This window comes from Anomalospiza imberbis, chromosome 3, assembly GCF_031753505.1.
Source record: "Anomalospiza imberbis isolate Cuckoo-Finch-1a 21T00152 chromosome 3, ASM3175350v1, whole genome shotgun sequence".
Taxonomy (NCBI): domain Eukaryota; kingdom Metazoa; phylum Chordata; class Aves; order Passeriformes; family Viduidae; genus Anomalospiza; species Anomalospiza imberbis.
The window spans coordinates 57,070,904-57,335,452 of record NC_089683.1 but is presented as its reverse complement, the minus strand read 5'-3'; the positions used below and the strand labels follow the sequence as shown (position 1 = coordinate 57,335,452).

At 39.7% G+C, this 264,549-nt stretch overlaps 4 protein-coding genes across 8 annotated transcripts; 2 read left to right on the top strand and 2 right to left on the bottom strand.

The window, feature by feature from the left end:
• The first annotated feature begins 24,883 nt into the window (after positions 1–24,883).
• On the top strand, positions 24,884–53,634 carry SLC22A3 (solute carrier family 22 member 3). The gene is made up of 11 exons (XM_068184552.1): positions 24,884–25,430; positions 34,926–35,029; positions 35,424–35,578; positions 38,000–38,165; positions 39,144–39,261; positions 43,871–43,968; positions 44,104–44,318; positions 46,781–46,889; positions 47,135–47,247; positions 48,391–48,490; positions 49,104–53,634. Exons 1-11 carry the CDS (start codon positions 25,017–25,019, stop codon positions 49,159–49,161), a joined length of 1,650 nt encoding a protein of 549 aa, XP_068040653.1. The 5' UTR covers positions 24,884–25,016; the 3' UTR covers positions 49,162–53,634.
• LOC137470825 (plasminogen-like) lies at positions 53,554–77,155 on the bottom strand. 2 transcript variants are annotated; one of them, XM_068184548.1, is made up of 19 exons: positions 77,002–77,155; positions 73,689–73,824; positions 71,402–71,508; positions 68,245–68,359; positions 67,263–67,402; positions 66,548–66,668; positions 66,299–66,417; positions 65,265–65,427; positions 64,553–64,683; positions 63,624–63,789; positions 62,707–62,873; positions 61,644–61,792; positions 60,096–60,189; positions 58,425–58,545; positions 57,629–57,703; positions 57,143–57,283; positions 55,954–56,060; positions 54,971–55,116; positions 53,554–54,173 (listed from the first exon to the last, which is right to left on the bottom strand). In XM_068184548.1, the coding sequence occupies exons 1-19, from the start codon at positions 77,048–77,050 to the stop codon at positions 54,012–54,014; spliced, it is 2,409 nt and encodes an 802-aa protein (XP_068040649.1). In that variant the 5' UTR covers positions 77,051–77,155; the 3' UTR covers positions 53,554–54,011. The 2 variants fall into 2 exon arrangements, with proteins under 2 accessions (XP_068040649.1, XP_068040651.1); XM_068184550.1 differs by having other exon boundaries at positions 66,548–66,665.
• Positions 77,156–91,832: 14,677 nt separating this feature from the next.
• Positions 91,833–177,597, top strand: AHI1 (Abelson helper integration site 1). 3 transcript variants are annotated; one of them, XM_068184545.1, is made up of 25 exons: positions 91,833–91,883; positions 95,885–95,956; positions 96,791–96,912; positions 102,719–103,326; positions 103,886–104,046; positions 104,346–104,559; positions 105,472–105,661; positions 107,211–107,306; positions 108,831–109,016; positions 109,984–110,124; positions 111,114–111,246; positions 112,243–112,366; positions 114,483–114,712; positions 115,742–115,845; positions 116,707–116,825; positions 119,798–119,928; positions 121,233–121,373; positions 123,286–123,488; positions 130,975–131,092; positions 152,502–152,560; positions 158,081–158,146; positions 160,481–160,643; positions 162,060–162,160; positions 172,531–172,610; positions 176,431–177,597. In XM_068184545.1, the coding sequence occupies exons 2-25, from the start codon at positions 95,947–95,949 to the stop codon at positions 176,666–176,668; spliced, it is 3,738 nt and encodes a 1,245-aa protein (XP_068040646.1). In that variant the 5' UTR covers positions 91,833–91,883; positions 95,885–95,946; the 3' UTR covers positions 176,669–177,597. The 3 variants fall into 3 exon arrangements, 2 of the variants coding, with proteins under 2 accessions (XP_068040646.1, XP_068040645.1); XM_068184544.1 differs by lacking the exon at positions 91,833–91,883 and adding an exon at positions 92,999–94,278; XR_010997262.1 differs by lacking the exon at positions 91,833–91,883 and adding an exon at positions 93,000–94,278 and having other exon boundaries at positions 162,060–162,186; positions 176,431–176,491.
• A 26,195-nt stretch (positions 177,598–203,792) lies between these two features.
• Positions 203,793–232,009, bottom strand: MYB (MYB proto-oncogene, transcription factor). Of its 2 annotated transcripts, XM_068184542.1 has the most exons (16): positions 231,843–232,009; positions 228,157–228,274; positions 226,447–226,518; positions 225,659–225,751; positions 225,044–225,264; positions 223,303–223,540; positions 222,432–222,512; positions 221,928–222,032; positions 220,348–220,605; positions 218,948–219,313; positions 217,301–217,443; positions 216,575–216,689; positions 216,363–216,488; positions 215,573–215,683; positions 214,825–214,932; positions 204,965–205,224 (listed from the first exon to the last, which is right to left on the bottom strand). In XM_068184542.1, exons 1-16 carry the CDS (start codon positions 231,863–231,865, stop codon positions 205,108–205,110), a joined length of 2,295 nt encoding a protein of 764 aa, XP_068040643.1. In that variant the 5' UTR covers positions 231,866–232,009; the 3' UTR covers positions 204,965–205,107. The 2 variants fall into 2 exon arrangements, with proteins under 2 accessions (XP_068040644.1, XP_068040643.1); XM_068184543.1 differs by lacking the exon at positions 218,948–219,313 and having other exon boundaries at positions 203,793–205,224; positions 231,843–232,005.
• Between the last annotated feature and the right edge of the window lie 32,540 nt (positions 232,010–264,549).

Below are 264,549 nucleotides of genomic sequence, written 5' to 3'. Positions count from 1 at the left end.
ATTTATTCCCATAAGCACTGCTACTGCCACAGCAGGAGCTATAGAGGTGGGAGGCTCTGGCACACCTTTGCTTTACAGTCAGCTGTAGACTGTGATAGTGGCATCTGCTTCTGGTAGCAGCTTAACAAACACAAAGGCAAATGTCCTTCATTCATTTCTTTACTGGTGACATTTGCCCATTCATGGATTGCTTCCTGGAGCTGGGAAGTCAGAGGGATGTAAAAGCTGGTCCAGCTGCACATGGCTGCTCTCCAAATGGGGAGCAGCAGCACTGTATCCTGGGGGTGGCAGGAACGTGTCACCCCCAGGCTATGGGTGAAGCTCACATCCTGCCTCAGGTAACGCAGTTTGACAGCCTCCCTTCCCCTAAAGAGCAGCTGAAGCCTGTCTGCTCCTGGGGCTGCTGGAGCATAACCAGTGCTGTCCCTGGAGCCTGGGAAGGAGCACTTCAGGACCAAGCACCATCTGACTCTGGCAAGGAGCCTGGGAGCGAGTAAATAGGGCCAGATTAATGAAAGTGGGACTGACCCCTAAAGAAGACCCTGCCCCTCACTTATTACTTAAACCTGGACCTTATATCAGCTGTGCCTGAAGAGAACATAAAAGCTTCATGTTTCGGGATAACCACCAGCCTTCACCAACTGGGTTTTGGCCAACCAACTGTACTTTTACAAATTTTCTGGTGTTCTCTGTGGCATAATCTGATGGGCAGATAATCTTGTGGCCAAGGGCTGCACCTTTCTAAGCACTGTTCTTGTCCTCTGCTGTTGCTGTCAGCACCTAAATCCAAATGCCAACGTGCAGGCATTACTGTTGTTTGGACAATTCTATGTTCCTATCCCATCCCTAGTCAACAGCACTGTGTCATCCTACATCCTTAATATTTTAAAATATTAAGAAATTGGGCCTTCTTCCACAACTAGAACTGGTCAGGAGGCAAACTCACATCCAGAGAATAAATATAGGTTGAAGAATATGATGTGAATTGCAGCTTCTCAAGAGCTGTGGAGAGGACTCTTCAAACTCCAAAGGCACTACAGCAGTGATTTTCCATCATGGTATGGAGGGAAAACTCCTTTTTTGGCTTATCTTTCCCCCCTGCCTCAGTACTTATTTCTGACAGATGTTTGGGAGTTTGGCCATGTAAACAATCAAGCTCAGGGCATTAGGAAAACATCCATGCATAAACACAGACTTTAATGTGCTTTAATATTTAATATGCAAGGCAGAGTGTCCTGTTATTGTTTGGGCTGGTCCCAGGGGGTGTCTGTGATGGGGCTTTCTGCCCCTTCCCCATCACTGATCCCGAACGTCGATGCAGTTGTAAGCAGCCCAACACTGTCCTGAAGATTCACTGCCTCCAACTCCTCATTGTTTTTGGTTTTTTTTTTTTTTTTTTTTTTTCATTTTCCAGCTTGCCTAATATCTAGTCAAATTCTGGAATGCCAAATCTTAAAAGCCAGCCTGGGCTTAGAGGTGCTTTTTTTTGGTATTTATTTCTCTGGAAGAAGAGAAGCAAAACTAGGAGGGAAAAGGGGCTTGTGGATGCCTCAGGCACCCACAGTGGGCTCTACAGTGGCAGTGCTTGCTGTTGAGTGGCACCAAGACTTTAAGGGAGGTAGAGGGAACTGTGACAGTAAATCAGATACTGCCTCTATGTTAGTTTTGTGCAGAGTTAGGTAGTTTGGAGGAAGTGAGTTGGGCTTGTGACTGCACTCCTGCTTGCTACAGAAATGAGCTGCGAGTGAGCAGCCCAAAGAGATTTTTAGTTTTATAAGACGCAAAAGAAAGTGTTCCTTCATGAATTTCCCACTTATGCCACATGAGCTGCTGCTGCCAGATGCCTTGGACCTGAAACATGTGAAAGTGTTCAGGAGGCAAATAGAAAATATTTGCAGGATGGTCCATGAGGAAGTGAAGCAAAAATGCTTCTGGCTTAGGAAGTCTGCTCTTGTTACAGACAGTGCTTTGAAAATCAGATGGTGCCAGTGGGGGTCACGCCTGCTGCTAATCAGGGGTGCCTGCTCAGAAAGTGCCATTGCAAACTGGGTAACTGAGGACAGAGCCCGTGAGCCAGCCTCCCTTGCTGACCAGTCCCTGGATCAGGCCGAACGTCACTGTCCAGCTCAGTGCAAAGGCCATCAGAACCCCTGAAACCACGTTGATGAGGACTGTGACCAGAAGGCAGAGTTTGTGCCCCCAGACCTGTGGACGGAAAAAAAGAGAAGAAAGAGGCTCAGCTCCTGGAAGGGTAGGGGGTAAACCAAAGAGTTTGAAGAGGTTGGAGAGGATGCCTGTTAATTTTGAATAGGAGCCTTTATCTGCTCTTCCCTTTGCAACATTAACCACCTCTGTGGAATTTCAGGGAACTCCCCTGCCTTGTGTTTTCAGGTCATTGCTCACTTATGGTTAAGAACTTGGCCAATTAAATCAAGATTGCTTTGAAGTGGCTTCCCAACCCATCTTTCAAAACTGCCATAGCTTTTTCATGGAGATTTGTTTGCTATCTATGATCTTTTCATATTTTCTTATCAACCCGGGCTGACTATTGAGCTCTTCTTGAGTAGGGTTTTGTACATTGCTGTCATTTGTCATTCCCTTTATCACTGTGACTCACTGGTAGTCAGAAATAGAGGGTTCCCAAAACAAGCTGACTGGAACACTGGAAAGGCATTTGATTTCTAGCTGACAGAGATACATATTCAGTTAGAAGTATGAATTATAAAAGCCATTAAATTAGTCAGGATCCACTAACAAAAATAGCATGATAATAAATACCAGCCAAAAATAAGTCTTTTGTTTTTCACAGTAACACCAGCAGATCCCCTCACTCAAACTCCATCCTCTCATGAGCCCAACATAAAGACTTGCCTTAAAGTTTAGCCCATGAGAGCCTCATCAGGCCACATTTGAGACTTCTGGTTTTGTTTTTACCCTGAGCACAATACATCCTGGTTATGGTATTTCATGTTGCTCTTGGTGCTCTCAGTGCAGGAGCAGCAGTGAGCTGGGACAGGGTGGTGTGAGCAGAGTGAAGACTCCTTAACACTCTGACATGTATGTGTTTTATCTTAGGAGGAATTATATCCCACTCTCTCATGTCTTTTCATACTCCTGCTTCACAAAAAGCCTTTGCAAAAAGACCCTTCAGTGTTTTGACAGAGAGAGAGGGAGACAGAAGAGCATTTCAGCTCTAAATGGCTATGGATTTGGAAGCTCTGTTTTCTGTTGGCTCTCACCATCATGAGGTGGTAAGAAATGCCTTTGCTAGGGAACATGATTGCTTGGAAAGGTGATCTGAAGAGTGGTGCTTCTGACAACCATGGAATGAATCTACTGTCTGCTGTTTCATGTCCTGTTATGCCTGGATGTGGGTGCATCACCACCCAAGCCTCAGTTCTGGGAAAAAAAAAGATGGACTGCTGGACTGCTTTCAAGTTTACTAGGAGATTAGTCAGAAAATAAGAACTTGGATTTAAGAGAATGAGAGGATGAGGGAGGCGACAAATGTTTCTGATTAAAACAAAAAAAACAAAACAAAGACTTTCCAAAATGCACGTGAAAAAAAGCCAAAATTGTTGTAAATCTGTCCATTTTTGTTCTTGAAATTGGACAGAGGACTCCATCCCAAGATGGAAGACTGGATGTAGGATTTTTGTGGTACTGCTGTAGCCATTTGAAGTCTTTCACCAGAGAATTTCTTTTGCCAAAGGTGTAGCCACACACAAGATGTGACCACAAAGAATTCCTTCAGTAAATCACTATCTACAGATGAAAAATCCATTTAAGCAGAAAGCTTATAAAAAAGCTGGTCTGGTTCACTGGCAGTATGGTAAAGATTTAATGAGGATGGGAAAGCAATCTGTCCATTCTGTGCATAGACGAGCTTCTTCACAAGCAGATTCATCTGCACAACCTAACTGATTGTGTGTTTGCCTGCACTGAAACCAGGGAGCAGGGACCAATGAAACAAATGCAGTCTTATCCTGATTTTGTGATGCTGCAGAAGTACTACGGAGGATGGCTATGCCTCTTCCCATAGATCTTCCCCCTTGGAAGAGTGTGACAGTGAAAAGAAGGGAACAATAGCAGTATCTGTTTAACAGAGACAATATTAGGGCAGTCTTGGGAGGAAAAGGCTATTGAGAATACAAAGTTAAAAAAATCAAGACAGACTGGATCTCCAGAAGCATTGTTTGCTCCCTGTTACCTCAATTTCTTCAAATTCCAGTCTCATCTTCCCTTGTTATTTTTGGTAAATATGCAGAGACAGATCAGCTACAAAGTACTGAATTTGTTCAGAGTCTAACCTAAAAACCCAATCCACTGGGAGATATATGGCACAATGATAACTGTGATGGAAAAGAGGAAATGAAGGACAATAATGTCTAGAACTGGCTAAATACAGACTCAGCTGAAAAAAAGGAGGATCAAATAAAATTTAGGAAGAAACAACTGCTTCTATTTCTGTATCTGAGAAACACTCTCCTAGTTTGAAACTGATTTATGGCCATCTGGATACTGTTAAAATTAATGTGAAACAAATTTATCGCAAAGATGAGCAAATAGTTCTTGGTGCAAGAATTAAAATTTCATCTTGGACTCCGAGCTTGTGTTGCAGCTTGCACCTGTGAGAGAAAACGATATGTCTCCACTTGTGTTAATTCCTCAGGGTTGTAAAAGTGGAGTTATATCTTGGTATTTTTGTGAGTTTTTGGGTCACAACAGCCTTTGAAAGTAGGATCTTAGAAACCACCACCCATCTCCCTTTTAAGTGACACACAGACCTTTCAATCAGGTTTTGGCTTCATCTACTTTCTTTCTGAATTGCGAATGTTGTTCAACAACAGAAAGCCAACAACCAGAGGAAAGAGTTCATCCCATACCTGTGTACACACTACCCACCTGCTATGTAGCCAATGCTCATGGAGCCAATAAAATCCCAGCATTCACACACCACTGGAAGAGGTCCAGCTTCCAGGAGTCCTTGCACACCAGATTAAACTGTAAGGGCAAACACAGTTAGAAGCTCAGGGGCATTCCACACAAACCAATGGCATCAACTAGAAAGCAGAGGGAAAGAAACCCTCTATCCTCTTAAGCTGATGTCTGCAATAACTTTTGTTTGGATTTTCCCCAACCTTGTGAAAGTTACACCCCGGAAAATGGTTGCATAATGACACATAAGGAGAGTGAAAAAGGGAGGAAACTCTGAAAGAACAAATAAAAAGTTCAGAAAAATCTCATCCTCTTGTCATCACCTATCTGCTTGAAATTTGGAGGACACTTGGAGCATTTGTTTTTTAAATGCCGTTTATAAGCACACTTTGGCTCTTCTTTTTGGCTTCTGTTGTTAATTTGTTTTATATACGACATACTTGAAATGCAAGATCTGGGGTCTTAGCTTATGGCCATTTCAATCTATCACTGACAATCTGCCCTTGCACAGTATGGGGCAGGTGGTAATTACTCTGTCCAGTATTTTCAGAGGCCATAAATACTATTAAAGCAATATGATCCTTTTCCTCATGTGCATATACAAATGGAGAATCTTAAAATTACAGTGGACTTAATATTAAAATTATCTATAAATAGATAATTGCTTGTATGCTCTTTTGAGGGAATAGGAGAAAACAATACAACAAAAACACAACAGGGCAAATTTCTTTTAGATACTTAGTGGTTAAAGAATAGTGTTGTGCCTCAAATGGGAAGCAGACCAGTCACTGCAGTATGAACTGGGGCCTCTGAGTCAAAGGTAACCAAACTGAACTTGCTGGGGTTCACATGCAACTGATCCGCACTCAGGGAACGGAGAGTGGCCCTGAGATTGGTCACCAGCCCTTGCATGCCCATCCTGCCCTCTGCCTCCTGCCCTGCCTTGCACCCTGGGGAGGCAGAGGGCAGAGGCTGCTGCAAGATACAGCCCCGCCTCACAGTTTGCAGCTGTTTAATGAGAATTTATTAGACAATGCTAATGTGTAAATATGTGATTAAGCAATGGAGACATCCTCAGCCTCCTTTACTTGAGCAGATGATTAATGTCATGTTCCCACGACCATGATTGCATAAGGTCCTTTTATGTTGTTCCCCATTTCTGCCAATGATGGAGGATTGGAAGAGGTTCAGTGCAGCTGAACATCAAAAGTGTGGATTTGGACAAAAATAATTTATGGGCAACAATATCTGCCTGAAAAATTTCTGCCATCTTTCTAAGCCAGACAAAGACTCTGTAGCTTGGTTAGTGCTTCTGAACAGAGCCTCTGAGCAGGCTGCTGTCCCTGGGTTAATTTTCCCCTGAGGACACTCAGTGTCCTCTCTGAGTTTTATGAAGCACAAAACTAAATAATGAGGAAAACAGAGGTGATAAGTAATATAATATTTAAAAGAGCTATTACAAACAAGCACTCTTGAGTTACAATGACCAGCATTCCTAGAAAATGTCACAGATCACAAATGGGACTGCTCCTTTGCAATAAACATCTTTTGCAGCTAAGAAAAGACCAGCCCTTTGACTGTGTACAACTGAAGAGTTTACCTATCTCTGTTCAGTCTGGTTTCATTAGAAGCAGAGAAGGGACTATTTCCCCTGTTAATGCTCAAGGAGCTCACTGCACCAGCAGCCTTTAAACCTTGCACCCTTCTACACACAGACTACTCAGCAGTGCACATATTTGATGCAGTGGTTAGCAACTAGAGCCTATCCCAGCCAAAACTGAACTAAGTGCAACAGGAAGTGCATAAACTCTAGAAATCTGCTTTACTCACTTTCCTGATTCTGCCTACTGTAGTTTCATGCTGGAGAAAGCAAGAAGAGGGCTGCCAGTGTGGTGTTCACATGGCAGAAGATTGTATCTCTGATTATGATTAATGTTATTTCTTCTGGAAAACCTTCACTGTCACCTATGTATTCTCTTTTATCGCCAGGAGGCAAAGTGTTGTCCTACAGTGGGAGTGACCATGAGTATCTTTACATATTGCAGGATGTCCAGAGGTTTTGGCTACTGTCATCCAAGCTGTCCTTGAATAATCCTGGCCAGACTCTCTCCTGTGTATGGTCTCACCAGTCTTGAGGGAACTGAGTGGTCCATCCCACCAATATCAAGGCAGGTGACTCTTGTCACCTGGATATCCCTGAGTACGATGTCTTTAAGATGTTTTTAGTGTGTTTTTTTCCACTTTGCTGGGGACAGAGCAGGCAGTGAGCATGCATGCAGTTCTGCTGGTGGATCTGAGTGCATGTGAATGGAAGCAGCCTGAGAGCTTGCCAGACTGACATCTGTACTGAAAATCTAAACATGACTGTGCATGGGCTCAAGCACTGTCTCTTAGCCACTGTGCTTCATCTTTACCACCCTCCCCAGTACTGTTTTGCCTGTTCCTGTTAGCACCTCACAACACCCAGGCAGGTCTGGAGAGGTGATGCCAGGCCAGCTGTTTCTGGTAGTCAGGAGGGAAAAGATCACCCTGACTGGGGATGGTTTGTACAGAGGTGAGCCATTGCCTCCAGCCTTCCCATTAATTAGCAGAGATGCAGCAAAGCACCAATCAGCATATAACAGGTAATTCAACCAAATGAGAAAAGGGAAGAGAACCGGAGCAGCTCTGTTCTGTGTCCCTGACAGACGACCCATATCACTCTGCAGTGGCAGGTTCATGAAACACTGTCAAGTGTGACAGGTTTGCTGGATATAATCAGTAATCCCTCCAGTCTGCAGTAGTGAAGCATTACCATGACTGCTTTAAAACAAGTCAGCCTTCAAAATCTGGGGTAAACGTTCCTGTACTCTGACCTTCATGAGCTTTAGATGTAGGCTTGAAGGGTTGGTGAAATGTGAACAAAGCCAAGCCTACCACACTCCTGTAAAAAAAATTACAGATGAAAGACATAGTGATAATGTTTGTATGAATAGATGTTGGCTGCCAAACAACAGCCCTAGTTCAAAGATGTGAAAGCATCTTCTCATGAAATCACTCATGAAGACTGAGAAACTGAGGCAGAGAGATCTAGCAGGTTAGCTTTTCAGAGAAACTGGTTTTCAGATCTTTGAGAATTTAGGCTAAAACAGTGTGCTAGACGTGTCTTAGGCAGACTTTCCCTTTCAGACTTTCCCACCATGTGCATGCTGACATGTTGGCCTACAAACCTTCTTGCATGAGTAAACACTTCTGCATTGATGTCCTCCTAGTGAGTCATTCTTTCATTTTTGCCACTTAGTGATGGTTTTGGTTCAGGACTTCCCTGTGTATTTGGATCTTATCATAGCTCTGTTTCCTGTGAATACATCAAGAACACAGGCTTTTAACAGGGAGCTCTGAGCATGCTCTCTGTCATAATCACATGCTACATAATCACATGCTACCTGAGCAGGACATTTATAATTCAGAGGAATGTGATGGAGAATCACTGGAAACATGCAAGCAAGTTTATAATGCACCTACTGAGATGCACTGCCTCTGCATTGGGGTGCAGGTACCTCAGCCAGGCTGAGCCAGTCTGATTTCTTGGTGCAAAGCCCCATCCCCTTTCCTACAGCCTGTTGTGGCATTTGTTAATCTTGTACACCATAAATTGGCTCAACTTGCTAAGAGGACAGAGGCCAATCCTATCTGCAGTAGTAGGTTGTAGGGCTCAGTGAAGGGATGAGGAAAATTCAGCACAAAGGAAGGCACAGGGTCACATGGCTCAATCTGCTGGGAGAAGGATGCTGGAAAGAAGATGGAAGAAGCAGGATGTCCCTGTGGTGATGATAAAAACATCCATCTTGTAGTTTTTGGTAGGGTTTCATCTGGGCTAACGTCAGCCATGTAAAAGCAGAACAGTAGGATCTAATTACCTCTGGATGTATAGCCACATGTGAAGCAGAAGCCTACAGTGGTGCTAAATGGCAGATCTGTGCACCTGCTAATAGCAGCTGGAGCTTGGGTCATGGGATCTCAGTTCTTCAGGTCAGCACTGAGAGCTGGATATCTAAGAACTGACTGTAGAGGGAGCCTATGCACCTTGTTTTTAGGCTGCTCAAGTTTTTTTCAAAAGGCTCGTGTTTGCACTTGGTATTTATTTGCACCATGAGAACTTATTTTATAACTGAGAGAAACAAAGTGTACTTACTTTATGGTTGGCTCGTATACTACTAACACATTTTTTTTAGATGATAATCACACTATATTTGGCAAAAATCTCTAGTTTAAGAATATTTGCATCTAGATCCAAAAGTCACAGCTTGAGCTCATTTCTTCCTTGCACATTAATTACCACTTAGTATTGTGCAACCTAGGAATATCTCCCTTGGTGACAAAGACAGCTCAGTGCTCAGTTCTTACTCCTCAGCTTTCGCCGTGGCACAGAGCACAACATGCTCATGGAGTTTGTCCTCTGAAGGTTTCATTTCAGCAGTCATGAGGTGGCATGGTTTTTGCCAAGACCAGGAGCATGCTGAGCTGCTGTACCACTGGCATTTGGCCTTGTGGGCTGCTGGAGTGCTGTATGAGCACTCTTTGGCTAGGATGAGGATGCTTGTGGTGCTCAGGGAGAGGGAATTGGCCCTGGGACAGCTTGGCTTGTTGTGAACCTGTACCATGGTCCCTAGGGTCCTGTTGCTTTGTTCTGACTTCCCAAGGAGACGGCAAGGTCACCCCACAGTGTGCTTGGGGTTTGTAGAGCCACTCTTATCAAAGGCTGCACTGATAACAGGTTACCAAAGTGATCAGAGGAGTCCAGGCAGCCCTGTAACTCCCGACACAAAGCCTGGAGGGTGTGCTAGGCACTTCAGGAAAAACACACAGGTTTTTTTAAATGCTGATCAGAGAATTTTCCTGAGCCCACCCACCCATCCACTTCACAAAGCTCCTCCAAGAGCTGTCTGGAAGGGGTAACTACATCTATCAGCAGAGTCAAGGATGGAGCTGGGCAGACCAGCCTTCCCAGCTCTGGGATGTCACAGCACAGGTACAGCACACGCCATCCATGGTTATCCCTGTGTCTCTACCCAGCCTGACACCACAGCCACCTGAACGGGGAAGCCCATGGCTCCTGTTGAGCAGCCCAGTGTGACTGCAAAGAACAAGCCCCATCCCCAAAGGGCTTGCAATCTAAGCCTTAGGTTTGTTATTTCTTTTGCACAGTTGAACTGCTGACACCTGCTGTAAAGGTAGAAGGACTTCCTGGGACAAGCAGTGCAAACAGTATGGGTATTACAAGGCTAGAGACTGCTCAGAGGACTTGAGCCTGGGGTGAACTGAGGCAGGGGTGAGCTGGGGACTGAGGCTGCATCATAACATACATTTCTGCTGGTGGTGAAGGCAGGCTTTGCTGTCATGACACACTGGGTAACTGCACCCAAAGCTACCTGTCAGGGGCTGAGGTGGTGGTGCCAATCTCACTGTTCTCTGCCTGGACACGGTCACTCCTGAGCTGGTTTCAGCACACTGGCTCCTTCTGTCCCGTGTGTAGAAGCTTCTTTTGGACCACCAGCTCTGCAGGTATGGGAACTGCTTCATGCCCATAAAAGAAGGAAGAGGCAAGTTAAGTAGGTGTCATGTGAAGCAAAGCTCAAAGAAATCTTGCAAATTCAAAAGGGAAGAAAGAAAAAAAATAGGAGAAAATAAACCTGCAAGTAGCAAGCAGGTTTGCAATTTGGAAGTGGCCCTGCTCCAAGACTTTAAAATGTAGTTAATTACAAGCATTTAATTTTGCAGTAAGGTCTTGGCAGTGTGATTGCTTAATAGGTTCCTAGATTGCACATATCAATCACGTACTTACTGCTGTGCTCAGACAGGGTATCACAGCTGCACAGCTCGAGGTGAGGCATGGGGCCACCCTGGCACCTCACCAGGCTCAGAGCAGGACCAAAAGTGGTGGCAGGGGTTGGGACTGTCCTGCAGGGATCAGAGCAGGGTCGTCCTGTTCCCACCCCTGCAGGTCTCTGCTCCCGGTGCTGCTGCTCTGAGCAGCCTAGGAGGGAAGGTGACAAAGGAGCAGGACATCTTATAACTGTTTCCATCATCAGGGGGCTCCAGATCCCTGCTTTCTGGAGCTCTGTCCTGGACCACGCCTTTCCCCACCTCCACAGTGAGAATGGCAGCTATGCAAGGTGCCCCACAGAGAGGGGGAGACAGGGGTGCTTCTCTGAGGGGTGGGTGGCTGTCTGAAGAAGATGGTGACCCTCTGTCTCATCAGACAAGACTGCTCTGGAGCAAAGTGTCCTGGCCATGCGAAGATGGATAGGAACAGGGGGGCATGAGGAGAGACTGCTTTTGTCCTTCGAGACCAATTGCTCCCTGTCAAAGTTCCCTAACACTTCTCTGCCCTGCCTCAATCTGTGACAATCCCCTTTGACTCCTCCTGCCATCCCTGTTTTTGGCCCAACCCCTTCAGAAATCCTGTTTGATCCTTGAGGCAGCAACATGCCATCAACCAGATGACTGGGTTGTCTAAACCCAGCCCTAATAGAATAAAAGGTGGTATAATATTACAAGAACCGATTTTTCTAAATTTCTGACAGCTTGTTCCTTGCATATCACCACACAGCTGTTAGGATCACTGGTGTGAATGTGGTCTAATGAGAGGCAGGCAATTACAGAACTCCCCCAACTACACCTTGGCAGAAGACTTTAACTTCAGAGTCATTATGAACAATATTCTTGGATTTTCTATATGGTCCTCAGCTAAATCATCATTCTAGCACTTTTGTGAAATAAGTGAACACACCTATATCTCTTGGCATCATAAATTGCTCTTTAAATTACAGAAAACTTGGAATCAAACACAAAACACATTAAAAAAAAAAACAAACAAACAATAAAGCAGTTAATACCGACCTAGGAAAATTATAATTGTGGATAAATCCTAATTAAGCAACAGATTTAAGGAAAGGCTTCTTGGCTCTGGGTTTGAATATTTTTTCCGACTGCAAAAGGAGTTCAAATGTATTTTGCAAGCTTGAATCTTTGGGGAGTTAAGTATCATAAGCACACAGCTGTGATGCAGTTTGTCAGTGTTTGTTTACACAATTGTTATTAGACTGGACATTTATGTTTCTAAAAGAGCTTTCTGCTCAGCAGGAAATGAAGCTATTTCTTCTGCTCAAATTGCTTTAAAAAACAGTCCTTTTGTAGCTGAGAAATGGCACATTGGTCAGTGAGATTTCGTGTTCAAGCCTGATGCCTCTGACATCCAAGGTGCTTGGAAGTGATGTGCTGCCCCAGTAGAGGAGGAGGTATCCAAAACTCCTTGTCATGTCAGGTGCTCCAAAGTCTTCCCTTCAGGACAGGCTAAGAGTTCTTGCTCTCAACTTTTATTTCCATTTCTTAGCCTGTGTTGTAAATGTTTGGGTTTTGATATATTGTAATTTGGTTTTGTGAACATTTGGGCATCTGTCTACACATCTGAGAGATAATTAAATATACTGATGACACAAATCCACTTGCAGCTACAAATGAGGTAATACAAACACAGTAAACACAGTTTCTCAGGGTCTTCAAGGGTAAAAAGAAAACCATCAAGGAGCAATGGCGAGAAGGTGTCATATTTTAAGTCCAAGGGGAGCATAAAGACCCAACATTTGTAGACAGACAGTCAACCTCTGCTAGGGAATTTGGACTGAACTCTACCAGCCTATCATGAATGCAGACAGTCCTGCTTTATTTTAGCCCCAGGAGTGGTGAAATTTCAGTGGGACTAGCTAGAAGAACACTAAAAGAGGCTGGTCAGGGAAGAGGGGGAGTCAAGCATAAAGACACTAGCTAGTAGGCAAGTTTGAAGCCAAACACATACCACATGAAATAAGAAACAGAAAGCAATGTTTTCTGGTTGAGTCTTCCCATGCTAATTGCCTGTCTGTGCTTCCCAGTGGGCTTTGGTGCTCCCTTCCTGCTGCAATAAGTGCCTTCATAATGGTCTCCGGGGTAAGAAATGAGGCTGTGGGTGGACCTTAGTGGTGAAAGAAGCAGTGAGACAGTGATAGTTACCACCAGATATCCTGTTTGGAGCAGTGGTAATTTGCCCATGTGCTTCAGTGAGATGTGACCCTTGAGCACCATAGTGTTGGTTGACTCTTCAGCAAGCATCTTTTGAAGTGAAATATCCATGGGAAAATGGAGCCACTTTACAGCTAAGGGAGTGGGTGGAATGAGATCATTGCACTTGGCACTTTGTATGGATGAAATATAAACCCAGCATGGGGATACTGCTGAGCCAGGGCAGGTCCACTTTTGACTCCGGAGGAATTGACTAAGTGAAGGCAGGGGAGCTCCCTGTGGAGGAACCATTCTCAGTGGGCTGAAACTAAGACATGAATTCAAGCAAGTTAAGTGACTGAAGTTCAGCCTGTTAATCAGATCTAGGTAAAAACAAGGACAAAGTGTAGGCAGCATTCACAGATGGAGCCACAGTGGAACAGCAGCATGTCCCTGTGTGTGTGTACACGGGGGCAGTGTGTGCGCAGGGGCGTCTTGCATTTCCCAGCAGGTGATGGCCAGACTCCCCGTGACCTGCATGGCCAGCCATGCCCACAGCACTGGTCCCACTCTGCTTTTCTGAGACTGAGGCTGCAGAGCTGGCAGCACAGGCAGTTTTACAATGCACAGGCTGCTCTCAAGGGAGGTATTTCGGAATGAATGACCTCGTAAAATGTATGTCCTGACTCTCCTTTGGAGCAAGCTGCCCATTCAGTCAAGAGATTACTGATAACTTCTGAATTATTGGGCTGCTCCCATAAATACAAGAGTAAGTGGACTATGATTGTACCAAGAAATTGTGAGCCTAAATTGTCATTTAATTATCTCTCTGAGTCCCTAAGATTGAAAGTGTGTGGGCAGGGTGGTTAGTCATACCTGTGGAGACCACCCAGGTGAATGTCTGTTCTTAGACACACATGCAACAAAATATGTAAAACACAATATGTAACACTGTTGGGCCAGGTCATAGCTGTATCACAGCAATGTTAATATTTAACTGCATCTGCCCCTTGGTTAGAGCAGAAGATACTGGGATCTCAACTTTCCCCCCTAATTTCAGGGTGTGTTTCCTCTGTGATCTGCAGCAGAACTGTCCCATACCAGTGACACCAGTGCTGGTTCCCTGTTCAGACAGCATTCAAAACTGGCCTGGAGTGCACGTGACATAGGATCTGTGTCAGCTCTGCCTTTACATCGGTTTTAAGGCCCGCCCCAGTATGACAGGTCATAGCCAGCCTGCAGATAGAGAAGGACCTCAGCCAGCACAGATACTATTAGGTGCCTTCAATAGTTTTATCCAGCACTAGAAGCCTTGCAGCCACACTGACCAGAGTGTCTCTGCCTGATATTGCTGCTGGTGGTACATGGACAATCCTGTGCATCAGGCACTTCTGGCATGTTGGATATGTGTGGCTTCACTTCTTGTTTTCTTGAATGCCACAGGCCAAAAGGAGTAGCAGATAGAAATACAATCATCAAGGACAATACCTAGCAGGAGTTTCAGTGAGTTTGGGAAGGTAGAGCTCAGCAGAGACTCCTTTCCCAGGGTGGCTGTATTTTGTGGTGGTTCACACACAGGTGCTTTGCTGGGCTGATCTCTGCTTCCAACAGACAGCAGAGGCATGCCCAATGCAAAATAAATCTGACAGCTACTGAGCAGGGAGAAATACACTGCAGACTCCCAAACTCTGACCTTATCGAGAACATCCTATAACAACTGTGTGTGCCCTGAGATAATTAAAGGTGGCAATGGTTAAGAGGAAAGCTTTCAAGTAAGTCATATGATAGCACGTAACAACTTTGTTTAAACTTCTGTTTGCACTGTGGTTTTCTTGGAGTTCCCAGGAACCGTGAAATCTATGAAAAAGTAATGTTAAGAAATAACCCCTAAATGAAACTGCTGCATAGCAAGAGAGAAGCTGAAACATATCTGAAAATTTTCAGAAGTTCCAAAATAATGAGCCAAGGTTTTTGAAGACACCAGGAGTGATCAGAGACAAAGGCTGAATGAGAGGGTGCAGGAATGTAATGTCCCTACAGATGACATATGGAGGTGGTGGCAGTATTAATTTTGCTGTAACAGTCAATAATGCTGAGTCTCAATATAATTTATCTGTACTTGAAAGTGACAGCCACTGGATGAGCAATCATGCTCACTTTTAACTTCTGTGACCTCCTTAGTCCCCTCCTGCTATTTGGCAGTCCTGTACTTATATTTTTTTTTTTTTTTTTTGCACGCACAGAATATTTTTTGACAAAAGCATAAGAAAGCAGAGGTGAAGTCAGAGAAACCCAGCTTGCCTTTCCAGTATAATGGCTTAGCACAGGTAACATAGACTGCAGTTGCTTGGAACTTTGCAAGGAAAAAGAAACACAGAATCATCACGGATTGGTTGAGATTGAAAGGCACTTGTGAAGAACACCTGCTCCAGTCCCCCGCTGCTCAAGCAGGGCCACCTAGAATAGGTTGCCCAGGATCACTCCCAGATGGCTTTTGAGTATCTTCAAGGATGGAGACTCCACAACCTCTCTGGGCCACTTGTTCTAGTGCCACTAGGTGTTCTAGTCACCCTCACGCTAGAAAGATATATCCTGGTGTTCAAAGGGAACAGTTCAGCCTGTTCCTATTGCCTCTTAAAACACACTTCTTAAGAATGTGCTTTAATCCTCTCCTGGCAAAAATTCTGCAGTCTCCGTACACAGAAGTCTGGACGTAGCCTGAGTCAATGAATCTCTAGAAAATCTCGGCACAGTATAAACTATCAGGGATCACAGCTGGGACTGTGGTTGCAAGGCCTGCAGCCTCCTTATGTTGGTCACAGGGCTAGAGTTTCCTCCTGGATTGTTGGCTTTATGGAACAGGAAAGCAATGGGAGGAGGGATTTCTTATATTATACACAGAGGTTTTCAAGTTTCTGGTTTTGTCCAGGAGCAAATAGGACTTTCCTGAAAGGTTCATTCTCAGAGGAAGGAAAATTGAAGTGGCGCAGAATAATAAAAGAACAAAACATTATGTGATGGGAAAACCAGGAGAGAAACTTCCTTGGATATAGAAAAGTCAGTGAATGACTGGCTGGGAACACCTTAGAATTCCAGAAAAGAAAGAAGGATCTTCCTTGTTGAAGGCTGACAAATTGCTTAGCAGTGCCACCTGTCTGAGCAAAAGCTGTTACCAGGAAGAATGTGAATGAGGCATTCCTGGTACTTTAGTATAAATTGCCATTTTAATCATGCTGCTGAAATGAAGGAAGAAGAATGATTTTGAAGCAGAAGGAGGTTGGTGAAGTTGCCTTTAAACCTCCCTCATGCTGGGATGAAGGCTGGGAGAGTGATAGCCTGGGCCTGCCAAGCATGAGGTGTGTGAGAGACAGCCTTCCTTAGCTGCACAAACTGCTCCAACTTGTGTATCACCTTGCATCCCTGCTCTGCCACCCTGTGCTGGATGGGCAGTGAGTCTGGGATAGGCTCTGCCCCTTCTCACCCCATGGGAAGGTGGTGAGGTCTGCAGTCCTGCTGCAGATAAAGAGAGGATGAGGTCCTTGCTGGTGCCTGCTTGCTATGCAGGAACATAAACGTTTCCTTGGCTCCGCTGGCCCAGGAGAAGTTTGCTGTTGTAACACAGGACTGGAGGAGGACAGTAATTTGAGCGGTCAGGAGGGTGCCAGCTGCTGTACTGATGCATATATGGAAATTATACAGTAACGTTGCTCTTTTCATTTATTAAACAAACCCAAAGTAAATCCTTTTGGCTTGTCTTCAGCTATCATTTTGCTAAAAATACCACATTAACTAATCCTCTAAATAATATTTTCATAAAGTTCATCTCTGAATCAGTCTTCTAAATCTAAGTTTCAAGGAGCTGGCAGTTAGTCCAGGAACTTCTTGTTTACTGAAATTGGTCCATTCCCCATCTCCTCATCTCAGTGCAGTGGAGCAGATATGTGGGACTGGAAACACTGGCTCCCCTGAAGGACGAATGGTGGGCCTGCATCCAAGGAATGCTACCCACCCTGGCAGCAAATGGCACCATCCCAGACTTTACAAGACCTCCCACTTTCCCCTTTCACAGCAGCTGGCCAGCATGGAGCTGGAGGAGCAGCGGTGCCGTCCCTTGTCTGTGGTTGATAATGTCCCTTCATCATCCAGCAGCCTCAGCTCTTGGCTACTGCGTGTCTGCAAGGGGTGAGTCAAGGGTTGCACTCCTTCTGCTAACACCAGCTGCCAGTGGGAGGGAGCAACCTTGCAGCAGGAAGAACAGTCTTTTGCAGATGATGCCTTCCAGCTCCCAGTGCCCAGGGCTTTCTGCCTGCTGCATCGTGGTGACGCTGCCAGGGACCAACTCTCCAAGTTTCCTGGTCACTGCAAGCCCCTCACTCAGGGTCCTCTGTCAAGACCTGGGTTTGGTGACTGAAAGCTCAGCCTAGAAACAGAGAATTCATCTCAGGGACTTCCTTTGCTAGCTACATTATTTTACCTGGGCCAGCTCCACATGATACAGGTGTTACACTTTCCATCCAGTCGCTGCATGGGAAAATGGAGACAACTACTGCATCCTTTTCAGATACACTCAGCTTGAGCGGCCTTTGTTTCAGCTCATCTATTTACTCAAGATTTGGGGATCCTAGACCAATGTAAACAATTTCTTAATTTTTGAATTTGTTGAATCATTCTTGCTTTGCATCTTCACTTCAGATATGTACATCTTTATGTTTTTTTCTTAAATACACTCAGATACACTCAGGAACATTTGCTAGGGAAAGGAAAATAAAATAAATCCTGTGTAATAAATACACTGATATTTAAAATCAAATAAATGTTAAAACAAGTAAGTTTTAGAAGTAACCTGTGGTAGGGCCACATACCCAAAAATGTCCATTATGAGTAGTGTGCTAAGAGCTGGATCATGAACAGAGAGCAATTTCATCCAGTCAAGCGGCCTTATGAGAGTAGTCTCATCCCTCTTCCTATTAATAAAGCATACTAATAAAGCAGGAGGTGAGAACCCAGCTGTGAAGAATTCCTTTGGGCTGATATTGTGCAGTCAGGACAAAGGACACGATGTTATAGCAGAGATAAACTACAAAAAACGAGTGAACTATAAATAGATTGCAACTGCTTAAGTGTTTCCAAAACCATGACAGGGAGAATAAAGAAAGACACTGAGAAATTACCAGTTCCCATCCATCCTTCCAGGGTGACTTGAACTTTGGCTAGTCCATTTGGAGTGTGCTGGATCTCTGCTGCTGCTCTGAACTCACCCTGATCCTGCAGCTTTTTTTAGTTTCTGCAGAGTTGTTTCTTGTTTCTTTTTCAGGGGCATTAAAAATAATTTGCTATTGTCTCGGAAAGACAGGAACGAGAAATCGGTTGAGATTAGGTAATTTTTCACATAAATATGAAACATACATTTATTCTCCCATGTGGACTTTGATCAACTAGATGTTAAGGCTCAGGGGACATTTTGAACCTGAATTCTCTTCTCCATCAGATCATACTGCTTCTATCCAAAGCTGCCCATAAGATGGGCAGCAGCAGTCTAGGGGAATTTCTCTTTTAATTTCTTCTCATGTATATAAATGCTGGCATTTTTGTTATGCTGGCCACCTTAGTGGTCTTTTACATTCCTGAGAGTTCCCAGTCAAAAAAAAAATGCAATAGAAAGGCCAAAAAAAGAGGCTTGTTGGGAATACTGAATATAAAAGTAAAACTGAGAAACAGTATGAAAGTAAATAATGGAGTCCAATGTTAAAAACCCTGCAAGGGGTTTCATGTGGGTTTTTTTTTTTCTCCTTTTTTTTTTTTTTTTTAATGGAATTCCCACTTCAGAAATAGCTAGGGAAGTATATAGGTAGAGAGGGGGGCACTCTCAGAACTCTTCATTACTCTGACACCATCATTGAGAAGATTTAAAAGTTTCATCTTTATTCTCATAAAATGGATCTATAAACTTAAAGTCCTTTTTTTAGTATTTAGAAATGTTGGCTTCCAATGGAAACTGAGTCATAGGGGAGGGATGTGCAACAATGAGGAAATCGCAAGCAGAACCGATGTGATTTTTTTATGACTTTCCAAGCAGAACTTGAGGCATGTGCAGCTGAGAGAGGAAGCAACCTTGTGATTTACATCTGTCTGATAACGTGAGAAGGAACATTTTCATTTCATTAAGCCTTTACACCCATCTCTGGAAATATACCTTGTTTGTTCCATTGTGTAAAATATCCTCTGGTGAACTTGGCTTGTCTTATCTTATGGCTGAAATGCTTGCTTATTCTGAGTCATTAGCAAGGATCCTGATAAACATGCTGTGGAATTATGGCATATTTATCTGAACAGGAAGGTAGGGCCTGGTGTAACGTCCTCATTGGCCTCTAGGGTGACTGAGTGAAAAGAAAAATGATGAGGGAAGCCACATATAGACTGGTCAGGGCACTCCCCCAGATTGGGGTGACCCTGAAAGATGGAAAAGTCTCTCCTCCAACCCGTGCCTCCAAAGAAAGACTCAGTAGTCTTCAGTCGTCCGGTCTCAAGGTAGTTTATTGTGTGTTATCTAAAAGATTTACTTCCTGAACTGCTGCGGTCCGTTCAGCAGTCAGGCAAGGGCACACACTGACTGCCAGGGTCTGGTGCCTTCTTTTATGTCATACATTACGTGTCAAATGTTTATAGTTTTTCCCCAATGCCTATCACTTATATTGAATGGTGACTTTGTACTCTAAACCAGTCTGTGAGTGCCAACATCACCAAGAACATGGAGGTTAGGAAGAAGAAGGAAAGAGGACAGGGCACACCCAAGTCCCTCCATCTTAGAACTTCTGAACCCCATGTACAAAACTCAGACCCCTCTGTACAAGGCCTAAAACCCCCCTGTACAGCACTCAAAAATTCTTCCTTTCACTTTGTGACTGCTTCTACTATAATATCTAAACTTTTGTGATTTCTTGTTCTTCCTGCAAGGTTGGTAAATTGTTCCATGGATCAAGTTCAAAGCCACAGGGGTCTCTGGATGCATGCCAGGGCCTCAAATGCTTCTGACCTGGGCCCGGAACATCCAAGAGAGTCCAAGGGACATTCTGGGTTCCGACATCGACTGTGAAAATAGGTATAGAGGAATCTTTTTTCCTCTGGCTGCCTTTTCTTCAGCTGGCCTTGAGGAAAATGGTGAGCCCTTTCAGTCCCTGAGCCTGTCTCAGATCCTGAGCTGAAATCCTGGCAAGTAGGTGCTCCCACACCTGTGTGCAGAGACATATTTCTGCTGCTTTCCCTCAGTATGCTGAGAGAGTCAGCATGTCATCTGCGAGTACCCAAATGTGTGGTACCTGATATTCTCCAACAGGCAAAGATGAGTGGTATGCAACCACCATGGGGTGGAAGCAGCACTGGGTTGGGGTAATAAAGCACAGGCCCAGCAGGATCCCAGTGGCCTTGAACAGAGACTGCTACACCCCAAGAAAGAGCCTGTGCAAGGAAAGATGTGGGGTGTCAGGGAGGGAGACCTGGTGGCTGTGGAAGGGAGGAGCCTGGGGGAGCCCCAGGAGCTGTTGGCATTTAAACCCCATGTGACCCCCACCTTCTGCACCTTGGCAGTGGGAGGAAAAGCTGAGGGTGTGAGAATGAGCACAGGCTGCAGATTTAGGATGGCTTCCTCAAAAGGACAGATACAGGCTGTCTTCAAAATGGTAACTAGTGGTCTGATTATCCCTGTCCTGTGAGGAGAGAAACAGGAACCTATTTGCTACTGTTTTGCTTCTCCATTCACTCTCCATGTTTTTTTTTTTCCCTCATTTTGATTTTCCCTTCTTTCCCCATGTCTCTATTTTCCTCTGCTGTTTCAGCTGCTGTCTTAGCAATGAGTACAGATTCCCCTGGTTGCTGTGTTCTACAGTTCCAAGTACTACATTTATTTATATTTGCTCCTGGGATCAAGATGGTAAAAATAGCTTACAGTCCATGGAAATACCGAGAGAGGGGAGTTAAATGTATTGTGTATTGCTTTAATGAATTGCCAAAAGGTGGAAACCCTGTTGATTGGAATTGACTTTTCCCATATCTCAAATTCAGCCTACAGCTCACTAAGTTGATCTGGGGGTCTGGGAAAGGACATATTTTGTTGTGTATATTTGCCACCTTTTAGAAAGAAAAAGAGGAAATCTGGAAGAGGAAGAGTGGGATGAAAGAAGAAGATGAAAGTGGATGTGGGAGGAAGAAGAAAGATTAATAAAGTGAAGGAAAAAAAAGCCAACAGCAACAAAAGCTAAAATATAGGAACTGTCAGAGACATAGCTGCATGTAATTTAGTGTCCTGACCTGGAATGTAATTGTACCATGTGTGGGAGAGGGGAGCCTCAGCAACTCTAACTGCCCCATAAAGTGGTCTTCCTCTGATCTTAAAAAATCCACTATTTATTTAATCTCCCAAACTGATCTCTCTAAAACTGAGCCTTTCTAATTCTTGCCATCTGCTGTGAACCAAGCCCTGCCATTAACATCTGTGCAATGTGCTTTGAGCTGCCACTGCCTGGGTCCCTGTTGCAGTCTCTGCTGTGGGGTCTCCAGTGAGCAGAGGCTCAAGTAGTCCCCAAATGCAGGGCTGTGGAGATCCCCACCCCTTCTCCTGGCATGGAGAGTGGAAGAAAAGGCTGGTGTAGGCAGTCTCCTGGCCCTAGGTGTGAAGCTGACTGATTTGTACCCTTGCTGCTTAGGGCTATCTAGTCTTCGCAGTTTTGTCTGGGGGACAAATATTTGGTACAATATGATGCTGCATCAAGTGAGATAACAAGCAAGGTGGGTGATTGCTGCCCAAGCTTGTTCTCAGTCACTCTTTTATTCAGCAAGAGGCATGTGTCTGTACGGATCTTAAACCTAGGTTGTGGTTTTCTGCATAGCTTGTTCATGCAACTGCATAACTTTATCAGTGCTGTTATGTAGGATGGTGCCCTCAAGTGCCTGCAAACTGGGTGATGTCACTGCCCCACTGCTGACAGTGTTCCAAGAAGGACTTTGAGGTTTATAAGTGATTCTCTGATGCACTGGCAGAGGTTATCCAGGGTGTTGCAGTAAAGTTTTAACTGTCCAGGATTCAGTCAGAGCAGGTATTCAGCAAAATGTCTCATGTTGTCATCCAGGCATGAATAAATGGTAGTCTAGTGCCACATATGTACAGGGAGTGTATGTGCTTTCCTCTCTAGACTATATGGTTTTCATTCCATGTCCAAAATTACTGTGACATTTGGGCTGCTAAACAGAGCTCCAAATGAAGATGCCTGTGATTGTAATTTAGTTGTACTTCTCTACCTCTATTTTCTATGCTCCCCTTTCATCACCACTTCTGCATCTGCTCTTTCCCTGGCTTGCTCTCTTTACACTTTTCTGTCCTCTGCATCTATTTTTGCTGTTTCTGCTCTTTTCATCAGTCAGCATCTTCCTTGGCTTTTCCCAGTAACAAAGAGCATCATTTTTTACTGTATGCATAGGATAGAATGTTTAAAATGATGACCCAGAGATCTGTTCTCAAAAATTTAAAGGCATTCTTTCATGAGGTTATAGTTACAGTTACAAACCTATCATCTTCCGCTCCTTAGACGTGCTCTGCTCTCACAGCACATGAAGCTGAAGTTCCAGGAAAAGAATGCAGAAGCCAGGACTTGCTTGCTGTGGAATAAATGCAGTAATGCACACTCTCATACATCTGTCACTGTGATATTTTACATTTCTTTGACAAACTGGAGTCTTGCAGTACACTAATATGGTGGGCTGGTTTTGGACAGAGAACTTAAAATACAGGTTGACACTGAGAAACCAAGGTTGCCATAACATCACGTATGCCAGGTGGTGGAAATTATTTTACTGAATGGATCCTTGCCCCTATGACCAGCAGTGTAGCTGCAGGGAATGTTAGAGAGAATACCAGAAGTCCTCTGCCGTGACCTTAGTGCTGGTCTCTTTCAGGCTTTCTGGCTTCTGGTCTGACACACTGCAATGCATGTGCTGTCCAAGACCAGAGCATAATGGACTGGGATGTGTGAAATTTTGACAGTGGGCTACTAGAACATGCTTTCTTTTAGGGAAGAAAGTAATTTCAGAAGCAAGGTTGCAACAGTGGACTAAATTCTCCCTCAACTGAATCTAGCTCCACTGATTAGCAAAGAAGTGGCCCAGTAATTACACCAGTGAGTTTCTGAAACAGGAGGAATGCTGGGTACAGCTATGTTGGTGTGTGGCATTCAAGGTGCTAACCCTTATGACTCTGAGTTGAGCTAATATTCTGTAGTGTAATAGTGGCAGGTGTCCCTGCTCATGGCAGTAGGGATGGAACAAGATGATCTCCAAGGTCCCTTCCAACTCAAACCTTTCTATGATTCCATGATAATATTCAATGGGACAGAACAAATATTTTTTAATTGGGGTAAGGCTTAAAGAGCAGTGGGTGTTTAATACACCCTTAGTCTGATCTGTGAGAGCAGCACACAGTCTGATTATCAGGGTCTGTCTCTATTTCTTGTCTTTATGGTATTCCTTACAAGACAATCTCCCCACCCAGTCACTGGAAGCTGTTGGAATAAACATCACCTTTGACAACTCAGCAAGACTGACTTCCCAGTTAGCCCTGCTGGGATAAAGAACTTCTCTTGTTTGAAACCAGCCATCAGAGTGTTCCTCATCTCCTCTTAGACCCAAAGGTAATACATTCATGGCCTCTCAGCTTGAGGCTAATCCAAATTCCCTCAAAAGCATATTCTGATGCAAGCACAGGAGTGCACCCACCTAGAAATCTGCATCTTTGCGGAGCTCACACCACAGCATCAGTTTTCATGTCAGCTAGACTGTAGAGTAATCAAAGCCTTCCTTGATTTGTACCTGTTTTTAAAATTGTACTTTATTTCAAAACCATAGACACCCATAGTCAAGACTGTAGGTAACCGAAGACAAGGGATTGCAGGAGACATCTTTGATAGATGCTGTCTCTCTGCTCCTTCTCCCAAGAGAATACAGTCACCATGGATCTCATGATCCTGAAGTTTAAAAACCCCACTATTGAATCTCTGATTTGATTGATGGTGTTCTGCACAAGATATGCTCACATGCACCCAAAATGCACCCTGGTCCTGGCTGCCTCTTTCCTTCTCCCCTTTCCTCAAACAGCTGAGTAGAAAAGTGACATAACTTGTTTCCCATTCATTTTTGAGAAAGAAACATTGCCATTTATCTTTTAAATATTTGAGAGATTTTGTGGAATTAAATATAACAAGGTCATATAAAAGCCTGCTTGAAGAGGTAGATCAAACTTTAAGAAAAAAAAACCCTTGGATTTTGGTCTGTTGCACTTTGTGACCCTCACTTTATTTATGCTACAGAAGGAAAAGGCCCATGAGAATTAGGTGTGTGCAAATGCTGAAGCAGTGTCTTAGAGAAGTAATTAAACTTTGCCAGAGTACTAATTTCTATTTCTGGAAGGAAAGACTATACGTCTTTTGAAACAACTTTCTTTCTGCCCCTGCCATCCTGTAGAGAGCCTGCATCACTCACTGATGCTTTTTGCAACAGCTCCCGGGCTCTTTCCCATTTAACTCTGCTTTACATATTAATTTATCGCAGCTGCTGCGGGAGCTGCCCTTTGCGGCTCTCCCGTCCCGAAGGAGTTAACCGTGTTTATTACATAATCTGTTTGACATTCGGGATGAATAGGAAACGCACGCCCCTCCTCTCCTATGGTCTGTGAGTTGGCTTCAGCCCGCACTCCTCCCCGGCTGTGTGTGAGCCCGGTGCCGCTGGCGGTGCCCGGAGCGCCGCGCTGTGTGCCCGGCTGTGCGCCTGCATGTCCGCCCGCAGCCCTGCCCTGCTCCGCTCCGCCTGCGCTCATGCCCCCGGCGGCATCGCACGCCCGCCTGTCTCTGTCCGTCCGTCCGTCTGTCTGTCTGTGTGTCTGCACGTGCACATGAGAAGAGAGGAGCGCGGGGAGGCCAGACCGTCACGCTTGTAGGGAGTGCCGGCAGCCGGTGCGAAGTGTGAACGAAAACTGCCAATCTCTCGGGCTGCTGCAAGTGGACAGACCACCTCACATAATGCCATCTTTTGATGAGGTTTTGAAGGAGGCTGGGGAATTTGGAAGATTTCAAAAGAGGGTCTTTTTCCTCCTTAGCCAGACAGGCATAACTTTTTCTTCCCTGTTCGCCAGCGTAGTTTTCCTTGGGCGAGCACCAGGCAGCTTCTGGTGCAGGATCCCTGGAGCAGCTGAATTGAGTGAACGATGTGGCTGGACGCTGGAAGAGGAACGAAACTTCACGGTACTGCCCCTGCACCTGGGGAACGAGTCCGTCACAGGGGAGTGCGAGAGGCTGGATGTCACTTGGGACACCTCTGTCAGCTGCACCAGCCTGCTCGCCCGCCATGGCAATCACAGCACAGGCAACCTGCCACTCGCCCCTTGCCACGATGACTGGGTCTATGAACAGCCCCGCTCATCCATTGTCAGCGAGGTAAGCAAAACACCCACTCTCTAATCAGCGGCGTCTATCCTGTTGTGGGATTGCAGCAGTAAAATTGGGTTGCCAATGCATGTTACTTAGCTGTCTGGTTTTCCTTTCCAGATTTATTTGAGTCACAAACAAATCCAGACAATGAGTATGATCTAGTGCCGGCACCAAGCTTTTAGGGAAAGGTGAGCTGATATGAAAGGTGGCTGTTCAAAGCCAAGTGCCCACGCAAAGACAAATACCCTGCCGAGATATTGCTCTGTCTGTAGAGGAATGTCAGATCAAAACAAAGAGTTAAGTCCTTGCAGCTGAGGCTTCGGGTGCTCAGTGTCGGGCAAACGTCTTTGGTAGTGTGAACTCCAAGTGTACTCTATGACCAGGATCAATGTAGATTATCTATTCTCTGTATTTCCAGTACTGAACATGTAAGTTTGCAGGTAATAAAAAACAACAGGTGGCAGACTGCCTATCTGAGATCTGGCAGGAGTCAGCAGAAGTGATTGTGCTTACTAAAGAAAAAAAAAACAAAAAACAAAAAAACAAACACACATTTTTGTCCAAAGCTAATATTCAGCTTTTGCTGAATATCGGTGTCAGAGAACAGCAGGCTATTATCACTAGTGGTAAGCACTGGCAAATGCAGTGATTTTTTCATGAGGCTGCAAAAGGCCAGTGAAGATGCTTTCCTAGGAGATCCTTTGTTTAATCTGTAATTGTGCCATGGGTGTGCTGTGGTCTGGCTCCAAAATACAGTCTGCACACTAGGAGTGTGTATTTTAGAGTAATTCTGATAGCAATTGTCACTCATGCAGTGATGAAAAATCCAAAGTGTGCTTAGAGGGATTGGCTCAGAAATAATCAAGGTGCACTGCAAAATGTGTCAGCACAGTTGAGGGCTCTGCTTCCTCTCTGTCTCATGAGCCTCCTGCTGTGCTTTTTAATTTGGTGCTTGCACTGGAGCTGTATGCTCCAAAAAAGGGAGCAGAGCACAGCAGGCAAAGCCCTGAGCAAACACTGACAGGAGATGCTTATCCTGTCTTTCCAATTCATCATCCTTCTCCCATCCAGCTAGGATTGCTGTATCCACTGTCAGGCCTCGGGCTGTCCCGAACAGCAGCTTTGTTCCCTGAGCGCCACGTGCAACCTGAGCAGGTTTAGCCAGGGTCTATGCCAGGAGAAGAGAAACCAGAGCACCCCAGTGGCCCTTGAGCAAAGGTTCAGATCTGGCTTTCGTGTATGATCTGTGAAATCAAGGCTGCTCAGAGGGCTGCAAATGACATGCAGGGAGGTGGTGTCAAACTTTGGTCCCAAATAATGATGTGTCTCTGCCCACGTTGGCAGTGGAAGGCAGGGCTGGGTGGGCAGGGAGGGAGGACAAATGATGCCTTGGAGCTGCAGCCTGGCTCTGGAACAATCCACAGGACATAGACGTGGTGGGAAGTTTATACTGCTGCCTCCAAGGTACCTCTGCTGGGGGACTGTGAGGAGTTAGGCCTTAAAAATAAAAATATAGAGATTCCTTTTCTGTCGTTGTCCCTTTTTTTTCCCCTTCAGGCTCACTGTAGGTGAAGGCATGTGGGCTGTGTCCATGCTCAGAGTCCCTTTATGGCAGCACTTTGTGTATCTAACAGAGCCACTGTGATTTTCCAGCAGCAATGGGCACAGCTATAGGAAAAGGAAACCAGTATTTGTCTTGCAGCAATAAATGGGAGTGAAAGGTTCAATGTTCTCATGCAAATACCTCATCCATCTTCACTTTCTTGCTCTTCTCTGCTGAGGAGGCCTTTCAGGGCCAGGGAAGGGAGGAAGGATGAAGGGATGATTGGGCAAGCACTCCCACCCGTGCTCCCAGAAGTGCATATTGGGAAAACCCTGGAGTAACAGTCTGCAAGTTTGGGACTGTCTCTCCCCTGTGCTGGGACAGCAGGTCCCACCACTGGTGTCACTGTGACTCCTAGAGACACTCTTGCTGGCCGGGTCCATCTCAGATGGAGGCTGCTGGGCTGTGACCTGTGCCACTTGGAACCTCTTCCCAGTTTTGCAACATTTTCTGGATAAATCATATCCCATGAGGCTCAATTTCTTCTAAAAAGGAGGCTTGTGGCATGCGTGTCCTGACTCAATTGCTCTGAAATCAGCTACTAAAAGGGGCTTGATATCTTATTAATGAGTTATATATCCAGCAAAGACAATTTATTTCCCAGATTTAATTTAGGCTCTTTTTGCCCAGCTGAGTTTCTAACAAAGCGCGACTTAGTTTAGGTTCTGTTTAATTAGCTCACCAAAGACTTCTTTTCTTACCCACCTACTTGTAAATGCTTCATTTTGTCCATGGGTGCAGAAATGTTTCTTTCAGCTAAAGATTTCTGCCATGTCTTGTTGAATCAGCAGTGGAAGTGAACAGGACGACAAAGTTAAAAGGATGAGTTACAAAACAGTCTCAGGATGCGTGTTCAGGGAGAAAGAGAGAGGAAGGGGGGAAAAGTCAGTGTACTGAAGGAGTTCTTCCAGGCCTATGGCAAGCACAGGCGCAGTGTGGATTTGCGGTGTGACGGGATTCAGAGGGAAAAAGCAGGCATATAAAGCCTTCTCTTTGGATAGATGTCATATCACACAGGCGGTCTGGCAGCCAAAGCACAGGCTATTGCAATAAGTTCACCTTACTTAGCACGCTTCAGAAGCTAAATCACGTGACTGATTTGCGAGGAGTTGTGAAACAAACGGCACTGTGCTACCTGGCTTCACTGCTCATGCTGCTCACTGGCCGTTCTCTCATCTTAGATAGTTGTCTTATGCAAAGGTGTTCACAGTAGCATCACCAGAAGGAAGCAAAGGAAAAAAGGGCACTGTGGATTGACACAAAGCACACACTTTGTAAGTACTACCTGGGGTGCCTGCTGCATCACCTGCTGCTGCAGGACTCCCAAGTCTCAGTGTTGGGGTACAGTGAGACTCTGGGAGAATGTACAGGACTTCCCTCCTTCAGCATTTGAGGAGAAGAGCAAATTGTGTTAAGAAATCATTACAGGAGCAACACATGGCAAAGCCAGTTACCTTGTTCTCATGATGGTCAATGCAGTACTGCTAAAGATTCCCCCTTAAGATCTTTTGGTGTCCAATGGACTCTGAGAATACTTCTGCAGTGACATGGCCAAAGGTCTCTGTGCTCCATTGCTCTAGGTCAGGCTTTTCTGTGAGGACAATCCCGATTTGAGAAAGTTGTCACTGGTACTGCACACATAAACCTGCACTGTGTTAGAGTTGAGCAAACAAGACCTGGGTTGACATAAAGGTTTCAAGATATCATTTTGAGACACATCTGTGTCGAGGTGGTGGAGCTGTGCAGAGGACCTTGGCCCAGTGCAATCAGCTCTGGTTTGAATGTGTCTTGCATATCTCCCCGTGGATCTGTGTCAGCAGCAGGATGGGAATGCAGTGGCTATTCAAATTTTTCTTGGAGAGTGAAGCTGACAGGGTAAATTATCAAGGTAAATCAATTCCTGACTCATGCCAGCTGGTGCCATATGAAATGATGCTGGTCCCAGCAGGTGGCGGGCACTGCTCAGGAGGGAGGGCTGGTGAGAGCAGCAGTTCCTCAGAGCGAGGAGGGGAGGGAAGGATTGTGTTTCTGTGCAGCAGATGGAGATGGAGAAACAACTGATGTGTTGGGAGGTTGCAGTGGACTGGGGGGTCACAGCCTCATGCTCTGGCCAAGGGGTCTGGAGGGGAGCCCAGATCATGCGCTGATCTCTGTAGCACTTGAAATAGAAAGTGTTTGGCCTGCCAAGTCCTGCTGGGTGAGCCTTGTGAAGGGCCCACGTATCCAGGACATACAGAAGTCAATAAACCTAACTGTGCTGAAGATGGGGTCACTGCTCTTTAAGACTGCTGGGCTTCGACACTCTGTAATATTATCCCTGAGAGACAAATCTAGCAATTTGTGACAGAGTGGCTGGAAATAGTGTGCAAAGGGAGAACAATTTTCTTCAGACATCTTTGTCACTGGTGACTCCTCGAGGCATGGGCATGTGACTACAGTGAAATGGCCTGAGGTGGTGGAGGAAAGGAAGAGGGAGGTCTGTGTGGTCATCAGCAGCTACAGCACAGATGGACATATTTTAGGCAGCATTGATTTCAGCCTTTGTTGGCAGAAGTTGAGCAGAAGGGGCAGATTTCAATATGTCTTGGCTGCAGCAGATCTTCACACTGTAGATGATGCCATTTTGAGACCTAACAATACTTTGTTGCCGAAGTGTGAGGTCTGACGTGGACAAATGATCATCTGAACATAGTCTGTTGCTCCTGTGCTGGGAATTAATCGTCTTACTTCTCTGATCACGAGCCATCTCAGAAAATAGCAGTCAGCATTTCCAGAAAAACCTGGAAGGAAAAAAATGATGTTTGTCTCATGGTTTTTATTCCCTCAGAGAAGGAGATAACATGTCAGTCAAATTCAGGGTGGAAAAAGCATAGCTGGTCCTTATGCTATCCTCCTCTAAGGGTATAAACAACTCAATTTACCCTCAAATAGTTGATCTAGTGTGACTGTTGTTATTGGCATGTCAGTATATCCTGTCTTATTTTCACTGTCATGGTGGGATTAATATTAATTAGGAGAGGGAGGGAATTAATATTAATTAGGAGAGGGGAAAGGGAAAAGGGCACAGAAAGAGCAGAGGAAGCAGCAACTGCTGAATTTTGTATGAAATTCTGACTAAGATTTCTCTGTATGAGAGGGGCTGGAGCAGTTGCTTGCAGGTGTTATGCCAGTGGGGTGTGTTTCTTCCACTGCCATCAAACTCACTGGTATTACATGAGGGTTCAATTTTTTTTTTTTTATTATTTTGAGGACAGGTGATGCTTTTCCCCTGTTAGGAGATAAAGAGTTTCTCTACCTCCCTCTTGCTTTGTCCCTGAAGAGACAAAGGAGAAGTACAGAACAGGTCTTTTGTGCCAGGATACTCAACAGGTGATCCCAGTGGCAGGGACACAAAGTTCATGGGCTTTTGGTCATGCACAGGAGGGGAACTTACAAAGCTTTCAAAACTAACCTGTCCCTCAGGCCCTGAACCCCAGTGCCCTGGCAGCAGGGTAGTGGCTGACTGTGGTATTCACATGTCCTCTGAACAGAGAGAGAGATTTAGCTTTCTCAGGATTTCTCCTGAGAGAAGCTGTGAGAGAAGCAGAGAAAGGAATGATCAAAACAATTCTTATTTCATTTGCTACTACTTGTTGTGCACATGTGGAATGTGTTATAAAAATTTGTTTACCAAAGAGTGATTTCTTAATTAAACACTAGATAGTGTTTAGATTAATTAACCATTCAAGTCAAAGCTATATCAAACTAACTGCAAGAGTTATAGAGATTAATATAATATAATATAATATAATAATTAATCAGCCTTTTGCAATCATAAAGTCAATATTAATTATTACCCAACTAGAAACCAACATCAACTCTTCTTGTCCTGGTAAGTGCTCAGCTTGAAACAAGACACAGAGAAGGACAGTTGCTTCATCCCTGAGCATTCTGAAAAGAAGATAATTTCTCCCTTTCCACCTCATGCGCTTGCAGAGGGGTTTGTTGCAGTAAGGATGTGGGAAAGATTGCAGTTTGAAAGGCCAGTGGACAAGAGAAGAGGAGAAGAACTTCCCAGCAACAATTAAGGAACATGTAGCAACAGTCAGCATCTCCCCAGGTTTCCTTAAACTATGAATATCTCACTGGAGCATTTGTCACTGGCAGTGAAAGGGCAAACCAAACTCTTTTTGATCACTTGTGTGATCAAAATGCCATTTAAAACGTCTGTCTGGGCTCTGGACATGCTGCTGCAATTGGGCTGGGGAATCATTGTAAAATTCTTTATTGACCATAGAGTTTAATCAGTTGCTTTGTAATTTAATTGTAACAGGCAGTAAAGCTCTTCAAAACTCATCCCTAAGGCTGCTACATTTTGAGAAGCTTTTAATGGCATATTGTGATTTAAAACAATGTATTTCTACAGGGATATGTTGCTGAAGTGAATAAAGGTCTCTCAAGTACCAGGAATGACAAGTTTATGGTTAGTCAGTAGGTCAAACTGAAATGGAAAATGTTTGCCTTGTTCCCAAGCCATGAAGAAATGAGAAGTTGCCACAGTCCCATATTTCCCAGTCATTAGTCATGTACAAGCTCATCCAGTTGCCACTCCACCTTACAGTGATTACACCACTAATGAGCTACAGGGAACCAGTGAGAAGCCTCTTCCTTCTCCCAGAGAGATCTCACTTAGGTGCTTTGCTGCTCCTTTATAGATCAGTGAAGCACCCAGCGCTGTTCCTTCCAGTCACACCACTGCTCCTGTAAATCTGAGCATCTCGTTGGTGTCTAAGCCTCAGCACGTGTGCAGACATTCATAACATGCGTGTATTTCCAACCAGCAGTGGCTGGCTGCTTGGACTGCAAGGCTGGCAGGGAGGACAGAACTGTTTTTCCCATCTGTTAAGGACACTGCAGAGGAATGTCTGGAAGGAGCTGGTTCCTGCTGCCTGTCTGTGTTAGCAGCACCTCATTTCTGCTTACAATGGCAGCTCATCGTCAAGGCTAAGAGAGAAGCAGTGAGGAAGTGGATTGATTCCCAGTTTGGGCAGTTTTTTAGTCAGCTCTCTAAATGGAAAGGGTCTGTGTTCAGGTGCACAGTGGTTTGTGTCCTAGAGTGGATAGAAATCCTGTAGGTGGGGCCAGGACTGAATGCAGAGGTGAATTGCAGGGCTGTGCTGCAGGGGTGCCTGCCCTAGTGCAGTGAGGGGCTTGGCTGAGAGCACAGCAAAGCCAGGAAGAGGACATGCCCTGAGCTGGAGCTGGCCAGTTGAGCTAGGTCACTTGCTTGGTGATTACCTTGAGCAGCCAGCTCGCTGGTTTCTAACAGGGTCTGTTGGGGTGTAGCCTGTTGGGGTGTAGTGCTGTACAGAACAACAAATAGGCTGAAGATCAGGGGAAGAAAAGCCTAAGGCTTTGCTTTACTTTACATTTTCATATCCTTCTCTCCCCACCCTCTGGCACTGCAATAAATGCGTTAGCATTTTTGGGAGTGTAAACATCAGCCCATGCATGGACAGGTGTATGAATGTTCAGAAACAGAGAGGAGGCACAACACCACTACCTTTTGTGGAGGCTGCTAGCAAGGAACTTGGGAGGTGTTTGGGAGGGATGTCATTCAGGAGAACTAAGGACAAACTGGAGGCAGTCTGAAAATGTGGGTAAACTGTTGCAGATGATTTTTGTCCAAAGGATGCATATAGGGATAACTTTCATGAACAACGAAACCAGGTCACAGCTGGAGCAGTGAAGTGGGTCTGACAGGTGGCTTGGATAAAGAAAAGGTTTCTGCAGGGTGTTCAATTCTCTTTTAAAGGTTACATTCCCCTCTAAAGGTTATGTTTGCAAATGAAAAGACATTAGCAGCATGATGACTTCATTGCTAGGTGCTATGTCAAGCAAACAGAAGTGCTTATCTATATCAGAATTTATTTAAATATTTAAAAAATGACAAAGTGCAGGGCTAACTTAGGAGAACAGTTAGTGTACTGTCACCAATCTTCAGAAAGAGCCCATAGCTCCTTAGAAATTTCCTGTATGGTACTATTTCCCTGAATATATACAATATTTGACTATATTGTTAGTGTAGAGATGGTTTCAGCTGCTGCATAAATCATAGGAAACTGGAGTACAGATGAAAGAATCCTTTCTGTTACCTTCCCCTTCCTTTCTGGCATGCAATTGTTCTCGTGCCTTCTTTCATGATAGTTTATTCCTCGCTTGTTTACAGTAAAGAGAGGTAAAATAATTTTTAAAAAATGCTAGTTTTGAAAAGGGGTCAAGGAGAGTCCCAGCCTCTGGCATCAGCCCAGGCAGTTGCATTGTGATTTTTAAAAATCTCCTTTTAAAGGTCATTCTCATAAATCCCCACTGTTTTCCAAAGATGCATCTTTTGGTACCATTGTCATAGCATCAAAAAGCAAGAGATTAAGCAGCATTTGAAATCTGAAAATGCTGCTCCATGTTCAGTCTAATTTAGGAAAACATTTCTATTGCCCTTGAGTATGACAGCTGAGAGCAGGTTTTATTCCTCTAGAGGTTTCTGCAGCTCTTGCTCAAGATTTACAGAAGTGGAAGCCAAGTGCTCATAGCTTGACTTGGCTGACAGGTGGGCAGTCAGGCTCCCTGGAGTAGTGGGGTTGACATCAAAACCATGACTTTGTTTAAAGTCAGTGGAGGTGGGATGTCTGTCAGGTTGGAGACCTGTGAGGTGCCCCTTGTATGTCCTGTGTAGGCACCTCTGAGATCTCAGGCCCAGATAATTCTCTGGGCATTACAGCATGCAAATGAGCTGGGATGGATCTTGGGCACATGACACAAAATTATAGGGTCTGGAGAACTGTGAATAGCTGAAGAGGCTGCTGTCTCTCTAGCCCACCCTGTGCCCACTTTGCTCAAGCTTGAGTGCTTGAGTGCTTGAGTACTGGTGTTGTCATGTGCTAGTGAGCACAAGTGTGGCACATTGTGTGCGCTTCAGCAACCAGCACCTAATTGACAATTAAAAAATTTCTTATAGCTCACATCTGAAAGCAAAAGGGTCTCTCTAGGTAAATGCTGGCACCTGCTGCTGTCTGTGGCTTCCTTTGGTCCTGAGGGTCTCACTGTTGCAGAGATTACCCCAGGTATGGATTGAAACCTCCCAAATCCCATATGGTCTGCAGTGGTTACATTTCTTTATTCTCCATGAACAACTAAAGTAATTTCCCATGCCATGCTACCTATAGAATTACTTCAGTTTTAGTTTAATTCTTGTTTTAGTTCCTAGTCCCTTCCTTCCTCTCAACCACTTTCCCCTTCCCTTTGCCTTCACTCATCCCCACCCCCATCCCTGCTAGTAGTGCTAAGGAGTTACAGATGCTGCAGTATAAGGAATAGAAAAGTCTGGGAAAGCTACACCAAGAAAATACATATTCAATGTGTCTGCAATTGACCTGAGATCTGTTTTCAGTTTCCTCGGAGACTACATGGTTTTGCTTTTATCTAGAAGGCACTAAGAAGAATAACTAAACAAATAGATTTCTATAAGATGCTGTTTTCACTGGCAATAGCCGTGGACCCTTATTCTGCAGCAAACAAAGTCAGGACTTTGCCTTGGCACCATATTTAACAGTGGTGTTTGCAGAAGAGTGATTTGCTTTCCAGATCTGGACAATTGATGTATGAAAGGCAGCATCCTCTTGGCAAGGAGAAGCTCTCCCTATTCATGACTGCTTTAAGAGTGCTTGCTATGGGCCCACTGGTGCTCTGGTTATTGAGCAAGCAAATAACTGGCGCTATTGGTTATTGAGCAAGGAAATTTGAGCTTCCCCTTCCCCTTCCTTTCCCCCTTCCCATGTGGACCTATGCAGTTCTGTAATGTTTTACCCTGAGGGTGACAAATGACCCACCTGGGTGTTTATGCCTCTCCCTTGTTCCCACAGTATGATCTTGTGTGTGGCAATGCCTGGATGCTGGATCTCTCACAGGCCATCCTCAATCTGGGGTTCCTGGCTGGAGCATTCATTTTGGGCTATGCTGCTGACAGGTACAGTATGAGCTCATACTTTGGTTTGCTGGGAGTTGAAACCACTCTCAGTATCACCTGCAACAGGCATGTGTCAACATTTTGCAGGTTTAATTCTCTTGGGATAAATATCCCCAAACTGAGTTAACAAAACCCAGCCTGTGTAATCTTTGCTTTGATTTAGGCTGGAAACTATATGCAATTGTACTTACTGGTCCTGTTTGGAGCTTAAAATGCCATGAAATGAGCTTTTCTTGTGGTTTCCAAAGTTTTCTGTGCACATCTGGACCCAGAAAGGGCAAAAGGACGCAGAAACAAAAAGGAAGCATTCAGAGGAGCTTTCTGACTGATGCTTTCTGAAGGGTATTTAATAGGCACCATTGATGAGTTCCACTTTCTTTTCCTTTTTCAACAGATATGGCAGAATCCTCATCTACCTGCTCTCCTGCCTTGGGGTTGGAATATGTGGTATCATAGTGGCATTTTCACCAAATTTTACTGTATTTTTGATTTTCCGGTTTCTCCAAGGCATGTTTGGCAAGGGAACCTGGATGACAGGCTACGTGATTGGTGAGAGCTGTTACCTTCTTTTTTTCTTGGTCAAGGCAAGTGAGAGATTTTGGAAAGACAAAGACTCTGGCTGCATCTGCTTGTCATAATATTTCTTCTTGGGCACAAAGCACTGGCCCTGGAGTCAGCAGACAAAGAGTAACCCAAATCCATCCTGGTTAATGCATTTGTCCTCCAATGATTAAGAGGTGAGGGAATGGATTATTCATATATAATGGTTTTGTTATTACATAAAAGTTTACCAGGATGATAAAAAATCTACAGAGCAAGCCCCAAATAAACCGGATACACAAATGGAGACATGGTTTATTTTGGCAGTCTGAATGTCTTACACAGATGCTCAGGGGAGTTAGCTGCTTCTCCTCACTGGGAGGACAGCTTGGCTGGCTGCTTTCATTCTTTAGCTGGGAGACTTTGCTTAGTGTCAGGCTGGACACCAGAGTTCACATTAGGATTATTATTTTCCTGAAATGGGAAGCTTTGTTATAAATAGCATCAAAGCAGCAGGGATACAGAATCTTTGGTAGATTATAATTTATCAGTCCATAGGAATGAAGCTCCTTGCACAGCAAGCTTCCTTTTGACGAGGAAAGGATATTGTTGTGGCGTCTTGAATGACTGCCAGGTTCAGTAAGGCAGTCATAAAGAATGAAAAAGCCAAACATTGAGCAAGGCATCCTGCAAGAGATGGGATATCAGATTTACTTAAAAATAAAACCAGTCATGTGGGTGATCTACTGTTATAAACCAAAACATAGTGATAACATCATTATATAGGGCAAAAGCTTGTATCATTGCTCTTGTCTGTGAGGCCTGTGCAAGTGTTTAAAATTCCTGGTGGAATTTAGATTAATGGGAGTGGAATTGCAACCAGACATGAACACTTACAGTGAGACCTGGGAACACTGTGGTGATGTACATGCAAACATACCAGTCTAGCCCTTTTAGTACCTAAAGCCCAAAATAACCTTGTTTTTCTGGGCTAAGTAACACTGCTGAGCAGCTCCTGTCCAAGATGCAGGGAAAGCACCAGAAGTTGCTTTTCCTCTTACTTCCATGTACATGGCTTAATTTTAAACTGAAATCTTGAAATTTGGCAAGTGCTCTAACCAGCAATATGTTTTATGACAGACCCAGGGCTTTCTTAAAATGACCAAGCTTTAACAGAAGGGAATATTTTCCAATGCTCAGATCAGGCTGCCTGACTTTAGGGAAAGATTCAGAGATCCTGAGAATCTCAGGTACACTGTATTACTGCAGACCTAAGCAAGGTGCCTAACTCCTGGATAGAGTGATTCCTTCCAAATCCCTTCAGGGATCGCCTCTTATCTCCTGGGATCACCCAGAGTATTTGCCAACCTAACATCTTTTAAGAAACATACATATACAGATCATAGGTATGTTTGCACCAGGAGGGTGGTCACTATTAATACATTCCCAAAGCTCTTGATCTGTGCTTCAGGCTGCCCCAATAACTTCCCTTTGCTTTTACTTACAATCCAGCTCTTTTGGAGGCAGTGCTAATCAGCTATCTTGAGGCAACAGAGTTGCCCCTAGCTATGCAGACATGATGGATAGTCAATAAAAATGGTCATGCTGTCATATCTCTCTGCATTGCCAGCCAAAACAAGCCATTGTTATTTGTACATTTGTGCCTCCTTTAGCAAAATAAATAAATAAATAAATTTAAAATAAAATGTTTTCTTTGTGTTGCAAACCAAAGTAAAACCCTCTGCTTTTACTCTGAAGGTGTTGTAGTGGAGATAGTTTTAGAACAAACAGGAGACACTTCTCCATGCAATTCAGTTGTGGATGTCATGGCCATGGGATATTGCCTGAAAAATGAGCATAGATTTCAGAGCTATTAGACACATTCAAAAAATTAAAAATCCACCAAATTATTAAAAAAAAACCCAAACAACAAAAGCTAAAATTTTCCTAATAAATAAACAAACCAGACTGGATCATACCTTAGCCTCAGAGCAACCAGCATGTTATGGTTAAACTCTCTTCCTCATAGATGCCTTGTCCATATTACCTGCTGTGAGCAGCCTCTGCCTGAAGGATCCCCTTGTCTGGGGCATGTGCCAGAACTGCACCAGGGAGAGTGCTAAGGATTTCCCACCAAGCATGATCATGATGCAGTCTCAAACCCCTGTTGTGGCCCTATGTGATTCAGCAGCAGACGTGCAGTCAGAAGCCCCTCTGGCTGAAGAAGGGTGGGTGAGTTGATGAGGAGATGTCACTCATGTTTGCCCTGGACAGCCTCAGTGACATGCCTACACTGCTGAAGACAAGATGCTGTACTAGACAGAACTGTGGCCTCATACAGCATAGCCTTCCTTATATTTCACCTCTAATAATTTATTTTCAATTTGAGTTTGTTTCTGTGTTATTTATTGTGGCTTTGTCTCTGCTTAGTGACGGAGATCGTTGGTTCTGATCAGCGGATGGTTGGAATTGTGGTTCAGATATTCTTTACCCTGGGAATTATAATTCTCCCTGGAATTGCATACTTGATTCCCACCTGGCAGGGGATCCAGCTGGCCATTTCACTGCCCAACTTCCTCTTCCTGCTCTACTATTGGTAATGTTGCAGTCATTGCTCTTGTCATTATTGCTATTTCTATTTGAGCACCTTGAGAGTCTTGCTGTGGCTCCGAGTCTCCCAAGTGGAAGATGTAGGTTAGGAAGAAGACATTTGCATATTGTTGACTTTGTAATTTGTAATTCCTTTGTAGTGAATCACAGACATACATTACTCTAGTTTTTCTGACCAGTTTGCGCCTCTGGTCAGCCACAACTGGCCCTTCACAGAACACTGCTCTGTTTATAATGTTAACTTCACCATCAGCCATGAGACCCCACTTCTGCCTCCCATTATCTACTTAGTTAAAGTTTGACCTTGCCCTCAGGCCCTTGAGCTGGGCAGTACAGCTGATGAGAAAGCAGAGCTCTAAGCTATGGTAAACACCTGTCTCAGTGCAGCCATCCTGTGGGATGGATCCCAAGAGACTAACCCACAGAGCCTCCTCCTGAACACTGCTTCCTTAAACACTGCCTGCTGTGAACTTTAAAATAGCGAATCATCTTAACCCTAGGCTAGCAGAAACTGAAGCACCCATCATACTGCTTTGTGTTCAGTTTATAAAAGAAGTATATCTTTGTGTGTGTGTGTATCTTATAGTGCTACAGCCAGAAGCTTCCTGATCTGCCTTTATGTGTTACTCTACGAGTCTAGTGTTGGCTTTCATTGTTGCTGTTCTACAGGAACCTTCTTTGCTTGTTGGTTATACTTTTGACAACCATTGTGCAGATACAATATTAAAATTTCTGATTTTTCAGGTTTGCAGAGTATTGATGTAGTCTTTTTTCTTCTTTCTTGCCCACTAGGATCAAATATTTTACAGAAGGCTGACTGGAAAAGCAGTCCTCAAAAGAGTTTTTGTGTCCCAAAGACTGAAAAATGTGTTTTGTGTTAACACAGGGTAAAAGATAAAAGGCTTTTGTTTACTTATGATGTTACAAGGTAAAAGCCTTATTTAAAACTTTTGTGTTCTTACAGGGTGGTTCCTGAGTCTCCACGTTGGCTCCTGACACGCAAAAAGGGAGAGAAGGCATTGAAAATCATGCGCAACATTGCAAAACACAATGGGAAATTTCTCTCACCCCATTACTCAGAGGTACAGTCATATGTTTGAGCTAGAGGTTTTTTCTAAGCTTTCTTAAGCTTTGGAACGTTCAGTGGTGTTAAAATGCATTCTCTCTAAGGGATGGACAACACTCTTGAAGAATCACACCAGAACAGTTTGTTATCAGCCACACAGCTACTTTGTTAATTGCAAGATGGGAAAAGTGAACTGGCTGGAAATATACAGGCTGAAAACAAAGGGTTTGCAAAAAAGGTCTTTCTTTTGTAACACTCCTACTTTAAAAACTTGTGGGAAATATCAGAAACTAACCTGAGGGGCAATGGTATTTCATAGCAGTTGCCATTTTATCTGACAGAGCGAGTGGAGATAGCATGATCCACTTTCCTGGCTCCTTTTCTAGAAGTTCCTTTTACAATTCTAAGAGAAATTGAAATTAGATTTTCACTATAAATTTGCTTCCATCCCAACAGGGAGAAAATACACTGCAAAGTTCATAACTGAGGAAGTTCTGTCTGAGATCACTATTCAGAAAGTAGGATGAGAAGTGTTACAGTCCTTTGTCCAGCGGTCATGAGAGAACTTGAAAGGACTGGTGCATTTAATGCAAATAATGCTGTTGTGACATTGCAACATTTGGCTTGTTCTGTGTTGGTAGCAAGTGTCTGGCTCTCAGACCATGATTAGTGCAGCACTGGACTTAGGGTTCAGTGAGAACAGGTGTGGTTAACAGGAGTGATCATTAAAGTCCCTTTCAACCCAAAACATTCTATGATTCTTGTACTGGGTGCAGCACCCCAGGTGTGGTCTCACAAGGGCAAAGCAGAGGTGCAGAATTCCCTCCCTTGCTCTGCTGGCCACGCTGCTTTGGATGCAGCCCAGGATACAATTGGCTCTTTGGGATCCAAGTGTACATCGCTGGGTCATGTCCTGCCTCTCATCCACCAGAACTCCCAAGTCCTTCTGGGCATGGCTGCTCTCGATCTGTTCATTCCCAGCCTGTGTTGATACCAGGGGTTGCCTGGACCCAGGTGCAGCACCTTGTTAAACCTCTTGTTAAACCACATGAGATTATGAAAGGACCTAGAGCTGTTGGAGTGAGTCCAGAGGAGGGCTGTGAAGTGATCAGAGGGCTGGAGCACCTCTCCACCTCTCCAGAGGGAAGGCTGAAAGAGCTGGGGTTGTTCAGCTCAGAGAAGCGAAGTTTTGAGGGAGGCCTTAGAGCTGCCTTCCAGTACCTAAGGGAGAGTTACCAGAGAGCTGGAAATGGACTTTTGTCAAGGACATGAAGGAACAGGACAATGGGGAATGGCTTCAAACTGAAAGAGAGCAGTCTTAGATTAGATATTAAGAAGAAAATCTGCACTGTGAGAATGATGAGGCACTGGAACAGATTTCCCAGAGAAGCTGTAAATGCCCCATCCTGGATAACATTCAAGGCCAGGCTGGGCAAGGCTTTGAGCATCCTGGCCTAATAGACCGTGTCCCTGCTCATAGCAAGGGAGCTGGAACTAGATGAACTTTAGTATCCCTTCCAACCCAAACCATTCTGTGATTCTATGAATCTATAGTCTTTTGCTGGGGCATATACACCAGTGTGATTCCCACATCCAGGCCAGAATTATGCAGCACCATGATGCCCCAAGTAATGTAGCAGGAAGTTTGTGCTTCTGGAGCTTCCCCTCCACATTCAGCCCTGCATTCCTACACCCACTTCCTCTCTAAACATCAGCTTTTTCAAAGCATCATGTCAGAAAGATGTGTCTTCCCTTGCTTTTTGTTTAAAGTTGTATTTATTTTTTCCCCAAAAGTATCCATGCTCATGACCTTCAGCCGCTCACAGCTGCAAGAGATTAACCTCCACACATCCAGATTTGTATTGGATCTGTTCCTAGGACCTTTTTAATATAAAATCTCTGTTATCCTTTTGCTGTGCCCAGAGGAAAGCAAGAATCTCCAGAAAGTGCATGGGTAATGGATCAAGGGTATTTCTCACATTAACTGATATCAGACTTCTCTTTCATGAAGCAGCTCCAGAATTTCCCCAGGCTAGGGGCTGCAGGCGTGGAGGCTCAGGAAGAAGTGAGAGGCATTATCCCTCAATGCACTTGGGCTCAGATTTTCCAGTATGTCTGTATCAATTTCATCAGCCAAGTCCCTTACACAGCTCTGGATGTTGCAGCTTTGGGTTTTTGTTGGCACGCAGAAACCACAGATGACCTTTATACGAAAAAGGATAAACATTTTCTGCTTTTGCTTTGTGAGTTATGACACTGGTGTAGGTCAACCCCAATCAGAACTTATTAAATTAATTCTAAATTATAAACTCTTTTTTTCCCAGTTGCTCATATTTATCCTACCATGGAGAGTTTTTTCAAGCTAATTTTCTAATTCTCAGTCTCTGTCCAAAACCAGAATGAACTGCAACCCCCTGTCCCTTTATCTACAGATTTTTTCCTACCCTATAGAACATATCTAGACATATATATTTCTTGCATACATTAACTTACATATATAAATGTTATATACATCCATGTATGTATAAACCTGCATGGCCCATGAAGAATTAAGCACGTGTAGAACTACATGCATAAAAATAATTGTGGGAGGACCGATATGTAATTTTGCTGGAATATGAAAATGTGAGGGAAGTTATAAAGGGTTCATCCAGGGTTTTCAAATAGTGTATCTTTGGAAACGTGGGCCCTGTCACTGAATTCCTGACTGCACTGGTGTGAATAGCAAAGCTCTCCTTGACTTCAAAGAACAAAAAGAGGATTTTTACCCCTGCAAAGTGTTGACTCTCCATAGTGCTTCTTTTCTTAATCTATAAAAAAGTGCTCAGTCATGCTTGGGTTATTTTGACTTTATTAAAACATAAAAATACAAGTGGCAGTTGTGCTGAATTTATCTTTAGTCCTCTAGAAATCTAAAACCATATTTGCACAAAGTCACAGCTGATGGCTGGCAGCCTATTCTTATAAACAACAGACATGGCAGCTTTATAACCATATTATGAGAGAGTCCAAGAGCAGTGCAGAAACCCAGCAACCTCAGCCTGCCTCACTAAGGACTCTGGCATGCAGCACAAGTGGCAGTGCTTTGAAGAAAACTTTTGGCTCTGGTTACAGAAGAAAAGTGAGAGGGAATAGAAAGGAAGTTCAAATAAGTGTGGGGATTCTCTGTCTTACTTACAAAGCTTTGTGTCAGTCAGTTGTGAAAAAGTCATATGTAAATACATCCAGCCAAATCTCACTCAAAAGCAGCTGTGCTACCTTATGATATGATAAAACAAAGGGTGAAAGCTTTGGGCTCAGCCCTGGCTGAGCTGATGAGACCTTTGGGCAATGCCTTTGGCTTTACCTGTGTTCTCATCATGGACCTGCATGTTACCTCAAGCTTCTCTGTCTTTTCATTCCTGTGTCCCCCCTGGTCTGGGCTCCTGCACCTCTGTGAGCAGCAAGTGCTGTGGTAATAAAGAGGGGTTTGCTTTTCTCTTTGCCCTCTTAGGCCTCCTCTCAGGAGGGGTCAATAGCGGAGAGTTAAAGCAGCAAGGCTGTCTAAAATCCTTCTAAAAATGGCACAGCAGGTTTAACCCCATGCTCCCCACAGCTGCTTTGAGAGCTGATAGCAATCCCAGCTGTGGCTGCCAGTTCTTGGGCAGTATCATGTTTGATCCCTGCCTAAAACTGCCTCTCTCTTATCTTCCTTGTGTCTTCCTCACTCGCCAAAGGACCATATGAATGAAGGGTTTTCACCTGGCTTGGTTAAAATCTGCTGGCCAGAGTTAAAAACAGTCTAGATCAATGTAACTAGTCCCTTTTGGGCCCTGCTTGTATTCTGGCTCTGTAATATCTACAGCAGTGAACTTCAACGGGTAAACACAGGACTGTGTGAAATCCTGCTCTTTTTTGTTAGTGTTTAACCTTCTAACCAGTAATTTCATTGAGTGTCTCATTGTGATTGTATTGGAGGCAGCTGAGAACAGATACTTTGTAGGTTGTATAAGAACCATTAATTCATACTTAGCAGTTTATTTTTTTTCAGGATAAAAGCCACGTTCAGCACAGTGCGTGTGTATTTTAGGACCCTTTGAATTTCACTGGTTGAATATTTCGTAGTACCCAAGCACTGTTACAGATCTGCTCTTTCTCTCACTCCCCTTTTCTTCCTGCTGCCCAGCTGTGCTGCCAGTGATGTTCCCAAGCCCATTGCCTGCTGCTCTGCCCCTCTCTCCCTGCTTCCCTCAGCCCATTGCTTCGCCCTGTCTCCTCCTCCCTGCCACCCTGTCAGAAGGCAATTCTGTGCCCAGTGGCTCTGATGTGACAATGACTGCTTGTTACCTTCCAAGAAAATCCAGGTCAACAAGGAGGAAATAATTTTTCTGTTCTCAAGTTAAGATTGGGGATTTTTAAATTGATTTTTGCACAATCATCTCATTAAGGAAAGCCCACAGCCATATCCAGTTATTAGCTATTCCAACACCTGTGCACTGCTCTGGAGTGCTATGAGCAGTAAAATGGCTTGTCAGCACCTTTGCTCGCTGGACTGGAATATTGCTGATCACCGTATTTACACAGAAACTCTGTCCCAGTGATTGCCTGACTCCTGACAGCTGACTACTGCTCCCTTGTCTCCTCAGATCACTATTAGCAACGAGGAGGTCAGCAACCCCTCCTTTCTGGACCTGGTGAGGACTCCCCAGATGAGGAGGAACACACTCATCCTGATGTATGCCTGGTGAGTGCCCATGTCATCCAGCTTGTTACCTGGGCCGTGGGTTTGAGCAAAGATTTCCTTGTGGCTTTTAGGGTCTCTCCAGCTGCTTGCAATCATTCGTTTGCCTCTCAACACTCTTTTCCCTCTGCTGTTTAGGTTCACAAGTGCCCTTATCTACCAAGGGCTTGTCATGCGCCTGGGAATTATTGGAGGAAACCTCTACCTAGACTTTTTCATCTCGGGAGCTGTGGAGCTGCCCTCTGCTTTCCTAATTATAGTGACAATTGATCGTATTGGCCGGCGCCTGCCCTTCGCCATGGGCAACATTGTGACGAGCATCGCATGTCTCATCACTGCCTTCCTGCCAGAAGGTAATTCCCTTTCCTGGGTCAGGCTCTTCAGGTCAATGGCTTCCCTCTGGCACCTCCTGAGCAAGGGCAGTGAGCCACACAGAGCTGCAGATAAAAGTAAAAGCATCTGGTGATACCGGCAGCACCCAGTCACGGAACAGCACACCTTATTTGCATGTAGCTGGCCCTGGCACATGGAGTAGCCATATCTTTGATGGGTTATGAACCACAGCTGGGAATAGTCTTAGAGAAAATGTATATAAAGGCCCTGCACTCTCTGTAAAGGCAAATGCAAGGGAAGAATATACAAACATAATGGCAAAATACATTCCCTGACATGGAACACACTTAGTGATGTAAGAAATCTGTGATTTTCGTGAGTCATCTTGGTAAGTCTTTTCCTTTACAAATAAAACAATGCAAACCACAACACAATGTAGGGCTGTGGTAGGCATCACAGAGCTTGTTGCCTTGCCCTCACTCTCCCAGGGGTTTGGACAATGCTAAGAGGCTGGGAGAAAGATACGGCTTTTGATTAAGCCATTCTTATCTGGTTTCAAGGACAGAGAAAAGGTCTGGTATTGCACAAAGGCTTCCCAGCACTTCTCCCCTTGCTTTAAATTGTTTCCCTACCACAGTTTTTGGAGGGGTTTTTTGTTGGTGGTGGTGGTTTTTTGTTTGGTTTTTGTTTGTTTGTTTGTTTGGTTTTGTTTTGTGTGTTTTTTTTTTTTTTTAATCCCTAGGGAGGCATTTGGAGGTGCTTTGAATTGTAGATAACTATAGGATTATGCTTTGTCTTACTGTAGCTGGGGACCAGCAGCTCAATGGACATCAGAAAGGCTTATTCCTCCCTAGAAATGTTCCTATCAAAGTGAGGGACAGTCCTGGACATCCTAAGAGTTTTTAGTTTCTCAAGGTATATCATGGGGCTGCCAACAGCCTTCTCTCAGTAGGACAAGACAGCCTTGGGATTAAGATATTTGTAGTTGGACACTTGAGGTCCAAGTCCTGCTTTAAAGAAGTCTGTTTACACAGATGGAAAAAACTGCAGCTCTCAGCTGTGAGCTGCATCACTCTGTGTTGCTCACACAATTTCAGTCCCCTGGCAGAGGGAGGATCCACATGGATGTCACCATCACCTTGGGAGTCTGATGGACTGAAGGGATGCCATGGAGATGATGTGGATTTGTTTTGTTTTTTCCAGCCTTTGTTTCTCTAATATGTTTTTGAAAACAGAACTCTTCAGGGCAAAAGTAGTGTCTTGCAACATGGGATGAAGTTTGATGGTGATTTGTTTGGTTGTTTTGGAAGGGAAATAAACCCAAGTGTCTCATTTTTGGTTCAGAGAAAACTGAAATGTTTTCTTGTTCTTCCACTGAAGGTTTGAAAACACAATCACTGCCACACAAACAATTGTGTTTGAAAAAACACAATCACTGCCAGAGCCCTCTCCAGTGGCAGAGCTCCCCTTTTTGCCAAGTTCAGGCTTGTTGTTTCACTTGCCTCCCTGTCTGCCTAGTCATGATTAGACCATGCAGGAGACTGTCCTCTCCCAAGAGCATGACAGAAGTGCTTGTCACATTCCTTGTCATGCACTTCCAGAGAGCACCAGATCTCCAGAGAGGGGTTGCTCAAAATGAGAGGGGCAGCTCTGCCCTGCTGTGTGTGGATGACCACTGCATCCCTGCTGATGTACAAGGGCTTCCTGCTGATGTATTCAGGGCAGTGGCTGCTCACCAGAGCTTGAGTGGAGTTAGGAGAGCTGGGCAGAGCCAGCGGGGCAGTGCCAGGTACAGCCTGTGCCAGGCGTGCCCGGTAGGATGGGAGGGAAGGGGAGGGTGACTGGACTAGCATAATTGGGAGTTTGTCTAATGTGCAGTGGCTAGAAAAATCACAAAGTGTAGGTGGACTGCTCTAGGGAATATTATTTTACTGCAGCCTCCCTGGACATTTCTAAAAGATGTGTAGATGTGGCACTTAGGGACATGGTTTAGTGGTGGAATAGCAGGGTTGGGTTAATGGTTGGACTCAATGGTCCTAAAATTATTTTCCAACCTAAATGATTCTGTGATTCTATGTAGCTTTAGAGGTACTTTCCTTGTGGCCAGAATGCTTTGGGAGGTGACTCAACAGTGTTTCTTACAGCATAACATCTCTGTGTAGAAAAATACTCCTTTCTGGAGCACAATTTGGATGAGGTCATGGAAGCTTATGATAGTTATTCTCCTACCCGTGCTGTTATGCCCCACTAGCATCTTGAATCAATAAACTCTAGTGATTTCTAACTCTCCAAAGCAGCCTCACATGACATTTGAAAGCAATAAATGCCAGTATAGATTGATACCTACAACAGTGGCCTTTCAGTCTGATTTGCAGTGTTCCTGTGGTATAATTTCTGCTGACAGGGTCTGGGGCTCTCAGAAATGCTCTGCAGGTATGGCAGAGCACACTTCATGCAGAAGTGTTTCTTTTTGTATGAACAGATATCCCATGGCTCAAAACAACAGTTGCCACTCTGGGAAGACTGAGCATCACAGTAGCTTTTGAAATTGTCTATCTAGTGAACAGTGAATTGTACCCTACGACACTGAGGTATGTCAAAAGCTCCCAGGAATCTTTCAGCTTTTCCCTGTGCTTTTCCCCATTTCCTATTTCACTGTCCTTTGGTTAAACTTGGTTTTCTCCAGAGTTTCCCACTCTGAATAGCCACTGCTTAATGTGGATGGTATAAACTGAAGAGATAATTTTGGAGCTAAGTCTACGTTCTACTCCTTAAACTGCTGGCTATTCTGTTTGGTAGCACCTCTCTAATATCTGGTACTTTTTGTCTTTTGCAGAAACTTTGGTGTTTCCCTGTGTTCAAGTCTGTGTGATCTTGGTGGGATCATAGCCCCATTCCTGCTTTTCCGATTAGCAGCCATTTGGTTGGAGCTACCTCTAGTTATTTTCAGTAAGATTTAATTTACAATATACTTTTGGTTTAAGTATCCTTCTCCTAACAGCTTATCTTTTGGGGTAAAAGTAGTATGTGGCCTTATGTCCCTGCAGAGCAGGGTTTCTCCACCCTTATGCCTAGAGCAAGAGGCTGAATAGCAAATGGATGAAACGTGATTTCTCTGCACAGTGTGGAGTAGCTCAGGTCTGCTTAGGTAACTGCTGAAAGAGCAGAAATGAAACTGTATGAAGTGCTTTAAGACTGAGAAACCTTTCAGCTTGGCTCTGTAATTACATGGGAGTCTGTGGCTAAACCAGACTTCTAGGAGGTAGATGTGAGTGGAAAAATCAGAATGAAAAGAATATAATAAGAAGGGAAATTTGCAGTAACAAACTTTAGCTGAAAACAAAATTTGAAACACAAAAGATTACCATTATTTCAAGAAAAACATAGATAGAATTGCAGTGTTCACATTATCTAATTATTAAATTCTGCTGCTTCTGAGGGATATATGAATTCTCTCTGTCTTAAGTAAACAGCTACAAATTCAGAGTGAACTGTGGAACAGTCAGGGAACATTTGATTTTTTGCTTCAGCCCTTCTATTTTTGAATTAATACATTATGTAAATTATATCTATGCAGGAAAATTATTCCAAAATATCCATTCCTAATTCAGATTTTGAATATTGTTCCCCAAGGAGGAGTTTTTATTCTGAACCACATAATTTACTTCGACCGTGGATAAAAGAAGAGAGTATTCAGGAAAATCTCAGTGGTTTCAGGAAACACAGATGCATCTACCTGACAGAGCCCTTTGAGAAAAGGCAGATTTTTTCTGCATGAGAAATACCACCCTGGTTCCCGTGCTGTTTTTATACATTTGCCCATGTGCACTTATCTCAGGTTTTTGACTTCTAAGATCTTCCTTTGGGGAGATCAGGCTGTGAATGAGCTCCTAGCCCTCAAGTGATTTTGTAATAGGCTAAATTAATGTAACATAGAGGTATTTGATTAGAATAGGTTAATCAGAAATAGCTGATGCACTTAAAACATCCACTTCAAACTCAACCTGAATAAACTTTTCTCAGTGGATAAATGCTGAAAATACAAGTAACAATGTTCTTATTGTTTTTGTGTTTCTTCAATGTCCATTGTAGGTATTCTTGCAGCTGTCTGTGGCCTCCTAGTATTGCTTTTACCAGAGACAAAGGGAATCTCATTACCAGAGACAGTGAAGGATGTGGAGCAGCTTTCAAGGTATGAGATGCTTATACTTGGGTGAAATCTGAACTTTGCAATATCACTAAGGAAGGCTATTAAAAAATGTATGGTGATGAAATCTGTATTTTTCTCATAGAGACACAAAGCTGTCCTTTGCATCTCTGTAAGCAGAAAGCAGCAACAGTGCACAAGAGAGGTGCTGGATAGCCTGCAACTCTCTGCTTGAGAAAACCAGCCATTACCTCAGTCAAAGCATCCAGTGAAGAAGGGCCCCTTATCATGGATGCAATCCCACAATTTGTGAAGTCATTTAAAAGTCACACTTGAGATGGATTTAAATCTGAATAGTTGTAGGCACAGCTTTCCCACTCCTGGACACAGCAAGCCAGACTGCCCTGCAGATAATGCAGGGAATATTTACTCCTTGGCTAAATAATTTGAGGCCCTAGTGCTATAAATTATTTTCAAGGAGAGGCTTTGAATATTACATCAACAACTTTTGCCTGATTCAATGTACAAACTAAAGAAGGAGGAAATTTTCAATGCAAAAAAGAGAGAATGTTTCAGTACTGCAGCTTGGACTACAACTTGAACGACATATTTTCCTGTTTTTTCACGCTTATACTCCTCTCCCCTTCTGTTTCAACAGTCATTTTGGAAAATGTGGCAAGAAACAGAAACACCGGGACACCAATTCTTATATTTGACTTTTGAAGGACAGCACTGAGCTAAGAACCTTGTTCCCATACTGGGAATTTGTTCTCCACCTGCCACGCCCTGAAAATTTGCTGCAGAATATGGATTAAACTTCATATTTTCCTTCTAAGCACAAGGACATTTAACACAAGTAGTGTATTTTTCTATGAATATTGAATAAATACTTTTTTTTTTCTGAGTACACTGTCTGCAAGAAGGGACTGTGATTCTTCACAGAGAACAGAACAGCTTTAAAAATATGGAATGTCCAGCTCAGTGACCTTGTATTTATTTCTGTATCTATTTGAGAATTTTGTTTATTGTTTTTTTAGGATTTACATTTGTGTGGGAATGATTTAAATGGTAGTTCTTGTTTAGATGACCTTGAGGAGGAGAGGATGACTATTTTAACTGGTACTCCTTCACCCCTGAAGAATCTGGACCAATAGAAGTTATGATTGCTGAAGAAAGAGGGCACTGATTAGGGTGACACTTTCCCTGGTTGAGAGGGATGGAAATCAGCAGTGTGCATCAGCAGAACCTCTCTCTGGTCTGACTGTCATCCACAGGGACCCTTTTCAACAAAAGCCCTTCTTCCCTCCTTGTTCAAATGTGTTTGAAATGTGGAAGCAGTCCTCCTCACCTTTCCAGGGCTTTATGTAGGTGTCATTCCCTGCACAGAGCATTAGCTCTGCAGGACAGATTGTCCTGCTGCCCATTAGTGCCTTTCCCCAGACACAGCTGGGGTTCATATGACACCCCTCATCTCTCCAAGGGAAGGGCTTCTGCCTGCTCTCTCTGTTGAGTGCTTGTTCAAACACCTCTTTCAAGAGCATGCTGATTTTTTCCTTTGCAAATCATGCTCTCTGCCCATCCCTATAAACCAAATTCCTTCACCCTACCACTGCCAAGATGACCTGCAATTTCTGCATTCTGTTCATTATCACTATTTGTCATCTTTATGTCTGGGGGATAATTTTTCTTGGGTTGTTGACAGAAATGTCAAGCTGTCTTGGGCAGGGATGAGCTAGGAGCTTTGGTTATGAAGAGAAGTAAGTGTGAATTGGTCCTTTGAAGCTGACATGTAACAGAATAACTCTGGCTCTGTAAGTAGATTCCAGGGACAGACTGCCTTTCCTTTCTCCTGTATGACCTTCATCAAGAATTGTGTCCTGGCCACTGACTGGTGAACAATACAGTCCTTGCAGGGAAGGACTTGAAAATATGTGGCATTCAAAAGGTATCCTGTTACCAACAGAGAAATGAATAAAAGAAAGTCAGTGAGATATTGTAAAGGACCTTATAAGCTCACAAAAAAACCCCCATGATTGGCACAGGCATGTAAAGGACTGAGTTTGGAAGGTTCATACCAGAGATCTGTAGCACTGTGGTACAGTCAGTGAAAATGAATGACCACTGCTCCAGCCTCACCATCCTAGGAGCACAGGAGGGTTTCCTATGGTGAGGAATATACTGTGCTTTTCAGCAGTTCCCAACTCTCCCTGCCTTTTCCCAGCAACTGCTTTTCTCACTAGCCCTTCTGGAGGAAAACAGGACCTTTAACAATAATCCCAGCCTAATGTTTGCACACTTCAGGCAGTTAGTGATAAAGGCCTATCTTTCAAGGCTGTTTCTAACTCACTCTGAGACACAGTAAAGGTCAAAGGTATGCTTAGCAAAAGTCAGTAATGACTTAGAGATATGAAACTAAATTAACATCTCACAATGTATACAGCTAATCTAGAAGACACCACACAAAACTGGAGCTACTGCTGCAAGGAGAAAACTTCTCCTAGACCAATACAATCTTCTGTAAATAGTTGAAGATGATAGCCCAAGGCTGGCTGGCAGACACCAGCCCTGAACTGGAAATTCTGGGCTTGCACTGGCCAGGTGCTGTGTCTCAGTGCAGGCCCCCAGCCACAAAACTCAGCCCAGCCAGCCCCTACTGAAGGCACCTTGGAGAACCAGGGTGAAGTGATCACATGTGATGCTGGATGAGCTGAACCACCCTCTTCCATTTAGTGTTTCTTCTTTGTGATTTTTTAAAATTGGTGTCTTAAACACGTCAGCAGCTTGAGAAAGATTGCAGAGATCTTTTAAAGCTACGACTTTCCAAATAAATGCGAATAATATTTGACAGCTTCTTCAGTTTGTGGACAACTAAAACGTGTTGAGAAATGAGAGATGCAAAGACTTGTTTCCTCTTTTCAGATTATGCTCTGTTTTGCATGTATTGCTCACAATCTAATGTAAGTGATAAATTTCAGTAGGTAAAATGGCTTGGGGCAGTGTCAGAAGTTTGAATATATTTATTTCTTAACAATTTGTTTCGTAAAGGACAGCAGAAAAAAGCCTGTGCATATGTTTGACTTCTAATCTAGTAGTACTAAGCAGCTTCAGCTGGAGTTTGTATTTAGTAATTGCTCCTGTGCTAACTCATCCCTAAGAGGGATTTTGTAAGTTGAAAAATCCTTCCATCTCTGTGACACTTTGTGTTGCCTCCTGAAGGTGTAGTGGGTATGTAATGTGGTGCATGACCAGCGGTCTGGTAATGGTGGGGTTCCACTCTTGTGGGTGAGAGATGACAGATGAGGTGGTGGTACCAGGTGAAGAGCTTCAGCGAGGGAGAACCCCAAGCAAAACCAGCTGCGTGGAGGTGGATGCACGTGGGCATGCAGACCACAGGACAGGCTGTTTGTTTAAAAAAAGAGTTATTCTAAATTCATAAGGGCCTCCAACTGCTTAATACTTACAGGAGAGTCCTACAAGCTTCTCAGGCGGCACAGCATTGTTCTGCTAAGATGCACGTGTTGACACCAAAATGGCTGTTGTGACCCAGCTCACTCAGTGAGAGGCACCTCTTCAGGGAGGGCCTGAACTCCGTCAGCTATAATTGTCCTGCACGAGTATCCTCCAGAGGCGCAGTGAGAGATGTGAGGTACACAAGAGACAAAGGGTCACCGTACCATCACCAAAGGCACACGAACAATGTGACCTCAGAAACCCAGCTGTGTTTTTCCTGTTGGCAAAGAGGCTTCTTGGAACAACAAACAGATGGAAGTGCTATTTTGAGTCAAATGTGCCACTGCCACCACATGTGCTGGGTTACTTTATCCAGTCTGTGCAAATGGTTACCACAAAAAGTGGCAATTTTTATTGCCCCTGACAGTCTTGCAGAACGAAAAGATCACAACTGGCACTGTTTGAAGTGTTATGAGGTGGGACTTTCATGGCCACTCAGGCATACCCAGGCATTTCTAGCCAGTTTGGTAAGGAGAGCAGGGCCAATGGTATTCTGTCTACAAGCCAGGTATTAACCATGCCTTCAAGAGTTCACATCTGAAGAGCTTAACAAATCAAAAGCTGCAACACAGAATTTCTGTTGTCAGGGAAGAATTGTACAAATCTCTTGGCTGGCTTAATGACCAAAGTGGATATATACAGAAAATATACAGGAGGGTATTTGTGCTCAGTGGATCCCTCTGACCAGACAGGTGGGTGGCGTGTGCTTCATCAGAGCTGCTCCTGCTCAGGAAGGCAACGCCCTGAGATTATTTCATTTCTCAGAATCAGACTCCAGATGTAGAAGCTTCAGAAATCACCCTGCCACCTAACTACGCTTAATAGTTCTCCTTTCCATTTAAGGCACTGGGAGAACAAAACCAAACCAAACCAAAACTCCTAGCATGCAACACATCCCTTCTGCATGTGCAAGCTTACAAAAAAAAAAAAAAAATAAAGACAATTTCAAAATGACATACACTTTGGCTTGTCTGGGAGTGCAGAAAATGGACAGGACAAAGCCCACCCCAGGAAGTAGCTGTTTTACTTGAAATAGACTCTGCACACCCTGGGGATGCCAGAAGGACCCTGTGCAGAGCTGGGGGTCTCCAGATGCCTGTGGGGAGCTCCCTGCTTTATCTGCCAGAGAGGCAGGAGTTCATGGTCAGCAATTGCTTCACTTTGGCAAGCATGTGTCAAGCTTTCCCTGGGAATCATTTTGAAAGGTTTAAGCTTACACTCCCTATAACCACATGTGTACATCATCTTCTTTTAGAGGAAAAAAATGTACATCTAACAATTATGTAGTCAGATAATGTTATACAAAGAACTAAATGGGTACTATGGGTACACAATTTTATAATATGTAGATACATTGTCAGTATTTGTGGTACCTATTGATAGCTATTTTCTTTTCTTTACTAGCGACTAACTTCAGGATGAGGCTGGTTTTTTATTCACTGTTTTATATCTTTGATATAACATTTATACTTTCAACACATGTATTTCCATGATGATAAAAAATATGAAAACACAAACCAAATGTGTTTTCTTCCTTTTTTCTCCCATCCCATTTATTTAATGCTATCAGATATATCTAATAAAACTTCCCAGGCATATAGGATATGTACTGTGAGATTCTTCTTTGGTTTGTAGCATCAAATTGGTAATAGGTTCAGACAACTCATAGAAAATAAAAAGTATTCTCATTTCTTCATATGTTAGAAGCAGAACATCTTGAAAATGATGACCTCAAAAGAAAATGTCATTGTAGAGCTAACAAAAAATTAAAATGCATGTGTCCAGTTACAGTAAAGGTTGGAATTTTCAACATGTATTTCAGAGGTGGGTAAGTCTATCGTCAGACATAGCAAACAAACTATAGAACATATAGAAAGAGGGTGACAGACTGTCAGCTGAGCTTCTTGGCAATGACTATTAATTTATAGCAATTTAAAGTGGATGATCATATTTATTTTGCTTTCTTATGAATGATTGTAGCTTTAATATTGCACTTGGAATCTTGAATTTCTGACGTGCATGCTGCTTTCCAGGAGAGGGCAGTCCATACCCAGGATTAGTTGCTTTCCATCACGCTTTTAATCCAAGGAATATAGTTGGAGACTCGAACATAAACACCAGGTTTCATGGGTTGGGCACAGCCAAGGCCCCAAGAGGTGACTCCATGTTGGACAAATTTATCTTGGTCCAGACAGACTAGAGGTCCTCCACTGTCCCCCTAAACAGCAAAAGAACAGGATGATTCCTTCTTTTCAGACCCATGTGGCCTTCCTACAGGAGGCACAGAAATAGAAGTACCTCCTACATGCAAAGGACACAGTATTTATAAGGAAACACTGGAATTCAAACAAGGCAAGAGTTTTCCATGCATTTTGTTGAACACTTTTATAATAAAAGCCCTCTTCATGTCACCCAGGCATTAAATTTATTTTTGAAGAAAGGGGATTTATTGAAAAAGAATCTGATTGCCCCTGTTAACTTAAACTATGTTTCCTCCCTCAGTCTCTTTTCTGAGTACTTCATGGGTTTCTGTTGTTACTAGATGATCCAGTGGCACAGATACTTGGAAGTTCATAGTTCCTTTGACCCTTGTGTTGCCTGCATAGCAGGCTCCACTGCATCCTTCCTCGACTGCTAACTGAGATATTGTTAAGAGAGGTTTTTTTTTTGGACAGTGGAGGTAATCTGGTTATTTATTGTCTGGTTGAGGCTAGCAAGGGGGCCTGGGGAAAGAAAATCAGACCTTTTGTCATTCTAAGTTGGTTTCCACACACATGACTTGTGCAGCCATGTGTTACCATGTGCTCTGGAGTTCAGGCTTATCTGAAAAATTGCCCCACTTCCCACCAGCAGACAAAGGAGCAAGGAAAGAGAATACGTGGGTATTTTTCAGCTCAGATACTGTGGTGTGGTAGCATCCCGAGGATAATTCTGGGCCTCTAAAGCCCAAAAAGCAATGCCCTATTTGACTTGAGTGTGCTTACAACTGACTTTCATGCTCACAGACTTTCTTACCTGGCAGGTATCTGTACCACCATGAATATTCCCAGCACAGAGCTCGTGCTTTTTAACTCTACCATTCAAAAATTCAGGGCGGTTGCATATTTTATTCTCTATTACAGGAAAACCAGTTTCCTTTAAGTAGCCAGCACCAGAAGTACCTTTGCAAATAAAAATGAGACAAAAAAAAAAGAATGAATGACAAAGGTAATTATCATATTCACAACACACAAATATCAGGATATGGATAAGCAGTAAAATCAGCATAATGTGCAAGGTTCATACACTTCCCAGGCCCAATATGAAGATATACCAAAATCAGTAAGCGTTATCAGTATTATAGTACTTACCACCTTCTACCACCCACCACTGACCTTCCTGTTCTCACAGTACATCCATGTGGATCCAGTACACACAGATACTTGTGGAAGTCATTCCCAAGCCATTTTATTTCTCTATATCTGAACTTTGTGTGGAAGAAATTAGGTAGGAAGCAAACAGTTGAAAATGTCATGATGGGCAAGGAGGCAGAGAAAGTACCCAATGCACTTCTTTACCAAGACAGAGTAAGGGGTTTTGAAAATGAGGGTTTTATTTGTGTGAGATGTGAACCAGCCTGGCTGGGAGGAAGAAACACTCAAGAGGATGAGAAAACTCACATTTATGTGATTAAAAAATAACCTAAATCTAGAAAAACTTTCCATCAATTGGGCAAAAGCCCACTTGGGGGAAAAGCATATGGACTGAGAGAGAAGTGACTCCTTAGCTCTGCTTCTCCTCTTATAGCATGTATTTAGAGGGTTTCAGTTTACATGGCATTGAACAATTTAGGAGAATCGGTGTCAGAGAGACAGTGGGAAGTTTGGCAGCACCTGATGAGTTTTGATGAAATAAGTTTTTCATCATAAGTTTTTCTCTTGTGTGGTGCACAAGAGAGGGCACACTTTGGATACCAGTCTGTAAACATGGAGCTTTTAAATGTGTTAATGCTGTCTCACCTTTTGTATCTCCCCAGCCTGTCACATAACAGTCCTCTCTTCCTCCTAACACAGAGTTTTCTTTTGGTAAACAAACTGGGATTACATGATTATTAATGACTGCTGGTCTGAAATGAACAGAGGAACAATCATTAGCACAATTATACTTAAAACTAGGTTCTAATTCAGGTTTCTAAAAAGATTCTATATATATTTAGCCTTTTATCATTTAAATCCTTAGTTTCAGTTGAGGGGTTTTTTTCTGACCTAAAAAATTGCTTTTTAGGCTCTAAACCCACAGAAAGTGATACACAAAAGCGAAAAGTCTGAAACATAAAAAGAACCAACATTAATCCAGGAGAATGCTTTGACTTAGGCTAATGCATAGCCAACAGAGCCTAATTACAAAACAATTACAAAAGGTATAATTTAGTGGCATTTAACACATAGGTGTTAGCTTGCTTTTTCTGCGTCCACTCTGGTTTTAAATCACTTTCTGTCAGGACACTTAGCACACAGCAGAACCTAAGTCCATCTGACTTGCCTTTGGGTGCAGCAAAAGCTCATTTAGAAGACCACATTTTTAAACTGACCCTGCATCTGTTTCAGACATGCACTGCAGCCACAGCACTGAAAGCCCAAGCACCACACATTCACATCTGCTCGCAGCTGCATGGACAAATTCCTTTGGATTGCACAGTTCCACAGAGGGCATTTCCGATGAATGAAAATGGATGCAAAATGGGTCATTCCGGGCATTACATCAAACTCTTTGCCTGCCCACTGGCCAGCCCTTCTGGAAGAGGAAATCTCCCCACCACAGCATGGAAACAGCACAGAGTAGCATCATGCTAATATTGCAGGTTTCAATCATTATTACCTTTTCAAGGTACAAGCATGCAGAAACACAGACTGAAAGCTGCTCTAGGCATTGCCTCCTCCTACTCTGCTGCCACTGCCTCACCTTCCAGCAGCTGACACCCAGTGCATTTCCAGCCTGGCTAACTGTTCCTAGCCCTCCTCCCCTCCCAAAGGCAGCCCTTCCCCTTCTGAAACCCTGGAGCCTCTGCAGAAAGGGAGGAAAGAGGGAGTCTCAAATCACCAACTGAACACAGAGTATGCAGAAACACTCATTTCTACAACACCAGCAACCACTTTTTAGTCATCTTGTCCCATCAGAGCAAAGGAGTGCTTTCAGGTAAGAAGGTACCTGCTCAGTTTGAGCAGAGCAATATCTGCTCTGCGTGGCTCCTTGAACAACTTCTCTACATCACGTATTTGTACTGATGGCTCTGTTGCTAGTTCTCTGTGTAATCCAAGGTATACTTTATATGCAGCTGGTCGTGAGGACCTGTTGGAAATGATTGCACATGGTGAGCTGATGAATACACAACCAGAACAAAGACCATTTACAATGCTATTGAGTGCCTTGCTCTATCAAAGCCAGACAGCCAGCTTTGGAGTAAACTTAATCCCTTATAATGGCACATGAATTCAAATTGGCAGGAGTTATCACTGTCACTCTGTTTTACAGTCAAAATTCAGCTTTAATGAAGGACAAATAGACTTGGCTCATTTCTCAGCTGCTTGCAAGCTGTTTGCAATCAGCTTGGGTTAGTTACTGGGTCTCTTGTTTCTCCTGTTATTTTCTATCCCGTGTAAGAAGTTGCTGGCAGAGATTATAACAGATACTTACTTTTCTAAGCAGTGGGCAGCAGTAAGAACCCATTGAGGATCTATCAGAGTTCCCCCACAGAAATGCATGCCATAACTGTAATAGAGCAAAATTTCATGAAAAGGGCAGTGGTTTAATATGGGGAAGTTAATCCTACTTGAATTTATCAGGTAATATTTCTAACATGTGTGCCTTTACAAACTAAAGACATTATTCCACAATTTCATTAAGAAATGTTTGGCTTTCCTTGAATAGTGTTTCTTACAATAACAGTAAGGTTCTGTGGACATTTTTAGGAAGCCGTGTATGAAAACACCTAGATGTTAATTCTTAGTCAGCTTTTCTATTACTGGTAAACCCTGCGTGCAGTGAGGTTCACCATTTTAGAGAAGTGGACTATTTCTAGTCCTTATCACAGTCATAAAGCTCTGCAAATGGCCTTGATTCCCAGTTTTATTAATAATTTTGCCAGTAGGATCAAATGTTTACATGGAAGGGCTGATCAAGAGGTGTACTAGACATCCTGTTGCTTTTATACATTGGAAACTGATTCTATTGTAGAATATAGCAACAGATTTAAAGTCATTTTGCCTTCTACTGAAATTTTTTTTGAAATTAACAATTAACAACTGATTTGTCACAAAATAGAGCATTCTTGGTTGTCTAAATGACCTTCTTTAAGAATAGCACACACAGTGTTTAGCCTTGAGCTATTTTTAAATTAAAATCAAGTTTAGAATGCCTGAACCACTTACTGTTGTATGAGAGGCAAGGGTTTTTTGCATGTAGAGTCTAATGTAATGGGGAATAACCATACCTGGTACGGAGACTGATCTGCCAGGGCCAGGAGTGTGGATGCGAAACACACCCTGCGACAATCCTTTGAGCACACAATTTTGGTCTGAACTTGGATTTCCCACATTCATACTGAGGAGGAGCTTCAGAATAAGAAAAAAATCCATCACTATAAGGAACTGTGATTTTGTGATTTGCTATACATTCACTATGAACTCAGTGAACCAGAAGGTGAACCTGTTACATTTGTCACTTCAGCTTCTGATTTTCTTCAAGTAATTCTATACCACACATCACATATATTTTATTAGGTTACCTTCATCTGGAACACATAAAAATGCCTAGTAATTTTTTTTTCACATACAGTTCTCAATGGCCAGCAAATTACACAGAAGTAGCTCTACTGTCAGATAGGAAAAAAACAACCAAACAAATCCAAAACAAAAACAGAAGGGAAAGGAGAAGAAAAGATAGAGAAAAAAGAAATAAATTCTTCTAAAATTTTTAAATGGACTCTTATGGATATCAGCAGTGTAGAAGTTGCATTAGCAGATGTTCTAAACTAATCTTGGTGGTATAGCACGTGAAATTCTAATGCTGTCTGAGAAACAAAATTTTGTCAACTCTTATCTTAGGACCATTTGGCACTTCAGGTGTTTCTGAGTTATTAAAAAAGTAGTTCTTATTTGGGCTCGGTGAACTGAGTCTTATCAATACAGAATTTAGACTCTTGTCAGCAAAAAGAGCTAGCTAATGAAATTGAAGGCAAAAGCCATGTTTCCCTTGTTCTTTAGATTACCTTCTCAACAAAAAAACCCAGTATTAATTTAAAGAAGAAATGGATCATCAAAATAGAATACAATAGTCATGTGAAAATGTGATTTTTTTCCTTTAGAGTCCCAGCCCAACACATTCACTGTAGTACTACTTTCACAGCTCCAGTTTGTATACAACTTTCTTTTTCTTGTTTGCTCCATTTTTGGGTTTTGACTGGAGCACATTTTCTTCTGCTCACCACTGAGAGGATAAAGCAGCAAGAAAGTTATCCTTCTTTTGAGAGCCACCTCTCTTCCTAGCATAACTTTTGTTGTTGATAGACATGAAAGGACTGGAAACCAAAATGCTATAAAACTTCGTCATTGTACACTTTGTTGCACCACCTCATTCAGAGCTTGATTACTAATAACAAAGGGCATTTGGTTAAATATTTAGGGTCACATGCATTTTACAGATATCAGATACGGTACAATATCAGAGGAGGGACAATCTGGTTGTCATCCAGAACTGAACCAGAGCCACATGAGCAGGGAGTGCAACGATTTTGCTGGTATAAGAGCAAGCCTTGTTCAGCAAGGCCACACACACAGTTATGCCAGGAGATTAGGCTGGAGCAGGGAAAATTTCTGCTGGAAGTGCCCATTTTGAATCACATGGCAAAACCCTATGAGCTTCAGTGGCCTCTGCAGCTTGCGGTGCATTTGGGGCTTTGAAGGAAGACCAATCTTAAGTCTTTAGACCGAGACCTTGAACATCACTTCCCAGGAGCCTTAATTTCTAATCTAAATCTACTGCACTTAGATCAGTCTTTCAGACTAAACACCAAGTATTCTCCAGCTGTTATAAAAAGGTACAGGAAAGGGAGACACTAGAATTTAAGGGAAAGGGAGACACAAGTCTTTAAAGGAATAATTACGGCACTTGGGAATGTCACAGTACTCCCAGGCTTTTTTTGGGTCTGTTGTGTAGCACCAAGGACCATTCACATCTCCATCAGGATTCCTGCAATACTGTAACAAAGAATAAAGGCACCAGCTATTAACCAGGGAATAAAAAGGCCAAACAATTAAAGTTTCAAAATAAAATAAAATAAAATTTGGGATATATATTTTTATTTCTATTGTTATAAGTGATTTCCAATTCCTTTTGTCAAAATTTATTTCATTTTTCCATTTGCTCTGTGAGTTTGGAAAAGGATAATAAAAATCAGACTTCTTCAACTGTCTTCAGACATTAAGCTTCACTAGGGCAGCCTTGGATCTCTGAGATCTCAAAAATTAGGAGATCTTGCTTTCGATGAAGCTTTCTAAACACAGAAAATATTTACTCCTGCTTTCCCTGCAGTTAATAGGAGCAGTAGGATCAGTCCTGAAGTCTTTCCACATCCACTCTGGCTGCATGGGGGAAAAGTGAGTGTTGTGTAAGCTGTTCTTGCTCAACCTGATGATGCCTGCCTGTGGTGATGCAGGGCAGCAGTGTTCCCCCTCATGCAGGTGCTGGTTAGCTGAATCACTCTCTAGGTTTTCCCTGGGCATACTGACTGATCTCTGCTCAGCTCAGACACCTCACACAACTGCAATGCTACCAGGTACCTTTTCTAGTTCCCTTCCCTATCCTGAAACATATCCCATGTCTTAATAAAAAGGAGAAAATATTTGCTACTAAGAACCCTTGACAAATGCAAGAACCAAGAATTTATGACAGGCAGAATTTTAGAGGGAGTTTCCCCAGTCTGGAATTCAATACAGGGTGTGTGATGCCATCAAAGAATTGACTAAAGCAAGTTAGTCATCTACCTGGTAAAAAAATTAGTTCAAGCTGTCAACATCAAACAAGCTCTTTATATCACATACAAAGCTTATCACAAATCAGGCAAATACTGTAAATGGGCTGTTACAAGTCTAAAGAACTGGCGATGAGTACATTTGTTAGGACTAGGGACATGAAGGTTAGAAAGGGAGATTGCCTTCCAGGACGGTCAGGCACACGTATAGCCCTGAATAATGGGCTTTGGCAGAAGCTGGAGGGCTGAAGGGGAATTCCTAGGGCATGGCGAGGGCTACAATTCATCAGCTACATATCTCAAGGAACCTGCACCGATCCATCACCATCTCACCTGTCCCTGGTACTACTGAGACCTATGACCCCAGGTGTTCTTTCTGTCAGAGGAGACAGAGGCACTGCCCACAGACCAACTCTGGTTAGTCCTCAGTAGTGAGGAGAAGCAAGAGCCCATCTGAAGCCCCTTGGATGTGCTGCAGAAGCATTTGGTAGAGCTACTGGGCATCTCTGTGTCCCACAATGACCACACTGGTCATGTCAACAAGAATTATCATGATCAGGTTTTTGGACTGAACTGAGGAAAAGAAACTAACAAAGACCTGTCACCAAATGCTCACTGAGGGACTCTGAAAAAGACAGGCAATACTCAATGACAACAAGTATTAAATGAACAGATGTTTACATTTTTTTCCAGGCCTGCTCTTGGATGAGTTGTGGGAGTGAAATAGTCATGGCTGTGAGGTCTCTGAGAACTCCATTCCTGACAAGTCCTGCCCCTTGCAGTTTTTGCCACTGTGCCACGGTAGTCTACACCATTTTCAATAATGCATTCTGTGAAAAATGAAGGAAAAGAAATGGTTGTTAGCTGTGAGCTGTTGGGCCACTTCCATACTTGATGGTGGTGAAGCAGAGATAAATTTGAGGAAATACTACTACAATTTACACGTCCTACATATTATGTAGATGAGGAAAGAAGGGCTACATAGTGTCAAGGATGACTAACAATGATATTTTAATTTCCTTGCATCTTAAAAGTTTTCTTCATGATCACCAAAGTCATAAATCAAAGAAGCTTACATTCAGTCAATCCTTCAAGACTCCAGAAATCTGGACTACAAAGACCATGGACTCATAAAGTATTTTCCTTGCAGACATTGATACCTGTCCAATGCCACATTTTACAGTAGGTAAACCCCAGTAACACGTATTCAGCCAAAAATTATTAACCTTTTAACCAGTGAAACGTGTCATAGCAAAAATAAAAAAAAAATGCTGCAGTAGTCCAACCATCTACTGCATAACAGAGTTGCATCTAAACTGAATCAAAAAAAGCCAGCTGTTCTCTGATGGTAAATGGAACCCTAGAAATGTGAAAACATGGCACAAGAAAAGACTTTTTGGAGCAGGTGCCAGCAAAATGCCATCATTGCTCCATTTTCTGTCATTGCTAGTTGCCCTCCCACAGTAGTACGGAGACTAGTAGCCATCTGCTTCCTCATGTTTCCAATACTGCTAGATGTAGCAGGCAAAAGATGTGATATTAGCCTAAAATCTAATGCAGAAACCCTGCTATAAAATTCTACAAAAATGCTCAGAAAATTAAGAGCGTGGATATAATACTGTATTAAATTCTGTATTTATGTAGAGTTTCCTGTATTTCATCCTCATTAAATTCTTGAAGGTGTTTCCATAAAAAACAGCTTCCTGGATATGAGCATTTCTGGGGAAGCTGAAAATATTCTCACCGGGGTTTGTTTCCTCTGTTGTCTGAGGAGGCTTAGGTACAGTCTGTACCCCTTGGCCATCACACTTCTTCAGGTCACAGTACTCCCACCTCACACTGGGGTCGGTGGTGTAGCACCATGGACGGCTGTCGGCATCCGGGTTTCTGCAGTAATTTTGGCTTAGGCCCCTACAAATGCAAACATATTATATTCCTATCCATGCCACTGCCCTAGGGAGAGCTCAAAAGAACATTTTAGAAAGCAGATCTGCTTTGGAGTTAGCACATATCATTTATCATGTACATTCTGTCATGGCCAGTTGAAATAGTTTTTACAGCAGAAAGAAATCAGGATACATGCATTAAATATTTAAATATGCCAAATACTTATTCACTGATTAACACTTAAAGTAGAATATAATTTAAAAATCCAGATAAGTAAATGCACACATGTATGGCAAAGATATAATTTATTTTTTTCAAATATGGTAATAGCTTTTAAAAAGGAATAGTTTTTTGCATTTTGGAAAAAATAAGTGATAAATATTAGGAATAAGAAAACACTCTACCCCTTTCTCAAAGTTTTAATGACTTGCAGACTAGGAAGCAAAGACTTAAACTCATCAATAAATTAATGCATAGAAACAGTTAATTTCAGCATAAGAGAAAATTTATTATAATTATTAATTGCCTAAGAAGAAATATAGAAACACACAGTTAATTAGTCTAAAGTATAATAATGACACCTGTGGTTTCTTCCAAGATGAAGTTAATAAAAAATATTTCCATGATAAAAAAGAAGAAAAGGAAGGGTTTATTTTTATCTCGTATACTGCCTTCCCAGCTTTATAATCATTGTTGTGCAATGATGATGCAAATCAAAGCAAGCTCACAAATGACCATTGTCCAATGAAACCTGGAAATGGGAAATACACATACGCATTTGGGAAGTTCTCTGCTGTTTTGTTGTGCCGGTGAGGTGACATTGAGCTCCAGGCTTGGCATTTCTTTCCCGAGAGAGTGAAAGAAGCTGTACCACGGTAAGTCACCCCATTGCCCTGATAGCACTCCTCAGTAACTTCAGCCTGCTCAGGCACATCAACAGCTGTAGTGAATAACAGAAACCAATCTCTTGCATCTTGATACTGTGACATTTATACTTGAGCAGAGAAAGACAACAGAAAACAACAAGCCAGAGTATTTCATTGACCACCACAGCATCCTCTCTGTAACTGAATCCTTCTCAGACAGTAGATCAAAAGGAAGATTTCAAAAGATGTTTGCAAAAATTTCATGATATGCTAGATTAAAAGCACTTGTACTTAATTTTACTGTCACACATGGGTATTTATTTCAGATAACAAGCCAAATAGTTAACATATGGATCAAATTTTTTTCAGGATGGGGGCTGTCTGTGTCTTTGCCATACACCTATGTGTGGAACAAGAATACCTTGTATAAGGAGAGTTCTCTTTTCATTGTTTTCTATGGAGTCTTGGTTCAATGCTCCTAAATTATCTTGCATTTTGCTACAGATTCAGTTTTTAAGGAACTGGCATGTAAAGCTAACTAACTTTTCCATGGCGCATTTAAAAATATTTCAGTGGAGGTAACCACCACTGGGCAAAGTGAAAAGACTTCTTTTACTGCAATATTTCCTGATCTGAGTCAGGAAACCCTTACTTAAAACCTTTTGCACATAGCCACCAGACTGAACACCCCAGCCTGGGCTCCACATCAGACCCAGGAGTTCAACTAGACATGGCAATGCCAACAGTGACAGTAACAATGCAACTGAGCAGAGTCACAAAAGATTTTTCAAAATAAACCACGATGACCCTTCATTTCCACTTGTCTCCTGTTCTTACCAGGGTCCTCTGGCTTGGTACTATCACAGGAGGGGATGTTGCAATATTCCCACCGGGCACTTGTGTTGGTGGTGTAACACCACGGCATCTTCTCACCATCGGGATTTCTGCAGTAGTTTTCATCTAGGCTCCTAAAACAGAAAACTTGACTGATAAAAGTCTCTCATGGAAATCTATTAAAGGTTATGAACAAATGGAGAATCTCTTGCTGCCTAGTTTACTGATGTATTTACTGATGCCATCTGTTACATGAATAATTGTAATTCGCTGGTGTTTTGGATGTACTAAACCAGATACCTGCATGACTGATGGATGAATTAAGAGACTGTAATTACTTTGAGGTCAAGAGTAGCACAGCAGAAAGAATCTAGGGTGAAGGAGCCTAGCCCCAAGCAAATATCATAACTGTACCGTTCTTAGTCCATATGGTTTCATCTGAGCAACCATACAGTAAAAGGATGAAATGAAGAGGGAAAAAGTCAGTCAAGAAGAGCTTGAAAGTTGGAAGAGAAGACAACTGTATTCAAGAACAAAGAAGTCAATAAAAAGAAATGTATGAAAAAATTGAAAATATGAGATCCAGCAGGTGATAAATGCTGGTGTAACTGAAGAACTTTGCAAAGTTCTTCAAGAACTTTGATCAAGAAAACTGAAGTAATTTTGAGACTTGGTCTTTCTCATGGACACTGAATAACAGAGGAGTTTCACTTACTGGCAGGGATAGTTTTCAGGAGTGCGAGCATGTCTGTGGGGAGACTGAGAGCTCCAGTGCTGACAGGTATTTCCTGATTCAGTAACAGATATTGTGCCTCGATAATCTTCTCCTCTTCCTGAGAGACACTGGCGTCCTGGTGCAGGAGGTGGTGGGGGTGTTGCTGTTACAGAAAAGGAACTGAAATTAATCAGTGCCTTCTATACATAGTAAAAAACTAAATCAACAAACCACTCTGATCTTTAGAATTAGGTGGGCTTTTTAGATTTCTTTGCAGTTAAGTTCTAAATATCAAAATATGTGAAAAGTCTGAAAGGCAGAGAATAGATCTAATGATACCTTTCTTAACTTTTTCTTTCTCCCATTTTGAGTTCTTCACAAGCAATCAGGCTGCCTGAAGGGTATTTGCATCTGCCCCTTTACAGCAGCCAGGATACAACACAGGATACAAAAGTCAGGATATGAAAATGCCAGCAGCCTCATCAGAACAGAGCTGGAAAGTGAGCAAGTGGTAATACTGTGAAGAAAACTGGGGTGAAAGTGTCTGGCCCATCAGTAATACAGACAGGTGCACATGCAAAATAGACATACTCTGACTGGTGAGAGACAGCAAGGATGAGGTCTACAGAGAAATTCCAAGGAAAAGTATAATGGCAAGGACAGGTCTTTAGGGGAAAAGAAAACTGGAAAGGCGGAGAATTGATCTGGAAGAGCAAAACAAAAGCCAAAGTATTTTCAGGAAGAGTGAAACTTCTTGGTATCAAAAGAGGAACATCAGAAGAAACACCAGAAATGCTTGGTCATAGGAAAACACATCAAGGAAGGGAGATGTGCTCCAGACAAAACCATTAGAAATGCCTATGACAGAAACATCTAGCCTCAATAAAGCTGTCAGTGGTTCACTATAAAGTGATTTTTTTCTTTGAGGTAAAATTCAGCGGTCTTTTATGCTTTTCTTTATATTTGGGACCTCTTCTGTTTGTTCTAGATCCTCACACCACTCTGACAGGAAGAAGCCTGGAAGCCAGACTCACTGCAACGAGGAATGTCACAATATTCCCAGCGTTTAGTTGGACTGGTAGTGAAACACCAGGGCCGAGGTTCTCCATCAGGATTACGACAATAATTATTCTTCAGATCCTTCTCTGGAAAACTGAACCAGAAGATAAGATTTTTAAGTTTTAATATATGCTACTAATAGCTGTAACAATTATCCTGTCTGGTGTAGGGTGGTCTTCAGCCCACCACTGACGATAAAGAGACCATCACAGAACCTGACTCACTTTTCTGGGAGGTATCCATGAGAGTGAGGTTGCTGGGAGTCCCAGCGCTGGCACTCAAGTCCAGATTCTGTTGTTGCAACTACTCCATGGTAGTTTTCTCCACTGCAGTGCATGCACTCTACTGTAGGAACAAGGCAGAATAAGGACAAGAGAGACAGAAGTCCCCAGTGAACTGGTCCAGAAACATTCCCACTCGTCTCACACAAAGCACAAGAGCCTGATCAGAGCACAAGGCTGAAGTACAGTCATTTTTTTGGCAAAGTAAAAGCTTATTTTCCTTGGTAAGATGACTTTAAGTAGTTGATTACATGTGTAGTATTCCATTAAAAGAAACCCCAGACCAACATTACAGACTACAGGCTTTAAAATAGATAAATTGAATCTATTAAGATATAATTTAAAATCTGTTCTTTGCTACTGTCACATTTTACTGAGTTTTGCACTAGCAAATGTAATTTGGTTCAATTTTAATTTTAGGATATGAATACACCCATGTGCCTTTTTTTATCTAGGGGAAAAAAAGACACTGTATAGCTGTTTTCAGGGTCTTTTGATATCTTCCTTGTTAATGTTGAAAATGTTTTGGAAAGTTTTGTGTTGAACTAAATTCAAGTTTGAAACAAATGCTCAATTGAAAATAAAAATGTCTGAATAACTTCACATTCTTGAACACATATTGCAAAAATTGGAAAGAAGTCAGTATGTGTATCCTGACCTTCACACTCAGGGATGTTACAGTAGTCAAATCTGGTATCAGGATCTGTTGTGTAACACCAGGGTCCCCTTTCATCCTGATCAGGATTTCTGCAGTAGTTTTCCTCCAGCCCTGCTTTGGGATATTTTTCAGGTGTGTAACTGGAACAGAATTAAATGGGATTACAGAATAAGGAAAGTGTCCCAATTATTCAGCTGAGGACTCTAAAAATAAAATCTTTATCTGAGGACAATTTTGTAGATGTTGGTCTTTAGAGGGCCCCTAATAGTTACTGTGTGCCATTGCTGAAGCATTTGAAGTGCTACAATGATAGACTTCAGGGAATACAGTGTCTCTATGTCCAGCTATGCCCTTAATATTTGCATTTTCTTTAGCTATTGTTTTCCAGCAGTTATTGCTCCGACAGGGTACCATGTAGCATGTAGTGAACTGCTTCTGCTGGGATATTGTTCCCTGGGAGATGCAATGAGAATGTATTTGCTGAAATGTGAGAGTCCTCTGTAACCTGAATGCTATAGCTTCTGAATAGAAGGTTACTAAATAAACCCAGTTAGGTATTTTTTATTAAATACAAGAAATACTACCTTGTTAATTATGGATTCACTGATAAAATTATGCACCTCTATCTCATCTGCCACATGTTATACCTTTGGGCAAGAGAAGAAGTTCTTGCTCTGTTGAGATTACTGAAAAATTCTGATTTCAGCAGAACCAGATATTTCCCTGTCTAGTGTTTTGCTCATGTAAAGCTCTTAAAATTTAAATGCAACGGCCAAGGCTGACAGTATCTCTATTGTTCACGTAGCACCACTTACAGGTCTCTGAGTAACAACTCAGATTAGAGAATTGTCTTATTCTAGATAGGTATAGAAAAATATAAGGAGATTTCTAACACAAAATATTGCTTGCAAGACAAATTTGCACATATGTATGGCTTAACAAAATTTCAGAGAAACATAGAAACAGATATGAAAAGACTTACTTTGGTTTATGTGGGGCATTATCAGCCCACTTCTGGCACCTCACACCTTTCTGAGTTTTGGCTTCTGTTCCTCTGTAATCCACTCCTTTTCCCTCCTTGCATTCTAGAAGATAAACTGAAATGATATGTGCTTAATCAGTATCATGGCATATCCATTGGATTCTAACACACACATCTATTTTTATGCCAGCACACTTAAATATGTTTGATCATATTTTGACTTTCTTACATTATCAAGACTAGACATTTTACATTGTAAAAACCTTCTAGATAGCTGATGTCTAATTTGACTTAATTTGGGACTGAAAAATGTATGTGAAAGCAAAAGAAGTTCTACACCAGAATTCTGGAGAAATAAGTGTAACATAACCCAGTTATTTTGAGAACATGCCATGGTAGATTTAAATAATAAAATACACTCTAAACATTTAAACAGATACTATAACAAAATAGAAACACATTCTTTTTTTCTTACCTCCTATGAGATTATTATAGTTATGCACAGTAATTAAAATCAAATCTTTAAAGACAGTCACCTGAATTCAGCTGAAGACAAGACAGCTGCAGTTTAGGGATAGTCACTGTCAGGCAACGTGTCCTCTGGCTCAGAAAACCAAGTAGGAAACTCATTTACCATTTCCCTGGGGAAGCAATCTGTCTTTTTAGGTTGTGACCTGGTTTGTCTCAGTGTCTTTAAGTAGTGCCCAAACCGAATACTTGCAGAGACCGAGTTTTGCAACAGTTTTTCTCAGCATCCAAGTTATAACAAAGCTGACATACAAGCAGAAGATCAATAGAAATCTGGAGAAATAATGTCATTTTACACAGACCTGTCTTGCCTACAGTGAAAAGAACTAATATTTGTCAGCATATGATGCCAAAATATGGTTCAGCTTTTCTGAAGGCTGATGTTTTAGATCTGAATTTATAGATGCACCCTTAGGAAGGCTTTTATTTCAATGTATATATAGAGGCAAGTTTACTCTAGAAACTTTAGCTGGAAGCCATTTGGATCTCTCAAACAATTTTGCAATAAAATAACATTAAGCCCCTCAATCACTGAACATTGAATCAGTCAAGTGCTGACTCTTCTTGTTTGTGTAAACTTTTGACCGTTTATATAACCTTTAGGGCTTTTCCTTTCTGATGACAAACTACTAACTTTGATCCCCAAACTCAATCCGTGTCCCTTGGGTTAACTATTTCCAAACAGATATGTAGGTAACAATTCCCAAATGCAGCTTTAATTCTTGTTACTTTTACTGTAAGTCAGAGAAGATTAACTTTCTCTTTTATAGCACATACTATAGAAAAAATAACTCCTGAAATTGTCAGTTTTATAGTAATTGTCGTCCTTTTCATTGAACACAATGATAAATAGCAACTAGGCCTCATCAAGTAATTGCTTCAACTGAAAAAATTACTGCAAATACAAAAATTAGCAACACAGCCACCATATGAGACATACACAGTACGTTGTGTTTTTGATGTTTATGATACCAAGGTCCATCTTTTGGTTTCTGCAGACACAGGTGCAATTTTCAGAAATTTTATCAAACAACAGTTTTTCACACTTTTAGTGGTGTAGTTCTGTTATTTCAAGAAATTAAAACACATGTCTATGGCCCCAAAACATGTAGTAACAAATTCCCAGTGAGTATTGTAACACCAGGTTCTAACTTCAGTAAATCCAAGGGATGTCTCAAAAATAAACCAAAATTGCAATCTAGCTCCTAATCACAGTAAGAAAAACCAATATGATTATTTACGTATAACTTAGTCATTTGGTCTTTTAACTTTGTTACTTGCTAATTGATTCACTTAGTTTTCTTTCTAAATAAGAACTGCAGAAGATTTCTTAGTGTTACTTAACTGTGATGTATGGAAATTCCTGCCTGCTTCTGTGTATAATGAAAGAACTAATGTTCTAAACATTAAACTACCTACAGAAAAAATGCAGCTGGCCAAAGGCTTCAGAAAATATTAGGCTGAAAAGGACCCTCAGTTGTCTTTGGTCCATAGCCCCAGAAATAGCACATTCAGGTTCTAAGGTGAGTGAGACTACTCAGAGCTTTGTCCAGCCAATATCTGCAAGGGTGAAGGCTCCACAGCCTCTCTGGGAAATGTGACCCAGTACTTACACAGCAAAAATTATTTCCTTATATCCACAGCCATTTGGATGTTTGGCTGCAATACAGCTAAAGCTGTTGAACTACCATGTAAAATCTCTTTGCAGCTGCTATACACACAGCATTGTCTTATCCCACAGGGAAGGATAAGCCATCAAGGTCAACACAGAAGTAAAGATGAATTTCTCTGGAGCTCATGGGTATTTATTGTCAGGTTATTGAGATTCTTGCCTTTTGCTTAGAAACTGGCCCATCAAAACCACTTCATGATTTTCAGCAACTGAGAATCTGGTTCATTTTAACTTTTGATGCACCTTTCTTTATTGAAGGAGATCAACGTTTTGAGATAATATAGTTTCCAATTTCTGAATATTTTCAAATTAATTAGTACTTTTTTCAAAGTTAAAAATCAGCAAATGGTCAAACACAATGGTCATTAAGTCATTTAACACAAAACAGAAGTAATTCTGAATCACATCATCTCATATCTGAATGATCCCTAAGGAGATCTTTTCTCCCTTATGTATTACTAAAGTCAGGGAACAGCACAATGAAATTTATGTTGCATTAAAAATAAACCACATTCATTCTTCCCTGTATACAGCAAAAGCTCCATGCTGGATAATGTAATTCAAAAATAGTCTTAAAACCCAATTGTTTCCTTGCATCTGGCATAAGGTGATAATTTTTGAAACAGAATAAAAAATTGGATAGCTGCCATTCCTCAGGGACACACTTCCTATTTTCAGAAAGAATTAGAGACCATTTCTGTCAAATAATCCTCATCTACGATAAAATATTCATAAAACATGCACAAAAGAGGACCACAGAAATTCACCATGTCAATTAATTATGCCATAAAAATAATAGGATAAAAATGTCACCATAAAAATAAGAATAGAATAAAAATGTCACAAAATTAATTAACTGAAGAGTACAAACATCATACAACAACATACAAATACTATAAAAATAGGTAATTTTAATCTGAACCACAGTCCAATGGTACAAAAAAGATATAGACATACTTCTTTTCTCGTAAAGAACTGCATTTGCTCTTCTGAATATCATCGCTGTTTTGGTGTTCTCAGTCAATGTTAAACACTGTTGGTCTTTACTGGTGAATAAGAAGGCCCTGTTAAATTTAAGAGGAGAGAGCAATGTAAGAAACAATACTGAATATATGCTTATTTTCCTGACATTTTTGAGTATTCAGTTGTCATTTTACCAAACACTACAGTTCAGTGGTATTTAAGACTGAGAAATGTTTTCAAATCACTGAGTATTGCAGCTCACATTTTCAGTGGTGATTTTCACTTCTAAGTGTTCATATCAAACCTGGGTTGAAAGGGAGATACAAGAAGAAATTATAACAAGGGATTTATAACTTGCCAGAGGTTCAAGAGACCCTGTTGAAGGGGATATATACACAAGGCACCTTGACATTATTTCAAAAATATTAGTGGTCATTCAAGGTGTTAGACACTTAACAGTATGCAGCAGTTACCAAGGAGCACATAAAACACAGTCCAGGACCTTAAATTATCTTTTGGTAACTCTTTTGAGAGTAAGCACTTTATAAGTCACAGCCTTTTGTCTTTTCAGCAAGTGCCTAGGCTGTAAACTGCAAAACTGAAGCAGATGGTGTAGCCTCTAGAATAGCATCTAAGGAAACTTCTGACAGGCTAAATAATTCCTACAGCTGGCTCTTCTGAACCAAAAAAAAAGAGCAATAGCAGCATGGCATTCAGTGGGTAGATCCATACCAAGAAAGCTGTTACCACCAAGTAAGCCAATTAAGCTGTCAGTAATGTTAAGTTTGTAAGCAGGAAAGTAACTAAAGAGCACGGCCCAATCCACCTCTAAGGTGGGATAGTAAGCTTGAAGTATTGATCTGAACAAATTGCTCTGAAGCATTAATGGGAGGATGCTGCAGTGCTGGCCTGGTCTTAAGCTCTAACTAACATTTATCTTTCTTCCCTCAAATCCTTCCTGCCAGACAGCACCTGTTCTTGCTTGATTGTAATAGATCTCACGTAACTAATTAAGGAGGCATTAACCTGAAGTCCTTCCACTGCCAAGAGATGGCAGGCTTAGACCCCAGGGCAGAAGCTAAGGAATGATACTGTGTCTGAATATGCCTCAAAAGGGAACATTAATTCCCTGCAAACTCTAAATATATAATCTGAATATACAGACTTGCCTTCTCTGCCTTCCTCCCTACTCTCCTGAACCATGTGCTACTGCAGCTCTGCCCTCTTTGTGCTTTTCAGAGTGAAGCTGGATCAAAGGGAATTGCTGGTATTTCATATAGTCAGCAGACCCCTGTCATCCTTCAGGGTTACACCTTTTTAAAATAAGTCTTATTTTCTCTTTAGAGTTAAAACACAAAGTTACAAAACACATTTAAGAAGCCAGCACCAGTGTATCCCTGCCTTGAATAAAAGCATTAAGTAGAACCAAGTGCTTGAAACAGCACTGCAGGCAATCACCCTGCTGAATTCAAAAAAGCATGCTGCAGAAGTGGTAGACTGGGAGAGGAAACCCCTCTGCCCTGTATGTGTGGACTGCCTCCCACCACAGTAATGGACATCTCTCCTCACTGCCTCAGTTTCCTGCTATACTGCTGGAGCTCAATGGGCTGCAAGGCTTTGGCACAGGAGATCCAGAAGCCTCAGGCTCAGAGCAATAGGCTTCAGTGGGGCAGAAGCCTGAGCAAAGACCAACAATACAGGTTCATCAACACCTTTCATGCTTTCCAGCCCCTTGAGCCTGGTTAATGCAAGTGCAGGGAGAGGACTTGGCTGAAAGAAGGGTTTAGAATCATTAAGGTTTAGGTGGCCATCTCTTTCTCAAAGTAAATAGAAGTTACCTAAGTCCAAGTTCTAGTAAAATTCTGAATAATGGATTTATCTGCAATATAACCAATGCAATGAAAATAAGCAATGCTATTATTGCTGTCCTAAATTTCCAGGAAATTAATTATGACTCCTTGCTGCAGAAGGAGTGCAAGAGTCTTGATAAAACCATGTCAAGTTGGTTTACAGCATATCAAGCTGTGCATCAAGATATCGTAACATTTTCCAATAAAAATTCAACATAACTTTCTTAATTTCTCTATTTTTTGTATCTTCATCTATATGTCCATCTATATGCAGAACAGGCATTTCTGTTTCTGCACATTTTTGTTTTTCCAGCAAACCTCAAACTCCCACATAGTCATAAGGAAACCCTTGAAAGTTCAGACTGCGGATAAAAAAGACATATTGTTCCATCATCTGCAATGAAAAACATGTGGGAACCAGTGGAAATTACCTGCAAGGAAACTTTTCTTCATTTTCACATTTCTCTGCACATTCTTCATCACTATTTGCTCTATAAACTTGCTTCATTGGGTTGAGCAACCAAGCTCCCTCTGTTCTCACATAGCGGTCTAGGATGCTTCCTTGCACTAAAAGGAAAAAGAGAGGAGTGAAAATGGGAATGATGATTTGATTTATTTCAAACTCCCATGTTAAATTCTTTGTCATCTAGTCATGTGACATCATCATTTAACTACTGGAATAATTGGATTAATTGTGACAAAATATGGGTAAATCTAAAATGCCTTCCTGGTATGGCAAAAGGTAGCATCACTGAAAACACAGTGTAAGGCAGGACAGAAAAATGGCATGAACAGTGATAACACACACCTATGGGATAAAGTAATGGGAGCACAGAAGATGACCCACGGAGCAAAAAAAAAAGTGAGGTGTTTCAGAAAGAAAATATTGGCCATGCATACTTTGGACAAAGCAGAGAAATGGGGCTCAAGAAAGATGTGAAACAGTGTTTCTCCATTGCTGTCCATCCATCCACATGGAATGACTTGAGATTTATCAGTCGCCTCCTTTCAAAGGTTCCTACTCTTAAAAGAAACAAACCACCCTCAGTGACTGGGGTTGTCAGATGTTCAGTTTGTAATAACCCTGTACTGAACTTAATAATCAAGGCAGCAGTTGTTGCCTTCCATTGCAATGAATTAAACTGGTAAATAAATTCACCTAACAACCTCTGGGCTACAGCTGCCTGTCAAATATATAGGATACTAAAAAGTACAGCTATTTTTAATGGTAAACTCAAAAAGTGTTCCAGAACAGTCCTCCTTGTAAAGGACTTTGGCATTTAGTATTTTCCTGTTACACCTCTGCAATCTCAGAATGAGTGCATAGCACAGTGACTTTCATGACTTCCAGCTGCAGGGTCATGGAGTTGCACGAGTCCTGTGATTTTTACAGTTTCTTTATCAGTGGTGCATATGACTCTTCTGACAAACATTTGGCCCTGGGAGTTACCCGTTCTGTAGGGTTTCAACCCCAAACAGACACCCTGGCCCCTGGTCACTGCAGGACATCTCAGTCCTGCTCTGTGCTTTTGTGCCTGGCCTTACGTAATCGCTGAATAAAAGGCAGACAGGGGATGAACCAGACCATGACTGGAATCTCAGGAATAACAGCCATGCTGCAGAGAGGAACTTCCTCACTTTCTCTGACCCCTGTCTGTCTCAGCCATGGCCCAATGCCAGCAGAAGGGACAAAAAGACTCCTTGTCCCACTCAGACCCATGCCTGTGAGCAGGGGCTCCACTGGGTTGTTTAGTGATGTCTTTCGAGCTGAGAAGGGCAAAAGCCCCTCTCTTTCCTGAGTAATACTCTTTAGTCTGGAGCAGGCTCATAAGTGTCCTGCCATTAAATTCCTTCACCTGAGAGATAGCTCAGCCTGCAATTGGGTATTTTCTTAAAGATCATTTTGCATCTACAATTGAGGCTGGTAAAATAGGGAGAAAAGCCAACTTACGCTTCCTCACATTCAATTGCAAAAGCACAGAAGTTACTGCAAGGGTTTTTCTGCATTTAGACAAGGGAAGAGTTCATCCCTAAGGGTTGGCAGTTACTTTAACAGTATGCATGGAAGAAAAGGATAGCTGCTGGAAAACAAAAGAATAAGTGAAAAAGAGTCCAATGACATTTCCACTAGTTATTTCAAAACAAAAATATTGAGAAGAAATGAGTTTTGAGACAAAACATTAAACTAGGTTAAGACAATATCATAGAGATGCTGCAATGCTCTCCACAAGGAAAAGAAAAACAAGCAAAAAATTCCTATTATGGTACAGCTTCCATGCAAAGTTAATTCAGTTCTGTTTTGACATTTTGCAACAATGTTGTCATTATTAATACAACATTTGATTTTAGAAATATTGACAGGGTCATAATTGATTTGAGTCACAAAAAATATTTTTCCCCTTTTCTTTTATATTTACATGTCAGGGCATTATTGTAGGGAAAATAAAAAGGAAAATATGCAATCAATAAAAAAGCAGTAAATTTTCATGTTACCATTTTCCCTATATCTATTATGTTTTACAGTCTCAGAAAGATGTATTACTATCTTATTCAGAAATGCAAATATTTACTGCCATTTGATAAAGGATTTGCAAACAAGAGTATAGTATTTCAGATAAAAGCCCAAATTGTATATTTTTCTCCCTCATATAAAAGTCCTGCTTAAGTGAGGAAAGTATTTGATTTTACAGAGGCTGTTCTTTTGCAAAAACAAAGCTTAGAAACTAGAATTTAAACCATGATAAAAATTCTTAGCATTAAATAACAGATGTTTTTTACACTGGGGCATGTCTCTAATATTTCCAGCTGAAATCTACCCATGTATTTTCCTAACTGTTACTTTTTCTTATGTTTTAAAACTGCACATGTAAAATTTATTGTAGTGCATTGTATTATATTGCACGTTTAATTTACTGTATCTTTATATATGCATTAGCACACTTATAACTGTATTTTTTACTACAATAACAACATATTGTGTGGTTACACAGATGCCTGCAAGAAGCTGTGTGGTCTGAATCTCACAGTTCACTGGCGTTTAAGGTTTTCAGGACAGAGAATATGTATATATGAAACCATATAAATATATCTAAAGAGCCCAATTCAGTTCTTGTGTATCCCAAAATTTTTGTACCATCTTCCACAAACATATCTTTCTGTACCAAAAATATTCCAGAAACTAACAGTGATCAGATTTGGTCTCCCTGTCACATGGAATGAAAAATTCACTGTTATGAATGTGGTTATGAAAAAGACTGAAACTGCAGCGTGTAGAACAAGCTTTCCTTTCCTGTATGATTCTGTTTTGCACAAGCATTAATAAACTTTAAAGCAATCAGAATAAGGATCACAGTAGCTGGCAATAACATAGGGAAAAAAATTCCCAAACCTAAGTTAAAAGGCTGCTGAAACGAGAGGGAGCCATGCCTTTGTACAAGCCTTTGACAGGCTGCTTCCCAAGGGTGCCCCTGTCTCTGGCCATGGGAAACATTTGCTGGGAGCCATTAGCTGCCCATGCAGACACCAAGGCTGCTCCTTTTCTGGTGTGTCTATGGAACATAACCCAGGAGCAATGACAGCTCTCACTCTATTCAGCAGCAGCTCTTCCTGCCCAGCAAGCCCCAAATCCATCATCGTCCAGGGGAGTTGTGACACAGGGATTTGGGGACCTACCTTCATCACATGGAGCTTGCAAATGTCTGGCCCCAGTCTCACCTAGGCAAGCAGAAGGCAAAGGGCTCTTACCTGAGCTGAGAAAGAACAGAAGGAGAAAGGCAGCTTTGCTAATCCCCATTTTGGGCCAGCTTGGAGGGTGCTGGAAGTTGTGTGTGGCGGTGCTCAAAGTTTTATTGACTTGCACTGGAGTGAGGCAGCATCAAACAAACAAGGCAGGAGGATTAAGTTAATCATTCTCCCATGCTGCTCCCCCCTTGCCGTGGTGTGGCTGTTCAAACAACCTTGAATTGGTTGGATTACCAAATCAGATTCAATCATTCCTACTGGATGCTATTAAATGCAAAGGCACTTTCTTGTTTTGCAGGATATGGTTTGTTCTCAAATGGTTAGGTCTTTCTCTACTAGAGAAAAGACAGGAATAATATTGCTGGAAATCATGTGTCCAGGCAGGATCTGAATTTCTCTTGACATTAGAGTCCCAATAGTAAATTCAGCCATGCATACCTGTATTGATTTATAAGGAACAACTTCTATTTAATCTCATGGTAAGCATTATTATAAGATTCAGATATTAACTCTGTAGAATAGTTTAATTTTACTTCTTTATTAAAAAATTCCTTTTCTGCTGTCTCCTTGACTTAGTTTTCTTTTTTCTTCTTCTATTTGGGAGTAGGACTTAATTTTAATTTCATTTAAACTTTAGCTTTAAGAGGATACTCTAAACCTTAAACAATAGGTTTAAGAATCATAGATAGCAATTTAGTGTTCGTCCTTACCAGACATTTAACTGCATGCACAAACTCATCCAGTGAGGGTGCCAGACTTTGTTCATCTGTGTGTTATCCTGATTTCAACATCAGCTCACTCTGCATTTCCCAAGCAGCCTTTACCTTGGAAAAGTTGCACTGCAGCACCATTTCATGGCTTCTCTTGCATTTTAACTCTCTGGTGTTGCTTCCAAACAACTTACTGAATCAAATGTGCTAGTGACTCACCAGAGGCAGGAGCAGGATGAATATTGGATGGGGAGAATAGACTTGAATCTGAATAGAATAGATAGATAGATAGAGAATAGAGAATAGACTGCTGGATCATGCAATTCAATCTTCTGCAATTGGAGGCCAAAAGTTTACAGAATCATGAATTGCTTCTAAAAACTAATGAGGCTGTCCACTTCTACATCATCCTCCCTGCTTTAAGTAGAAGTTACCCTGTATTGAGGGCTTGGGATAAAGCTAGGAGTGCAAGAGTAAATATGTGAGAGAGGCATGAACATGAGAACCAGATTAACTTATATTTTACTGATTATGTGAAAAATTTAAAGCTGATCCTTCTTGTGGTCCTAAGCAGTTTTTCTCCTGTTGGATAGTATAATACCATGCTATTTGGTTGTTTTCTGTGCTTGAATCTGTTTTAATGCAACTTGTGAACAACAGCAAAGCATGGGATATCTGTAGAGGCTTAGGATATCACTGATGTTAGTCCAGGGAAACAAAGCAGATGAGCCAAGGAGAGAAGCTGATTGGAGCTGGACTCAGCTCAGGGAAACATTTGAAGCATGACAGGGAGAATGGGTTGGATATAATGCAATCACATGTGGGATCAGGCTTATCACGTTTTAGGACCAGTTACTCATTGGGAAAGAAAGGTAAAACAAAGGAGCAGAACACCAAGTAGGCTTTACTAGCTAGCAGGCTTTTGAGAGCTATTCAAGCCTGGTTTAGCTGCACATTTTTAACAATCAACCTCATTTTCAATTCTAGCTCCAGATCCTGGTTTGCGTCTCTCCTGCTCTATACCCCCTGACTCCCTGGCTACAAACAGCATCTGCTCACCAATCTCTGTCCCTCCTTCCCATCAGATATTATCACATAGTGGGTCTTTTCCTTACTCCAGTGCAAAATTGGTTTTCTGCTCAGCCCTGCCCTCTCCAGCATCTTTGGCACCTTTCCCATTTTTCTGTATCTCCTATTTCCACTGAGGTAGTCATTGGGTTACTGTGTTATGGTGCACATCTGGTGGTAAAAGTCTAAGAAAAAAAACTGCAAAAGTGGGTGAGTGCAGCTGTTTCTGCTGCATGGAGAGGTGTGAAAGGCTGTGAGTCTTAACTGAGTTTTTAAAACTCATCAATAAACACTATGTGTTAGAGATTTAAATCAGATTAGCTCTTTCTACTGGTTTTCAAAACCAAAGAAGCTAATTGTGGTAGCCAAAGGTTTGTTAACACAAGTCCAGGATAGTTTGGGAAAATTTGCATGCATCAGGTCAGCAAACTCTTTTGCAAGCTTTCCTCATGCTAAAAGTCTATATATACTCCTTCACAATCTATACTCCTACCTTATAGTTGTTGCCAGTTTTAGGCTTGGCTTTGATTCTTCTCTCAATCTTATTGTCTCAAATCTGATTAAAAAGGACCTACATTGGTGTGAATGCTCTGAAGAAAGAAAAGAACACTCATATTGCCATTTCATTCAAAGATGGCAACGCAGATTTGAAGAAATCTTATTAATCTCTGTCTAAATGGATCTGATCCTGGAAAACTGGACTTGAGGATATTGTTAACAATTGTTTCTGGTACAAAAACAGTCATTCTGTAAGTTTTGAACAAGAAAATGACAAAACAGAGGTGTCTTTCATGTGCCACACTGGCACTCCTCACTGTTGTCTTGTGACAAGGATGTGACTTGTCAAGGCATTATGTTTGACAGGATCCTTGTAAACTGTTGATTTATCCTTTTGTGCCTTTCCTTCTTTCCTCTTTCCCCTCATAGATGCACACAGTATCTAAATCTCTCTCCAGTTCTAATCTTGTTGGTGTTTGTTCTCATTTATTTGATCACTGTGAGGATCACCCATAGGTGGAAGTTTATCAGATCTTATTTCAGAGTCAGGGTACATTGGTTAGCACAATGGTTAAAATATAAACAACAGTAGGAGGCTTTTTAAATAGAAGTTGACCCTTGAAATTGGGTTTACTGTAAGTTCAGAAAAATACCCCCACAAAAGTAATTGCAAACAATGTCAGAACACAGAGCACATTTTTTTTTTAAATAAATTCCCTTAAACATAAATTCTCTAAATTTCAAAATCAGGAAATGTCAGAAAACAGACACTGAGATATCACTTACTTGCTAAGAGAAAAGAATCAAAGGAAAGATTTCATTATCTTTAAATATCTTCAAAGGAAGGGAAAATTTCAAAAGGCATCTCTAAGGTACTGCACATCCACAAGACTGGGATGAGCATGAAGTAAAGGAGTTCATGTAATTGCTCCAAGTAGTAAAGCCATGGCATAGAGCCATGAGCAGCAGGGAAATAAGGAAGGTGCTTCTACTTTCTTTTCAAATGCCAACAGAAAAAGTAACAAAAGTAAGACTTATAGAGCCCTGATCCACAGAGCCAGAGGGAACTTTGTGCAGCAACCCCAGATGGATAATGTGGATGGCTTCTAACAGCAGGTGCTGCTGAACGTAAGGTAGGGAGGAGTTCGAGAGGAGCAAAGGTAGCCAAGTTAAAAATAAATTCTGTCCTTGTTCTGCACATGAAAGAACACAGAGGGTAGAACATCTGGTAGATAAACTCATCTCTGTGATTTCTGGCCACAGACGATAATGGATCCAAGGTAAGGAAAATTACAATAAGGAGATACAGAGAGGATGTTTTTCCAGTAGTGAAAGCTTCTGTCTCTAAAATGTTCATTTGTTCTGGCTGCTGCCAAATGTAAGATACCAGAAGGATAAAGTCAGACAAATGAGAAGCTAGAAGTGAGCCAACTGAGCGTCACCTTTATAGCAGAAAGATCTAAAAAATTAATTAGTGAGGTTTCTGTATTGCTGAAAAGTATCTGGAAATGCAGGGAACCATGCAATTAACAGAGGTGTGCAGAGCATTAAAGCCATAGAGAATCTGACAGCCAGCACTTAGCACACAGTGTGCTACAAGTCTTTGCACATGAGGGACAACTGCATCATGCTGCTGCTAGACAAGAGGGTAAAATCATTCTTCATTTCCTAGATAGAGAACATAAGAGAAACCATAGCTAAGCTAAAGAATTACAGACACCAGAGGGATTGTGCAGCTTTGAGTATCCCAGCCTGTAACATCCAGCACTAGCACTACTTTGGAAAGTGGTTCAGCGAAACTGCTGTGGTGATCTGCCGTAGCCTGCTCCATGTTTCTGTCAGGGGGAGCACATGTCCTGCACCCAAACTTGTCCTTCCTTGATTTTGTTATTCTCCTGCTGTACTGCTGTTACCACACTGCCTAAAGAGTGCTACCCACTCTTTACATGTGGGGCTGCAAAACACAAACAGAGAAGCAGCACGTAATAGGGCCTGAAATGCAACACATATGTCTGATTTTCTCTTTAGTTCTGCTCTTCTTGGAAGAGTCTGTAAGAAAGTGAGAATCTTTTTGTATTCAGGCTCCTCAAAGACTGGTGCACGCCGGGTCATTGCTGCAGCTCTTTGTGTTTAGCAGGCGAGCAGTTCCTGTCTCTACTGTTCCAAGTCACAGGACTCAGCTGTGAGCTGGGTTTGGAGCCCAAGCAGAGGAGGGGTTGTTGAACTCTTATCAGTCCTTCCTCTGACACCTAATGGTGCAACTTAACCCTTTCACCACTCTGTTCAAAATGTTTAGTCACCGGGGACTCCTTGGATGAGGGTAAGGACAATTTGGCAGCAGAATGTGGAAGAGAAAATGAAGAAAAGAAGCATAACTATTATTCCACTTCTGGTTAAAAAAGCAGACAACAGACTGTGTGGAGAAATTTTGCATTTAACCCAACAATTGTTCAAGTGTTTTTAAAGACCCCTGCAAAAACCTGCTATTTTTAAGGTGCTGTTCTGTTCTTTTTCTACACACTTAGGCAGTTTTATACAACGATCAGTGCTGCAGTGTTTTGCTAACGGATGGTTCCAGTTAGTGATGAAATCATCTGTCTAGAAACGTCATTGAAATAAGATGAATGTTTATAGTTCTTTACTTCTCTGACAGTTTCAGAAAAGAGGGACAAGCCACCTCCATTTTCCACACAAAGTGTATAATGAAATTTCCAAGTGCATTTTCTGCTTGTCACTTACATATAGGTTTATTCCCATGCTTATTCTTGGGTCCTTAACTTGCATAAAGGAGGGATGTTCTAACCAGTTTAATCTTATTGAAAGTAAGTGTTAAAAGGGTACGGCAGAAAATGTTAATGTTCCATTCAGGGCTGATTGGAATGCGATCAGTTCAAGACACTTGAGCCACAGAGATTTTCAACAGTATGTCACATTTTCAACAGTATGTCAGAATATTATCTTCAGGTTTAGTTTAATATTTTATAAATTGCGGGTGTGTGGGCATGCATATGTGTGAATGTGTTTATGTGTGTGAATATAACCTACTATAACATCTTTGTTTACAAACAGTTAATAAAAGTGTTAATGCCAGTTCTAGCTTAATAGATTTTGCATAAAACTCCTCTATTCTTTAACCATGTTTGTGTTCCTAGGCAAAAAGACCTTGTCAACACATTCCACAGCCTGCATTTGCTGAAGACAACATTAGAAAAACTGATTGGTTCTTTTTTTCCTGACTCTCATGCAAACTCCCAGGTTAAGATCAGGAAATTTTGCATTAGAAATAATGGAAAATTTGCTGATCAGGTTTATTATTTGCTCCTATTATATTTTAATTCAAAGTAAACTACTGAAAGATATGCCATTTACATGTGCTGTGCGTCCCAAAGACTGCAGCATACCATGTTCTATTTTGGCATAGAAAGTGCAGAAATGCGAGTCATCACGAACAGTGGGGTGGGAGGTGGATGAAAGTGGGGTAAAAATTTAAACAGATGATGCTGTCAGCAACTGGATTATCTTAATAACTTTTTCCAAACTTGTTTTTCAAGCTTTGCAAGACCTTTCCAAGTTACAAACTACCCATTAGTCTTCTGACATCCTGTGTAAGATACCTTCTTGGAAAAAAAAAAAAGCTTTTCTAGCACTCAGAAAGCTTTGAAGTGTTGCAGTTGTCTACAGGGTTAAGATACAGGAAACCAAAAAAAATCTAGTGGAACTACATTTGAGAATGTGACAGAATAAGGACATACAGGTCACCAAAGCAGACCTAGACAGATGATATGAGAAGGACACTACTTGTGTGCCAAGGATGCAGAGTCCCATGCGATGACAAAGTGCTGTAGGGTCCAAATTCCTACATTCTATAACAATATATTGACACACTCCTAGTATTCAACTGTAAATATGAAAAAAGATTTATTCTTTAGGCACATCAAAGACTGGAAAATGCAGGAAATCTTGCCAGAAGTATCACCTGAATAGGTGCCTGAATTAGGACATATGACTGACAGTAAATCAAGAATTCCCAGGCTGCTAGAGAACAGATAAAACTGCAACTATTTTCTCAGCTGAAGAAAATAATGCAAGATATCCAGACTGTATTCTCACAAAAGCTGAAAAAATATCCCAAGTTACAAAATGACACACAGAAAATACTCAAATAACTGTGGAATCAAGTCAAAGAAGATTCACAGAATATTGCAAAGTTAAAGCCTGACAGTCTTTAGCTCCTGAGAGCATCCTATAGCAAGAGGATGGGCTGTTAATGAGTCACACAGATTTCTGGGCAAGAAACCTGATTTCCAAATATGATGCCTAATAACCTGAAAATTGTTATTCTGACAGTCACCCCAAATCTAACCAAAGTGCACTGAGGTACAGTGACAAAAGTGTCCGAGAAGAGTAGCCTTTTTTAAACTTTAAAATCAAGAACAATAGCCTTTGGTTTACACGAAACAGCAGCAGCATTTCAGTGACACAGTGCTGTTGGGTTCCATGGGGAGTTCACTGCACATCTGTCCTGCTGTGATCTGTGCCCTACAGGCAGACTGTGCAAGGCCTCTGCAAGCAGCAGCATCACCTAGGGGGGCAGACCTGCAGAATGTCTCACAGGAACCAAAAGAAACAGGAACAATTTTTGGGCCTGGGCAGTTATTACAGAGAATTGGTGCCAATGTTTTTTTAAAGAACAGCACTTCTGGCAGAACTTTCAAAGACAGCAGTACAGAAAGCACTGGGGGATAGAAAGCAAGTGCCAGATGGCAGCAAGCCTTGTGTGTGCTCTGGGAAATGGTGTGCTCAACAGGTTCTGAAAGCATCCAAATTTACTGAGCATGAAGCTTAAGAAAAGCCCTTGGGGCTGTAGTACAACAGGAGAACTAGGCAGAGACACACTAGTACTGTACCTGGGCAAGGGGAGTTGGTTTTGAGTTCACATTTCAGGTTTTTCTCTGACCTTGTCCCACTGGTCGATTAGTGAGGGAAATGGTAACAGCAGGCTGCAGAAGCGGCTGCAGGCTGAAGCATGGTCCCCTGTACCAGCCTGTTCAGATGTTCACACAGGAATAAGTGGAGAGCCACCACCATTTCCAGCATCCCTGGGTGAGAGCACAGGGATCTGTGGTACTGTGAGAAACTCCACACTAAGGGCCACATGCTTGGAAAAGGTAGCCTGTTCTTATGGCCGTGGTGGGGATACAGAACTAAGGGCAGACCGATTGGGAGAGCAGGAGTTTGGAGAGGGGAACAATATTCAGGACTTGGAAGGAATCCAAGTAAAAGGTGCTGTCAAGAAAGTGTTATAAAAGAGCTATTCAAACAAAAGAAATTGATGAATGGGTCAGAATGGAAGCCATAAATTATTGATGAAGATTATTAAGAAGTAAGCAGAGAGTCTGCAAATATTCTTTTTTTAGCTGTAGCTTTTTTAAAAATCCCAAATTGAGTTTTTGCAGAGCCTGATCTCTGTAGGGCTCTTTATAGCAATAATAAAATACCTAAATACTAGATATAGGTTTATAATATACTTTATATCAGGTGTTCAACAGGAAGACTTAAAAATATAGCTATCCTTGTTCAGATTTAGAGGTCCATTTCTGTTGGGCAGGTGTACATTTTTTTCATATGTAAGTCAATACATATTCTGTTTGGAAGTGGTATGTTTTTAAATTATACACAAAAAACTAGAACAACAGTTAAAAAGTCTAGAATTAGCTTTGGTTACTGACTGGGAGTCTAGGGGCCAGGTGTGTTTCTGTTGATTTTTGTTGCTGGTGGAACATGCCCCACTCAATTTCCTTTGGTCACTGCAGTACTGCTTGAAGTATCCGGGACTTTCCTGACACTTCCACTGGCAATCCTTTTCCATTGCTCTGGGCGCCATCCAGGACCGATTCCATGGCTCTGGGAGGCTCCACTAACCTTTGGTTGCTTCTTTCTCCATTTCCCTGCAGGAGAGTTAGCCTAGATTTACATCGATTTAAACTCTTTCGAACTTAAGGTGTTTTCCAGACAAGTAAGATTTTGTGAAACCAGGGTTGAATTTTTCCAAAATATAGTTTTTATTTAGATGTGGGCTTCTGTCTCTGCTCCTCCTCCATGCTGATTTTGTGACCAAGCTGCTCTTTCCCACTGCTTAAATGCAGAAATGATGTGTTGATTTTCCCACCCTAATAGACTTCAGAAGAAATGAAGCCTGTAGCATTTTCTTTGGCTGTGATCACCGGAAAATAGGAAGTAGCTGCCACCTTGTGGCAAGCCGAAAAAAAAAAAAAAAAAAAAAAAAAAGGTGCAAGGTAAGAGAGAGGAAAAAGGTGAGAGAAAAGAGAGAAAAGCCAATAATTACTTAATTACTGTCTATGCTAGAGAAAAGCACTTCTTAATAATGCTGATGATTTACACTAGTATTAGAGTGATTATTCTTATATTTATTTCATAACATCAATTTTGTCGCTAAATGACATGAGAAGGGGAAGAAAGTACAGCAGCAGTAAGATTTATGGTGAAACTCAGAGACAGGAAGAGGTTTTGTTCTTTTTTTTCTCATATTCTATGGATGCACATACAGAGAAGAATCCTGGGCTTTGTTTTACAGGTGGAATATTAAAAAGGTGGGTCTGGCAAATGGGGTGGGAAGGGCATCCTGTGCATGTAGCTCAGCAAGGCCAAGTGTGCTTGTGGGAGTTGAGACTGAATGAGGACACACACCAGCATCACTGGTGGAAGCTGCAGGGATGAGGAATTGCCTCCTGCTGCAGCAAAGGCCAGTCAAATACAACTGGGTATTCTCAACCCTCAGCACAGGTGGAGTGAGAGCTGGGCACCAGGACACCACTATGTTGATTTTTAATGCTAGACTATGAACAAGATTTGTGAACACCATATTTGCAACAGAACTATTAAAGTATTTTCCAAGTTAAAAAATGGCCACTTGTATGCTGACAATAGTGATTCTCACTCAATACGTCAGTGGAAGCAGGGAAAGAAATGAAACTTTATAAAATACTGAAGAATAAAATATCCCAGAGAGATAAACAATAATGTTTAAAAATATAGGCTTGAAGACTTAGAAAAAAAGATTTATAAGAACATGTTGAAAGACTACAAACTAAAGTCTCCAAATGGACTTGATTAAAAAACCAAGCCTTTAGAAGAAAGAAAAGATATCTGAAGAACCACATCAACAATTACATTCTGAAACAAAACAAATACATTTCAAAGAATAAATACCTTTCTGAAAAAAAATATTTTGGAAATTAGTCTACAAATAAAATACTGTTAACCACAGGATATGATAGGGATACTCAGGAGATCTGTTACTCTTTATTAAAGCTTATTGTATAGCTAATAAACAACAAAAAGGAAAATAATTAAAACACATGCAAACATGCACGAACCATACAAGGGGAACAGCTGTATTTTGAAAAGTTAAAAAGCAACAATGCTGCACTTAGTTACAGACAAATTCTAGCTCCAATATCCAACACTTCCAGAACACTTCACAAAAATTAGACTTAATGACGTGCTGTTACACTGTCATCCTGTGGCAAAGTACCTGAAGTTTCCTGAGAACACAAGGGTTTTCCAAATGATAACCTGCTTTCAAAAAAACTTAGCATTCTTGTTCTGAGGACAGGAAAACATCAGTAGAGATTTAGCTATACTTCAGGAGATGTTGCTCAAGAAACACTAATACAGAAAACACAATAAAATTTGTCTTCAGAGGGTTCGTGACCTCATTGTCTGGACACACAATTTGAACCTGTGGCTTCTGAAACCTAGTTTTCTGGCAGTGAAATAAAATGTGGTTACCTTCTTTTCCTCGTGTTGCAAAGTAAATAGACATTATAGTAAGTTAAACATATTGAAATATGAGGGACTGTTCAAGTGACTCTCCTAATAACTTCAGCCAATTTAAAATGAAAAATAAAATTACTTATTAAAAATTTAGGTCTGTTACATTCCCTGTTAATACCAGATTCCTAGGATTGTGCCACTTCATAATTCCAGCCTTGCTTCAAGTCTCTGCATTAATATGAGGACTAAGACTTGATTTCCTTGAAACATATTAAAGTCTTAAACTGAAAACAAGTTCAAAAAAGAAAGAAGAAACTAGGTTTCTTTAAATGTTTTGCTGAATTTTAATGTAAGATTTTTTTTTGCTTTTGGCCTATAAATAAAAACGGTAGTAGACTGTGAAAAAACTTTTCTGTATTACAGAATTTTAGCTTTAGGCGAACTGCCACTCAAAAGAAGCTGATAATACACAACAAAAATAAAATCCCTGGTCGTAATTGGTCTTGTATCTACTCTGGAGACAACTTTGTGAAGGTAAATGTGGCTCAACAAAGTCAGTGAGGATAAAGAACATTCTTAAACTCTCTTCTGAAAAAGGACTGCTTACTTGCCCCCATGAGCTAAGGGCACCCACTTCAGGACTAGGAGACAAGTCAAGGACAGAACTAACAGGGAAATCTTTTCAGTTCAAAGACTTACAGATCTCTGAGAAGCAGGCGCGGAAATTTAGACTGCCAAAAAAACACGTACAGGCATTTCTACTGCCAGTATTGGGACACACCAACTTTCCAGCATAGTTAGTCCTTATGACTTGCATTCAAAGCACTAGAAATTTAGCATGCAAGATGCAATCATCTCAGGATGCAGAACATCTTGCACAATTGTTCTCTAATTATTAAAGAAATTGATTATTGACTTTAAAGTTTTGACCCTTCTTTTTTGTCATCAGTATAATATATGTAAATTTCTTTTTTCTGTTGCCCCAACTCAAGCTTCACCTTATGTCAGATCAGATTGTCTGCTCAGAATACCAAATAGCAGAAACCCGATTATGTTTTGTTATCAAGAGAAAATTACCCACTGATCAGTTAAACAATTAACTTCTGCCAACATATCACTGCACATTTAGCACTCTCTGAGTTATCCAACCCCAAATCTTGTTTCCATTTTATGCACTCGAGTGACACCTCGAGGCTGTCCCTGCATGTGAACAGATTTTACCTTTTGCTGAAAGTTAGGCTCTGATAAGAACCTTGATCCATTCTTCATCATCCTGGAATTCCTGCAAGATTTTCAGAATGCATCTGGTATCTACAAACTGTTCACCTGTAACCCACAATATGCCACCTTAGTTCGTGTCCCTTTCTACTTTCCACACATCCCAAATGTAAGATAATGGAAAGCTTTCTCTGTATAAGCCCCTGCAACTGAAATACCAGGTGAACACAGGGAGGACATGCTTTTGAAGCCACTGAAAAACTCCATGCATACATGTTCAATTTTTTTCAAAAGTGTTGGTTTTCTGCTTCTAGCAGAATAGGAATTGCACACTTGTCTCTGCTTACGAGCAGGATGCGTTTTGTTTGGAGTATGCTTTCTTTTCTTTGGTCTGTTCCACAGGCCATCAAAGTACAGACAAAACTAATCCTGTTATTTTAGGGGCTGTACAGGTCCCCCTGCATTCTTTAGGTTCTTCTCCTGATTTGCATTGCTTTTGCAATAATGAGCAAAGTCCAAATATTTTTTTTTTAATTTCACGGTCAGGAAATGGAAAAAAAAATATTTGTGACACTGACACAGGAATACACATTGCAACACCTTTGGCTGTAATGAAAGTGTGATTAGCAGCCTCAGGAACTGCTTAGTATCAGCAGGTCATGTTTTGTACTATGCAAAGTACATCAGAAGAACTGTAAGACATAGGACCTCGTAAGAAGTAACATGAGGTGAAAAAGTCTTCTTTACATCAGCATGTCAATCCTTGGCTTACAGTAGCTTTCTATATGGAACATTCTTAACTCCAGAATAGTGATTTTTAACTAGTCCAGGATGAAAGGAGCAAATTTAACACAGACTGTGGAAACCCAGGGCACTGGGAATATTCTCTGTCTGCTCGGGGTGTCCTGACCCCCAGGGGAGCACTGACTTTGACCCTCACTCATGGAGAAAACTTCCAAAGCCTCAAGGTAAACTGGAATCTAAAAAGGTGTGAAATCGATTGTAGAGATTGTAGAGAGTAGTGTAGTATGTCATATGGGTGAGAAATTTAGGTTTTAGGATTTTTAATATGTTATAGATGCATTCAAGATGGAGGATATAGGGTGTTGTCTTGAGTTCCTTTCTTCTTTCTTCTTCTTCCTTCTTCTTGGGTTTAGGTGGTATCTTGTAACTGGGTAGAAAAATCCGCATTGCGGGTCTTTAGGGGTCAGTTATTGGGTTAGAAAGGAAAATAATTTAGGTGTCACTTCTTAATTGGGTAGCTTTGTTTTTTATTAGACTTAAAAGGTCTTGTAACAAGAGATTGTTAGCCATTTTTGTGCTGTTTTTCCTGCACGCAGAGTCTGGTGCAGACAGTGTGCTGAAGTTTTGATAACATAACAACAAACAGAGGCTGAGGACCGAAAAAGTTCAATGCGTCTCTCGTTCCTGACACAGAACTGCTCTGGGAGGGTCTCCCCTGCCAGGGGAGCCCCCAGGGAGTTGCCCAGCGTGGGGCCTGCAAATTCACAATAGACTTGTTTTATCTATTATTTATGAGTAAGAACTGCAGCATTGTCATCTGTCTCTACCCCCCAAAAACCCAACTAAACAAGTCAGCTAAAGAGGTCAGATTTATTCTCCCCTGACATGGAAAATGGCCCTGACCACTACTTGCTCATAGATCTCAGATGGCACAAATACCTCATGTTTGTCAAAGGTGTAATGGTCACAGAAATGTTAAACACATTCTTTTGAAACAACTGTTCCTGGAAACTTGGCACAAGCTGTTGGTAGTAATAGAAAACCTGTGGATTTCTCCTGCCAGGCTTATTTAGAAAGCTTTATAGCCCATTACTGCTGGTCAAATTAGACAATATCAAATCTGCTTTCTGTGTCAATGATTAAAAATGACTCGTTTTGAGTTTGCCATAACTGAGCCTCTCAGCTGCCAGGAAGTTAGTTAGGAAGGAATATCTATCTGGATTTCTGGTCCAATCTCTTGTTCAATGCAAGGTCAACCTGAAAGTGAGACCAGTGTTGTAGATGTCAGCGAACCCAATGGGAAGAATGATGATGTCTGACTTATTTCAGAAGGCTGAATGAATTCTTTATTATAATTATGCTATGATACATTAATATACTCTATAAAAGAGGATACTAAAAACTACATGCTACTCTCTCTAACTATCATATCTAGCTCACTCACAACTCGTGACCCTGTTCTCCAGAGTCCAGACACAGGTGGATCTCATTGGCCATCAGGCCCAAACAATCCACCGTGATGCAACCAGGCATTCGCTCCAGGTAAACAATTCTCCAAACACATTCCACAAGAGAAAAACAAGGAGCAGAAATAGAAATTGTTTTCTCTTTAATTTCTCTCTGTGCACCTTTATAAAAATCCTGAGAGAGAGAGAAATGTGCTTGCCACAGACCAGGTTGTTCGAGGCCATTATTTCATGGACTTTGGGGCACTACAAAGGACAGAGAGATAAAAGAATGGAGATTCATTAAGGGTAAAGGGAAGAACACAAATGCTGAGGAGTTGGTTTTTGTTTGTGTTATGCCAAGGCAACCCAGGACACCTGCCTAACAAAACCAGAAATATCCCTACCTATCAGTTGAGTGCATGTAAGCATTTGAGAAAGCAGAGGACAGGTAAGTACAAAAAGAGATAGTAGTGACTGTCACTAACAACACAAAAGGAAGGAACCGGCAAGCCAGGTTTCCAAAGGTGCATTCTTTTGGAAGCCAGTGTAATTCATTGACCGAGTTTGAGGGATGCAATGCTTGGGAACTATGTCACAAACTCAGGATCACAAGCATTTGCTCACCTCTAGTTTCTGCAAATTGCTGTCAAACGAAGGCTAATTTTACTCAACTTTACTTCTGAAAAGAACTAACCACGTTCATTGAAAACCTTGCACTGATTTTTCAAACCTTCCAGCGCATGAGGGACCTTTGACATCTATAGTTTTAAATTATTTTTACACAGAATAAATGAATATACAAGTTTTCAATTACAAATATGCTTAAGTTTATTAGGTAATTATCCCTAAGAGAGGAAAAATAATCCCCCAAAACACTGCTTAAATCAACTATTAAATCAGGCAACAAACATAAGTTTCTCCAGTATCTGCATAGCTCGTGGACATGCATTTGTGCTGCTATTTGCAGAAAGCTTGTGTGCATTCCAAACACTTGTCACTTGCCCTCCGGAGCCCAACAGAGCCCATTACCCAGGACTTTATTCTTCCGCAAGCTGCTTTTGTTAGTCTGAACTCTGAGAGCTAATATGTACTTTCGATACTTATTTTTAATGGACCATGAAATACCCGTGCGAGGGCTCCCGTTTCTAATGCTTTTCATCGTTTTTTGTTTGTTTGCTTGTTTTTCTGTTGTTTTGGTTTGGCTTTTCCCCTTTCCCGCGCCTCCCTGCGCACGCCGTTTCCTTGGGAGCCGGACTGTTTTGGGCGGAACCACCGGCGCGGGGCTGCGTAGGGGGGAGCGGGGCCAAGGAAGAACCCACTGGCGGAGGGAAGGGGGGGAGGCGGGGCGGCCGCAGCAGCCGCCGGGCCACGACGCGGCCGCCGCGGGAGCGGACGGGGCCGGGTGAGCGATGCCCTCGGCGGGGAGCGGGGCCGCGCCCCGGGCCGGGCCCCGCCGGGCGTGTTTCGCCGCCGGTCGCGGTGCGCGGCCCCGGGGGCGGGTAGGGCTGGGTAACGCCTCCCCGCCGCTGTTCCCTCCCCCGGCTCCCCTTCCCGCCCCGGGGCGGGGGGCTCAGCCTGGGGCTGGGCACGGCCGCTGCCGCTCGGGGGCCGCGCTGGGACCGCGGCCGTTGGCGGGGGCGGGCGGGGAGCGGCATCGGGGCTGGGGAGCGGCATCGGGGCTGGGGAGCGGGAGCAGCGGCGGGAGCGGGGTCGGGCTGGGCGGCGGCCAGCGCGGGCCGGGGTGCGCGGGCCGGGGTGCGCGGGCGGGCTCGGCGCGCTCCGGGAGGGAGCGGGAGCGGGAGCGGCTGGCGAGCGAGCCCGGAGTGGCCCCGCAGTGACTGCCGGGCGGGCGGCACCGGCGGCCTAGGGCGACCTGCGCGCTGTCGCTGTCTGCTCCCGGCACGGCGGCACGGGGCAGTGCCGCGGGAAGCCCTAATCCCCAGAGCGGTGTTGTGTCGCCCCCCGCCACCCCTCCCCAGCTTTTCACGAGCTTTATAGGTCACGGGTGCCATGCGTGGGCAGTTGCAGTGAACGTACAGTGCTTCTCCATGCCTGTCACCTTGGGCTCCAAAGCGGGGATGCCTCTCCCGCATGCGGAACGCGCATCTGGATGCGCATCACGTTCTCATTGAATAATTCCGTCGGTTAGTCCAGTTGTGGTGTGGAGTCGGAATGTCCCTTTATATCTTTTAAATCTCCCCCTACTCTTTCAGGCAAAGCAGAATGTCACATTGGAAATTAAAATACTTAGGGTGGTCTCTTGCTGAGAACACTTTTTCATAATTGGCATCTAAGATAAAGCAGAAACTTAAAAGTCGTCTGTATTTCCTTACATAGAGCTGAAGTCAGTAATTTTGCCATCAGACTCTGTTTGCAACTTTCTATGCACTGAAGGTTCCAAATTTCTGGGGTAAAAACCACAACCTAAGAGTTCCTATGAAGCAAAAACTTTCTGGTATGTTACTACTAGAAAACTGAGGGTAGCGCCAGCTTTTTAAAACATCTTTTTTTATTAGTATGAGTGTAAGGTTTTTACAAGCACATCTAAACTGGTAGAAAACTACTGCACTTTTACTAAGTTTTATATAGGTGTTTATTTCGTCTGTCAATTTTCTGTACTTAAATACTGCATTTTCATTAATAAAACTAGATTGGTTTTTGATGTCAGATTTTTCAGTAGTGAAGAGGAACAGATTCTTCTCTGTGTAATTTTGCTGTATAATTCTGAGCTGAAGCTCTTTCATGTCTCAGAGTAATGATCCCTACATGTAGCTTAATTAGATGCCTACTAGTAAAACCCAAGATTTTCCTCTATGATCTAAAAGATGAGAAATAAACAAGGCCTGATGTTCTACTTGTTTTCAGACACTGAAGTTTATGCTCGCTTATTGCGACAAAAGAAAAACAGGGAATTTTGTTCAGGAAAATCCTAAGTGTGCAATTATATTTTGTCAGCTCAGTTTACTAAATGGTTATAATTGGGTAGGAAATTTTTCACTTCCCATTGCGTAGTGCAAATTCTGTATGTTCTGCTCATTGTAGTATGAGTTTGATTTATATCTTTTATTGGTCAGTAAAAGTGGGTTTTGTGTATGGTGACCCTTGTGACATGTTTAGCATGGAATCCCTGTATTACAGATGTAGAATATAGCAACTCAATGAGCATTGTAAAATACTGTGAAAAGAGCAAGAGGTTAATGTAGAATCACTTTATAAATAGAAATAGAATATTGGAGAAGAGCAAACTAGGTTATTTTCAGGAAAGTATAATAATTGTAAGTTTAGGCTTTATGAATTTGTTTTGTTATTTTTTCCTGCTGGCTGGAATGTCACTTTCCTGGTATGTGTTTTTGTTGGTCTTGGATTGTCTTATATTTACTAACATGGAAGAGATCCAATCTGATCAGGCAAAAATGCATTTTACAAAATTAATGATAGCTGAGCTTACTCACCGTGAGGCATGGTGGTTGCTGAACTTTGATATACAATTAAATCTCTCCTATTCTAAGGTGAGATTACGCTAAGTAAACAGCCTTGTTCTTATCCTTGTTGATTAATGATCTATATTTACACAAGTCTGATAGTTGCTTTAATGCAGCATGTCAATGACCATGAAGCTCTAAATTGGAAATGCCTATTAAACAATAGCGCTGTCATTAGAGGACTTTATCTCTTAGTTTTATTGCCACAACAGGATAGACACTGAATAAATAAACAGTGATGCACTCATTGGTGAATTTTGCTGATTCTTCATTTTACAGAGCATGCTTGTAGACATGAGACGACCCTAGCCTTTGGTAAGGTGTTTGTTCCATTATAATCAAAAAATATCTGTAAGACTAATATTTTAACCAACCTATAGGTTGCTTTGGTTTTTGGGTGGACTGATTTATTTAACCTTTGACCAGAAACTTATTTCTGTACTTAGAATAGGTATGCACTTAGTTCATTTTGCTTTTGTGTAATATATTGTCTCTCATATTTTTTGCTTTAATTTTAAGATCCCTTCAGTATTTAATTTCTTGTTTCTAATTAGTTTTAGAGGGCTTGTTGAAATTATTCAGCTAATTATGAGATACTTTTCCATGTTTCTGTGGTCCTCAGTCAGTGATTAAAGTGATAGAATCTGCTGTATTTTTTGAATTCATTTAGTTTTCTGCTCTTCTAAATTATGTGCTTTCTAGCCAATTGTGAATTGACTACTTGGAAAGCAGCACTTAGTAACTGTAGTACTTTTAAAATGCCCATTAGATTTAACCAAGTATAAATTGCAAAAGCAGTTTTATTTTTTTCAATGGTGTTTTCTCTTTTAATTTATTGTAAGAAGTGTTATTTTTAACAGTTACTGGTTTAGTTGAGACAGTAAAGCTTTGCTGTCAGGAGTCAGAACATGTTTTTAGATAGTGAAAATACTGCAGCCTCATCAGTGTCATTTCAGGCATGGTTTGGGTGAGTGTTAGGTGGCTTGGACCAAAATGGTGTGAGAATCATGCAACCACACATCCTGGCAGTGTTTAATGCTATGTGTAATTTATTAGGATCAGTGCAGTCTGGGTGTGCAGTGAATGTGAGTTGCTGGTGTCTAACAGGGGCTGTACCTAGGGAGAACTTGGAGCTGTTACCTGGTGGGCTGTGGGGGTCATAGGTACCAGAGTTCCCTGCATGGAAGGCTAAGGGGAACATCACACCTTCATAGGAACCTACACTTCATTAGTTCTGCTGTTTACAAAACAGCTCTTTGTATTAAAGTTTTTTGTAGAACAGTCTGAATTTTCTTGATGAAAAGATAAACCTGTGTGATATTTTTTTTGCCTTCAAGCTTTGTTTGGATTGCATTTGCAGGCTTTTTTCCACAACCAGGAGGGCCTAACAATTTTCTTTTTCTTTAGAGAAATGAGTTTCATGTAGTTGCTTGTCTGCTTTATAAAAATACAAATGCTTTATATAAACATAAATATTTAGGGATTTGTAATAAAGTTAGATTTGCTGGCAGATACTAACCTTTGTATTGAAAACTATCAGCCAGCTTCCTCAATGATGCTGTCAGGAGAGGAATCTGATCAGAATGGCTTCAACATAAGTGGCTTCATGGGTCATTATTATTCAGACAAAGTGCTGGATTTATTAGAAGGCTGGAGGACTAAAGTCCTGAATAATTTGGCTACCACCCAGAAATAGCCAAATAGTTAATTAAATTAATGTTGTTTTTTATTTACCCTCAAGTAATAAGTATCAGAGCTGGGATTTGATAGCAGAAAATTTCTAATAATTTAGACTAATAGGGAAATACTTTTTTCTAAATAAAACGTAGTCATCCCTAATACTAATTAGCGCAGATTTAATTATTAACTTGAAGTCTGCGGACCACTCATGTTAATGAGAGTTGTTAAATACTTTAAATAGAATGGTGAATTCTGAGGAAGAAGCAGCTGTTGTGTTGAGCCACTTCTAACTGAGGAGTGAAAATGCGAGCAGGTAAGGATACTTTGTGTTTGATTTCCTGTACATGTTTTATAATTAGAACTAGGTGCAAATGATAGAAATTATTCCTGTCCTATATAAATCCCTAATGCTCCATAGTCACCTTTTTGAGTTCATGATTATGGCTAATTTTCAAAGTGGTGTTATTTTTTAATTTTAAATTCAGGGACTTACAAAAAGTTGAAATGACAGTGGTAAACATGCTGTAGCTGAAGATTCAACAGCCTTTTTCAGTGGTGTTCCAGGTTGCATTTTGAGTTCTTGGTTACAAAATAAGCATTACCTAAGGGGAACTAGAATGCCTACTGCTTCAAGGGTTGAAGTGCTACTGATGGCAGTATCATGATTCACAGAAAAGCAAGAGTGCCAGCTCCTGACTCTTACAGGTCTGTCTAAGGGTGTTGCTCCTCTGGCTTCCAGGCCCAATAAGAACCCAGAGCGGCTGCTTCTCCTGGAAGACAGTGTGTCACCTCTGCTCATAAACAGGGAGGGCAGTAATCTGTCCTCTGCTTTGGCTAGCCCATGTTTTGTGCTGATCCTGAGGCATGTGCTCTTCAAAATGTGTTTTCTTCAGGAGACAGGTTAGATGGTGCTGACTTCAGCAACAAGTGAAAGACTGGTGTGTGTGTCTGTGCAAAGCTGCTAAGTTATCCTTGTAATGGTTATGTTGCCAGTGGAAATTCTTAACTGAATACAAAGTGAATTTCTTGGTAAAATTTCCCCAATAAATAATTCTCATCCTTTGCAATTTTAGAGCATGATTATTCACTTTTTTTAGCAATAGTGATTAAAGAGATGGCAAATCATACTCTCGATTTCTTTTTGCAGTTGAAAGTGAGGCAAAGGCAAAAACCAAAGTCCGCTTTGAGGAAATCTTCAGACGCCATGCTGGCCTAGCAGACACAAAGAAATCAAAGAAAAAGAAGTTTGACTCTCAAGAGAGTATTGTGGTGAGTTACAACACATGCAGGCTTTGTTTGATTGCCTTCCTTAACAGAAAAAAGATCAGGAAAATACATTGCAGGAAGGAGATGTAAGCATTAAAAAAAATGAAATGTAAAGTATGTTTCTGCATGTCCCCCTTGGTTTTGGTGTGGCTTTTATTTTCTTCTTTGTGTACCAGCAAAGTATCCTTGTAACTTGGAGGTATGCCAAAATGATGTAGACTATAATGGTGGTGAAAAGGAAGTGTCACATGCAGGCATGCACTTGTTTAATGTCCACCAGTACTTTCAAATTCAGTATTGACTATACTGGGAGTTAATGAGATGCTTGAGGGCTAGTAGAATTACATCTGTGAAAGTATTTAATTTTGAGAGTTCTACATCTGTGTAATACAGGTATATCTGTCTAATACAGCTGTGAATTGAAAACTGATGAGAAAATATAGTAATATTAGAGATAATAATTAATTATTCAATTTTCTACTTTTTTTAATCTCAGTAATCAGTGAATTACTGCATGTGCTGAGCTTTGTGTCTTGAGTGGTTCCTTGTTTACATGTCAACTTTTTTTTAAAGATTTTGACCTTAGCTTGTGACTTGCAGATTAGGAAGGATTCTATCACCCCAACTTTATAGTTAGATGACATTTTTGTTTGTGGCATATTTGTCTCTAAAGGAGCCTCAGAAATTCCTCTGAGTTACGATTCATATTGTAGTCTTTTTCCTGAAGAGGAAAATAAAAGTTTAATATGAACTTGTTCTATATATACCTGATTATTGACTTAGAAGATTTGGAAAGAAAGTAAATAGTTTAGAAGACAAATGTTCTGGATTTTATTTTCCTCCTGATAGGTTTTATATTTTTAGTCATTTTTCTTACAGTTGTGTCCATATCAGATTCTGGAAACAAATGTTCCTTCATTAATACTCATTTAAGACAAATGGGTGGTATTTCATGTAATATCATAAATGTTACATGTAGTTATATATATTAAGTGTATTCAGAATAGATACATTAAAGTTAGTATTGCTAAATATTTGGTCTTAGGTTGACAGTTTGAAGTTGGATTTTGTATGGACTTCTAAAAAATTTATATTCCTTGATGTATATGCTATTTAGTCAATAGTCTATACAAAGAATCAACTTCATGTCTAAAAATAGTGCAGAGATAGAAGGTGGTTTTTTTCCCCTTATGTACTGGTATGTATGTAAATAAAAGGCTAAGTTCTTCCTCAGTTAAGTTTACTTTTTCATGAAATGTGAATTTTTAATTCTGTAATATGTAAGTATTTTTGAACACATAATTGTATGTTCATGTGCAACTACATATTACTCATAAATATTTTAAACTTGCTTTGGTTTTAGAATTGGTTTCCATTCCAGAAGTCTCTGATGTGAAACACTAGTGTCTTGGAGTTATGTAGAAACACTTAAAATCACAGTGACCAGAATCAAAACTCAGTGGTATGCAAGCAAATTAAGAAGCATTTTTAGGATCAGTGTGGAAATTCAAATTTCTGGCTTTGTTGAAGCTATAAATGTTACAAGTGAAACCACTTAGAAATTAAGAACTTGAGGAGAGCTTATATTGAAACCTATTACTGACCATTTGGAATATTTCCTTAAAGTGTGACAAAGTTGCAGGAGCTCAGGTTGGTATTTTTCTGTGCTGGTTGCGTTCAAGTGGAAATTTCTGTAAAAGCTTCAGCAAATAAAGAGTCATTTCTCTGTGAAAAATATATGTGTGTGGGAGTCAAAGAGTAGGTAGATGGACGAGGTTGGCTGGTTTTGTTCCCATTTTCTTCAGTTCATATGATTTAACTGTACAAAGTTTCACATATCTTGAAATAATGTGAAATTTGTCAGTGATGGTTAGCTTCATGTCATGCACTTGCCATAAATGGTCTCCCAGCTTTGATCAAAAACAGGTCATGGTTCAGAGCCTATTTCCACTTGAAATGTTCCAGTCTGTTTCCTTCCTTTGTCTTTGCTCTAGCCTCTCTTAGAGATTAATAAGACCTTTCCCCTTATCGTCCACTGTTTCTTTGAAACCTGAGTTCTGGAGCTGCAGAGGGTTGCTCTGGTTTTAAATGTCAGAAGTGAGGATAAGGAGAGTGCCTGCCTGCTTGCCTGTTCTGCTTTGTGTGCCTATTGCCTGGAGAGCCTGCCTGGACAACAGGGAAGGAGTCTGCTTAGAAGAGGAAAGATTGATGTCTGTAGGGCAGGATGAGTTTGCAGCCACAGCTGATAGGACTGAAGAGCTTGTAATGGAGATGGAAATATGCATGAGCTGTGGCCAGTGAAAGTTCTGCTTTGCTGTTCAGTAAATAGCTACTAGAGCAGTGGGTCTGAAGTCTGAAGGCACTGTGGAGAAAACAAGCAATTGAGACACAGTAAGAAAATGAATTTGTTAATATCCCTTCTAGGGCAGCCACCATATTTATTTTTTACCATTTGTGTCTCCATTACAACTAGTTTGAATGAGGCAAGCCACAGATCAGACAAAGTCCAGGTACATTAATCTGTCTAAAGTCATCATGAAAATGAATGAATTTATTTTGTTCAATCTAAATTCTGTGGTTGAAAAGAGGATGTTTAAAAACTTTCTACCAGATGGAAAGGTTAGATCACTGTATGGAGGCAAAAATTTCTTTCTTAGACTGTAATCTTATGAGATTACAATATTGGGATGGACAGGTATTGGTAACTTGGGTTTTGTGTTCAAGGCAGGGCTGCAGCAGATTTATCTGGCTTGTAGGCTGAAAGGCACTGAATAATTGTTGAGATTTCCACTGGATTTTGCACCTTTGTTTCCTGTGCATAAAATAGGAGAACTGATGATAATTGACTACATAATTGATCCATACATTTTCTCAATGTTTTCTGTTACAGTTTGGTGGAAAAAAAATTCCAAGCCCATCATGAGTGTCTATATTTTATAGCCTTAAACAAGCAATGGCAGTAAAACTGATTTCCTAGTACATTAAGATTTTCTTAAACATCCCACCCAACAAGCCATCATCACAAGTACATTCAGTAACAATTCAACTGTAGGTTAATGGTCTTTTACAACCAGTACTTAGGAGTGCTTCAGTGGGCTGGCAGTGTCCATCCCCAATGTTTCAAGGTGTGCCTGTGTTATTATGGGTGGAAATTCAGGTACCTCTGTAAATCAGGTTATACAAGTTTCCAAACACCCATGACAAACTCACTCTATACATGCCAGTTTCCACTCATGCGTGTTTGAGAAGTCCTTTTGAAAAGGTGTAAGTCCTTTCAAAAGGCATCGTCCCTGCTAACAGCTCTGGGGCACAAAAGGCAGTGATGTGATCTGTAATTGACTAATTGTGGTGTGAGCCTTGAGTGTCAGCCCAGGTGTGTGCACCTTGGCTGTCACCCATCCCCTGTTCCTCTCAAGCCAGTAGTGCAAGCAAGGCTGTTTCCAGGGGGGAGTGCTTCCTCTGCCCTGGTGTAATGTGGCCACAGAGCTGCTGTGAAACAAAGCCTTGTTATTTGTTCCATATTTTAAGCTGAGAAAGCCAGGTTCAGGTAAGCAGCCCTCTGGAGTTACTCCAGAGACCGGCCTGTCTTAATGAGCTGCTTTTCTAGCCTAACTCCTTTCTCTAATTCAGTTCAGTGTTTATGTATTGATGATTGCTCTTAGTTGGTATCTCTTAGTCCTGTGTTTCAGAGAATCTATACCAGTATTCCCACCTCTGCCAGAATCCTAATCTGAAGGTTTTTATGAACCTCTTGGCTTTTACTTCTTTGTTTTGTAACTTCTTTGCATCTTTCCTCGCTGTTTAATTATGTCATGTAGTTGCAGCATGTGGGAAAGGTGGCCTGAATTGAGGTCATACAGGCTGTTTATCAGAGGAATTTAAGTTTGAACTACTGAAGCAGCTTTGTGCCTGCAGCATCCGTTAATGTTCCTGAAATTTGCTGTAGTTTGAGACTGTAGTTTTTTTTCATTATGGGGAAATGGCCTCAAGTTGTAGCAGAGGAGGTTTAGATATTACAAAAAACTTTTCACTGAAAGGATAGTCAGACATTGGCTGCCCAAGGAAATGGTGGAGGTACCATCCCTGGAGCTGTTCAAAAGGCATGCGGATGTGGCACTTGGGGATATGGTTTAGTAGTGCTGGATTAATGGTTGGACTTGATGATTTTAGAAGTCTTTTCCAACCTAAGTGGTTCTATGAATCTATGATTTTTTGTTTGTAGGCAATAATAAATAACAAGTTCTAGTAAGTATTTCAAGCCAGCTTTTGTATCAGGTAGATTCCTTTAAGGAGATTATTCTTGCGTATCAGAGTTATTTTAGAAACTCTTGACCAGGTCATAGATGAGGGCTTTTTGTTTAGTATTTCTCAAATAATTTTACTATTTGGACTTAGTGGATTGGTGTTTTATCAAAGACAAAAATCAGCAAGATTTTAGTTACTGGCCACTGTTGGGTTTTAATTGTCAGTGTGTTTTAATCTTCATTTCTCCTACTTTACAGTTAAAGTTATTCACAGAAATAAAGGAAAGGAAGTGAACAATCTATTAGGAACATTATTCTATTTTGGGTTTTTTTTCTTAGTTTATACAAAGCTTCCTCTTTAATACTTTTATTTTCCTTACTCTGTTCTGTATTTCAAGTTATTTCTATTAAATTTTCCACATCCTCTTGAATCATTGACTTACAAATAAATATGATGTTAGTAGTTTCTTTGAGCACATATAAGATGAAAATGAAAGGTCAGTTTTTTCATACTTATTACACATATTGTCCCTGTTTACAATTGTTTGAGACAAACATGATTCTATGACTGGGAGTTGTATCCTGACTAGAAGGGAATAATGTCTTTGTTTCTTGAAGAAGAAGGTCTTGGCAAATAAAACTTCGTAGGCAGATATGTATATTTTGTCCAAACTTTTAAATTTGCTTTTGTTGTGTTTTAAAGCCCTTTCTAATATTTCATGTTGAAGCTCTAAGAGAGTTTGCTGTAAGACAACAGCATAAATGAACCTCGGTGACTTTATAGAAGTTACATCAAAGAACAGAGATCTCTGTGTTGAGCTTAACAGAATTAGACCTCAGTTACTTGCTGTGTTCTTTGGCATTATCATAGAATCATAATTTGGATTGAAAGGTACTTTAAAGGTGATCTAACCCAAGCGCCTTGCCATGATCAGGGACATTTTGAACTAGATTAGGATGCTCAGAGCCCCTTCCAACCTGACCTTGAACATATCCAAGGAGGCAGGGAAGTGGCATTATAACCTTTTGTAACCAGAAATAGAAACTTGAAGGAGAGAGGAAAATTTACAGTGAGTTTTCTGTAAAACCATCAGGAAGTGCTTAAACAAACGCATTAGCTGAAATTTAGTTCTGACAAGCAGCTTTTAGTGGAAGAGACTGCAAACAACCAGCCTGAAATCTTTCTCTAACTTGGATTTTCAGTGGATGAAAGTATTTGTTTTTGTGGTGCATGTAGTCTTCTCATCCTCCACAGTGTAAAACACTGGCATCTGTTTATGGAGTCGACTTGTTGGTTTCCTTTTTTAACTGGATATGTGTAAAAGTCATGTGAAAAAGTACTGTAACATTGAGGATGAGGTGCCTGAATACCAAATGGGTTTTTTTTCAGTGTGAATTTTCTGTTGACTTTCAATCTGTTGCTTGTCAAACTGAAACACAAAATAACTAGATCTTTGATTTAATTTTACTTTGAGTAATGTTGCTGAAGGAATAACATGAAGTGTGGTGTTTATCCTTGGAAGATGATTTTTAGTACAAATGTTTTATGTTCTTTTCATTTATAGCTTGATACCTTTAGAAATAATATTGATCTATCTAAGGAAAGTGTGAATGATGAAGCAATTATAAACAACACCTATAATCCTGAAGAAGAGAGCCCAAGATTTACAAAAAATAAATTGAGAGAGAAAGTGTCAATTGCAAAGAAAATAAACAATGATGTTGTTAGTGAAGAAGAGAACAAGCAGCCAAAGTTGAACAGGAAGAAAAAGAAATCACTGTTACAAGAACAATTTAATGAGGAGGAAGATTTATATGAAGCTAAATTGGGGAGTTTTGAAGAAAAGACTAATGATTTTCCAAAGAAGAAAACAAAAAGTAAATCACAAACAGATGTACCTGATCAAGGTGATAGAAAGATCAAAAATTTCTTGACTGAAGTGAGAAATGTAAGTGAATTAGAAGAGGAAGAGCAGCTTATTCAAGCCTATCAGCTGCATGTGGCTGAGGAAGAGGCAAATGCAATTAAAACGAAAATGAGAAAGAAACTTAAAGAACAGATGTCTGAATCTACCTCCACAGTTCAAAGACATGAAGCTGCATTGAATAATGAAGTGGGCAAAAAGAAGAAAAAGAAGAAAGAGAGAACAATTTTAACCAAAGCTGAAACAAGGTAATGTGGCAAACTGTACATGGTGTGTCTGTGAATCTTACACAAAATGTTTCATTTTAAGATAGGCAGCAGCTTTCTGATAAATTGTTCATATTTTCTATGTGATTAACTGGATGATTCTGTTGCAAAGAGGCAGTACTAAATCTTTTCTCAAAAGGCTGTCATGATTAATATTTAGCTCGTGGATTCTTTTTAACTTTAAAAAAAAATATTCTTCATTGTTATTTGATGTTTGTTTACTGTGGAATTCACTCTTAAATAAATTAAGATGGTTTTGTGCATGATTTTCTTTAGTGATAAGTGATGGCCCTGATCCAGCAGAAAAGTATTTGTTTACCTCTTCACATAAATGGTTCTGCAGTTCTCTGGAAATTAGGGGAAAAGGAAGAGGGGAGACCACTGAAAAAGGCAAGACACTAAAGGGGCTGAGGGCTGTTATGTTTTCAAGATACACAGATGATGAGTTGGAGAATTTCAAGCGGATTAATAATGGCAATGAGTAATTGTATCAATATATGCAGTGGACTGCAGTTGCTGACAGTGATCCATTGCCTTGCAGTGCAATGTCCCTTTCTGAGCTGCAGCATCATCATCCAGAAACAGGTGGCAATGAAAGTCAGTCACTTGAAAGACTATTTACATCAGAAGGACAGAAACTGGAGGCAAGCATGGAAAAGCAGAAACCTAAAGCCAAGAAGGTTAAGAAGAAAAGCAGAAAAGGTCTGCCAACAAAACGTTATGATACTGTACTACTTAGCTGCACTTTTTTTTGTGCTGTTACAGAAATACTTGTCCATAGTAGTAGCACAGAAGTGATTTAGCTGGTTGAGTTACTTATATTTCTTAATTTACTCAGTTGTACCTGTGTTCTTCCAATTCTGAAGCTCATTTGTGACTATGTTTATTTGATAAATCAGTCTAAAATCTTGAAAATTCATTTACTATAAGTAGTTTTGAGTTGAGACGGAAATTATCATGTTCCACTAGTGACAGTTTGTTTACTTTGCTCCAATTTCTAGAAGAAACTACCGATGTTGCTGCAGAAAATGATGAGGAAGTGAAGAATTCAGAAATTTTAACTCAGTCTAAATTTGGTTTTGGCGATGATCTTGTTTTGGGAGTTTATATCCATCGATCGGATCGACTTAAAATTGATCACTTGGTATCTCATCCTGTGGTCAAAATCCATATTGTTGATCAGAGAAGTGGCTTATATGTGAAGAAGGATTATAGGTGACATTTAGTAAACTGTTTCTATTATCACTGATTGCAATTAATGGTTATACTCTTCCCTTTATACAAAATTAAATATGAAAATGAAAACAAGGGGTTATTTTAAGCTTGTGTAGTTGTTCATTAGTTTCTGCATCTATGATAATGTGTATATATATGCATACCATAAATGAGGGTGATATTTTTTTTTCCTTTTGGCACTTCTAAATGCTCTGCACTGTTGTATTGCTCTTGAGGCTCCCCAGGGCAGTGATCACAGCACCAAGCCTGACAGAGTTCAAGAAGCGTTTGGACAATACTCTCAGGCACATGGTGTGACTCGTGGGGATGGTGCTGTGCAGGGTGAGGAGTTGGACTTGATGATGCTTGTGGATCCCTTCCAACTCAGCATATTCTGTGAATCTCTGATATTTCCAACATAGTCCATTCTGTATTCTTCCCAGAGGCAAAATTTCTTAAGTGTCAAAAATATGTAAAAGCCAAGGACATGTAATCAAAATTCTTGTAGTATAAGTAGTGTCTGCCTTTTATATTAAGAACTTTAAAAATCCTTAAATGAAGTCTAGTTCTTTATATTTTTAATTACTTCAGTTGCTTGTTTCCACTGTCATTATCCATAATTTTCCTGAAACCAGGTTTTTCTGGGGCTTAAACAGTAGACTCCACCATGATCATCATGCATTAATTTGCTAACAGTAACTTAATTGTTAGGATTTTCAACTTCAGCCTGTAGTTTTTCTATATACATTGCAAATTGTCTTAAATTTTCAGTGGGTTTAGAAAATTTTTTCTAGAATCAGACAAATATTATCTTATATGTTTCTTAGCTTTCAGGAGTTGAAAATACTGTTTTGTTCAAGGTAGTTTTTTAAATGCTCTAACACTTGTAATTCTTTGGAAATCTTCTAACAGCATGAAGGAAGATTCTTCTTATGAACAAGGAGAAATAGAGTACATTCTTCCTATAATGACACAACCATGTGATTTTAGAAAGTCTAAATCAACAATTCCAGAGTGGGAAGAGCAAGTAATATTTAATGAACGTTTTACTTACTTTATTCAAAACACTGAGGAAAACCCTCAGGTTATCCTGTTTTTTGAGGTAAGATGAAATATTTTGCATCCAATTTATCCACGTTCTGTTTTTTTGTTTGTTTCTTCATCAGTATCTATTTGACTGAATTGCGTATTTTATTTCAGTTAAATTGGGTTAATACCATAGCTTTAAGTTACAAAGTCAAGTGGAGGTACCAAAAGTGGGGTTTTTTATAGGAAAGGATCCTGTTTTAATAGTAACAAGGAACACAAAGCTTTCTTATAAAATCAGCTCTCAAACTTCTGGGGAAGGCTGGTAAGATATGGTGGATATCACTCTTCTCACATTCTTGAAATCTGAAAAGAAGTTTAAGTACAAGAAACTCAAAGGTAGAATTTGTCTGCATGTAGCAGCACCTCATTGTACCAATGAGCAAACCATTGCATTATTTCCATTAACATTTTACACATCCACCTCTCCTGTCCCAGTTTTCATAAAGTAATTATTAATTTGTCCTCCAATACAATTATGTTTGAAGGAAAAATTATAGGTTATATATTCAACATAATTTTTAGCTTAGACATTTCAATATTTGTACAGAGAGATTCTGTACAATTAACATAAAAATGGAAACCTAATACAATAAATATTTTTTCCTCCTTGTTTTTTTCCTCTTTCAAATAGGTTTGACTATAATTTATTGCCATATTGAATTATAATTAATTGAATATAATTTATTTCCATTTGTTTCTTAATGTTTTGTGATGCTTGTAAATGAACATGTTTATAGAATTAAGAATACTTAATTGCTTACCACAAAACTAATTATGTTTGTACTTGAAGATTCTTCATGGAAATAATGCTGGAACCAAAAGTATGATTCCACTGAAAAAAGGCTGTTTAACTTCAGTGTGGTTTATGAAATACAAGTTTGAAAAAATTATTATATTATTCTAAGGGCTTTTTGTATACCACATAAACTTCCAGGAGTAGTAAAATATGGGAAAATTCAGGTCCCTGACAGAAAAATTAAGACTCATAGGCATCCCTGTAAGTGTTCAAGGCCAGGTTGGATGGAGCTTTGACCAGCCTCATTTAGTGGAAGATGTCCAAGCCTATGGCTCACAACTCTGTGATCTTTGAAGGCTTCTTCCAACCCTAATTGTTCTGTGACTGATTCAATGACAAAGCTGATAAAGCTAGGAAAGAAAAACTAACTTTTTGACTGCCTTTTTCCATCTAGATTAAAATGCATCTGTTTTTTGCGGTCAGATTTGTGATCTAAATGATTTCTGAATTATTAAGAAAATGATACATTATTATTTTTTCTCTTTTATGGAGACATAAGAGGAACAAGAATAAATTTTTTTAAGACTAGACTTCTTTTATAATGGAGGTTATAAATAGTCATCAGGTAAATGCATAAGGACCTGTTATTTCTAATTTTATACTTGTGTGGAAGAAACACTGCTTTTGTAATTTTTTAAAACGTCTGTTTAATTTAGTGAATTGATCAAGCATATTTTCAGCCGTTTTTTTTTGTTTTTTTTTTTTTTTTTTACCATGACATACACATTCATTAGACATACATTTATATTCCTGCTGATACTTCTAGGTCCTTGATTCTCCAAGTATGCATGAAGTGAGAGCCAGCTCTGATGTAAAAATTCAGGAAAGTCGTTACCGAAAAATTTGTTGGGCATTTCTAAAGGTACTGTAAATATTTAAATGAAGAAAAAAATTAATAATTCCTTTTATCTGAAAATCTCTAACAGTGCTAAGGAGGAAAGCATTTAAAAATATTTTCAGCAACAGAAATTGAAGAAAAAAAATCCTTGTTTGCTTGGATGTTCTCTACTTTTCCTCTTCTTCCACTTCATGAAATCAACACAGTAACAGGCTTGACATTAAAGTAGATGTCTTTTTCAAGAAAAGAATGTGTAGAATTTTTGTAGAATGTAGAATGTCTGTAAGTTTTTTGTTTGTGCATAAAATACAGAAGGTTGTTTTCTTTTAGAGTATTCTTTGTGTTTATGTGATTGTGAAGAAAATGGCAAATCCACTAATTTATGTACCTCAGCTGTTCTGTATTCTAGTGACATTTTCATTTGTCCAGTCTTTGAAAAGACTCCCTTAATTATAGAATGCTTTTCATTTTCAGCTGCAGAGTTTGAAATGCTGTGGCAATTAAGATACAAATGTGACAAATGTGAGATATGGATAATTTAGACAGCACATGTGTACCTTTTAAGAGAAACTTGAATGTGTCATTTAGTTCTTTGAGAGCTGATAAACTTCAGTTTCTCTGAGGAGTGTTTATTTACACTTACCCCTGTGTGTGATAGTCATTGGCAATCAGTGAGCAGTCCACAACATAGAGGAAATGTGAGAAATACAGGAGAAGAGAATGGACTGCAAGTACAGGTGAAGGGATGGGGGCCTCCATAGCAATTCCACATAGAGATTCTTCTGAGCTCTGCGCAAGATAAATCTACTGGAATCAGGGTCTGCTAGCCTGTGTCTGTCAGCAGAGCTCTGGTAGGAGCTGTGCATCCAGGCATTCAGTACAGCCTACTCCTGAACAGAGGGAAGAACAAATTTTCAGCTCATAAATATGAAAAAAATTGTTGCCTGTTCTTCATTCTTTCTGCAACGGCCTGCATTATCCTTTTGGCTGTATCAGTCAAATTAGAAATGTCTCAATTCAACACCGATCAGTGTGAATGGCAGTAGGTACTTTTGTTATTCTTCAGTTCAGTAGAGATGACTCTGTCTCCTCTGAAATTGGAGAGGTTACTACATTGCTGTATCTTCTGCTCTGAACCAAAGCCTTACCCAATGCCCTGCATTGCAGCATTCAAAGAAGACAGATTAGGAAAAAGCTGTTTGTGGCTTGGCAGTCCTTTGAGATTTGGTTGATTTTAGCAAGTAGTAGTTAAAAAAAAAAAAAAAGAAAACAGGTACTGCAGAGGTCTTCTCACTTTCAAGATATTACTGCTGTGAAGCATCTTTTGTGAAGCCTGAAACTAGGCTGCCATCTAAGATTTAGTCTTCCATGATTTGATTCTGAGGGGATTAAATACGTGCTTAGTTCATCATCACTTTTAGAGTTAATATATTCCTGCAATGGGAAGTGGATTTCAAGGGTTTGTACTGTTAGGTAAGATATTAGAAATTATCACTTACTTTTGTGTTCATCTTTCTTCCTTTTTCCTCTTTTTAATCACCCTTCCAGCTTGTAGGTGCAAATGGAGTTCTAAACGTTGGTGGAAAACTTCGTCTGCAATTGTATTACCCACCTTCAAAGACCAAGTCACATTCAAATGTAGTTGAGGTTTATGACTGGTGGGCAAAATGTCCTAGAAATCGTTACCCATCAACTTTATATGTATCTGTAAAAGGCCTGAAACTGCCAGATCATGTAAGTTAAATATATAATATATAAATATATTTACAAATATGCAGACCTTTCTGTAGGAACTAGTTCCTAGGTAGAGCATGTGAGTCTGTGTTTCTAGGCATGTATATAAAAGCTGTGCTTACATGCTGTATATAAAATACATAATAAGAATGCTACATCTCAAGACAGGTGTTTCAAACTCAGTCCTTCATAGGTATCTTTGAAAAATAGGCATACTTTTCTACCTGCAACTTTGAATATTTTGCTACTGGCAGCCTGAAAACTTTCAGAGTACTTTCTTGAAGATTAGTGCTTCTTCTTATTAGCAGAAATGCCATTTTTAAGTCACTGAACTCATGCAGGTACAAAAATTCTTTGAGAAAAGATGCAAGTTTCTTAACTTTGCTTCCCTGCACCCTCTAGCTGCAGTATGCTGGGTTTTTTTCACAAATGAAAGCTTCTTTAAAAATAGGCTTACACTGGTATGTGCTGAGATGGGCATTTAAGGTAAATAAGGTGTTTTCTTTTCTCCAATGCAAGTACAATATTGTTCTGTTATATAATTTCCCATTTGTATTTAGAGCTGTAATAATACTTTCTTCTGCTCATGTTTGTACTATGAAGGGTGGTCTGTGGAAGCCTGGTGAGATGTGCACCCTCTTAGTAGTACAATACAATACAAAAGCGGAGTAATTCCAATTTTCACTGACCTTGAGAGTTACTAAAAATGGGAGATAATTGAGTATTTGAAAAAATTGTGATGCCATTGTTTGACAAAACTTTGGAAGCTTGGATTACTTTCTGACTCCTGGTTATTTTAAATGACATTTTGCAATGCAGTTTTCATGTATTAAGCTTTTCCAATCTCTGTGTTCCAGATATAAAAGTGCAAGACATTTAAATTAAAAGTACCTTTTAACCTTTTTGGAAATTGCATTGTTCACTTTAAAATATTTTTTCCCTGATACTTAGTTTTGTTTGCCTTAAGGTTGGTCCTTCTTTTCACTCTATGGCAGCTGTTCAGCAGGAACAAAGTAATGCAACACTGTCTGAGCTGCAGAGAGAAGGATGTGAACCTTCTTTAGAGGAGAAAAAGGAGCCATTTAAATGGTCAAGATTGCCTGGACAGGTGAAGCATTTTTCTTTGAATTTTAAATGAAAATAATTTAAATATTTACTATATTTTTATAAGTATTATGAAGAAAGTAAATAATTAAAAAAATAACAAAGATATTAAACAAAACATAAAAAACTTTCATAGATAGTCGAGGAGGCTTAACCTTGGCCTCCTCAAATATGGTTGATTTAACCATTTTTTCTTTACCAGAAGAGTAAGGTATTTCTATCTGCAGAATTTGCTAAGAAATTGAAAGAGTAAGAAGACAGGAAGCCAGTTCTCAGACTTCAACTTGATTAGAAATATATTTTCTTGACTTTTCTTTTTGTTTCTTGAAGACATTTTTAAACTATGAAAAAAGAGCTTACATTCAAGAACCACATAGCTGCTGTGGATATGGCCCTTTAGCTTAAACTTTGAATTTAGTTTTGGAGAAAAAGCCATTGGGTCAAAAAGAGATAATATGTTGGGAGAAAGGAAAGGGGTCTAAAATACCAGTTAAATTTTTTGAGGTGTTTCATCTCTGGTTCTGTCTTTAAAAGTCAGATACTTAAGTACAGGTGAGGAATGTTAAAATTATTTGGTAGGAGACCAAAGGTTTGAGTGCCTGTGGTTGGGTTTCTGAGTTCACACTGCAGTCATTAGGTTGCTAAAAGTTGTGCTTAGGCTCCTTAAACAACCTTGACTTACAGTCTAACTCCACAGCTTACATCACTGATGCATTAGTAAGCATTACTTAAGATTTAGGAGTTTATTTCAATTTAAATTTTTTTAGGTTTTTTTTAAATGTGCTAGTTGTTTGCAATAATGGGGCAGAAAGAGATACACATTCATGGGGCCTCAGCCTGCAAAGCTGTCTCTGTTTATAATACATTGAATTTTACTTTGGAATGCCATTATGATGTTACTAGCCTTTTAGAGCTTCTGCATGTCAGGAGCTAAGAGTGTGTTCCATGCATTGGATAGTTAATATTCCTACCACTTGTTCCCTGAAAAACCAGGCTTGCCGCATACCCAACAAGCACCTGCTTTCCCTGCGAGGTGGAGATATGGGCTGCTTCTGTATCCGCTTCTCTCATGACGGGAGAACACTGGCAGCAGCATGTGCAGGAAGGAATGGCTATCCCATTACTTGTAAGTTTAAATGCATTTTGGCTTTTTGCTTATAATCCATGTATTTGGAAATTGAAGATTAAGGGAAATTAACTTTTAAATTGTGCATTTTTAGAGTTTCTGGTTTGTAGTTGTGATTAGACGATTGTTCTGTGCGTTAAAGAGCATTGAGGAAAATGCTCTTTCTGTGTTGATAGGGCTGGAGCTGGCTTTTCTTACACGGTTACGTATACACGGTTCAGTGGTATGAAATGACACCATTTCTGCCCAGAGGCCTAATGGAAATACTAAATCAGTTTGCAGAAGGAACATAATTTCTGATGATAATGTTTGAAGGGAAATAACATTTTAAGCCTCCACCTCACACCCTTTTCATGTAAGTTTTTCTCCTAACCTGTCTTGAAAGTTAGATACCAGAACGTTACCATCTCCAGACAGAATACCGGAAGCTGCTCTCTTCCATAGTCCAGTTCAGTCGAAGTACAAACATTCCTTGTAACTCAAATTTTTGACTGCTTCATCATGGTAGCTTCAACTGCATAGTTCTTAAATCTTGCATAAAATTTTTGAGATTTAGAGAGAGCAGTAATTTAAATGTTCACAAAGTGAGTGTTTAAATGCAAGGAACAATAATTCTAGATTCCTTTATCACACAGCCCCATATAATTATCTCAGGGTTAAAATATTTCTAAGATTGGTCAGTTAGTTTTCAAAATTTAAGGAAACCCAACATAATCCTAATCTGGTTCTAATAATTTCATGCAAATAAGGTGGTTCTTAAGGGGTAAGACATTTGTGACATCCTTGAACCACTAGATGGAGGTAAATGCTTGCTGTCGTTTCATATCTAGCAATTATTTCATCATGTTACCTCAAAATGAAAAGATAAAGAAAATGAGTTGATTTATGCTAGCAGAAAATCAGCCTCAGATTAGACTAAACTTTGGCTCTTGTAGGTACATCTGTTTGACTGCAAATACTTACAAAACTTTTATTTTTCTATTTCTACTTCCCTAGTGTATGAAATTCCTTCTGGACAGTTCCTGAGAGAATTTTATGGTCATCTTAACATAGTGTATGATCTTTGTTGGTCAAAAGACAATCAATACCTTCTTACTGCTTCCTCTGATGGCACTGTCAGGTCAGTATGATGTGATGTTCTGGCAGATACCATCAGAAGTTGAAAAGAAAGTGGTCTAATTCAGCGTTTTACTACAAACTGTGCTATATAATGTTTTAATTAAAGATTTTGTTACCGTGTGACTAAAATAATACAAAAATTGGGATTGGGTTAATCACTTACACTGTATTTACTGTTTCTAATGTATTTGTAACCAAAGCTTTTCTAAAAACCCTAATGTCTAAATCTACAATGCAGTAAAAAACTAAAGAGCTTTTATTTCAAGAAGACACTGAGACAGTTGTAATATTCTGTTCCTGGAGAAATTGCCATACTATGAATGTGGTATTAAGTTTGCAAATTTGAACGCTAGGCAGGAAATTGAAAGTTTAAGATTCAAGTTATGTGTGTAATTTTACCACACTGCATATATGTATGTTGGTGGTGTTCTTTTGGTTTTTTATACTCTAGTAAAGTAATTCAGCTTAAATTGCTGTAAATTTTGATACTGTTATTTCTTAAATTGAATCCTCTACAATTACAGTGTGCTTCCCTACAATGTTAATGTTAAAATATTGATCTGATCAGATTTAAAAGCCAAAACCCTCAAAGCTGTAGATACTCATGGAAATATCACTGGAACACTGTACAATTTTATTATGAGCAACTTAATTGGTTTTCATAGAGCTTTTTGGGTTTTTTTAGCCTTTCAGATCCCTATCTATTATTTCTGTTATGCAGCTCAGGAATGGTACGGGCAGTTGCATAACTGACATGCCAGAAGAATTGTTAAATTATATGTTGCACATGTGGAACTGTTTTAAGGTTTTTTTTGCTGCTTGTATGTGGGCATAAAAAGAGTGTGTGGAGAGTTCAGCACTTCTTTTTTTTTTTTAATTTGGGAGTGGATTAAGTAAGAATTTTTTATATTGAGGTAAATATCAATGTCAGTAATTTGTGTTGCTTGTAAGAAGGCCGAGCTGTTCCTCATAAATTCTTGAATTTGTGCAGCAAGTTGAAACTGCAGTGGTCTGCCTCCTTTTCTGTGTACTATGTACAGTCACTGTATGAGTTACTAGTTCCTGTATTTATTGTGAGTTGCCTTCAGCTCCTTAAAAAGTCTCAGCACCCCACTGCTTTAAAGTCACTATCAGTTTATTATTTGGATTATCTCATAGTGAGTTCTAAGGTAACATAAAGGTAAATTCATTAACTTCTGTGAATTCTTCTTTATATAGTGTTCAATGTTATCCTTCTCAAGGATATGTAAGCCTTCCCAAGGTTTAGTCCCAGATTATTTGTGAGCAATAAATTAATTTTTATTTTGCTAGATTAGACCATTTTAAAAGATAGGTAAATTCCTTGTGACCTTTCTGCATCAAATTGCAGATTAATTGTTGTATTCTAAAAGCTTGCAATTTTTTAATTAGATCACCTCATTTTGTAACTGAATACTGTGTGTAATGTGCTGCTCATCTGTATGTAGTGATCCAGGTACTGTTTTATTCTTTGTGGACTCATCTTTGGGGAAGGCTCACGAATAAAATGCATACCATCAAATAGAAAACACTAACAAAAATCTGATCTTACAGCTATGGTTGGCAAAGGATAGGAAATAGATGAATAGTAAGAAGTGAATTTATGTGATGTAAACATCCTCGAGATCGTGATCACTGTGTGGCTGGTAATCATTATTCTAAAATTTTCTGGGATTTTATTTATATTTATTTGTCCTAAATGTTCCTTTATGGCTTTTCTTGTTCTAATATTGTTTTAAGTGAATGATACCCCAGAAGAGCTTAACTTGTTTATAACTCCTGAAAGAAAGAAACCAATTCATTTCATGGAATTCTTTATGAGTATTTTAAAATGAGAACTATATCCATTAAGTGAGTAAGTAGTCATTAATTTGCTTTGAAGACCAAATCCTATGTAAAGTAGTTAATTTTTCTTAATTCTTGTTAGAAAGTACCACAATAAAGAATTAAATAGTGATGGAACAAATTGGCGGGATAAACAGGTATTGCTAAGTGTTTGCAAGCATTTGCCTCTAGAACCAGTAGCCCAAAATACGGGCATCAGTTATATCTGTGTGACTACTTTATACAGTAGAAGTTATAACTTTGTTTCCTTTTAGAATGTGGAAAATAGAAATGAAGGCAGCATCTGCAGTGAGAGTTTTCCCTCATCCTTCATTTGTCTACACTGCCAAGTACCACCCAGTTGCTGACTCGTTGGTTGTGACAGGATGTTACGACTCAGTGATTAGAATCTGGGATGCAAATGTGAAAGAAATCCATGGGCAACTGCTACAAGAGCTTGATGGCCATAAGAGTTTCATCAACACACTTTGTTTTGATGCAGAAGGTATGTAGCTAATACTGCTTTTACAAATAGTTGTCTTTCCAGTTGAAGACCAACTTGAGTGTTACTAGTTTTCTTTACTTCATGGAGGCAGTGTATTCTTCTTAGGAAGAAATTATTTACTGGGAGAGTGCTGAGACATGGGGACAGGAGAAATTGTGGATGCCCCGTCCCTGAAGGTGTTCAAGGCCATATTGGTCTGGGCTTTGTTCTAATGGAAGGTGTCCCTCCCCATTTCAGGGAGGTCAGAACTAGATGGTTTTTAAGGGCCCTTTCAACCAAAATCAATGTATGACTCTGATAAAGAAAATGAGGTCATAGTAATTAGATTGTGAGAATTTTAGCTCTAGACTGAAGAAGTGGGAAGGTGATGAATTTTCAATATTGACAGAGAATAAGAAACACGGAGAGAAAACGACAGAGGTTTGACCATTGTGAGTCATTATAACTGGTAGGTTGACAGCTGAAAGTGAATGTTGTACTGACATGTACTAGTGGAGAAAGAGTTGAATATGGGTTAAAATTAAACTCTGACTTTTTTTCTAGTGTTAGTGACATCATTAATAGTTAGGTGGTTCATTTTAGTCACTGGAGTAGGTACTGCAAAGAGGAAAGCTGTATTTTTATAAAGAGTAAATATTTGTGCTTAAAGAACAAGTATTGGAAAACACTATTTGTTCTAGTTCAAGATTCTCTTAGTGAATGTATAAGTAAGCATTGAGCTATCATGTGAAGCTTGTTGAGCTGTAAATGCTCACTTTTTGCTGGTTTTAGAATTTGAATAAAAATTTAAAAATTAAAAAATATGTTTTGCATCTCAGTATTTAATGTATATACTACATCCAGATTTATGGTATCAGCTTATGTCATGCAATATGAGCAAAATGCATTTGCAATGAGTATATTACAGCAAAAAAGATGGAAGAATTGGTATTTGCTTATTCACAAAAATGAGAGAACAAAAGGTTGTTTCTTGTTTTCTGTATTATTGTTTGTTGGATGGTCTTTTACTTACAAGACATTATTTCTCAGGACACCACATGTTCTCAGGAGATAGTTCAGGACTGATAATAGTTTGGGATACACCTGTCAGAGGAAGTTCTCCACACCTTTTTCAACACTGGAAGGTCAATAAGGTAAACAGGATTCTTAACTAGCGTTGTAATTTTTATGTGAACTGTTCCAAATCTAGTAATCTGATTTGAATTGAGATTTTTTTTAATACATAACCTTTGTTTAACTGCAGAGGTGTATTTTCTTTAAAAACTGATATAGGAAAACTGATACAATGTGCAGTGATTCACTGACTTAATTTTTTAAAATTGTTTTGCAACTTAATTGGGTTGGGCACTGGAACAGGCTCCCCAGGCAAGTGATCACACCACCAAGCCTGAGAAAATGCAAGAAGTCTTTTGACTCTCAAGGCACATGGTGTAATTCTTGGGGCTGTCCTGTGTAGGGTCAGGAGTTGGTCTTTGATGTTCATAGTGGGGCCCTTGCAACTGAGGATATTGTAAGATTCTGTGGTTCTGTATTTTTTTTTTCTATATAAAACTTGAAAATACTTGAGGTTTGATAATACTTGAGGTTTGAAAAAACTTGAGGATTGAAAATACTTGAGGTTTGATAGCACTGTTTCAACAGGTAAATGATTTGCTCTCTAGAGACAAAAACAAAATATACCACAGGCTTTAAAAAACACATTTGTTCATATTTTAGAGCCGTAATGTTCAGTTAGCATTTCTGTCATCAGCCTATTTTTTTTAGAAATTCAGAAATTTAAAAATTGAGTCACAACAGAATCTGCCTCATGGTTGTAAAAAGTTCATGTCTAGGATGTAATGCCTTAATATAGGAAGAAACCTTTTCCTTAACCAAATTAAATGAATTGAGGAGAAAAGTAGTAATGCAAGACAAAAATGGGCAATAATGTGTAAAAACATGAGTTTTAAAACACAAAGTTATATAATTTTCTTTATTTTTCCATCCTTCTGTAGGAAATAAAAGAAAACGATATTAAAGGAACACCAGTAAATCATTTGGAAGTGCATCCAAATGGAAGGCATTTATTAATCCATGCCAAAGACAGTACCCTGAGAATTATGGATCTCAGAATGTTGGTATTTTTGGTGACAAATGTTTATTTCCTTTATGTTTTAAAATTTACATGGAGAAATAAAATACCATAATGGTATTAGTTGTGTAGCTGGGGAGAAAAAAGATGTCCTAATAAAGGATAGAAACGTTATGGTTAGGAAATTATTTCAATACACTGCTGTGTTACAGACCTTTTGGGTGATATTGATATCTCTTAGAATAGAATATCTAAAATATTCTAGATTACTTGGGAGCCTAAAGTGCCATGAAGAATACAATGTTAGTCTTTTAAAGATTGAAATCCCTTTTGAAATGCAATCTGGGCATGAAAAGAACTTGGAAGTGGTAATATTTGTGTGTTAGTTTTGCATTTTTAAGACTGGGAAGGATATTTTGATGATGAAATGGAAATTATTATCATCATAAATACTACACAATACATACTAAAAATGTACTTATTATTGTTTATTAAGCAGGCTGTGAGGTAGTTTTGCAGTTTCTGCTTTTTTTTTTCCTTCTTAATTGGTATAAACATGGTTTTTTAAATGACAAACAAAAATAACAAGCAAGGAGATTATAGACTCACTTGACATTAATATTGGAGAATGACCATTTCAACCCAATAATCAAATCACAACAGCATGCTACTCAGAGCTTTATACAATTGGATTTTTAATATCTTGAAGGATGAAAATTTTACAACTTCTGTGAGCAACATGTTCTAGTGTTCATTCACCCTCAAAATAAAGGACTTTTTTCTTATTTTTAAGCAGAATTAGCTGTATTTCAATTTATGTCCATTCCCTCTTTGTCTTTTCATTGGGTGGGAGTGAGCAGAGTCTCTCACCAATCACTTACATAGGTTGATAAGACGCACTTGAACATTCTGTTCTGGAAAGTCACATTAAAGATATAAACAACTTTTCTAAAATGTTTCATCCTTAGTTTCATAGGTTTCTTTCCGTTCCTCACCACACAGAAAATCCCTGGAGGTATTTAAAAGATGTGTAGAGGTGGCCCTTAGGTATATGGTTTAGTAGTGGATGGGATAGTGCTGTGTTAACAGTTGGACTTAATGATCTTGAAGGTCATTTTGAAATGAAGTAATTCTGTTATTGTACTGGATTGAATGTTTGAACTAGCTGAGGACTCTACTGTATTATGGTGTACCTTTCTCTTTTTCTGTAAATGATAAAATATAATGACCATGCTAGAAGCTGAACTGTCCACTGAATTGAAGCATGAAATTGCTGGATTCAGAGAGGAAACCTGTAGTTTTTTAGGCAGTGTTCTTCTGTTGCTTCACTTTCTAAAATGTGCAGAGAGTTTTAGTTTGAGAGGGAAAGATGGGCATGCATGTTATCTTTAAGAAAGGGTTTAATATGGGGTGCAATTTCACAATTATTTTAAGCAAATTTATCCATAGGACGTACCATCTCCTGCAATCTCCCACACCTTTGGCTGTGTATTCCTAGCATTTCTTTTTTATCATTTCTAGAGATCTTTTGATGCAGGATAAGTCAGATCAGCAAGCTGATCCGACTAAAAATTAGCCTACAAATACAAATGATTAATTTTCATTTTAATCAGCTCTCTGGTCAAATTTATCTGATAGCTGCCCAAACACTAGAGAATAAATGAGGGAGAGCCTGGGAAAATAAGGGTGGAGAGGACACCACCAGGACTGCTACTTTGACCACAGCCCACAGTTACATTGACTTTTAAGTCTATCAATAAACCACAGGGTCAGATACCCAGCAGTGATAATTTTACACGTCAGCATTAACTGTTCATTCCCTGCATGAGAAAAGAGGGGGTGGAGGTCACAGATGAACACAATTCACTTTGATTGACAGCTGGTTGCTCTTAACTTTCCTCTTTCAACTTGCTTTTTTGATCTTTTTGGATAATGCTGCTGTCCTGTCACTTAGGTATGTGATCAGGGATTTGGTTTTAGCTCAGCCCTCTCCTTGAGGTTTCCCATAAAGTTTAGTTTTACATCTTGCAGGGCTCTTCTAATGACATCTCAGAGATACTATATTTCTTATTCATACAGCTAAAACTCTTATTTGGGCTAATATGGACTTGCTGTGGGATCATCTAGGGTATATTTATTTGGAATATTGTTTAAAATAATTTTCCTGTAATATTAAATGCACTTCACTTCTCCCAGCATACCTCCATTGTTTTTGCAGTAACAAATGTGAAATAATACTGTCTTCCGTCCTTGAGGGCTGTGGTGAACTATTGCTGTTCTTGCCTTAAATTCTGCATTGTACTACTGCTGCTGGGTTAGTCTCCATGTTGAACTTTGATATCTTTTTCCAGGCCATGCCTCATGTTTCAAATAGCCTCTTACAAGCTGATTGATTCTTCTTTCCATCCTTTTGTGGATTCTCTCCTACTTGATGCCAACAGGCTGTTTCATCATTCTTACTGACCAATAATGTTTCACTGAAAAAAGTTTAGGATACCTAAGTTGCAAAATAATATCAAACATATTAGTAGTAAATCAACATTTATGTCTGAAATTTTTTGATTCTACTGCTGGTTTTCTTACCAAGGAGACATTAGTCTGAAGAGCTGAAGAGAGCTGCTGCATAGGTTTAATCATTCAAGCTCAAGAAGCATAATGAAAACTTTTCTAACAGAGCTTGGTGTAATAGTGTTAATTTCCCTGTTTTGTGCAAAGCCCAGGATCAAGATAATGCAAATTACTGCATCTCTATCTGTTGTCTAGATCTGAGGGTTTCCTTTTTCCGATGAAAGACAAGGATGTACATTTTCTTCTATACTGTCAGGTGCATTATGAAGGTTAGGGAAAATAAAGGGTAAATAAATATTGCACTCTGCAAAAAGTGTGTGCTTGCATATCTCTTTGGGATGCAAGGTGTACTGATTTTTCTGAGGAATAGAAGGGGAACTGACACTTAAAAAGTTACATTGTATATTCTGAATGTATCTTCTATATTTGCAAACTTTTTTTTTAAGCTTGGCGACAAAGAAATATGTAGGTGCTACAAATTACAGAGAAAAGATTCACAGCACCTTAACACCGTGTGGTACATTCCTGTTTTCAGGAAGTGAAGATGGAAAGGCTTATGTTTGGAATCCAGAAACAGGTAACTAATTATTTTATGGGCTTAAGCCAAATTGTCAAAGCTGAAGGGTAAAGGTTTTTTTAAAGTTTATTGGAACACTTTTGATATGGAATAAAACTTCATTGAGATGTTCTTAAATGCTGAAGCTCTAGCTCCACCTTTTAAATAGCTGTTTTTAATCTCTGAGATTTAATTCTCTAGAGGAATTTAATAGAGGCAAAATTTGTAATATCCAGCATGACTGAAGCACCTGAGGCTCAGCTTTTTGTATACTGCAACTCTTTACATGTGGTGAGGATCTTAAGATGGAATGCACAAAAAATGTTTTAGGTCAGGTAAGTTTTTCTGGTGTGTTGTTTAGATTTGAGAATCAGGCTCTTGTGCAGAACCACTTCATCTCTGTGGTGGGTGGTCAGAGACTGAATCTTTTTGGTGTGTGGTATATAAGGTTTAACTTTGAATTAGTCCCCAAGCCAAGGAGTTTCAAAATAGCTACCAAAATCTTTCTGAAAAAAAGTGACAAAAATGTAGGGTAGCGTTTCTTGAACAGGAGGTAAAAGAGATGAAAATAAGAGCAGAAAGTAGCAGAATACCTTTTTGGATTTGATGACGTTATATTCTGTCTGTAATTGTAATTTATATAGTATTTTAAAATAAAAAAGGTAAATATTTTTAAACTGGCAAATAACTAACAGTTCTGTTTTGATTTTCTTTCTATGTTTCCAACTATGTTAGCTTGCATTTTTTTCTGCTACATAATTTGCCTGAAAACATTTAAAAAATAATAAAAGTAAAGGGAAGGAGGAACTTTGTTATTAGTATGTTTTTATTGGATTTTGACTTTTGTGTACACACTGTATTTGCATTTATAGTGCCATCAGCTGAAGAGCTAATTTTATTTATATTTTTAAATAATTCTCTCCTCAACTTTCACTCCTGTTATCAGTATTTTATAGCTGAAATCCACAAGTAAGATGGCTATCTTTGTACAATACAAGAACAAACAAATACTGTGGAACGCCATCTTTCTAGAATGTGCTTATCAGAACGAGAGAACTAATCTAACCTGGTGTATCCTCCTCTGGCATTTCCTGCAGCTATTGCAACAGCACTAACTTCTCTGACTTACTGAATAACTTAAAAGCACACAAAATTTCCTTTGTCTTATGCCAAAATACAACTTTTCAATCAGGAAATTGACTGAAGAACATTATTAACAGTGGAAAACACCTCAGTAATACAAGATTTAACCAACTGTTATTTTGCTGTATCAAATGTTTCAAATATTTTTCCATGGCATTAATAAACATATTTATTTTCTGCAGGAGATCAGGTGGCGACATATTGTGATCTCTCCTTCACATCTCCACTTCGTGATGTTGCCTTTCATCCACACGAACACATGGTGTCTTTTTGTGCCTTTGGGCAAAACCATCCAATACTTGTATACATTTATGATTATAAAGGTACAGTACAAATTTTCTTGATACTTACCTGTATTTGATTTTTAGAAGGGATTTGTTAGTATTTGTACTTCTTTTGAGAGAAAAAGAAAACAGTCATTTGATGGTAATGCGTATCTTTTTCCTGGGAGATAGCAAGACTGGATTGAACATGATCCTGCTCAGCCTGTTCTATGTGATGAACAGGCTTGTGATACTGCTTTAAGCAAGGGTTTTGGCCTAGCCAGAATCACCAGAGGTCCCTCAATTTTTTTGTGTTTCATACTGTTTAATTTTTGCAACTCTTTGTCATATATAGGCAGCATTATACAAAGGCCCTTTTTGCAATATCAAGGTAGATTATGGATCCAGAAAATACAATTATTTAGGAAAACTAGTGGGTAGCTTAATTGGAATCTGAGTAGTTTTGCCAGCTATGTTACAAAATAATGTTGAGGAGGCGTATAGAAATGAATGAGAGTGTACAGACTTCTGAGAAATAGCTGTTATAGCTGTGATGTCATTATGTCAGAGACATGTTTATTCCCCATGTTATATTGACGAGAAGATAGTAATAAATAAATTGGAATTTTTGGTATACAAAATAAAATTCAGATTGTCCTTCGCAGGCTTTTTTGATAGTTGTGTTCGATTAAGGACATTTGCATCTAGAGAGTTAATGTGTTAATATATTAAAAATATGCAGAAATTTTTTTGCAGTAATTATTATGCAGTATTTTTTTGGTATGAATTACGTTTGCAGGGGACATAAATCTGTAAAGCTAATCCTGTCTTTATACTCTGGCTTTTTAAGTAACATGTAGTAGTAGGATTACTCATGTAAAATCTCAGTGTAGGTTATTTGTTGAATTGGTTGACTTTTACAGGAACATTAAGTGGAGTGACTTTGCAATCAATATTCAGTGCTATACTTCATTTAAGTAGGATATTGGTAATTTAAAAAACAAGAAATTTCTTTGGGTGAAGGGTTTGTTCAGAATTTTTTGATGAGCAGACAGCGAGTCTTAAAACAACTTAACATAGTAGTTTGAAATATATATATTTGTGCGTACACATTTAGAGATCACACAGCACAGACATAGTTATTTGTGTCTTCTGACACAAATGCTGACAATAAGGCTTTGCACAGGTTGTGCTCTTTTTCTGTATCGTTGGTTATTATCTTTAGGTTTCTTTTTTGGTTAAAAGCACCCTTTTTGCTTTCAGAAAATAGTCATACTGCCACAGTGTTGGAAGAGTTAAACATACAGTAATACTAATTTTAGTCTCGTGACTAAAATACTAATTTTTAAGACTCTGACAGCATGTGTTTTAGATACACCAACAGTTTTATTAATATAATGGGCAGAACTTGATGAAGAATTCTTTTAACCTTTGTTGGCTTGAGACCGTAGTACAAAAAATTGCAAAAGTCAACTTGTCAGTCAGTGTGTCCTGTGCCTGTATAATATGTCTGTCAACTTATGAAATATTGCTCAGGCATCATAAACTCACTTGAACTAGGCTGGAAAAAATGTGAAATGTCACCAACTTGAACTCTGTGCAGGCTTTATAACTTTATTGCCTGTGAAAAATTCCTTTCTCTTCCCACTCTTTCCCCCCCACCCAATGCCAATATGTCTGCATGAGGAACACTATTGTTTATAAGCAATACAAAAATACCAGTTCTGTATGAGAGATTACTGAACACAAATAACTGGAGTGAGATATTGTGATCAGAAGAGTTAGGGGGAAAATGGGGTAATAAGGGGAAAATTTCATGTCACTTTCAGGTTTTCCCTAAAGCACTGTTGGTACAGTTTCTGATGGTATTTGACTGAAGACATGGCTGGCAAAATGACTGTGCTCCTTCAGTTTTTTTTCCCATGGCAATGTAAGGCTTCACCTGAGACATTAATGTTGGTTATTTCTGCAGTTGCTCAACAGGAAGCTGAACTTGTAAGAGATCTCAGTTCATCACTTACCACAGCTGCACCAAGAGGGCCACACTTCTTCAGCAGTTTTTCTGAAATTCCTATACAAAATAACTCAGTGATGTCTCCAGCAGATCAGTTTCTCAGTGTTGCAAGAGCATCAATGAGAATGCAGAAGGTGAAACAAAAACTTGATTCTGTTATGGTAAGTCAAATTTAATTAATTTCAGAAGTATATAGTCTTCCTATATTCTGGAACTGCTGTACTTAAAAAATACATATGTGTTGTCATGGCATCTGGTCATTAGAAATGAATACATCTCTCACTTATACTAATGCAGGTGTAAGTAGCTCTTAAGAAAAGAGCAATCATAAAAAACTTAATTTTTAATAAAAAACTGATCACAAGGGATTTTTTGTGCTAGTGTCCATTGCTGTTTGTCCATTTAAGTAAAATCAGGGATCCATAGATCATTAAGGATACCTTAAAAATTGTATGTGGCATAAATAGTAGGGGTTTCAGGGAGCTGCAGGGGAGAGCATGGGAGAGCTGGGGGGAGAGCATGCCCTGTGCTGGGTACAGGTGTTTCAGGCCAGCTCAGTGAAGGACAATATGGGCCCACTGCACAACTGAAACTGGAACCGAACAGAATATGGCACCTCTGAGAAAACAGATTTAAGAAAGGTCAGAACCTACTAGAGACAGGAAACACCACAGCAGAGGAGAAATGCAAAGGAAAACGTGTTGGGGCACAAGTGAAGATACAGGAGAAGGGATGTGAGGAGTCATGTGAAATGAGGAGATGTGAAAGACATAGAAGGAGGCAGGAAGGTGATGCAAGAGACACAAAACAATGCAGAAATGGAAATACTGGGGAAATAACAGAGTAGGCTTGAAGAGAAAGACAAGAGATACACAAGGACATGCAAAAGAAAACACAGATGATGGTACGCTTCCGAACGGGTTGCAAACAATGGAAGAATCCATGCTGTACAGGTGCAGTTCCCCAAGGGGATGTTGTCTGATGGAGGATCCATACTAAAGCAGTTGAAAAGAGCAAGAAAAAAGAAGAGTCAAAAAGAGCAAGTCACTATGCACTAGCCTCTCTCTACTGCCCCACCCTTCCATTGCCATTCCATAAGGACAGAGTGTAATGCAATATTGAAATCATGGAGACTGGGGATTAGAAAGGAGAAAAGAGGTGCCTGAAGTAGAGACAGACAAAGAGGGATGAAAAGTGTTTTCTTTGGTTGGGTGTTTTACTATTTGTCTTGTTTCTCAATACTCAAATCAGTAATTAAAGATTTGTAATTGGTCATAAATTTAATTAAGTTGAATTCCCGAACTTGAGACAATTTTGCATGCAACAAGGACGCGGAATGTTCCTGAATAGCACTGTAAAGTTATAGTTACTTTTCACAATGACATGAACTGCATTTGAGTTTGCATTTGCTGTTTTTCATTATGAATTACTTTTGAGTACATGTAGACTTTTTTTGTAGTTTTATGTTTAGTCTGCATTAATAACTAGTGAATCACAAAAGAAGCAGATGAGTAGATGAAAGTGGTTGTTGCTGAGGTTGCTGTAACTACTGTCATCATGCTGTAGGGGTTTTACTTTGGATTAGATTTAGTCTGGTTCCTTGGCTTTGGCATCCCCATTAGCCTGAACTTTGAAACTGTCTGGAAGATGGCTATCCCACAGACCTTCACACAGACCACAGATTTCTGAACTGTGAACTCCCAGTGAACCTCTTCATGAAACACAGTAGCTCTCAGTAGTCTGCTGCTTCTACCTTTCAATTATGTGTGGCCTTGTTTCTACTTTATGCTCATTCTGTTCCCCTCACCTACAAAGTGAGAGCTGGTGCTGTCAAGTTGTTTATCAGAGAAAGGCACAACATAGAGAGACTGGATATGTAGCCTTGTGTCTGGGACAAGTACTCTAGGAAGATACTCCAGGATAAATTTTTACTGTTCTGGATGTCTGGTCATATGAGGAAAATGATGGGGTAAGAGAATTTATGAGAGTCTTTATCATTGCAGCTGTTTACTGCCAGATTAACCAGCGGTTCTGGATTGTGGAAGACAATCTGGTTTAGCAGAAGCATTCAGAAGTTCCATGTTACTGTGTGACTAGATGAAATGATAAGCCTACAGCTGTGTTTGAAAGAATAGTTTTCAGCCACTGGAGTTTTGTAACCCTAGATTTCCATTGACTAGTTTGGGATGAGTGAGTCTGCTGTGAGCAGAGTAATGATCAGTGGTCTTGACTCCAAGAATCCTCCAAGCCCTCTACCCATGTGGGAGATGTCCAAAAGTTCATCTGAGTCTTCTCACTGTGTGAGTTTCCAAACAGTACAGAATGGTGGTTGAAAGAATGCACATCCAGTTTGATATCTGTCACATAGCAGTAGTGATTATAAACACTGAGAGTGCTTCCTTGCAAGAATTTATGAACCACTGAGATATGGGGGAGGAGAATTCCTTGAAAGGAGTCTTGATGCTAATCTTTTCAGTGATCCAACATGACACTCAGGGGACAGCAATAGATACTTTTCAAACAGGGATAGGATAATTTTTTGCATGTGGCTGCAGTATTGCCTGCCTGATTTATCACATTTTGGACAGCCCCAGAGTAAACTATACAACATTAAAACTTAAAACTTGTACTAATTTGTATTTGGGAATTAGTTTTTAATGTGTGTGCAATTCCCTTTCTCATATGAAAAATGATGTGTGTATGTAAGTGTAGGCTTTGCTGGAAGGCTTATTAGAATGCACACTCACATGAATGGTTTGCTAAAGTATTTGTCAAAGTAGAACTTTTAAAAGTTGCCACTCAGCCACATGTGTGAGAATGTGCTAATATTTCTGGGAACAGACAAGTGCAAATGGAGAAAGATGACATTAGGAAACCACACGTAAGGTGGCTTGCTGCCCTGTGGTCGAGTTGGAACATTAAAAATCCAGATGAGAATGCAGGTGTTACCTTGTACGTATTTCACGGAATCATAGAAAATGTTGCATCGGAAAGAACCCCCAGAGATCAAGTCCAACTCCTGGTGCTGCACAGCACCACCCGCGAGAGTCACACCATGTGCCTGAGAGCATTGTTCAAACACTCCTTGAACTCTGTCAGGCTGGAGCTGTGACCACTTCCCTGGGGAGCCTGTTCCAGTGCCCAGCCACCCTCTGGATGAAAAAACTTTTCCTGATATTCAACCTAAACTTCCCCTGACATTACTTCAGGCCATTCCCTTGGGCCCTGTCACAGGTTACCACAGAGGAGAGATCAGTGTCTGCACCTTCTTTTCCCTTCATGAGGAAGCTGTAATTGCAGTGAGGTCTCCCCTCGGTCTCCCCTTCTCAGGCTGAACAGACCAAGTGACCTCAGCCACTCCTCGTACAGCTTCTCCTCACAGCCGTTCACCATCTTTGTTTCTGTCCTTTGGACACTCTCTAATAGTTTGTCTGTCTTAGGTTATGGCACCCGAAACTGCACACAGCCCTCGAGGTGAGGCCGCCCCAGTGAAGAGTAATCCTGGTCTTTGGGTCATGTTTGCATGCCCTTGTCACAGATATGTAGGAAATACCACGTTGGGACAAGCATGGTGGCAGCATGCCTTGTAGACCTGGCCTAAGGTCACACCTGTGGTCATGTTTTACAATACAAAGGTGCTGGAACACACAAACAGCAAATCTGCCAACATGGGGGACTGGTTTTAACATGTGTCAACTTAACAGCATAGCTACTGGATTTAAAACTAACTTTAAAGGGTAGAGTTTAGAGTTCTGTGACTTAGATACAGGATTGGAAAATGTGATGTCAATACATTAAAGTTTGTTTTAAGCTAGATAGAGAATACTCTGATCCTGTATAAGCTTGGGTTCTTTGTCTTATGACCTGTGCCCCCTTTCCAGGTCCTGTTAGAACCAATAGTTTTTTTATTTTTCTGTTTTTCTTCTTTTTACCTAAACATGAACCTTAGGAAATGATAGTTTCTTCTCTTCTGCAGCATTGCCATTCTTAGCCCAGAAATTAGAGCCAGAATTGACTATTGTGTTAAAGCTTTAGCAATTCACAAAAGCTAAGGCCTTTTTATACAAAAGGTAAAAATTAATTTCTGTATGAAACCAGAATGCATAATTAGCTTCTGTACCACATCAAGAAATTACAGAGTAGTGAATCTTGGCAGCAGTTATTATTTATCTCTACCTCAAGGAACTAATACTAATGCATGATTCTATTAATGGAGGTTTTTGATAGGAAAACATTTAACTCATCTCTGGCTCTTGGAAGTGCTAAGTGTTTTTCATTCAACGTTACTATTCATGTTTTTTAAATTTCACTTCCAGCTAGCAGTTAAAAAAACAGTTTATAACTATTCGTAACAAGGGGATGATATATGTTGTGTAGGTGTAGAGAGAAGGGCTTTCTTTGAAAATGTAGTATTCTAGCTCTGAAACTCGGCTTTTAGATGTCTGGCCCCTTTGTAGCACTTATGAGTAGTATCTCTATATACTCCATAGTACTAGTCTTGGAATCAATTACATGTTGGCTGCTTTGTCTCTCAATATATGCTTTTGCCACATTGTCAAATCTTAGAGCATTTTATTTTTTGTCTCATGCAATTCACTTTTAATGTGAAAACTAGTTTCACTGAAAGTGTGTATTTGCATAATTTGCATAGAGCTGCCCTAACACAAAAAAGAAAATGCAAATAATCTTTGTTTAAGCCTGGCAAAAATTATGTAGGTATCTTTAGTGTGATGGAAACAATAAGAATGTTTTAACTCTTAGTCTTACTCAATTCACAATAGTAGTAAACTGCATCTTTGATAAAGTTGTGGTTTATGCATGAAGAAAGCAGTGCCTGTGGTGAAAAATAAGTAAATTCATGGTTGGCTATCTTAGCCAAGTTTGCTCATGTTGTAAAGGTATTTAGCAATGATTTCCTACATCATGCATTTCAAAAATAATGTCATTTTGTTCTGTGGATAGTCTTATGTCTGCCTGCTGTAGGAGAATTAATTAGTTTTCATAGAACAGTGTACTTCACCTGGAAACAGTTGTGCTTGATTCACTTTTCCTCACTTATTAGCTGAGTGCTTCCCTTTTCTGTTACAATGTTGTGCCTTCTTTTCCTCCTTGGGCCTCTTAGAGATTTAACTAATGCTTAAGAGCTAGTGGCAGAAAGGTCATTAAAACTCTGGTTTTGTCTCTAGTTTGGATGGACAGTCTTTTATAGCTCACCTGAATTCAGCTTCACTGCCATCAAGAGGAGGAATGAATCACTTCCTGTAAGATTACTTAGACTTAAAACTTCATTTTTAATATCTCTTTTATTAAAAAGGTTTTAATCTTGTTTTTAAGGCCTTGGACAGGAAGGAAGTATTCTAAGAGAACTTATGCTGCATTTTAGAGCAGGTGGTTTTCTTAAATCCTCAGGACTGCACATTCACTTGTCTCTTCTGTGTGTCTTGTTGCATTTGATTTCAAAGCATGCTATTTGGCATGTATTGTGAGAGTGTTTGCATAATACAGCAGGAAAATAAAGAGAAGTGAATTAAGTGTTGTACAGGACTAATTTACATAGAGTTCCAAATCTCTTATATAATTTGTTAAAGGACTAGAATCAAGAAAGCTTAGCTTCATAATTCTTCCTTCCAGGATCAACTGTGGAGGCATCTATTAAGTGTTAGTTTTCAATAGTTTGCTCTGTCCTGTCCTGGTATTATCTGAAATCTCATTTTTGATAGCAAATTTGGAGGAGACTTCCATTAAAGCATTTGACTGGAAAGCCTCTGTCTTGTGGTGTAGTGTGCGCTTCGCAAGAAATTCATGCAAAGGGGAGATCTTCTCATTTATCTAGTGAGAAAGGCTTTCCCTGGAGTTTACAGTGGATTAAAGAAGATGAAACACTGGGAAGCTGAGCTCAAAACATTTGCAGAACAGATTTTTTTTTGTGTGTTTGAGTAAATAGCTATGCTAATGGCTTTCCACCATTTTTTATATCAGAGAAAACTTTATATTAATGAAGCTTACTTGCTTGCATATGTAAATGTAAGGAAAGCAGATTGATTTTGTTGTTGCAGTTGTTCAGAGAAACAGGCCTCCATTCTCATAAGGTTTCCCAGCTACTGTTTACTAGCATTCATTTAAATTTGTACCCTGTAGTAAAATCTAGCAGGTTTAATGCTTTTTAAGAATCATGCTCAATGATTAATTCGATTTTCTGTCTCGCTTTTCTTTCTGTCAGCTTTGGAGTATAGCCATTACAATTGTGCACTTTTGCTACAAGATTCCTTGTTAGTCAAAGATAGTTTTTACTATGAACTTTGCACATTAGAATTTAATCCATATTCCTGCACAAAAAACCAGACACATTAAGTTGAAGGTCAGGCGTAGTGGTGCAGAGCAGTTGGTGGCAGATACCCTCTGGCCCAGTCAAGTAATTCAACACACATTTTTACCCCTTTTATTACCTGCATTCCAGTACACCTGCCAAAACCTATGCATTATTGAATTGAATAATATTTATTGAATTGCAGAAATAATAGTTATATAAAATATATCATTTTTGAGATAGTTAAACCAAAGTGAATCGGTGATTGTCTCCATTCTTTAAACAGAATTTACAAGCCAGTAGTTTGAAAATATGCAAAATATCACTGGCCCACCACTGAAGTTTAAGATTCTGATCTAGAGTTTACTGAGGCCAAAGGTAGTGCTCTACTGATTGGGAGATTTTAGTAGGATTGAGTGACCATATGCTTTTATTCTATATGCTGAAGTAGGCTTGACTTTTGAAAGGGTCAAGAATTATGTTATGTAAATAATTCTCATTAATTTTAGTATATTAATATCTTGCTTGAGGAAAATTACAAATATTTTATTCAAGGCCTGTTTTTCTTCTGCCTTGGCTTTGGTGTATTAAGGCAGTGAAAATATATTTAACAACCAGTAAAATTCTCAGTTGGATCAACCAAAAACTTGAGATCATAAAATTTTTTTTCATAGGCTATGTTGGATAATATGACAAGAGTAAGGTTTGGGAAGGGCTTTTGTTTGGTACCAGTTGTATATATGTATATAAAGAAAGTTCATAGGAAAACAGATTTTAACTACATTATCTTTGTTGCTATGGAGGTTAAGACTGGAATTATATTGTGTGTAATTTACATATAGGAAGTGCCTGGGATTTTGGTTTTTATTGCTTTACAGAAATCAGTTCTGTGCTAGGATTGGTTTAAGATTTTTTTTTCCTATAGTGGTTGGTATCTCTTCATGGATGTAGTGTAGTTTGAGTACTCAAAAATGAGAAATTATTTTACATATATAAGTTTATGAGCATATGTATGTCTTATTATTTTTATACATGAAGATGCAACAAAATGCTGGTTCAAACAATTCTGTTCCATTGTTTGCACTGCTTGAGAGTTACTGTCCATTTATAAACACACAATTCAGTTTATTGCCGTGCCAGTAATTTTTCCAAGTCTGCATCTCCAAATACTAAGAAAAAAAAAATATTGAAGTTGTTAATCTTCATCGACTTGAGTTCTAATTTTTTTTTCTGGAATTTAATAGTTATTTACAGTAAACAAATATTTCTCTTCTAACTATTGCATCAGTAAGTGACCCAGGAAATTACACTTCACTTTCTGATTTGTCTTCCTATTACAGGCAAACTCAAATCTCTTGCTTCCTGCACCATCATCTCTGTCACCACACTCCAAGCTGAGACTGCCGGGCGCACTGAGCATTCCACTGAATCCTCTGTATTCTTTCACTGCTGAAAGTGGTAAGGTTCTTTATTTCTTCACTCTTTGTAGGGAAGGGGTGATAACTTCTGTGAGGATTTTTTATTTTCTGCCTTTTAAAATTTTGCTGTGCAGCTCTTTCAGAGTCTAACACAGTTTTGTTATATGTGATACTGTTTATTAAGTGCAGTGTGATACAATCCAATGCTGATGCATGTTTCTTTGTAATACTTTTTTTTTCTTTAAGCTGTACATCTATTTATTAGTGTAATTTTGTAGAAGAGGAAGAGATTGCCAGCTTTTCTTAATTTAATATTTTGATATTATTTTAATGCTTGCTAAAGTATCATAAACATGGGCACTTTAAAAGAATGGAATTTAAAAGCATATATACTAATACAGAACCATAGTGCCTGATAGTCTATTTGCAGTTGTTTTTAATCTATTTTTAGATTTTTTTTCCCCTAAAGACATTTTGTATTGAAAGATTTTGAGAAAAAGGTAAGCAATGCAATTATTTACATTTGTGATGCTTACTTTGCTAATAATATCTCTTTCATTGATAATCACAGTATTTAATAATAAAATTTATAATTTCATGCCATTTTTTCTGGGCACCTGTAAAATAAGACAGAACAATGGCACCTTAATTTCAAAGTGTTTTTGTTTTGTATCCTTGAGAAGAGTAAAAAGAATTCCAGAGGGAGGGTGGAATATATAATGAAATAAAAACACGTGATAGAGATTTAAAATGTAGATAGTAAAGATAGGAATAATCTCTATAATTATATAGAATTATCTCCTAAAGGCAGACAATTTTTTTTGCAAATGAAGTTATGATTACTTTTTCTGAGCAGCTGGGCACATGGTCCTTAGCATGGTCTAAAAGATAGACCACTGGTCTCAGGATCACTCTTACTCACTAACTCACAATGCAAATGGCTGTACACCAATTAACTTCAGTATTTTTATTTTCTACCAAAATAAAAGAGCTTGGAGCCATAATAATATTCATCTGTTGCTCAGAGGATGCATGTTATTTCCACAGTGTGTAAATCTTACAGAGGCAGTAGAAGGCATATGTTTACATATTGTGAATACTTAAAGTGGACTAACCCTTTAAAGAACATTAACGTATGCTTTTAAGTTGTTCTACGTGGCTATTCCTAGTATTGCTCAAACCAAGGAATTTTACTTTTCTGAATTTTGCTTTATGCAGAAGCACAGATAAAATTATTAATGGAGACTTCCTAAATAGCATGAGTGAACATAGGTGTATATTACAGCTGTTCATGTACACTCTCAGTGTTTTTGTTTCCAAAGCTGGCTGATACTTCCAAGATGATCCACAGGTACAGGAAAGTATTTATACAAGGGAAGCATAGTAAAAAAGGAAATACAGTAAAGAAGAAGCCGTGAGAACAGGAAGATTTTTAAGGGAAGGCAACAATAAAAATACTAATGAGTCACAATTGAAACAGATTTTCTGTAAGAAAATGTTTTAAAATTGTGAATTACTTCTCTGTTGTTTTGTGGTCCTCCAAGTTGTTCTTCTGTGGTAGACTTACTTTCGGTGAAACATGAAAAAGATTTACTTACCTATTTCATCATTCCCCATTGGTTATAAACTGTGAAGATAAGTGCTGGTGTTCATAGTGCCTAACTGCCAGTTAAATTTTGCTTTTGAATAATAGAAAATCTGTACTTAAATGCATCTATTGATTTATTGATTGTACTGTGGAAGGACAGAACCTTTTTTTCTGCGTTGGTTTTATATACAAAATATATTTTCATTTTGTACTTATGTTAATTGGGATGTTGTATTGTTAGCAATTGCCTGTACTAGAGATCCAGCAGATGGTTACATATTCCTGGAAGTTATGTTGAGAGTTCAGTTCTGTCACCTTTTACTGTGCATTTAGTGTTTCTTAAAGCAAAATGCAGAATTCCCATTTACATGTGTAAACTGCTGTTAGCAATATATTTAACCACGTAACTGGTGTATGTGCATGCTCTAATAGTTTGGTAAGGTGATAGCTGTTATCTTGTAGTACAGGCAGTGTAGTAGCCTGAATATATGCAGCCCTTTCTTTCTAAAAGACAGTTTATTTGTCTCGGTCTTGCCTGAGGTAGGAAACAGTGGAAAAATAGTGTTTCCATCTATGTGCTATAAGGGTAGTAGCAGTAAGGCAGTAGATCTTTCCTGATGTTTAAATCTTTTCATATCCAGATACATTTGCAGAATTAGCTGTTTGTGACTTTATAATATAATATTTCAAATAAAAGTAATATTCACTGATATGGCTTTTAAATATGTGTGTTCATTTTGACAAATGGGTTCTGTATACCCTGACATATCGTGTGTTTTGGCTTTTCTTCAAGTGCATAATTTCACAGATTTATATGCTTTAATGCAGCCCCAGTTTGATTCTGCTATTTCCCCACTTCCCTCAAGAACAGTTAGCTCATAGATGCCAAGGGAGGACTGCCTTTGTTTCCAACCAGTTTGCTCTAAATTAAATAATTAATTGTTTAATCATCTGATAGAGAGCTTCAGTATCTTTCTCAATGACAGAATATTCTTTATGTGAGATGAGTAAAGACAAGATCATGATATTATTGACCATGGAGTCCAACCCTCCTCTTTAAAGTGGATTTGCCTAGAGCTCAGGACTGTATCCATCTGGGTTCTGAATATCTCTAAGGATGGAGGCTCCAAAAATCTCCGGACAACCTGTTACAATATTGGACTGTTCTCACGGGAAAGGATTTTTAATTATCTTCAAATTATATTTAGTGTATTTCAGTCTGCTTTTGTGCATGGGATTATTTCTCCTGTAGTTCAGGACTTGGCATTTCCCCTTGTTGAACTTCAGGAGGTTCTTGTTGGCCCATTTGTGTGCCTTGTCAAGGCACCTCTGAATGGCAGCGTGTTCCTCTGCTGTATCAGCTCCTCCTCCCACATTTTTATTATCTGCAAATTCACTGAGGGTGCACTCAGTCCTATCATCCAGGTCATTAATGGAGAAGTTCTAGTGTGGAGACCAGTATCAACCTGTGGAGTGCAACACTGGTCTAAAGTCTCCAGTTAGATTTCATGTGAGTGGTTACAAACCTCTAAACTCCCCAGCTCAGCCAACTTCCAGTCTGCTGCACTGTGTCTTTGACACAATGCACACTTGAGCTGTTCGTGTGTGGGAATGGGATGGGGGACAGTGTTGTAAGTCTTGCGAAATTCAAGGTTTCCCAATCTACTGCTTTCCCATTGATTCTGTGCAGTGCTGTGCAAGAGACAGTTTTGTCAAGAGCATGGTTAGAATTACTAGAAAAAATAATGAATTTTGTCAAATAGTAATTAGCAAATAAGTGCCACAAAGCAGGTACAATACATGGATCCACTTATTTTTATGTGTTATGTATAAAGCATTTCATTAGAGACATTTAATCAGATTTAACAGAATTAATTAAAGAAAATGTGTGTTGTATGCCTTCCTCTCACAAAGAATGTTTTAAAGTTGAGGGAAAGGCATGGAACTTAGGTTTTCTTAGCATCTGTCATGATAACCTGTTTACTGAAATTTTTCATCAAGAGTGTGACTCATTTTACCACATCAGGATAATTTTTGTGTCTGCCTCAGTATAGTTGTAGCTGTGCTCATAGCTATGTCAGTAATTTGGAAAGCTTGCTAGATGTTTGTCTTTGGAGAAAGTCATCCCCTTTGAGTTTTTCATTTGTAATTTAGATTCACAAAGTCTTATGAGTGTTTAGTACTGTAAGGAATCTGTCCCTAAAGGTATGTAATATTTAAGGTAGCTGAACTTATTTTCTTCTTCCTTTGCTTTCCTTTTTTTTTTTTTTTTTTTTTTTTTTCCTTGTTTTCCTTCAGTGGTGATAGCATTTGATTAAGATCTGTCTTTGATAGTCAGAATTGAGGTTTTACCTTGCCTGTGCTGTACAGCTCTGGCTACGTTCATGCTTAGTGCTAGTTTTATCATACCTGGCCTGTAATGCTATTCTGTAGCACTACACTATAGTGTTATTCAGGACTTTGTCTTAAACATTCCTGTCTCTTTCTTCTCATATGCTCCTCTTTCATAACTTCTTCCAGGATGACCCATTTCCTAGTTGTTATTTTTTTTAACAAATAGGGAAGTAGCAGAAACTCCAGCTTCTCAATTGCTCATTCTGGCTGACAAACCTTAAAATCCCCTCTGGTTTTGTTTGCTTTTCCTCCTTAAGACTGTGAGCATCTTTGGACAGTGAAATCACCTTCCTATGAGACACTGTTTTGGAGGTCTGTGGCATGCCATGAAAGAAATATCCGGCATCTTTGGGCTTTATTCAACAGTGACTCTTCAGTAACTACCATTATGTTCAGGACATGCTTTCTAAAATAAGTCTTAGGTTTCAAGTCATTGTAATTAACAGTGACCCTAATTGTTAATTATGTAGGAGATTGAAGCTTGACTATAAATACTGCACGGATCTGTTCACTGAAATTTGGACTTCAATAGAACCAGTTAATTAAACTTGCTCTTAAAAATTAATTACGTATGTGCTAGAAACGTGATCGTTCTTGTATCTTTAAAGAAAATCTCAAAAACAAAAAAACATAACATTTTGGCAGGGTTGAGAACAATTAGAAATTTTCTCTCCATTAACACAACTGACAGTCAAAGGTGTTTTCCACCGATATAAAGGGAAAGATTCAAAGTACTCTTTATTGCTTTCTAAAAAATAAACAAAACTGACTTCACATTTAAGTCCTCTGCTACATTTGATAGACTATTTAAAACTGCTTCTTTCAGTCTTAAGCAAATGGTGAAATAGATTTCTGCATCAAAGATATCAGAAATATTCATGCATCAGTTAAATGTTCTTAAAATACCATTTTTATTCTTGGTGTTTTCTTAAGAATCAGAAAAAGGAGGTAGGATTTTCCTACACCAAGTAGCAAAATTCACATTGTGCAGAGATGCTGCAGAAATACATGTCAAAAGTTGCAATCTCATATGTATGTTAAATCATTGATTGATTTCCCCCCCACTCCCCTGCCCCAGTATTTCATACTTTCTCCACAACTCTGTAACATCTATCATTCAGTAGTGCAGTAGCCCTGGAGGAATTGGATGGGTTTGTTTGGGTTTTTTGGCACGTATATGCCTTTCACATAGTTTTGTGCCACTCAAGGAAGAATGTCTGCAGAAAGCTTGTTCGGTGTGGCCTTATTCTTTTTAGTCTCTCACTAAGAAACTCTTAGGGGAAAGAAGACTTACACACACTGTAATTGAACATGTATCAAATGAACAATTTAATTCAATTTTGTTATTCTAATAACTTATTTTTTTCTAATTTGAGAATAATAATCAACAAAATATTCCAAAGAGAAACTAAAAAAACAACAGTCTATATTAATTGAAGAGTGCATGTATGTGTACTATATAGTCCAAGTATAACATGAAATACAATATTTGTAATATCTCTTGAAAGAAGTGATTGAAAGACATAAGATGACTAAAAGAAGCCATGTGGTACAGGTGGCAGCATTGCCATCTTCCCTGCACTTCTGTGCTGAAAATATGTAATTTTGACCTTGGGTGGGGTAATATTTTTGTTTAGAGGGAGTGGCAGTTGCAGTGCCCATTGAAGAAATCTCTTGGGTAGATCCAATGGATCTGAATCCATTGGGATCCAATCCATGAAGGCAAATTGAATGGCACACAGATCACGGGGTACATACTCTTTTTTTTTTTAAATCCTAGCATATTAGTGTTAATACTGTATTTTAACTAATCATATTTTAACATAGAAGTGAAATATCTTCCTATCCACTTCCTAAGAGAAATATCTTGAGTATCAGTAAAAGACTTCTTGCCATAAACATAAGAAAATAATTGAGTTTTGTTTTGAAAGGATATTGGGTGTATCTGTTCCCTGTTGAATTGTAATGTCTGCTGCCTCATTAGCTCACCCAGCAGCTTCATTTAGATTTGCTATGATGGTGAAAGCAATTAAGCCTGCAGGGCTGCACAGATCAGAGCTATGGAAATGGTGCAGCAATTTGCCATAATGTCTAAGTTCCATTGACATTTTTCTTTTTATCCCCACATCTTCTTAAAATTGGGGCAGAAGCATGTTACGGTGAAGAGAACCAAATACATACCTAAAAGTGGTTCAGAACCCACACTATTAGTTGAAAGTGGTTTGATTGTAGTACAGTCTGCTATAGGTAATGATAAGAAACTAATTTAACTTTATTTATGAAAAAACTTACAAAAGGGAAGTAGGCAATGTATAATAATTTCAGAGTTTCTCAAATTCGTTAGTATTGGTGAGTCTGCTGGCCTTTTTTTTTTTTGTGGTATTGATTGAGAAAATAATGAAGTGATGTTATGAGGCCTGTAAAAATAGTTTAGTAGTCTTTTCATGGTTTGCCTGATCTGTTTATCTTTTCTGTTTATTCTTACTACTACTACTCCCTCCTCCTTCTACAGAGGGAGAAATGCAAGTTCCCCCCCTTCACTAAGGGATATTCCTAATAGCCTTGATGTGGTCAGGCAGTCCAGTGGGCGAAATATGTTTTCATGAGCAATCTGCTACCCATGAAGTCTGGAGCTGGACAGAAATGCAGAACTCTTTCAGTATGTGCTGTGGAGGTGTTGCCAGCATAGGAAGTGATACATGAGAATAAATGCTTGCGGAGTGGTTAGCTTCCTGCAAGCTGCAATCTGCTGCTAGTAGATTATGTCATGTATTTGAAAAAGGGGTATGTGCATCAAGATGGAAGAAATAAGTGCCTAGTACTTGTCTCTCATTTAGCAGTTATTTTTCTATGTTCTTAAGTAGTTTGCTGTCTTCCTGCTCTGTCACGTATCTGAAGAACTAATTCTGCCTAACACACTTTTCAGAAACTGATACTTCGAAAAATTCTCAAGAGAACTGTTGTTATATTTTTATGGGGATGAATTTTTTTTAAATGTGACCCTTTTCATTTAATTATTCTAGTGGGACACTGATGCCAAAAAATTAAGAATTTTGCCTCGTATTTTCTTTTAGATTCCTAAATGTAGAAATGTGAGTTGTTTTCTGTTACTGCAAGAAATATCTTATTGCTACTTTGAAGAATTCTCACGTTTTCTGTAATTTGTAGGGTGTAACTGATTTAACTCTGTGGCTGGATCAAGTATGTATGTTTTCTTTCTTTTGGAAACTGAATTACTTAAACATCCCCACCATCACTTGGTCTGCAATAATAGATAGCAATAATGCAGAATACTAGCACTTCCTAAGTGAGTAAACTTGACTTATTTTAGTCCCTTGGTTTTTGAGTATATTATTCTGTTGGGGAATTTTTTCCTCCTATTAAACAAAGATAAACATACCTTTACAGTCATGACAAGCCTTTGTTTTTAACTAAAGATTACTGCTTAGTCACTGAGAATTTATTATAATAAATTGTTTTAGATACAGTTAGCAGATTTTCTCTTTATTTTTTAAAAGATGGTAGGAGAACTCAGTAGAGAGAAATCACCAGCTCAACACCACAGATCAGCTCTCAGCAAGGGTCAACTGACATAATTACAATGATGTTTGCTTAAAGTATTTTTACCATAAGCAGAAGAGCATTAAGTCTAAAGTACTTTTTTATATATGTCTTAATTTGAATGGGAACTCCCCTGGGGAAAATGATCATTCATTTTAAGATATTCATATCTCTCACTTTGACTTAAGGGAAATGTGTAAGAGAAGGGAGAAAATAACAAAAAAAGTATTATTTTTTTTTCTGTTTGCTTATAACGCTATGGAAGAACTTAAAAAAAATTCAGCTTAGATATCTTTCTCAAATTTAGTTTTCTTTTAAAACAATAGGCAATCTACCACAAGATGTTTTTGTTATTTTTTATATCTCCTTCTTTTATAACCTATTTGGCTATACCATTTACATTTTAAAGTAGCTGTGACTCTGTTTCTTCAGTGCAAATAGATTACAAAGGCTCATCATGTTCCAGCTTACAGGTGACTTTGGCAGTAAATAAAAATCAAGAGTATCAGGACACACCTGTGCCTTCATCATGGCTTACAGGCAGCTTAGGCCATTCTGCAGGGGAAGGAACTTCCTCAGAGCTCTGTGATCCTGCTGTGCTGCCCACATCATTGGCCAACATGTCAGAGATCTGGCTCAAGGCACAAATACAGGACCTTGTTTTAAGGTAGAGGAGCTGGGTGTTTGCATTTATAAAATTAATAGTAAAAATTATTTTTAATTTGAAAACATAAGTTGTATAAATAGATTCATCTAACCACAAAAATGTTTGAATAGAATAGTAAAGACACTGAGACATAACCATTAACATTAATGACAGTCTAGTTCTTCTATTGTAAAAGGTTGCTTATCCAGTTTCTTCTATCTGATTGATAAGAAGTTATAAATGTCAGAAGAGTTTGTATTTTCTAGTTAAACTTGCTAGAATTGTTTATACTGAGATCAAAGATACATATGTTCCTTTTTTATATGTTCTTTCTCATGTTTCTTCTAGGTAAGTTAATTAAAATATTTCTGTAAAAATTACACTAAATACAGAGCACAATAACAGCAATCTTTGAAGATTCCAAAAACTTTATCTAAAGAACACCATTTATATTTACTTGAAATTGGTGTATGTTAGGGTAATTACTGCTGAGCCTTCAGGCTAAAGGAAGTGCTCTCAGCCAAATTATACAAGGGTGTGGAATAAATGAAGCATTACTCTCTCTTTGGCAGCAATGGATATAGATTGCAAAATCAGGGTGTGATGTTGTACTGTGGTAAGTCTCTGCCAAAAGCGATTTGGCCTAAGTGTGGCCTTACATTCTCAGTTATGTGGATCCTAAAACTGAATCTAATTCCTCAGTGGAGAGGGCCTGTTAACTATTTTCACTCTGAGCTTGTCTGTAATTTTGGGCTATTGATCCGTGAGATAATAACATGCTTGAATGAAATTTCAGCTGGTCACAGAGAGGGAAACAGTCCTTCTGCCAAGGATTGTGAAGTATCAGAATCTTGTCCAGCAGAAAGCTCACATCGGCAAGGATGCTGTCTGTACAGCAGTAAACATAAGTGATTAAAATGGGGAAATTGATCCCTGCTTGTATTGTTCCAGTCTTTCTGTTCCTGTCATTTCCAGAGAAGCTGGGAGGACTGTGCAAAAACCCTCGTAGCAGCCATGGTGCACAGGAGGGAGACATCTCCATCTCCCAAGAGGAAACCAAAGTACTTAGACTTCATTGCTGGTTTTGGCAAGTTAGCAAATCCTAAGTGCATTAAAAAAAAATAAAAAAATCTATGTTTTAAACATACGTTGTCCATCCCATTTTGGTACACATGCATACTTTTTCAACTGCTTAAAAAGCCTTTGCTAATTTTGTTGGTAGATTTTTATGTGTGAAGCAATTAAACTTCCATGGATTCACATGCACCTTGTTACTCTTGTTGTTGAACCACCAATTTCAGTGAAAGCAAACCTCCATGACATGATTAAATCCATTAATATAACAACTTTTAAGTTAACTTTGGGTATATGTGGTCTGTAGTATGCTCTGCAGTAGCTTGTGGTACTGGTGCAGTTTGGTCATTGTAGTTTGATATGAATCATGTTGGTCCTGTAGAAACTAATGATAGAGGATGGTGGCTTGGGAAGGCATTAAGAAAGCAAGTACAGAGAAGTGAGGGCTTCCATAGGTGTGTAACTCAGACATTGCTGTTGTCACACAGTAGTTTGCTGTTCCATACAGAGCTGGCCTTAATGTGCTGCCTTGATCCAGATGAAGTGAGAGCTTCACTGGAGCCTGCATGCTCATCGTTAGCTTGCTTTCTTGCTTGCTGGAGGTTGTAAGGAACTCATTGCTTGTTGGCCTCAAATGAAGCACTAGAAATCTCTTAAAACTCTGCTTCTGAAAACTTGTATTTGGGTGTTTTCTGCGACCTTGTGGCATGCTGTGAAGGATTGCAGAGGTTCCTTTCTCATGTTTTCCTCTCACAATTAGGGGTCAGTTTCTTCAGTTTTTACTTCCTCAGGCAAAGAGAAAAGATTCAACTGACAAAAAGGCAAATTCAAAAAAACTCTCCCCTGCTCACTTGACCCTGGGCTTTGGTTTGCTGGACAGTCCCTTTGCAGAAGGCTCTGGACCATTTAACAGAAATTACTTGACCCTGTGTCTCATCTAAAGATTGACTGCAGCATACTGCATCCCCATATGATTCTAGATATCACATCCCCCTTTCCTGTCCTGTTAACCTCTACTCCAGCTGTCTGTCTGTGCTAGCTTCTGGTGCCTCATTGATGGGGGTTTTTTACAGATTAGCTGAAGGGTGTTGCAGTGGCATATGTTGATACAGGTCTTTCTGGAATCCTTTCAGATCCTGACTGGTCAAAGGAAGCAGACTGCTACAACTAATATGTCAAATAATAACATACAGAGAATTGGAACTTCTTTCAAAATATGTGTTGAGCATCTTTTGGTGTGACAAATTGCTTAGTAGCAATTTGAAATGTCGTGAGAATTCATTCGCCAAACTTCTGGTTGCCACCATGCACCTGCAGAGCATAATAAAGATTCACTCTGTGAGGGGTTGTATTTTCAGGTGAAGACCTTGAATAGGTTTCCTTTTCCTACTCCTTGCATCTTTAAGTTTTCATTAACGGATAATCACATTTAAGCAGAGTTCACCTCTGTAGTAAAAAAGGATGAGCCTATCCTTACGGGGGGTGGAGGGGGGTGGTGGTTTGTGACTGTCTCAATACAGAGAAGGTATCCAAGAGGTGTGTCACCTCTTCTGCTTGTTCAGGAGAATGTTGTAACAGAGTTATGCCTGCTGCTAGTTGAAGAACTTCTATTGTGAGCCAGGCCCTAGCTAAAACCAAGCAGGTGTTTCTTTCCTAAAAGGACTCCAAGCATGTTCTTGGAATTTTTCATTTTTGAAATAATTTAAAACACAAGTTCTGAATATATATATATTGATTAAATGGTGGCAACTTTTCACCTTTTGTGTCCAGCAGTTCAATCTAATATAATGTATGTTCTGCCAAATTATATTTGCTTCTGATTTGGCCACTTCTGCATAAAAAACAGCAACAGGAGGAGAAGGAAAAACAGTTGTTCTACTGTTACTTGCATGATTTGGGGTGTAATGCCCACCTAATGCACATCTATAACATACCACATCATGTGTACCTTGATAACAGTACATCATTGGAAATTTGTTTTCCTTCTGGTACAGAACATAAAGGAAACTTCCATCTTTGTTTACTACTCACACATGTAAAGGATCTTCAGCAGTTGAAACTGTGGTTTCAATTAAGACTCTTCCTGCAAATCAGCTTTTCTTACCAAAACAATTTTCAGAGTAAGTTCCAGTAATCACTCAAAGAGAACAAGGTGTGTCCAGGGTTGTCTGTATCACCAGTTCTTGAGTTAATAATTGGCACATAAATGTGTGCAAAAACCATCTAGGAAGGTTTACTGAATAAGGCTATTAAAACATATACTTTGAGATTTCCAAACTTAAGAGTGTTACTAGACAATTTCCTGTGGTTTTCAGTTGTTTGGTCTTTTTGAAGAAGCAAATGTTTGTAGCAGTTGGCAGTGAAGTCAGTTTTAAAGAAACTCAATATCATTCATAATGCATAGAAATGGGTGGTTCCTTTTAGAAAAGGCTATGGAGAAGAATTTCCTGTCCTTGAATATTCAGACCTTAATCATCTTCCTCTTACTGATGATTATGAAAACTTAGCACTTGTTGCTTTTGTCTGGGTTTTGGCTTATTGGAGATGCTGTATGAGCATAGTCAGTAGGGATTTTAGCTGCAACTGGTTGTCAAACCAGAGGATGGGTCATATAATTAGGCTTACATGTTAAAGTACTGTAGTTTTTAACAGTTTGGTACTACCTATGTGATGATGTGAAAAAAGCTAGTATGGTATTGTATTTCATTATGCTGTAAAAAATATTTGGTCAAATGGTATTTCTTCATTCAGAATTTAATTTTTGTTATTATTTGTGTTTACATCTTTAGATTTGCTGTGCAAATAGTCTTGCTTGCAAAATTCCTATACAAACAGGATACTAATTCACTGGATAGGACTGCTACTTCTACTTTCTCGCTTGCCACTGAGATAATGAAAAGTCCTACTGTCTTCTAATCCCAGCTGTAGCATTTTGTGTTCCTGATTGAACCTTTTAGAGACTTCTGTTCCCTCCAGGATAATCCAGAGTTTTAGAAAAGTGGTCTTAGCCTAAAGCTGGGCATAGCCACTCTTTATGAGTCTGCCTGTCTTGATTTGCCTTTTTTACCTCTCCTCAGATCAGGTACTGTTGTTGTAAATTAAAGGGAGTATTGCTGCCTAATTATGTTCAATGCAAACATTTTCCATGCTTATTTTTTTTTTTTGCATATCCCCCATCTAAGACGAAACATTCTAAAAATCCACTGCTGTAAAAGCAGTAACAGGTTGCTGTTGCATTCTAAAAAGCTTTGCAGACCTTGTAAGTAAAGGAAACTGAAAAATCAGTATAATAGAAATCTGTGACCAGCTGGATCTCCAATGTGTTGCTTTAATGTTGGACTTAACATTTTGGTATATTTTTCTCTGTAACAGATGATACCAATATTAGTCTCAGCTGCTTTTTCATATGTTATTTACAAGGAAGATTGTAAATAACAATATTTGAATCAGATATATTCAGATTTTTGTTTCCAAGGTGGTTGCAGGCCATTATTTTATTTTCCTATACAAGTGGATGCTAGTTAGGAATCACTTACTTATTAATACATGTTCTATTCACTGATGTGTAGAAAAACTTTCTAAAAGTAGTCTATTCATAAATTTTCTGAAAACTTAGAAAGTGTACACGTGGGAAAACACTCATGGAGTAGTTTGGTTTCACCACACACATATTTCCATGAAATATCTGAGCAGTCTAATTTCTGAACTACAAAATGGAAAGTAAACTTAGGGGTATATTTTAAAGACATGATCTTCTTTTTCTGAATATAGAGGTACTTTTGCTATGAACTTTTTTCCTTACTCTTTTGATTTGAGGCCAGATTAAAAATCTTACATAATGTTTTCCAGATATAGTGTCTGCCAATGGTCCTGCATTTTTAAGGTTTGATAATGTATGAATTGTTTGGCTATTTTGTGGAATTTTCTGGTAATACTTTGTCAAAATTAGTACTCAGTACTGGCTGAAAGTGACAATGTCATAGAGAAAGTAGTGGCTATTCTGGTCATGATAAAGACCTGAAATATCAAACTGACTTATTTTTTCCAACATACTGCACATGATGTTGGTGATGCTATTTTACCTTGAATATACATGTTAGGAAAATGCTACATAAGCAGTTACAAGATTAGAATTTTTTTTTTCCAATCAAGATGTGATTTGACATTGCGAATCTTACTGAGTAATATAGAAATCCAGTAGTTTATGTAGTAACTGGTTGTTTTTACTTAGCTGACATGACTTTGCATTGCAAAAATATGTTAATGGCTGAGTTTGAAAGATATTTATGGTATTCTAAGCATATTTTCTTAGAGCTTTCCACTTGTAGATTGGCAAGCTAATTTGATTTAAGTTACTCTGAGTAACTAGCCATTGCTGAATTCCTGTTGTGGGAAGAACCATGAGAAAAAATTACTTTGTTTTCCTTCCTTGCATAATTTTATTCTTTGTCTTTTATGTGTAGTTAAGTTTGGTTTTTTTAAAGACACGAGTAGAGTTATGAGGTCATAAGATACTTGACTTTGAGAGCTGCAGATAGTTAATTCTATTTAACTGTATTACATAGGAATTACCTGTTTCAATAAATAAAATTTAACTGTTCTACATATTTTTAGAAAGTAGATAATAATAAATCCTGCTTAAGAGCTCCATTTCCTCAGATTCAGAGAAAGTTATAGTAGGGGCAAAAATATTATTAAAGCCAAAAGTGAAGGTTGCTACTTCAGTACTGGGTATCTACAGCTCCAAGGGACTGCAATTTTTATATTTTGTGAAGTATTTTTTGATAGGAAGCACCACAAACTACATGTAATAGAATACAAAATAAGTTTCTTTTCTGTTTTGCTTTAGTTTGTTTGCTTTTAAATTGTCCAGGTGAGGTTAGCAAAGCCAGTAATGACTTTCTCAGGATATCTGCAGCACGAGAAGAAAAGTAACTCTTATTAATACAAAGAATGCGTCATAGTCTGCATTTTCCTTACATCTTTATCTGCTATCTAAAACTTGTAAATAATGCTGCCAATCTGATTTCAGAAAGCTGATGGTATCTGTGCAGGCTTATTGATGTTTGCTGTAGAATCACCTTCTGTTCTCCAAGTTGTAGAAAGAAACAACTGGATACTATAACTTGTGCTCATTTTCAGTGATATCTACTGCCATTGTGATGTAATGTTAGAAGTTGTCGTAAATTAGCACATTCCTGATTAGCATGAATTCAGTAAATGTTCTTTACTTCAAAAGAATGCTTGGGACACGTGCTACTACTTGCATTGTTTATATATGGTACTGTAGAAACTTAACATTTGCAAGAAAAATGTAAGATGATGGTTTGATAAGATTACTCAGAAATAATTAGGTGGGTGTGTAGGCTGCTAAATGTATTTGATTTTAATCTCTAATTAAAAAGTTGGATTTTTTAATTGTTTTTGTGATGCAATAGTTTTTACTTCATTGTGCTTTTTGTAAATAGGGGCCAAATTCTGCCTCTTCATTGTGCCTAAGCAGAGAATAAGTGTTTTCAGATGAAACCCAAAGCCAGTGACAAACATTTTATCTCTATAGTCCTCCTCGTGGAGGATTATTCTCAGAGCAAATGCATGTATGTGCTCTTGTATACCTTGAACCAGGAATGAAAATGATGGCTAACCTTGAATGAATATCTCTATGCATTCTTTTGGCTGATGGGAGATATAATTATGTTGTGGGATCTGGAACTGCCAGAAGCACAGTGTTTTCATGTTAGTGCTGTCTGATTCTGAGGTCTCTTATATGAGGATTGGAATTGGTTGATGTTACAGCAAAGGTATCTCTCTGTGGATCTGCAGGTGTGAATTTAAGCCTTGCTCTGTTCCACTGCTCCAGTGTTTACTTAACCCTGCTGCAAGAACAAACTACCTGGTCACTTGAGCTGTGGAATCAGACAACCAGATGCATTCGCTAGAGATAAGTGCATCAATCCTTAGATAAGGATTGATGTGTTAAAGCACACTAGAGCAGTTGTGTCTCTCACTTCAGGAAAACTGTAACTTGTTCATGGTTTGTGAACCCAGGGTTCTCCTAGCAGCTGCAGCTGAGACATCCACTGGGAAATCACATGCTGTGTTAAAGAAGCTGCAGCACGATGTATAAAACTGCATGGTCCTGAATTATGTAACTCCCTAGAGGTTTTCCCCTAGATAACTCTTTTTCATACCAGTGTTTAGTAAACAATTGGTTGAAAAAGTAAACATTACTTACTTTTTCATGGAAAGCTTATCCTTCTGTACAGACTTCTCTATATGGTATAGTATTTTGAATGGCAAACAAAGCCTGATATATTGACATAATTTCCCGAGATTATTTTGTTCATTTACAAGTTTTCATTGTATTAATAGGGACGGGGAAGGGAAACAAAAATAAGTAATGCTTTTCCACCTATCAGCACAGCTGTTTCAGCTGAACTTGGAGAGGGTAAGGTGGGATAGCTGGGGTTTTTTATGCCTGCCATCTAGATCAACCTCCAGTAACTGGAGGAGTGATGTCTAGCAGCAGTAGAGCTGCCAGAGCTTTTTTGTCTCTCATTTTACTGAAGTGTATATAGCTTGTAAACAGCTCTCGTATCTAATGGGCAAAATAAATAAACAGATGTTTCTCTATATATCTTATAAAAAGTGAGACAGTAAACAGAGAGGGATTCTATTTGTCCTTTCGATTTTGGGTTTTGGTTTTAAGAGGATAAGATTTAGATTAATAAATTGGAACCCCACTTATAAAATGAGAATGACATTGAGGAGAGAGTTCAATGTTTTCCGGATGCTTTGATAGAAGAAAAAGGTGGAGAAGAGACAAGGAGAGTGCTAGTAATGGCATGAGCTGACACTGAGGTGACTTCTGTCAGTGCAGAATACACTGCAAGAATCTTACTGGTGTTCATTGAAGACCTTTGAATTCAGTAATGTTGCCATCACTGCACCTTTTTATATACAGCATGTTTTAAGCACATGCATTTTAAGTGGTTTGCAAGATCAGAGAATCACAGCATTGTTTAGGTTGGAAAAGGCCTACAAGATCACCGAGTTCAAGCTTTACCAAGTCACCTTGTCAACTAGACCATGGCCCTAGGTGTCACATCCAGTCGTTTCTTGAACACTTCCAGGGATGGTGGCTCCATCACCTCCCTGGACAGCCTATTCCAGTGCTTAACAATCCCTTCCATGAAGAAATTCTTTCTGATGTCTAACCTGAGCCTCTCTTAATGCAGTTTGAGACCATTTCTTCTTGTCTTGTCACTATGATACAGATTGAACTTCACTAAAACAGTTTTCAATACACTTTGGTCCTATCAATTCTGCTGTTCAGTCTGAAATATCTTCAAAATCATAGGTGCTATGCTAAGTTATGTAGAACAGAGTTGGAAGTGGGTTTTCACCTAAAGCAATGGATTTTAATGAAGCATCTGCTTTGCTGGTAAAACGGAAAGGTATGCTTGTGTAAAGTATCCACTCTTTTCATTTTGTGTGAACTGCATCTGAAAATGTTTGTGGTGGGCTTTAAATGTATTTGTGATCATGTGTTTAAATAAAGGAAAACAGGTTCTTACCCAATATATAAACAGTCTTTTTATATAATGAATTCTGTTTTATTTATTAGAGCATAATTGGTTTATGCTCTAATAAGTGTAAGAGGATAAATTCTTTGAAGGAAGATTATTATATATTTAGATCATTACAAAATTATCTTCATTCCCTTACATTATACATAGTTTGAAAAATTAAATTTCAGAAATAGCTGAGAGCTTTTACTTTAAAAACCTCAAAACTTTCCTTTGGAACCTAAAGTTGAGATTATATTGCATACTAAAACATTCTTTGGTCACACTACACTAGGTGACTGTACTGAAAACATGATTCTCATTACTGGAAACAGTTTTAAAGCCACAGAAAATTAGTAGGAAGAGGAGTAGGAAGATCTACACATACTCATCTCATATCTGACTTGACTTTTTTTTTTCCAGTGTTTGTTATTTAACTGGGTGTATTTTAATTACACTGTGTTGCAAGAGACCATGAGACCATGTTATAATTCATAAGAATGTCTGCAATAAGAAATACCATTTCCTAGAAGCATTGTTTATTTTCATGTCTTCCAGATTTTTTTGTGGGTTTTGGGACATTAGCAATTAGTATAAACCTAAACTAAAACTTAGTTAAAAACACAATAGTGTGTGACTAGAGTAGGTAAGATTTTTTTCTCTCTCTACATGCTTTAGAGGTGTTTGTCACAGAAATATCTGAATATTACAATATTTCAGCTGTCTTAGATATATATTTGTCCTTTGCTCTGTGATTTTCTGGGAATTTTCCAGGATGAACTTTTGGATGATTTCATTAGCTATAGATCTATGTGACTGGAAGCCTTAGAGGATTATTATGCTTAAATACCTTTAGTAATTACAAAATTAATTTACCAAGAACATTTCAGAAAGTGAGAAAAAGCCTTCTTTTGAAAAGTTCATTAAAACAGGAGATCTTCTGTAATGAATGTTCTCTTGGCCTTTTTTAAAACAGCATTTTTTTACCAAAACATTTCACATGGGTGGTTATAGACAAGTCCAGTAGGATAACAGTGGAATTATGTGACTGCCTAGAAAGACTTCTTTCCCTATTCTGCCTCTTATGCTATTAGTTTAAAACAAAATCACTAAAGATGCTGTTATTTAAAAGGAAATAGTCTTAATTATTACAAGTACTATTCTGAGGCACTGTTGCTGCTATGTAAGTCAAGTCTATTTGGTAGTGAACTCATCTACTTTGTGCATTTCAGTCCAACTACTTAGAATTTGATCACCTCACACTGATGTGAGGTGATCTAGAGCAGAGGGTAGCTTTTCAGTGAAAGCATGCAGTAAGACTGGGGACTTGGTATTACAGATGCATTTTGGACAGGACAACTGCCTAGCTTCTGTCTTCTTTCCTCTTAGGCTGCAGTTATACTGGCAAAGAATTAAATTGCCAGAAATGACCGAGGGGACCTGAGGGTACATTTTCAGTTCTCTGTTCAAATTGTACAGGAAACTACCACAGTTTGACTCCTCTCAAGGCAGAGAGATACACTGTTTTTCAAACCAGTTCTTTAACAGGCTCACAATATAATTGTATCAATAGAGTTACCTGGACCCTAAAAAAGAGCTGGCCCACTGTTAAATTGTGTCGATGTGAAAATTCTGATCATTTGAGGTAAAAGATTAGCATCTATTGTTTTGAAATGCCTGATTTGCAGCTAGACATTAGCAGTAAGTTCTCATAGAAGTAGTATGTTCTTCTCATGTAAAATTCCATGTAAAGGAAACCACTGAAGAATCAATGCAGAGTAATAGGAAATGCAGTAATTCAAATATTGATACTTTCATTGGAAAGATTACCTTCTCAAGATATGATTTTGAATGTGAAGACAGCAGATAAGAAAGAAGATTGTTGGAGAGTACAAATAAAACATCTGCATCAATAAAAATGCTTCTCCATTAGTGATTCTGAGGCAACCTTAAGATGGGACAGTCCAGATTACCCTGGGTGTTGGGGCTGTTTTGGGCTTGACCTTACAAGGGATTTAATGACCTTTCTATAAGCTCAGACTAAGCGAGAGTCCCAGCAGGTCACGGTGTCCTGTAAACTTAATTTTTAGATCAAGTGGAAACGTCCTTCTGGAATGTGGGACCTCAGTTTCAATGTAGTAGTTAAAAAGCGTGTACAGCCTGGATGAGAGAGAACCAAAGCAAGCACTGCTGAGGCTGTTAGTCACACCTGCTTGATGTCATTTACATGCTTCATCAAGCATGGAACCATATCAAGCCCATGGCTGTGGAACATTGCTTTAAAATTCTACTGCTTCATTTGGGGAAGAAGGGATGGTTGCTTGTTGAATGGAGCTTGTTTTGTGAATGAGGAAGATTTGAACAGGTTTTTTTGTTGGTTTGGGTTTATTTTGTTTGCTTGGAAGTTTTTAATATGACTGTTTTTAAATGTAGGGGCTACAAAAAAGGATGCTTGATAATTAAAAACAAGTAACAGATAACACTAAAGTCTACTTTGAGGTAACCAATAGGCATGATCGTAGAATATTTGTGCCCAGATGTGCTGTGGTCTGTCTATACCTCAAGCAAAGTAATAAGAATTTTCTGTTTCTTTTGTCTCTAGTCGTGGAAAACACTGAGTCTGAACCAGTACCAGCTTCTAGAATTCCATATAGCACTCCTTATATCTTTGAGTAACACATCTGCTGTCCTACGCTTGCAGCATAGCAGGTCTGCGCTGCCCTTTGTTGGGGTGTAATTGGGAATATCACTCCCAATAGAGTTTTCATAGAGTTTTCACCTGATAAGCAGCGGAATATAGAGGCTGCACAGGAGTGCTGACGTGCATAAATGTACAGTCCAGGAGCACTTGGAAGTAATGCGTGTTTTCCTTAAAAAAATATGAAGTTCAATGATGTTACAGATAAAAATGCAGATTAATGTTGGTTTTAATTAAAACTTTAATATTTTTCCAGACAAACAATTGTTTTTATCAAATATTTTATGCATCTTTTATCTTAGCATGGGTTTGTATGAGTTGGCAAAACACTCCCATGCTCAAACTGGCTGTCTAAAAAAAATTTTTTATCATGCAGACATTTTATTGCTTTTCAGTTTGTTTGTTTTTTCTTCGAAGACTTGATACAACATGTGTATGTGATAGTATATCCATATGTAGTATCATCTCTGTAGCATCTGGTTTTCTGACTTTGTGAGTGTGTAGATAACAATATTAATAGGAGTAATATCCCCGCTGACTTGTGGTTAGTGCTGAAAAAATGTTTTAGCAAATAGCTTATTTGAAAAAAGGTTGCCTTCAGGACTACTGTCTTTAAGTGTGGGTTGAATTCAGAAAATGGTTTACATGAGGTGGGAAAAAGTAATAAAAGCAAAGTAAGCCTTTAAAAATAAAGTATTCCAGAATTTATACAAGATTTTTCTAAATTATAAAGATAAAAAATGTTTTTAATTCATACATGAAGCTGAATAATCCATTATTGCATGTATTTGGGATTTCTCAGAACTAGATTAGTCACATGCAGGTTTGCAGGAGCATGGTGTAACTACAGTTATTTGAGCTTGCAGCTTTTATTCTAGTTAGAAATATCTAAATATCTTCATGATTAAACATTTATGAGTAAATCTCCTGTGAAAGTCAAAACCACTAGACTTTAGAAAATATACTGTAGGTGTAGTTGTGCAAGTTTCCTTGTGGAGCTGTGCCAGTACATGGGAATCTGAATCTGAAAAGTGCTCTTTATTCAGATACTGGACTCCTCAAAAGCAGGTTTTTGGTGTGGCAAATGAAAATGAGTTTTCAGAACTTATTTTTCTTTAAAAACAAAATTTGCTTCAAAGCTAGTGTCTCACAGAGAAAATCCAGTGAGCTTAACTCTGTGTTGCCTGGCATTTCTGTACTTGAGAAACTGTTCTCCAGTGAAGCAGTAGCATTTTTCACTGTCATGTTCAACGATTTTCTGATTTTTTTGTATCTTTTCTTTTTAAGATGTTTTCTTAAGTATACAGCTGAGGAGACCAATAACAAAAAGATAAATCCATAGATGATGAAAGGATTTTCCTGAGCTTAGTAGTTAACATAATAGTCTGAAAAGAAAAGAATTTACAAGTACTTGTTCAAGTGTACTGTGTAGAGAGTGAATAAAATAAACAGCAAGATGTGTTGTGATAGGAACTCAGATGATCAAAGGGAACCACTGAATAGGAATAGTTATTCTTTCAGATAAAATAAGGAAGTAATTCCTTTGTGAGTTTTTGTGATCATTTCTGTTGGAAAACTTTGTATGCATTACTTGGAATTTCAATGAAGAGAAAAGCAATACAGCCTAGATAATAGTGTCAGCTTTGAGCACGAGGTGGCATGTGGACATAGCTTGAGCTACTTCTCCAAATCATTTGAATGGAAATATTGGATTAGTTAACCTTGTGTCAGGTCTGTTAGTTAAATAAACCCTCCAACTGTTCCTGACTAAAGGATGCATAGTTGTGACTGAAAGATGCTGCTGCTTTTCATTAGAATTTTGTCAAACATACCCTGCTAACATAATGATTTTAAAATAAAATGGTTTATTCGATGGAAAAGGATAACAAGCAGAAAATTCACAGCCTTTTCTTTTCACAGGGTGCTTCAGCCCAGTAGGAAATCCTCTTAGTCGAACACTATTGGGTAGACTACAGAAGGTAAGGAATTCTCTCTTTGCATTTTTTTAAAATTGATGTTTAACTATAAAATGTCACTATTCACAAGTTCTCATTGTAGAGAGGTGTTTTTTTTTTATTCTGTCTTTATTCAAAAAAGAGATATCTTCAAACAAATTGTCTACATGGCCAAATTAGCTTATGCTGTGGCCAGCTGGTGAGATCAGTGAGATCAGATATCTGCAAATCAAAAGCTTTATATTTTTTCATGACTTAATTTTTGTTGTTTAGAAATAAATAAATAAGATCACACTTATGTGTTTTTTGTTTTTACTAAAAAAACAGGCATTGATGAGTAGCTGAGAGAAAAGCAAAGACATTCTAGTTGTAGCACCATGTTTTCATTGTTTAGTCATACTTCATCTTTTTGTAACTAGTTAAATCACAGCTGTCCTCTGTTTACTTAATTGCTTATCTCTTAAATAATGATTGTTAGCTTCTCCTAATTATATTCCTTATTTAATTTATTTCTGGTTTCCTGATCACCATAACACAAATCCAACAGAATCTGTAATTAATCTGCCATTAATTGCAACTATACATTTGATGAACCAGTATTGAACACAAAATGTATGGAGAAACTAGTGAAGAAAGAAGCGGTGGTGCTTCTGAATACTGAGTTCATCTGTGTCTCCGTGAAGCTTGGGCCTGTTGTACTGGAGATGTTCATCCTTCTGCTCCCATGGACAGAATGGCATGGTTTAATATTCTGTTGTAATTGCACGAATTTTAATTCTTGAGAGAAATGCTATAAATGGACATAAATTAACTTGGGTCATTTATACCTGTTTTACAATTTCAGTTTGGAGTTTTGTTTGGATTGCTTTAGGATTTTTGGACCTACATTTTTTAACAGAATCTGTTAAGACAATTGTGGCAAGCTTGTAAGATACATAGGATTCACTAAGAAATGTTGAAAGTATGGTTTTACGTTGGTGTTGTGTTCGTTGCTAAATGATTTCTGTTTTCATGTTTTCAAATTTTTAGCCATCAATATGTAATTTTTTAGGCAAAAATATATATTGTTCAACCAGTTCTGTAGTGTTCTCCACCACAGCAGGCTTGATAAACATTTGCAGGACCAACTGTTTCATGAAATGCTAGGTAGCAACTAGTTTAAAATAGTTTTTTTTGAGACGGTTAAATTATTATTATTAAGGATTTGAATATATTTTTTACTACTTCTATTGAAAATGCATTAATATATATAAATGCAGGTTAACAGAGTAATTAATATCAAAACCTAGCATTTTTAGAAATGGCGAAATAGTTGAAGAGGTTTTGAATCATTTCCAGAGTTGGAGTTGGTCTTTTACTGTGGTTGGTTTTTTTTTTTTTGGTTTTTTGTTTTTTTTTTTGGTTTGGTTTTTTTTTTGTTAATCCTTGTAGGTTTTACTGCAGCAGCTGTGTTTGCATTTCTGATTTCTGTTTGTACATTGCAGGCTTCAATAAAGTGCAGCCTGGTGCAGTTTTGGTCCTTTCTTCCTCTAGGCAAATTATAGATTCCCATGCTTATTAAATATTGAGGGGCTGTAATCAAATCAGGATTGTAGTCATCTGAAGACTAAGGAAGTAACTTTACAGTGTCTACAGACAGATTAATTATGACTGAAGAAGAGTTTATCATTTTTGCCCATTGATACTTTTTAATTTTAATTGAGCTATTAATACTAGTACTGGTATTTCTGTTTCCCATAGACTAAATTTGTAGTTAGTTGTCCTGAGCTAGGACCAGAGAATGAGAACAAAATACAAAAGTGCTAACATTATCCAGCTGTTTTCTTCTAAGTCTCATCTTACATAGCATTTAATTTAAAACTTCACTTAGTAAAGAGTAAAGAGACTGCATAGCATTCTTAGGGGAGGACACAATTAAGTAAATCTCTAATCTTTAGGATATTAAGGAAAAAAGACAAAAGAGCAACAGTAAAATCTCAGATTTATTCTTAGAATTCTTAATGTTTTGCATATTAACTTTTAAGCAAATCTCTAATCTTTAGGATATTAAGGAAAAAAGACAATAGAGCAACAGTAAAATCTCAGATTTATTCTTAGAATTCTTAATGTTTTGCATATTAACTTTTAAGCCAACCAAGGGTTTTCAATCAGGCTCTAGAAGTTAATTTCTTATCCTTTCTCCTTTAAAAAAAAAACTGATCAAGAAACCACCAAAAACCAAAAGCAGCAACATAAGAAATCTGCTAAAGGTAACAGCCTCAAAATGTTGGCTGTTACAAACTGAGGCTCAGATTTACTGGACGAACAAGAGAAGTTGTAACACACATTCCTTTTTTCTTTTCTGGGGTGTTTGCATTAGTAATATTCCCAATTTCTCTTACACTATGTCAGCCGGTATGGGGGGTTGGAGTGGAGGGAAGCAATGCTGCTGAGAAGCATCCAGGAAATAGATGTTTGTTCTTCTTCATGTCCCTGAGTCTGTCACTAATGGAAAAGGAGGAAGCATGACTTTGGTCATTTGTGCATACCCACTGGAGGTCACCCTGGTATGTGTAGGGTCTGCCTAAAATTAATCTTAGAAAAGCTTATTTTCCAAGTGTTGTTATTAACAAGAGTTAATGGCTAATTAGAAGTGGGATTTAGTCTGTATGTTTATTGTGTTACAATGAATATGTTTGCGTATAAGGAAGAAGCATATGAAACTATATGAATAATTTTTTCTTTAAATTTTGATATTGTGGTAATTGAAGTATATTGGTTCAGTAGTAGAAATGAAATCCTGACATTTTTGCAGAAAAGGCAGCAATATCACTTGCTCTTTCTCAGAGCTCCTTCTCCTAAGGGAATGAGATGCCCAAATCTGTCTAATGCCCAAATCCTGTATACATGCCACTATACATCTGCATCAAAAAAACAAAACCTCCATTTGAGCAATCACTGAAACTGACCCATTTAAAAGAAGCCATAAACATTTTAATTTGGGCTATTATCAGGAATTGATAAAACTTGATGCGACAATGTATCAGAATACATTCACATGCAGTGTTCTCTTTTGTATCAGCATCTTGAAACATTTTTGTTTGGTTTTGAGTTAGAAATGTCAAGGGTATGTATCTAAGTGGGTAAGTCATGGATAACCAGAGTGATGCTCCATGGTGTAGAACTCTTCATCAACTGATGGATCTATTTATCTTCCTCTGAGGATGTTCCTTAATGCTGAAAGCTCCTGACAGCTTTGTTCAACTACAATCAGTGTGATATAGCACACTTTTCCAGCAAGTGTTTTGTTTGTTTCTCACAGATGGTCTGCCTCCCAAAAAGACCAACTCTTCAGGACAAAGCTATAGCCCCACATCTGTTCCAGTGCAGGAAAAGGATTAGCTAGTTTCCATCCTGCATTAAAAAAGGGAGACATTAATATTGTATTAAGAATCATGTATTCATACCATTCAATATGCCTGTTGCTTTTATAAAAATCCTGAAGACATGCCTTAATCTTGTGACACAGCATTTAAAAAGTGATACTTCTAAGCTGAAAGGCCACTAGTTTTTGTTGGTTGTTGCTTGTGGTGCAACTGGTCTTGGCACTATTTGAGGAATGGCTTGGCACCACTCGAGGGATGGCAGGGCACAGCAGGGGCAGCCTTGCTGTGTGTGTGGTAGGCAGCCATGGCAATTGCCCTTGACAGCTGGAGGTAGAGGTGTGTGCAGCCAGTGACATACTCAGAGCACCACTTCAATCCTTTTTGGATTGTTGTTGCCTTAAAAGTTTAAGGCAGTGTCTGAGAACATTCAGCATAGTCTTGGGGTGACTCATAGATGTTAGCTTGTTATTTCCACACAGCTTGCTCTATTCGAGCTATTCACGAGTGTTTGAGAGCCACATAAATACTTTATTAAAAAATGAGAGACAGACAGATTGAGACACAATAATGGGGCAATATGAGTACCTGAACTAGATACCTAAGTAATGCTGCTAATAATTCTGATGAATCATTTTTGAGCAACAGGAGGCACTCCCATCCCACAGGCTAAGCACATTGCCTGCACAGCTCTCTTAACCTTGAGAATGGAAGATGAGAATTAGCTGAAACCTGTACAGCAGTGCTGACTACCAGTAGACCACTGAACAAGCAGTGTACTCTGAACTGCAGCTCCACCAGTCTTTGTTCAAAATTTGTTTATCAAATCAGGCAGTTATACTTCATTTTTTTTTCCTTCTGTGCATGTACATAATTATTCAGAACTCTTTTGGTGGTAGGCTTAGATGTTCTGGTAGATGATAAGAACTGAGTGCAACTGTTCACTTTTGTACTGAGTTCATCTGTAACTGCTGTGTGTGTCTGTAACTACTGTGGCACTACCAAAACAATCTGGAGGCTGGATGGAGTTCAGGATAGTCAGTGATTTCTTTCCCATATGGGATAGGCCCAGCTAAATTATGGAAAGCACACTGAGGCCAAGAATGGCTGTTCTCAAGAATGGCATTTATTCTAATGAGGATTTGCAAGGATTTTCTCTGTAATTTGTAATGATATTCCTTGGACCAACATAATAAAAAATTTTAAAAACCGCAAACACTGAAAATAAAAAGAACAATGCATTTTAGATATATTTTTAAAAGCAGAAGAAGAGAAAGAAGTTTGTGCAAAAGATACATAAAGGAGTGGCTATAACATATGAAAGAGGTGAAGTACATTGGATTAAAAATTTCAGATTTAAATGGTATAATGCAGTATATCTGTTAGAGGTGGAAGTGTTCACTTCACAAAGCACACATTTAATGCTTCTAAAATATTTTAATTGCTGTGTAATATTTCTATTCTGTATAATCGTGTGTATCCTTTGATGCACACAAAATTGAGGGGAAAATGGTTTCCCTTTTGTGAAGATAGACCATTGAAATAAAGCTAAGTAACACCAGCAAAGGACTTCCACCTCTTCCCCTTTTTTCCCCCTAGTCTGTTGTTTGTCTGCTAATTTTCATATTTTTTCTATTCTAAATCTTCTTTTAGTTTAAGCATTTGGTTATTTTACAGAAATCAAAATTTTTAAGGTACAGGCTTCTCCTGATTCTTGCAATATATATCTGCTATTCTTTTGAATTCATTGAAGGTCTGAAGAGCAAGGGGTAAGGATAGAACAATTAGAATTAAAGTCCTGGCTATTAAGACCAACCTAAAATTCTCCATTATATGGAAGTGACATTTTTGCATACCGGTTCAGAGGTAAAGTTCACTGCAACAACTTCTTAAATATCTGCTGTAGTATTCACAATGCAAACAAGCTTGGACTGCACAGTCTTCAGTCCAGATGTGTATTTAGTGTGGTGTACATACTTGAAAAATTTAATATCTTTTTCTAAACATCAGCCAGCCAATAGCCAATATTACTGAGTGTTGCTTAACATCACTTCTGCTTTTTCTTTTTTGAAAAAAGCATTTTGTTGCAGATAATTCTTACTGTCTTACAGGAGAAATGAAAATACAACCATAGTTTAGCAAAATGCTTCATATTAAAATTTAAAACAACTTATTCTTCTAGAATGATGACAGCCTGACTCCACTGAGAGTGGGAGGAGGAAACAGTTGTCCACCCGGGCAAGAGACAGTAAGTATTATGTAATTTTTTGCAATATCTCCTGTACTTGTTATATTGTATCTGCTTTTGAAAGCATGCATTTTTTTTAGCATGATCCCAAGGACTTTTTTTTTCTACTGTAGATTTTTTAATTCTTACAAAGATGTTCATAACTGTGTAACTACATTATTTCTGGGTTTATATCAGTCTTGAAAAACAATATTGTAAAATTTTGTTGAATATAGGTTTTTTGTTTTTTGGTTGTTTTTTTTTTTAATTTTTTAAAATTTTTTTTAATTTTATTTTTTTTGCTTGGACATTGACCCAAATAGAACTTGACAAATTTTAAATTTTACACCAGAAGAAAGTCCACTGCTTTGGGTGTAATTGTGAGTGGTTTACATTCTTCTTTGTTTCTGAGATGCATTTCGTATATCCTGTTATGATCATTTTTCTGGTCATATGTTGACAGAGAATATAATGGCACTTTCCACATTTTATTTAAATTGTCAGGCTTTCTAAACCAGTTGTATTACAGAACACATTGGTATATTAATTTCTTATTTCTGAGAGACAGTGGGACTTGATTGGTTTGAACTATTTGTGGCAATTTCCATGTGACTGAATTTTTGTAATTTTTTTTTATAAAACACAACATTTTGCACCAGAAGTGTCTTGCAAAAGACACTGCAAAACAAAGTAATTCTTGCTCTGCCTTTCATTGTTTTTCATGATGCCAAATAATTAGTGTTGCATTCCTACATTCCTTTTTGGGTTTTGGGGTTTTTTACCTTAAGTGACCTCATGGCTTTCATGAGAATGTCACTTAACTGAAGTTGGCACTGTTAGAGCACCTCTTACTGGATATGGTCATGGTGCTCATTAGTCTTGTTTAGTTTGGTTCTGTTCTATAGTTCATATTTCTGTACGGCCAACATCACCTGTAATTACTGTTGGCTTTCCTAATGCAGGGAGGAGAGTTATGATAAAATACATTTCATGATTTAGCTTCTTTATGTAAAAGCTTCAGGACCACTGAATGCATATTTAGGTAAATTTCCTGTCTACTGAAAATTATGCTGATACTAATTCTTATGTGCTCACAAAGTGGCACATAAAATTTACAATAGTAGAATCACTTCCATCTTTTCCCATTCATAACTGACTTAATCTTTTTAATTGGTGACATGGAATTATGAAAATACAAGTGACATTGGCTATATTTTTACACATGCAACTCGCAGGTGATCTTGCTCAAAGCAGAAATACAAATATAAAAAGCACTGTGGAATTCAGCAGTCTTAAATTTAAATGCATGCATGAGTAATAAAAAAGGAGGGTTTTTTCTTATCTGTATCATCATAACTTTGCTGTCTCTTTCAATCCTGTTATCCCTCCTGTTGCTCCTAATGATCCCTGTTTCTGACCTATACTTAAAATTTAGTAGAGGAATATGAGATGAAAATTGTAGGTAGGGAAGCAGCATTCTGTTTGTAAAATAGATCATAATTTTGCTCTTCACTTATGATGAGGGAAGTGAGCAATTCCGTTATTCTTTCAGTTCATTTGTTTTCCTTTCATGCTTCTCTGTTCAGAGTTCACAAGGACAGATTTTTGTTCATCAGGCATAGCAAATAAATAAGAAATTGTACTTGATATTTTCATATTCAGGGTAGAAAGCAGGTTTCTAGTAGTTTATCATATGTAGTATCCATGGTCCTGATGACTGTTAGTACTTTTTTTTCATAAAAGTATAGCTGCAATGAATTTCACTGTCTAATAGTTTTATTATATGAAATGGAATATAAATGTATTTTTGCAGATATTTACAAAATTGTATATCCAAATGCTTATTGCTAAACAAAACAAATGAAAAATAGAAAAGAAAAAAGGAAAAAATGGAGTGATCAAAGCAAAACTTTGCAATGTCTTTTTGTATTAAATTTTCCTTGGATAAAGCTGTCATACTGTTGAAGTATTTATTCAAACACATATGCTTCATGAGCACACAGAGAATGGGATCTGAAGGTGGTGTAACAATTCTGAGAAAGTGACTGTATGAAGTTTTTTTTTTCTTTTGCTTCACAAGCAAATTGCTTATAAAACTAACAGCTGCTGTTTTGAAGCTAATCTTAGTGAATTGAATGTTCTTAACCATTTCTGCAATCCCACAGTCCTTTATCTTGCCTCTCCTGCTGCTTTCCCACCACCCCTGATCCCATTAGCAAAACTTAAGGCAGCCTCAGCTTTTACCAAAGTGCAGCTTTGGTTTCAGCTGCTTTTCTGCAAGAGGAAGTGAATGTTGCGCTTTTTTCTCTGTGGCATGGTTGTGATAAAGCTGTGGTGTTCTTATCTCTCTTTTAGGTAGTGGCTCTTTATGACTACACAGCGCATCGATCAGATGAGCTAACCATCCATCGCAGTGACATTATCCAAGTGTTATACAAAGATAATGATAACTGGTGGTTTGGCAGCCTAGCAAATGGACAGCAAGGCTATTTTCCAGCTAATTATGTGGCTGGTGAAAGTAAGTTTACTGCTGTCTTCCTGGTATACCGGTGTGGGTTTAACTGATGCTCCAAGATTTTACTGTGCTGTTCTGCTTATTGTTCTAAAGATAGGAATTTATGTAGTACACACGTGGCATAATGATGACTTATTGTGGTGCAGAAATTGTATTAAGTTAGCTAACTATTGCACTTTCAGCTTATGGAATAAGTCAGCTTATTACTGACTTAATTATCTGTCAGCTGGATTGATCCCTTGTCTCTTCTAACACAGAGCCACCTAATTCAGGCCCCAGCTTGGCAATGTTTTAGGGCACAACAACAGAGCATTTCACAAACATCTTGGGCTTTTTTGTTAGGCAATTTCCATTAAATCTAGCTTTTGTACAAGCTCTTAATTTTCCCCCTGCTCTAATGGAGAATGTTCGGTTCCCAAATATCTGGATTTCAGTATGAAGTTTTAAAAGAACAATAATGGTTAAATCTCACATCTGAGCATTGAAGTTGCTACCAGGTCCTTTTCATTAAAACAGTTTTGATTAAACTGATACAGACAAACCTAGATGAATTTGTACAAATAATATAGGAAGCATCCTACTTAATCCGCTGCTGTAAAGATGCTCAGTGTGCTGCTGTAAATATTCAGCTTGTGGACACAGCATGTGGTTGACACTTCAAGAAATTCATTTGCTTTCCTAAACTATCAAACTATCAGTTATACTGGTATTTAGAAATATTTTAACCTCACGTTTCTCAAGATGGTTTTCCCCATTTTTTAGTTCCTCCCTATGTATTTAAAGTGAAATCTAGTATTTAAGCCTTTTTCCTAAAAAACACTTGCACATAACATTGAGCTCACTTGGTGGGGTCAATTAAAGTTAGATTTACTATGCCCTTCCCTATTGTCCTCTCCTTGTATATCCTGTGCATTTTGCCCTGCCTTTCCTACTTGTAGGGTATCTCAGAGATAAATCTGAAGGAAGAGTCTTCAGTGAGGGCCTTAAAAAATGTTTTGAAAAACAAAGACAAAACCTAAACAAAATTTTTGAGGCAGTTGTCCAATTGTGAAAAAAAAAGGTAAATAATTTGCTATTGCAGTTGATGATCATCTTATTGAATCAAAAGAAATACTTAAGATAGGTTTGTTAAGTATCCACTGCTTCCTGACACTATGGACTTTGTTCTTAGGTAAATGTTTGAATGCTTTTATACTAATAAATAAATAACCAATATATAAATCACATTTAAATCTAAACTTACTAGTATAAATAAAGGTTTATGGGAGAAATTTTCATAAATTCTCATACAACATTTGCCTTCAAACATTTTTCACCTGTTTTCATTCACATCCTGCTTTTGGCTAGATTGTAACGTCATGGTGGTTCACAAATTCTTTCATAGCGCTAATAATTGCGAATTATGGTTCCTCTTTTCAGAAGAATATGAAGAACAACCTTCAGGATTAATACCGGATTCTGCTCCTCTCCTACCAGAAGGACCAACAGAAGCAGAGGAAGGTTTTCTGACACTAGATAAGGTAATAATTTGAGAAGGAAGGATTCTGTAAATAGATAGGTTGCCTTTTGTATGCCACATGGACTGTATTAATTTTTGATCTTTTATGTAAAAAATTCTTATGTGTAGATCTCATTCCAGGCAAGCAGGTATATTTTCAGCAGAAGTTTAATATTTATCCTGTGTAAAGTCAACTTTATAATTTTCCATTATGTGGCAATTAAATATCCTGCTTGCTTCCACCGTTCTAATGGATGGCAAATCTCCCATTGACTCCAAGTGTACAGAAGTTATGTGTGCATAAGCATTCCTGTTTCTGTGATTTTTGTTAGTCAGAATATACAGAAGAAAAAGAAACAGGACCCACTTTTTAGTCCAGGAAAAAAAAATAGACATTTGATTTTATGGATTGGGGTTTTTTTCCCCTGAATTTTAAAGATTCCACTATATGCAAAGCAGGCCAGTTGACTCTCAGTTCTTCAGGGGATTAGAAATTTTGCATGCTTATGCTTCCCTTCTGTTAAATAAGACTGATGGTTGTCTTAAAACATGGGATATCTTCTAGGAAAAAAAGTACTTAAAATTACTTCAACAACTGTTAGAATTTAAGAAATTTTTATTTCAAAATGTTTGTATCCTTAATAAGTGTACTTTCCACAACTGTTCATTTTCATTTACTGAAATGGTACTAGCACAACTACTTTAAAAGTGTTGTTCAGATTTCTTTCAAATTATTTGACTTTTTCATGTGCTTTACTAACATTGAATCTAATATTCTGTGTCTGATTTGTAAGACTCTAAGCATGTTCTGTGTTACTTAGTTACAGCTTTTGGGGACTTCTCAAATGAGTCATCTAATCTTTGCTCCATAGTGTATACAATCATAGAATTACTTAGGCTGGAAAAGACATTGCATTGTTGAAGGTTAAAACACTTAAGGCTGTTTCAATTGGCCTTTTTGGTGCAGCTTCTGTTTTTAGTAGGTGAATATAAAGCGGTAGCATTTAATAAAGTATTGAGCACAGATTACTCACCTGGCAATCTTGTTGAAGCCGGCTGTCTTCTTGAAGCAAAGTATATAAATAGAATTACTAAGTGTTTTGTTCCTAACTATACTTGAAAAATGGAATTAATCACTACACGGAGTAGTAGCAATTAATCTGAACTATCCTTTATGTCTTTGTAGCTGAGAAATTCCTAGGCAAACCATTGTCCAGGAAATACTACTTACAGATACTTCTGTTAAGGCAGACTGGAATAAATATAGGAAAAATATGTTACTGGAGATTTCTTTAATATATTGTCTACATGGCTAGAGGCAAGGAGGGTATCCCAGAGGATGTTTCTGAAATCACCCAGTTTCACTCATACCTGTATTAGAAGAGAGAGAAGCACTGTTATACCTATTTTTATTAGATATGTTCATTGTTATCCATATATTTTTTTTCTGTTTTAATCTGGTAGGAATTTAGTCAATTTACTGTATCACAATACTTTTATGTACACCAACTACTGTTACTAACATTTGCAACCCATATTTGTTATTAGCTTTGTGAGAAGCCACATTTCATTAGTTTTGATTGCTTAGAATTTCTCAAGTGTCTATGGCTGCCATATTTTTTTAACACTAGTTTTTTTATTACTGGTCATATTTGTTTTAGTAACACTGAGTTTTAATATTATTTAATTAAAATGCTCTTAAATTGAATTCTGCTTGTACCTTGAGTTAAATTTACTGCATATTTAATAATTAGTTGGAATTTTGTAGTAGTCTACGTAGTCTACAAGAAAGACATAATGAATCAAGTTTAGAGTATCAGTCCAAAACTAAGCAAATATGTTGCTTTTCATCTTGCAGAGCAGCCGAGGGTACAAAATCATACAGAGTCTAGAGGGAGATTGTGAAACATGTCCTGGAAAAATTATATAAGGGGATATACATATGAGATTAAACTAGCAAAGAATGAGCAGTGGAGAGAGCATACAAAGTAGTACCTGATGTGAAGTCAATGCACACTTCTTTCTTTTGCTTTTCTTTCCTTCTGCTGTTAAACAAGATCAGGGAGCATTAAGCTGGAATGGAACACATCTGCTATTGGTAGAAGGAAATTTTTGTTTATGCCATGCTTAGTTACCCTGGTGAACTTAACTACTCAAGACACTCTTAAATGTGTGTGCTTAGGGATTAATTGCTTTAATAACACTTTTTAGGCTGAGATAATGGCTGTGATTTCAAAACCATTGGAATGACTAGGAAACACGATTTGGCAGATTTTTTTTTAATTTCATGTCACATTAGCGCCATATAAACCATCAAGAAGGTAGTGAGTTTAACCAGATGATGAATCGAATCTCTGTAAGACTTATGATACCTTGAAATGTAATAGGTTTACAAAAGCTGCAGAGTTCTGCATTGAAGAAACAGCTTGTCATTCTGCTGTTTGCCCAAATGAATGAAGGTTGTACAGGGCTTTGACTTTAGGCAATACCAGAGACTTCTGAGACAAAACTGCTAAGATGACCACTGAGGGGGCTCATCGGTTATGGCGTTTCCTGTCTTGCAGCAGTGACACAGCAACTTTTCTTCTATTCCTTTCACTTTTTTTCAGTATAAGACCTGATGAAGGGAACTGCCAATTTCCTTCATATGGGAGATAAGAAAAACTTAGTAAAACCCTGTGTTTTCTTTGTGTTGTTTTTTTTTGTTGGTTTTTTTTTGTTTTGTTTTGTTTTGGTTTGGTTTTTTTTGTTGGTTTTTTTGTTGTTTTGTTTTGGTGGGTTTTTTTTTTTTGTTTTTTTTTTTTTTGCGGAAAAACATTGATTTTTTTAAATCCAAAAATCTTTATTGAGTAATATTGAGTAATTAGGTTGTTGCTTAAGTTGTTGACACAAGCAGGAAAATACAAATTAATATTTTAGTTGTTTGCTTTTTTGGACACAAGAATGGTTTCCCAAATACTTAGTTATACCTAGGTCTGCTGTATCTGTTGTTCTTTCTGGGTTTTTTTGAGGATTACTCAAATGTTTAGCACTGTTAAGACTGCAAAACAGTTACTGTGAAGATCATCCTAGCAATTACTTGTGAGATTTTGGTACTGTTCAAGACTAAAGAAGGCACTTAAAATGTTGACTATGACTATGGTTTTAATTACTGAGAATACCAGATAGTCTAACTAAGAATAGTTTTCCAACTTCAGATATTACACACACATATCTAGGTAATCGTCAGAGCTTTATGAGTGAATAAAGTGGAATTATTAACATTAGAAGAGGGTGTAATACTTAAGATCCAATATTAAGCTTTGCAAATAATTTATAAAAAAGGTTTAGTTCAAAGAACTTTCTTTCAAAATACTTTCTACCATCAGTTTTGCATTCATAACAACAATTTTATGCAAACCTTGTTTTCCTGCCTTAGGAGTTACTTAACTCCTGAGCCACAAAATTAGGTCATAATCATCTTTAATTACAACATGCATGTAAACTGCCAATTGAAATTTCATGGAGTGAAGTTCTCGCTGCACTGAGGAAGAATTCCAAGAAATAGAGATGGACTTAACAGCTGGCTGCTCCAGTTAATGTGTTGTTTTCAGGTTCCTTAAGATCAAGGTGGAAAGGATAGGAATTCAGATAGGGTTCTATTAGAAACCATAGTGTGGGTTTTGCAAAATTTTGGCCAATCAGAAACATTTCAAAGTCAAGAGTGTGTCATTTTTTTTTTCCCCCAGAAATTTTCTGCTGGCTATAAGATCTCATGAACATGTTTTATAATTCAATAGCCTGCCAGTCACTACATGAAATACATGTAACTGGATTCTGAATATTATATATGCAATGCTATGTTACATGAGAATAGTAGGAATTAGTAATAGACAAAACAGTAAATTTTAAACTTCCATTGAAAGTGTAAGAAAGTATTCTTTCTGGTATATTTATCTTTGGAAAATGATGTCAAGATGTAAATAGAAAAAAAGAAAAGGCTTACTGGCAAGAACCACATTATTATTGCACAATTTGAATAATCTACCCAAAGGTCATCAAAACTTGATTCCATGTATATTTAAACAAAGTTAGAGATTATTACTGTTCACATAAATAATTCATGGTCTCACTCTTCTTCCCCTAGAGGAAGTCCTTGTCAGACTTTGTGAATACTTAGCCCAGTGTGTCTGAAGCTAACCTGCCAAGTAATTGATGCTTTTCCCCTGAGCTTGAGCTGTTTACATGTGGGTGATTTTGTTAACTTAAAATTTATTTATTGAATCTCAAAATTTAAAAAGCATGGAAAGCTTGTTCCATATTTCAAAAACAATAGCTGGAAATTTTTCTGTTAGTTTCATCAAAACTTCTATTTTATAGTGTGTACTGTTTCTATTTTCTGCATTAATGTTACCTTTCTTCAGGTTACTGAGGAACACTTCAGAGACTGATTATCTTTTAGGAAGAGGAGGGGGAAATAGGAAGATGTGATTATGCCAATGAGGGAAATACTTAGGAATTAATACAATGAAAGTTGCAGTGAATAGAGCTGAAGACTTTTGACACATCATGAAGTCTGTTCATTTTCAAGGTTCAGGGAGATAGCAGAAAAAAGTGATTTTCAATTGAATTAGAATGTATTGTAGTGAAGTTCATAATTCTGTTCTTCATTTCTAGCTAATATGATTACAAATCTCTCTTTCTGAAGGTATTGACATGCTCTTCTAGAATCAGTCTGCAAAGCTACTGTGTAGTCTTCCACATATATTTTTTAATAGCATTATAAAATAGATATTTCTTTATAAATCCTACCTTTGAAGTAGTAATTACTTTGATTATTCTTTAAGAAATCTTTCATCTGAAGGAAATGCTAGTATGGCACCATCTAGGAGGAATAGGCCATTTTTCTTAATCTTTACCCAATATTAACATATTTTAGCTTTTGAGTTCTTTAGTTTCCTATTTCTCAGTACTCTGTTTTTCCTTTAAAATGCAGTTTGTAGTGTTTAAGATAGAATGTGAAGGGGTTGGAATGGACCTTAAAGATCATCTAGTCCCAACCCCCTGTGTCATAGGCAGGGACACCTCCCACTAAACCAAGTTGCTCAAGGCTTTATCTGACCTGGCTTTGAACACTCACAGGGTTGGGGCATCCACAACTTTCTTGGGCAACCTGTTTCAGTCTATTTCCACCCTCCCAGTAAAAAATTTCTTCCTAAAATGTAACCTAAATTTCCTCTCTCTCAATTTGTACCCATTATTCCTTGTCCTGTCACTGCAGGCTGTTCTGGGAATGGTACTTCCCAGTTCAGTGCCCCCACCAAGGCTCTCCCAATCCACACACCACTCTCTTGCTCCCACTTCCTCCCCCTTCTCCACTGTGCCAGAATGAAGTTGAGAATTGGAGGCACAAAAGGTGAAGATCGTGGGTTGTGATAAGAAGAATTTACTGTAAGCAGCAATGAGATAAGACAATGAACAGTAACATCAGCAATGTTAATAACAAAAATGTACAAAAGATAGAGTGATTCACATCCAAAGATGCTCTCTGTGGAGCCTGCTACAATAAATTAGTGCCAGATGGCTTCTCTCCACCAGGTTTCAGACTGGAAGGACCATCCTTCTCCAACAGAGTCCTTTTCCCCCCAATCCTGGCAATGATGTGAGGTGTGCCCCTCCCAGCTATTGCACAAAATTTAACCCTGTCCTGGCTGAAGTCAGGACACAAAAAAAGAAGTCCCTCTACAGCTTCTCTGTAGGCTCTCTTCAGATACTGAAAGGTTATGAGATCTCCACACAACCTTCTCTTCTCCAGGCTGAACAGCCCAAATTTTCTCAGCCTGCCTTCGTAGGGATGGTGCTCCAGTCCTCTAATTAACTTCGCGACCCTCCTCTAGACTTGCTCCAACAGTTCCATGTCCAGAACTGGGCATGGCACTGTAGGTGGGGTCTCACAAGAACAGGGTAGAGGGGCTGAATCACCTCCTATGACCTGCTGGCCACACTCCTTTGGATACAGCCCAGGATTTGTTTGGCCTTCTGGGCTGTGAGCACACATGGCGGGCTCATGTTGAGTTTGTCATCAGCCATCACCCCCAAATCCTTCTCCATAAGGCTGCCACTTTTCCACTTTTCTGCCCAGCTGTAAGTGTGTCTGGGATTGCCACAACCCAGGTATAGGGCTTTGTACTTCGCTTTGTTGAACTTCACGAGGTTTGCATAGACGCAGCACTCAAGTTTCTCAAGGTCCCTCTGGATGGCATCCCTTCCCTCCAGCGTGTCAGCTGCATGTGCAGGTTGAATTACTCTTTCTTAAGTGTGTGTGGTGCTACTTTATTTGTAAGCTGGTAGCTATGTGATCTGTCTCAAGAAATATTTACACCTGTGTCTATAGTATTACTTGAGTCATTGAAAGAGAAGGTATCTGGTTTATAAGCAAATTAATACCTGTTGAGGGAAAAAAGAAAAGGTGACATTTCCTGCATAGGTGTTTACTGTAGGTGACCAGTCTGTTTAAAGATAGGAAGAATCAGGCTGAGCCACTGAGTTGGTCAAGCAGAACCAAAAATGCTGTTAATATGTCTTAAGATGTGTATTATCTCAGGAGCAAGCTAACCTCTCCCTTCCCCATTTTTCTCCTTGGGTCCTCATGGCCTCTTTCTGAAGAGAATTGAACTTTTAAATGCAAATCTTAATTCAAAGCTGTGATCCCGTATAAATTCCCAGAGGCCAAATTGTTAAGACTGAAAACAGGTGTTCTAAACCATACTGCTTCAATCTGAAGTATCTTGTCTCCACTCTTCCTTCTCCTCCTCCTTTTGTTATCCCTCAAAAACTCACGTAGTGGATTTGATTTCTGAGATGCAGTATTTGCTGGTGTTAAGCCATGACTACAGTTTTCACCCAACAGATTTTTCCTTTTATGCAAAAGAGAGAAATTCATTGCAATGTCTGTCTTGTATACAGAGCCATGGTTCTTCTAGATTCTCACATCTAAGCTAATACTTTTAGATATAAGGGCCAGAATATGGTCAGTCTGATTTACCATAGGCTTGTTCTTTAAAAACACTAAAGAGGGGGAAAAGCAATTTTAAGTTAATTGCATTTTAAATAGGAAGGTCATGGCAAAATAAATATATGTAATTCTGCTGGCAAATTCTGCCAGTTGTTCATTTAATAGGGAAATGTGTGGATAGGTGCAGAATAGCAGGGAAGAAAATGATGAGTGAGGTGTGGTGTCACATTTCTCCTGAACTTGACTTGTTAGAACAGTTTTGACAGCAGGCATTGGCATAGTTTTGGGCAGTTGAATATGTGGCTGTGAATCTTTTCTCCATGGACTGCATAATAAAAAAACAAGATACAGACTTAGTACTGAGTGTAGTGTCCTAAAGACAAACATGAAAAGGCACAGAGACATGTTAATTCTTGCCATCTGTGATCCAATGAGTTTTTAATTAGATGAAGTTCTGTAGAAACAGCTTTTATAGGAGAGTTCCTCTTTAGCCTACAGAGCAAACTCATTTACTGTCGTGGCTTGAATTATCTGAATAGATTTCCTGCACTACTCTATTCTGTTCATCTACCTCCTAGTCTGCCAGAGAATCTCTGCAGACCAGTCTTAGGGGATGACTCTGCGCAGCCTAGAGGAAAGTACCACCAAAAATGTAGATTTGGGATGGGACTATGTCCTTAGTATTTCCTTTAGATGCCCTCTGCTTCAGGCTCTTTTAGAAAGTGTGTTCTGAAATACCTGATTGCTCCCACAAGTTGCAGAGGCTTAGTGCACGGGTTTAGTGCTTGATTTACTGCTGTGGATTCTATAGCAGGGATCAGGAACTTTATATGCTTTTGTGTATTTTGACTTTATTTATATTGCTTTGGTTGCTCCTTATGTGGTAGCAAGAGAGAATGCTAAGTATGAAATGAAAGAGCTATAAAGCAAGCAAGCCCTTTAGAAAAGGAAAATATGTACTTTATTACAATTTTCATTTCTATGATCATAAGGAAAAAAAAACCTTTAGAAAATCCAAGCTTCTACAGTTGACATGAACTAATGTTCTCTTCTTCTGGTGGGCTATATCTCTCAAAGAGGGGGAGAATTAGCAGATGGCAACAAAATTGAACACCTTTAGTGGCACTGTACAAATGAGCTCATTTTTGTACTGTGTTCAGTATTTGTTCTTGTGAATAGAGAAATACTCAGAAGTATCTGAAACCTTAGGGTATTTTTCTTTAAAGCAAAGACTGCCCTAATAATGCGATATTAACGATGAGATCTGGAGAATGTCATGGCTCACACCATGCCTGTTCCAGCGCCAGTTCTACTGCACCTTAGTACAGAGGCAGTGATGATAGTGCAGAGCTGTTTGGAGCTTCCTGGGAGATCTGCCCATGATAACAAGTGGTTGAGAGGTTTAGAAATGGACAAAGATGAGATCAACAGCCTCCTCAACTCCTCCATATTCCAGCCTTCCCTGGCTTGCTCCTTACATTGACATGTCCTTAGTGAGTTCCCAGTGTGTGTTGCCACACCTCCTTTGCCAAAGATCTCCGGCATGTTTTCCCAGGCTCCACTTCTTCCTCCTGATGCTTCATCCCCTTGTTTCACCAGCTCCTGCACTGCCTCCTTGCATCTTCCACTGATCCCCTCATTTCTTCAGTACTGCTACTTTTTACATCACTAGGATGGGAAAAGAAGGTCAAGGAGTAGGCTGAGAGGGACACAAAGGTGTGCAGGACAGACAAAAGGAGGTAGTGACAGCGAGATCTGATTCATAAAGATCTGGTATCTAGTTCCTCCTTTGTTACATGCTTGAAAGTTTGTAGGAATGAAATAAGAAAGCTGTCATAAACAGCACTATGGAGTGTTGGGAGTCTGTTTCCACAGACCTAGGAATTCTCATGAGTTGCCATGTGAGATGAACAGCTATTTGAATGTCTCCAACTGTATGCTGCTCTTTCCTTGGTACTCATACTAAAAACCTGTGTTTTAATATATAAAAGGCTATGTGATATGTTCTTTTTAAAAAAGATCATAAGATTTTTCAGTTAAGTAGCTTACTTTAGTGGATACTTTAAGCTTCTAACTGTAAAACAAGGATAATTTTCTGTGTTTAGGTGTCTGAAAGTATTAAAAAGTATTAGTCTGTTTTTTATAAGAGATCAGTCTTCTTTAGCAGCGCATTAGGGAATTCTACTCTACTGTTCTTTGGAATGGTTCATATTTGATTATCGTATTAGTATAGCGAGAAGATTTTGTAATATATACTCAAAAATGTGGGTAAAATGATTCAACACCATTCACACAGGATTTTCTAAAATATATTTTGTTTCGACTGTAAGCAGAATGAATTCATGGTTGTGTATGGCAAGGAACCACAAGGTTATAAATGCTGAAGGAAGTATTAATTACTTGGAGTCATTCCCTTTACAACACTCCCTTGTATTTTTCATATCAGTGGTATTGTATTTCCTTCTTTTGTGTTTACTTTTACCATTGACTTAGTCTCAAGTTTATTACTGTATTAACAAAGATTTTGTGTGTGAAGTAGATGATTTTTCTTCCCAGCCCTGCCAATGCTACATTATTGTATTCTAATGGGCTGACTTTTGTCTAAACTAATCCAGCAATCTGTGTTTTTACAGCAGACTAATTCTAATGACTAATGTTTGAACATGGTTGTTGTGCACAGTGTAAATGTGTGAATTCAGTAAGTCAATGGGAGCTTGATCCTGTTTATTCTAAGTCAGCAGAAAAATAATATTTAACTGATAAAATAACCTGTCCCTGAAGACTCAGGAAGGGCATTCACATTTCCTTATGGGAATTCTTTCATTAAGTTTGAGACCTTTAAGAATTAGGTTTGTTTGTAGAGGGAGCAAGTGGTATAGAGACCCTCTAATTACTTTGGAAGTGAGAGAACCTACTTTTCCAGATTTGGGGGATCTTTTTAGCCTGGAACTACAAAGTAACCTGGAGTGATTTGAACTGCTTTTGAATGAAACTTGCAGGCTTAAAAAAGACAGGTTTTTCTTGTGAAAACTATGCAATAAGAAGGCTTTATAGCATTCTGCTTTTGTACTTACAGAAGCACAAATAACAATTCTTTTTAAACTGTGTGTGTTTTAAGCTGTCTTCAAGCAGATTCGCAACCTCTTGTTTCTACACATACCTGAAAACTGTATTTTACTTGCAAGTAGCTTTTTTTTTTGCTTTTTTTTTTTTTAGCAGGGCACTGTTTCCTTGTTTGTAACCACATAGGAGTTAACATTTTATGGCTGATAGACATTCTTTTTCAAACGAGGTATATTCTCTCCTTATTCAGGAAGCTGGTGGGTTTTCTATGCACATGTGTTGGCTCTGTTGTCTGTTGTCTTTTTACCTTCCTGCTTTTATTGTCTCTTTTACAGATGTCAGCAGTCACCAGTAAGTCAGGGGACCTGAAATTTATCTCCAAACATGACACAGATAGTGACTCACCTGCAACACAGTAAGCAAGAAATGTTTAAAACAATTTGCAGTGTTATTCCTACAACTGTTGTTTGAAAACTGTGAGAAATGTTGGAAGGGTTGATTTTTTTTCAAGCAAAACAAGAAGTTAGCTTTAGAGTGATCAGTGGGAGGGTGCTTCACACCGAAAATGTGAAGGAAATAACAGTTCAAATGCATATTCATGTCCCCAGAAGAGCAAGGACTGTAATGTACATGGCAATCAAAATTCAGGGATATGTGGTTGCTCACTGGCATCCCTTAGCTATGTATTAGGATTTATTGCTGCAGACTGAAAGATACTTTTGCACCTTCAAAAGTTAATTAATGTAAATTCCAAAAGGTTTTCACATTCTAAAAAGATGCCAGCAGCACCTTTGGTAATGACACTTGCATTTCTTAAAAACTGTAGCCCTCTGTTGTGTGAAAGCTGTAAGCAGATAAGATCTCAGCATTTTGAATGGGAGCTTCCACAGTATCTTTAGCTTTTGCAACCATTTTTGCTTCAGAAATTGATATCTGAAAATACTTCCCACGTTTGCCATTGTATCTGTCACCTAAGCAAAGTTATTTCACTGATCATTTGCCAGACTGGTTCCCTCCTCATATAAATAATCTACATTATGCTGTAGATGCAGAGACATACCTCATTTGAACCTGCCTTTAAATCTGAATTTTGTATCTCCAGCTGTATCTAGATTTGAAAATAAACTGTGAGTGGAAAGTTTAACCCTCAAGCATGATGAGGAGTGGGCTGTACAACTACACATTGACAGAATTCAGTGTTGAATTTTGGACACAACTATTCTAGTAGTATATACTTTAAGGAAGGAAATGCCTTAAAAGCACAGTTACTGTGACGGTTGACACAGTCTGTTAGAAGTCAGTATCAAAAATTTGGGATAACTCAACTCCATTGGTAGGTCTTCAGGAAACAATTACTTTGAGTGACCTTCTAGGGCATCCACTGAAAAATGTGGGACCACAGATTTAAAATGTGGAATCACAAATGATTTAAGAAAATTCAAGAATTTTGAGTCATTGCAAATATAGATTTTCATTTTAATTGAAAATTGGGTATCACCCTGATTTCTTAAGATTTTCTAAAGCCTTCTGAATTTACATTCTTGTAGAGAACTTTCTCATGCAACTTTCTGTAAACAACCTATTGTTTTGCATTCTTTCATAGAGGCAGAGAAATTTGATAGACTGGTAGTTTGTCCAGTGTCGTTGGAGAGGTGGCACATTCACCTTCCAATCCACTGGCACCTTTTGAGAACTATAAATGATTGGAGTCAGAAAAAATAAATTAGTCTCTTCATCATGACCAAAGCTGTGGTGCGTCATTTTTCCTTGTGTCTTCTGGTGACACTTGGGCTATCCTGAGAAGATGTCACACTGAAGGACTAGAGCCCAATAATCACTTCAGTTACATTTCAGAAAGGTGAGAGAAGACACCTACATGCTCGAATCACTGGAATGTGCTCCCTCATCCTGAACTGTAGGGAGCAGGAGCATCATGGAGATTCCAATCTGAAATCATGCATGCTCCATGTCGTAGCACTTCACAGCAGTGACCACATGAACCACGTTTTTTCCAGAAAAGACTCCAAGCTGTTGCCTTATTTTGAGAGCTAGAAAAGAATCCTCTGACATTGCTGATGCCACTAGTGTGAAGAACTATCAATATTTCTGTAGGTATAGGTATTTATACAGCACACATCAGATAATAAAACATCTCAGAAACAGAGCTGCCTATTCTTCATGAAAACTCTCGCTTTACTGTTACCAAAAACATGACCTGCCAGGACTCTAGTTTTCTTGCTCACTGCAGTCAATGTCTTGAAATATCCTTAAAAATTTACATACATGCAAGTGTTGCCATCTTAACTGGAAAAGGTTTTTATTTCAGCATCTAACAGCAATATCAACGTGACATGAGATCCAGTCCAATCTGTACTTAAATAATTGCTCCACCTAAAACATGCTGTTGTTTTCCTGTTTTCTGTGAAAATACACTTAATAGTCATGTCACATTGACATATATTAAACGAAATTTATTTACTGCATGACTCCTAAGAATCAAGTAGTTGCCAAGTACACACTTTCAGTATGGAGAAGTGAAATTTTAATGCCTGCACAACTTGCTGAGCCAAATGAATGATTAGTGGTTTGCTTATTAGAACAGTATTGTTCACTACAGCCACAATACCTGCTGTGAAAGAACATGAATGACAATTATGAAATGTCTATTTTTTGAGAATTTCTGGGTGAAAAATATGCTTTTGCAATAGGAAAACAAATTCTATACAAAATGCCAGTGGACTTTTATCTTTGCCAAGCAGTTGATGTGTCTTCTGCAGACTCTAGAAGAAATAGAGAAATTATGCTAAGTGATTTTAATCTAAGTTTTGATACATCGTCACATCTGTTGTTCAAATAATAAAAAGATGAAAACTGCTTCTCAGAGTAGCTTTATATTGGAAGTAGCATAGTAACCTTACCCTTCAAATAGTAATGGTTGGTGCTACTTGTCAGCACAGCCAATATGTCCTTAGGTGTGTTCCCATTGTATGGTTTTCTTGAGCTGCACTAGGTAGTGTTCTGCATAGATTTGCACGAGACCCAGCTGAACCCTGGGTTTGGTGCATTGGTACTTACAACACTGAATAATTATGACTCTGTACCCTAGTTTCCTCACGCAGCAGTACTCCTCAAATTGTTCTAGGAATCCTAAGACAGAGGTTCTTAGACTCCCAAACCTTTTCTTTAGGATGTTTCAGTACTAGAGCTGCAGCAATCCACATATTTATAAGTATACAATTTAGCACTAAAAAAAGTTCCAACTACAGTTGGAACTTCATCAGTTCAGAACTTCCATCAGTTCATAAGCAAGGCTGATGTGTAAACATTTTCATCTATAAAATCTGATTACATTAGGACAGTGCAGCACTTGTAACACCATTTCTGTGGAAAAGACACACATTACATTCTTCAGTCTCGATTCTTCCATTTGCTTATGTGTTTCAGCAGCATCCAACAGTTCAGATCATAAGCCAAGACCCTTTTGTGCTAGGTGCAATACAAATTTTGAGCAAAGGCAGTGCCTTCCTTTGAAAGGTTAGAGTCGAAGTATTGTTTCGTATTTATAGTTAAATAAAGTTACAACTTCTGCCAAGAGTGGGAATTCATGGTAGAAGTGGGGTAACATCTGCATAATCCCTGCCATCATGTGCAAGACCAGTTAGAGGCATCAACTGGAGCACAGGAGCTTGACTGATCCTTTTGGCACTGTATGAAGGCTGATAAGCATAAATAGACATTAAAGTGATTTCTGACTCTGTTCAGGTATATTAAAATGGAAAAACTAATCTTAGGCACTTTGACTGCATGTCTTATTCTTGTTGCATAAATAAACCAGGAGTCTCTCCTTAATTGTAAGTATTTTGGTGTCTGAGCTTAGTAAAGTGAAAAAAGACAAGTGCAATTGCTTTTATGAGAGGAGGAGACTAGTAATTTGTATTTTTTAATTACATCTGTTGTGTGTTGATCAAGACAATCTGATTTTTAAGATCATGAGCAGTTCTTTTCAAAGCAATGCTATGATAAAAAGTAGACTAGTGGAGTGGTCTCATATTTTGTCTTCACGGTTTTTCTGTCTTTGTTCTGCTGTGGAACAGTAGTTTTTGTAGTTGTTTCAGCATTGTGCTCAAGAGGACAGGCAGACAATTGCTCTAACACATCAGCTGTAGGTGGAAAAAGCTCTAAATTTGGGCTAACTTTGTGTTTCTTTTACTCTTTTTATATCCACTTTCCTCTAGAGGTACAAAGAAAAAGAAGAAAAGGATACAAAGGAATGAGAGAGAAAATCAGCACAACTTAATGAGCGTCGATACTCCTCTGTCATCAGTTGCAACTAATGGTGTTGAAAACGAACCTACATCCCGTGGGGTGGAATTGAAGAAGAAGAAGAAAAAGGCAGTGAGAGGCTCAAACTTAAGCACAAATGGAAGGACAAATATTGCCTTTGAGCTTGAACGCCATGACGCAGAGGCATAATTTATTTCTGAATACTGGGGCGATGTTCATTAAGCGGGTTGAAGGCTGCAATTATGGTCTCTCTTCTAGGATTAACAACAAACAAATAAATTAAAATACTTAAATATGCAAAATGGTACCAGTTGTGACTTATCAATAGTGCAAACCTGTTTTGCATGACTTTTGCCCTGGCTTCCTTGAAATAAATAGAACTTGAAGGTTCAGCTCAGCACTGGACTGGAAAAGAACTGAAACTGTCAAATACAATGTTTCCTAATTTGGTATCTAATTAAACTATCACTTAGGCATTTATGTAGGCTGTTGATCAATCCATTACAAGCAAAGAATCAAGTGAAAAAGTGTGATCTAAAGCAAAACATGCCCAACCACTACATAAGTTATTAAACTAACATTTTAAAGTGTGCTGTAAGTTAAATAGAAGAGTGTTCAGAATGTTAAAATACCAAAGAAGTGCTGACATCAAGGTGTACCTGAAAACACAAGCTTTCAAAAAATATTTTCCTGACATCAGATATGTGTTGGGACTGCATTTTGCAGCTTTGAAGGGAGTTGTGGAGTAACTACCTATGCAACTGTACTGTCTTCAGTAGGACTACTTGTTCTTATCAAAATAAATTAGTGTTGCAAATTCCAGGCAGTTGTATTTTTCAGCTGAGGTGTGCTGCACATAGTAAAGATTCATTGCAGTTTTGTCAGAGTTCCTAGCTGTTTTGGCAGCAGTCTTGCCAAATATACTTTCTTTTGTCTGAATGAAATATTTAATATTCAACTATGCTGTTTGTTTTATTTGTAGTCCTTATTCACTTGTAAGCATCATTACTCTGTTTTTTAACTTTAGTATTATTTTGTGAACTTTTACTAATTACTTCAGTAATTATCTACGGTGTTAAATAATTTATGTTTTATATTAAACAAAACACTTTCTATCAGTTAGTGTTGGTATTTTTTTGGCTGATGATGTCCAGTTTATTTTTACTCTGCTAGGAAATTCTTTCTCCTCCCCCTCTGAAGCAATAAATAACATAAAATTAGAAAGCCCTTATTTAGTAGACAGGGCACTTGATTCCATTAAAAAAAGAAGTGAAAATAACAATGCTGGGCACTGATGTGTGAAATGCACCCAGATGCAGAGGACTAGTTGCTGTATATTGTAATATCTTCCTTGCACATGTTTTGAAGCCAGAAAAATCTGTAAACTTTTTTCTATTCAAGTAAAGCACAGCAGCAAATCCTCTCTTTTTTCCCCACTGGTAGTTGTTATTTGCCAGCAGTCCTAACTGTGCTGTGCCTAGAGCGTGTGCATGGAGCCATGCCTAAATGGGGCTTGCATGTGTGTGCTGGAAACTTAGTAATGTCTCTTTCCCCAGTCAGAGGTGGTGTAAAATTACCTCAGTCCTGGGGCTGCCTGAGTCTGTCCAGGCTCCCCACCTCTTATGTCCCTGCAGTGTGTTCCAGCTCATCATCCTGCGTGACATGTGGCATTTAGAGATTTTATAATGGGGAAAAATCTCAACATCTTAGATTTCGTAAAATGTCCTGGGTCACGTTTAAAACAAGGGCAGAGCGTGACATCAGGCTCCACATCAGGGAGAGCTGAGCAGTAGCCAAGATCTGGGAGCTCATTGGAAAGCATTGGAAAATGTTAATTTGCCATTGTCGACACTGAAGACAGAAATAACACTTCAGATAAACACCACGGAGAGATGGTAGTTCTAATCAAAGGCACAGCACCTCCTTTCATGCTTGCGAACTAGGGCTCCAATTATGTTCACTGCTCTGAAGCTGAATAGAGCTGCTTTGCCACACTTTCCAAATTGAGAGGAGAGGCAGCAGTAGTGTCTTCCAAGGCACAGTTCCAAATAACAATTAAGCAGAAGGAATCAGATAAGAGCCAAACATGAAAATGCAGGAGTTGAAAATAAACTTTTCATAATGTTTTCTTGTAATTGCAGTAGCTTTTGTTTTGCTTCTATAATTTTTTTTCTTCCCTACCACATGGTTGGTTAGAGACTTCTCTTCCTTTATACAGTGTCACTGTGGTGCTAGTTTTCTGCATTCATTTCACAGAAAAGGAACAGAAATATCTGAAATTTAGAAAGGTTTATGATCCTTCAGTATTAAAATTAGAACCTTCACCCTAAAATCTCTTCAACAAATTATGAGCGCGGCACAATGGCAAAGACAGTTTTAACCTTTTGTTCAAAAATACAGTTGATACATTCATTTTTAGAAGAACTGCTTTTTGGTATTAGTAGAGTTTTTATTCTTCAGACATTGCTGTTGGGATTTTAAATTTACAAAGAAAGGGTAAAAGTTTTAAATGCTTAAATGGTTTAAAAGGAAGTTTTTAATTTAAAAGCTTTATATAATGCTTCTTATTTCTGTGTTACTGCAATCTACATATTTTCTAAAATCACTTTGCAGTGAATATCATGTACATTTGCAGAATATTGCATAAGTACTTAGAGGACTTACATTTCAGTGGATGAAAAAAATTCCAGAAGGGTTCAGATTGCCTACTGAAGTTTTTCATTTTTTATTGGATGAAGCATTACGGTGTCCTGCAGAATTGCTCCCTGAGCCATGATGTGTGAATTAAAATGCAAGAGTTATGAAAGTCTCTGTGAAACTTCCTTAGAGGGTGACACGAATTCATTGCTGCAACAAACTAGATAAAATGTTGCTTTAAAAAGTGTGAATATTAGATATTTATAGCTGCCTGGAAATAGCAGCATCGTGGATCTTTCATTGTTCTGGTGTTTGTAGGTTCTGTGTGTGTGGTTGCACCATAGAGTTGCTATTATGTTTTTATGATAGGGCAGAGATATCGAGAGCTGTGTGTAAGTCAGTAACACAGAAGAAAATATGCGGCTGTGTTTTTCCTGTGTTTCCCAATCGCCATCAAATTGCATTTAGTTTTTTCCTTAAAATAATTTGAGGAACAGACATCATAAAACATAATAAGTGTATTTGTGGCATCACTTAATTCAGAAGGCAGTAGGGGATGGATCACAGTCAAACAAGGGCTAATGAGAACACAGAGGAGCATGACAACCGAAAGTCTCTGTTGACTAGTGAACTAAATCTGCCGGCTGGACGCAATTGTCTGACAGAGAATTGAATGTCAGGATCATTTAGGGTTAACAATGGCCCATTACAAGCAAAAGCAGACAGCTATGAAAAATAGCCGGCATGGTAGTCATTCTGCAGGGACCATGGATGCAAACTTGATAATGAGGCACTTCATTCACTACATCCTTCTGCTCTAATTACTCAGGTGAATAGGAAATACTTTGTTTAAGGCGGGAACAGACTAGAGCAAAAACACTTGTTTGGTAAACACAAAGAGTGACGGGGATTTTTAATGATCCTTTTCCAGCATGTATGAAATTAGTATGTATGCAGTGCAACCTATTTTATGGATGTGGAAATTGGGAGGGGATAGAAATATTTTCTGACTAGTGGAGGGAAGCCAGGAAGATTCATGTAAAGATTGGTACTCCAGGGTTTTTCCCTTAGCATTCTGTCCAGTGTTCATACTGAATATTGCAAACAAATTAACTTACTTTAAGTACACCTGCACCTGTAAAAATATACTGTGTTAGTTCAGTCAAGGCGGGTTATTGCTTGGAATTTAGCATACATGCTTTAGGAACAAAACTTCTGCATGTAGGGAATAGAAACAAGAGGAGGTCTGAGAGAGGGAAATAAGCAACTTGAGAAAAAAGCTGCTGCTTGGGGGAGACTTGCAAAAATGTGGCAATTAGAAATTGGAACTTAAGAAGAAGGAACAGAAGATAGTATGTAGGTGTGTTATAACAGAGCTTTGGTTGCTTCAGTCATGTTTTTTAGACTTTAGAAATTCAGATATTAACCACTTCACTTTTTAAAACATTTGTGCCATTTACAGAAACTTTCTGGATGAACTTTCAGGATCCATGAACAACATTCTGTGTCTCTCCAGTAACTCTTAGCTCTCTGGTGTTCTAACTCTGAGCTACAGCCTACAGAGTTCCACATAGTCTATGACTTGCAGAGCTGTTAGGAGAGATGAAGCTTTAGTTCCCTGATTTCTGGTACAGGTTTTCAGGATGCACCTTAATAGTTGTTGTCTTAGGCACCTCTGCCTTGATTCAGTCCTCTCCAGCCTCTTCATCTGGTGCAAAACAGCTGCAGCAGAGATTGGAACTTCAAGAATCAAGCTGCTCTTTCAAACATTTAATGTCATAGGATGCCTTTCTTATGTGTACATATGTTCTGCTCACAGTGGTTTTGAAAAGAGTTTTGTCTTTTGTTCATGTTTTGTGTGCAGGTTGCTTGCTGCCCTCCCCTTCAGAAGGGTTTGTTTACCAGCACTGGGATGTTTATGTAGAGTCCCAGTCCTCCCAAGCTGCTTGGAGTAGATGGACCCCTATACTCAAAGCTCCAGCAAAATCAGCAAGGAACGGGCTTTGAGCCACAACATCAAGGCTGCAATTAGTGTATTCTAACTTTAAAGGCTGGGAAACCATTTTCTCTCTTGCAGTCATAGATGAAGATGTTAACTCTGCATTTCATACAAAACTTCGTCCACCTGATTGTTTGTGAGGACTTTGTCAAGCCAAATGAATTTTCACAGTGTTTGACTGTGACAAGCAAGTTTACAAGTCCTGTGTAATGCTCAAATGCAAACAATCAGTAGAAACTGCAGATGCCACTTTTAGCGGAAAAAATGTTTCCACACTGGTAAAGCAATATCAGTAAAATCTATGCTCTGAGCAGACTTCAAATTTTTGTTGCATTTATATTGCCTGCAAAGGCAGAGAGTATAATAAACTAGTGTGTAGCAGCTGTAAATTTTCTGAGGATTTATCTAACCACAAATACATCGAAATGGGGAAATAGGTCTATATTAAACTGTGCAAGATGCTGCTGGAACTCAGCCACTTCTGCAACATCCTGTAATTAATTTATTATGACAGGTCTGGCAAACTGAAACACCCAATACGCTTGCGACAGACTGTTATGATATAGCTGTTTGAAAACTCTGTAGTCACATAAAATGCAGGTATTAAAGGAAAAAGAAGAAAAGGTAGCCCAGTGTTACCATTATTTTTCTGTTATGTAGAAATTTTTCACCAGACTCACATTCACCAGCATCCTGGAGTGTACATGGAAGACTCAGTACTTCTGCCTGCACTAGCTGGGAAGGAAATTGTTGCAGAATATATTGGCTTAGATCCTACTGTTCTGGGATCAGAAGGAGAGTTAATGAAGTTCTGTGGACATGTTTGACTGAGGGACCTCTTTTCACACATTTTCTGAGTCAGCGCAGGCCTAGCCATGTCTTTTGGTGATGAAGTTAATAAGAGGAGCAAAGACACTCAGTGCTGGTTTAACTTTCTTCTTGGTCAGTCCATATTTGTTTTTCTGCCCATGTTTAAGAGTCTTGGTTTTGTTAAATAATAGTGAAAGAGTTCCAATGAAATTTTCTGTGAGTTGCAAAGAGAATTATTACAGACGTCTCAAAAATCAGTTTTTTATTGTCTCTAGTTCTTACAGAAGTGACTAGAACAGGTTTTCCTTGCATTCAGCTTCTTATCCTAATTTCATTGCCTCAGTTCTCAGGTAAAATAAATACTGAATTTCATTTTTTCCTGGATGTTATTTTCAATGCTGAACATCCTGCTATTAATCCACAGCTAAACATAGCTAATTCAGCACTGCACAACTGTATAATTTGAATAAAATCCTCTTTCTCCCCCCCAAATTTTTGGTAAGTAGAACAGGCTGGTTTGCTCCCTTGCTTGCACTGCATGTTTAAAAGTGCACAAGTTAAGCCTTTGTATATCCATTGCTGCAGGTGAGTCGTGCAGAGTACATGCAAGTAGTTATCATCACCAAGTGTTACTCACTTGGCAGTGCTGGTTTTTTATGGGCCATAATTATTCCTTTAGCTTCACCTCAACGTTTTTATTTTGCCATTGCATCATCAGCCCACTTTTATTTCAGTGTATGTCATCAGGATTTTGACACTTTTGTATAGACATTGTATAAAGCAACTTCATGTTATGTTCTGCATTCATTTTAGAGCTTGATGGGGATACACAGTCATGGGTGTAATAGTGACGTCAGCCTGAGGTTCATTAAAATAAATGCCATCCAAACCCAAGCTTCAGCAGGCTGCATAAGCCTATAATAAGCTTATACGGGGTTGGTTAATCCCCATTGTTGTTTAGTATAATGTCATAATAAAAAAGTGACATCAGGGAAAGGGCAGAAGGGGCAGTAAACGTGCTCTGCAGTGTGGCCAAGCACTCCTGACATCCCTCTTCCTTAAGCAACAGCATGAGCAGAGCTGAGCAAGTCCAGGTTGCAATGGAGGGTGACTGAAAGTGGCTCTTCCGTTAACTGAGACAGAGCTACAGAGCCATGGACATCCCAGGGTGGCTTTCCTTGGTGATGCACTGTGGGGGTGCGCAGGCATGCAGAAGGTGTGGAGCAACACATGGCCCTGCACTGGAGTGCTTCCCAAGGATACTGTTTCATTGGACATTGCAGGTCCTGCTCTCCATGGGAAACATCCCGGAATCAGGATTCCCAGTTTAGACCCCAAAGGGGATGTCGGATACATTTGTTGCCTGTATCCAAAGGCTTGGATGAGGAGGTGGGCTGCCCTTAGGGTAAGCAAAGGCACCCTCACTCCTCAGAGCAGGGCACCCAGGGCACCCTCCACAGGGCTGGTACTGAGCAGGGCCAGGGCTCAGGCTTCCTGCCTCCCAGGGATGAGTGCCAGTCACCGAGCCAGCACTGGGAAGGAGGGTGAAAGCTCTAGGCAGCACTTTTGCCTCACACTCGGTTGAAGTGGTAGCTGCAAGTTGTCTTTCCTTGCTGTTCGTTCAGTCAGGGTTAGATTTTCTCTGAAAGCAGAAAAAGCCCTCAATGGCAGCTCTTTGAGTTCAGTGTCTCTGGCATTTTGCCCTTTGTACTCTTTGTCAACACAGTAGTATGGATTTTCAAGTCATGTTTGGGAACCTGGGCACCTGGCTCTTGCTGAGACTTACTTGAGGCAGTGTTTTTGATATCAGGTTTGTGGGACAAGAGTGAGAGACTTGGCTGCCTCCAGTTAGATCCCTGAGTAGCCTGAATTCACAAGGAAAAAAATTGTTGGATAATTCTGAGGTTCTGATTGTTGGTCAGGTTTTGTCTCGGAGGAAGAGACCTGTGTAGACATGGTCTAAGATACAATTTCCTGATGGATTGTGCTATCATCTAGCAACAGCTGGATTCAGTGTGCTTCATCAGGAGAGTTAATATTTTTAACAATGATTGTTTTTTCATGCCAGTGAAACAGAAGGCGATATAGAACAAGTAATGCTGACAGCCATTACCAGGCATTACCAACACTATAAACAAGGATTTCTCCTGAGCCATGATAACTAGGAGAAGAAAGCTATAACACTCAAATATCTTCCAGCCTAAATGTACATACAAGGCCTGCCACCAAAGGTGAGAAACCTAATATTTAGCTCAGGTTGCTTGTTCTAAGGACACGTTTTGCAAGGAGAGGAAAGAGTAACTAGTTCAGCACACTGGGGCTGACATTGGTCAAACACTGTCAAGATTTGGTCTTTTTGTAGTTGATTCATTGAGTCGTTTGAACTCCACCAGTTTCCCACACTAAGATCAGTGCTGTTACATCTGTGAATGTTTTAGTTTTTTTTTTTTTTTTTAGTGGTTTTGTTCCTTTTTTTTTTTTGTTTTGAATGTGTGGTAAATCATATTGGAAATTTGTATAATTGAAGAAATCTTTTCCTAGTTAATTTGAACCGTTGGTATGTTTTTCAAGAGCATTGCCATATTTTCCTAGAGCTAGAATTAGCTAAATTTAGATACTTGCCTTCTTAGGACTCAGCAATGGACCAGCGCAGCTTCCAAATTGAAGATGCATGTGTTTGCGCCTGCAACAGTAGCTGAATGCTGGTTAACCTCACTTGCAGAGTTCTGGTGTGAATTGGAGTTTTTTGTCATGAATACGTCTCCCAGGGTCAGATTGAATCCTGTAAATTGAATAAGAGCTCAGCCAGAGAGAGGAAAAGAGAATTTGCTGCCATTTGAACCTGTGCAATACCAACAGAGAAGTGCTCGAGCAGGGCACTGGCAGCCTCTCTGCACAGTGCAGCAGTGTGGAAAACAGGCCTGGCTCTCCGCAGATTTGTAAGCAGTGGCACATGTCACATGGGATTAAGGACTCCTGGAAGGACATGCAATTTGTGGTGCTGCTCCCATTCTCCCTCCCAGCCGCCCTCAGTTCCCTGCTGGCCTCCTGCCTCCTGTGTAAAACTCCAGCTGAAATGGAGAAATGGGTTGGGTGGCAGTGTGCCAGCTGCCCGGGCATCCGGTGCTGCTTATCTCTCTGACGGACACCCTGCCGTCCATCCCCAGTGTGACTCACTTCTTCAGACACTTGTGCCTCCTGTAGCTCAGAGAACTTACTCACTCCTGGAAAAATCTGTGTAAATATTGATATAGCTGCCTTGTTTTACATCGGCCCTTTTGAAGGTTGGCTTTTTTGTGTAGGCAGGTTGGCTGCTGATTTGCCACTATCATTACAACTTTTTTTGACTAAAAAGGTGTGAGTAGAAGTAGCTTTTGCTTCTTCTGTTCTAAGGTGCTAAAGTATCTGCTCTAGGAAGAAAATCATTTGGAAATGCTTTGGAAAATTAAATTAAAAGCTGTGGTCTGGGTTCTTAGTGCTGTCTGAAAATCAAGGAAACACTCTATCAAAAGATGTTGAAATGATTATTTGTTTCCACTTTGCTAAGTTTAATTTACAGCTGGTTTTGTGAGTTTCAACTGAAATCAGATTAGTTAACTTTAATCTGAAACTTGTGTCTAAATACTCAAAGACCTAAATCATTAGCTATATTTTATCACTATTTACTAAAAAATACCAGCAGTGATTTTACAAATTTTGAAAAGAATAGGTTTGTCATCGGAAATATTGAAAATGTTGACAGTTTTTCCCAAAGAAATTCTATGCTTATTTAAAGACCATTCTGGGGAAAAATCTTTCTAAGAAAAATACTGATGTTGGATATTCGAATCAACTCACTTATTTGGCAGGAAAACTGGTCTAAGTGAATAGGAGTGCATGACATGACTTTTGATTTCAGTAAGATTTTTGATACTGTTTCATATGATGTTTTTTATTACCAAAGTGGGGGGAAATATGGTCAACTATCACAAGGATTTGATGCATAACTAATTAAAAAAGAAAAGCTGCATTCAAAAAAGAGTTATCTAAGTTTAGTTATCATACCAGGGAGATATTGCAAGTGAGGTCCCTGAGGTCAGTTCTCTGTCACTTCTATTCACTATTTCCGTTAATGAGCTGGATGATGTAGTTGTATTTATAAAATGCGTGCGTGACACCAGGAGTTTGAAGGCTGTTTGTAGGACATGATCAGAATTAAAAATTATGTTGGAAAATTGAAGTAATGGTGCAAATCAGTAAAATAGGTGCCAATAAGATATATTATGCTAGAGGAAGAAGGAACCAAAGACAAAAATACAAAGTGGCTTTCCATTTACTTTGAAGAAAAATGTGAAAGGTGACAGGTTCAAAGGCAAACTAAGTGAATCATCAACACACTATGTCTGTTTGGAAAAAAGGGTCACCCGAGTGATATTAGCAGAGGTGAAGTGTGTAAGATCAGATTATTACTTCTTCCCAAGTTACACTGGTGAAGCTTCATCAGGAATACTTTGCTTTATTTTTGGGCACTGCATACTGGAGCAGGCAGACAAGCTGAATATGGTTCAGGGAACAGCAGTGAGCATGACAAGAGATTTAGAAACCTACAAAAACCATGCAAGGGATTGGAATTTTTAGTGTAGAAGAGGTAAGGATTGGGAGACACAATTGGGATGCTTAAGGCTTTTACAGAAAGCAAGAAATGAGGTAGCTTTGTTTCACACAATCTATGCCCTCGTGATTTCATTAGAAATATCATCTATTATTTTTTCTCTCTTATGGAAAAGTTTAGTTTTATCTTACAGCAGTGTGATGGAGCAAAAAAAAAGTATTTCTGGGTCCATTTAAATTATATGATCATATATTTCCTCTCACTTTGTTACGCGTACTATTATTAGTTGTCTTTTTCTTCCTCTAAAATAGTATCTGTAAGACTCACTTAGATCAGTGTTGGTGCATAACAACCATTGTTTGAGAAGAAAATTGCAGTGAAAATTTTTTATTCATTATCTCCTCTGTCATAAATCTCTAGCTGGAACAAAAATCCTGACCCTGAATCTTTCTCCAGAACTCATGAGCCCGTGGCTATTCAGTTTTAATTGTGCTTCTCCAGTGATTTATGGCATGACCTTGGGTAAATTGAACTTCCACCTCAATTTCCCTGTCTTTAGCTGAAGATACTAATATTTCTCCCATGGACAGCCTGAGAGTTAATCTGTGTAAGACTGTCTTGACAATGTCCAGTCCTCAAGCAGAAACTTAAAAGTTTAGTTGTCACATACCTATGACTCAGTAGTTGAAAGGTAGTCTGTATTTATAGTGGGACTAAGTTTAGAGGGTTTGAGGATTTTTTAAGTACTTCTGTAAAATCGTGTTTTTCAGTCTTACGGCTTGGAGAGGCAATTTTGATTATTTTATTTTTGGGGCTGGCACTATCAGGCATGAGAGCAAAAAGCTCTGGAAAAGGCCTTTGTTTGTAAAGGTGGATTACTCAGATGTAGTTGGACACTATAGCTTATAACAATACACTCTGCTGGCAGCTATAATAGTAGAGCAAGCTCCTCTGGAGCTCCAAAAATCTGGGATGGGAGTCTGGCCAGAAAAACTGAAAGCCTTGAAGTATGTTCCATGGCAAGGAAAGAGAGGTTACTTCTCCCCTCAGGTTTCTTTCATTCAAAAGTGATAATTACTATCAAAACAGAGAGAAAAGATAAATTCTGGATTAGCTGGCAAAAACAGGACCCAAGTTTTTGTCCTCTACAAACAGGAATGCCAGCTCAACCCATATAATGCTGTCTCAATTTAATAACAAACCAGAAATGTATTAAAAAGTAGTTGAGGAGACCCTGCTTATTTTACAGAACATGAGATAATAATGCCCTATCTATAGATAGGAGGGTCATGCTGATAATCCAGTATTTATCTCAATTGTAAGCACTCTCTCATTAAGGAGTGGAAGTATCTTTACTTTGAAACAGGACTAATAAAAGGTGTGAGCACTTAAACTTTTGAAAAATATGCAGACTTATATGATGACAGCAGGTAGAGGTATTCCTGGTGGGTCCTGACCTCTGTGCCTTCATTTCATTAATTCACTGAGCCATAATTTTAAACTAAAACAAATACTTTGATACAACTGGAAATGTCTCTCTGTTGAAGAACTTGGCCTTTTACCTGTCCATTTCTCTCTTTTTGTGATCTCAGTTAGTGAATGGTCTATAATGTCCTCACATTTTTTTTTCGTGGGGGCCTCTTTCTCCACAACACAGAATTAACAAGATGTCTGTTCAGGAAATTAGGTAGTCTGTGAATGCAACCATTTAGTGGACAGGAGGGAAATAATACTCAAGAAATTAACTATACCATGTTACCATGTTTTGGTATTTTCCCTACCCTTTCCCATTCCCACAAACTCTCTGAAAGCACCAAATCTACTCCAAGTATTAGTCTGAGAAATCACTTTTTGCTTGCTAGTAAAATGTATTTTCTCCATCAGTGTTTTTTTTTTTTTTCATGCTACATAGAGTACATGTGGATTTTATGGCACATGCACTGAATAATCCCACAAGCCATTCAAATAATTTGGGGTTTGGTATCAAATGACGGAAGCTGGACAATCTTTCTAAAGGGGTTGCTGATGCACAGCTGAGTGCACACAATCAGTGCATTTAATTGTCCACAGTGTGCTGCATGCTTGTCCCTGAGAAGGCTCCAAAGTGCTGGAGCAGCTTTAGGGGCAACTTTCATCTCACACCCCTTACCCAGACCAAGCCCTTGTCAACTTTAAAATGTGGAAGTTCTGCAAACAGAGAGGTTTTTGAGCTTCACTGCTGGTCAAGACTTGCTGGATTCCATGGGAGCTGCTGGGCTTCCCTGCTCTGTAATACCCTGATGAGGACTCCGATTTACTTCTTCCTGAGTTCTGGTAGCTGGACTTCAGAGGGTCTAAACCAGAAGGAGCCCCAAGAGGCTGGGCCTGAGCAGCGCTGGCCCCTTGCCCAGCTCAGTGCAGGCACAGCCCTTCCAGGGTGCCCCTGGGGCGCTGCCCTTGCGCTGCCACGGCCGCAGAGTTAAAGTGCAACTTCAGAGTCTGGCTCCTCAGCCGCTGGTGCCTCGTGTGGGTCATGCTGGCAGCACCTATTGTTCTGGAGCATTTGAAGGGCATCCAAGTTTTGGCATCATTAGATTATTGCCATGGTGCTCAGGCTGCAGATCCTGTACAATAAAAGAGGTTTTACATTATGTTCAATCACTATTAGCTGTTATCTGCAGCTTTCATCTAGTCTCCATTAATGAAAGAACAAATAATTCCAGGGACTAAATAGATGTTTGACCATTCAAATATATGCAAAGTGATACCATTTATAAATGAGAGGAAGTTGTTTTGCAAGCCTAGAATTCCATTTGCTGTGGAATTTCCATTTAACAGTGTGAATCCGGTTAAATCCTGAAATGTTACACTTAAGAGAGCAGGTTTCATCATACTTCATCTCCCTTTCAGCTGAAGGCTCCTAATGGCTGATATTTCTAAATCCCATTCTATTTCATTAGAAGGTAATTATCTGTTAATAAATACTATTAACATTGCTGCAAAAAGGAAAACATCAAGCTATTCTCCATGACTTTGCTGACTGAAAAAGAAGGAATAGGCTTGAACTGCAGTGAGGAAGATCTAGGTAAGACTTTAAGAAAACATCATGTGAGGAACTGAGAGGTCTGAAGAAACTGGGCATCTCCATCACCAAAGAGTGTTTTCTATTTTTACGGCCAACAGAATATCCAAGACTTGCTGTTGCAGTCTCCCGGCAGGGGGAATGTGATCCCTTTCACTGAGTCTGCACATGGCATTCTTCAAAGTGAGGGATATAGAAGGCACAACTGGCACAGCCAGGCAAGTGCTACTGCAGCACAGCCGATGATTGCCAAAGGATTGCATCACAGCCCGGCTTTCCAGCAGTTCCAGCCCCGTGGCAGGCTTGTAGCTCTTGGGTCTGCAGGCATCGCTTTCCCTGGCGCTGCTCCTCAGGGTCAGAGTGGGTGGTTTCGCTGAGGGCCAGGAATGTGACTGCAGCTCAAGAAGCCCCAACTCCTGGTGAGGTGTTTTGAACTGGCCTGTTTGAGGTGAATCAGGGAGGGCTCAGTAGTTCTGACACCGGCGCTGAACTCCTGCTGTACCAGCACAACTGAGCATTTGTCCCCCGTTTTCCCCTCTTTCCTCCCAGACCTATGGATTGTTCTCTGTTTACCAAAACTACTTTATTTACAGCTACAGAGGCTTTGGCAGAGCTAAGTCTGGGTTTTGTCACAGCTGGAGAGCAGCTGCAGAGCATCCTTATGAATTCTTCACCCTGAAAGCTGAGGCACCAAAGACTGAAGGTAAAAACAAGCCCAGATGTTGCCTGAGTGTTTGACTTCTCTGTCCTGCCATCACTCAACTTTCAGTGGTGGGTAGGCAGCTGTCAGAATTTGTGACAACTCAGAGGGACAGTTAATTCTAATTCAAGTTACTATGGAAAAACTGATGTTGGAGGAAAAAATAACCTGGACCAAATAAACTTTCTGCGAGGTAAGAAACTGCACTGCTAGTGAGGTTAGACATGCACTCAGCATGTGATTGGAGAAGGGAAAAAAGCCCAGTGCATTTCGAGAGGGGCATTTTGAGGTATCAGGTGATGGAAGGAAGAAACAAGGACCTTTCTCTCTCTGCAGCCACTCTGGTGAGCCTGGTCCTGGAGGGCTGGAGGGACCCTTCACTGACAGGTGAATTCCACAGATGCTTTCAGAGAAGTAAATACACCCTTGTTAATGACAGCTGCAGAGTGAAAAGGAGGCCAATATGTATAATACTTAAATGGTAACGATGGATATTTTCTTTTTAATGGAAGGAGGTATAAATAGCAGGAATGAGATGAAAATGAGAAGCAAAACTTGGGCTACATGTAAATGGAAAAATCTTAACATTGGGATTATGGGATCACCACCTCAGGGTAGTAGTGGAAGCCTGTAGTTTAGGACTTGATCAACCAGCCAGAGAAGGAGCACAAGGCACCACATTGCAGGGTAGAGTCCTGCCTTTTGCACTTGAATTTGCTCATAAAGCTCCTTTGCCACTTCTCCTTGAGGATCTGAAGGAATGTTTAATGTGGACGGCTCAGCCAAACTGCAGCTTTGGGAATCCTTATCTATCCTCAAAGTCTTATCTTTTATTTCAGTTGTTTAGATTTGCTGACTTCCCGTCTACAGTGCTTATCCAAGTTTATTGTTCAGTTTTACTATTCCTTGCTTAACAATTGCTCCTTTAGTATTGACGGTGCCTCTGGAGTGATTTCTCTGGTTATCTTTACCACCTTGTTCAGGTGTTAGAATTAACATGCTAACCTTGGAGCTGTCTCAGCAATCCAAAGATGCAAATTCACCCCACAGATTTGCTGGGGTTTTTTTACTTGCATAGCAGCCTTTTTATTTGTATCATAGTTCTGAACTAGATATGATTCTTACATTTCTCTACTCATGTAATTTTGTTCTAGTTCGGGTAGCTTTTGGGGTTTTTTTGATTGGTTGTTTTCTTTCTCTGATCCTTTCTAGGCAAAAAAAGGGTTAATTAGCCTCAGTAAAACATTGACAGTCACTGAGGACTGCTGCAACTGAGATGAAAAACAAGACTGCACCTGTATGCTGGCAATTTCAGATAGATTCTGGTCAACTATTTTTCTCTCCTGCTTTGTTCTGCCAGCTGCTTCAATGCTTTGGATGCAGGTGGAAGGATGGACTTTGCTATCTATAAAAAAATTAAATGGTGAAGCCCAACTTCCGTCTCACCTCCCCAGGGATCAAAGTGATTGCCACAGAACATGTGAAAGCAGGAAGCAGGCTGCACATGGTCTCCATGTGAAAAAAATAGGCTGAGAAATTTTCCCCTTTTTGCCTCCCTCCTTTCTTTCTTACCCCTCCTTTTTTTTTTTTTTTTTTTTTTTTTTTTTTTCTTAATTTGGAAGAGACAGTGAAAACATGGAAAGAATCCCAAACTGATTGACTGTAACTGGGGGGAACAAACCATCACTGTATAGCACACACCCTGCAATATCACTACTGCAGTTCCTCGATAGAGGAGCTATTGCAGCTCCTCCAATAAGCAAAAGAAAGGCAAAAGATTGCTTGGGAGCTCTGGCTGTATGTCTTGATGTGTGCCTATGAAAAAAGTTCTTACAAAAACTGTGTAGATTTATGTCATAATATGCCCTTGTATGATGAAAATGAGCAGCCCCACCTGCCTGTGAAGGTGCCTTCACTGCCTGTTACGAGCAGCAGAAAACACATGGACTCTCTGAAGGTGCGAGATCTATTCTTACAACAATATTTTACTATTAAATAGCTGCAAATTTTGCTTGACACAATAGGAACGTTCTGGGGTTGTGCTACGCTGTGTCTTACAGTCAGGGTCTCCTTGACATTTTTGACTGGTACTATGATAGAAACTAACAACAGGTAAAGAGCAGTAGTAAGATCTGAGATATTTAAATGTGAGTAGAACATAAGACTTGCAGGATTACAGTCTCCATGAAAGGGCTTTGTGCAGAGGGAAAACCCCAAAATATCCATTGGAAAAGTTAAAGAGTTATGCACTGTTTGTGTGGGTTTTGAAAATACTATCAGAAGGAAAAGACATCTCATTTTTCTGCAGTTTTTTCAGTGATATGAACAGATGCTTAATTTAGGTTGTTTTCTTGGGTTGTTGTTTTACATCACTTCTCTACAAGCCCACATCTTCAAAGTGCCATTAAAAAAAAAAAAAGGGGAAAAAAACCAGAAGTTGCTAAATGGAGATCAGTGAGTTACAGCAGCTGAAATTAACCCACATGCATATTGCAATGAAGTGTATGGGGACTTTGGAGGAGGTAGCTGGGTTGGATTTGTGTAATTTTATTTTGAGCTGCCTATGACCTTCTAATGCTAATCTGTCTTTAAACAGTGTATATTTATGTGTATAACATGGGTAGCTGGCTACCAAATAACACTTGGTATTAAGAAAGATTAACTAAATCTCACATGTCAGGGCATGCACTACCCCAAAAAGAACATCTTGGCCTCTTCTCCACCAGTGTAGAAAATACTAACCTGGTTTGCAGGTAGTTCTCACCTGTCCCTACAGCAACAGGTACCCCCACCTGTGGTGTGTGTGAAGCACAATAGGATAATAGCTGGATGGAGGACCTTACCTGCTTTAGTACATGCACCTTCTGCTCCTGTGCCTCCGTGCTGTTTGGCCTCTCTGACGTGCAGTGTCAGTGCCACCCTTGACTTTGCGTGGGAGGTCTTGCCAGTACTGGTTTTGCACCACCGCTTTCATATGCAGACATGGCACAACACTTTGTCCCACGTGTGTCATACAATTAGTGAATGCTCCTGTACCTGTGCTTGCCCAAGGGTGCAAGTAAGGTTATGATTTTTGCTGCAGAGAAAATCAAAGTCTGTAATATCTTTGCATTAGCTCAACCATTGATCTAAGAAGCTGTATCAGGTAGTCTAATAAAAATATTGCTCTCCTTGTAAACCTCGTCTGACTCTGTAGTAAATGAGTTACTTTTCCTGATAGCTGATGAGAATTTGCTTGGTGCTTAAATGAGTTTCTGAACTTTCTATCCACACTGTGAAGTTTTATCTTATGTGTGGCAGAATATTGGCACCATTAAGATAAATTATTCACTGTTTCTCTTTGGTAGGGACAGTTGCATAAAGCAGTTATGACCCTATTCATAATCCTTGTTTTACATCCAGATGCATTAGTAATAGTTAATTTTGTCTTACAGAGGATGAATTTAAGGTTATGTTTAGAGTCTGCATTTTTGTACTGGGAGTGCTATTTGTAAATAGGCAATTTTATGCTGTTGTGAGCTCATATTTGACATAATTTTCAACTTATTTCAAATTGTTCTCCAATGCAGACATGTTCAGTATAAGTGCTGTAGACTGTGTAAAATGATGTAGCTGAAACCTGAAATGCTCTAATCTGTCAGCAAATAGTGGTAATAGGAAAGTGAATGCTCATTGCTGAAAAAATGAGCACATTTTTACCTCAAATGTAAATGAGCCTGGAAGGCAAATGTGATTTCCTGAAGAGAACTTCTTTCTTCCTTTTTGGATGCACAAACTTTGGATGGTCCCAGTTAACAAAGAAGGCCTGAGTTGGATGTTATATTAATTTGCTGTTAGCTTTCCCCTCGGCAAAGCCTTAGATTTAGCCCATGTTGACTGGGCTTGTATATGGGGAGGGGCTGGGAATGGCATCTAGAAGCACGTGTTTTGTAGTGTGAATGCAGACATGTTCTTGGAAGGCAAGTGGTACTGGACATGTCTGATGATGAGGAGGGTTTTGATACTCCACTTACTGAACACATTAATGGATTCCCTAGTTCAGTCCTTTGTGCTTTACACATTTTAGTCTCTCCTATGAAATATTAAGATTTTTTCTAGGCAGGAATCCTGGAGCTACTAATGTAATCCTTGCCACACTGAAAAATGAAACCTGATCATTCAGTCTTGGATCCCTGCAGAAACTTACACAAGACTTTTTGTGTAATGAAATACCTAGTTACCATACTGCCACAAAACTGTGTTCAAGTAATAACCAAATCCATAGGAATGTACAAATGCCACAATGCTGATTTTCAAAACTAAAAATTACATAATGAATCTTGACATTGATTTAATATAAAGGAATGCCATAGCTCTCTGAATCCTATAAAAGGAGGAACAAATGAAGGTGTCATATCACTTTCCCTGCCAAAGGTTTGTTTTGACTGTCAGAGGACAGTAGTGCACAACCATTACTTTTTTTTCTTTAACAGTACTCACCTCTGAGGCTTTCCTTCATGTGGAAAAGGCATGTGTGTTCATGTAAGTGATATGAAGCTGTATTTCCTTTTATTTCCAAAGTACACAAGTTTCTGAAGTATTGAAGCAGTACAGAAGAGCTGAAACAGCATAAGTGTTTCTGAAGAGGTTTCAGAGATCTCATCCCTATCTATACTCTAACTGCAGTTCTCTTGTAATGCTATTGAACTATTCCAGTAGCCTTAATATGATCAGATATGAATATGAGGAATAAATGCTGATCTTCATGATGAAGCAATTGCCTAAAATATAAATAAGTGTGGTTAGTGAAGCTTTGCCTATATTAATATGCTTGTTCACTTTACCTGTGCTTAACACAGAAGGGCATTCTGCATATCTGTTCAGTGAAGGCATTTGCATATTTTCAATTACTTTTTGTAAATGTAAACGATTGGTGTCAAATGTTGCCCATCTTTTGAATAATCAGAACGTAAATATTATCATTTAAAGTATAAATTAAAAGATCATTAAGGCTTGGGAGTGCAGTACTTCAAAGTTAGGGGAGTCAGAACTGAGGTTTGACATGCAATTAATTCACCCTCCCCTCACTCCCCACTTTTCTGTATATTCATTACAATACTAATCTTAATTACACAGTCACATTTATGTGTGTGCACACACTCATGCACATATTTACATCTGGCTCCTAGCCAGTAATTCCCATTGCTCCCAGCTTGCCTGTACACCCACCTTGCCCCGCACCCCTCTGTGTTGGTGTTGGGCAGCCTTGTCCTTCCCATGCAGCAGGCTTGGCGTGGAGCAGCAGGAGGGACCAAGGCAGCTCAGCTGAGCCTGGTGTGACATTGCATTCGCCCCTTCAGCACCAGAGCACGGTGGTAGATGACCAAGTGCAGCCCCTTACCCTCAGAGAGGTGGTGTGTCCTGCCCAGGAGGGGAACTGCCAAATGGAGGTGAGCCCCTGGTGCTCCTGTGTTGAATGAAATCCTCAGAAGGCAAGTCTATATGGTCAAGTTTATATGAATCCTCATAGGAATAAGAGTCACAAATTACACTTCTGCCTAAAATTTTGAGTCCCTGATCCACAGTGTAAAGCCAAAAGAGTTTCTTAATTGAAGCCAATATAAGAATATTTAAACTGGTTATTATGGTTTGAGACCAAATGACAGTGGGGAGCCTAAATGGGTTTTTAATCACAGTATATACAATGCAAAACAAAAAGTCAGTTAAAGTTCACAGACTCATACTATGCTAACTAGGCCTACCAGGGCAAGGGAAAACGAGTTTTCCTCAACCTCATTCTCAGAAAGGGCTGAACTGTTTTTGCTACAACTTTTTTTTTTTCTTCGACATTTCTCTTTATTTGTTTTCCATTCTAGAGTGTGTGCTCTAGTCATTCTCCTACCTGTGGTTAGTGTTATTCAAAGAAGACACACTGTAACTGAAACTCTGAGTTCCCTCCAGCTAGTCCAGTACCACCTCCATTGTCTGAGAATCCTGAAAATAGTTAAAAATAAACATGTTTTTCAAAGTGGACAAGGCTGCCTTTCTAAAATCAGAGCAAAAAAATCTTAGCTAAGAAGAGTATGGGTTTTCATCAGAACCATACACATGACCAACTACCCTGAAATGTGGTGATAATGTATGTAAATATTTTTCTACTGAAGAACATTCACCAGGTACACTTTTGGCTGAATATCAGCAATTTTTTGGGGGGGGATGATTCTGCAAGGTGTATAAAGATGCAAATGGTTCAGTCTTCCCTTTGTGTAGAAGAAACATCTGACTGAAGTGTCATGTCTGGAGTACAAGTTCTGATTTTTTAATAATCTTAAGCAGTAACTTGCTCAAGATTAAAATAATCAGGGCTCAGACTATTCATGTTTTGTAATATTTTTAGCAGCCAATAAGTAATTGGTGTGTCTTTTTCTGCACTACCTTGATGAACAATTCTGAAAAACAAAGCTGTGTCATAGATTACACTGGACCCAATGAGAATGCAGTAGTTGTGCAGCCGTGAAAGCTGTGGATTCTTTGATACTCAAACCACGGTGGGAGGCCAGACATTCACAGGATGTCCTGGAGCCTATGATTTTTTTCAGTCAAACTTTTTAAGTCCTCCTGAAGAAGATGGCTGCGACACAAGTTGACCAAGCATGTTGTCCGATCAGCATGGACAGCTGTGGCTTTAAACAATGACAGCCATTGTTAGGTCAATTTTAAAGTAGGTCCTTAAAGTTAATGTGATTATGCAAATGTTGCCCTAACTACCATGGCTGTCTTATATCCTTCACAAATGAGTGCATTGTCACTTTTCATTATGCGCATACAGTCCTGGTGGTTTCGTGGTATCATTGTATCTCTTGGAAATGGACAATGTAAAGGCCATTCACTGTTGGCACTGCATTGTGCTTTTCCCCAAGCAGACCAACCTTGACCCACAAATGAGGGTGGTAGAGATTTTCAGGCCAAAACCTGCGTGTGTTATTCACATGATTACTCCCATTGACTTGGCTGGAAACTCTTGCAGCAGGCATGGAAGAATTAGGTTAACACACAGTTGTGAAATAAAGCCCAGTCCACCCTAAACCACAATGTATCTGAACCAACCTCTGACAACCTTACTTCTAAGATAAAAGGTTTTGTATTAAATCACTTGCAGCATAAATTGAAAAATTAACACATTATTCATTGCGGGGGGGGGAAAACTCAAGCATGTCAGACAGCTTCTGTGTATGATTTTTTCCATAATGTCTATATGATTACTATTATTAATTTAATTTTAATCATGAAATACCCTTTTACAGAAATCCGTGATCACAAATGAGGAAGCTGAGAAATCTCAGGATCTGTGTGATCTGGAAGGTGGCGGATTTCAGGCGACTCACCAGTTGGGGGACATGACTGATTTCTGACTCTTGGCTGCATTGCTTTCAATGAAAACCAGTGACTTGCAGTTTCAGTTCTCATCACAGAAGATGTTCTCACAGCAATCTCTTGTTTGGATGGTTTTCTCTTTTTCTAAGTGTGGAGTCTGATGTTTGTCTGAGTTCTGTCCTTTGTGAGTTTTTGATCTGGTGAACAAGAGTGTCCATAAAGCAAGCACATGATACTTAGGTTCAGACTGCTGGTTGGGATTTGGCCCTCCTCAGTAAAATATCCTTCCTTTATTTCTAACAAAATACACAATATATATATATATTTATAATAGATACAACAGAAAGAGAGAGATTTGCATGCACTTACCTAACATGAGTAAAGGTAAGGGAAAATCATCACCTCCCAGGGAAGTCCTTTGCTGACTTGCAGCAGCTGTCTTATTAACACAAACTTCCTCAGCAGATTCAAGGGCATGGAAACTGCAAGGGCAGCACACTCTGTTGCTTGGTTGTGTTATCCTACATGCAACTTCTCAAAACATCCTCATAACTGCAACACTTCAACATTGCTCCAGAACTTTGGTGTCCTTGGCCAGCCTGTGTGTTCAGTCCAGAGAAATCTGGTCAGTCCAAAAGTACACATGTAGCAGCTGGGCTCTTCTTTCACAGTGCCTGGTTTTACTGGAAAGTTTGGATTAGGGTGTGGAAACCTGCTTTGGTGAAGCAAGGCTGAAGCTGTAGCACCCTCAGCATGGTCTTCAAGAGAGTACAGGACTGCCTTTGGGACACTGAACCTTCTGTGCTCTAGACAAAAGTGGATTTCTGTTATTGGATATCCTTTGGGAAAAGTTACTTACGTATGTTAAAGATGAAAGAAGAAGAGTTTGTAACACTAACAGGAAGGCAAATGAAGGTATCAGATAAATTGCCACATTCACTCTGCTCAATCTGTCACATAAAAACCAACTTGCTCCATTGATGAATTGCCAGAGAGGATGGTAGTAAGTATTTTTTGGATGTCAGACAGCACAGCAAAACTTGGTAGTGACAAAAAGGAGAGGGGACTGCTGGAATAATCAGCATCTTATTTTAGTCATCATGCTTGCTGCATTGTGATTTCTGAGGCAAAATTGTGGTGCAGGTGTGTATCAGGTTCAGTCCTCCCTCACCACGCTGGGTCAGGCTCTGAGATCCCAGCAGGAGCTACTCCAGCTGACTGCAATGAAGGTTTGTACTAGAGAGCCCTGGGTTTCAGAGCAGTGATGGAGGAGTGACTGTCACTTTGGCTCTGTAGCTTATCACCACACAAACTGCATTTCTATTTTTTATGGGTTTTCTGTTAAAAGATGTGCCCACAAATCAGAGGTTGGCAAGAAAAGGATTACTCCAACATCTTTGATTAAAGAAAGTTAAGGGTGTTTCTGTGTCGGTGATAGCTCAGGAGGGGAGCCTGTGAGTTGCTGCTCCTGGACTGCCACCGTGGGACCTTCATGGGGCAGCAGGAGAACCCATCCCCTTCCTCGGCAGGTGGGAAGCTGCTGAGAGGGTGCCAATGCTGGGTGTAACATGGCCTGTCTTGCCTGCTCCTGATGGGCCTTCCAGTCAGGAGCATATCATCTCCAGTGAAAGGCTTTTGTGTACATGCCTGACTGGAGGATGTTACTTGAGACACAATCAGAGCCCGCTTTTCAGTGAAGATGATCCTGAACCTGGGGATACCAAAAGAGCCATTGTGAGTGTGTGGGGCCTCTGCTGAGTGGGAGCGGCAGGAGCACATCAGCCATGGGCAGGGAAATGATCCATGTCTTTAGTCCTGGCCAAGTGTGGGCTTGGGTTCTCTGCTGTTATGGAGATTAGAGACTTTTATCAATCCTTTTGGAGCAGTGTTTGGGCCTGAACCCGATCAGGGGCATGAGCCTTGGCGAAACAGAGATGAAGTGGGTAGGGGTGCAGAGGGGATGGCCAGTATGAGCAGAGCAGAAAAGAAAAGCAAAGTATAACCTCTTTTCTTTATTATTTAACTGAAAGGTATTTTAGGCCTTTGACTACAGCAAACCACAGCTGTTTCTTAGTTTATTTCTTTGGTGCAAGAAGGCTTGGCTGAGCAAGTAGGAGCTCTAACCTCTTGCAGATTTTCATTTCCCAGCCAGCAGCACAGGCTAGCAGCACCTTTATCTGTACAGGAAGGCTGAGCCAGCACCTCAGAGGTCTCTGCCTTGAGCTGGTAGGAACACAGATATCAAAAACCCTTCACCAAAATAGTGATAGCCTCCCTGCACCTTCAGATAACTCCTGTGCTGATGTACACTGATGAGAGAGTTAGTGAAACACGAGAGAGGCAGCGGGCAGGAAGGCACACCTGCAGGCACCCTTTCAAGGCTCTCTGGGGGCTGACTGTATCGGGAGGGCCACGGCAGGCTTGCAGCTGGGCTGGCAGGAACCGGGAGATGGTGGTCTCTATGGTTAGTGTAGAAACCTGTCTGGGGACAGCTTCCTGAAACTTTCTTCTTTGTCTTCTTCGCTTCTCTGACAGATGTGTGCACAGAGCGCGTCTTGGAGCTGTGGTGATGAGTAGAGATTGAATCAAGGGGTAAAAGTTGTTTTCCCCATGAAATAAGATTTCCCTGGCTGTGAGTCGAGCTAGGCTGTAAATGTGGATTTGTGCAGTCTGAGAAGTGGAGACTGTTTTAAAAAACAATTAAAAATTCAGCAATCATTCTGATACTCAAATGGACTGGAAAAATGACTTCTAGAAATGTCATGTATCAAGAGGGATTATAAAAAACAAAAACAAACTCAACAACTCAATCACCAATAATTTATGGAAAAATAATAGCAGAGTGAATACATTTTGCAGCCCTTAACAATGAGCTGTTTAACCACTGCCAACTTGCAAACACAGCCAAAGGCAGAATTTGGACCTTTCTGGTATATTTTCATTATCTCACCTCCAGCAGTCACTGAGAGCAAAAAAGTCACAAACAAGTTTATGCTGGTAGCAGGGTCTTCAGTGAAAACCGCTGAGACATCAAAGTCAAGTTCAAAGAAAAGAGGCAAACAAAGGGAACAAGTGCATTTGGTCAGGAAGCATGACTTCCTTTTGAATTAAGACATTAGACTGGAGATTGAAGGATGTGACCAGTGTCTTTCCTTGGCCACCCAGGCAGAACTCCACCATTGCTCCTGAGCAACGTCTGCTCTCATGACTGACTCCACCTGTGCTAGGGAACAAGGACACAGGCAAAATGCAGACCAGTGCCTCAAAACCATTCTTTACCGAACTGAAATATTTTTAACATGCTTATTAAACACAAAATAAATCAACAACCAGAAAACAAAAAACCAAACCAAAACAAAAACAAGCAAACAAACAAACAAACCCCCAAAAATAAAACAAGCCAAAACCTCAACACGTTTTAAATAGATTTCTAGGAACAAACCTTTTGTTCTGTGCTTTGCCATCACACCTGTCTCAGAACAGGAATGAGGTAGAAATACAATTAAATGTGGCAGGAGTAAGAGGAGGTTATGGTTATGGTTATGATGTCCCCATCACAATGTTACAGAAACACCCTTAGCCTGTGTGCCTGCCTATGTGGGCTTGAGGGAGGGCTGATTGCCATTGACTTAGCTGGCACAGATAAGGATCAAGATTACAAATACAGAGAAAAAAAAAAAAAACTGGCTTTTTTGAAGGATCACTCTATGCTACAGAATAGTCAATGCTGTACTTGCTCTCTGCTTTACCATAGGCAGATTTATTTTGGCTGCTAACTACAAAGTCTGGCTCCTTCATTCAAGCTCTAATACTATTTCCCAAACCCTCAAAATCTGGGCCTTTTTCAGTTTAGGCTTACCGATGTCACATGGGTCAGACCTGTGGGACCTGAAGCCCCAGGATTCCTTGCACAGAAGGCTGAAGAATGACAGGGAATTAGCTGGGAAACACCTCACACTCAGGTACTTTTCTTCTGTTTTTGCCCTGGCTCCTTTGCCTCTTCATGTTTAATTAGTGGCACATGCTGAAATGATAATTTAAATTCTTTTCAGAAATCAAAAGAATTCCCACTGACAACATTATTAAGTTATAATTACAGAGGATAAAAAGGTTAATAGGAATTTGAGCCAAATATCTACTCTCCATTAAATGAGAACTTGACTGAACCTGCTTTCCTTTCATTTTGGTAGGTTACTCTAGGCTTAAATGTGTCCAGGATAGCCATACACCTGTGCAAAGAGCACCTTCTAGGACAGGTTGCTGTCACCAAGACCATTTACACAGACATGTCTCAGGACAGCTCTTGTCTGACTGGTTCAAGATGGAATTTGCCAGAGAGGTGGGACTCCTCTTGGGCCTCTGAAAGATGTGTTTCAGACAGTGAGAAGAGCAGGATCACACAGGGACATTTGTGCGAGAAAGGCGTGTAGGAGGTGGCACTTTGCTGCAAGGGAAATGCAGCCACTACTGGTGGAGGGAAAATAATCAGCTCCCTGGGTCTAGCATCCAAAGAAGGCCTCTTCCTTCATCCATGCTGGGCACCACATGCACGCAGAAACAAATGCAAACCAGCCTTGAATCTACTGAGTGTTTTGCATTTTCAGTGAAATGAGAAACGGGGAAAAGAAACATTTTCTCTGTATTAGCTCTAAGTGTGACCATCAAGAAGACAATTATTGTTATAGTTATACATGTTTAAAATGGATTTTAAAGCAACTGAGGGTGTAGGGCCCGCTGCCTTTTCTGGGCACCTGTAGGCTGAACTTCCATGGTTCCTGGCACTGGGATAATGGTCTGTTTAAACTCAGCCAGGATCTCTGCAGTTACCACTGGAGCCATACAAGGCAGGAGTTTTGCCTTGAAGTCCTGTTGTAAGCTTGGCCTTTCCTTTTCCTTTTTTTTTTCTCTTTAAAAGCTGTAACACATTGCCTAAGCTGTGTGGCATGCCTCAAGGCAGGCCTTTCCCTCTTCCCACGTTGCACGCCGAGTCCCGCAGGGCTCTCGTATCTTGCACAAGCGGTTTGAGGCGTGAGCCCGGCAGCTCTGGCACAGGCAGGGGCTCCCGCAGACTTCCCCTTCTCCGTAATCCGTGCCTGGCCCCGGGGTCCTGCCTGTGGTAACCGCTGAGAAACAGCCTCGGGGCCGGCTCTCCCTGGCCCCCAGCGCTGGGTTGAGAGCCCAAACCGCACAGGAGGGATCGATGTGAAGCGCACTAAACAACTGGGAGGGGGCTGCTTCAAGCACAGGTCCCTTCTCACAGTGGAAGCCAAAAGCACACGAGCAGGAACCTGTGCAGAGGGTGGAAAAGGCCTTTTTGCTCCTTCTTTTCTGTGCACTGCATGGTTTGAGGGCCAGCTTGTGTGGCTTCAGCTGGGGACCAGACAGGTGCTGGGTAAGGAGCAAAAAGGGCTGGAAGGCACCCTTGGGGCCCAGCACACACATGGCTACTCTTTCATCATGGAGCTGAAGTCTGCTGTCATGAATATCAGTATGACTTTGAAGCACTTGCATCAACTTACATTTCTGCAATTTATTTTCAAGCTACTCATTTTTTTTTTAATAGGATGCCTTTTGTTTGTTTGTTTTGTCAGGAATTGCTTTTATCTCTAGCCTTCCTAGGGCTGAAAGACCCTCAGCATGTCAGCTGTGTGAGGCTCTTGCTGGTCTGTCCAATTATTTGCTGTGAAGCACAATGCACCAGGATTTCAAAGTATACTCTCACCCCTGTTTTCTTAAGACAAGCATGAAAAAAGCCTGTTCTACACTTACAAGAACTCCAGAATATTTTTCTGTTATTCAATTGGTTTCTGACCTGATTGTCCTTAGATGAAAAAATAAATTAGCCAGCACTGTGGGATAAGGGCAGTTTTGCACAAAAGGTGCAGTGAGTCTCCCACTGACTGAAGCTGACCTGTACTTTGGCGTCAATAGAGATGTGCCCTGAGACCACAACATGCTCAGTACTCACTGTTTTGTGCAGTGTTCCCTCCACTTCCTTAACAATCACTGAGAACCGAGGATTTTGAGGCTATGGTCTGCAAAACTCTATTCCTTGCTTATCTAAGTTGGCTGGGAAAAACCTTCTTGGCCTGATTGCTGCTTTTAACACCACCGCCAAAAAACTGAAAACAAACAAGATTAGGAGGCCATGCAGGTTTAAGTAAAAAAGAACACACTTTATTTATCTACAAGGCAGTACATTGTTGTATAAAAAATTAAGTGCAGATAAAGTTGCACCAAATGCTGTTAAGGCAGCAAAGTCAGAGGCTGTTATAAAAACACAAAAAAATAAAAAAATAAAATAAAATCAGTGTTGTGCCATATCAATAAAGATCTGATATGGCAGTACAAAGAACCATGTATTTCTAAGAACCTGATTCCGTACACAAGACCCAAGTTAGGGAACAACTAGCTAGACATGGAACAAAAGAGACAACATGAACAAGACAGTGTTCTCCCAAACATATGAAGGTGCAATGCATGCTGTTACAAACCAATGAGAAACAAAACAACACATCCACACAAATAAAAATCTCCCAAGAACAGTGTTCAAAAATATTGCTTATAAAAAAAGGGGAAAAATTATAAATGATGTAAAAAAAAATTAAAACAAAAAGGTCTGAAATGCTAGTGCATAGTCAATTAGCTAACATCAACATTTGTTTTTTTCCATATAAAGCTCTACTGCTTCTTTTACACTAGCAGCATGTCTACACACTAAGGTCTGTAGCAGCAAAACACAGTATTCATTTGGCATTTACAAAATTAAATTACTGAATAAAAATATAATTTTTCTCATAAATCTATGTTTCATACAGTAATATTTTTTAAAGCAAGCTAATAACCCCCCCCCAACAGAAACACACAATGTATAATGGCCTAGAACCAAAACAGAAAGGAGTATTTCAAGAGGCATGGATGTTTGAGCATTCACGATCTTGATCAGCTTTCCCCTTTTGCACAGACAAGCGTTTGTAGTAATGCTTTTCACTTCGGTATTTTACACCAATTAATTTTGTTCAGTGATTTAAAATATATCTGTATGAGTACCTGCTCTTTCATTATTACAAAACAAAATAAAAAATAAAAAAAGAAACAAACTAAACCCCACCCCTGACTAGCACATCACTGAAATAACAATACTGGTGTATTAAGTCTGTTTGATCTCAAAAAGTACAAGAAAAATTATCTTTATTATAAGACTGCATTAAAGATCATTAATTACCGATTCAAACTCAGTACCTAATAATTTAGGCAAGTATCATTAAAAAAACACAAACTCTTAAGTTGGGTGAAATCCAACAAGAATATATATGCTGAGTGACTAAATGCACTTTGTGCTGCTCCCAACTGTTGTACCACAACAAAGATAGGCTCTTCTCCCATTCATGAAAAGTTCTCATGCAGAGGAACAGGAATTTCCCAGTGGAGGTGAAGTGTTCTCAAAACCATAATGCTTCTCTGTGCGTCGACCCTTTCACATCACCAGAGTCCGGGTGGGGAAGGTGGCCATGTATTTGCGTGCCTGATCTGTCAGAGCCATCTGATCCTCAATCTTCCCGCAGGACGCCGACTCCCAGGTGTTGTTCAGATGCTAAATTAGCAGAGAGAGAGATTTAGTTTGAGTGCTGTGTGATTTATCCATAGTCCCAGCCAAAGCGAGGCCTGCTGACAATTAACTGTCCCATGAACAGGCAGTGGGATGTTGTCCTGTCTGCTGAGAAATTGAAATCTCAACACAACAGGCAAAAACAGGTCACCCTGACTTCTCAGTTCCTAACTACAGAGGCAGATAGACCAGATGATCTGCAGAGGGGACACCCCAGGAGATCCAAACTTTCCTGCTTCTCTTTCAGACAGCGTCTTTTCTATGGCTGTAGCCATAGCTACAGCCTTGTCTTTAATCCTTTAGGAAGGTCTAAATGAGAATGTACTTGGCAAGCCAACTTTATCGTCAACAGAGCACAGACCAGCTACAGTGCACAGTTAAAATATTCAATGTTATGACCATGCACAAATTCCTGCTGAACCTACATTCTAAAAATGCAGCTGCTCTGTCCCGGAGCTCCCTAAAGGGACCTGACAAGCTCGACAGCCTGCCCAGCGCTGCCGAGGTTTCCCGCGCTCAAAGTTGCTTTCTACCTGTGTGCAGCGATCAGCACCCGCCCAATAACACAGCTCCTCCGGCAGAGGAGGAGGGAGGGGGGCTCGACTCTCAGCAGAAACAGCTTTTTAATTATCATGTAAGCCATTTCACTTCTTGTGGTATTTATGGAGGTTGCAGACAGCATTTAGTATAATGCTAAAACGAGATAAACCTATCTGCAGAGGGCTGTGTGTGCTGTATTTATTTACTCACTACACATGTGAGACATTTCTCATTGCCTTGAGCTATAAACAGCAATGAAATTTCAAAGCTCCTGGAATTTACCAGGATACACGCTTTTATTTTTTTCTATTGAACTCTCTCACTTAGCCAGTGTGTCTGCCTTTCCACACTGAAACTTTCTGTAAGACCTGAATAAAACCTCTATTATCACACCGTTAGCTGTACAAATAGTCTGCATTCCAAAAATGCACACAATTGTGCTTATCTTTCCACAAGGGGATCCCAGCATTGCTGAATACTGAGAAGGTGTTTGCTCAGGATCCACCAGCAAAGACAAGTCAAGAGAAACCTTTCTCAGCTCTCCATTGCATTTGAATAGGATCATCTTTGCAGTACGATAACTACGTTGTTCAAAGAGATGTCCAAAGCCTTCCCAACCTCTAGGACACTGTACGAATCATAATTAGTGGACTGCGAACCATCTGCAGAACTGTCCTGGCATGCCCATGGCTCTTTCTGCCAACTTCTAGTTGCTAACTTTGCAAGAGGATCCTTAAATTATTCTCTGGCCTAAATGTTTACAGAATGCTCTTCTGACTGTAAACAGTGTTATCTGAGACATATGGATAGTAAAAGGCTGGGCAACTATGAAATACAGATAATTTCACATGACATGCCTTAATCAGGGTACTAGTACAAACACGAGGGACCGAGGTTCGTGCCTTGGAGGCCTTACAGTCTGAAAGGGACAAACCCAGTGAATAACTAAACAAGTGTGCAAATTTCTCTGCAAATTTCTGCTGGGCTTCCCTAGACATGGCTTTCTCTTCTCTGTAGGGAAGTTCCAAATGCTGCCTCTTCTCCTGAATGCCATTTTGCAAGCAAGACTGCTGAACTTCAGTAGGAGTTCCCTTCCTGAAGGAGAACCAGGTCAGGCCTCAAATCATTGAGTTTCTGCAGTTTTTGTGGGAAAGCTGCATCTGTGAACAGACATGCCATACACCTATTTTCTAGAGCTGTAGACCTTGTGCTATGGCTCAGCTGAGGGCATATGCCAGAAAGCAGGTGTGACACACTTTCTGCGTGCCACAGACCCGCATGCAACACACCACAGCTTCTTTCATGTTTTCGTTAAACAACTTCCAGCGTAACTTTCTCAAAGGCACCTACACAAGCTGGGAACCTACAACTCCCTATTGATCCTCAGTGAGACTCAGGCACCTGTGCATATTTTCCGCTGCTGTTTTAGAGGTATTTGCATGAGGAACCAAATTAATACCTGGTATAAAGCCATTGGTTCTTCTTAGAAGTTGGATTTTTTCTGTACACCTCAAAAGCAGATGATAGTTCTCATATATCCATTATTTCCAAGGACAGAAATGTGTCAAACCAGTATTTCCCTGTGATCCACCAAAGCTTCAATGGACCAGTCTAGAAATTAGAGATCAGCAGTCCCTGAAATAACTGAAATTATGTAAGGAGAAGTCCATTTGTCACAGTATGTCAATTTCTGAAAACGATAAGTAACTTCAGGTAAGGAGTGTCCCTATTTCATAAATTAGGCTTAATTGTTAGTATCTACACTGAGCTCTTTGTATTAACAGCCATGTGCTTAGTAGGAAAAAAAAAATCTGTATCCTGATATCACCAACATCTCAGCAGGCTGCTACATGTCACTCATTCCATGGAAAGCCTGGTCTTCATCTTTAGCCTGATGTCAGTGTGGCAGTAGCTGCTCAGGCAGGCAGTAACCCTCTGCCCTCCCACTGGGCTTGGCTGCCCCAGGGAGCACTGGGCAGCAGGCACAGCAAGCACAGGAGGACCAGCTCCACCCTTCACTTGAGCCTGCTTGAAACAACTTCAGCTTTGCTGTAGGGCCATTTAAGTTTTCATCCATGTATTATTTTTCCCAGTAAATTACACTATTTACACTTTCCCCCCCTCCCTATTGTGACAAACTTATAACAAGAGGCTAACTTTGCATCTGGGTGATGATGGTGAGAGCTCTGCTCCAGTGAAGAAAGAAGAATTGGATCCAAAGTATTCTGTTTTCTGATGCAGCATATTTACTAACACAGTTTTCCATTCTACCCTTGGGGAACTCGGATAACATTTAAGTGGGTATTTTTAATCATTTTCTGTCTGAAGCCCTGACTCTTGTCAGCCAATGCAAAACAAAGCACAATGCCTGTGCCTTGCCAGCCCTGCAGCGCAGTGCCAGAGGCACGTGTGAAACTCATCCTGATGGGAGTAGTTTTCCTTCCCTCCTTGGCATGGTGTGCTGGGTCTTACAACCCAGGCAGAGTGCCTTGCTGGGCCTGGTCACACACAGCTATGGGAGCTCCTTGTAAAAAGGGTAAAAAGGGATGCCACAATGCCTCCTTCCACACCAAGGTGGTAGCAATTACTGACAGGGCTCTGTTACAGGACAGTGGCAGTGCCCCACAGACAGCAGTACCCAACAAATGTATCAGAAGGAAAGAAGGCAGACGGCTACAGGCTTGCAGGGAAACAGCACAGAAACCCTAGCCAGAACACTCCTGTTGCAGAATGCTCATTGCATCCTCCTGACCACATTTACAAGTCTAACTCTGCAAATCAATGGGAGGAAACAAGATCTTTGTAACCAGATGCCAGAAGGCCTGACCCATACCTCACCAAAACTGATGGACATGTTTTCATTAATCCAGTGGATTCATCCAGCCTAAATTCAGTCATCTAAGAGTGAGGTGTTAGTTTTGGCACCTAAATTCCTAGCCGGTGGGGAGTGAAAGTGATTTCCAGAGTAAATTCTTTCCACATACACAATTTTTTCATTGCCTCACAGGGTAGGAGACCAGTCTTAATTTTGCTGTCAATTAAAAGACTTTAAACCATTTCAGCCACAACTTCCACTGTATTTTTCTCTTCCAAACACAGCAGTTTCTCTCTTTAAGTTAAATCACAGAGTGGAGGGGGAGAAGAAAGTATAGTGCTACGAGTTCTCATAGGATTAAATTACAGATCCATGGTACAATTCCAGCTATGTCATTCTCCCTGTCCTTTTTCTTTTACTCTCTCTCCTTTTTTTTTTTTAACCTCAATAATCCTACCAGTACATCCTTCTCCTGGCAGCAAAACTACCTTATTTATCCTGTAATATGCCTTCAACTGCCCTCAGGCAAATATGAACTGTAAACAAACTGTCAAAGCTGTAACTGGGATATCCAGTTAAAGCACTTTAAATAAAAACTTGGACCATCTAGAGAAAACAGACCAGAGTAAGGGAAGAAAACAATATGGAAAGGTGCTTTTCTAACAGAACTAGTCCTTCTGCTCTTGTAGCCCAGACTGCCTTTTCATGTGCTGTCTCTATAGCTTAAGAAAGCTCCTGTGTTACAACACCTTTTGTGTTAGAAGCCAATGCCAAAACCAAACATTGCTGCAGTCCTGCAGTGCTGAGCTCCCAAACTGATGAAAGTCCAGTAGAAATCCTTGGGCAAAGAACTGTGTTAGAAGACAGATTTTACATCTCTGCTCTGCTGGCAAGTAGCTTCAGCAACTCCAGCAAAGCTAGTGGTGTTACAAACATTACCACTAATTTAGCCAAGCTTTCCTGGTATTTCAAAATAATTTTAAAAAAGCTAGTGGATTTAAAATATTTTAAATGCTCAGACTACTAGAAGGTCTCTTATTGTGTTTTCCTGCTGCAAAAAGCTGGATTTCTTGCTAGCTTTCCCTTAGATTACATGGTATAGACTGTCTGCAGAATGTGCCACTGAAAAGAAGGCTTGCAACAGAAATGCAGCACTCCTGAAACAGTAAAATAATGCACTAAACAAAACAATTTCCCAGCAGAATACAATAGACAGCATATGAATAACATGGCTTTCTATTCTGTAAGGATGAAGAACTGGCACGACAGTAAAGACTAATTAAAAAATAAAGTGACCATAAATTATTTTTTTATCTCATTTGACAAGACAGACCACTATTTCTACCCCTGCTGCTGGCTTTCCTCTGGGGCACAGGACAGACTTCTCCTAAACTCTGGGGCTTTCTGTGCTGCTCAGAAATACAGCTTCCTAAATGTGAAAGAATAAGATGGTCCAACTTTTCAGCTTTGTTATAAGCACGATACCAGAGCTAGAAAGAGCTATTTGATGGCATTTTTAAGAGCCTAACCCTGAAGTTCTTGCTCAGATAAAACTCCTGCTCAAGATACATAAGCTTCCCAAGTAAGATGAATGGACAAGATATGGAAGTGGGCTAATCATCTGCAACTCATACTAGGATATTCTTCCCCTCTCCAGTAATAATTTTTTTTTGTTTCCCTCACAGATCAGAATACATTGCTGTGAATGCGCTTTTCTTCCTGAGAGACCATCACCAGCTCAGGGCAGCTGTAACTTCCAATCTGTTTGCAACCCAAATTCTGCTGACCTGGGAGGAAAACATGCAATGACTGGCCTGTAACTTTGAACCTTCTCTGGCTCCCTCAGCTGTGGCAAGCATATCTCCTTCCTGTACATAACACTCACTGGGGACAGAAGGGGCAGCACAAGTGAGAGAAACCTCTGGGGCTACCTTCCCCTGCTGTACAAATCTCAAGCACAGCATGCTTCCCCCTCTCCCTTGATTAAACAAAGAAAAATATGAGATTTTAGGACCTTTCTCACTCAAAAAGCCATGGAGGAAAAACAGAGAAAACCTGCTGTTGCAGAAGACCATGCTGCCTTCCTGGCCATTTTATCTTAGAACCAGCTGCAAATAAAACAACATTTCACTTTTTAAACTGAGAAAATTAAGCTTCATGACAGCTCAAACACTTGAAAAAAGGTTAACCAAGTAACTGCTTTAAAATCCTTTAAACTTACTCTTTGAAGAAAATGGCTACACAAACTGCTGAAAGTCAGGAAATTTGAGCTGAAATGTGTCAGTCTGTGGTTAAAAAAATGGAAAGTGACAGGAGCTAGGGGTTGAAGAACATTCTCTTTAGCTCTCTTTAGCTCTTCTACCTTGTGTTGTTTCCTTTGTTACTGGGGGAAGAAGATATCAAAGCAGTGCTATTTTCTTAAAAGGCTCCATTTCATGGTGTCTTTTGATAGCCTGCAGGGTTAGGTGGAAGGTCTGTGATTTAGCCTACTTTTCTATCTTAAAATGTCTATGTTAGGATAGTTTCAATTATGTACTGCTGCAGAACATAATGTGAAATAAAATTTAACTTTTACATAGGAAGGGCCATAAACAGAAGGGTTTTTATGTAACCTCTTACAAGGCAAAATTCAAGCACATGCTCAGTACAGATCATCTTTTTGTCTTGGTACTGGAGTATGTTATCCCAAAACCTTAACCCTTGGAAAAGTTGCTAGTGAGGCCAAAATCTCCCTGACATGCAACTAAGTGACAAAAATAAAGGGTGCAAAAATACAGGTTTTAACTAACCCCATGAATACAAAGCAGAAATATTTGAGATCCATGCAATGGAGAGTAAATCTACCACAAGGCAACATGTGGGTTTGGTGAGACATTCCTGTTCCTGCCAGTCTGACAATGCTCCATGCACAACCATGAGATTTGTCACATAGGACAAAAGAGCTGGCTGAACCTCCACACCTTGCCAGAAAGATCTTACACAAAACTGCCTTTACATCCAATGTCTTAGGGAGACTTAACAGGGGATTGAATGAGGATAAAGCCCAAACTCTTCTTGGGTTTATGGAGGCTTCTTCTCACTTTGTTCTGTACAACATGGACAGCACCAAACTCCAGTGGTGTTACATGGAGCTACCTGGCCTCACATGCCAAATGATGCAACATGCTGTTCCTGCTAAGTGATGATGCATCATATTGTGCTATCTGATATGGTCATCGGCTACTATTTACTGAATGGCATATGATCAGTCGGGTATCCAAAACGCAGTAAAAAATATCATCAGAGATATGTTTGAACATTTGCTACTCTCGCCTTCTTTGGAACTTAACAGCAATACAATAAGTAATCAAGGATTTTGATCAGTTTATCCCTAGCCGAATATCTTTGTGTAAATGTAGTGCAAATTATTAAAGCAATGGAAAACTGTGGCCTGGTAAATATACTGTCTCCCTCTTTTCTAAGTTCAAATTTAAAAGAAAATGGAATTTTAGGAACCAATATAAAAAAAAACTCCATTTAAAAAAAAACCTCCTAAGTTTAGTGCTGTCTTTGTTTCTCTCTTCCCTTTCCATGCACAGATCCCAGGGCACAGAGATTGCTGTAATTCTCTCTTGGACTGAAGTCAATGAGAATTTGCCTAAGTAAGAACAGTTGGATCAGGCCCAAAATATTAACTGCAGCAATGTCAACATATGCAGACACAATTAAATTTCACCCACATGAGTTCCCGCATGCTTAATGTCTGCTTTCATGGGATCAGTGGATTTAGTCCAGTTATTTGTTTGTGTCCATGCATGTGTTCATGTATGAGGGTGAGACACCAAACTCTAAGCCAGGAAGGGCAGAAAGCATAGGACCATGATGTGCCAAAATCTGGTCATGTACAAAAAGCAAACAGCAAAAACAACGACAAGCACAAAGGCTAATGTTTTCCATGGCTTTGCACCCTTTAGACATGCTATGCCCAAGTCACATGAGTCCATTTACACTGGGGTGGAGGGGGGGAAGCATTAGGGACAGAGCAGCAGCAGTTTCTGGTGTGAAACAGAGCCAGACTACACATCCTTTCTGAGCTGCACGGGGCCACACTCCTCCCCTCTGACATGAAGCCAAGCAGCTTTACCATTACTTTTAACCACGACACCAAGTCCAAACCAGAGAGTGCAGCCACTGGCAGACAATACTACATTGTTACAGAAAGTCTGTATTTCATTCCGAAAAAGCTGTCTCTGCCACCATCAGAGAAACCCCAAACCTCATTCTTCATTTAAGATTACATTTCAGCTGAAAAACTCAGTGTTCCACCAGCAGAGAGAACAATTTTACCTTCATACTAGTAAACCAAGAAGCTGCCTACTAACTATTCATTTTGGGGCTTTTTACAACTACTTTTTCTTTCAGTTCAACACACTTTAAACACTGAGAGGAGTTGGGAAGTCCTTTTTAACTCAGTTCCTACTTAAGAGAAGGTCCTCTTTATCCAAACAATGAGCACACCTGACTTTTAACATCGTTTTCCTAAGCAAGGACTGAAGAACTGAATGCAGAACTATCCACAAATTGACTCATGTAAACTTCCTGAACAAAATCAGCATGAGTGAGGACAGAAGGTTAAACAAGCCCTTTCGTTTATAGCAGCTTGTAAAGAAAATATTTTTAGATAGCAGGAAACATAACACCGGTACACCAAAGATCAAAAGATCCTATTTTACAGACCTCTTAGATCCTTCTTTTTTATTACAGCCAGAGTGCAGGCAACTACCACTAACAGGACAACACACAGCCCATGCTGCTTAACCACCTGAAAATCTTGCCCTAAATCTGTGAAGGAGCCCAGAGTTTGGCTGGGGTCACGGTTCACAGGCAGGTGTTGGGACGCAGCTGGGCTGAGCTCTTGGGGACCAGCAGCCTCCTCCCATGCACCCACCAGGGAGCTCTAGGAACCCCCTGCAAAGCTGGAGACCCAGTCTCCTTTGCCATGAGGTAGGTCTGAATTAAGCACTAAATCAGGGGCAGTGGATCTGCAAACCCTTCTCTTGGCTGTCTACCACAGTGCAGCCAAGAAACACAGTTCATGAGGGAAGAGCAGATAAACAACACTGAGTGTGAGTCTTTGGCCCCTACAGATGCCCCCATGCCAAGGGGAGTCCTAGTCCCTGCTCTCCAAAGATGTTTTACATCAAATGATTATGCAGCACAAAATACAAGCCTACTCCATGTCAAACTGTGCAAAATGGGGATGTGTGTAAAATTTTACTATCTCCTTTTTTAATGCCTGGCTAGAAATGCCTCATCAAAACCAGCCTGTATTCATTCCTTCCTACTGTAAATAATCCCTAATGTAAATTCTGGAAAGATGGAAGAAAGAAAGGATTAGGCATGTGGACTATCTGTCTGAAAGTCAGGAACTATGGAGTTACAATTTCCTTCCTGACAGTGACTCACCCTGGGGAATGAGACACTTTCCTTTATTTCTCCCATGTGGAGAAGGGCTACAAAATCACTTAGTCATCTACCTTGGAAATACAGAAATTATGTTTTGTTTTCTGAATGACTTGCCGTGAGTTTCACCTAAAGTACACAAGAGCTGCCAAACTGGCTGCTAATGACGTTGGTGGGCTTTGGATCAGCCCCTGTGCAACAGCTCTGTTTTAAATGACAGCAAATGTCTGTGTTTGTTAATACTTGGCAAAAGCACAGACACATAAACCCCAGCCTCACATCTGACTTACGTTACAACAATTACACATTTAACCTTCACTGGGGAAAGGCCATCCTGGTGCTGGGCTGAATGGGCAACACTGGCCACCCCTGTGCCAACCCAGCAGTGCTAGAGTCTCTCCTCTCACCCCAAGGCCAGTCACAAGTTCTGGCCACCACCACACCCCTCAAATCTCCAAAACAGCAGTGCCACCTACAAGAAGGCTATAGAAAAAAACCCTCTGGTCCACATTAATTCTTAGTCCTACCAATTCCGCACTGCACCCAGCTGAGTTACAACACCCCACACACAGGGCTCTGCCCTGTTTAGCTTCCTGGCTCGGCTGTAGCCACTGTGCCCTCGTGCTCTGCAGGCAAAGTGAGATCCTCAGCCACATTCATCTGAACATTCATTCTTCAACACTCGAAACTTAAAATCGGTCTGTGAGAAAGCAATATATATATATATCTATATGGATTCATATAGGTATTTTTATATACAGAGGATACTTTTATCAAAGAATAATTACCTGTAGAGGACTAGCTAGTGGCCTGTTTCTAGGTACTGTGACTGTTTTGTGAAAAGTATCATCATCTTCAGACACAGGCATCTTTAAAATGGAACTGGTAAGAAGATTCTGAACAGGAAAAGAAAAAATAAAAAAGAAAAAGGTTTTCAGCAACTCATGAGAACAACCTGAATTGGAATGCATTGTAAGTAAACTCAGGCTGAGTGCAGAAGTTCCTACACTGGGCAAAGCCACAGATGAGGAGCAGACCTCAGCCTGGTGTCCCTGGGACTTGGCTTTGCAGGACCATTGCCCTGTACAAAGGTTTTCCATCCAGTGAAAATCCCAAATTCAAGAGTAACAGTAACACTGAATAGTCCATAAGTCCTGGCAATGCAAAGGGAACTGTGCTCATGCAAGGTCTCCTTTGCAAAAACCACGAGAGAGTGTCTCTCTCTCTTTCACCAGTTTTTTAACTCCATGATCTAGTAATTTCTACACACAGGTGCAGGCATCCTCCAAGTGCAGACTCTTCAAACTCTGTGGGCTGCAAAATGACTGCAACTTCTGAAACCTTCTATAGGTATCAGAGTGATAATTAAGAGTAGCATTTTGCTTTTTATGCTTAGTACAGGAAAATTACACAGAAATAAGGAATAAAGCCTACTTGTGAAGAAAATCAGAAAAAATATTCTCTTTCTCTTGCATTTAAGAATCGAAGAGATGTAAAACAAAGAATTCTTTTGATGGTGTGAAAACTTATACTTACTGGCACATCTTCCATAGAAGACCCAGGTGTAAAGAGCTGAGTGTTCAGGTTTTCTCCTTCCCAGTGATTTGAGCAAAAGAAATTTCCAGCTTTATCTGTTGGGGACTCCACCTGAAAGCAGAAAAGGCACGATTCAACCACCACATAACTGACCAGGAGATTTCTGTCAGTTGCTTAACAAAATGAATAAATATTCTTCACAGAGGTGCATAATGCATGTTTACAGTAAGATCTTTTATAGCAGCCTTGCTCTTTGCAGAAGAAAAAAAAAATTCAAGGTTCTCCAAAAAACCTCCATCTAATAAAACTTTGAATACTTGCACTCAGTGCTCTGTCAGTATTCAGGAGTTTAATCTCCTAGAAAGGATTGAGAATAAATGTATTTTTAGAACTTTAGTGACAAAGTAATATAATGCAATGTCCTCAAATGTTCAGGTTTCTAAGTCACTCCATGGAGCTTGGTCCCCATGGGGTTCTTCTATACTTTTCACCAATATTTGAAAGATTCAATCCAAATTCATGTCTAATTTTTCTTTTCTTTTTAAGTTTCAAATGAAAACTGCATTAGAACGGCCCAAGCAAACCCCTGCTGAAAACAGCAGAAAGACTTCTATGGAAATCAATGGGAGATGAATTAGACATGCCTAGTGTACTATATGGAACCGACACTAAGATCTTGGGGCTTACATGAAAGGAAAACAGACACAGCTATTTAATAGAAAAGGCATTGCTATAAGTTTCTCAGCAAAGAGTTCTGAATTAAATTGCCTCAGGTAAGTTTGAGATTTACCTCTTGTTTGATTTTCTTCAGCAAAGGGGGTCCACTTTCATGTAGCCCAGCCACTATTGCAGATTCCTCCGACTCCTGCTTGATAACATCCTGCAGATCTTCTACAAGATGAGTTGGAGTTTGAGGCTGAAAGAAAGAAACGTTATATCCAAGTCCCAGAACATCCCTCTGCACTAATATCAAAGCAACTTTTATCATTGTTTCCTTCTTACCAGCATCTTCAAAGGACCATATTTGATTTCCTGAGCTGCAAGTGCGTTTTTGAATGGAGTGGGTGTTCTTGGAGAGCTTTCTAATATCGACCTCTTGATTGCTGGAGTCCTGAAACTTTAAAAAGAAGGAGAGGAACTTTAAAGGAAGATGCTTGGAAATACTAGCTCTTTACAGAAATGCATGCATACAGGCGGTATTGTTGTAAGACTTTGGAAAATATTTCCCTGCCATCCTATAATCCATTTTGCTTTTATAGCAGAACATCTATTTGACTGTGATATGGTGTAATGGCTTTATTTTAAAAACTGGTGAACCTATATGCATGGTTTGATAACCCACCTCAATAGTCATAAAGTGGAAGTTTTACTCCCAACTCAGAAAAATCTGAATGTGTGAACAAACAACTCTGCAGGAAGCATAGAATCATAGAATGGTTTAGGTTGGAACAGTCCTTAAAGTTCACCTAGTTCCAAACACCCTGCCACAGGCAGGCACACCTTCCACAAGATCAAGTTGCCCAGGGCTTCATCCAGGGATAGGCCATTCACAACATCTCTGGCCAGCCTGCTCCAGTGCCTCACAGGCCTCTCAGTAAAGAATTATTTTCTTGTATCTAATCTAAACCCATCCCCTTACAGCCTAAAGCACATGCTGACCCAGCACTTTGGTTGCATACAAATGTGAAGACATGGACCCTCACGAGTTCGACAAGACAACAGACTTACACATGGTTTTCCTTCTGAGCTTTGAAAGTCTGGTCCCTGTGGAACGGGGTGGAAACTGCCATCTTATGGCCACACACCGGCGTGGAGGTAAGTGCAGGGTTGTCCAGGTTCAAGTTTTCGTGATTGGATGAGGTGTTTAAGAACTGCACATGTGGAAAGAAAAAATTAACAGGAACGTCCAGATTACATGGCAGACCTCTTAAGCTGACATCATTCAACAAAAGAAAAATAAATTATTTTCTTCTGATTGACATGAGTCACTCTCCTGATCCTATGATGTGAGTAGGGGTATGTGGGGTACCTGACTACATTGTCCAAAAATACTCAATGGTTCAGCTCAGGAAGCTAGAGAGGGAAATTCTAAAGGAAATGACACTCTGTTCCAATGAGAAAAACTTTCCACCACTTTCAGAGCCTAATTTGGATTTTCTCCAAATAAATTTTAATTAAGACCAGTGTGCCCAAGAAACTGGGTGAAAATGAGCAAGGGATGTTTCAAAAACAAACCCACAGGAAACAGGGTTAAATTCCACAAATATTTATATGGGGCATCTAGGGGCTTTTAGGGCAGTGAAAGTGTTGATGACAGGAAAATAAATTTCCTTTCATCTGTCTCAAAAGAAAGTACTTCATTTTCAGAGTATAAAATGAAAGCTGCCACCTGTGATGGGAACGTGGAATACTTTGTAATGGAAACAGCTGACTGGAAAAGAGGCAGCACTATTTGTTTGGAGAAAATTGCTCTTGCATGTGCTCTACCTAGTAATCTAAAATATTGTTTCTATTTCTAGTCTACAAACCTGCGAGCATAGTGGTATCCTTTATTCTGACAACAATTCAATGTATTCCCTTCTAGATTCTGTCACTTTATAAAAATGTGGCATGTAAGAAAATCTGGCTTTCACTGGAAAAATTACATATGATTAAAATAGCTAATAAGTAATGGGAAATACAGTGGGTAATCATTACATGAAATCTTTTACTATCCTTCATGATATAGTGTTTCTTTGACATCAAAGACTAAAGCAAACTAACACAAACAAACAAAAAATCCAAAACACTTTTAAATAGTGCTACAGCTGTGAAACAAAGCAACCATCATCAGGAATTTCAAAGTGCACGCCAGGCCATTTTCCTCCTCATTCCTATTCCACTCCAACTCTCACGGCCTGGGCAGAGGATGGCAAGTGTGATTTGAATTTTCTGGTTGTTGTCAGTTTGTCTCACAACCTGAATGCTATTTAAATGCAGTTTGGGGTTTTCTAGGTCAATGAATCATACTGTGAGTGGACAGAGATGGAAAGTATCACAGATGATCAGAAATGTTGAACTGTAGTAGTTGGAGTTAGCAGCAAGAGTAAAGCAAGTAGTCACACTCCCCTACAAAAATGATCCAAAAAGGCAAAAACCCAAAACACAAAATACCAAGCCCCACAGATGAATTTAAAAGACAAGAATCAACAGTTAGCTTGCTGATTAACTAAACTCAGCAGTGAAGACTAGGAGCAGTGAGAAGATTCAAACATGGAGTGAAATCAACAAGCACAACGGTAATTAGTCATTTGTTCCAAAGGATTAGTTTCTAAATTGTTAAGACTGGGGTGACTTTTGAGAATTAGTAACATCTGTGCAGAAGTCTTGATCTACCTGCGAGGGAGAGAAGGGCAGGCTTTTGACAGGGGAGCGCTTAGGAGGAGTTGAGCTGCTGACGTCAGCTAGGACCAAGGTGCTACCGTGGCCACTGGCTGAGGGGCTGCAGTGCCCTCTCCTTTTGCGAAGAAGGACCCACGGAGCCGCACTGCCCTGTGAGGCAGATAAGGTCTTTGGTGAGCCAAGAGAGCCCTGACTCAACATGACTTTGCTCAAATTTGTGGTGGGCTGTCCTTGAGGTCTACAAGCACTGGGCCCTCTTTGCTGAAGCTGCGCGACTTTGCCTGAGGGAGCTCTGCTAGCCGGAGTGTCTGTGTCTTCAAAGAACTCAAAACTGCTGAGATCACCCCATGATGAAGGATCCTGAAACAACGTGGGAGGCACGGAGCTATAAGACAGTGTATAGTGCCACCTCATGAAAATACAGCGCTAGGATATGTCTGTAACCAACAGCAACAACAAAGTCTTTCCCAGTTCAATTCAGCCTGACCCTGTTCATGGGAGCAGCAACACTGTGGACACAATTTGTGTTTTCAATACATACCTTGATATTATCAAACTGTCTGACATCCTAATAGTGTTGCTGGCAACTGAATCCCTAAGAATGAGTCAAATTATGTCCTTACTATTTGCTTGCCCAGTGTTTTCTGCCTGGTATGATGATGGTGCCTTTTGTTACAAAAAAACATGTGTGCTGTAGACCAAGACTGGCCTCCTTCTAACATGCAATGTTGCTCTGGATGTGCTGAAAGGGAAATGATACCAAATGAAGCAGACATCTTTGCTTCTGAAGGAGGTTGCCACCAACAAACGTAATTCAACATGCTACTTCTTTACATGTAGTATCCCAGAGACTGCAATGACAGTCCATGTCATTGTCAGTGACATACCTGACATTTAAATGTAGTTTACAGTCCTTCACATATGCCAAAGCAAGTCTCTTAAACTTTAAAAAGCAGCTATTGAGGCTACAGCTAAAAATTCTAGAAAATGATGCATGAGCGGCCACACCCAAACCTATGGCACGTGCCATTTCAAGTATTAATAAATATCATTGCATTAAAATTTTTCATGGTATCTCTGATTGTATTATAAAGAGACTTAAAATTGAGAGATTGTTTCAAGCTCCTACTGTGTACCTTGCCAAAACTCACACTCCCATTCCAAGATGTAGCAGGAAAGGGAGACACCCACAAAAAGCCTATGCATCCATGCTTGAGGGCTTCATTTGCAAGCAGCTGAATTTTGTCATGTCAGAAGATAAGCTTCAGATCCTGGAGCAACTTGAAGTTACTCGGGAAAAAAAAAATCAATGACCACATTTAGGACAACCCCAGCTCCTCACCCCTTACGCCTTGACCATGCACAAATCCACCTGAGGCGGCGAGTCTACTTACGGAGTCTATTAACTGGAGTGTTTCAGCAAATTCTAAGAGATTCTTAACATTATCCAGGATGTTGCTCTGGTGAACAATCATGCACCGTGCAGGGGATGCACTTTCCTCAGGTAAGCAACCGTGATCCACCGGTGGAGATGGAGTACAGTGGTGATGCTCCCCCAAACAGGAAACAGGTGCACTGTCACCACTGGTCCTGGTACTGTCAGCAATTGTGGTGCTGTGCCAGCCGGGGTAGTTTGATGTGTGGTTCTGTGTCTAAAGGAAGAAGGAAGAAAAAAAAAGAAGAAAAGGGAGGGGGGAAAGGCAGAAGGAACTTAGCAATTAAATTGCACAAGGTGTCAGATGCCACTGGAGGAAAGATAAAAGTAGTTGCATCATCATCTAAAAGCTTATGCCTATGAAACAATTGTCAAGATGTTTCCTTTCATCAGTGCAAGATCTTGTTTTAAGTAATACTGGCATTGTATTTGTTATCCCAAAGTTACCTCATAATTTACTTCCAGGATTATAGGCATATGTCATTACTAGCACATAATCAATTCATACTTTGTTATTTCAAGTGCTTAAAAAGTCCTTTTCTGTAAGAAGCAAGAGATGGCAGGATTTCCCTACTGAGCGCTCAGCACTGTAGAAGGCTAAAAGTTTTTAGAGTTAGAGTTGCTTTTGTCTGATTATCTCCTTTTCTTCTGCTATCCCTGTCTAATGCTACAGCTTACACCAATGCAATGAAGGGGCTGTCAAATCAATGTGGTTAGGAAAGCAGAAGAACAAATTAACAGAAGTTTCTTTCCAGTGTGATCATGCAACAGAAGAAATTGCAAAACATTAACTAAAGTTAAAAAGTGGCCAAACTAACGTATCATGCATGCAATTCTTTTACTATTCTTTTAAATATTACCCAAAAAAAAAAAAAAAAAAAAGAATCTGCTGGCTGGCTATCACCTATCTTCAAAAATGATTTGGGGATTCTTGGCTTTGGTGACAGTGTTAAGTAGTTACACAAGGGTTTTCACACATTAACATCCAATGGCATATACAATGAAGTCTGAGAATTCAGTAATAGCCAGCACTTGCTCCACACATGCAGTTATGAAGAATCTAACATTATTCAGAGGAGTAAAATAAATTCTCAAACATGCACCAAGTCTGAAGCTTACAAAGCGTATAAAACACAGCTGAAGGAAAGAATACAACAGAGAAGAAAAACCTAATGCACAGGCACTACATTTTCATCACATGAAGCATTGCACACTTTCAGAAACACAGATCCTGTTATAGATTAAAGGTCTGTAGGATTTTCAACTTTTGTACAATCATCATGTTTCCAATATCACATCATGTTATGGAGCCCAATCCTGCTCCCACTTTACCAAGTAATATACCTGCAATTTTTTTTTTTTCAATAAAAGAATTTACGAAGCAGATCCAGATTACATATGTGCTATGTTTCATCCTTTAAAAATGGAAATACAGAGCCTTGATTAGTACTGAAGGCAGAGGGGGAGTAACAAGTTAAAAAGACAAGCACTGGGGTAAGGCTGCTATCCCTCCATCCAAGCACACAGTGACAATCTTACTGGTAATGCCTGCTGCCCTTTCAGTTCATTCTCAGTCGACATTAGTAGCAACTCTAATTCCTTTATTCGCTTTTCTTTCTCAGGGTCTTCATCATTATAGTGTCTCTGAAATTAAGAGTTAAGGGAAAAGAAAAGATAAAGGTCTGATAGGATGTAGCAACTAAAATGCTCATGGTTTGCCGACCTGTGGTTATAACAGCCAAATTAGATTCCAAGATGAAACAAATGTCAATTGTGTTTTCCACTACCAAAGTCTCTGCTGAATTTCAGTATAGACATTTGAAATGGAGAAAGTGAAGGCCATCACACCAACATGTCAAGTACTGCATTTAAAATCCACTTCAGAAGGAGCAATTATTAGCCATGTTAGAATTCCCCAACCTTCCCCATTTTCTTTTCACCACACTTAATACATTAAAATGTTTCCTTAATGTACAATGTCTGCATTTTAGTTTATCAAATATTTAAGAAATTGACTCTTGAAATAAGGTTCAAGTTATCTACCTGGATAGCTGCAGCAGCTGGCTGAGGTACATTGACAATATTTACATGCAGTGCTACTGGATACGGGATCTGACCAGGAACCTAGGTCAAATAGCAAAAATCGATTATTTCCATCATATTATCTGCTTGCATTGTTAATTTGTGTTAAACATACTTTGGTGTTAGGTACTTAATATTTGCAGTATGTGGAGATGAAATAGCAAAAAAATAAAAATGTTTACAAGAAAAGTAATCAAGTTTTTAGAAATATGATAGCAAGCATTGCAGAGGAAAAGAAAATTCATATATGAAATGTTTACCCATTCTGAACAAGAAAAGATGAATAATTTATAGACACATTTGTAAGGATTTTCTAAATTGAAGTGAAAAAGCAAAAGATGCAATTTATTATCATCAAAACCTCTACAATGCAACTGTCTGAAGCAGAAGACTGTTTCATTATTAATCATTAATAGAAAAGAAATCTGATTAAAAACAATACTTGTTCACTTGGTTCTGACAGGCAACCCACAAACAGCATACTACTAAAGAGAATGTGGGAGATTTTGACACAGAACACAGAATTAACCAGATTCAACTGATATTCAAGAAGTTTAATATTCACAACTCTAAGAAATATGTTAACTGCTCCCAAGATGTTAAACCACTGTACCCGGTTCCCCCACCTGAATGCCACCAGTTTGAAATGTACTTATTTTCACCACTGAACAAAGTAAAAGTCAAAGAAATCCTCATCTGACATCAAACACACCCAAGTCCACCAAGATGAAGAAAACCCTTCGTGCTGAAACCAGGCATGGCTAAACTGGACCCATCTGTTCAACAAGGCAAAACAAGCATCCCCCCTACACTGACATTTCCAGGCACTCACGTTCTGTGGCTCAGGGATGTGGTAGTAGGGATAGTCACTGCTCAGTGGGGGCTGGCTGGCCACCGGCAGCTGGGCGGGTGGTGATGGATTGTGAGCAAAGGCCATCAAGTGGTTGTTCTTCTGAAAGCCAGCAGCTGCTGAGGAATGGCAGGCTTTGGAGGACTCCTGCAGGTAGCCCTCCTGCTCAACCTTCCGGCGCATGGTGGAGTTCCAGTGGTTCTTGATAGCATTATCAGTCCTGCAACAGAAATACAGATGTTCAAGGAGTTTCAAATATGAGCATTTCCAATTCAGACAGGTCAATGGGCAGGGGACTGCTCTTGGCATTCCTGTTTAAATCCTGAGCTCTTCTCTGACCTTCCTCCTACCCCCATCACTACAGATGCTACTCCCAAGTTCTCAGGAAAGATGCTCAGTATAAAGATTAGGGAAAAAGAAAAATGGGCTACAGTTGGTTTACATACTTTTTAAACTAATCTTTCATGACTTACATCCTCAAATTGTAAGAAATTACTAATTTCATCTCCACGTCATTCCCATGAAAGTGAGGAGACAACAAAGGCTAATATCCCTTTGAGGCTATCCTAAAGGAATGACAACATCATCTTCCTCTATCTTAATATTTCAGTGGAGCCTTATTGTGTCTCATTACTGGAAAGAAAGACTATGGAGAACAGCTGTGAATAGATTAACTTCCAAGTAATTTTCCAGCTGGTCACCTAGACAGCAACAACAACATGCTGTACACACAAAATCAGTAAACAAAACTGTTTGGATTTTTCTTAGATGCAGAAAAACTGAGATTCAAATCCTCACGTATATGAGTCAGGAAAAACAAACTTACCAACTTTGAGATTTTTAAGAGTACGCTTTAAAACAGCTCTGCTATTTGAAAAACATCACCACTGTAAGTTATCATTCAAAGTAGTATCTGTGATGGGTGGAAGACACAAAAATATTTCCAAGGGCTAATTCCTTTCTTGTTATCTTCCAGAAGGTAAAAGCAGCCCAGGGAATGACTGTTTTAAGGGCTATCATGATCTTAGGCCTTATATTTAGGTCTATCAAGTAGCAGGAAGAAAAGTAGGAAGGAAAACCTCTCCCTTGCTTACATTATTTGCTTGCTTACATTTTGAGTCACTTTTAATCAAGCAAGACACTGAATCTTTGCGTTTATATATAAGCTGTACAAAAGCTTTCAGTGAGACAAATATTTCCAGGACCAGAGTTTGAGGAAGAAGTTCCTCCTATTTTACACATGGTTTTTTAACAGGTCAAAATCATCTGGATGATTCAAGAGCAATTTAAAAAGTTGAAGAAGCCTTCTCTTAAATAATTTTGAAAAAGTAGACTGGATTTCATGCTGAAAGCATACCCTTAGCTGAATATAAAATATGTTCCATTTGCAGAGCCTGATCCTTCCCTGTTAAATCGATTTAAATTTTGATAGTCATCACAGGCACAAATAAGACTGCACAGGAACCTCTTATGGTCTTGCTCTAGTTATTGGCTTTTTTACCTGTGGCAAACATTAAAAGCCTGTAAAAATAGTACACTGCTGCGGGTACTGACCAAACAGTGAAGTTCCCCACTGAGAAAAACACATATTGGTGTCACTGGCTTCCCAGGTTTTGATTCCAAAATTTTTTCGATTTATACAGTGCAGCCTGAGGTGACCAAAACAGACTGCTCAGACCTGCAGCTTTTTCCTTTTTTAAGAGCTAAAAGCATATGTCATTACCGTCCAGGCAGCAACTTTGCAATCTCTGCCCATCTGTTTCCCAGCCTCTTGTGTGCCTGGTAAATAATTCTATCTTCCTCTTCTGTCCAGGAGGTTTTCTTCACTTCTGGATTCAAATGGTTGTGCCACCTCTCCCTGCACTGTTTTCCAATCCTTCCCTTCAAATGCTTAGCAATGACAGACCAGCGCTTTGGACCGTATTTCTGCACGAGCTCTATTACCTTCAAAGAAGGACATAAAAACTGCCTGTATTTAATGATGCATGATGAATCAATTAATTGTTTTTCTGTGGTGAAGCAGTATTTTCGACAACATTTCTCAAAACTGCCAAAGTAAAACTAATAGCAATTAAAGTTCCCCACTTCCCATTCATATTTTTACCCAAAAGGAAAAATCTGGTAATAGTTAAGGCATTTCTAGACTGCAATTCTACATTACAGTGCTATAAAGCAACAGTAATTTATTTGCATAGCACACTTAGAAAGCACTACACGAATACAAGCTGCCTCTGGCCATAATAATGTTGAGACCACCAAAGTTTCCAGGAGTTTTGCCCCAACACTTGAAATCTGCTCATAAGGCATTAATCAGAGAGAAAGAAAACTGATTACCTACCCTTTGATCCTCCTCTTTAGTCCACGGACCTTTAATAAGTTCTGGGTTTAGTACCTTCTGCCATCGGTGCTGGCACTGAACATCTGTCCGATTCTAGTGAAATGTGAAATACACAAAGTGGACAACTCTTTAGAAAAGATGAAAGTAGAGTGAGAATGCTCTTATTTACACTTGTTTTGATGTATTTCACTACCAACTAAGACCACTAAACACCACAGAGTGATACAGTAAGTCTGAGAAGAAGGTGGTCAACTATCAATTTGTTCACCAAACAGATAAGGTTTCCATCGCTTCTGCATTGAGGACTCCATCACCAAAAGTACACAAATTTTATCTTCCCCATCTGCACAATACCTGGCATGCTTTCACATGCAGTATTTCAGCAACAGCCAAGCACAAAGCAATTTTCTTCAAAATCATACTTACAATTCACAGTTTGGGGTTTTTTTTGGTTTTTTTTTTTTTTTTTTTTTTTTTTTTTTTTTTTTTTGCTGTGCTGAGACATTTTGTTTCATCGTCACATTGACCATCTACTGTGCAAGTCCCCACCATCCCCCATTTTTGCTTGTTTGATTTTTTTCTAGCCCTTTCTGAGAAGTAAAAGGAAAAATAAATGTAAGGGTTTCCACAGTAATCTAACTGAATTTCTAAGGCCACCATTTGTGGAAGTTTTATATCTCCCCTGAAAATGTAACTATAAAGCAACCACTCCCCTTCCCCTTTATCAAGGAAACCCCTTGATAAAAAGTTGCTACTAGGCCTGGAAACAGAAACCAATATCCACTTACAGGAAGGAAATTGGCAATAACTTTCCAGTCTTCTGTGCCATTCTGCTCCACAAGCTTCTTCAACTTCTCATCCTGAATCATAAACCCCCCCCCCCCAGATATAATTAATATTGCAATCTCTTATTATCCAAATGAAATATTTTTTAAAATTCGTTCTTGTAGCTACTTATGCCTCTACTTCTGCTTTCTGAGCGTAAGGGAGGGTGGTCTGCAGACTCTGCATGCTTTTAATTCCTAAAGCATAAGATTTTTCTACTCCTTTGGATTTTGGTAGGTTCTTCACTGTGTTGCAGGAGAAAGACTGACTTCTGTGCAGTTCTTTGATCCACAATATACATTCCAATTTTACTCATCAAAGCACTGTAACTGTTATTCTTGGACTAGATTTACAGGAGGAAATGGGTGTTTAGATGCCAAGCATCAGAATAACCTTGAAATTCAGTAACACTCAGGCACTCAGCTACCTGGGAACCTCTGAAAATCACAGCCTTAAGCTTTATGTGTCTTGCAAGTGATGGAAGTTCCAGTGATTTGCTCATGGCCTATCTACCTACAATAAATGCACAATAAAACTAACAGCTCCTTTTTGCTCCTGTTCTCTATGAGGGAATTTTGCATACTTGTAAATAGCAAAAAATTTGGCCCAATCTTTTTAATGATAAGGCCAGAAATATAGACCCTAAAGACAAAAAAAAAAAAAACAATCTTATGTACTGGGAAAGATCAAGATAGAGTAAAACAAACCAGGAATGCCCCAAGAGATAAGAGGAGAAGAGTAATCCTCTCCTTCCTCAGTTAGCACCTCCCAGTATGCTCCCAGTTCATGCAACAGGACAATGGCCATTGGACCTCATGGCCATCCTTTCCTCCCTGGCCACGTCACAACCACATCCACCTTGTAAGGGCAGGCTATGATTTAAAATAAATGAATAAAAAAGCTTGCAAGGGGTGACCTGCCACTGTTTTTACATCAATACACATTGTTAGAGAAGAGAAAGTCAAAACATAACTCAAGAACTGTATTGTATTCCACAACAAACTCAAACCAGTTAAAAGGCTAAAAGAGATCCACCTGGCAAAGGAGTTTGATATCACAATTTTCCCAGAAAGTCAGCACAAGGGTATCACGACTAAAACACATTCTGACCTTGAAAAGCAAAATACATCTTGAATGCTCAGTTTTGGTACTGCTCGATTTCTCTCCTCCAGCTTTTACTTTGCTTCCACTTGGAATCATAACAGTGCAATTAAAGTGCAAAATTCCAGTGGTACAGAAGGACTGCACAGTTTTTGCCACAGTGGTTTGCTGCTGTGGGACACTGAACACACATGGGTTCTCGCATAGCAACAATTTCCAAACAGAAAGAGGCAAGTAGCAACAACAAAACACTGCTACAGGTGATTTGGAATCTGCTTCTCCAACAGGGATTACAAAGAGTTTCACACATCACATTCTTTAACACAGAGCATGGTGGAAATTAAAAGGTTGTGTTTATATTTTATTTAAAAGGTAAGAACTATGTTCAAAGTTAAATAAAACACTGAATGTAGCTAGTGAGTCAAAAAAGTTGTCCTCAGATATGGGACTGTCACTGAAGTAAGTTTGCAGATAAGCAATATGGTGAAGAACATGAAGCAACTTGGAGAAGAATGTGATCCATGTTCTCTCTTATCTTTCTACATGCAGGAGAGGAATGAACTTGGATTTACCTCTTCGCGAGTCCACCTGGTTTTTCCTAAGTGACGTTTTCCAGTCTTAGGAAGCAGACCATCATAGTCGTGATCATACACCTCAACATCTTCTTCATCATCATCACTACTATATATACTGCAAAAGGAAACACAGCCAGACAGTGGAGCATGAGGACTTAAGCCACTTAATTACAAAACACAAAAAAAACCCCACTACAATCCTTACAAAGGTTACACAGATAAAAGTTTTAAAACTTGCACAACAAGATTTTGTTCTGCATTCTGTTGTTCTAGTATTCTGAACTGGTTCTGCTGTTTTTGGTATCCACAGATACCGGCAAAGGCTGGCAACCTTCGTATTACTGTGCATGTTTAGACCTGCTCCCAATGTTAGATCAGTGGTGAATTACACATTTGGCAAACTTTCAACCAATGAAGGTTTCAAATTAAAATACAATGTTTGGGACAATAAAGACAACTAGAGGTTGTGTCCAGTACACGAGTACATGTTTAAGATCTTTAACTCGTGCCATACATTCTGATAAACATTAGTGTTTTTGTATTCTTAATACAGCAGATTGTTATACTGCTCCAAAATAAAACTGACTGTGTAGCAAAGCAAAAAGCTAAACAATAACCTTGTCTGAGAAAATGTTTATGGGCCCTATATGAGAAGGCACAAGCTTTTACAATAACTAAAGACAGTAAGTGGCAGCATTAACATGTAATAAGCTCTGCTATAAAATATGCCTTCCATTTATGGGTTTGGACAGATAAGTTTGTTTAATATCCTGCAACCAACAAATGAATGACTGAACTCTTCTATAGTCTCCATTTCTATAACTTTATTACCTCTAATGTATTTCTAAATCCCTCATACTGTTTTTGAAATACTCTGCTCACCTAATTCATGACTAAGGGATTTCCCCAGAGGCTATCTATGGGTAAAAAGGACTCCATGACTGTTTTCACAAACAGCACTTGCTCTACCTAGCTAACTAAATCTAAAAGAGTGTGTTTTGCAACAAGACGTGCCTTTCTGGTGGAGAGTATTTTACTTCTAACTTTTAAGGTATGAGCAGCAGTTCTGATACTTCAGCTAAGAGATGCTAGCCGTGAGTGTTAGAAAGGATTCAGTGTCATTAAGATTAAAACCTGTGATATATCTGATGGTATGACATGCTGTGGTATGTTAAAAGTATGACTAAGACATTAAAATAAGGCTATTTTGTAATAAAATTAACAGGCACTGTTTATGCTGTTAACCTGTTTTCAGGAGATGACTTTCAATTAAGTTGCAGTGAAGCACGGTGACTGTCAAGATGTGAACACCTCCAAAAGGCAAGCTGCTGAACATACATTCTTTAAAAGCACTGGGCTAATCACACCCTACATCTTCCTCCCTGTTTTCTGGCCTGTGTCATGAAAGAACACACTTAACATGCTACATGTAAAAAGTTTTTCACAGTCTGCTGTGATGCGTGTGGTCATCCTGCAGCCTCTGCTGGGTGCCCCTGACTCACCCACCCAGCCCATCGCTGCCATCCTCACTTCGCGCCCACCGCGTCGCAGTCCTGCGGCCCCACGATTCACTCCCTATTCCCCAGACCCCGTAACCTCTGGGAGTAAGCCCCGATGGAAGCTCCCACTCTGCACGCACCCCTCGTTGGCAGCTGGAGCCTCCCGTGCTTGAGCAAAAGCTCCCACGCTCCAGCTGCCACAAGTGCGGCTCCGTCCCCAGCCGCCGCTCAAAGCAGATTCACTTTTCTCAGTGACACACAGAGACAGCTGCGCCGCTGCCCATATGCCAAAGGAAGTTTTGTGGCACAGTTTCCAAGTAGCATTTTGAAAATGAGTTTTCTGTAGAAGGCAACCAGCAGGTACGCATCCATCGGCGGCGCTTCCTGCGCGGCGGTGACGGCCGGGCGCCGCAGGGAAACGCCGCTCTGCAGCAGCAGCAGCACAGCCTCTGCGGCCAACACGTTTAAGGACTTCAGTGTGGGGCCAGTTCTGTAACAGGGTTATTTAAATGACTGGGGCCTCGCTGGTACCGCAGAACCGAGCAAACTCCACTGTACTACCTGCGTTCTCCACCAGGAGAAAAGTGCCCGGGGATTCCGGGACGCTCGGTAGTTTCTTCAGTCAACCTGGCCCTCAGCGGTGCTCTAAAACTTTTTTTTGCACCTCCGGCTGCAGCCCCGAAGCCTTCCCCCAAGCGGCTCGGCACGGCACGGCACGGCACGGCGCTCCGCCCGGCCGGGACAGCGGGGAGTCCCCCGGCCGCCCATCAGCGCCGCGCTGCTCGCCGAGGCAACCGGCTTGTACAACGATACACGGGGGGAAAAGAAAAAAAAAAAAAAAAAAGGGGAGGTAAAAAAAAAGGAGGAAAAAAAAAAAAGGAGGTTTAGAGGAAATGACTCGCTGCTGTTACCGTGATTGAAGGAATTCGGGCACCAGCCCCGCGGGGCAGAGCCCGAGCCCGCGCCCGCTCCCGCTGGATCAGGCGGACACCGCACCGTGCCGCCCCGGGCTCCCAGCCCCGAGCGGCGGACGTGTCCCTGCGGGAGGCGCCCGCGAGACAGCGGCAGCCGTCCCTCTCTTTCGGGAGAAACGGGCCGGGTGATTCACCGCCAGCTCCAGCGACAGCCCCACTCTGACATTGAAAGTACAGCCCGGCGCTCGCCCAGCGGCTCGCCGCCTCTTCCCGCACCGCAAACCCCTCTTCCTTAGAAAGAACCCACGAAGCCCCCAGTCCCACCGGACGGGGCCGGCGCCCGGGAAGCGACAGGCAGGGCTGCGACCTTCTCCCCTGTCACAGCCAGCGAAAGGGGAGGGGAGGAGGGGAGGATGCCGGGCTGCAAAGAGAAAAAAGCCTCCACGTGTCCGACCCGCCGTCCCTGGCTAATTAGACAACAACTCCGCTCTGTGCGCCCGCGCGGCAGCGGGGCCACGGACGCGGCCACGCGGCGCTATCGCCCCGTCCGGTTCAGTCCACCGCCTCCGGGGCACCGCCGCCCCCGGCCCCTGGCGCGGCGTGGCAGGGATCACCCTGGCCCGGGTGCGCGGCAGGCGGGCGGCCACGGGTGACAGCTCCGGCCGAGCGCTCCGTCGGACTCGCAGACCCCCGCCCGCGCTGCCGCGCTCCGGCATGTGCCCAGTGGCGTGTACCGGGAAAAAGCTAAGCCCCTCAGGCCAGAGTCGCGCTTCCAAGGGCGACAGGGCCGCACGAATAAAGGAAACAAAAAGTTGAGGGAGCGAACCGAGTCCCCGCACACGCTGCCCACCTGTCGCCTCACCCGGCCGGGAATGAATGAATGAATGGGACAGGACGCGCTACCTGCCGCCACCGAGCCCGCCAGACATTGTCCCGCCTTGCGGCTGCGGGGCGCGCAGCTCCGTCGGGCTCCGCGCTGGCTCCTGCGGGCGGCGAGCACTGGCCCCCCGCAGGCTTGCAGCGCGGGGCCCGAGCGCCCCGGCACCGGCGGCTCCGCGGCGCGTCCCGCTGGGCTGCAGCTCTCCCAGCGCCTCCGAAGGAGGGGAGCGCCTCGGCACCGGGGGCGGAGTAGACCAGGTGCACGGAGGACGGGGGGCTGCCCGCCCGTCCGCCGGTTGCCTGCTGCCGCTTTCCCTCTCTCCCGTCCCGCGCCCCGTCTGACAGGCGCGGAGCGCAGCCGGCCGTCCCCCGCCCGCAGACGGCGGGTTACCTGTGCCGGGGTCTCCGGGACATCCTCGCACCGGCCGCTGGGGGAGGAGGACGGGGGAGACCGAGCCCGCGCCCGCCGCCGCGCCCTGCTGCCGGGCTGCGCCTGGGCGCTCCGCCGCCGCGCACGGGAGTGCCGAGGAGCCGCGGGAGGAGGAGGAGGAAACAGGTTGAGATTAAAGAGTAAACTCTGTAAACAGAGATGCCATCAAACAAAGGGCCCTTGGACACTCCCCCTCCCGCCAAATCTGGCGCCCCTGCAGTGCGCAGGCGCCTGGCGGGCCCGTGCCGCTGCGGCGGGGCGCGGGGCGGGCGGACCGGGGCCGCGCGCCCCACGGGGCCCTCCCGCCCCGCCCATCCCGCGCGGCAGCGGCGGGAGCCACCCGCGCCAGCGCCGCCGCCGCTCCCGCGCCGCGGGCACTCGACGGCGCGTCCGCGGCTCCCCCCCGTGCCCTGCGGGTGTCACTTACGGAGCTATCGGGGTGGGGGGCAGCCCCTCTCCGCCGTGCATGGCGGGTGGGGAAGGTGAGTCTCGCCGTGGGGCGAGAACTCTCGGGCGAGACCCCGCGACCAACCCCCGGCCCACGCAGGTGCCTCCCGCCGACGGGGGGAGGGTGGGCCTTGGCGGGTGCACCTGCTCCGCTCCCTGCGTGGCGTGCGGGCTGCAGCCCTCGGGGGCAAACAACCCCCGCTGGCAATAGAAAGGGAACTCGGAGGGGCCCGGGGCTGCCCGGGGCTTGACTGCGGTTGCCTGCCCGCAGGGGATTTCTGCTATAGTTCCCCTTGCTGCTGCCCGGCGTGGATGCTGCCTGCCGCCGCGGCGGCGGGAGGGGCCGCGGGTGTCCGATGAGCTCCAGAGAACACATTTTTTGATACAGAAATGAGTCAGGATGTGAAAAATGAAGAAACATGCAAAGTTCCCAGGCTGCGCTGCTGCTTGAAAAATCATGGCTTTGCAGCGGTTTTAGCGCACTCGCCCTTTCCTCAAAGGCCCGCGGCTCATCAATGAGCTGCCGACGGGGCGGGCCGGGCCGGGGCGGGGCCGCGGGGCCGCTCCCGAGCCCGCGGCGCCGCTGCCGGAGGGCCGTAGTGGGCTGCGAGGCGGGCCGGGCTGGGGCCGTGCGCTGGGCACAGCCCGCGGGCAGCGCCGCACCGCCCCGCCGCGGCGCTTTGCTCCCCAGGGCTCCCGCGGAACGCGAGTCACCGGCTCCGGCAGTGCGGGGATGGACGCTCAGCCGCGGCTGTCTCCCCGAGCGGACGCATCCCTCCTTGGGATCACACCTCGTGCTAAATTAGCCGGAGGGTGCGCGTCGTTCTTGTTTTGCCCTACCCAAGCCTCCGGTAGGAGGTGCCGTGCCTACCGGTGTCTGCCTACCTGTAAAATGGGTCTGCTGCACCGGGGACCAGTGTTAGTGCAGAGTGAAGGGGCTTTGTACAGTGCCATGTCTGCAAAGCATTCCTCTGCGAGGAAGATGGGGGATTAACACTAATCTGGAAAATTGAAGACTAATTCAGCTCTGTTCTACATCTTTGTATAAAATGCATTTTGGCATCAGCTGAGAACAAGGCTGCTCGTATCCATTGGATTTTTAAGTTTTGTAGTTTGGGGTTCTTTTCCCCAGTAAATATGTATTTGGGCAATGAAGGAGATCAGGAGGCCAGAGAAAATACAGAAAGATGTCTTAGTGTCCACAGTGTTGCCGGGTGTTTGGGATATTACTGTTGCAAAATCAAAACTGATAATAAGCCACAGGAGTGTAAATTCTGTGTGTGTAAAATATTCCTGAACCCTTTACTGAAAATTATTTAGAAGTAAGAGAGTTTTCTGAGTACTGCTCCAACACTGAGTGTTGCTTACATACACAGAAGGCCCAGAACTGGGCCTGTCATCAGTGGAGCTGTAAGGAAATGACAGAATTCACTGCATCTACTATTAAAGATATGTACTACTTCTCTGTCATGGAAAAAAAAACCCCAAAACATGTTTCACTGAAGCGGTGTGGTCATTTTGCCTACGGTATCCCAGAGAGGTACAAAAAAAAAAAAAACCTGTGCAGGTTATCTCTTTCTTCTTCTGCAGGAAACATTTTCCCTTATTGATTTTTGCAAATATTTCAGTGTTAACTGAGATAAATCCAACATCTTCCCGATTTGGATGTAAATTTGCTGAATAAATGCAAAGAATGTCTATTATTGCTCTCAAGACAGTTGTTAATATGCACAATTTTCTTCTGACAGTTTTTTTTGCAAGGCTACATTTCTTTTCTAGTGACTCTGAAGAAACACATTTTTTCATCCCAGATTGAAAAAAGAATCCACTACATTTGGTTTATAAGATTACATAAAATTGCAAATAAAACCCATCTTACTGTGTTCAAAAGAAAGACAGAGATGACACCTCTGCTCCAGGTTTAAAGGTTAATCTTCCACAACTCACTCTCCATATATAAACCCCACTAAAATCAGTAAGGTGTGTGCTTGCCCTCCACTGACGTTGCTTCATTCTTAATGTTTAAAATTTAGCTAGAAACAAGCCACAACTCTACAATTTTGCTTTATTTCCCAAGCATCTGTAGCTTGGGGGACTTCGATGTGTGAGGGTTCTTTGTAATATATTCTTGCCAAAGCCCAAAAGAAAAATCACCCTTCTACATCTCAACTTATATATCATATGCCTTAGCAGATTTCTTCTTGCATTACCCTTCCAACTTTATTAATTAGTGATGTCTTTGAGCCTATTTATAGTAATTGCATCAACTGACAGAGTAATTGTAAACAGTATAACTGCATGTTCTAGAGTTTTTTTTTTCCCTTACACGAATTATATAGGTAATTTAATAAAAGTAATTATATAAATGGTAAATACAAGTTGAATTACTTGATTTCCTGCACCTCCACTACAAACATAAACCTCAAGATGAAGTTTAAAAGCATGTGGAGAAAGTTTCAAGAATCCTGGTTAAATATCAAATCTGTTGATGTCAATCAAATCTAAGTTTTCTTCTTTACTGTTTTCCTGTTGCTATCTGCTGTTCAGCTGGCATGGCTTGGGCTGAGGATTGTCAACGTCAGTTAACTAGGCATAACCAAAGAGGAAAGGAATCATGAAGGAAGTTCAGCTGTGAGAAGAGCAATAAGCCTGAACACCAGTATTTTCTGAATGTACAGGAGATAGTTGCATACTTTTTTTTAGACTTTGGAAAATCTCAGCAGAAGTCTCTACATATGGGTTCCTATTTTTTTCTGCATTTGTCACAGAATCTGCAAGGAAACAGTGTCTAACAACTTGTATGATCACACTTGTTTTTTTCCTATCAAAAGTCTTATAAATTGCCACCTTTCCCTCCAGTGCAAATATATCTTAGAATTCAAGAAGCATTTTTATAAATATATGTTTATGTGTGCTTTTTTTGTTTACTTTCTGCATTTCTTTCAGCCTGTGTATCATAAAATAACAAGGAACTTTCACTTTTTTAGTTTCACTTTTAGACTGTAGTTACGGTAAAGTTTCAAATGCAGTTGTGGTATTTTTATAATTGAACATCAGTGATTTTTGGTATTTTGGCCAGAAATGTTTTTAATAAATATTGTTAACACATCTGAAGCAAAATAAAAATGTATGTTTTCCTTTGATGTAGACTTCCTCACAAGTTCCTCATAAAAGGAGATAAGAAGATTGATTAAAGGTTATGGGGAAGGAGGCAAGAGACTGGGGTTTAGTGCCTCTTTTATCATGTATCGGATTATGTCCAACAGTGTGCATTAATATTTTTGTTCCAGTAACCTGTTCAGGTGTGAGGGCCAGGCAGGTGTCTTCTTGAGGGATACCTGCCTCAAAGGTAGCTGGATATGTTAGCACCCAGATTTGCATGTGTGCTGGGACTCCAAGATCAGCAAACACTTAGGTGTGAGTGGCAGCCACCTCCCCTGCTGAAAATGGGCATAGCCTCATCCTGTGTAAGGCTGAAACAGATGGCAACAGATGTGGGCCAGCAGGAGATGCAGCTCCCTCCACACCATCACACTCATGTTTTCTTGCAGCCAGGCTGGAAAGCAAGAGAAAGGGTAGGAAGCTGACTGGAAACTTTTAGCAGCTGGAAACAAGATCTCTCCTAGGATATGCATCCTGTGCTTAGAGAGAGAGAAGTGCTCAGCTGGCTCCTACTCCAGCAGTGTAGATGGCGTAGCCCAGATCTTTAAGTCTATACCTCTGGTTTCTGCACATGCACATTTAGAGCCCTCTAGACCACTCTTATCCTGATTATAGCAGAGCAACTGCACTGAAAACCCACTGTGTTCTGGTGTACAATAGAAATAAGATAGCAATGGTTCAGACTTAGCAGTTGATTGCATTATATCTTTTTCTTTATTTATTTTGAAAGTATAGTTGACCTTAGGTCAGGTAGCAATAAGAATTCAATGATAAGGTGAAACTGAATCAATTGAAATTTTATAGAACTTGATGAAATTAGGATCTTGAATGAGGGAGCAAAGGTAAACCTTACACTCATCAGCAGAGGCTCTTTTTTGTGGTAAACCCTCTTTGTTTGTGTATGGCTTGAAAGGATAGCAATGCCTGAGGCCTTCCAACTGCAAAAATAGCTTACTATAGGAACTGAACATATGTTGTACAAAAGCTGTTTTTCATTTGTTCTGAAACAGGATGGTACAGTAGGTGCAAAAGGAGGCTTGGGGCAAGTGACACCCAATCTTTGGACACTAGCAGAACCCCATGTCCAGTTGGCTACCCCAGGATGGTGGGCTCAGTGGTGTTTCAAGTACAGGGCCTCCTCTGAAAACTAGCCTTTCTATGTAATGCCCTGCAACATCACACAGAACAATCTAATTTCTTTTTTAAAACACAGTACTAACAATGAGAAGCATTCATTGCACAGCTTCATCCTTTTAACCTGCAGCGGAGCACTGACATTCGAAGTAATAGAAAATTTGCGATATGGTGGGGCATTGACATTGAATGTTACCAGAATACCTGGAGCAACTTTCCAACTACTTTTCATCACACATGAGACTGTGTGATTTCTTGACTTTATTTTATTGCTAGCAACTACTACTTGAAAGGCCATCGTTATGTTTATGTATTTTTTATATATAAAATATGATGTGATAAAAATATTAGACAAATTTGATTAATAACAGGAGAGGACAAATAAGTGAAAACATATGCAAATAAGCTTATTTCCTTAAATTATTCCTTTGAGCATACTAATATGTCAAAGAACAGCAATATGCATTTCAAAATGATAAAGTGAACCCTATTCACAAAAGGAGTGATTTGCTTTATGTAGATGTTTACCTACAAGGGTGTGGTTACTATAATGTATGCCTGGCTGGCAAGCAGAGAGGCTTTTGTTCCCTGGTTGCTTTTAAAAGTGTCCTCTGAGGGAGGTGCAACTTTGCACCAGTTTAGCAGAGAATTCCGTCTGTTCCTTCCCTCCCGTTTTTGCTCTTGTAAATGCAAAGCAGCTCTGGTGCTTAAGGTTCTATAGATACACCTTGCTGTACCTGAAAGCAGAGCTTAATCTATAAATGGTAACAGTGTAGCTGAGACTAAACACATGTAAAGGAGTTTAGTCACTTATTTGTGCAATGCACAACACAGCAAGCTCCTATGGACACCAACAGTTTACATTTAGCCCTCTTTCACTGTCATGCAGCTGGAAAGGCCTGGTTCCCCATCACAGCAGTCTTTCTTCCCTCTTGTTCTACTGACTTGATAAATTGGAAGGAAATACAAGGTGATTTACACCAGTTTAAATAAAAGCATGAGCAGACTCTTGTCAAGTCCATTGTCTCTAAAATTAATTAATTTCTCAGGCTACTGGAAGATATGTAAAGGAGATTTATCCAGTGGTTCTAACTCACTGGTTGCAGTCATTTCTTACATGTTTTTTTTTAGATGTTAACCCATTATTAATCTCATTTTTTAGATTTGTCTTGGACACTTACACTTCTCACACAAAGCCCTATTTCCCATGTAGTCTTTTATTATCTTATTAAAATACTTTGTATTTTATATGCTTATAACCTTGCCCCTTCCAGACCTTATCCCATCATTTAACTGACTGCATACTGAGAAGTGAATCAATCTCTTCTTTTTCCACTCTCCTACATACTTACTCTATTGCTGTGGTAGACTACTGTAGGCTAGCTACTAGAGCCTTTCATTTTCACCATATCTGTTTTACATCCTCAGGCCCTATGTCACTCCTTTCTGTATTAGTCAGTAGGAGGTGCCAAAATATTGGCAAGAAAAGTAATTTTTTCAGGCCAAGGCAGAATTAATCACCTCCATTTCTGTGTCTTGCAACCCTTGTTACTCACTGCTGTTTAAGAGGTAGTCAAATTATGTTTGCAGTAAAGCTGTGTATACAAATATAACAGTGCTCCTTCCTCTCTTCCTTGTGCCCATAAGGAAGGCCATTCCTTATGCTGTCATTTAATTCCATGAAGTTACTCCTACATCACACTGTTAGCTTTTAAAGAAGTTTGCTGGATCTTAGAAGCAAGACCAAGTGGTTGAATAGGTGATTGCTATCACTTAGATAATTCTGAAGCCATCACTATGTTATTACTAAGTATTTGTGTCTAACAAAGTTTGGGTATGAACTTTGAAAATGTGTTCACCAAATATTTTTTAGCAATAATTCTTCAAATTGCATGTTTACAGGCACTGCTTTTTCAGCACTGGAAATAACTTCTATGACCTGCAAAAATATTTCCCAAGGTATCTTGTAAATCTTGTCAATTGACAACATCAGGCAACTTGTGGTTTGAGAGCTTAACCAGATAGGAAAAGGATAGTCAAAAATATTGAAAAAGCTTGTGCTCAGCTTCTTGAAGAGAGGGCACCTCAGCAGTGCTGGGTGCCCTCCAAGTTTTCTTTAGTGATTTGAGCCTTTATAGGATTTACAGGGAAAAATTAGCTGGAAACGTATCCTTGGTGGCTAATTATAAAATCGAGATGGTTTAGTGGACCCATAAAGAAAGTGAGTAGAACACCAGGTCTGTGGCCAAAGTGACATGCTGGCAGTGGTTGGCTTTGGGTCCTCTGCTGTGCAGTAACTACAAAGACAAATTGTGAAAATGAAATCAGCTTTGAAAGACAGGTGTCAAAGTGGAATTTTCTGTGCTTTCCTTTACTTCTCCCTTTAGTGAAGCCTGGTGAGTTATAAAGAAAATGATACTTGGAAGACTCTTTCATACATTTAGATACCCTGTTCTTTTTCTGTGCACTCTCTCACATGTGTAAAAGAAGCAATTAACTTTCACATTCACCCTTCCAGTGCTTTCATTACAGTCATTACTAATGACTGCACTTTCTGGACATGATGGTGTTTGTATCCCTATTCTTTAATGTTTTATTACTTCTGTTTTGTGCTTCCCATATGTTTCCGGGGAGAATTCCCTTCTTTCTTTTACTTGTCTTGTTTCTGCTTGCTCTTTCTGTGTATGCCAATTAATAATGAAGGCTATGCCTGTGTTTCCCCTCCCTATGGCACAATGTGGTTTTCTCTAGCTCTCACTTTTTGTGAAAAGTAGGCCATCTACTGTTGCTTTCTAGTATGGATTACAGAAGCCACAGCAAATGGCCATGCCATGCATATAGCTCCAGACTGGACTTCACAAGTGCCTATTCTCCTGTTTATTCGCACTTCTTATTTTGCAGGCATATTGTGATGTAATAGTTTCAATAGCAAACTGAAATCTTATTTCTTTTTTTTCCTTCTTTTGAATAGTAACCAATATAATTGGTTCATGTTCATCTGGCATAAACCAAGTTTTTTATTTTGTAATCTAGATAGTATTCAGTGTTCTGGTTTGCTAATCTAAAACTTTTCCTGAAATGAACATTTTTCATAGTTGTACATCGAGCATCTTTCCTCTTTCCCATTCCTACTGAAGTTAGAGGGCAAGAGATGACCACCTATTGATTTAGGCAGCTATTAGTAACAGTTTTTGTCAGTTTAGCACATCTTTGTTGTGGGGTTTTTTGTTTTAGTTTGGGGGTTTTTTCTTTTATTTTTTTTTTCATTGTGGTTTTGAACAGAAAAGTGACTTTAAAAATTGAATCTTGGTAGTACACATTCTCCATATGTCTTCTGAGTCATGTCTGGATAGTACACTAATGAAAACAAGTTCCAGTGTTGTCAGCACTGTAAAACACAAGGAGCCTTGAAAGGGGAGCTGGCCCATCATCTGCCTGTTGTACCACCGGGTCTGCATTTTGATTCTGCATCTGATTCCTCAGCTATTTTTGGAGATGCTACAGAAACTGAGCATTGACAGCATGCTAAATTTTTTATCAAAGGTGAACTTGCTGTGGGGGCAATTATTTGGTCTTCAGTTTGATGGGCATATTATTGCTTGATTAGGATCATATGCAGCCCAATACAGCTTTCCTGGTCTGTACTTTTAGGTCAAAGTTGGATATTCCTTTCTTTCCTTCCTATGAAAACTGACTGAGGGGCTTATCATACAACATTACTTTTGTCAAAAAAAATTCTTTATCTAGTGACCTATTAGTCTTAGTGGTGCAATAAAATATTTACTGCTTGGTTCATTAAGAATAAAACATGAATATAATAATTTTATTATGCTCAGTTAATTTTTTGTTCACTTGCAATTACATATTACTTATCAGTGCCTCATCTCTCTTTTAACATTAAACTGTCATTATTTTTTTAATTTCACTTTTAGGTAAGTTGCAGTTTTCAGGGATTTTCCCTTTTCTCAATTAGAAATATAAGGGATTGCAGTTACTCTGGGGAGTGAATTTTTAAAAATACACCTACTTTACATAAGGAAAATTACAGAACCATTTAATCTTCTCAAGTACCTGACTCTTTAAACTGATCACTAACAGAGAGGTAGCCTTCCACTGGGTGCAATTGCTGTGCAAAAAAAAAAAAAAAAAGAAAAATAAAGTAGGTAAAGGAACCTTTAGTAGCTCTGAAAATGATAAAATTAGGTAGATCCTTAGTGCTTTGTGGGTAGAAATATAAGACAAGTGGCGACAACTCACTTTTCTTTAACAAGACAATTAGGGAACCAGCTAAATTGCTGAGGGGTTTGTATGAATAAATAAAGCATCTGCCCTTACTGATCTATCACTTGTCAGATGTTGTTTTAATTTGATGAAGAGGCCAATACCTGCTTATGGCCCTGCTCTCTGCTCAAATATAATTGGAGAGCAGGACTCAACACTTAGGGTAAGGCACTAGAACACAACAATGGCAAAACACCAGCTAAGTGCCACCATGGAGCTGTGACAAATGACATTTCGATGGACATGTAAGAGCTATCTGATTACACTGGAAGGGCCATTAAAATTAACCTGAGATGCCCTAAATCTCAGTGTGGTAAGTTAACACACAGGCACAAATTCTCTCCTCCCAGGAGCCAGTGCCTTCTAGAGGTTGAGAATGAAGTTGAAGGCATTTACTCTGGGTTAGAGGAAATCTAAGTCTAGATGAGTTTGGACAGAACTGAGAAATATTTTTAATATTTCCAATATAAGTGGTTAAGTATTCAATGACAATGCCTAAATGGTCCATCTCTAGTTTTCAGACTTAGTCAAATGAATGTCATGAGCTTATCACAAGAGCTGCTTCTTCAGACTACTTTAAAAAGAGATAAAAATCACATACCAGTTCATGCTGTTCAAATTAAACATATTTGACTGAAGCAACTATGTATTAAACCTATTTTTGCTTTATCAGAGGTTGCTTTGGTGTCAAATCATGTGATTTTTTTTTTAACCTCAAGATACCTCTTTGCAAGAAATACAGGCAATGTTGCTGTTTCTGTTAAATATACAGTTTCAGGTATTCCTGATAATAACAAACTTCAGCATTTTTTGTAGAAAAGTACTCACATGATTTTTCTGAAACATATTGTTTTTGTTCCTCACATAAATTCTCATCTAAATGTTTCAGAAACAGCTGGACATTGTCAACATGGTCTGTGCAGCCTCTATCTTCTGTAAATAGGTAGGTCGATATGTAGAGCTTCTTGTAGTGTCAGTCACTGCGATGGCAAGTGCTTCTCTGTGAAGTCTGTTTTATTTAGCTGACATAACAGGAGCTGATCTGTACGTAACTGTGCCAAGGAAGGATCATCTTGTCTGCACATTTCTTCCAGTCTCTGCCTTTGCTTCAGGACATTGAGGGCTGGTGATAATGCAGTAGAAATTATATCTTGCCAAAAAAGCTTTGAAACCTTGCCCTATAAACCCTGTTTTTTTTTTTTTCTTTTTTTTTTTTTTTTTTTTTTCCAGTAATAGTTCCTCTGGAATTCCCCAGTAAGAAAACATACTCTTAACCTTCCTAGCGACATTTTAGTTGTACTTGACAATCACACAGTTCATAAGTGTTTTGGCTAATATTCTAGCCCAGCTGGCTATTTCTCTCCCTCTAGCACACAAAGATTGATACCCACCCTTCTAGTCTCCCTCAGACAAAGCTGGTATTATCAGAAAATCACCTTTGTTTTTTTTACTGCCTTACTAAAGTGTCAGAATTCAGAGATTCTCATGCTTTTTTTACATGCTGTAGGCCACTCTAGAAATGGTGAGGTTTTCAGCGGTCTCTGAAGGCCTCAGGGCCATCCTGTCTTCTATTTTCAGCTTCCTCTCCAGGTTTTAGGGATTACCCATAACCTATAAAAAATATGGTTTTTTTTGCTTGTAGCTAGCAATTCACTACTGTTTGAAAAGGCAGTCATGACTGTTTACTCTACTCTGTAAGGTCCTGGCAGGCAAATGTAGTTCTGTTGGTTTTGACTTTCTCAAAGTTCAATGGCCTGTAGAATTCCCTGACCCTCTTGTGTCTGTGCTTTCTTCCACACCATAAATATGTTAACATTTTTGTTTCTGTAACTGGGTGACAGGTTGGGCTATCCATAGTTATCAAATCTTTCCATAAGAAAAGCTTTGGAGTAATTTACCCCAATATTGTATTAACAGAAATTTTTGTGTAAGGAACAACTCACAAAAGCTTCACATGATTTCATAGAAGAGAAGAAGGAAGGAAGGAAGGAAGGAAGGAAGGAAGGAAGGAAGGAAGGAAGGAAGGAAGGAAGGAAGGAAGGAAGGAAGGAAGGAAGGAAGGAAGGAAGGAAGGAAGGAAGGAAGGAAGGAAGGAAGGAAAAGAAAGAGGACAATTTTACTTTTATGTGGAAAGGACCAGTACCATACTTTGTGTTACAAGAAACATTTTCAGGCAATTTGCTACACTACACAATTTTTTAAAATGGGGTTGGAAAGGCCCCATCATTCTGGGTTCCTTTCCTTTCTGATACAGATAAGCTGACTGTGCAGAACCCTGCAGTCAGCAGTGAAACTCACAAAAGATTAATTTGTAGAATAAGTGTCTTCCAGTGTTCTCATATCACACAACAGCACAAAGCCCACCAGCTACTTCCTTTTGGAGGAAGAAAATGCTCTCTACTTGCAGTTATCTTCTCCATGCTGAGAAATGAGATATGATTACTGCACCACTGCTGCATCACTCTCCAGTTTTTCATCCTTCTTGACACTTTCGAGAGATCCACATTCTTCAGATGTTCCCTTTACTTTTGTATCAGCTGCATTGGTATGACACTACAGCTTAACAGACAGCAAACCTCTGTCTGTCCTGTGCATGGGGTCTCAACCAACAGACCCAGTGTGTTGTCTCCTCTGTAAACTGCCCTTTCCCTTCCATTTTTCCTGCTGAGCTTCTGAGGGCAACACTGGCTTATTTTAGCTTGGATTGGCAATGAAGATAATTGTATACTGGCTCTGACAGTAGAAATACCAAGCCTGTTTTAAAGCTCCTGTGCTTGCCATTAAGTAGGAAACCTGCTTTCCAGGGTTCATCACACTTAGAGATACAAGTAATAGAGCCTCAGAAGAATGGCTCTGCATGCTCCTCCTGGGTGCCTTTTGTTCAGCACACAACTGAAAAATTGCCCTTCTTCTGTAATTTCCTCCATTTTGCATTTCTAGCACATCTGTGATCAAGATCATTATTTACGTACTGCCTATTGATTTGATCACATGTGCTTGCTACACTTTTCTGTGTACTTTGAGGAGCTGCAAATACTTTTGTACCATCTGTCTCAAATACTTTTGTTAAATGGCCAACTTGCTGTTTCATAGGATCATCTCAGTGGTGTTCCTTGAGTACCAGTGGCATGTGAGTAGAAAGCCATCCACCATTCCTTTTCAAAAATAACAATTACTAGGTTAGTCTAAAATTTAATTATTTTCACAGGGTTACATCTTAGCAAGCACTTTGCACTATCCTTTTGTCTGTATTACCATCTCATAAAGCTTTATTTAGACATTAAGCTGTAGCTAAGTTCCTTGGTACTTTCAAGGCTTTCATATTTTTTTTTTCTTTCCCCTCTCCTTGATTAGGAAAGCTGTGACTGGCAAACCAATATTCTCTTCCTATGCTATTGCAAACTGATGGATCTCTCCCCTACATCTAACTCTCTGTATAAAAACTTGGTAGCTGCCTGTGAGAACTCCTTCTATTTTGACTATTCTGTAACTTCATCATCATTTTAGTGCTTCGGAGTACTAAGACCAGACTTAGATTGTCATCTTCACCAAAGTTAAGGTTGTTCATCTTGAAATCACGCTGGAAAAGAAGAGAAAACAGGGTGAAATGTGGCAAAAAACATATTCTTTTTGTTCAGCCTGACTCATATTAATTTAGTTATAACTATCCATTTGGGATAAAATTTATATGAATGATACATTTCAATTATTTTTACTTCATCAGTTTAACTGAAAATGTTTTTAAACTATATAGTTTTTCATACAGAAAAACCTCACTTGTGATACACAAATAATACTATTTACTTTCATTTAAATTTCCTAGCTATATACACTTCTTGATGTACTGAGTTAGTAAAGCCTACAATCTGAAGCTCTTGGAGAAGTTACTAGATAATTATTAGAGATAATACATGGCCTACCTCAGTGTTTATTGATTAGCCGCTTCATTCCAGTATTGAGGTTTGGGCATACAAACAGTTTTTGGCAAGTTCTCTTAGATTGGCAAAGACGGAAGGTGAGGGTAAGAAATCAGTGAGAGGAAGTAAAAGTGTAAAGTAGTCTAAGGAATGGGTTGTTAGATATCGATAGAAAAAGATGTGTACAAATATAAGTATATACATCAATTTAGACAGAATTCAGACTTACTCAGATGCAGCCCTGAATTTGGCTCTTGAGCAGGCTCCTTGCATGTCGTATTCCTGATCCTGTTCATAGCAGAGTCAAAAGGATTTTTCTGTTCATCTAAATGAGAAAAGGACAAAGCCCAGAACATAACACGTGCAGGTCAGTCCCAGATATAATGACTGCAAGAGTAATGGCCAGCAGAAATTCACACAGGTACAACTTTCTCAGGTGCTCAGGTGTAATCTTGGGGCTGCTGAGCTCACTTGCCAGAGCTTAAAGGACTGCATGCTGCAATTGATGTGCTGCATGATTCAAAGCATATAATCTATCTTCAGCAGGTCCAGCTTAAGGACTCTTACAAGGGTTAATAACATCTCTATTCTGTAGAGGACATTACAAAAGTTAATCCCCTAAAGTTCATGACAGTGACTGAAATGATTGTGATGTAAATCAAATGGAAAGTTACTGAGGCAAAAGAGTTCTGAGAGATATCCCTCATTTAAAGTAGTTTTTTTTGCTCCACATTTTTTTCCATGCAGTGGAAGTCAACAGAGACATTAATTTTTCTGAAATTTACAGATTTTTATTACACAGTATTTAGGCAATTTTCTAAAAGGAAAGCAGTATTTATGCCTTTTTTTAAGGTCTTCCACATCTCTGGCCTGAGAAAGTTCAGCTTGGGTTTTTCTGTCAGATACTAAGGTCTGTTTCATTCTGGAACACAATGCAACATGAAGGGTAATGGTACCACTGTCACCCATATGAGTGAGACCTGATTAAATGTGGTGGGACTTCTTCTTTCATCTGGATCATTCCAAACTATTTTTTTTTCCTTTAAAGCTTAATCACCACAAATGCCTAAGCTATTTGTGAGAAAAAGTTCCTTGTTGATTTTTAGTATTCTTATCTTTCTGTTGAGGCTTGAGAGATTTCAAAACACAGGGAGAACCTCTAACAAGGGCACATCTGATACATAAAAACAGCAAAGAAAACAAAGCAGACAGAAATTTGCATGAAAATAATGTTCTTTTGGAACAGCAGAGACAAACATGCAGTGCCATAGTTGTCTCCTAGTCTTACAAAACATCAGTGCTCAGAGCCTCCGTTACAAATGATAAAGGCAATATTAATGTGGGTCCTTATCTGAGACCTGCTGAAGTCAGTTAAAGGCCTTCCATTGATTGCAGGGAATATTAGATCAGGCCTTTTCAGAAGGTATTTTGGTCAACTCTTGTCCAACCGTTATTTCACATAGGAGAAATGGGGTTTATCTCTCTTCTGCACTCTGGGCTTCTATCAGCAGAGTGACATCCAAGTGAGGGATCCAAGCACCAGAAAAGTCCAGGCTGTCCCAGTGGTGAAGTACAGAGGGTGTAGAAGTTTCTAAAGAGTCTCAACACCATGACACACGAGAGAGAAAGGGAGAGTGAAAATAAATCATAGAGCAAGACTGGAAGGCAAAGATGTAGAAAAGTATAAAAGCAGTTTTTTCTTCAGTTTTTCGACCAAAAATAGTCCAGTCATGTTAAGACGTGAACAGGTGGGGAAGTACAGCTTTGCAGCTTTAAAATTGTACATTGTTTTTCATCTGTAACACAAAAGGGAGTTTGAAAAAAGTGAAAAACGTTCCAGCAGGTTTTGGAGCAGGAAGGAAATCATGCCAAATTATTGCTGATGTTCAGTCTTTACAGGTGTGCTTTCTTCTTCACCTTGATGGGAAATCCCCTCATTTAATCTCATACAGTGTAGCAGAATGTCTGTAAGCAACTTCCTACTTGGTGTCCTTTTCTTCTGCTTTTCAAACCACAGTGAGGCAACAGGAATTAAGACCCTGCAGGTTATGGCATATGGATGAAATTGTATCAGCTTGCACAGCATCTCTGGCAGTGGGGTTCTGGAGGGATGCTGGCAGCCCTGTGCAAGGAAACATTTAGCAGAGCAGGGGCCAGCTTCAGCTGTTTGCTATGGTTTGGTCTTCATGCTCCCATACTTTCCCACAAAATTTGCTTTCCTCTTACAGGGTGTTGCATTTCAGTAAAGAAGTGTTGGCCATAGGTGTGATGAGCATTTATTTTATATTATTTCAAAATAAAGAGGATTCATGGGGAAAACGACCTTTGGAACCGTATTCTATCATATCCTGTCACCATTATGCAAACAGAATTAGGTACTAATACCACTGTTGCATATTTTATTGTTCAAAAACCAAAATGACTAAAAATAAAAGGAAAGGACAAGCATGATCCAAATGTATGATTTGCTTAAGATTGTCAGATTCTTTTAAAATATTGAAAAATCAGAAGACACTGTTAAAATACAAATATTTCAAAAGATTTTATTTAATTTTTAAGTAGTTTGAATCTTATGACCATTATCTGCTTCCATTTGTTATTTTTCTCGTAGCATTTAATTTTTATTTAATTTGCATTTTAAGTTTTTAAACTTCTACATTAGTGCTACTATGATGTCTGTATTCTGTTAAATATTAGAGAGAAAAATAACATTTTGTGCTTCTGAGTTCACATCATGTAGAAGAACCATTTCAATGTATAGTCTTTCGATGTTTTTCCAGAACCCTTTTGGAATTTTTTTTTTTATAAAACATATTGCAATATTTTGACACTTTGCCCCAAATTTGGAAAGGCAGTTTCTTCTTACCTGGCACTAAGCTGATCATCAGCACCATTCTCTTCTCAGTTTTCATGCAGTGCATATGAAATCAGATATTTTTGTCCATGCTCATTCCCACCCTGATTGTAGACTCATAAAACCAACACTACTCCTCTTCCCTGTGCACTCACCCAACCACCTGGGACTAGAGCTGAGACATTTTTCCCTTCCCCTAGGAGTACAGACTCTGGGACCCTGATAAACCTAGAGAGCTGGAAAAAACCAGGGCCACATCTTATTCCACATCGTTTTTAGTAAGATACTGTCTTTTTTCTTGTTTCATGATTTATTAGAATAAAGGACAGAATGGGAGATGAATACATCTAGTATTAATTTTGCAAACATACCACAAGAAAATGTATACCTCAGAATATCTGATAACAATTCACATATATATTGCTACTTCTGTATGTGCAATGAAAACATAAAGAATGGCACTGTAATTTAGAAAATGTGAATTGTTGAAGAGATTATTATAAATAGAGATAAATATTCCATTAATTTTATTTTTATCATTATTTGTTTTTGCTGTTTTTTGCTCGCAATAAAGTGTTATAAATTAAAAATCTGACTAGACCAAATTAAGCAACAAGTTAGAACAAGCCTTGAGAAAAGAAGTTTATTCATTACTTTTGATCAATTTCCATATCTTTAGATTTTTAGTATGATGAGAGATATAATTAAACAATTTTCTACAAAGGCCTGATCCAAAACTTGTGAAAGGTAGTAGGTACCATCACAATTTCATTAAAATTAACTGGCAAGTCTCCTTCATTAGAAGGAGCAAGATTTTGAGCATGGTAACTTGCCTGAGTTTTGAAGATTCAAGCTTTATGTTTTGAGATTAAAATTCCTGTTCATACAAGTACAGCCCATGAAAAGGTAATGAAGGGAAAGTAGGGTGGAAATCTTAAAGTGCTTGTTCAATTAAACAAGAAAAAAAATAATGTAAATTACTGATTTTTGTAATACTTTGGCAAGAAATTACAAAAATGGTTGATCATTTCAATTTTCACATTCTGTATATTGATATACTAAACTGATGTTCAGATTAAATATTATAAAAATAATTTTTCACTGAAAGAGTGGTCAGGCACTGGAGTAAATTGCCCAGGGAGGTGATGGAGTCGCTATCTCTGCAAGTGTTCAAGAGGTGTCTGGATGTGGCACTTGGGGATGTGGTGTTGGGGCGATTATGGTGGTGCTGAGTTGATGGTTTAGTGAGATGATCTTGAAAGTCTCTTCTAACCTTGAGCATTCTGTGACTCTGTAAACTGGCTGGGCATTCTATACTTACTACTGCAGCTTTTACTATTCATAGCATTAGCCAAAACACCAAGGCCTAAAATAAATCTTGTCACATACTGAAAACAAAGTATATTTCAGAATATAACAGAATATTTCAGTTTGAAAATAAAAATCAAATATTTAACTTGTCCTGCTGATTTGTGATGAAACAAAGTGTTGGTATTTCTGAGCTGCTCAGGGAGAGACACTGAGTTGCACACTGGTGGCCGCTTTCTGCAGTCACTTGCATGGCTTGCCAGTCCTTTGTCGTGAGGTCAGTGGAAATTTTGCCATTGCGTAAAATAGCTTAGACTTTTATTTTCTTTTGGCTAAATATCTGTCCCAGCATTTCTCTTCACCTCACCACCACCTTTTACCTCTTCCATCCCCACAACTCTATCTTATTTTATATGGCTGCAGCCATTTCATCTCTGACAGACCGCTGTGGGCTCAGTCCAGCTGGTTATGTGCCATATGGACTTCTTGTGATCAAAGTGTCTCCATTTCAGGCAGAGCTGTCTAATTGTGATGCCTCTCACAGCCCCATCTCTCTGTGATCAAAATCTGCTTCTGTTATGTGATTTCAAGCTGATTCTGACCAGCCAGGAGGAAGGAGAAAAGAGGAAGGACGTTGGTGCGGTTATGGTGTTAGCCAGAGCCTCTGGGGATGAAGGTGTATTTCCCTGTTCTGCCACAAATGGCTGTCGTGGCTTCAGGCAAATGACTCGAACTACTATACAGGTCCCTAAAATGTTGCTTAGGCAGCAGAATAATGCTTTAAAAGGCACAGTCCTGAAACCACTGATGGTTGTGGCCTAAGCTTCTGCATCTCTCTGCCTTTGTGAGAAGTGCCTCAGTGAGAGCATGACTGAACAGTTCAGGGCCTGGCTCATGCCTGAGCTTCCCTGGCCAAAGAGCTTTGGTGCTTCTTCGCCTGCTCCTCCTGCTGTGACAGGGCTGGGTTGGTGGGTGTCCCTGCTCCCATCCCACCTGAGTGTGCCCCGGGCGAGGAGACACGCAGGGCTTTCACCGCACCTCGCAGTCGCAGCTTCCAGGGCAATGCCCTGCTCATCCTGCCCCACTTGCCCTGTGCCCGGGGAATGCAGAGGCTGGGTGTTCTCTCAGGTGGAAGCAAGCTCGGGATGCCTGGCAGGAGCTTTCAGCACCTGTGGCCAGACTCCAGGTACTCACAAACTGAAACCTCATGTAACATCTAGCAGGTGGGCATTGGGCCATTAACATCAACATGCCATGCAACACATCCAGCACAGCCTGTTGGGCTGCCCTACTTGCTCGCGTAGACACAAGAGTGGGAATTAAGAGCAGAGATGCTCCATGGCATCCTTTTTGTACCTTGCCTCCCAGGGCTCTGCACCACAGATCCCCACTCAGAAGGGAGGATTTCAAACTCACTTTAAGTTAAATACTATCTTTCTTAAGTAAAAATTTCATTAAAAAATACATAAATAAATTCTCTCTTGGAAAAAAAAAATAGGCCAAATCCTGTGCTTAGTTAAATACATATAATAACCAAGATCCTGGGAATTTTCTTCCTCTATCTTTGTAGAAGAGTCAGAGAACCTCTTAATTTGCCCCAATTTCCTTTACTAAAAGACAGACAAATATTGTCCTCTATTATTTTAACAAAATGGGTTGGGAAGGATGGGAGTTCAACAACCTGTTTTCAGTGTTTTACAGACTTTTACATTTCCCTATTTTTTCTTAAGTGAACTCTTCCCCACACCTACTTTCTCACAGGTGTGAGAAACTGATGTACATTTGACCTCCTTTCTCCCCTCTGTTTGCACTCTACCACTGTCAGGTGATTAGTCTAACTTCTCCAAAACTGTCTTTCTGTCTGTATTGTTAAAATCTTTTATTTTCATATCCTGACTTTCCTGGTGGTAACTTGAAAAAAAAAATATAGACTTTCTTTCATTAAGTAAAAAGATGCATTTCAAGCCATGTTAATTAATCTTTGACAAAATCTTAAGGAAGACAAGACAACTGAAATTTTTAAGCCCCGTTGGCCAGTGAGGAGGGATGAAAGATTTTATGAGAGCTGGAAACACACACACAAAAAAAAAGGCTAAAATATTTTGAGTTTTTAAATCTTGTGCAGTCAGTCTTTGAAGGAGATTAAAACTGAAGTAGAAATATAGAGTATTTCAATGGCTGGTATCCAAGGGACAGTGATTTTTCAGAAAGTTTGAGAAAATTAAAAAACTAAGTACAGTTTCAACATACTAGTCAAAATAAGTAGAGTATATTCCTCAGGCAATCCTTGACTAGATGAGAAAGATTAAAGATTGGGTTTTTTCTTTGGTTTCAGGATTGTAGCACAGATCATGAATGAAATGGATCAAAACCAACTCTCACTTTTTTTTTCCCTTCTTCATTTTAGAGGAGACAAGGTCTGTATATGGAGGAGATACCAGGTGCATAGAAAAGCAATATATAGTTTCAGTATTAAAACTATCACCTCTGTGCCTCAGAATCGTAACATATGCATCATACTACTTAATCTGGTGTATGTTATGATTGCCACTCTCAGGAGCATGAGAGCACAAGAGCAATACAAGCCGACTGTGTCCTTCGGTCAGTTTTGGATTGGGCCCTTGGTTGTCCTTTCTGAATTGAGCACTGGCTCACTCAAAATCCTTGTACAAGCCACTTGGGGAAATCTTTTCTAAAAAGTCCCCCACGTTTTGAGTTCTTCTTCTTTTTTTTTTTTAATATAGCCTAAATTAGACACCTGCTGGTAAGTCTTTAAAGCCAGACAACCGTAAACAGAGGCATGCAAAGTCAGTGAATACTTTTGAGTCCCTTCAGCCTTACCTCTGTATGGCTGAATAATTTCTGGTGTGATTTGGGAGGCCCAGATGAGTTATATCAGGGCAAAATTGTGAAGTCTATGTTTATATGTATAAATTTTATTAAGTTTGTTTGTTGGGTTTTTTGGGGGGGTTTGGTTTTTTAATTTGTTTTGTTTTGTTTTGTTTGTTGTTTTTTTCCCTCAAAAAGCTGATCAAGATCTTCATACTGTAAAGACTAAAGGTAAGTCCTCAGTCTACTTGCATACCCGTCTATGCAATATGGCCTGCTTGATGAGATGTATCTCTTGACCAAAGACAAAAGCAATGTATATTTAGATTCCACAACTTTAGGCACTTAAGACTGAGCTGAACCTCTCACTCCAGTGTTATTGCCAACAAGAAGACATGATTTGCAACTTAGCTCAAAAATGCAAAGGAAGGTATGAGGAGAAAACACATCTGGTGGTGACCTTTTTACTGCTAAACTTATCTCTGTCACAAGGAATTCAAAGGATAATCAATAAACAAAACATTGAAAACTGAGAGAGATTCACCATAAAAAAGAATATGACTCATGAAAGGTATGATCTTCCTTTTCCTTATTGGTAAAAATGAATCACAACTGTGTGTGAGAGCTAAGTGAAAAGAACAGCTGTAAATACTGCTTTCTTTTTCCTACCTTTTATCCTGTTCTTGTACCTGTGAAAAAGGTTGCTATGAAAAAGAAATTACATTTTCTGAACCAATATTCACAGAGGCAGAGTCTTCACAGCACTCAGCCAGCTAACCTGGAAGTTAACCTAGGTTCACTCATTTTGTTCAGTTGCCCAAGCTTTTGGTCAAAGCGAATGAGACCAATTTTTAAGGTTCAGCTCATCTGCCCTTGTACTTAAAGCCAGTATTTTTTGCTTTTTTGGGAAACTCCTGCACTCAGCTAAGATGGAGAGGTGGTGTTTTGTCTGAGCAGGCTTTTGAATCTTTGGTTCTGGAACCTCGTGCTTGCAATTTTAGTTTGCTATGTTTGATCAAATGTTTTTGTGTCTTGGTGCCTGTGAATAAGCCTGGCCTTTTTTCTGGGCAGTCTGTGATCAAAAAATAAAGAGAAGAAGTAAGGGTGATTTGACTTTGAAGTTAAGAAAAAGTATAGGTATGATTCAGTAACTAAAAGAAGTCCCCCCCCTAAACTTGACCTTAGTGGTTATTGGCCTTTGATATAAAATCCTGAGTATGTGATATAATACCAATGTTCAGTAAAAATAAAAGTAAACCCAATTCTATTGAATAATTGATTTTTTTACAATAAAAGATGCCATATAAACCAGAAATGTATATATATATTTTTTTTTTAATTGTTATTTTTTTAATTCTTATAAACTCCCATAATACTCCCAGGTAAAATATTCACACAACACGGATGGATATATTAATATTTGAACAGGTAGATCCAGATCCATGATTTCTTATAAATCAGACAAACTTACTTTTCCAAAGTAGTGCTTATCCAGTTTTCCCTCACTGTGGATCAGTGCTACTGTAAATTAATGATGAAAGTGTGGAGCTACTGCCAGAAGACTACTGCCACTAAGGTAGAAACAATTGCAGTTGTGAGATTATCATTCAACCTGATCTTTAAATACTTCAGTCATTCTTCTAGGGGAGTGAGTAAAGTCTTCCAGAATCTGTCCAAAAGGCTTTTATCACCCATCTGCCTACCACTACCACTTGTACTATCTGAAGTGGTCTTTGAGTCAAATCCATAGGTCCATTTATCAATTACACAATACCATATGCCTCTTCAAAACTACCCAGCACAAGCAATATACTTCCACCTCTGCTTTAACAGGAGAACCAGAATGGATCTCAGGCTTGGCAAGAGGGTTGAGAAGCAGAATACCTCTAAAATGCAAGGGAGATGTGACTAGAATGCTTTTAGGAGCCCATAGTATTAGCACAGGTAGTGAAGGCACCATCAGAAATGTCCCCAGCTCAGAATAAACCAGTATTTCCTTTTTCTCCCTAGCCATGTAATGTGTCATCTCTCTGCTGTACTGGGCAATTTCTACTGTACTGTCCTAGTCACTATGGAAATATGAAATACAACTGGATTCAGTAGACCCAAGGCAGAATCACATTCACTTGAGATACTGGGGTTTTTTTGGTGGGAAGTCTCTGATAAGCAGATTTGAAATTAATTCAGCCAACCTTATCTACCTGATAGTGACCACATCAAGATTCTGCTTCTCTCCAGGAACACCACGTGGACAATGACAAACATTTACTGTGGTAGAAATACAGCCTTCTGCTTCTTCCTTCTGTTCTTCTTATGTCTATTACCTGTCAAAGAAATGAATTAGTTTGCTGTGAAGTGAGCTGTTCTTGACACACCCTTGTTGGTTTCTTTAATCACTTTATTATCTTTAAGGCTGTTGACGTGGATTGTTCAATAATTAATTACAGTGTTTTTACAGACTGATTAGTTTATGATGCTCGGCACCTTCACATCTTTCTTTCTCCCTTTGTAAAAGACTTCTGCCTTTTCTCATTTAATAGAGTTTCCCTTGCCCTCCCCAGGTTCCCACATGCAATCACTAATATTCGGGAAAGTATCTTGGTTAGTTCCAAAATCAGCTAGTTTGGCTACATCAAACTTTTTCTCGTTTTGTCTAGGGTAAATTTCATCTACCTCTGCTGGCTAAAACATTAATTTAAATTTGTTCTTTAACCTGCTTTTTCTGAATCCTGTCTGGTACTCTTCTGTCCTTCTTAAAATATATTTTTTATACATGTCTTATTGCAATGTATCTTTCATGTTTATGTATATGTGAAGCCATGCTTGCTTGTTTCCTACGTTATGTAATGGATCTATACATTGTTTTCTTCCTCTTTCTAATACATTAGTAGCTACTTTTTTCCCTTGAATTTTATGCCTTATGATAATTTGAATATATTTTCCATCTGAGATTTTTCTGATTTTTCCCCACTTGATCATACTTGGAAATAACACTTATAAAATAATATGCCTTTCAAGGGTGCTTGTTGTAGAAGTAGAAATCCTAACGTAAAGGCCAGGAAATACAAGTGTAAGTACTTAGCTTGCAAAATAAGGTTCCCAAAGAATGAGAAATAAAGCAACTGGGAAACAGGCAGCAGTTGTTGTACAAAAAGAAAATGACTTCTTCCTTTCACTCAAAGCTTAAAACCAGTAGCTGCATATTATATGACACTATGAACTAACTCAAATATATTAGATAAAATATTTGCAATATCAGGAAAATATGGAAAAAGATGACTGATGTTATTGGGAAAATAGTGTCAGTATTATATAAATATTATATTTTTACTATAATAATCTATTAAAATTCTATTTTTTTCCTATAGAATATTATATTTTAGGTTTGATGTACAGATTCTGTAGCTGTATCATGAGATGTGTTGTGCTTATCATGTAACTGACCTAAAATCTTTGAAAAGTATCATATGTACTTCTCAAATAGCTTCTGTGAGTACACATTGTCCCTTGTATGGTCATGTATCTTTCTGTCTTCTGTCTAGAAGCCTAGGCTTTTATAAAGAGTCTGTGTTTTCTTTTAAAAGCTGCTGTGATATGCCTTTGAGCATGTTTCATTTGCTGTTTTGACTGGCTTGACTTTTCACTTCAACAATTCAGCTGAATTACAAGTCTTGCATTAATTTTAATTCATCCTTTTGATAACATTAATAACAAAGAAGTCAGTCTTATCAGGGGTGAGAATCAAGAAGGATTAAGAAGCTGAAGCTGCAGGACAGAACAGAACATGAATCAGGTCTACCAGATGGAAAATGAAATGATGAAGAGAGAAGAGTAGCGGGTAGCTCATGAAAGAGAGAAGAATGAAATTGGTGAATTTTGTGGGAGTTCACAAACAATCAGACTTGCCTTCAGACTTCCCAGCCTTTTCTGAGAGGCATTCTGAGTACAGGCACTGCAGTTCTGGTGTTGATGACACAGAGAAAGGTGGCTGTCCATGTTCCTGTACTGCATGAAACTGGGAGCAGGTCACACACGGTTGCTATGGTGAGATCACATGTGATGAGCCTGTGCTGGGCTGGAATGCCAAGTGTTCAGGGATGCCTTCAGTGAAAGGAGAGGAGGTGCATGACCTAGCTCCAAGCCCTTTCCCACCCATTCCATGGGGCAGTGGTGCTACAGATGAAGGAAAAGATGCTTCACCTCCCACCTGTCACCACATCCTCCCCAAGATCCCTCTGCCTGTTCTCTGGAAATACATGCTGACCTTCCTGCCCTTGGCCACAAGGAAATTTTTTAAGTGGCCTGGAAGAAATAGAATTGGCTGAAGGAGATGAGTATCATACAACAAAGGGCAAAGACTAGCTATGAATTTCTGGGTGCTGTTCTGGCCACATTAACTTGAAATAGAGACTGAGTTTTTAACATGTTATTATTCATAACAGAATTTTCAAAACACTGAAGGGCAGTCAGTGACTAGTCCCCAGTGAACATCAGTGAGGACTAGACACTTAACTCTCAGCTGCACCTCCCTTCTGTATCACTTACAGGGCTGACAGAAAACTAAATCAGGGAAGAGGTAGAGTAAGGAGTGTTGGTGGGGTGAGTAAGAATAAGAAAGGGAGAACAGCAACAGCAGAACATACCCAGGTCTTTGGGTTGAAGTACTATTATATTTACAGGGATTGGCAATCAGCAATGGAAGTATGGATGCAGGACAACACTTCTGTGTGGTTCTGAGAATAGAAGTAATTTTTTAAACAAAAGAGTATTTCATGTGATTGCAGGTTTCATGTGTTGAAATCAGTTGTTGCTTCATTAGAGTGTTTGCAGTGTGGCTGGTCAATTTGCAGATATATATAGTTGTATACATAAATATATCTATATATCTCCTTGGGAATCCAGGTAGCTTTTCTCTGACTTCTAGTGTTATGTTTAAAATAGCACGATGGTTGTTACTATAATACAGCTTTATCATGTGCACTATTTAAGTCTGCCAAAATAAATGGGGATGTAAAGGAAAAAGAGGGATGGTGGCTGACTGAGTAATGTTCAAACTGTCAAATTTCTCATGAACAAATTAGCTGATCCTAATCTAGTTGACATTGGGAAACCATCCAGGACCTTTTTATTATTTGGGGTTTTTGATATAACTTTTCATTGGAACTGAAACCGCTGCTTCCTTGGCTCTGATTACATCCTTCCTCGCCACAGAGTGCTTGGTACAGCAAGCAGAGAGAAGTTTTATTCTTGTGCATCCTGCCTGTGCATCAAGACAAAGGGTTTGAGGAATAGGATAAGAAAAAACTCTTTGCTGAAGGCAGCCTGGAGAAGAAAGCCTATGGTAGGCTGATGCAGATGTGAGAATGCTAAAGCTTTGCAAGAAGGTTAAGCTAGAGCTGGGCCATTCCATCATATAAAAACAGTAACAGTTTTGTCATGATCCTTCTGAAACTGGTCCTTTCCTTTTCCATCTACTTGGAATGTAAATGGGAATGTAGAATGTGCTCTTATTTTGTCCTTGAACATCTTGGAATCAAAACCCTGACAACTAATGCACAGAAGATAAGTTCTGTTGTAAAAGACTTCTGTTGTTATGTGGGTGAGCTGTGCCAGTTTTAAATTGTCATGGGAAATCTCTGGATGTGCATATGATATGCTTAAATGTGGTGCTTGGGAGAGCTCTTCAGAAGTCTGTTCTTCAAGTTTTGTTCCTGTTCCAGTTCCAGCAGGCTGGTTCACCAGCTCAGCTTTCTGGTTGAAGAATGAACAATTTGTTACTTAAATACCTTTGGGTTACAGATTAAAAGTGGGGTTTGGCTAAGTATCAGTATGTGGTTGCTGGATGCTGGGGAACTAAAAGATGACAACCAGAGGGAAAAGAAGGAATCTCGTGTCTTCTGTTCAGAAACAAAGACAAAAAAAAATAGAAAAAAAGAAAACCCTTTAAAGGGAAAAATTAAGAGTTACAGCAACCACATATTAGAGCTAATTGCCCCGACACTTTACGAAATTTGATTTCAGTGTGGGGGAACTTAATTTGCTCTTGGCAACAGGGTAGAATGCTTAATTCAACTTCACAAAAATACGTTTTTTGAGAGAGGAAACAAGACTGACAGAATTTTGGCATGTCAACAAAAAGCAAGAATACAAAAAGAAAAGGATTAGTGAAAAGAAGATCAAGAAAGGATCAAAAATATATTGGCTAGAGTCCAAGAAACATTTGTTACATTTTATAAGCAAAGCTATTCTTCCAAAGTGTGTAGAACAGAGGAACTAGCTGATCTTCACCTAAAGCGATATTGGCCACCCTGTGTGCTAATGAACAGATGTCCCCAGAGGAATCAGAGAAGCGTTGATCTCCGTACGGTAACCGAAATGGCATAAACTGCCAGGTCTACATGCATTTTCCTAAATGGAAAATTTAGTATGGACTTGGACATTTAGACTGATTTATAAGTAAACAACGCTGCCCATATATTTAACATAATACAATAAATTATTTTACATTTAGTAAAAGCTTTCTTGTTTTTTCCTTCTATTTCTTGTAACATAAGGACCTGAGCCACTCCATAAAATGGTCAGCCTAATAGAAGGAGAATACCTTTTCCACATGATGTTCAAGAGTACTGTGCCAAAACCAATGCCACAGGACAGCAAGAAAGTCAAAATATAGATTAATTAAAAGACATCAGTCAAATCAACACATGATGGATTCATCAGGATGTTTCAAACTGAGAGACCTCCATTTGCTAATGGCCAATGCAGGTGTGGAACACTGAGCTAGATCAGTCTTAGGTCTCACCCAGAACAAATATTTTTAAAGTCTACTCTTACACTCCTAAGACCTGATTTTGTATATCCATATTTTTCTAACAAACTTGGGAAAAATTTACTCTTAGCTGCTATTTCCAGATGAGGCTTGGTAACTAAATAAATAAGCATTGTGTTATGAAGTCAAACAGATTAACTCAAGACCGGCTCAGATTGGTTCAGTTAGTAGTTAGCCTCTTCAATATTGCACTGAAAGGGACTAGGAGTGTTCACAGGGTACAAGCAGTAAATAATCCCAAACCTGATGGGTTTTTTTTCAGGTGGTTTCAATCACGGATGTATGCCTTGAAGTAGAATGAAAATACAGTGCAGAATTACTGGAAGAATTGTCTGACTGTTGGTGCTGCCCACCCAAAATTTTCAGGTTACCTATGTATAATAAGATACAGAATGAACAGAGTAAAAAAATTCTTCCTGCAGTATAAACTAGGAAGGGTATATTTTATTTTATTCAAATAATTTCTCTGCAAAGTAGATTAAACTTGAATGACTTTCCAAAACAATTCAAAGCTATTACAAAACTGTATTATGTCAGTTTTCAAAAGTGTTGCCTGCAAAATTTGTCTGAATACTTTGATACTGCTAGGATACATTTTTTACCTTGCCTAAATTCAGATCAGCTGGGAAAAAAACATTTAGGACAGAAGACTGTGGGAACTGTCAAGAGGACTAGTAATTGTATGCCAGAGTCTTTCACTGCCAAACTGTGTCCACATGGACACTGCTAAATGCATTAAATTACTTTGATTTAGCTAAACTCAAACGACCCACAACTGTCTCTTTCTGATATGGAAAAACTTTTATTTTTGTTTTCAGTTTGTATTACCTCATTTGGAAAGGGATTCATGCTTGACTGGGATGAACTTTCTCATACCTGACAGAAAGTTCAAGCTATTTTTATTTGAGCAGTGATACTGGTGTAAGTAAGCGACTCAACCTTCCTGAGTAAGTAAGGCAGGAATCACAACTCAAAGGCCATGGAAGTAACCAAAAGTCATAATCTAATGTCATTCTGGTGGTCTACTAGCATGGGTTCTGTTCCCTTGGTCCAGTTCCTGGGAGATGACCATCACCACCAGAATTCCAAGTAATTTACTTGGTTCAAGTAGAGAGTGAGATAGAGCAGTCAAGATCAATTCTCTGCACTAGAAATGGCCTTCCAAGATAAGAGGAGCAAGTAATGTAAGCAATCTTACCCACTAGAGCCCACTGGTATGGCTGTTTAGAGGCTTAAAAAGAAGAAGAAAACTACATCACAGATTTTTGATATGAAAAGTTATTCAAACTATTTATTCGCAAGAGAAAAAAAAGTTTTTGAAACAACTGGAGACTGTTGATTATTATCAGAGGTTTTAAAATGGCAGTGAATCATCAGAAGTCACTTGCAGTGACTCATACTGTGGTCAGAGCTTTCATATGTCAAACAGGTATTTTTCTCAAAGAATACCTTCTCATGTTTCTTTGTTTATATTCAGTTATTCAGGATATTGTCTTTGTCTTTAGTCTTCCCCACGAATCCATACTATGAACACATTCACTTCAGTCGGTCAGACTACCTAACTGTGCAACATGACGCTCTGTACCTCTTCTGGTTCAGCTATGGTAAGCTTTGGATAGGCAAAGACAGCTCAACTCGCTTTTGGACTACAGTGTGTAGGTACACAAGAAGAACTCTCTTGCTGATTCCTAGGGGATGAGTTGTGTGGGCTTCTGCTCAAGCACTGAGAGCAGATTCTCTGCCTCCTGCAATCTGTCCCTAAATCCAGAGTCCACTGAAGCCCACTCATGTTTGACTTTGCTGAGCTTTGGACCTGGATACTCCTTTGGAGTGTAGCAGCCATATTGTTATTTGACAATGCCCTCAGTTATTGAGGGCATCATCAGGATGATTTGAGTTGTCTGGAGCGATGCTAAGACACTTTTAGGAAGAAGGATGCAGTTGTGCTCCAGACTTCCTTCCTTAGCTCCCTTACTAATCACCTGTGCATTGGCAGTTCTTAGAGGTCCAACAGCAACTAGGTGGGTAGGATTTCATTTTCCTGTAATGCACTATTTAGCATGGTACCATGCCACCTGCTTCCTTCATGATATACACCTAAAACCACTTCACCCCATTTTCAATAACACCTGTTAGTTATTCAGTAGAATTTTTTATTTTGACTGTACTCAGTCTCTGGGGAAGAGTCTTGCTGCTGATTTTAAACATAACTTTCCATTTGGCTTGAGTTTTAATATTCTTTTCTGTATTGTATATAACATGCCTGTCTTTGGAATTTTTCATTATTTTTACTATTAGTGAAGAATTGTACCAAACAAATGTGATATATTAATGTTATTCCTTACAGACACTTTTGGAAGATGTGATCATATATAATGAAAGGACCAGAGTTTCTCTGAATACTTCTTTAGAAATTAAAACTTTTTTTAAAAACCATTTTTTAAAGTTGTTGCATAAATTTTTAAATAAATTCATTATTGGTTAATTTTAATGGTGTTCATAGTATGGACTCATGGAGAAGACTAAAGACAAAGAAATATCCTGAATAACTGAATATAAACAAAGAAACAAGATGGTATTCTTTGAGAAAAATACCTGTTTGACATATAAAAACTCTGACCACAGGTAATGACTTCTTTCTAGAGGAATTTATTGCTTGTTTGGTGATTTGGGGAGGAATATTCTTTACCAGTACAATACAGTGTTTTACATACGAGGCCTGATCATTTATAAAGGTTCAATTTAAAATCAAAAAAATTAAAGCTGTAATGCAGTTTTGCCAGCAGTTGCCCCCACACGTCTCCCTCCTGGCATTTGTGGAGAAATCAAGGAGTAAGTGTGTCTTGGAAATGGTTCCTGGGGCACCCCAGTGTTCCAGCTGGGCAGAGGAGTCAGGAGCACTGGCTAATCTACAGCAGTGACCAGGCTGACTCCCATGGCCCTTGCTAATGCTAGTCTCGTTTACAGTTCTGGCCTTTATTCAACTCCCCAAAACTTACATAGGGTAGCACTTGAAGAAGTGGCTGGACTTGAGGAAGCAGTCATTTTGAGACTCCTCTTCTGGTATGGTAGGAAAAAAACTGTGGAGGCTTGTAACAGTGTGGTCTATGGATCAGTGTTATCTCTGTTCTGGTGTTTGACAGGCTTTTGATGCTGTGATGACTCACAAAAAAAAAGAGTTGGCAGAGAAGCCACGATGGGGCATGTGCCCCACTGGTGATAGCAATGAAAAAACAATGTCTTGGACAAAAAGTTTGTCTCAGCCTTTGTTTCAGAAGATACCTTTTGTTATCACTCTTTGCTTTGAAACATATATTCGTACAATTAGTTGTGCTCAATTTTGGTCTTGTACTAATATATTAAAATACTTCTGTGACAGTTATTCTTTTTTAATTGGACTTGAAATTTTTGTCAGTAGTCTAGAGAAAATTAATAATGCTAATCAAACTGAAATTATAATCAAATTTTCTGTGTGCCGGTATTACAAGTGCTGTAATTGTACATTGTATTTGTTTATGCAAGTAAACATTTGAAAGTTTAGAACAGATGCATAGACATATCAACATATTCCTTAGCTATTATGTACACATACTTAATTGCATTTAAAGACGCATTTGGGGTATTTGCATATGCTTATTGAATAGCTTACTGCATGCTGAATATTTCTGATTGCAGGGAAGTTTTGTGTTTGTGATTAATAGGTGGTTCCATAAGCAAAGGAATTGTGCCTTAGCCATTTCAACCTGTCTCAACAATAATTTTTTCCCAGCTGACCTGTCAGGATTAATGTGCTCTATGGTCAGCCAGTAGGTGTAGGTTCATTGGACAGTAAGGCAAATATTTATTGGAACTGCTGAGTTCTTCTTCATTTTGCTCTTCTACAGTATTAATGTATGATGATATTCCACTAAGGAGTTCAATTCCAAGAAGCACTTAAGATCATAATAATCTTTGAGATACTTGCCACATTTTTAAATGTCCAGAAATTGGCTAGTGAAGTCAAAAATTATGGGGCAGGAGACATGCAAAGGAAGAGATAGACCTCTAGACATAATTAAATGCACAATCAAATGCTCATCACCTTAGGAATTGAAGTTAAAAAAAGAAGAGTAAATTTTGTGACATTTCACTTACAGTATCTATTGTAACTTTTCAACAACTCTAGGACAGCGTTTGCCCCAGATCTATGGTTACCCTGGAATCCATGTCCTGATACTAGGTTCAACTGAAAAAGCAGCAACTAAAACAACAAAGTGTTGTATGGCTTTACTGTTGCAAACAAAACCTTCCAAATAAAGAGCAGTAAATCAAAGGTTTTTTCTACTTGGTCCTAGAGAAAGCCTGCTGTAACAGAGCAGGGAAATCTTATAGTCACATGATGATACAGACTATAAATACATTACTCTCACACAGTAGTTCTTCTGATCTAGCCAGAAGGACCTATAATTCTCTTTGCTTGGGTTGTTTTTACCTTGAAAAATTTTCAAAATTTCTGGTACTTTTGTATCTCCTTGGCCTAACTTTAATTTTTTTTTTCACTTTTTTCTTGTTTCTAGTATTCAAGGTCTCTTAGCACCTGTTTACTGTCTCATTTCCCACAGTTTGTGTCATCATGTGATAACACCAGCTGAAGGGCTGCTTCTAAAACAACAACCACAAAGGCAGACTGTGGTTTTGAAAAGGCATGTTTTGCAGAGGGTGACATCCAACACTATCATGATGCCACCTGCATCTATATTTGAAGTAGTCTCAAAAGTAACATGAATCATGTCTGATTTTGTGTGTCAGAGGTCCAGTGTAGAAATTTGAAAAGAAAATTAGCTGCTTTTGTAAAGAAGTTAAAGCACTGCAGTCAGTTACCTCCACTCAGATAATTTGAGGCCCTAACTATATCAGCACATACCATGACTTCTACTCCTTAGCTTTTTCCTAAATACAACAGCCCCAAACTCTGTACCACATTCCCATCCTACCTTGTGATCTCAGTGGCAGCTGTACCCACAGAAGGTGTTTTTTCTTGGAGTTGCCCTTTATTCAAGTAGAGTGAACATCTTCTTTCCTAAGCCTTCATTCCCTGCCTTCAGACATATTGAGAGAAGCAGGAAGTGACACCTGCTACCTACCTGAGAAGAGAACTCACCACCCTTAGGGAAGACTTATGATTGGGCAGCAACAGTCAAAAACTCCCTCTTTCCTCCCAGACAGCCAGATAAAACCTGGATGGTATCAGCAGGTGTCTTTCAATGTTCAAATAGTTCAGCTAGAAGGGCTGGATATTTCACATCACTTCTTTCTCCTAGAGGATATGATACCTTTTGAAAGAAAGATACAGCCAGAAAGGCCCCTAAGCCATGAGAAATACTAAAAAACCAAACCCAACCAAAAGATGCATGATGACTATTTAAAAAATACTTTCTATTATCCCTTCATATGAATGGGAACAATGAATGGCCTCCTCTACCTACCTGAACCTGTGAAGAAATTCAATGCCAAAAAAATTAATTCTATACTTGAATCCATACTGAATAGGCACCTACATAGTAGGCTTTGATATGCCACTCCCCCACCTCGTAGTTCAGAAACAAGTTTGATTCTAAGACAGCTTCAGAAGACAACTGTGTAGAGTTGTGACCAGAATAATTCAGATCAGAATAATTCATTTTCCTGTAAATGCTCAGGATTTTCAATTCTCAAAATGCTACTTTGTCATATTATTACAATTACAGTGATCCCACTCTCAATTGCAGCAGTTGTGAATGTTTCCTCAGATGTTACTTTCCCTGGGATGGACAATACCTGTCCTTTTCCTCAGCAAGGACAGTCAGCCCAGCTAGCTGCTAGCCTGCTTTTAAGGATAGCTACCACACCCCATATTTCCTTGGGAGAATAAACAGGAAACAAAACATG

Excerpts from the sequence above, each read along its gene's own strand:
- SLC22A3 (XM_068184552.1), top strand. The coding sequence starts at position 25,017 with ATGCCATCTTTTGATGAGGTTTTGAAGGAGGCTGGGGAATTTGGAAGA. Across the intron at positions 25,431-34,925 it reads GCTCATCCATTGTCAGCGAG|TATGATCTTGTGTGTGGCAA; the intron begins GTAAGCAAAACA and ends TTGTTCCCACAG. Across the intron at positions 47,248-48,390 it reads GCTACCTCTAGTTATTTTCA|GTATTCTTGCAGCTGTCTGT; the intron begins GTAAGATTTAAT and ends TGTCCATTGTAG.
- MYB (XM_068184542.1), bottom strand. The coding sequence starts at position 231,865 with ATGTCCCGGAGACCCCGGCACAG. Across the intron at positions 228,275-231,842 it reads TCCCGGAGACCCCGGCACAG|TATATATAGTAGTGATGATG; the intron begins GTAACCCGCCGT and ends TTCCTTTTGCAG. Across the intron at positions 215,684-216,362 it reads TGAAGAAAATCAAACAAGAG|GTGGAGTCCCCAACAGATAA; the intron begins GTAAATCTCAAA and ends TTCTGCTTTCAG.
- LOC137470825 (XM_068184548.1), bottom strand. The coding sequence starts at position 77,050 with ATGGGGATTAGCAAAGCTGCCTTTCTCCTTCTGTTCTTTCTCAGCTCA. Across the intron at positions 73,825-77,001 it reads TCTGTTCTTTCTCAGCTCAG|TGCAAGGAAGCATCCTAGAC; the intron begins GTAAGAGCCCTT and ends TTTTCCTTTTAG. Across the intron at positions 66,418-66,547 it reads CATGGATACCTCCCAGAAAA|TTTTCCAGAGAAGGATCTGA; the intron begins GTGAGTCAGGTT and ends CTTCTGGTTCAG.
- AHI1 (XM_068184545.1), top strand. Across the intron at positions 104,560-105,471 it reads TATGTGAAGAAGGATTATAG|CATGAAGGAAGATTCTTCTT; the intron begins GTGACATTTAGT and ends ATCTTCTAACAG. Across the intron at positions 112,367-114,482 it reads TCCTCTGATGGCACTGTCAG|AATGTGGAAAATAGAAATGA; the intron begins GTCAGTATGATG and ends GTTTCCTTTTAG.